Genomic DNA, 288,358 nt, shown 5'->3' on the forward strand with positions numbered 1-288,358 from the left:
AAATTATATCACTTGAATATATCTCTAGAATCCAATGGCTAAAAATCCATAAGCTTATATTGGCTTAAATTTTCATGCTGGTTGTCATCTGACCATATTCTACTCCTTTATAATTTTAAATGTTTTCCTTTACTAACATTAGAAAGTATTGACAAGATTAACATTGAGGTAGTTTTTTGGTGGACCCAAATCCATAGGATTGAGAGAGACCTGGAAGACAGATTACCTCTTTTTTTTTTTTAATTGAAATAATGTTGACAACACTAACGGCATCTGTTTCTTTATGATACTGGGAAAAAAAAAAAAAAAAAGTTGTTTAAAGTCTTGTTGTCTGTTGTCAGGGTGTAAGTATGAGTTTTCAAAAAGGCTTTTCCTAAAAAGAGTTGATAAGTTCTGAGCTTTTATTACCTAAGAAGCTCATGTGTACAATTAAAGCAACAACTCTAGGATCTAGACCACAATCCTAAAACAAAAAGAGGAGAAATAGATACTTAAGGTGAAAATTCAGATTTTATACCAATGTCAGTCAAGACCTAGAAGTTAAGGCTGAAAATACTTTTTTTTTTTTTTTTCATAATTCTAAACCAATGAATTTAGGAAAACAACTGTTATTCCAGAATTTCCAAAAGTATTTTGAAAGTATAATAATCATACCTTTCTGCACAGTATATAGAATGCTGGGCCTGGAAGCAGAAAGTTAGACCTTCTGACTTCAAAAATGGTCCAGACCCATATTAAAAATCACAAACTCAAACAAAATTATTGAAAGAAATGAAGCAAGAGTTAAGAGTAAAAAAAAAAAAAAAAAAAAAAAAAAAAAAAAAAAAAAAAAAAGAAGGCACTTTATACACAAACTCTCCCAGAAAATGGATTGTGGAGAAATTTCAGAATCAAATGGCTACCTGAGTTATGACAAAAACAATAGCCAAGACATCGCATTTCAAGAAACCTTAAAAGAATGCCCAGCTCTCTTACAGTCAGAGGATAGAGTGGAAATAAATCTATTTGTTAGTTCCTAAAAGAAACATCAAAATAAAAAGCCCCAGAAACATCATAACCAAATTCTACAGAAGAGGAGCAGCTAAGGAAAGGGATTATTTTTTCACATAACTAGAGGACACAAGTCCTCAAAGAAGGAATATACTCATTCATCTGAACTGGTCAAAGGAAGAACAGTTGATTACAGAAAAAGATTCCACTCAACAGTGAATTAGGAGGGGAAAGAAAGGAGAAGGGAGAATAAGAGGCATGATGGATGAAAAGAATTAGTTCTAAGCAAAACAAATTCCAAAAACACACAAAAATATTTTTATCCACATTTTTGAAGTGGCAAAAAAATGTGACTCTGAAGAGATGGCCATAAATTGCCAACTAAGATTCCAAACAATTAAGGAAATAATGAGATTTTTAAGGTGAAAACTTAGAATATAGAAAACATCGGGATATGACCAATATGCAAATTTGTTTTGAGTAATTATACAGATGCTTATTAGGTTTTGTTTTTCTCGTGTTCTTAAAAGGGAAGAGCTGAGAGAAAAGGCAGAATGTGGTTAATTAAAACATCAAAAAAATACACACACGTATTTACATATATATATATACACACATACACATACATACATACACATTAATACACACTCATCAAAATGAAACATTAGAACTACAATCAACATAACTAACCACAATTTCTGAAGACTCTTGATGAAATGTCATCTACTTCCTCATAAAAAGATGGGTTCAGAGAACAGATTGAAACATTTCTTGCTAGATATGGAAAAATAGAAATTTTCTTTAACTTGACCATACACACTTGTAAACAAGGATTTTTTTCTTGCTTACTCAAGGGCAACAGAAGAGGTGGAGGAAGAAAAATAGGTCTTTAACCTTTGAAACTCAAATTTAATTTAAAAAAAATAAAAAATTAGACACCATTCAACTACTAATGTAACATAAGATTTTAAATTCATTAGTGATACTATTCCTATCCATTTTCCTTTATTTCTCCCTCTTTTTAACCAACTCCTGCCCCTATCATATAACTTGTTTATGATTTTTAAAAGGCAATTTTTCCCTTTAAGTTGAAACTAGTCAAATTTGTAGGAACATGAAACAAGAAACTAAAAAGGAAATTATAGCTACAAGATTTCTTAAAAGCCTATTGTTTACTTCTGATCTTCCCAGAGATATAACTGAGGCTAGAATTGTTATTCAGTTTAATTTTTGCCATATTTATAAGCCACCTGCTTCTTAAGTGTCAGATCTTGGGCCAAGCTACAATGTGTTCTAGGTTAGATTTAGGATGTCAACACCATGAAACTGATTTTTAGTACTGTATGTAGGGAGAAAATTCCCAAGATATTTTGGTACAACACTGCCCAGTACTTTATTATGCAGCTGCCCCAAAATACAAAAAGGGTTCTTAACCTTATCTCTGCCCTCACAAAAATTAAGAGTTTTCTCTTTACTGTTCTTCTAAAGATTACCACCTTGAGCTATAATTTGTCTTTCACATTTGCCTGCCTAGAGTCCATAATCTAAATTTTCACACCTGTAAAATGAAGAAATTGAACTAGATGGATTTCTGAGGTTGCTTTGAGTTCCAAATATGTTCTTATTTAATGCGGAATGTTGGAGGGGATGTGGGAAAACTAGGACACTGATACAGTGTTGGTGGAATTGTGAAGTGATCCAACCATTCTGAAGAGCATTTTGGAACTATGCTCAAAAAGTTATCAAACTTTGCACACCCTTTGATCCAGCAGTGTTGCTACTGGGTTTGTATCCCAAAGAGATTTTAAAGAAGGGAAAAGGACCTGTATGTACAAGAATGTTTGTGGCTGCCCTCTTTGTAGTGGCAAGAAATTGGAAAATGAGTGATGTCCATCAATTGGAGAATGGCTGAATAAATTGTGGTATATGAATATTATGGAATATTATTCTATATATAGCTAATTGTACGCTATTTCAAAGTCTGATTCTTTTTGTACAGCAAAATAACTGTTTTGGACATGTATACATATATTGTATTTAACTTAATATGTTAACATATTTAACATGTATTGGTCTACCTGCCATCTGGGGGAAGGAGGAGAAAAAATGGAACAAAAGGTTTTGCAATTGTCAATGCTGAAAAATTACCCATGCATATATGTTAGAATTCTTACAAGGTACTTAGGCACTGAGTTCATACCTTTAAAGTTCAAACCTTTAAAAGTGTTTACACCTTTTAAAGGAGTTTGCTCTTTGGTCCTTTAAGGAGCTCCCACAAGCCCAGAGAATACCCACAAGCCCATTCTCTGGGAGGATATAAGGAGCCAGGATTCAGTGGGGACAGAGTCTGGATCAAGTCAAGGAGAGGACTTCCTGGGAGAACTTCAGGAAAGCTTTAGGAGATTTAGAATGCAAGTCCAGGAGATTCACAAGTCTAAAGGAAAACCCTGCTCATGGACTTCTGGGAGATTCACAACTAGGATTGACTTCTGGGAAACCCACAATCCCACACCCTTGGAGGTGGAGTCTGATTCCCACACTCTAGGTGATTCCTAGTCAAGAGTCATTTGAGATTCTACCACGATGCAGGCTGGAGACACTTGGACAAAAGCTCTAAGGAACCAAAAAGAAAGGAAGGCCTCCAGAAAGCTAGCCGAGCCCCAAGTGAAGGAGAGAAGAATTGAAGGAGAAAATAAAGGATCTGGAGATAAGATTTGGAAAGAGACAGTAAAGGACTTTAACTCCTGGCTGCATTCTGGGATTATTGAACTGGAACTAAAGCCAAGGCTGCCTTCAGAAGCTCCCAAAGAAAACTCCTTCCAGAGAAGGATTACAATCTAGAGAAAAGAACATCACACATATATCTTTTAAATAAGAAGCTATTTAAAAAAAAACAAAAACAAAAACAAAAAAACTAACACATTTAAAAAAGGAAAAAGAAATTGCCATGTACATATCAGAACAGATGACAAGATTCAGATGCTTTTAAAACCTGATTTGTTATCCTAGTCTAGTCACAAAAAAGGTCTTGCATAGTTCCAAGGGCAGGTAATATGTCTAGAGCCTCGCTGCACTCCATCAGCTTCTTCACATCACAGCCAATGGGGGGGGGGGGGGGGGGGAGGACTTTTTCAAAGATGTTTGTTATGAGGGGAATCTTGTTCTCTTTTGTATAAGAGACATAACTGGAAAATTATAAACCCAATAAATGAGTCCTTTGTGTTTTAGATTATCCAGCTCTTCCTCTATTTCCCCAAATTCTATTTGACAACTCATCCCACAGGCAGCTGCAGAAGGCAGAATTTTCCAAATTCTATTATTTACATGTTCATATTGTAAAGTTACTCCATGGATTAAATAATACATAATTTCAATGAACTAGGTTGTTTCTAAACAAGCATAATATTTAAAAATCCAGAAAAAAATTTTGAAATTTGAAAATTTTCTTAATTCCAAATATTAAAAAATTGGTAGTGGCTAAATTTCAAAATTTATGTCACAATATTTTTGGTAATCTTATAATTACTGGCAAAATCTTATGTCAAAACAGCATTGAAGCAAAGCTTATAAAGTTTTGAGGGGGACACTACAAAAATACATACATATATGGGGAGGGGAGTGCTGAGGGAGGCTGGTTTCAGTATAGACAAGCCAGCCATTAGCTTAATCTTTTTTTTATTTTCTCTTTAACAACAGTTACACCTTTTTTTAACATATTGAAAGAATTTCTACACTTTATTATTCTGGAGTAGGAGAAGTGGTTTCCCAAAATCTTTGAAATATTTTCAAATGATGCTAGAATAACTAAAGAATTTGATTTTGGTAAGCAGCAGCCTATAGACATTTAAAAATATTCTTCATGGGTAATATTCATAATGAAGAAAATGAAAGTCCTTTCAAGTAACCTCTATTCAGAAGTCCTCCTGCTACTACTGCTGCAAATATCAGCATTATTGTAAGGAGCTGCTAAATCAAAGAAATCAAACACAGGGATCAAACTCTCAATGGCATCATTTGTAGAAGAGCTGACATCTAAAAATACGGGAAGAAACTGATCAAGTTCTTGTAAGAGCAACATATTTTTTTGTAGAATCAAAGTGACAGTTAACTAAAAATTCAGATTGGCAGGAAGCTTTTGAATTTCCAAGTACATCACAAAACTTACCCAGATATCAATAAAGTAAAAATTAAGTGAAGCACTGTTTTAATATCAGCTTCACAACCAAAAGGGAAAAGCATCCATCTTTTAAAAAGTTAAGATACTTTTTACCTAAAACACAAACCCTAAAATGGGAGAACAGTCAAATGTCAAACTGCTGAATATTTTCACTTTAATAACTTGTATAATAAGTGGTTTTTACTTGTTTTACAGTTAAAATAACAAAAGCATCATGAAAAAATCATAATGGGTATCATTCCTCAAAATGCATCCCAAATCTTAAAATTAAGTCTAATAATATATTGTTGGACAATTTCCAAAGAATTTTAAAATGCACAAAAGGTAGAGGGGGCATGATGTTATAATGAAGTGAAAAGACTACAAAGAATGAAATAGAAAGTATCAGGGGGAAAAATGTGATAAAATTCAACATGGAAGAATGGCAATATTTCTTATATTACTGAAATTCAAAATAGCTCTGCAGGAAATAGAAACAGCTGGTAACCTTAAAAATGGACACAGCAATTCAGTACATAAATTAACAAGGGAAAGATTTTTTTCCCCCCAGTCTGGCAAAGTCCATAAAGATAATAAAAAAGAAATATCAGAAACAGGAGAAACTTAAATATAACGTGTAGAAAATGACACAGATAAGACAAAATCCCATATTGCAACAACTATTTGATTTATTTGAGCTGTTTTTCCTCTTCTTTTTTCATTGCTTTATCCCTTTTTCTGTAAATTACTGCTTTCCATATTCACTTGACAATGTAGAGAACTTATACCTCAAAAACATAACAATTTTCCCTTTTTCAGTGCAGTGTATTTTATTCTATTATTAAGCTTTTCACCTGATAATAACTTGTCCATGGGAGAATCTAGATTTCCTAAAGTTTAGCTTCTATAACACAAAATTTAATAAAAAAAAGTTAGAATCATTACAAGTAAATTAACTTTAAAATATAATATGGCAAATATAATTTTATGAACAGTTGTATATGATACATTTAGACCTGTAAAAGTCAAACACATATAATATATTACATTTATGTTTTCTCCCTCACATTTCCATTTTTGGGTACAATATGTCAACTTTCTTTTGTATTCATCTTTAAGTTTCAAAAAAAAGTAAAATATTGGACCAACTTATACTGAAAATTAGGAATGCTACAGCAAACTGCATTTTTGTTACTTAGATATATGTATAATATCTATTGTATATTACATGGAATTCAGTAAGAGAAGGTATAAGGTTGAAAGTAACTACCAGGATTATAAGCAATATTGTGGTATGCAGGTGAATTTTATTTTTAAAATGTTAAATTGTGTGCACGGAAACATTTAACCTTGATTTATTTTCTATGTAAATTCGAAAAAAGGGATAAAAAACCAGATACTACTTGGGTACTAAGAAACATGCTTAAAAAAAAAAAAAAAGGAGGAGTCATTTAATCAGATCCTTTAGAGCTTGAAGTCCACTCGATCCAATTCATTCTCTCCCTCTATCATCTTAAAAGTAAGGACACAGAAATACAAAGGGGTTAAGGAACATTTCCAAGCAGACAGAGAGCCAGGATCCAAACTCAGGTCTTCAAAGTGCTTTTCTGACTATAACATGTTCAGAAAATTTTTGTGAGATAGCTTCTTTTGAAAGTTTGTGTTCAAAAAGCATGCAACCTTTGAGTTGATTTCATCAAGTCTATTTATTAATGCATTTCAAGTTTCAAAAAATCTTACATATCTTTGCACAATACTTTATTTTTTTTTTTTTTTGCAACGTTTTAGTAAAAATTTCCAAAGTGAACAAAAAAGATACTGTATAAAACACAGCGGACATTAAACTGACAGTAGTATTAGATCTCACTTGTCTTGATCTTTTTGTTTTACCACATCTTGATTTGCAATGGAGAGAGTTCAGTGCACATATCTCTTTTCAGAAAACATTTAACTTAGACTCAAAATAAAATAGGGCAGTGTGTATTCTGCCAAAACCCTACCACAGGATAACATTACAAGCAAAAAATTTACATGATCCAAAGTCTACCACACTCAAGAAGTTACTAAGAACTCTTGCAAAATAAAAGTCACCATTTTAGAAATGCAAACCCACTTCCAACCTTTGCACAGTCTGAAAACAAATGTATTTAAATGATTTAAAAGCAATTACGTATATTTCTACCTATTGTTTAGAATTATTTATAATCTGGGGTTTCATGTACAAAATTTGTCTCTAAATCATGTACAAAAAGCTGTATTTTGAAAAAAGTCACCACATACTGTACAAGTTTACAAGGAAGAGATCCCATTATTTTCTCTAGCATTTTTGGCCTTGCTGGCTTGCGTCACATTATGAGAATGATTGTGTAAACCTTATACTCTTAAAAAGAAAAGAAAAGAAAAAGGAATACCCAAATACAGAAGTCTTTTCAACCTTCAAAAAAATTTTCCTTCAAAGTGAAGCCAGGAAAATGATAGCCATTTACATCTGATTAGTTTGATGTAGTTGGAAAACAGAAGCAATAAATATGTCACAAGCTTAAAACGTTTTTTAATGCCCCCTTCCATTTCCTGCATAGCAGTAAGCCTGTTAATACATTAAATGCTTTTGCTTTCTTTCCTTAAATTCCAATTATTTACAGCTGCTTAAAAACTAAATTTGTAATGGGACATTGTGCTGTTTCAACTTCACTGCTGTTTAAAGATTTTTTTAAATGTCAGTAGGCCTATCAGTTGATCAAATAATTGTTTTTAGTGGTTATTCATTATCAGTTACAATATGATGAAAAGTGTCCATTTTTGATAAATTAAAAAATAAGCATAACCTTTTCTTTTCCAACAACAAAAGTTTTAGAACAAAAAGTTTTAGAAATCAAAATCAAAACAAAACCACAAAATATCATTTGTTAATTATATATATATATATATATATATATATATATATATATATATATATATATATATATATATATATATATATGTGAGAAAGTAAAAATAAGTAGGCTGCAAACAAAAATCCAACAGGCATAATTTCCAAGAAAGCATGAATAAAATTTCAACTAACTTTAAAAGGCTGAACTGAATAGTTACATGAAGTTTAAAATAAAAAGAAATCAGACTCTTATATAAAAAAGCCAATTTGAAGCAGTATGCTGCATATGCCCAGTTTACATAACACTTCTGTCAACTGTCTCCCTAGAGAGTATTCAGCTGTGTGCTATGTTTTAGCAGCTGTTTGAAAAGATAAAATGATTAGTGGAACCAACTCTTATCATTAAGGGGAAAAACAACAACAACAACAACAAAAAACTGATTCTCATTTCAAAACTGCTGTGTAAAAGCATTATAGAATCCTGGACCATTATACACCACCATCCTCTGTTATCCTGAGTATGTCAATTAAAACAGTAATTGTTTTCATTAATAGCGGAAAAGTTTTATAATACAAAGAAACATCCATATTGCAATTTTTGTTTACAATTGCACAGAGAAGTACAGTGTACGTAAGAAATACATGTCTGCATATAACAAGGTATGTACATTGGCAAGTGATGTCTCCAATGTTGAGGTGGTCTAGCCTCCTAGCCTTAATTGGCAGTTGAAAAATAGATATATATTTCAATTTGTGAATAAAAGTTTTAATAGAGCCATGTTTGCCTGCAAGTGAAGAAAACGCAGCAACGAAGAAAAGGGAACAAGGGGCGCGCAATCATATTCTAAGACTTTGTGCCATTAGATTAAAAATATCTGTCTGTAAGAAAAACATGTTACTTCCTTTTTTTTTTTTTTTTTTTTTTTTTTTTTTAAATTGGAACATTCAGCCATTAAAATTTAAACAACTCCACCTGGGCTGAGGACATAATATCTTGCCTTTTTTCTTCTACTCTTATGCTGAGAGTTTAGTCTGGGGACAATGACTTAATAGGTTTTTCTTTGGAGTGAAGTTTTCCCATTGTAGGCACTAGGAAGAACCAAGGCAAAAGCTGCAGTTAACGTCTCATGTGTCCCATTTGATAACTTTCTCGGGGTCTCTGACGCTGTGGTGGCTGAACTGCTTGGGGAGGTCTCCTCCTCTTTAAAGTGCCTGAGTTATTAAATAAAAGCAAATTAAGCCATGATTTAAAACAAACAAACAAACAACAACAACAAAAACACATTATCCTCAATATACAATTCAAATAAGATAACTTCAGAACACATGTAAAATTTTGTAAAAAGTGTAAGACTTAAGTATAAGTATAAAAACTTAAAAAAATAAACTATAAAACTTAAGATCCTTACATTCTAGTTACAATTCACTAAAAGGATCATAGTTGATTTATTTAAATCATCACTTTATTTGGTAAGGGCATTGTATTGATACGGTTTAATAAGATCTCTAAGGGTATAAAAGTTGACATAGTTCAAACAGAAGAAAGCTGTGTGAATCTGACAAAAATAATAAAAACATGAACATTTAAATCAAAGTATTTTTATAAATCAACAAGTGAATAGTCAACACAGCAAAGGCATCTTAAAATAGTTTGTCACTGCTGTTATAAGACAGTATTCTTAAAATAAATATTCACCAAACCATATATTCAATAGTCCCCATTTCCAATGGCAAAGTATCTATTTAAAATTATTTCTTGTGGCAGTTTTCTCACTCAAGGTAACTTCTTATTAAACAGAGATTTGTGTTACTGTTTGATTACAGGAAGAACTATAACACACACACACACACACACACTCTCTCTCTCTCTCTCTCTCTCTCTCTCTCTCTCTCTCTCTCTCTCTCTCTCTCTCTCTCTCTCTCTCCTTTAAAAAGGGAACAAAAATTTATTTTGCTCATATTGTCTTACCTGGAAGTGGTTTAGGAGGAGGCAACTTTGGATTACTGCTTGGAGTATGAACACTGCATATCTTAATAAACCCAGCCATTAACATGATCAAGGCAATTCCCATAAGCAACACTGCCCACCAGTAAGCCTAAAAATAATAGAAATATTTATTTTCTTTAATAAGTTTACAAAATATTTAATTATATTAGAAGTTTAAGCAAGTTTGCCATAGAGGAAACCTATTCTAAATATCATACTTCCAAACTTGTAACATTTAGTATAAAGCTAACAATTCTAAAATCTTTATTTCTAAAGTAATGCAATACTCTTCACATATTCATAAATGGGTTATTTAACAAATTCATCTTCCTAGAACTCAAGCTGAGAATCAATTAAAAAAAAATCTTATAAGTACTCAAGATTAAGTATCTAGAATATACATACTAAGTTGCATATATTTTAAACATACAATTCAGGAAATAGGGTGACTTAGCAAAAACAAAACAAAACAACACAAAAAACCAAACACTGGTTTAAAATCTTGGCTGTCAATAATTAGCTGTAGAATCTTGGAAGGTCACTAATTTGACTTCTATGAGCCTAATTCCTCATCTGTAAAATGAAGGTAAAATCTACACTATCAATACCTCACTGGGTTTTTGTGAAGCACAAATAAAATAATATACTGCATATAGAATTTAATACAGTATAAAATATTGCATAAATGTCAACTATGATGAGGCCTAGAATAATGAATGCAAAACTGGGTAGCCCTGTTTTTAAAAGGTCATGGGCTTCACAGCATTTAAGTACTTAAAGGAATTTTAAAAAGCACCTAATCTAATCCAATATCATTCTAAAGAGAAGGAAACTGATACTCAAGAGATTAATTATAAATTAGAAAATTAGCATATTAGGAGAGTAGAAGAAAAAGACTACAGCAGAGAGTCATACTAAAAGAAAAAGAACAGACTACAGGGGAAAAATGCTTTTTTTAAAAATGGGCATAACTCAAAAAGCTTATCAATATATTGCCATTTAATGTACAATCAATAGATTCCCAAACCTCAAGAAATCCTAAAAACAACCACATTACAACATAATGATGTCATATTCAGAATGAAGACCCTGAATCCTTAAGATTCTCTTTTAAAAGGTAGTGTGAGAATGAAAAGAGAATTTATTAGACTAGAAGTAGAAATACTAGGTTCTACTCCCAGCTATTACAGTTAATGTGTAATCTTAGTCAAATCCCTTCATCTTACAGAATTTTAAAACTCATTCCTGTTGTTTGTCCTTTATTCTTCAAGATGATAATCCGGAAGTGAAGTCACATCTTGCAAGTGAACTAGATTTAAATCAGGCTGTTGAAAACCACCAGACTCACTCTCTCCTCTTGAGCCATCTGAGTCCAGTGGCAAAATATAGAACAGGACAACTGATCTCCCGGATGTATTGGCAGATCTTGGCTTTTTTAAGTTAAGATCTTTCCCAGGTCTCAGTCTCACTGAGGCTATGCCCAATCAGTGATTAAGTATAGATAAAGAAACATTTGAAAGCATAGTTGTAAATGTATATTTTCTTAAAATGTTAAGCATCCACCTAAAAATCATCAATAAGCATTATTTGTACTTGGAATAACCTACAAGTCTTCTTAGTAAGATCAAGAGTGAAAGAATGTCCACTGTCACCAACATTATTTAATATTACTTTAGAAATGCTAACAATAGCAATAAAAGGATAAAAAGGTAGTTGAAGGAATTAGAATTCTCAATGAAGTAATAAAACTATCACTTTTTGCAAACAGTATGATGGATATACTTGGAAAATCCTAAAGATCCAACTAAATAGTAGAAACAATTAATAATCTGAGCAAAGTAGCAAGGAAGAAATTAATACACTTTGTAAGTTGCCAGCATTTCTATAAATCACCAACAAAACTCTGCAAGAAGAAACAGTAAGAGATACCTCATTTAAAATAATTGTAGACAATATAAAATACTTGGGAATATACTTGTCAAAACAAACTCAGGAACTACATGAACTTAATTATATTATTTTATGCAAATAAAGTCAAATTTAAATAATTGGAGAAGACATATTTGTTGTTCATGGATGGAGAGGGTTTATATCATAAAAATGACAATCCTACTTTTATTTATTCAATGCCTTCTCAAATAACTACAAAATTATTTTACTAAAAAAGAAAGACTAAAACAAAATTCAGTTTAAAAAAAAAGGGCAAGAATTTCAAAAAGAACTAATGAAAAAATGTAAAGGAGGGAGGTCTAGCAGTACCACATCTTATGGATAGGAAAACAAATTTATGAATGGTCACAAAATACAGAGCACAGTGGAGAATAAAATGGATTTGATTACATTAAATTAAAAACATTTTGTGCAAATAAAGCCGATGTAGGCAAGATTAGAAGGAAAAGAGAAAACCGGGAAAGAATTTTATACACAATTTCCCAGATAAAGATCTCATTTCTCAAATATATAAAGAACTTTGTCAAATCTATAAAAATGAGTCATTCCCCAAATGATAAATGGTCAAAGCATATGCATATGTAGTTTTCAGGAGAAGTAATCAAAACTATACAAAGTCACATGAAAAAAATTACTCTAAATTACTGATAAAAGAAATGCATATTAAAACAACTCTGGGGTACCATCTAATATTAGATTAACCAAAACATTAGGAGGAAAATGACAGGTTGGAAGGAAAATGGAAAAATTGGCACATTAATACACTCTTTGGTGGAATCATAAACTGATTTAATCATTTTAGAGAGCAATACAGAATTCTATCCAAAGAGTTATAAAAAATGTAAACACAGTGACCCAGTAATACCAACATTAGATCTGTTTCCCCAGAAAATTATAGAGAATAAGGAAAAGACCCTATATGTTCTAAAATATTTATAACAGCTCTCTTCTTGGTTGCAAAGAACTAGAAAAAGAGGGGATGGTCCTAGATTGGGGAATAGTTAAACAAGTTGTAGTGTATAGATGAAATACTACTACTATGCTAAAAAGAAATGAGCTGCACAGAAAAACAATTTTTAATATTCATTAATTTTTACATGTTTGTCAGAGGTTGTTGTTTCTCCTTCATTCTTAAAGAGCTCCATGACAATCAGGGAGGTAATGCATTGACATGCAAATGAATTAGATTTAAGTGAGTGAGGACTGAGCAAGGTCACTGGCCTCACTTTCCCCTCTAGGACCACCTGGATCCAGTGGCCACATAGAGATGAAGAAAACTGGAGATGGCCTAACTACATTAATTCATTCTCTGGAGATGGATAGCATTCACATCTTAAGTCTTTGAAAATTATTTTTAATCATTATATTGCTGAGAGTTATGAAGTCATTCAAAGTTGATCATAATACCAATATGCTTTTACATTATACAATGTTGTCCTGATTCTGCGAATTTCATTTTGCATCAGTGCATTGTAGTCTTTCCAGGTTTATCTGAAAACAGCCTGCTTTTATCATTTCTCGTAGAATAATAATAATATTCCATCACACTCACATACTACAACTTGTTCAGACATTTCCCAATTGACTGATATTCCCTCAAATTCCAATTGTTTGCTATCACAAAAAAAGTTGCTATCAATGTTTGTTCATACACAGATTCCTGTTCCTTTTTGAAAATCTCTCTGGGTTACATACCTAGTATTAGTATTAACTGGTCAAAGGGTCTATACAATTTTAGAGCCTTTGGGCATAATTCCAAATTGCTTCTTAAACTTTACATCACTGCTCCATGTGGATCTGTGTAACTGAAAGTGGGGGACAGGGAGGAGGAGTAATCACAAAATTATGATTTACCAGTAATCTATTTTGTAAATCTATATACCTGAGGTAGAATAAAATTTCTTGAGCAAAAAGGAATCACAAGTAGAAAGTTTTAAGAACCCTGCTCTACAGAATTCTCAATCAGTATATTCACCATTCTTAACCTATCCTTTATCACACTAAATGGACATTGCCATTGCCTCAGTCAAACTGAAAACCTGTATGAGACCTAAGCTTAAAAAGGCTAAGGTCTCCCATTGCATCAGGGCTATCTTCAGTTCTCTCAATCTATATTTTGCCACTGGATCCAAATAGTACTGGAAGAGAAAATGAGGCAGGTTGACCTTGCAGACCCCTCCCTTATTTAAATCCAACTCACATGCATGTCATGGAATCACTTCCCTGATGATGACAAAAAACAAAAATCTCTGTGCATAGAGCTGTGGATTCAAATGAATTAATCAATTGGGCAACACAGATCTTTCTACATAATATATCATACCTTTACCTCTGAGTATTCTGCCTAAATGAATGTTAAAAAATAAAAAACATTCTGGCTCTCACCAATTAGTCAACAATAGGTCCCAGAGCAAGCAATTCCCACCTGGATTATTCTTTTGGGCCCAGGTTTAATTCAGAGTAAATGTAAATAGCAACTGTTTTCTGTTTGGGGCAGAAGCCCTAATGGGAACCTCCTGGGCTGGATTTGGAGGGAAGAAGGAATAGGGGAGGGGAGGAATTGGTAAAAGAGGTTATTCTTTACCTCAATTCTTACTTAACCTTAATCACTGAATTGGCTTTGCTTCACTGAAAGAGACCTATTAATGACCTTTACTTAAAAAGGTCAAGGCCTCCTACTACAATCTATAGTTTGCCACTGGACTCAGATGGCACCGGAGAAGAAAGTGAGATGGGTGACTTTGTAGGAACCACCCTCACTTAAATCCAATTCTCTTGTCTGTTATGGCATCTGCTTCTTGATAGCATGATCCCCATTGAGAACAAAGACCAAACAACAACTGTGCCCAGCATACTGTCTGGAACGTAGTAGACACTTGATAAATAGTTAATTAATAATTACTATTCCCATTATAATGGAGAAATTGACATCCTAAGAATTTATTTGTCCAAGGAAATTAATATCAAATGAAAGAGCATGCTAAATTTTATACAAACCATTACTTCTGAACATAGTTTAAGGTTAAAAAAAAATTGTTAAAAGAATATTTTGTTTATTCTTCATGTTTCAACAGCATTAATAATATATTATAAACTACAGGAAATTAGTGAAATTAATGACAAAGAAATTCTATTCCAGAATCCAAATAAAAAATTGCCTTTCCCTCCCCCATACACATATAACACAATGTCATCCATGAATTCTCTATCTAAAGAAATATCATGTGTACTAAATTTTGGGTATGCCCTCTCCACCCCACCCCACCCCACCCCACCCCACCCCCAGAACTGATACATTCAAATTCAAGTTCCCTTCAAAGTATATCATTGTTGTTGTTAGAGTAGTTGTTCAGTCATGTCCTACTCCTTGTGACCCCATTTAAAATTTTCTTGGCAAAAACACTTGAGTGGTTTGTCATTTCCTTCTTTCCCTCATTTTTAGATGTGAAAACTAAGGCGAATAAAGCTAAGTGACTTGCAAAGAATCACACTGCTAATAATTATATGAGGTTACATTTGAACTCAAAAAAATTAATCTTCCTGATTCCAGGTCCAACACTCTATCCATTATACCACACTGTAAGAGCAAACAATTTTTTCCAGAGATTATGCCCTTGTTATTATTATTATCTTTTTGTAATCATCTTCAAAGCCTGAGATGCTTTAACACTGAAAATCTTTGTCTTTGGAGAAAGTATTTGATTTTTCTAACTACCTAAAAGTCACTTGAACCCTGGGTAGGTGAATAAGATAAAAATAGCTATTTAAGGGAGAAAGAAAAAAAAAAAATGTATGATAAGAGATTAGTTAAGACTGATTTTGTACATGTGGTTTATAACCCAGATATAAAAACAATTGCAGAAGTGCTCTCAGAAGTGTTTTCAACAATGGCAACACATTCACTCAACAAGCATTTATTAAGCACTTCCATATGCTTTATAAGTTAATTGTATGGAACAATTTGGAGGAAATAACACTCATTTGAATAGCAAAGAGTGTGTGTGTATGTGCACGCACGCATATAAATTTTAGTAATCTTGTTTTTGGGGAATTTTATTATTTTATAATCAAAACTTGCATAAAATACATAGATCAATCAGTTTTCAAGGTCTTCTCTAATAGTATATCAAAGAAATGTTTCACTCAATATTTTTATTAATAACTAAGTTGAGAGTAGATTTCGACAAATTTTCAGGTAACAAAGGTAGTAGGAATAATGAAAAAAATTAGATGTCAGAATCAATATTCAAAATTATCTTTATAGATTGAAAAACTGAAATCAAGATGGAAGTTGACATGAAGAAATGAAAAATCATGTATATATACTAAAACAAGTATGCACATACCCATCACTATTTATGAGGGTAAAAAGAAAAAAATCAAAAACACCTAGGCTTTTATTTCTAATCAAAATTTAAAGTTTTTTTGTTCTTTTTTGCTAAGGCAGTTGGGATTAAGCAACTTGCCTAGAGTCAAACAGTTAGAAAGTGTTAAGTGTCTGAGACCAGATTTGAACTCAGGTCCTCCTGAATTCAGGGCTGATGCTCTATATTGTACCACCTGGCTGCCCCAACATTTAAAGTTTTAAAATAAATCTAATTTTCACCATAAAAAGCATCCAACAAACAAAAAAGCACTGATGTTTCACACTAATAAAATCTATATTAGCAGCATCCAAAATTCAAAAGACAAACAAAATTTATATAGCACTTTGAGAAATGTAAGGTACTTTATGTGTCTTCAGCCTTGAGAACAAGAGGGAACAAAGGTGAAGAGAGAAAGGAACTGAATAAAGCAAACCACATTCAACATATATGAGGATAAATCAAACAAATTTATCACTAGCAGATTCTCTTCCATTCTTCCATTAATATTTTAATGACTTTTAAGTCCATTTTCAGCAACCATTTAAATGGGTCAAACATAGTAGCATTGGTGCATATTACACTGACTATCCTGTGGATAAAAAAGAGATTTCATGGGTTGAATAAGAATAGTTGGATGGATTTAGCAGCAGGTTAAACTTGTTGGCCCTAAAAAACAATTAATAAATTAATATCAGCTAGCAGGGTCACTTTATTATTATTATTATTGCAGCTTTTTATTTACAAAACATATGCATGGGTAATTTTTCAACACTGAACCTTGCAAAAATCTTCTGTTCCAACTTTTCCCTTCCTTCCCCCCACCCTCTCCCCCTAGATGGCAGATAGTCCAATACATGTTAAATATGTTAAAGTATATGTTAAATACAATATATGTATACATATTTGTGCAGTTATCTTGCTAACAGGATCATCTTTAATGCCACAAGGATATTCTTCTCAACATTTTTATCAATAACTAAGTTGAAGGTATAGCTTGTCAAATTTTTGGCGATACAAAGTTATCAGGAATGATTAAAATGTCAGATGTCCAAAACAACATTTAAAATTATTTCCACATATTGGAATAATAGCCAAATTAAAGGTGATATGATTAACTCTATAAGCTTAATGTCTTGTTCACAATAACTCATTTGCAAAATATATGACTATTAAGATTATGTCAGAAGTTCAAATTGAATCAACATTTTTGGTATGATCAATAATACAACAATCTTATGAAAGGAGAAGTAAAGTATCCAGTATTCAAAAGATGATAAATGAAATTTGCAAAGTATGACCCTTCCACAATATCAAAAGGTCTCTCATTGAAATGGAACTCATATTTGAAAAGGGATATTGACAAATTAAAATTAAGTTCAGAAAACGGTCAGAGGGACTATAAGAAGGTCTAAAACATATGAAAAAGGAATAGTTAAAAAAAAAAAAAAAGGAATACTTTGCCTAGAGAGAAGACTCTCAAGCAGACTTAGAACTATTTGAATGACCGAAAGGGAAGCAAGCTTATTCTTTGTAAATCTAGAGAAAATAAGGGAAGCAAGCTTATTCTTTGTAAATCTAGAGAAAATTTAAAACTTAGAGATGAAAGCAACAGAACGGAAATGATCTTTTTCAAACTTTGCTCTGGACCCCAAAATTTCCAAATTCCTTAAAGAGCCCCTCTCCCCACAAAAATACAAAGAGGTGTAGTGTTCTGGTTGATTTTCTGGCAGTCTCTGGACCATCTTCATTTCCGCAGAGTAATCACTACGAGAATAACCAGGTGTTAAAAGTCCAAATTATTATCTCCTTCACAGTCTAGTTTCCTTGCCTGGGGTCCAGGCTAGCTTTCTTGGGGTCCTCTGGAATGTGTCTTGGTTTCAGGGTGACCACCACCAGTCTCTATCTTGAAGTCTGTACCACTCCGAGAGCTTGTGCTCCAACCTCCAGCCCTCTGTCTTCTCTAAGTCTGTCTATAAGCCCCCTGAGTCTGACCATGGCCCTTCTGAGTCTGTCTGTGGCTCAGACCGGACCTTGGTCTCAGTGGAGACCTGCCACCATGGTGGTATGAGATGGAATGAATGATCTGGCTGAGTTTGTCCCAGCTTATATGTTGTATTTTAATTACGTCATCATAGGTATCAATCTTGTAGAACTACATTAAGTATTAAGTACATGTACATGAACTAGAGAGCTATTAATCACCGTGCTAAACTAGATAACCATTGTCTTATCGATTCTACTGAGTTAGGACCTTAGAAAGAATTTTTGTTTCAAGTACAAAGAAGAAATAAGAAGTACACTCCAATGACTACCTTTCTAGAGAACCATGTGCACTACTCTGTACAATTTTCTCTCTCTCTCTCTCTCTCTCTCTCACACACACACACACACACACACACACACACCCCTTCAAGATTCTTTTAACTGTTTTTTTTCTATCTTTTGAAGGGTGAAATTATCATTAAAACGAAGTAAAAAGTAATTAGTTGTTCTTTTCTGCAGGAGCTCCAAAAGACAGCTAGATAAGTTTCCATATTACTTTTATTTGCCTCTATGCCAGGCTCTCACACATCTAATAACCCTTTCTCTACAGATGATCATTAGAGAGGTCTCCTATGATGAATACATTGATAAAATCTACTAAGAAAGTCAACTCAGAAGAAATTAAAAACTTAAGAATGAAATTCTGATGTCACAAAGGCAATTTCCACAAGAAAAGAAAGGGAGAAATGATTTTAAAAACTGACCAATGAGTGTACAATGAACAGACACAGACCAACTTTTAAAACACAAAAGATGGAAAGGCAGGTAAAAAAAAGTAAATATAAGAGTGTACAACTAAGACAAAGAGTTTATATGTTAATGCTGCAAATGATCTATGGTTGCAAAGTGAAGAACAATAAGAGGCATTTATTTTGTTGCTATTTAGAAATAGAAGTAAGTAGAAAGCTCAAAGTAGGTATGGGAATCACTTATTATGACAGATGGGAGAATGATCACAGGTGCTCAAGTCTTATTTTGCTTGTTTTCTTTGCTGAAGAAAATGAGTAAGGACCAAAAAAAAATATCAACAAGGAACCAAAAAACCAATTTAAGATGGGGGGTGGGGGAAGTGGGAACAGGATGGTAGTTCAAGATAGCTAATTGGCTTTGATAAAGTTCAAGTAATCATAAACAGATGAAATATAGCCAAAAGTATTAAAATAACTTATAGAAATAAATACTAAACCAGAACTAATCAGCTATGAAAAACTATGGAGAAAACAAGCAGTATCTCTTAACTGACAGAGGGCAATTCTTGTTATAGTTTTAAAAAGTTTAATGAAGTCTATAAAATATAGGCCAGTGAGCTTAATTCCTTTCAAATTCCTTTCAATTTTGTAATTCCTTTCAAAATTGTAAAATGTATTATTAAAATAAGTTAGTAAACATTGAGAAAAGGAAAAATGGTCATATCACAAAGAGTCAGTATGACTTTATTCAAAATATTCCATGAAAAACTAACCTCATTTTCTTTTTAAACCAAGCTACTAGATCTGAAAAGTCACAAGAATACTGTAGACAGTTTGTTCAGACTTTAGCAAAACATTCTTTCATACTTTATTTATGGATAAGATGAAGAAATGTTTGCTAAATAATAGTGTTGAGGATTACTAGCTGAATTACTAGGTTAAAAAAAAAAGACACAGAAATTCAGTTAGTTTAGCTTCAACATTAAAGAAAATAATAAAATGTTCAAAGAAAAAAAAACTTACAATTATGATTAATTATTCTTTTTCCCCCCTGAGGCTAGGGTTAAGTGACTTGCCCAGGGTCACACAGCTAGGAAGTGTTAAGTGTCTGAGAGCAGATTTGAACTCAGGTACTCCTGAATTCAGAGCTGGTACTCTATCCACTTCACCACCTCGCTGCCCCATGATTAATTATTCTTGAATAAAGGAAGGGAAATACAGGAAGGAATGGAGAAAGGAATGGAAGCAATGCTGATGAAACAATTTTAAATTCCAAAGAGATAATTTGACAGACAAGTGTTAGTAAGTACTACAATGCTAATTTTAATATATATATATATTTTAAAATCATAATTAATTAATTCATGGTATAATAAAAAATCCCATTTTTCTGTTCATTGCATATGGAGATGTTCAATCTGTATCTATCAAGTTCACAATAATGAAAATTTTAAAGAAATGATAGATATACAAAAAGTCAACTTAAGAGCGAAATATAAATTTACATCAGAAAATTGTTTATAGTGAAACCAATATTAAGAATCAAAACGTTATTTCCTCATAAAAATAGTTATCAACTGCAAAAAATTAAGATCATGATTCCATTATAAGGTATTCCATATTGTAAGGTACACTTAAAATTATCAAAGTTTATTGTAATTGTTTTATAAAAACCCTCAAAGATATACTTACCACAATCCATTCAGCAATGTTTTCATATAGCTCTGGACTAAAAATTGCTTTTTTCAGTCTGGCTAGAGGGCCATCAGCATCTACCAATCTGCACCGCATAAATACATCGCAATAGCCTCTAAAATCATTACAAGGGGATCCAGGTTGCAAAGTGATGGTTCGACCATTAAAGTGTTTATCCCATCGGAGAGACCCTGTACTTGCACAAGATGATGGATCCACTGGGAAAGAGAAAAGATCAAAGACAATCTAAAAATCATATTAATTTTTTAAAATTCAATTCATTTGCAGCATTTTTTGAATGTCTACAAAATGCATTTTTTGGGTACTAATTCAAAACTATATACATTTTATCAATAAAAAGGAACACAAAATGCTAGGGGATCATAAGTGTGAAATGTTTTTGTTCCATTCAGTTTTAATGGAAATACAAATATGTGCATATGAACAAATAAGTAAAAAAATAAGTATTTGATGAGCAGGAGCTATCGATTTAAAAGATTCATGAAAATGACTAAAAATAATGACATTTAAAAAACAAAAGACATGATTTTAAAATATTTTAGAGATCCTATCATTATAGCACAGTTAATTTTGTTAAAATGGATTAATTTTCAAACTATACATTTTCTCCAGTAAAATACTAACAAAGTTCATCAAGTTGCAATTTAGAGGATGATTATAATAAATTGCAAATAAATTATAATAAATTGCAAAATGAAAGTCTTACTTTTATTCATGCAGCAAACATGGCATAATTCTTTATCATCCTTGCCATCAGAACTAGCACATGTGCATTCCTCCAAGCCATGTTTTTCACAGATAGATCCAGCACATTGCTATTGTAGAGAAAAATGAAAAAAATGTTCTTAGGGTCTGCATTTACTGCTAATAATGAAATAAAAAGTTACAGCAATACAATTATTATGAAAAAAGAGGAAGTAAAATTTTTTTGTTTCAAAAAAGAAGTCTTTTACAAAGCACACTACAAATAAAGGCTAGGTCTGAGTCAAAGAGATACTTTTGGAAAGGATAAGAACCACATTAAAAGCAGAGTTAAGAGACCAATTTAAAAATAATATGAACACAGAAATGGGAAAACTGTATACAGGCATTACAATGGGAAATTTTTAGTGTTTCAGCAAAAAGAAATAAAGAAAAAGTTAATTTTATAAACTGTACTTCAAAATATTTATTAATGCAGATATTCATCCACTCACTGATGCAGCTTATAATTCTTCCATGCTTTAACTGATAATTAATGAGTTGCTATGGCCAAAAATATTTATCACTGAGCCAACTTTCTAGCAATAAGCCTCCATATCAAGCAATGCTTAAGTGACGGGAAGCTTTCAAGTCAAATCTATGGTTTAGCTTTTCCATTGAAGTAATCTAAGACCTGAAAGAATGTATGTACTATGTACAAAACTTTTAGAAATTTAAGATCTCTAAAAGCAATCAAACACAAAAACATAATGTTTATTAAATTCAAGAACACAAAATAGTAGAAGGAATTCCTATTTAAATTTTTTTAAAAATTACTGACAAAACTAGAAAGCAATTTGGGAAAAATTAGACCAGTATCTTAAATTGTGTATCATAATCAATCCAAAAGCATTTATATGGTGCTTATTATGTGCCAGGCACTATACTAGGCACTGGGGAAACATGTAGCTAGTCAAAAACTATTTATCAAGTGCCAACTGTATACTAGGTACTAGGGAAGCAAAAAGAGGCAAAAAACAAGGTCTTACTACCCTCAAGGAGCTCACAAACTAATGATGGAGGCAACAAGCAAATACATACAAACAAGCTGTAATCAGGATGGAGAGGAAATAATTAAGAGAAGAAAGAACAAAGAGGGAAATACAAAGAATGAAACAATCATTACTCTCAAAAAGCTTACATTGGGTAAGACTGTGTGTGTGTGTGTGTGTGTGTGTGTGTGTGTGTGTGTGTGTGTGTGTGTGTGTGTGTGTGTGTGTAAATAAATAAATACACACACATACACACACACACACACACAAATGCACATAAATACATAGTAGTTAAATACAAGGTACTTTGGGAGGAAGGCACCAACAGTTTAGGAGGTAGGAGAGAGTAGGATCAGGACATGATTCATGTAAAAGTGATTCCTGAGCTTTTGCCTTGGGGGAAAAAAAAAGGATTCTTACTATAAAATAGATATGAGGAAGCAGCACATTCCTGGCATGGCAAATAACCAGTGCAAAGGTGGATGGAGACAAGAGATGAAATATTGTATGTGAGGAGCCAAGAAAAATACAAATTTGGACACTGGTCAAATAGTAACAATTGTAAAAGCTTAAATTATGATTAGGGTAAAGTAGTAGTACAATATAGAAATAGGGGGAGGGGACCAAGGCGAAATTCATGTAGTATATATAGAATTGAGGAAAGACCAAATTTGATTGTATTGTAAAGAAGAAATAATATCCAATGAGTCCAGAAATAGTTTTGGGGCAAGTTATAAAGAGCTTCAAAAGCTATTCTTTCTGATGAGCCATGTACTCTAAATAGAAAAGGCCACATGACAAATAATGAAACAGAAATTATATTAAATTTTTTAAAAATTAAAATTAAAAAATATATTAAAATAAAATTCTTCTTTCAGGAAGAAATTTAACATGACTTCATCAAACATCTAAGACACAAAGTATCTAAGATATGTATTATACACACATAAATCTACATTAATATAATATTGATATATGGAATTGACCAAAAAAAAATTCTCCAATAGCTAAATGGTCAAAAAATATTACCAATTTCATTAGAAAACAACCATGCATAAAAACAGTGTGAATCATATCCAAAATACTAAAAGTGTTAATCACAAGATATAGTGCTTAAGTATTGCTATTATCATTAATTTATTAATTCAAAAAAGGAAAATGTAAATTAAAACAACTCTAAAGCAAACTGCCAGAGATGATAAAAAGATGGAAATAATCGATGTTGAAAGGAGTGTAGGAAGACAGGTATACTCCTAAAATGTTAGTGAAGCTATGAACTGATCCAGACATTTTAGCAAACAATTTAGAATTATGGAAACAATCACTACTCATTCCTTTTGATGCATCAGTTCTATCTTGAGCTAAACTCCAAAGTCAAAAATAGAAAGGCCACATACATAACATAATATTCTTCATAGTATTTTTTATGGGTACCAAAGAACTGGAAAGTGAAATAGTCGAACAAATTGTTAAATACAAAAGGAATTTTACTGCATTATGACAAATGGTGAAAAATAAATTCAAGAAAACATAGAAGGAGGAATGAAATAAGCAGAACAGAGCACAATATTCACAATGACCACACTAAAGAAAAGAATAAAGAAAGCCAGGTGAATTCTTCATTTTAAAGATCTTGATCCAGTGAACAGACAATGAAACAGACACTTTCCTATACTCAGATAAAGTGAGTGAATATGGATTTAGAAAACTGTATGTAGTAGCTATGTTTCTTAATTGTTTAAATTGTTCAGAAAATTAATCTTACACACAAAAACTGAAAGTTTGCCAGAAAAGCACTAAGAGATAATGTAGAAGCATGTTCAGCAGTTGTAGTATATGATTATGAAGGAATATTATTGTGCTATAAGAAAAGACAAGGGAAAACTTGAGAAGACTTTTGCAGAACTGATGCAAAGTAAAGTGAGCAGAACCAGAACAACAAGATACACAGTAATAGCATTACTATGATGCTAATCAACTATAGAAGACTTTTTGATTTTCTAATCAATTAAATAATCTAAGTTCCAAAGGATTCATGATAAAAGATGCTATCTCCAAAGAGAGAATTGACAGACTCCAAGTATAGACTGTTTATTTCCCTCTTTTTGGCAACATGATTAGTGCAGAAATATGTTTTGCATAGTTTCACAAATATAACTGATATAATAATGCTTGACTTTTCACAAGTTGAGGAAGGCCTACAGGGTAAAGAATTCAGAACTCAAAATTATCCCCTTTAACTTGGGAAACGTGTCAAATGGGAGATATTATAGATATGTAAAGACTAAAAAACACCTACTTCTCAAAGTAAAATTTGAGATATCTAACTCAAATTATATGAATCAGGGACAGCTAGGTGGCGCAGTGGATAGAGCACCAGCCCTGAATTCAGGAGGACCCGAGTTCAAATTTGATCTCAGACCCTCAACACTTCCTAGCTGTGTGACCCTGGGTAAGTCACTTAACCCCAGCCTCAAAATTATATGAATCAAATGTAAAACTTACCCCATTGATGCAAACTTGTGTATGTCTATTACAATCGGTGAAATTTGGTTTAGGGTCAGATGCTGGGCAAAGAGCTTTAATACCATTACATATGCCTTCTTTTGCACAATCAGAATCATCTCGACACTTCTCAGACTTTGACTTGAAATTACACTGTGCAGTACAACAAGGACCTTGACTTGGGCTGGGAAAACATGTTTTTAAATAATGAAAAATATAATCCATTTCGTTACCTATTGTCTACTTCAAGTAATTAGTGAGTTAATAGAAGGAAGAGGAAAGAATACTATATTTAGAGACATAAGAAGATATAAATTCTGTTTTTTCTATTACTTAATACATATCTGAACTAATGTAAGGCACTTGACTTATGTGGGCCTTAGTTTTCTTATCTATAAATTAAAATGACTATGCCAGATAGATAATCTCTGAAATCCTCTTCAGTTCTCATTATGATCACATTTAAATATACAATAAATACACATTTTAAAAAGTATCAAAATCCTACATATACAAACAAAACCAGTGTATTGCCAATAACTTATTATTGAAGTAATTTGGTTAATGGACTAATTTACATGGTTTAAATATAGAAAAAGATGCACACAGAAGTAAGCATAGATGTCTATCACTTAAAGAAAAACAAGACTCTTTAGGGAGAAAAGAGAAACTATCTAGGGATAATGAATCCAATCAACTGCCTTTCCCATACAAATCTACAAAATCTATCCCACCAATATGAGTAAAATTATTCTTTGCCATTCCCTATATAAGAAATGGAAATAACAAATTTAAGATTAAATTGACCAATTTTAGTTTTAAATTACTATTATAATTAGCTTCATATAAACATATATTTAAGTATGTAACTACAATCTGGAGTATACCTGCATTGTTTCCCTGGTTTTAATTTGCATTTTTTTTCCTCTGGTTGGTTTGCATCATAGCAGCACTCATCTTTACATTGATCACTATAACCACAATCACACTGTTCTCCTTGTTCTACCATTCCGTTGCCACAAATAGGTTGGCCAGATTCTGAGAAAAAGAAATAACTTTCATTAAGAATAACGACCACCACCAAAAAAAAGTCCACATTTGTTTTATTTAAAATTGAAAAAGTAAGGAATTTTAAAGAGGAAATTAAAAAAAAAAAAAAAAAAAAAAAAAAACCACGATAAGCAACAGAAACGTAGAAGACTGAACTAGTAGTTTAAGAAACTGGATTTGTATTCTAGTTCTATTACTAATTAGCCATATAACCTTGAGCAATCTCTCTAGATCCTATTAGTTTCCTAATTTCTAAAATGATATTAATTCTCTACGAAGAACTAGTTCTAGTTCTCTCCAGTTTATATATGCCTCTGCTAAAAAAAATCACTTTGACTGTAAACATAAAATTATATTCACAGAATCTTTAAAACAGTTCTAAATTTTGTCAGCTGTCACTGAGCAGAACAGTCTTAACCAGAACATACTTTTTCCAGTTTTCTTAGAAGCTCAAGATTCAAATATTACAAAACAAAGTCTATTTCTAAGTGATTCTGTTATTGTTCAGTCTTGTCCAACTCTTCGAAATTCCATGGACTTCATTCTCCAGGATGTGTTTCTTATCTATATCAACAACTATACTCTTTGTATTTACTGGTGATGTTAAGATCTTTCTTGGACAATTCTTCTATGTATTTTTTGCTACCTTTTCTTAATTTCAAGTCTCTACCATTTTAGTCTTTTATCATTCCCATTTTGTAGGAAAGGTTCTGATGAGGTCCTGAGCAGCTAGATAAGATTTTAAAGCCTGAAGCATGATAGGATTATAATATTCCAGACAGGCAATGAAAAGCTGATAACAGGATCTCAGATCTTTGTTCTTAAGTAGGCCTGAAGTACAAGTGAACTTTGATTCAAGTTCCACTCCTTCTGAAGGTCAGGAGAAACCTCACCTTTACTATATACAACCAGAAAACCAAATTATGATGTCACCCCATTTCTCCACACCCTTATATTTCCACAATAAAAGATCTGTTCACACAGTAGATCCTAGCTAAACTTCTCTATGAATTTAACCCCAGCTAAACTCTTAGCATCTTTCTCCACAACAGCTATCACCTTTTAGGACCCTAAACTTCTTTCAGGATTAGCCCCATAATCATCCACCAGCCACACTTTAATGGCATCTTCCTTTTGGCTAATAATGAGTTCCACCTGGGAACTTAATCTTGTTAGTTGCTAAAACTCCTTTCCTCACTAAAACCCTTACAGATTTAGCCTGCTTTTAGCAGAGTAATAAAATTTCTGCTCTGTGATTTAAAGAATATTTAAGCCTATAAATTCTTCTGTGATAACCCAGGACACCAGCCTGTAACCCCAATGTACTTTTTGGGTACCACCCATATTTCAACATTGGTAATTAAATTTCATTGTTTTGGTGCGTTAGTATAGTAAGAATCAGACTGTCCTCCATACCTCAATGTTTGGTGGACTTTTATAGAGGACCTCAACAGTTCCCCTAATAGCTCTAACTTCCTTGGAGAGATCTCTTATCTTTCCATTGTTTTCCTCTTTTTTTATGTTGCTCATTTAAGACGATATTCTTATTTCTTCTTTCTATTTTCTGGCATTCTGCATTCAGTAGAGCCTATCTTTCCCTATCTCCTTTCCTTTTCAGGAATAGTTTTGGCTTAATTTTATGACTGCATGACAGCTACTTTGGGATGTGCTGAATTGTAGAATAAGCTGCAGGCTCTGCTGTTATGAAAAGACTTTCCAGCTCAGTCCTAGATGGCTTGGCCTTACTCACTATACTTTTAACCTCTTGCTCTGGATACAATAATCAAAAGTTCTGAAAAGGCAGTATCTGTGGACATCATTAAGTATCCCTTCATAATTTTTGTGACTCCCAGATCAATACTCCTTTCTCTGATTGCTACTTCCTATATATATGTTGTTTCTTCCTACTATCATGTAGACTCCTTGAAAGCAGGATCAAATTCCTCATAGAATTTATATTTTATTCCTAGGCAACTAAGATGATGCATGCTACAATAGATATAGCTATGGCTTTGGAAACAGGAAAACCTGAGTTCAAGTCCCGGACCTAACATATACTAGCTATGTACCCTTGGATCAGTGACTTTCTAAGTGCTTTAGACCAGGTGTCCAACATGTGTGCTTATGCCAAAAGCAGCCTACAACATAAGCAAGTACAGCACCAAACACATTAAAATGAAATTGGGAAATATTTATCAAAACAGATAAAAGTACAATACACTAGAGATAATATTAACTTTAATGTTACAATGATTTAAGAGAAATAAGGTCATTAAATGCATCAATACTATAGTTCCTCACACCAATGAAATATGAAGTTGAAAACCACCACCATCCTTTTACCGAAAAATGGCATATACTTACCGACAAAACAGTTATTTCTCTTTTTTTCAAGAACTTGGCTTATGTTTCGAATACTACAGAGTGAAAATTTATTGTTGTTAAGCTTGTCCCCAGATGTAGCTCTTGCATACATGATATAATTGCCATTTTCTTTCTGTCCTAAATTCTTAGATTCTCCTGGAGTACATTCTGTTCCAGAATCATGCTATAAAATAAGACATCTATGTTACAGAAATGAAGGAGTTAAAAAAGTTAAATATATATTTTTTCCTAATCAGTTGATTTTTTCACTGGAATAAACAATGAAACTGCTTACTTTAGGAGTTTAAGATATAGAAAAGATAACATTTTTTTCTACAATGGTTTGAATAGGAAAATGAAAAAGGGAAGAAGAAAAATGGGGGAAGGGGATGGCAAAAGGCAAGGGGAAAGAAAATAAGCAAGAGAAAAAGGAAAGGGGAAGGAGGGAGGGAAGCAAATTTTCTCAAGTTCTTTAAATTAAGTTAACATTCAATAACTATTCTCCCTTCTCATTGCAAAACTCTTGAAACAAAATAACCCAATGAGCCAATGTTCACATATTTTTATCTTTCAAGAATCTACTTACAAACAGAAGCAACAAAAATTACAGAGGCCACAACAATGCCACAGAAAAAATAAGTCTAGCCATTGGCCAGATCTGAGGGATGGAAATTTTCCTATATCTGACTGATGATAAAAAATAATTAAAGGTCTTTTTTTCCAACTTTAGAATTCAATATTTTTACAACTGACAAATTTGAAAGTAATTCAAGGAGTACCATTTGGGAATTTATTTTACTAAACAAAAAACAAGTATGTCTTTAAAATTCATTCTTTAAATGACAATATAAGATACATAATGCTTACTGATTTGTTCTTATGAAAGGTAGCATGACATAGGATATAATGAAAGTCTTGGAGCCAAGAAGACCTGGATTCAAATGCTGCCTCTGAAACTTAATAGCTGTGGGACCAGAAGCAATTTACCTAATCTGAGGATCAATGTTCTCATCTGTAAAATAGGGATTATAAATGCCTGTAATAACGACATGTCAGAGTTTTTATGAGGACTTAATGAGACAATGATACTAAATACTTTGCCACCCTTTAAAAATCCAGATGTCAGTAAATGGCATTTTGACAATTGTAAAAATCTATAAATTTGATATAGCTTATGAAAAAATTCCAGAAATATATTCTTATATCTACTGTTTTTGAATGTCACACTGCAGTAACTCATATTGGCCTTGCAGTATATTACCCTTCCCATTTCCTTCAATTTTTTTCTGATTAACTATGGTCTAGTCATGACTCCCCTGATTTCACTCTTTGGGCTTGATAATTCCCCATTTATAAAATAAAGGAATTGGACCAGATGAAGATCTATCTATCTGTAAATTTTCATTTCCATATTACACCCTTTAACATCCTGTCAATTTGTACAAATTTATTTTTTTAAAGAATATATCATCACATTGCTAGCATGAAGTTTAATAACAGGCCATGTAAATTCTAAAAGGAAAAAAAAACTGATAAGGCAGTACTCACAGGAGAACCAAAATTGTGTCCAACTTCATGAGCAAAAGTAATGTGAGAGACTTTTGGTGGCACATGAGAACCATAGTTCTGGACAGTGATGATGCCAGTATTTAAGGATTTCTTTTTACCATCTGAATACAGCTTACTTTTTTCACATATTCCTCCAGAGCTTCCTAATGATGAAGAAAAAGTAATTAAGATTAGTATCTTTGCCCTACTCCAAAGAAGTCACTGTAAAAAAATTACATTAAATTGCACCCACTGGTTCCTTAATGTGTCAAGTGACCCTTTTCTTTTTGTCAGGTATAGTAAATTTCTTCTGATGTTAAGTTTTAGTTTAATTTTAAAAACTTCTAAGATTAAGTGCATATAAAGAAATTGTTTTAAGAGCAATCAGCTTGCTCGAATATCAATTTTTATTTTTATTAGAATACACAATATATTGTATATTCTGCTACAGAACTGCTATATTTCTTCAAATCTCTATTCCCTTTCTTGGTTTCATTTTTGTCTTTTTTTCCTCTCCTCTCCTTTTAATTCTACTGTTGAATTGTTCACATTTATTCAAAGCTATGATTTATATGCTCCTTTTTATGTTTATGGTTTTGTAAAGGCAAATTTACAGCTTGAATTCAATAAAAACTAAAAAGGCATGAGCAGATTGAGAAAGTCAGTAAGAATAGTAACAGAATACATAATTTGTTGCCCTTGAATGAAATGTCATGTCACTAACCTGATTTTTCTTGCAAATTTTCTATAGAAAATTTAACTACACATAAAAATTAGAATACATATTATAATCATATTTCATAAAGATACACTATCAAGTTTATTTAAATAAACTGTCGACAAAGGCATTATAATATACTGACACTTAAGAAACCAAAATTTAAAAAAAATTTTAAATCAAACAAAGGTTAAGAAACTGAATGATCAATCAAGTCCACCCATATTTATAAAAGAACACTTTGTATATTACACATTCTAAAAATCCTTTCCTTTTTAAAAAACTTACTATAGTATTTAAAATACACTAAATCCATATGAATGCTTGAAAAGTATTTGTATATAGTTTCTAAAGAAATGTATTAAGTTCCATCTTTTAAAATGCCTAACTGATCCATTGGAAATAATATTCTACATGCACTAACAAACCATGACTTCATGGTGCCATTAAAAAAAAATTCTTATTTTCTAAGAAACCTGACAAGTCTTTGATAGAACTATAAAAAGATATTACAATATAAAACTTTCTTCTACTTCCATAAACTATGTACAAAGAAACATTTGTGAAATAAGATTTTTTAAATGCTTGAATAGATCTACCAGACAAAGTGGTCACTTGCTTTCAAGAAATAAAACTAAATGTATAAACTGAAGACATGTAGGTTTCCATCCTCTCACAATTCTAGCAACAGTAGCTCAAGTACTGGAGTTTATGTTTATGTTTCACAAATAGGGGTATTATATAAGGTTACCAGGCCAAACCAATCATACACATCTCTTCAAAATATTTATGAGCAAAAATAACTCGGAAAGCTTATTTAGTATTCTTTTCCAGATTATTTTTTCCACAGCAGGACCATAATAGTAATATTGGAACTTATAAAAGGTATATTCGTATTGACATAATACTTTAAGTTAAAATGTTAAGTGCTTTAAGCAAATAATAAATGAATAAATATCCTGCCTGAGTGAAGATTTGTCAAATGCAAAATGGTCCGATGCAGAACTGTCAAAACTTGAATTAAGCATAGAAGACTCCAAACTGCAAATATTTTCAGTTAAAGACAAAATAGTAAATATATGGCTGTCAAAAACAAACAAACAAAAAAAGGCATGTTCCATTGAGGTTTTAAATGTATACTTTTTCTACTTATTTAAAAGTATTTTTTCTAATTTCAGGCAAGGAAATAATTAAGTTTTGAGAATATTATTCTGAAATAAAGAATTTATGACAACTATACTATTTAACTTTTTTATCATAATGTCAGTTTTAATTACTACTACATAAATAAAAATTTATCATGTCCTTCAAAAACAGTTCTTTATTCAAAAAAAAGTGCAAAAATTCTATAAATTGTTAAACAAAACCAATTTTAGTAACCAATTACTATTCATTTTAATTTACTATATAAAAGTACAAATATCATTTATACATAAATATGATATCCAGATGAATCTAATAATAAATATTCATAACTCAAGTTCAATAATTATTTATTGTATAAAATTAAGATTTCATCATCATATTTAAATATCAAACTATGGAATATATATGGGAAAAAGGTCTATCTAATGCTAATTCATTTGTTAGACATCTACTATATGCCATTTATTATAGCTTCAAAGCATACTCTGTTTATTTAATGCAAATACACATAGGAACATTGGTATTCATAGGTATATTACTCCAAAATTTGTAATAAATGAAACCAGAATTCAAAATAGAAAAGGTGAGTTTAGGAGGTTAAATTATGTATTTCTTTGAGTTTTAATATTTCACTATATCTTTTCCATAACACCAAATGAAAATTCAAAGTAGGAAATAATTTACACATATTGGGATTTTAAAAATATATCTATAAAACTGCTACTTATCTAAGAATATAGTATATGGCTGTTTCCTAGATCAATTCTGTTGTTTTAACAAAGAAATGTAAACAATGTTAAAAAGTTAAAACTAGTAGAGTAGTTAGGATCAGGCTAGTTTCACAGAACCATAAACTTCATGATTATAAATTATGAACTTCTTATCAAATTCATTTTCCCAAATCAGATAGAAATTGAAATGAATTAAGCAAATTTGTTTAATTGATTAAATGATAAATTAACTTAATTAAATTCTATTTTCAAGTCATGTTTAATAAGTATCCACTACATAGAGTGCTAGGCATTTGCCAAAAAAAAAAAAAAAAAAAAGGGGGGGGGGAGTGGGGATAAGCTCAACGAGCTTATAATCTAAAAAAATTTAATAACAGTTACATGCAATGAGGGAAAAGGAAAAACCTAGAAAAATGCTCTTTAAGAAAATCTGAAGAGATGGAGCATGGGAAGATTGTTGGTATGAGGCAAAGATAGAAGTGGTCAGGAAATACTCCATAAAAGTGTCACTTATTAATAATTTTAACAGAGAAGGATGAGGAAGCTGCATTTCAGGCAGGAATGAATGCCTTTCTTAACATACAGAGATAAACAGTGCAGGCTATGATTGTGGAATAATTAACAGTGTTCTGTTATGGTTGGAACAGAGAGTACAAGAATGCTAGTAGTATGAATTCAATCTATTAAAGATTTTAGGTCAGATAATGGAAAGCAAGAGAATGGGTATGAGAACTTTATAGAAAAGGCATTTTAACAGGAAAGTGGGATGGTTGATTATTATGCATATGTTAGGTGTTCAGTAAATGCTTGTTGAGTAAGACTAATTGGAATAGTCCTTTATGGGGGAAAATACACAGAATTCAAAGAACACCAGTTAAATTTATAGTACTACCTAAGATCAGAAATAAGTTGTCCATCAAATGTCCACCATAAAACTATTTCTTTTTGCATTAATATGGCAAGAAAGGGGTTACATATATATTAGCAAGAAAGTAAACTGAAGTGGTGTTGTTCAATTCTGTCCAATTCTTCACAATTCCATGGGCAACAGAACACCAGGCCTTTCTATACTCCACATTCTCTCAAGCTAATGTTCCTTGCTTCCATGTTACTCTGTATCCATCTCATCCCCTACCATCCTCTTTTCCTTTTGCCTCAATCTTTCCCTATATCAGGGTCTTTTCCAAAGAGTCCTATCTTCTTATGTAGCCAAAGTATTGAAGCCTCAGCTTCAGTATCTGACCTGCCAATGATTACTCTAAATTTAACTTCTTTTAGAACTGAGTGATTTGATCTCCTTGCTGTTCAGAGGATTCTCAAAAATCTTCTATACCACAGGCTGAGTTATTTTTGCTTATAAATATTTTTCTTACAGTCCAATTCCCATGAGTGGACATTGCTACTGAAATAACTATAGTTCTGACTATACACATCTTTGTCAGCAAGGTGATGTTTCTGCTTTTTAGTATGCAGTCCATACTTTTCTTTCAAGGAGCATGCATTTTTTCTTTTAATTTCATGGCTTCAGTCACCATCTGCACTTCTTTAAGCCCAAGAATATAAAATATGACTATGCTTCTATTTCTCCTATCTCTATTTGACAGAAAATGGTGAAAGCACATAGCAAGATGTTAGTGTTTTTGCTATTAAACTTGAGGCCAGCTTTTACACTTTTGTTCTTTCTTAGTACTTGCTCATTTTTTGCCATCAGAATGGTATCTGCATATCTGAGGCTGTTGAATTTCTCCTAGCAGCCTAAATTCCAGCTTTCTATCTTGGACATTATTGCAACATTGCATCCATCCTATTAAACATTCACATAATATATACTCAGCATATAAACAACACCAATCAATTATTCCATGTTTGGTTCTAACTGCTGCTTTTTGACCCACTCACAGGTTCCTAAAAAGACAAGTAAAATGATCTGCTACTCCCATTTGTTTGAGAATTTGCACATTTTCTTGTAATCCCTACTGTCAAAAGCTTTAGAGCAGTCAACAAAGTAGAAATAGATGTTTTTCTAGAACTCCTTTGCATTCTGCATAATACAGTGAATGTTGGCAATTTCGTCTCTGGTTCCTGCCTCATCAAAAACAAGTCTGTTCTTCTGGTCATTCTCTGTTATGGGCCAGATTTCTGAATTTGAAACAAAGGATTCTTACAAGGTACTAAGTCAGTGGAATTGATAGAGACAATAGTTTTAGCATGGTTCAGTGTGATTGATTTAATTCTACAAGGAGATGTTATGGGCCAGAACTTGAAACAAGGTATAAGTGGATTTGAGGAGACAATAGTTAAATCTAGTTTAGCATCGGTTTTATCTTACAACAAATAATGAATTCCTAGTGATTGGTTTGTACTCAGTGTACAGCATACAAGAAGAAGCTCTCAGGGCCAAAAAGCCTCTCTGAGGCTGAGACAAGATTCATTCCATCTTCCATCTTTGTGGTGGCTGGAGGCTAAAACACAAACCTTTGGATTCAAGAGATCTTCAGAGAGATTCAGAGGGCAGAGAAGGAGGCAGCAGCTCAAGCCCATGGAACCAAGGAGAGAATTAGGCCTCAAAGAAAGCTAACTGGGCCCCAGGAAAGGAGACAAGACCTTGAAGGAGACAATAAAGGATTTGGACTTTAACCCTGGTTACTCATGTGGTGATTCCTGAACTGAAACGAAAGTGGCTCCCAGAGACCCCAAGAAAACTTCAACAGAGAACATTACAATTCTCAGTTTACATGTTGCTGTTCTAGCTTATGGAATTTTAAACAAAATTTTGCTGGCATGTGAAATGAATACAATTGTTTGCTGAATTAAACATTCTCTGGCATTAACCTTTCTTTAGAACTAGGACATAAACCGATTTTTTCAACAGAGTCATCTTTTAGTAGATTTTAGATAGCTCAGCTGGAATTCTGTCACCTCCACATATCTTACTGTTAGCAATGCTTCCCCCTAAGGCCTTTATACTAAAGTTCATTCTCCAGGATGTCTACTTCTAGATCAGTAACCATACCACTGTGGTTACAGGTGATATTAAGCTCTTTCTCATACGGTTCTTCCATATATTCTTGCCACCTCTTCTTATGAAATGTTCTCCTGATATTTCTAATTTTCTTGCAGACATCTCATCTTACCTATTTCATTGTTTTCTTTTATCTCTCTGCATTGCTCTTTTATGAAAATTATGTTTCCTTGTATTATTGTGATACTGAACAATTTGCCTTATAGTCAAACAGATATCATTCTGTCATTTTTGACACTATACCTAGTACTCCTTTACTCACCCTTTCTAAGTTGGAAAGTGTTACTAGAATCTCAGAAACAGAAAACCTGATAACCAAAGAAATCACCCATTAAGATGTGACAGGGTCTCTAGAAAATTGTATAGCTATTTATTCACACATATTTCTGAGTTGTTCATTATATGCAAAGCATTATGCCAAGTGCTAAGAGTTTAAAAGTTCAGATAAACAATGGCCATAGCCTTGTTACAACACAGATAAAAAACTTGAGTTAATTTAAGAGATTTAAAATATCCTCTTAAGGTTAAATGGCAGAATGCTCTTGCCCTTGCCCGACTTATAACTCAAATCTTGTCTAGTTTCAGAATTTCAATTCTTAACTTTCAGTTTCAAATTTCAGCTTTCATTGTCTTCTCAGATTCCTCAATATATTTCTAATGACCTTGACTAGATTTATTTTGCCAAACTAAGAGGAATTACAGTACACAATAAAGAAGGATCCTTCCTATCCAATATCAGCACCATAGCTAGCTTCTTCAACTTCAGCAAAAATACTGCTAGGTGTATATATATATATATATATATATATATATATATATATATATATATATATATATATATATATATATATATATATATATATTCCACTTCCAATACTTTTTATGATAGCAATGAGCAGTTTCAAAGAAAGCTGGGAAGACCTGTATGAAGTTACACAGAGAACAAATGCTTATTAACTAGTAAGGTGTGTGTGTGTGTTGGGGGAGGAGGGGAAGAAAAAAAGAATGGTTTAGACATTCATAGAGAGCATCAGACTAAAACTATTAAATTCTTTTCTAGTTCCAGGTTTCTGTGTTTCTCAAGGAAATATTAAATCATTTAAATAATAAGTAAATGAACAAATTTTGTGTGTGTATGTGTGTATATATACTAAATGCCTACTGTGTGTCAAGCACTGAATTACAAAAGTGAGATATCCCTCAAAGAGCCATATTTTATTTGACAGGGTGAAGGTGGGCAGAGGCGAAAAACACTATGTTCTTCACAAATAAGATCTATTCAAAATAAATATTGTGTAATTTCGGAACATGGGGATGGCATGGAAACTGCCACCAAGAAAAATCAGGAAATGTTTTCCTAAGTAAATGGGAAGAAACACACCTAAACATCTATATTTTAGAAATGATTCTGAAACAAAAAAATTTATTACATAACCTTGCACATTTAACTTAATGTTTAAGAATACTGCCTAATGAATAATCCACATTATTCAAATTCAATTTTAAAAATCAAAACATAGACAATTAAGATACCTGAAGGTGCTCCAACCCAAGCCAGACCCAAAACACCATCATCAAAATCTCGATCTGTGAAGACATAGGCCAAACAATAGTCATCGTGATTCTGCTCTGAGTTCAATTCCAGGAACTTCTCCACACCAATATTAGGAAAGCGGAAAGGATTTGTTGAGTCTTTCTCATCAGCAGTTGTGTTTATCTAAATACAAAAATAATGTAAATAAAGAATAAAACTTAAGTCATATTAAGTTTCTTAACTGACTTTAGTGTAGTACAGTAGAGAAACATCAATGGACCTAAGTCAAAGTAGCATGGTTTCACCCATGTAACTTACTATCTGTGTGACTCTGGGCAAATTATTCATCTCTCTGAGACAATTTCCTTACCAGTAAAATGAAAGGGTTCGAATAGATGGTCACTAAGGATTCCTCTAGGTCTAAATCCACAATTCTATGACCTCTCCACTAACATCAAACCCTGATGCTTCATGGTGACATAGAAGTAACTCAAATTTTTAAAGGCTTCTACTTGCCAAAGCTAGAAGGGTCTTAAATCCAAGGCTGGCCTAGCTAATTATGAAGAAGGATATAATCAAAATACAGATCTGTCATATTTTTTTAAAGTTATAGAAACCCATAAAAATATACTTAGTGAAACACCAGTATCAAATTCAGGAATAAAGGCTATTCTACTAAACCAGAAAATAGGTATTCTTTTGAGCTGGATGCCAACTTAGAAAATCGCACTGTTTTATAATTTTTCTCAAATATTTCCCAATTACATTTTAAACTGGCTCCTGCTACACAGGAGAGTACTATGGACTACATACAGCCCACAAACCATGTGTTGATAACACATTTTTTTTTTTAAATTATAGCTTTTCATTTACAACATAAATGCATAGGTAATTTTACTGCATTGACAATTGCCAAGCCTTTTGTTCTAATTTTTCTCCTCCTTCCCCTCACTCCCCTCCCCCAGATGACAGGTTGACCAATACATGTTACATATGTTAAATGATAAAACATTTTCAATAAAGTACTCTTGATATTAGTGGTAGAATAACCATACTACTGAACTTTAGCATCTTTTGAAACTAAGTTAAGACCCTGTCATTGGTTTTATTCAACAAGCATGCAGAATCAGTTTTAAAATGCTTATCTAATTTGACCATGCAAGAGTTCCTTGCCTTCAAAAAGAGCTGGAAGGTCTTGTTTATAGAAATTCTGGCTTTTGTTTCAGCAATCCATATCCTCCACCTAAATCAAAATCTGGATAAACTTATTGACTAATAAAAATTAGACTCCTATTTGTTCATTATAAGAATTTTATTCATTTGAAAAATTAGTTCTCAATTTTCAGTGCTTACATAACCACCCAAACATTTCTGAATGCTAACAAAATTCACTTTCCTGAATCCTTGAGAAGTCTTAAATTCTTCTTGTAATTTGACTCCATTGCTACTCCTAACAAAGAATATATTCTCAGGGTATGACTATATGGCCAGAATCTTTCTAAATTCAACAAGCTTCTGACTTGTGAGCTATATTTTTCCTTCCCTGGAAGGAAAAAGTTTCTTCTGGTTCCTATATTCCACCATGTCTTGAACTAGTCTCTAACTCTTACCATATTTAGGATTCTAATTTCATTGTTATGTGAAATGCAAAGCTAATTTTGATTCTCTAAGCTAGTTGTCTACTAACTCATGGAATACTTAAAACTATACTAACTTTTCAATTTTAGAGCTGCATAATAAGATAGGCAAAACTATATATAATAGCAAAAGGGTTGCCAGAAAAGCTAGTGTCAGTGCAGGCAAGTGGCCTGCAAGGCTCTGTATTCAGGAGCAGCAAAAGTTTTTGCTTTTAGTTTAGAGAATTTTAGACTATGTTTTAGTTTCATAGGCTGGTCAAAAATCCACAATAAAGCCTTTGCAAGCTATTTAGAAGTTGGAATACAATATTCCAAAAGGCAAAAGATAAGGATAAGATAAAAGATAAAAGTTGTAAGTGACCAAAAGTCAATAGAAAGACTCATTGATGGTAGGTATAAATAGTGTAAACTATATTACCAAAGACAACTTTCACTAAAAGATAAAATACATTATTCATGATAAATAAAATTGGAAAAGAAAGCTGGCTGGCCAATAGATAATATGCTTCAAAATTTTATCTTAATATCCACAAAATACTAAAACTGGAAAAAGATCTCCAATGTTAAATTAGATTCTTTACAAAAAAAAAAAAAAAAAAAAAGAGAGAGAGTATGTTATGAAATGGCACAGATAAAGTGTGATTTGCAGACATGTAGACAATGTCCTCACAGCTGAGAACTCAAATTCTTTCAGGTATCACAATCATATAATCTGCCTAAATCTGCCCTTAAATCAAAAGTCATGAAAAACTAGGCTACTTTAAGGACTATTCTGAGGTAATATTTGATAAAGGGAAGGATTAACTTGTTGACAATTTGTATCAATGTATGTATAAAAGCCTCAGAGATTTTTAAAATGCTATCTATAAGATTATTACCTTCACTCTTCACATTCATTCACTCAATTGGTCAATCAATAAACATGTATTAAATTCTAATGAGTAGAAGTACACTAATTGCTAACATTATGGAGTTTATAGTCAGGTGGGCTCTGCTCTGCTCATTTAATTCACCTCTCTAGCAATTTGATATTCCCTAAATCAGAAAACCCAACACAACTGTTTTGACTTAATTTGTACTACAGCAAGAGCTCTGTATGCTTCAGAATTATTTTTTTTTGGGGGGGAGGCTGGGGTTAAGTGACTTGCCCAGGGTCACACAGCTAGGAAGTGTTAAGTGTCTGAGATCACATTTGAACTCGGGTCTTCCTGAATTCAAGGCTGGTGCTCTATCCACTGTGCCACCTAGCTGCCCCAGAATTATTCTTTATATGTTAAAATATGATTTGCTATAGTCATACACACTCAGGTACATATAATGGGATTATTAACTATAGCTAAAAGCCATTGTACAACCTGAATTCTTGCATACTTCTTTACAATGTTAGCTCACAACTCCATTTACAAAAATCAGTTTTTATCTTTGCTTTGGATACCTGTCCCAGAATGCAGAGTACTTTTTAACACTGGTTTAATTAATTTAATACTGATTACATTTTTTAAGAAAAAAACTGTCTCCATGACAAAGAAAATGTTTCATAGCAGTGACAAAGCAATAAAACCACAAAAAAAGAAGGGAAAAAAAAAAGGAAAAGGAAAGGGAAAGGGGAAAGGGGAAAGGGGAAAGGGGAAGGGGGAAAGGGGAAAGGGGAAAGAAGGAACCCCACCTGTTCAAAACATACTTTTCTGATTTATTTTCAAGGACATTTTCAATTTAAACCAGATTTCACTAAGTATTATATGGACAGCCCTATTTTTAGATTCTTGTCATTTCACTATTCTTAATAAATATGTATAATTCATTTGACACTGTCACAGGGTCCATTTGGTATTGGATATCCAAACCAAAAAAATATCAAACATGTGATGGGGGGGCAGGAATCGTTCCCCTTTAGGTTATCTGCTGACTCTCTGCTGTTAACTTCCTCGGGGTTGGATACCCCCTCTTTCTCTGTGTAGAAGGAATCTATGGTTTTTTTGGGCTTCTTGCTCATACTTAAAAAATCTTTTGGGGTCTGTCCCTGGGGTAGGAAATTATTTATTTATTTCTTTACCAGCTCCCAGACAGGATGGATGCAGCGGCCCCTGCGCCTGAGCTAAGAGAGAGCTCTGGGAAAGAGTTCCCCACCCCCTCCCTGGAAGTGTCTCGGAGGTGACCAGCACGGCTGTGCCCCGAGGGCGCTGTGTTTTAGCGCTTCCCTGAGGTTGAGACTGAACAGCAAAGGCGACTCAAAGCCTAGCCTGTGCCTCCCGGTGGGGCGTGGATGTCTGCAGCAGGTGATGTGAAAAGCCCCTGCGCTCAAACTGGGAAGTGTCTGCCAGAAACCACAGTCCCTGGTTCAAAGGTTCCGCTTCTCTGGGACTTCAGTTTTACCGCCTCCAGCCAGCCGAGCCAGGCACTATGAGTTACCGCCCCGCCCACTCTTCAATCTCTTAACTACCCCAGGTAAAAGCCTGGATTGCCTATGTTGCCCACACCCCCCCCCCTTGCCGAGATCTGCTGAGTCATCCACAGGATCCGGGAAGATCCAATCTAGTTTTAAATTTTAAAGTGGCTTGATTTCTCTTCTGAACTGCTGTTTTATAAGCAGAGAAGAGCTAACAGCCTGTGCCAGATTCTTTTATCTCAGTGGCTTCTCTGATCCTAGAGCCCTCCCCAGAGCGACCTGCACAGTGTGCCACTACCCCACCGTCTGTGCTGGCCTCTCTTCCTCCTCCCCTGGGAGCTGACCTTTCCTGCTGAAACTCCAGATTCTCTTCAGCTGGTAAGTCGTGCTTCCAGTCCTTGTGGATTCTATCAGTCCAGCGCTATTTCTGAGGCTGATTATATCTAGTTGGTTGTGAGGGAAGAAAGGAGCTTACACAGTGGCGTGTATCTTCTCCGCCATCTTGGCTCCCCCCCAAATATCAAACATGTATAGCCAGAACAAAATCAATCATAATTCCTATTTTTGAAATAGAAGAGCCAGGAACATATTACATATGAAAGTGGAGGGAATTTTTATTATTTTATAGTCCAAGAAATAGGAAAGTATTATTTTATTCAAGAGATTGATCATGGAAAAGGTATGAAACTTTTCATATACTTTTAATTTTTTTTTTTTTACTATTTTAATACTGTTTTTATACTTTTAAAAAAATTTTAATACTATTTTATTTTAATTTCAATACTATTTTAATTTTTCATACTATTTTTTACTATTTTAATTTTATTTTAATACTATTAGTGTACTCAATATTTAAACCAGAGCTTTATAATCTTTTGTGTGTCATAGATATCTTTGTTAATCTGATGAATATTTTAAATGCATAAAGCAAAATACAATTATATTCAAATACAACTATAAAAATAGTTTTAAAAATAAGTTCAGGAACTGCAAGTTAAATTTCTCCAACTTAAAAAACCTGGGGGTTCCTTTCTGAAACAAATATCCCATCATATAATTTGTCTAGTTCATAAATTCAGGTTTTTTTTTTTTTTTTAAGTTAGAACTATTCTTAATATTTCATCTTTTTAATCAAAATATCAAACTACCCTGGCTCAATCTGTCTAGTAACTAGTTACATTGGTAATCATTACATATTAAAATATGGTTACTCTAATACTGGCAGTAAACAACATAAACTGTAGCAAAAATCAAGAGAAAAAGATTGAAAGAGCAAAGTATCAAGGAAAATCACGTAGGGATAATTAAAATGATTTGGACTTTTTTTTAGCTGGTGTTTTATCTTGAAAGTAGTGTCAATGATTTTCTTAATCCATGGTGCAAACTATATTTCTACAAGATTTCAGATTCAATTCCAATCAATAAACACATTACAGATCTATGACAGAAAGCAGACTAAAGGATTGTCATAGGTATTAGGAGTCAGATGACACTAAATCTGTGATTTAACAATATAAGAAATTTCAAATGAAGATGTACAACAAAGCAAATCTTTCCTTTCTCTACAACTTCTATTCTTAAAATTGAGGTGTCTTAAGGCATTGAGAGATTAAATGATTTATCAAGAGCTACAGAATAACTATTTGTCAAGACATAAAACTTGAACCTAGATCTCTCTGACTCAGAGGCAAGTTCCCTTAATTTACTAATACAACTAGGATTTGAACCTGTATGTTCTGACTCCAAACCTAGGGTTCTTTATAATATTGTATGAAAAATAAGACCCCCCCCCCAAAAAAACCCACAAATTGTATAGATATGTATGCATATATTGGATTTAACATATATTTCTACTTTGTTTAACATATATTAGACTCCCCCTCTGGGGGAGGGGAGGGAAAAATTGGAACACAAGATTTTACAAAGGCTAACGTTGAAGAATTGTCCATGCATATGTTTTGAAAAAAAAGTTTTAATTAAAAAAAAAAAAAAATCGCACTATTTTCTCAAAACCATATAGTCTTTGCTTGCTAGTAAGTCACCTTATACTGGCTCTTTAAAAGCCATATCTTATCTGACAAAAGAAAAATCAGTTTCCTATTGACTCATAAACTGCTCCATCCAAAAACATAGGAAAAGTAAAAAGAAATAAAAATAAAAAAATTAATGACTCCATTCCCAACCTCATTTTTCCAAAATAAAAAGAGGTCAATAAGTTTTGCAAAATTCCTTACCCTTATTCGTTTCACCATGAAACTGATGTTACGGATTCCAGAGAAATCTGTTGATTGGTAAATTGTATCAATAGCTTTCACATGACTGGATATCTGGGAATAGAAATGCAGCAGATTTCAGCTATTAAAAAAGGAAGACTGTTAAAAAAAAAATAAAGGCAAAGAGAGGCAACATGCCCTGACCAAGGTCATCCAGCTAGTTTGTGCCCAGCCCAAGAACTAAATATCTCTTAATTTCTGAGGTTGTAGCTAATAAACCATGCTGCCATGCTACGCCAGTCCTAACTACCATGGAAGGCAAGGAATGTCATAGAGGAGGCTAGATAATCATTTGATGAGAATGTGGTAAATAAGTTTAACTGTTGCAAATTAGGCACTACAAAGAGGAGGAAACTAAAAGAACCTTTAAAACTTAAGGCCTTTGGGATAAGCATAAATAAAAAACAGCTAAGAAAAACGACAATTTGGAATAGAAACCTATTTGTTAAATTGCAGAAAGATGCAATACTTTCTGGTAGCAAAAAATAAAAAATAAAAAAATTAACATAAAACAACTGCTTACCAATTGAAAAATGGCTAGAAAAACTATGCCATCACATGAAATATAATACGGTAAAGAAATAACAACATGAGAAATTTATAAGAAGATGTATATGAATATATACAGAATGAAATGCAAAGAACCAAATACACACACACACACACACACACACACACACACACACACACACACACACACACACAATATGTCAACAATGAAAAAATGAGATCTCTAAAAGGAAAGAACCTGAAAAAATAACTCTTATCCCAGAGAAAGAAATAATGAACTATATTTTCTATATAAAAATGAAGTAGAAAATTATTAGGGCAAAATGTCAAATATAGTGTCTGCTGGAGTTACTATACTCTATTTTTGCTTTTATTCTCTTGTTATAAGCAAAAGCATATAATCTGGAAGGGATAGGGTGAATCTTTTTCTAGACATGACTTTGATAAAGACAAAAGTCATCAAAACAAAATATATTTTAAAAAAATTCTTAGTGAAGAAGATAGTGGAAGATTATAGTTACTATTACCTGATAAAACAGAAAAGAGTAAAGAGAAAAAAAACTTTAACATATAAAGTTTGGTAAGAGTTCCAATTCAGTGGGCTCATCCTTACATTACTTAAGGATAAAGTTATTAGGACAACAAATAGAAGAAAAATGGAAAAAATTTGTTAAAATTTTTATAACAAAGTTTGACAGTGAAGACATCAAATTTGGAATCTAACCTCAAACTTTTTCATGTGTCATATGAAGAAGTAGAAAGGGTACTACAAAGACTAGAAGAGTATATACACTAGAAAATACAAAATCTATGCCAAATATTACAATTATGAGGATATTTAAAGAATCAGTTTGCAAGGTATCTGGAAAAGGAAAAGATACCAACTTTGCAGACATATCAAGAATCTAATCATTACTGATAAAAGACAATAAAGGAAATATCAGTAACTTTTCACCTGCATATCTAATTCCTCATGAGTATAAAATATTTTTCTGAGAATAACCTATACAACTTTATTAATAACTTTTTTCTTGAAGGTATAAGAAAGGAAAAGGCAGAATTTTTAAATGATGTTCTAAATCAAATAGTATCTTTATAATCATATGACTGACAAAAAATACAAGATCCCACTGTACTTGTGCTTAGTTGCCCATTTTAAAAAAATATGATTCATCAGAGTAAAAAAGTTATATTCCAAGAAGGTGTCTTCCATGTATATTTTAAAACTCTACAATAATCTCAAAGATAATCAAATAATTGCACACATATAACCTGTATCAAATTACTTACCATCTCAGAGACTGGGGAAAGGAAGAAGAAAAAAAATTTGGAAGTAAAATTTTTAAAATAATTGAACATTAAAAATTGCCTTTACATGTAATTAGGGGAAAAAATAAAGCATCATATTTTTAAAAACCACAAATAGTCAATACAATTTTGTCTGATCCTTGAGTTATAACCAACGGAGGCAAATAATATTTGTGTTCAAAATTATCTTCCAATGACATGTAAGATATTTAGCTCAGATCCAAAATAAAGAGGGCTTCCCTATAAATTGTTTTTTTTCTTTTAGATAACTCTATTTGCAGATGATATACTGATTGCATCAAATCAGGAACAGTTCAGAACTTGATATCTAACATCACATAGAATTAGGCTTAACTATTCACAAAAAAAAAGTACGTACATGAAGAATGCCTCTTATTCAAACTATGATACGCAATTAGACAAACAGCTGGGGAGGGGAAGGCCCCATGCATACAATGCAACACTGTGGAAAAATAAAAAACCATTCCCAAAATCAATACTTTTAACAATTGCAAGCTTCTCTGACACAAAGGTTTATTTTGTTAACATTAATAAGTCTTTATACCACAGTGTCTGAAAAATTAAATGTAAAGAAAAATGGAAAGTCCCATGGTAGATGTGAATAAGTCATACCATATTGTCAGAAGTGCTTAAAAATGATGTAATAAAAGAGGAAATCTAGACATAACTAAAGAAAAAGATAACAAATGAATTATATGTGTTCTATCATATCCAACAAATGTAAAGAGGTCCCTAGCAAGTTTAATGAATTCCTTTAATTAAGAAAGAATATGGACAAGACTTGGCATGAAAATACTTGAATGAACTGAACTATTGAACGAAATAGGTGAATTGCAGATACGATTCATTATTTCTTACTTTCTCAATAATACTATGCATCTCTTAACATGGCCTATGATTATATTAACATTTGACTATCACATTAATTTAAACAACTGACTCGTATTTAGCATATAAATAAATATAAATACAATAAAAATTTAGATTTCACATGCGTTGTAGATATAATATGCCTCCCTATCTAGTAAACCTGAAGTTAATTTTTAAACCAAGTGTATAACTTTACATTTACTTCTACCTTGCTACATTGAGCTCACTGTTCTAACCTATTAAGATTTTGCTTTAACTTTGATTCAATTACAAAATTTTAACTTCCAGCTTCAGGTCCAATCCAAATTTGGTAAATGTGTACAACTTTAGTCTTAATCCAAAGCACTAAAATAAACACAAAGGTACACAAAGCCATGCTAAGATCTCTCATACAATACATTAGAAAACACCTTCTAATGGCATTAAAACATGATGATGTTTTTTGGAGTTTCATCAGTCAACTGTTTTCAAATCTATCTAACACAATCAGCTAACCAACATCATAGGTATAGCAAAAAAGATGATAAAAAAAGATTTTCTGAATTTTGAGTATGTTGTGTCTATCACAATTTCTCCTGATCAAACTATCTGGTAATTCTGTTTACATAGGAAATGAAACTAATTTGGAGCAATAAGATTTTGGTGATGTCATCTTAAGATTTTAATGATCACAATCACATTTCTAGCTCTTCAAAAGTTGTTCCTTTAATAATACCCTTATGTCATGATTCAAAAATAAATCATTTTATTAAGTGTCTATTTTGTGCCAAGTACTGTGCTAAGATTAAAAAAAGGAGGAAAAAAGCTCCTGCTGTCAAGAGACTCAGAGTCTAATGGGAGAGAAAACATGTACATAGTTATGTATAAACAAGATATAAACAGAATTAAATGGGAATGGTCTCAACAATGTCATAACATTAATAATAACTATGAAAGGCTTCTTGTAGCAGGTAGAGCTCTAGCTAAGATTTGAAGGAGCCACAAGATGAAGATGAGGACAAACAGCATTCCAGGCATAGGAGACTACCAAAGAATATGCCTAGAATGAAAAATGAAGTGCCTTATTTAAGGAAGGACAAGAAGACTGGTGTCACTGGATAGTATCTGACAAGTAGTACTAAAATACAAAAATATTTTTTCATGAAAAATGAGCTCTAGATATTATTAAAACACTGAATATCCAAATAGCCCTCAAATGCCAGAAATCTTGAGAATGGATGCTACCCTGGAAATAGACTGTCTTATTTCAAAAACATATTAAAAAACACACAAATATACTTCAATTTTTAAAAAACCACATTAGCATGTATATAAAATTTGAAAACTCATATGACTCAGTGTCATTCTTATAATAAATACCTGAGCAATCACAGCTTCCCGTGTTCCATAGTGTTTAAAGAATAGATGATCTGTCTGAATATAAAGCTGACAAGTATTTTTTTCAGCTGAAGCAGCACGCTTTTTCCTTAGCAGCTCTGGACCACTTGTAACATGTTCTTCTAGAGGTTTCTATATGACAGAAGAGTTGTCTTTGATAAATGTTATGTTATACTATTTCATCTTAATCTAGATGTTTAAAACAAAGCAGGAAACAACCAGAAGCAATTTAAATCAACATCGCAGTGTTCCATAAACTACAAATTAACTGGGTGATAACCTCTATCTGAACATTATTTTGGGGAAAACTACACAGCAATCCAGGAAAAATTAGTTTTAGATCAATATTGACATATATAATTCAATACGACAAACATTTATTAAGCACCTCTTATATGCTAGGCATTGTGTTAAGTACTAGGGATAAAAAGATTATGACAGAAACAAATCAGTATCTTTCACATCAATATTGAGCTGGTGAATTTTTAACCAAATAAAGGAATAGAGGCATTCATAAAATATGAAAGGATTGATGTTTATAAATTGAAAAGCATTTGCACAATTAAAATTAGTGTAATTAGAATAAGAAAAGCAACTTATAGGGAGGAATCTTTCTATCATATTTCTCAGAGCAGTATGATAAAGATATAGGCAATTCAAAATATAGTAGACCAAAAAGCTATTTCTCAGGAAAAAAAAGTGGTTAGACAACAAACATCTATAAAATCCACTTTGCGCCAGGTACAAAGGCATTAGGCATTAGAGATACAAATACAAAGAATGAAACAATGCCTAGTTACAAAATGTTCATATTCTTAAGATAGAAAATAAACTTTAGGAATATACAAAACAAACTTAAAGGACATAAGTAAAAAGTAATTTAAATTTAAGATACTTTAGGAAAGAGGATACTGAGGTGAAATCAGCAAAAAAAAAAAAGTTGCTTATATTATATCTTAAAAAAAAAAGGAATCGGAGTTAGAAATAAACAAGGAATGTATTGTAAGAAAGGAAAAAAATGAGTGCAAAAACACTAGGTAAGGGAAAGAAGAACTGTATATGAAGAGGAGGAAGGCTTGATTTCGTTAGAGGACAATGTAGGGGAAAATAGTAACAATCATGAGAAAGAGGAAAGAAAAATGTACTAAGTATCTACTATATAATAGGCACTTGCTAAGAAGCTTATTAATATTATGTCATTTGATCCCCACAATTCTGGTAGATGCTATTAAAGATGCTATTATGTTTCCTACTTTAAAGATGAGGAAACTAAGACAGACAAAGATTAAATGACTTCCCAAGATCACAAAGTTGCTAGTGATTAAAGCTATATTTTAAGTCAGGTCTTCCTGATTCCAAGTCAAGCATTGTCCACTGCCCTTCGAGCTGCCTCTAAAACTATGCCATGCTATCTCTCTTAAGTTCTCAAAGCACTTTAGTGTCACCTAGTTTATGGTACTTTATATCTTCTGTGGAACTAATGATCCAAGCACTATTATTAAAATATCTATATCCTTTGTGACCCAGAAACCCTATTGCTAAAACCCCTTCCTGACCAATGTTTTTTTTAAGAGTGTCAACTATACCAAAATAGTTCTAGCAGTAATTTTTATAAGAATAGCAGTAATTTTTATAAGAACAAATAACTGGAGGAGGAGAAATGCATATCCACTGACTGCAGTTGTGGTATATAAATGCAATGGATTATAACTATGCTCTAAGAATTAGTGAATAAAGGAAGGAAAATTTTATATAGACTGGTTGATACAAAGTGAAAAATAATGGGTTAAGTCACATCAAGTCAAAAGCATTTATTTAAGTAACTTCTGTGTGCCAGGCACTGAGTTAAATAGTGGGGATACCCAAAAAAAAAAAAAAAAAAGAGGGGGGAAGGGCCAAAAATGGTCCTGCTCAAGGAGTTCACAGTGCTAGGGGAATTAGGAAAAACTATGTAGAATAGTGGATAGAGTGCTGGACCTAAGATAAAGAAGACCCAAGTTCAAAAACTTTTTCAGAGTGCCCTTAGTTAAATCTATTACTTGACTTCTTGTAGCGTGCTGTTGTCTCCAGAAGCTGCTGGATCTCTCTCTGGGAAGAGATCTGCTGTGTCTTCTACTCAAATCTCTCCGACAGATTCTTCTTCCTGTAACGAACCGTTGTCTCCAGGCAGTTGCTGTTAACTCTTGTCCAAAGAAGTGACTTCCCTTCCTGCAGAGAGCCCCGTCAGGCCTGATGCAATTCAGAGTCTTCTCCTCTTCCTGGATTGCTGTCCTCTTTATCCTCCCAGAGAATGGGCGTGGGATAATGCAAGGGCTTCTGGGAAGAACCACTTCAGCCAATGGGCTTGCTCCTTCTACCAAGTCAACCTGAGTTCTCACCTTGTAACTATCCAGACAACCTCAGTTCTCACTTAGTAATCCTAACATCTCCCCCTTTCTTTTGATTTAGAACATAGGACAGTCATGACCTTGAAACATAAATCCATCAATATGGGAAGTATTACAGATAATTACATAAATTACATAAGCACATAGTAACATAGTAACATAACACATGCTAGAAGTATATAACATAATCATAATCAAATAATCATAAATTGAAAATTTATAAATGTCCATAAGTCCATTGTCCATTAGTCTCATCTTGTGTGAGGAAGTCCAATGATTCCTGCTGATTTTAAAGTTCTTTAACAGTCTTTTTATTATCCATGCTCTTTCGGTGTAAGATGTTTCTTAGATCTTCTCCTTTATTTTGAGGTCTTTCTCTTTTTCTGTCTCTCTCTGGTGGACAAGGCGAATATGACTCGTTGGCACCCATCTGATTCCTTCTCCTGCTGAAGAAATACAAGCAAACCCTCTCCCCCAGGCAGTTAACCTATCTGGTCCCTTCCATTCACCACTTTCTGGATCTCTCCACATCACCTGGCGATTATCTAAGGACAGTGGAGATGCTCTCACTGGACACTGCCCTTCTGGTGGGTTATAAAACCTGTCTGCTGGAGCCAGTGCATCTTTGTCAAAAATTAGAAAATTAATGGTATAGAGAACTAAATTTAGAAGTTCCCTAGGGCTACCTGTGGCTCCCCCTTTCTTTTGTTTTTGGAGGAGTGTCTTAATATCTCTGTTTCTTCTCTCTACTATTGCCTGCCCTTGAGGATTAAAGGGTATGCCCGTGGTATGTAAAATCTTATACTGTGCACAAAAGTGTGTAAAATGTTTGGACGTATATGCAGGTCCATTGTCTGTTTTTATTGCTTGTGGCACACCCATAATTGCAAAAGCTTGTATAAGGAATTCAGTGACCACTCGGGCTGTCTCTTTTGCTGCTGGCATTGCAAATGTGAATCCTGAAAAGGTGTCTACCACGACATGAATAAAAGATAGACGACCAAAAGATTTATAATGGGTCACATCCATTTGCCAGATTTCATTGGGTCTCAAACCACGAGGATTCTTCCCTGGAGGGAGTGAGGGAGCATGGAAAGGAAGACAAGCTGTACAGCTTTTTACTATGCTCCTAGCTTCCTCTCTCGTGATTCCAAATTGTAAACGTAAAGCTCGAGCAGCCTGATGATATTTAGAATGAGATTCTTGCGCTTCCTGAAATAAAAGACTACTGGCTAACATGGTTAGAAGGCTATCTGCCATTGAATTTCCATCAAAAATAGGACCTGGGAGTCCACTATGTGAGTGGACATGCAAGATATAAATCTTGCCTGGATGTTTTCTCACTTGCTCTTGAAGTTCCTTAAAGAGCTGATAAATATTGGAGGCTGCAAATTTTATTTGGGCTGTGGCAATTCTTTGTACTACACCTACTGAATAGGCTGAATCAGTAATTATATTTACGTCTCCTGGGTAATAAGTGAGAGCTAGCATGATAGCAAATAATTCATTCTGTTGAGTGGATTGAAAAGGAGTCCTGATTACTCTCTTTATGGTTAAATCATGAGAGTATATGGCACAAATATTTTCTTTGGAGGCATCTGTAAAGATTGTTGGTCCTTTAAGAGGAACCTTAGAAACCTTTTCTTCAAAAATCCATCGCCAATTATGTAGTAGCCGGGTAATCTTTAATGGAGATCCATGTGCAAAATTTGGAGCGGTGGCCAATAAAATTTGCCATTCTGGGATGTTCTCACAGCATACATTAATCTGTGCGTTAGTATAGAATGTGTATATTTTTTCAGGACTTATCCCAGATAATTGTGTTACTCTCTTAATAGCCTTTAATAAAATCCTAGCCACAAGCACTGGGTAAGGTGTAAGGCTTTGTTCTGGTTGTGCTGGGAGGTTCACCCACTCAATCACTCTGTCTCCTTGATGAAGGACTGTTGTGGGTGCCTCTTTTGTAGCAAAAACTGATATTTCCAAGGGTTTTTGAGTGACTCTTTCAACCACATTGGATAAAGCCAGTTCAACTTCTCTCAAAGCCTTTTGTGCTTCTTTTGTAAGCTGGCGTGGTGAATTTAAAGCACTGTCTCCCCTTAAAATATCATATAGTGGTTGCAATTGACAGGTAGTCAAGCCTAGCACGGGACGCATCCATTGGATATCTCCTATCAATTTCTGGAAGTCATTTAAGGTGTTTAGCTTCTCTGTTCTTAAGGAGAGTTTTTGTACTGTAAGCACCTTAGGATATACTTCATATCCTAAATATTGAAAAGGAGCATGTCTTTGAATTTTTTCTGTAGCTATATGCAGTTTGTAGTACTTTAATGTTTCCATGGTCCTTTGTAGACATGCCTCTAACATTTGTTCCTCAGGTGCACATCCCAAAATATCATCCATATAATGTAACAATATTACTTTTGGAAAGGCTTTTCTTACTGGAGCAAGAGCAGCTGCAACATACATTTGGCACATAGTAGGGCTGTTTTTCATTCCCTGTGGCAAAACTGTCCATTCATATCTTTTATAAGGCTCAGCCAAATTAACACTAGGCACTGAAAAAGCAAATCTTTTCATATCCTCCTTATCTAGAGGAATAGAATAGAAACAATCCTTAATGTCTATAACCCATAGAGGCCATTCTCTTGGCAACTGAGTAGGAGATGGAAGTCCAGGCTGAAGAGTTCCCATAGTTTCCATCTGTTCATTTACTCTTCTTAGATCAGTTATCATCCTCCATTTTCCAGATTTCTTTTTCACCACAAATACTGGGGAATTCCAAGGACTTAGAGAAGGCCGCAAGTGTCCTTGGTCAAGTTGTTCTTGCACTATGTCTAATAAGGCCTGAATTTTATCACTTCTTAAGGGCCACTGTTCTACCCACACTGGTGAATCAGTCTTCCACTGAATAGGAACTGGTGAAAGTGCAGGTAGGCCTTCAACAGCAGCCCTGCCTAAAAAGCCGAAGTGCTTATTTGTAATCCTATCTGCTGTAAAATGTCTCTTCCCCACAGATTGATGGGGATTTTTTCAACCACAAAAGGAGTAAAAGCTCCTGTTTCTCCTTCAAATACCCATCTCAAAGGCCTAGCACTAACTTCTGCTGCTATTGATCCTCCCACCCCAGACATATAGGTGTCTGCTTTAATCTTTGGCCAGTGACCGGGCCAATTGGCACCTCTAATAACTGTACGATCTGCCCCCGTGTCTACCAATCCTTCAAATGGTATTCCGTTTATATAAATAGTAAGCATAGGTCGGTCAGCTGTCACAGCTGCTGTCCAATATATTCCTGGATTTTGTTCATTGGAGTCAAAATCTAGGCGACTATCACTAGGTTGCTTATTAGGGGTCCGTAACAATAAGCCTGATGCTACTACTTCTCCTGGTTGATAAATCACACGTTGTCTGCCTGTGTTAGTGACTGGGATATTAGATACACGTTCTCCAGTCTCCCACATCAGTGTATGGATGGACACTGTTTTGTAGGCACTCTCAGAAGGTGAAATGGTCAAGCCTACTGTGCCTGGAGGCAAAGGATCCATAGGCTCAACAGGAACAGATTTCACTTCTCCAGGGAGTATCTCGGTAGTCTCTACTGCACACAACTCTATTTTTCCTAATTTCAATCCCTTTCTTCCATCTGATTGCCTTTTGGCTGATTGATCGTGTCTTAATATTCTCTGGATGTAACCTCGGCTGCCATCATGCCCCACTTGGGGGGCTGAAGTTGGGCCCCACCTGTCATTTCCCTGTGTCAATCTACATTCGGAGGCCCAGTGGAGGCCCTTGTGACATTTTGGACATGGAGTTTTAGGTCTTCTCTCACCCTGTCTTCTCACTGTATCTCCATATCTACACTGAGCTCTTAGATGCCCAATTTTTCCACATTGAAAACATTGCCGAGTTTCTCTAGAAGGCCCTTGCCATGAGGGACCCTGTCTTTCCACATTCATCATTGTCCGGGTGTAAAAAGCATTTGTTCCCACTGTAGCACAGCGTCTTATGATCTCCTCTAAAGGAGCATCTTTGTCTAATCCCCATATAATTCTTTTGCAAATCTCATTGGCATTTTCCTTAGCCAGATGTCTGGTCATTATTTCTGTAGCTGAATTTTCTCCAATAGTTCTTTTAACAGCAGTTTGCAAACGTCCCACAAAATCTGCAAAAGGTTCATTGGGACCTTGCTGTATTTTAGTGAAAGCCTCTCCACGATCTTTCTGTCCAGGAAGGACACCCCAAGCTTTTATTGCAGCCTTAGCAATTTGTTCATATATTGTCATGGTATAATTAATCTGTTCCGAATTCTCTCCATACTGACCTTCACCAGCTAAGTGCTCAAAAGTGAATTGTGTGTTAACTCCTATTTCCAAATTGCATCTGACTTGAATTTTACATAATTCATGAAATTCCGCAAGCCATAATAAATTTTCTCCAGGCTCCAGACATGTCCTTGCTATGGATTTCCAATCATTCGGGGTTAGGACTTCATAAGACAAACCATCTAGTAACATTTTGACATAAGCTGATGTAGCCCCATAAAGGGTACAACCTTTTTTCAAATCCTTAATTGTATTCAAATCTAAAGGTGCATATCTTCTTTTTTTACCTACAGAGTCAGTATTTTCAATCACAGGATATGCATGTATAAAATCACTTATATCCTGTCCTTCTCTCTTAGCTTTAACCAATGCTTTTTCTAATCTTGTCATAGGCTTAGGCTTCTTCACAGGCAATTCTGTTTGTGTTTCTGCCTCTTCCCCTCTTTCTTCCTCCATCTCTGAAGGTGGGGTTGATGTGGGCCTGTCAATAATCTGTTCTCTAGGCAGGGTTGAAGCTTCTTCAAGAGAATCATACCATAATTCCTCATTTAAATCCTCTTGCTCTAGGGAAAGATCTTGATCTTTCCTTTTTTCCTCACACTTCCTCCTCTGTTCATTTTTAGAACTTTTCCTTCTCCTACAACTTGCTTGATAGTTTAAGGCTAATTGAACTATGTTGTAGATATAAAATACTTCTGCAGAAATTGAACGAGGCCCATTTTTTGCTTGAAATTCTTTCATTTCATATCCCACTAGCTTCCATTTATCTACATCTATCTTTTCTTCCTCTAAGAACCAAGGAGATGTGCGTCTTAATGCAGCCAAGAGTTTAGCAATCTGTACCCAGGTTACAAGTAAACTCTGCTCCTCAATTATGTTGATTATACTCTCTATAGTACCACTCCTGAATGGGGGTGGAGCTGAGGTTTCTTCTGGGGCTGGGGATGAGTCGGCTGAGGTCCAGGGATTGAATATAGCTAACATCTGCCCCATTTCAGCTATAAGAGATTCCTGGTTTAGCCCTTAACAAGTTAAGTTCCTTATTTATCTATTAGCACGCTCACTTAATCTTTAACAAAGTTTCCTCGTTACTCACGGTTCTGGGTCAGAGAGACTGAGATCTAGATCGGAAGCTTTTCCACTGGAATCAGGACCGTGTCTGTCCCTGTTTGGGCGCCAAAATGCGAAGGTCTGGTCTAGCTCCTCTTGTCAGGATAAGCAAAAGTCCTTGCCCCACGTGTGGACGCCAATTGTAGCGTGCTGTTGTCTCCAGAAGCTGCTGGATCTCTCTCTGGGAAGAGATCTGCTGTGTCTTCTACTCAAATCTCTCCGACAGATTCTTCTTCCTGTAACGAACCGTTGTCTCCAGGCAGTTGCTGTTAACTCTTGTCCAAAGAAGTGACTTCCCTTCCTGCAGAGAGCCCCGTCAGGCCTGATGCAATTCAGAGTCTTCTCCTCTTCCTGGATTGCTGTCCTCTTTATCCTCCCAGAGAATGGGCGTGGGATAATGCAAGGGCTTCTGGGAAGAACCACTTCAGCCAATGGGCTTGCTCCTTCTACCAAGTCAACCTGAGTTCTCACCTTGTAACTATCCAGACAACCTCAGTTCTCACTTAGTAATCCTAACAACTTCTGAACAAGTAATTTGACTTCAACCTTGGTTTCCTCCTTTATCTGTAACAGAAAGAGGTTAGATTCTAAGGTCCTTTCCAGCTCTAAATTTATGATTCTATGAATTATTCAGAACAAAAAAATTTAAAACTGCAATGAATTGGAATATTAAATTTGGTCCAAAAAGTGAGATAAAAGAAGACAATCCCAAGTCCGGCAATACTAAGGTAGACGACTATGGGTATGAATGATTTTCTTTGTTGTTGTGTTTATTTTTACAACCATCACCACTACTACCACCACCACCACCACTTCCCCACACCCACACACCATCTACTTTTTTATCCCTAGGAACAGATGTCTTGAGAGGGGAAGCAAAAAGGGTTTACTTTGGAAATAGGAAGGGAGGCAAAAACCAAAGTTGTTATCAGCATGCATGTGTTTATGTATGTAAGTATATGTGGGAATTCTCATAAAAGGAAATACAGTTCTTAAAATTTTAGTTATGTATGTCAAAAATTTTCATCTTCATTTTTGTTAAACTCAAACTGTTACCAAAAAACATTAAAATAAAATAAAACAGAACCTCAATACATATCTATATAGACTCACAAACTCCCACATTAGCCATGTCTAAAGACACAGGTCTCTTTCTGCAGTTTAAGTTTAATACCATATTCCTTTTTTTTTTTTTTTATTTTATTAATTTAATAATTATACCTTGTATTCATTTTTCCAGATTTTCCCCTCCCTCCCTCTACTCCCTCCCCTAAATGACAGGCAATCTCATATATTTTACATGTGTTACAGTATAACCTTGATATAATATATGTGTGTAAATCCAATTTTCTTGTTGCACGTTAAGTATTGGATTCTGAAGGTATAAGTAACCTGGGTAGATAGACAGTAGTGCTAATATTTTACATTCAATTCTTAGTGTTCTTTCTCTGGGTGTAGTTGTTTCTGTCTATCATTGATCAGCTGGAAGTGAGTTGGATCTTCTTTATGTTAAAGATATCCACTTCCATCAGAATACATACATCCTCATACAGTTAATACCATATTCCAGGAGATGAGTATGGCATACTTTACCTTCAGTATTAAGGCTTGTGGTTCATCACAGCATCAACCAATTCTAAAATCCTGAAAAGTTACCTTTTTTTTCCCTAAAGGTATAAATTGTTCCTTTCATTTCACTCATGTTATTCTGCATCAGTTCACAAAGGTCTTCCCAGTTTCCTCCTCCTTTCTATAGCACATTAATAATCCATTACACTACAATGCCACAATTTGTTTTGCCTTTTTCCAAATAGGAAGGGACCTACTTTACATTCCAATTACTTCTGAAAGAACTGCTATAAACATTTTTATACATAAAGATCCTTTTCTTATATCTTTGATTTCTTTGGAATAGACGCCTAGGAGTAGTATAGCTTCTCTAAAGAGTCTGCCAAGTTTAGTAAGTAGGGAACAATTCCATATTGGTTTCCAGAATGGATAGAACAATTCACAGCTCCAAAAACAGTGTAGTAGAGTACCTATTTTCCCATAGCCCCTCCAACATACTGTCACAGTTCTCTCTTAAAAATCTGTACTACTAACTGGTATGAGGTAAAACGTCATTACTTTAATTTGGATTTCTCTAAACATTAGTGATTTAGAAAATTTCTGTGTAATTGTTGATATAATTTCTTCCTTTTGAAAACTGCATTCATATCCCTTTTGCCATTTATCAGTTGAAGAATGACTTCCAGTCACATAAATTTGAAACATTTCTTTATATCTTGGAACTAAGATTTTTAAAAGAAAAATTTGTTGCAAAGATTTTTTTTTCCTTAGTAACCTGTTTCTCTTCCATTTTTAACTATATGAGTTTTATGTAAAACTTGTTAATTGTATAAAAATAAAAACTGTCCATTTTAGCTTATTTTCCTATTACTTCTTTAGTCATGAAGTCTTTCCTTATCTATAGATATGGATATAGAGATAGATATTATTCCCTTCTCATCTAACATGTTTATATGATTTCTTCTAAACTATGAATCTCTTTGGAGTTTATTTTGGTATATGAAATGAGATGTATATTTAAATCTAATTTCTTCCAGACTATTGTCCAGTTCTCCTAGCAATGTTGTTCAAATACTTAGTCCTTACTCCAGAAGTTAAGGTACTTGGGTCAAATATTATGCTTATATATTTGTTTCTGGATGTTCTTATACCATTGATCAACATCTCTCTTTTTTTAAACCAATATTAAACTATTTTAATGCCTGATCTTTCATGGTACAGTCTGAAATCTACTACTGATAGACCTTTCCTTCCAACTTTTTTCCATAATTATTCTTTGAGAATTTTGGCCTTTTTATTATACCATATGAATAAAATATTTTTTGAACTTTGATTGGGACAGAAATATACATTTTTCAAAGTATTTATTCTATTTTATTTATCTAGAACAATATTTCAGTGACAAATACAAGACAAACTGAATTCAAAAATTCAAAGCAATTATTTAGAATGGAATGTGAATTCACTTTATATGTAATCAAAATGTTAAAAGTTCACAAGTCTAATTGTTGAGAGACTAACAAATGAACATGTAGAAAAAACAGAATTCAAAGCTAATATTTACAGCACATTTTAAATCTTAAAATTATATATGAATGTTAACTAATATTAATAATACTGCATCTAACAACACATCAACGTATCTATATAATAAATGAAATTTACTAATGAAAATGTGTTCCATCAAATAAAATTCAATTTTAATCCAACCCTGACCAATAAGGGTCAACATTATGCATACAATTCCAAATATGACAACTTTGCTAATATAAGTGAAGTATTTTTAATGTGGCATTCCACTGGCAAAAATTTTCGGCAAGAAAGAGATTATAAAAGGCAAGAAAGAGTCTGGGGGGAGAAGAGGAGTTGTCAACTCTACCGCATGTTACATATAATTTAAAACAGTGATTCAGTTCCTGCTGGAAATGTTAGTCCTTCATGTATCCCTTTTTGCAATCATTTGCAAACAAAATAAAAGTGAAGAGTCAAAAAGTATCCATCAGTCTTTGTATTAAAGTTTATAAAATATTATTTCAGAAACATTTGGATTGTCTCAATTCATAATAATAGAGAGAGTTCACTTTTTCACCCATATTCTTTCATCCATTAAAAGCTGATTCCCACCTCAAAGGATGAGACTCAATGGGAAAGCAATAAACTACCAATAAGGAATTCATGAATCAAAGATCCAATATATGAAGTAAGCATAGTTTTTTTTTTTTTTTTAGATTTTATAGATATGGATTTATATGGGTGTTTTTAGATATATGCAGATGCTTTAAAAGCCTTGCTGTCATGATAAGGTTCTGTAGTTATGAGGTCTCTTCACAGATATCAAAAGTACAACATTATTACCATGTGGATAAAGGTACTTTAACCTCAACATTAAAATGATGTTCCTCCTTAAAAAGTTGGGAATCACTGCATAAAGGCATCATATTTCAAGCAGCTGTTTTTTTGTTTTGTTTTGTTTTTGAAAAGAAGAAATAAATAAGAATTTCTTCTGCTTTCTGAAGGAACTATGATCCACTGAGATAATACTTTTTGCATTCAAGAAAAATATTTTAAACTGAATAGTGTTTCAAATTAAAATTAAGAATATTAGTAATTTAAATAAATATCATCTGAATGAGACAATAATGTCTCAGAAAGTAGCTAATTCTAATCAATAAACTCTCTAATACAATATATAACAAATAGTTTTATAAAAGTTGGCAAGGAAATGAAGTTTTCCAGCACAAAAATTCCTCGAGGTGAACAGATACAGAAAAGAGTTCATAATTGTGTCCCATGTCTATAGGCTACATCAAATTTGAACATAAAAAAAGAAGAGGCAGTCTTATTTCTGGATTACATTTTCATTTTGTTATTGCTAAACTTACAAATCTGATGCCTGTGAAGTAGTAACAAAGGTTAAAAAATGTGATAATACAAAAAGGCTAATAAGGAAAATATTTAACATAGAAACACATTTTATGTAATGGAAAGATAACTGGACTTGAAATCCTGGGTTTTTAAACCTAACTCTGTCACTTATTATTCATGTGATCTTGGAAATTTCATATTTTACTTCTCTAGTCTTCAGAAGACAAAATGATAAAATGAAATTATAATCCCGGACCTTACTATCTCATACAATTGTTATACACAAAGAACTTGATAAACTCTATAAATGTGCTCATGCAATAATTTTAGCAGCATACAAGTCTTTGAGAAAATAAAGAACATTCAATTTCAAAATGCAGAAAAAATACACTTACATATTTCTACTTCTATAATAAGGTCCAATAGTGAACTTCATACCTGTGTGCTTTCCTCTACACCAGTCATCTGGTACTTCCTCATTCTTTCGAATACTGAATGATCTGCACAGCCTCCTTGTGGGCCATACTTATGGGGATATTCTAAAATGTAGGGAAAAAAAAAAGTCACTATAGTATATGATGGGCCTTGGTATTTACAAATAATGAAATTGAGATAAATTAGCATACTAAAAAATAAATTTTAGATAATGTCTGCTATATAATTTGAAGATGACTTTAGAATTCTAAGTTGTCATTTTAGCTTGTCCTGCATTTATTATTATTTCTGATGAACAGATATAGACATACTTCATTTTATTGAGCTTTACAGATACTGCTTTAAAAAAAAAAAAAGAAAGAAAAGGAAAATGAAGGTTTGCAGAAGCTCTGAATCAAACAAGTCTACTGGCACCATTCTGTCAACAGCATATACTTTACATCCTATCTCTGTAATATTTAGGTAGTTCTTGGAGTATTTCAAATTTTTCCATTATTATTTTATCTGTTACAGTGATCTGTGATGCTACTATTCTTGTTGGGGCACTATGAACTGTGACTGTATAAGATGGCAAACTTGATAAATGTTGTGTTCTTTCTCTTTCTACTCTGTAGGCCCTGAAATACAAAAATATTTATATAGGGCCAATTAATAACTCTACAATGATCTCTAAGCATTCAAGTGAAAGAATCAACACAGCAAACTTTATTGCTTTCTTAATTTAAAAAATTGTTACAGTCACCTCAATTTTCCCCCTGAGGCATTTGGGGTTAAGTGATTTGCCCAGGGTCACACAGCTAGGAAGTGTTAAGTGCCTGAAGGCTCAGGTTATGGTTAATTTTAAATTAGCAACAAACTATTTTTAATTAAAGTACATACATTTTTTAGACATACTATTGTTATACACTTAATAAGTCATAGCACATTGTAAAAAAAAAAAAAAATATATATATATATATGTACTAGGAAACAAAAAAATCCACATAATTTACTTTATTGCAATATTCAATTTATTGGGGAGGTCTAGAACCAAACCCACACTATCTCCGAAGTCTACCAATATTATGGGGTAGAATTTTAAATTAATTCCAAATGACCACATTTGCAAATTTCAATATATAGAATGATTAACACAACTTTCTAAAATTTACTCAATTTGAATATATATCTATAATAATTTTTTATTTGTCATAATAAAATTTAAGAAAAATGAATGAAATAAATTGAGGAAAAGGAATGCAATACTAAACTTATATAACGTCTGTATAATTATTGAATTTCATTTGTTTTTTATTAATTAATTACTTTTACAAAAATTTTATGCATAGGTAATTTTTCAGCATTGACAATTGCAAAACCTTTTGTTTCAACTTTTCCCCTCCTTCTCCCCACCCCTTTCCCCAGATGGCAGGTTGACCAATACATGTTAAATATGTTAAAGAATAAGTTAAATACAATATATGTATACATGTCCAAATAGTTATTTTGCTGTACAAAAGGAATCAGACTTTGAAATAGTATACAATTAGCCTGTGAAGGAAATAAAAAATGTAGGCATACAAAAATATAGGGATTGGGAATTCTATGTAGTGGTTCATAGTCATCTCCCAGAGTTTTTTCGATGGGTGTAGCTAGTTCAGTTCATTACTGCTCTATTGGACCTGATTTGGTTCATCTCATTGTTGGAGAGGGCCTCGTCCATCAGAACTGATCATATAGTATTGTTGTTGAAGTATATAATGATCTCCTGGTCCTGATCATTTCACTCAGCATCAGTTCATGTAAGTCTCTCCAGCCTTTCTGAAATCATCCCGTTGGTCATGAAATAATATTTCTTATCCCCAATTTCCCTTGCCTTTTCTCCTTCACCACAACTTTATAAAGCCTTCAATAAAGAGCAAAGCAGTCAATAATACAAAAACTTAATTATGCCACTTTTTGCATATATTCACTGAAAGCTCTTACCACAATTTTTTGTGGACTAGTTACTCATTTCCTCCCCACCCCCCATTTCTCCACTCAAACTGACAATTTTCTTTACTTAAAATGAAAAAAATGCCTGCCCTATCCATTTCACAATCATAAAAGCCAATGTATGCAAAGACCATATAAAACATTTATTTAAATTTATGTTTTCATTTAGTTCAAGCAGCTAACTGCTAACCCCATATGAAAACTATATATATATATATATATATATATATATATATATATATATATATATATATATATATATATATATATATATATATATATTTTTTTTAAACAGGTGACTTTAACCATATGAAAAATCCTTAAAATCAGACTGGCAAAATTTTTTTTAAAAGGAAGATGACAACGTTGGAAGAAAATGGGAATAGTGATACACTACTGGTAGACCTGAGAATTCATCCAAGCATTCTGGAAAGCAATTTGAAACCAGTTCCAAGAAGTTATTTAATTGTATATAACTCTTGACCCAGCAACAACTAGTCCCTTTGCCCCAGGAGAGCAAATATAATGGAAAGGATGTAATTCATATAAAAATATTTATAACAGATCTTTTTGTGGGAGCAAAGAACTAGAAACCTTCAAAGATATCAAATGTAATAATACTATCATGCTATAAAAAATTAAGACAGTTTCAGAGAAATGTAGTAAGACTGGTATAGACTGACATAGAATGAACAAAAACTAAAAGAACAATAATAATGGTTAACACTATAAGAGAAAATAATTCTGAAAGACATGAGAAGTATGATCAACGCAAGTATTGATCATGACTTCCAGAGGACTAATAAATGCTACCCATCTTCCGAGATACAAATTTTTTGATATGGCCAATATGGGGATGTGTTTTGTTTGACTATACTTGTTACAAGGATTTTGTAAATAAAATATAACAAAAACATTTTATTTTTTATAATTCTGGAATGAAAGGGAGAAGAGAAATGCAATATAGAACTTATATACATTAGCAGAAAGAATAAAATTGGGGAAGAGGGGAGGAAAAGTTTGATAATTAAAGAAAATAAAATTTAATTAATAAAAGTCGATTTACATAAACTTTCTTAGAAAGTTATCTCCTGGAGCAATTTGGAACTATGCCCAACGAGCTAACAAACTGCATACTCTTTGATCCAGCAGTATTTCTACTGAGCCTGTATTCCAAAGACATAATAAAAAAGGCAAAAGGACCCACATGTGCAAAAAAATCTCTGTAGCTGCTGTTTTTGTAGTGGCAAAGAACTAGAAACCGAGTGGATGCCCATCAGTTGAAAAACGGCTGAATGATGGTAACCTCATCAAGGCAAGTCCTGTTTCCATTACAGCACATGATCTTATTAAAGACAAAACAGATTAGAAAAGTAAAGCCAAGATGGCAAAGAAGCAGAAATCAGTATGGCAAACTCCCTTTGCAAAGCTCCAAACAGATATTTAAAATGCAACAAATTCAATTCTAATGGAGAAAACTAAGAAAAAAGTCATAAGTTTTCCAGCTCAGGTACACATAATCAAACAGAAAAATAAGTTTATAGACAGGGGTCTGATCAGGAGCTCCAAATACAGAATACTAGCATAACAAAGGATGTACACCAGGTCAAGAAGAGGTCCCGAACTCATACTAAGGGATCCCAAAACATACAGCATGGAGCAAGTGCTAACTGGCAACTTTATTATCCACTATCCAGGCCCATATTATAGATCCAGGGCACACTAGAGAAACCTGTGGGGAAAATGAGAAAGAGAAACAACTATCAAGCAAATATCATGGACTGTGGACCTGTGGAAGAAAAACAAATCCAGAAACAAAGTGGCTCAGATCCCAGAAGCAGAACAAAGTTCTCAGGTTCTAATCTAATATGAAACCTGCAGAGAACCAAACAAGCAGGAATCTCAGACAAAATGGGAAACTACAGCTTTGTCACTCAGATTCCCAAGTGACTGATAGTGGTTAAGGTCCAGCAATATTCTACTACTGTGAATAAGTCAATACCAAATTCAAGAAATTACAGAGCTCAAACCAGGAGGGTGTCAACAGATCTTGCCCTACATCAAACCACTTTGGAGGCAACGATTTCATTTGAGCTGACCCGATATCCTATAAAAACAAAAATACTCCATATTCTCAAGAAAGCATTAACACAATATGCTTAGAACTTCTCTATAGATGTGCTCAGGGTCCAGCCCTAAACCTAAAGTCAAGTCAGACATCAGGGAGTAGAATGGAAAAATGAGGGGTGAATGGGGTAGGAAGTGTAACTACATCATAAAAAGCTAGTATGGTGACCTAAGAGAAGAAAATAAGGCAAAAATATCTATAAGCAAAACTTAAAGAAAAATACAACATGGATATAAGTTCAATTAAATTCCTAGAAGAGATGATGCAAAAATTAATAAAATTTTTGAAATGCTTTTGTCAATGAAATGAAAACACTAAACGATAAAACTGAAAAGAAAAAAAATGAGAACTAAAGAAGAACTGGATAAGAAATTAATAGTTTGGAACAAGAGGTTCCTTGCCCAAAGTAAATTCCTGAAAAATGAAACAAACCAAATAAGAGTCAATGATTTCACAAAACAATAAGTAATTTCTTTTTAAAAGTCAAAAGACTAAGGGAAAAGAAAGGAAACCAAAGGTATCATCAAATGTATCTCAAATCTAAAACTGACCTCTAAAATACACTACAATCAATATGAGAGCCAAGATATATTAAAAGAAAACCAACTAGATCTCTTAGAATCAGAAAGTAGAAATAGAAAGATTTCACTACTTATCACATTAAAAAAAAAAAAAAGAAAAGAAAAGAAAAAACTCAAAATGAAAACTAGGAATACTACAGCCAAAAATCTAAAAATTTTTACAACAAAGAAAAAATATTATCAACAGCTATAAAGATAGGATTCAAGCACTAAGAAGTAACATGCAGAATTACATAAATTTTGCAACCAATACCATAAACAGGTAGAGAGCTTAAAATAAGATGACCAGAAAGCAAGGATAATGGGCTTACAGTCAAAAATAGCTTACTAAGCAAAACTGAATAATACAATGTTACAAGGGGAAATATAGAACTTTAGTGAAATAGACTTCCAAGCATCTGATGAAAACATAAAAGCTATGAGAAACTCTGCAGTTCAAACAGAAGAGTGACAAAAACAATAATAAAGTAAATGTAAATAAAAATCAGGTGGGAAGACGATGATACCTATGTCCCCAATGAAGTCTATCATCATCAGAGGTCACAAAGCTAGTCTAAGTAGACAAAGTCTATGAATGGTTCTGTTATATCATAATGACCTTAAAAAGAAAACTATAAAGTGATTGCGGAAAAATACACTCATGCGTAAAAGAAGATTAGAGAAAACTATCTCACACAATCATGTTACATAAATACATATCTATACAATAAAGAGAAGCAACTGTAGTTGGAGAAGTTAAATAGTTGACATTTGAACTTCATTCTCATCTGAACTGGCCAAAGGAGAGAAAAATACACACAAAGGTGAATACAAAAATATATTTCACTCAACAGGGAAATATAAAGAAAAAGGAGAAGAAAGAAAAGGGAATTAGTGAGAGGGCAAACTAAGAGAGGGAGAGTTGCAATACAGACTCTAAGGATGTTCAAAAACCATATGAAGATCACTGTGAGGTGGCCAAGAAGAAAATATGAAGGAAATGCACATTAATTAAACCCTAAGGATTCACCTTGTAGAAAATTGGCAAAGATGAAGCTCTTAACCTAAAACCAATGTTGGAAGGAACCATATTAGGGAAACCATAATGGGGGAAAAATCATAATGTCTAAATTTATGAGGTTCCCTTTTCCGTTTAAAATCTTAATCAGATCAGCAATACTTCAGGCAAACATATTCTTTTTGGCCTTCATTATGTGCATTCTATCTCTGGGCAGGGCCCATCATTTCTATATATTCAACAATTTACAAGGAAAGCCAAATTCTGTTATCTAATACCATCTAATAACCAAATATTCATTAAATGTATCCTTTCTCTTCTTAAATATGTAACTGATTGACAAAAATCATTTGTCTTCGTAAATTTCTTAGTTTCTATTTTTATAATCTGACCTTTTGTTGGGATATATTATCCAATGTTCTTTTCTGTCAGATTAGCACCAATCTAGTCAGTGATCTCTCTCAGCTCAAGGTCATTTTAACAACCTCACAAGTCTAAATGACTCTGCCTCTGAAATTATCCACCTCTAGTCTAATTTTAGAAAAAGACACTGATAAACTATAAACCAGAAAAACAATCTGAACAATGTAAAGGGCCTTAAGTTCTAGTCATATGAAGATCAGCTGAAAGAAGAAGCCATAGTTAATCAACAAAACTATAAGCAGGCGTTTATTAAGAACTTATTACATGTCAGGCCTTACAAATAAAAAAAAATGAAGCAACCTCTGACCTACAGGAAAACAAAAAGGATAAAATAATTTACAAGGAAGCAACAACTAGGACTATCAGAAAAGGCCTCATGTAGGTAAGTAGTGCTCAATCAAGCACAAAAATTTTAGACAAAAAATTTTTTTAGCTATGTAGTGAAACAAAAAGCTGACATTCAAAAGTGTTTTGGAATATAGCAAATCTTTTAACTAAAAATAGGAGCTTGTGGGATTATGCAAACACCCACATTCAACATTTTACATGCCTTTAAGCACAAAGACTATTATGATTTTCAACATATTTTTTTACAAGTGGTTTTTCCAATTGGTTCATACCAAATCCATAGAAATCAATCTTTTTGTAAAATAATTACCTGTAAAGCTTATTGGCAAGGGACAATTATTTAATGGAAAACCAACCCGTTCTTTAGATTTTTCAGAAAGCAAAGTTGTCTGAAATTATCTCTGATTTATCTTATACATTTTTTCTTTGTACATAGTTGTTTGAACATTGCCTTCCCCATTAGATTATGGGCTGGGATTATTTTTGTTTTTCTTCCTATCCCCAGTGCTCAGCACAGTGCCTGTTATTTGGTAGGTATTTAATAAAAGTTTGCTGATTTTACTCATGAGTTTTAAATAACAAATTCATAGGCAAATTTCACGGGCTAGTAACAAGTTTTAGTTTACAATACTACAGCATAAGCAACTAATAGGCTTTATTATTCAAAACACATTATTTTAAAATTTCACTATATTTATGAGAAGACAAATTCAGGTCCTTCTAACTCCAGGGCCAGTGCTCTACCCACTGCAACATCCAACTGCCCTAAGAGAACAGAATCAGAAAAGCAACTATTATATCTAAAGGGAAAAAAATTATAGCATTTTCAACTATTTGTACAACTCCATTTGTATTATATTTAATCCTACACGATCAGTGTAAGCAATTAATATGAATCTTGCATTTATGAATCTTACATCCTTTTAATACAAAAACATGAAATTAAACAGTAGTAACCAATATCAAATTTATGTTTAACTAGGAATAAAAAGAAAAACTAACTGCTATTTGAATGATTTTGCTTTCCCTCAAAAAGCAAAATTACAATGTACGTTGTCACTATCTTCTGGTATTTAAAATCTACCTTTAATAACCTGAAGGAAAAAAAGCTTATCTAACTTAAAACTAAACATGTTTTTGATTCTTTATCTCCAACAACTTTATTTGCTTTTTGCAACATTTGATGGTCCTATAAATGTTATTGGATGAAAAGAGAGAACAGCAGTTAACCTGCCTCACTTTCACTTAATGTTTTCCACAATACCATTAGAGTAAGATTACACTAACAGAACTCAAGGACCAAAAACACTAGTCTGGGCCTCCAACAACAACAACAAAAAAAAAAAAACAACCCAACAATTTAGTATTCCTCTATGTCTTCACATAGTACTGTGGAAATTGCAATTCCAGACACCTAAAGTTACACCTAAAGTTTAACTAGGCAGTAACAAAAAAAGTCATCCTAACAGGCAGCAGTCCTAGTGCAGCAAAGCTCTAACTATTCAGTGTTGGAACAAAAAATCCACTATCAAAAGATATGTAAAATTGGAAACTACTGGTACTGGGAAGATGAACAAGTAACATCATACAGCACTGCCAATATTATCTTAGAAACATATGGAATTCCTCTATTTCATTGAATGACCATCTTCTTCCATGGAAAAAGATGTTTAACTTAACTGGATAGTTTATTCTTGGTTGCAATCCTTGATCTTTTGCCTTTCGGAATATCAGGTTCCAGGCCCTTCGATCTTTTAATGTGGAGGCAGCCAGATTTTGAGTGACCCTTATTGTGGCACCTTGGTATTTAAATTGTTTTTTTCTAGCTGCTTGCAAGATTTTCTCCTTTGTGTGGTAATTCTGCAGCTTAGCCACAATATTTCGTGGTGTTCTTTTTTTAGGGTCTATTTCAGAAGGAGTTCGATGAATTCTTTCGACGTCTATTTTCCCTTCTGTTTCTATTATGTCTGGACAATTCTCTTTGATGATTTCCTGTAAGATAGAATCTAGGCTCTTTTTTTGGTCATAGTTTTCGGGAAGTCCAATGATCTGCAGATTACCTTTCCTAGATCTATTTTCCAGGTCTATAGATTTTCCCAGTAAGTATTTGACGTTATTCTCCAGCTTTTCATTTTTTTTTGTTTTGTTTGACTGATTCTTGGGTTCTCAATGAATCATTCATTTCTATTTGTTCCATCCTGAATTTTAAGGAGTTATTTTCTTCATTCACAGTTTTTAATTCTTTTTGTATATGCCCAATTTCGTTTTTTAAATGAATTATTTTGCTCTATTGATTTTTTTTCTATTTCCCTAATTTTTTTTAGAGAATTATTTTCTTTTTCCAATTCAGAAATCCTACTTTCTTGAGATTTTTTTATCTTTTCCAATTCAGAAATCCTACTTTCCTATGATTTTTTAACCTTTTCTAATTCACAAATTTTGTTTCCCTGAATCTCCTGTGAATTCTTTATTTTTTCCAACTCCAATTTCATAGCTTCTCTTTCCTTTCCCCATTTTTCTCCAAACTCTCTTAATTTTTTAATAGTCTCTTCTAGGAGAGAGTTATGTGATGGGAGGCAGGAATCGTTCCCCTTTAGGCTGTTATCTGCTGACTCTCTGCTGTTAACTTCCTCGGGGTTGGATACCCGCTCTTTCTCTGTGTAGAAGGAATCAATGGTTCTTTTTTACTTTTTACTCATATTTAAAAAATCTGGGGTAGGAAATTATTTATTTATTTCTTTACCAGCTTCCTCCCAGACCAGATGGATGCAGCGGCTCATGCACCTGAGCTAAGAGAGAGCTCTGGGAGAGAGTTCCCCACCCCCTCCCTGGAAGTGCCTCGGAGGTGATTAGCAGGGCTGTGCTTTGAGGGTGCTGTGTGCCCTGGCGACTTCCCTGAGGTTTAAGACCGAACAGTAAAGGCGACACAAAGCCCAGCCTATGCTTCCCGTGGGGCGTGGATGTCAGCAGCGGACATGAAAAGCCCCTGCGCTCAAACTGGAAGTGTCTGCCCTGAAACCGGGGTCCTTTTGGGACTTCTGCAGCTGAGTTCCACAGCCTCCAGCCAAGCAAGGCACTGTGTGTTGCCTTGGGCCGTGTCCCAAAGCGGGAGCTTTTCACTCTCTTAACTACCCCCAGGTGAAAGCTCTGACAGCCTAAGTCAGCCACACCCACAGTGCTGAGATCTGTTGAGTCATTTCCAGATTGGGGTGGTTCTAGTATCTGACTTTATATTTTAAAGTGACTTTGATTTCTCTTCCGAACTGCTGTTTTATAAGCAGAGAAGAGCTAACAGCCTGTGCCAGATTCTTCTATCTCAGTGGCTTCTCTGATCCTAGAGCCCTCCCCAGCTCGATCGGTGCAGTGTGCTACCACCCAACTGTCTGTGCTGGCCTCTTTTTTTTTCCTCCCCTGGGAACCGACCTTTTCTGTTGAAACTCCAGTTTCTCTTCAGCTTCCAGTTTTTGTGGTTTCTATCAGTCCAGCGCTATTTTTGAGGCTGATTTAACTAATTGGTAATGAGGGAAGGAGGGAGCTCACAAAATAGCATGTATCTTCTCCGCCATCTTGGCTCCGCCCCCCCGCACCGCCAATATTAGGGTAGTCAATCCTGTCTCCCAGCATGGAAGCTCTCAGAAATGCCAGAATCCAGTCAGAGAACTGAGGAATAGTGGAAACAGAACAGGACAATACAGGAATGGGATAGTGGATAGAATGGGAAGATGGGGGTTGCAGTACTGCACTAGGTTTGAGGAATAGACTCCAACTGGGGTCAGTCCTGACCACTCAAAAAAGTCACGTGAGACAGAGACTTGGGCCGGCTAACCAAAAATTGCTCAACATAGGAGGAAGTTGATATACTTTAAGATTTAGTCCCAAATAAAATCAGAAAACAAAGTCATCAAGTCAATAAGGGAAAATCCAGGGGGAGAAAAATTGAAATTACTAAAGAAGAAAACTCAAAAGCCTTGAACATAAGCAGACAAATCAACAGGAAAAACAATTTACAAAAGCAAATACAGCTTCCAAATCTAGCAAATTAATTTAGGCATTTATGAATAAATATTGCAAAACAAAGGAAAATAATTCAAAACTTAGAAAGAGAAGATCCTGTGAACTATGAGAACATGGAACCATAATACATTGTTCCTGAGTGGTTCAAAAAAGAAATTAAAATTGTGAAGGTATTTATAGCCTACCCAATGAAAACAAAAGAAAAAAAATTGTAGAGCAAAATAGAAAAAGTGGAATCTGCAATGATAAATCTCACCAAAGAAATGAAAAAGAGATCAATAGATTGGGAATGTAAATATACATAAAAAGGACAATCCAGAAGAATAAAAAGAAAAGGCAATTAACATTAAGAGAAAATATGTTCTCTATGCAAGCAAAATATACCAATCTTAAAAATGAATAGATGGAGTGAGATCTCTAAAAGACCATTGTGAAACTTGAGTAAAGCTTCATCTACTCCTACTGGAGTAGGCCTGAAGGTAATCCTTGGGCATTGACCCAAGGACATGCCCATTTCCCCTTCCTGCTATTCTTGTATGACATCATTTTCTTCCTATCGCAATCAAATATGTACAGTTACATACTTATTGGCCAAAGTTCAATTTCCTGGGTAGTTCCCGCATATGGCATGTAAGACCCTCAGCCAATGAGGATGAGAGTCAGTGGTGGGAGAGTATTTGCTTTAAAAGCTAAACTGCTAATATATCTCCAGAAGTGCCTCCTCCTTTCCACAGCCTGTTCAACTGGAGGAATGACCGCTTCTCTTTGTCTTTCTCCTAGAGATATTTCCAGCTTTTTTTTATTATATGGTGGTCACTCACCTTTCTGAGCCACAGAAAAACAAGATGTGCAAAAACAACCTAAAGATCACAAGTCTCCCAGAAGGATTAAAAAAAAGGGAGAAAAAAAACAGAATAATGAAGGATGTAATATACAAGAACTTCCCAGTATGATCATAGAAATTGAAATATAAACTAAAAGAATTCACAGATCACCATCAAAAAATAACAATAACAATAATAATAATAATAATTTGCCAAGGCTACAAACTCCAGGACAATTAGTAGTTAAAGGTAATAATTCAATTCAGAAACACCAAATTTTGCAAGCAATCTGAGCTTAACAATACAGAAATTAGGATGGTTAACAATAAAACTGAAACATTTTTAGGAAGAAAGCCAGAACTGAAGAGATTATTTCCTTCTCAAAACTCCCCAAATCACAGAATACAAAAAAATGAATAAATGTGGCAGCCAATTACAGCAACAAGAAAGGAATCAAACCAGAGAATTCCAATAAGAAATTTCTTTCCAAAAAGAACATCAGAAGACAGAAGTGAAGGTAAAGTCTTGCTAAGGTAATGGTGAAAAGCCAACCCTCAGGCATTATATACATTATGATAATTCAGCCTACAGGTCAAACAATGCTTTTTGACAGGGGTTTTGTTTTTTGCCTTGTTTTTTCTAGGATTATATTACAACACAGGGAATTATATGAAAAGAAGAGGAAAGTAGGAAGGTATAGAGAAGGTATGATATGCTGGGGTCAAATCCAGAGCAAGCAACAATAAGCTGACCCTTATGGATTTAGGAAGAGAAGAGACTATAGTGAAGAAGGTAAGTGAAAAGGACAACTAAAAAAGAAAAGAAAGGAAGGAAGCCTGGCTATGGTAATGGGAGGAAAGTTACACTGATGAGTGGTAACCTGAGAGAGACTCTGGTAGTACTGGGTGTGACCTTTGTGATATGGTGCTTGTAACACATTCTATTTAGGAGAGAGAAGAAATGAAACTTCTCAGAGCAACTGGCAACAGGAGGAGTGGGAGAGAATGATCCTAAGGAGGAGATTTATGAGGTAAATAAGGGGAAAAAAAGATATGAGCATGAAGATGATGGCCACATACTATCTAAGAAATATAATGAAAAAAATTTGAGACAGAAAACAGAGATAGACAATATTGTTGATTTATCTCTTATATTTTCCAGTACAGAAAATTAGCAAGAACTATGCATAAATGAGAATAAATTAGAATCCAGAGGTTGGTGGTAGAAGTAATGGAAACCTATGTGACTCTCAGATAAGATTAAGGGAATTGATTCCTTTTGTCTTAAGTGATGGTCCTTTAGATCTGTAAAAGTTAAAATAAAGATTGCACACTTTTTTTCAGTAACCAGAAGGTGGAAACAAAATAGATGCCCATAGCCTGGGGGATGACTCAACAAGCTGTGGCACATGAATAAAACAATCCGCAAACATGCTGCAAGAAACAGTAATCATGGCAAATACAGAGAAATATGGAACCACATACATAGGACATGTGCCAAGAAAACAATATTACAAAATTACTATAATGCAATTGGAAAGAAAATCACAAAATAATCATTTTAATGATTATTAAGAAATTACAAAAAATAAGTTTTACCCCAAAGACAAGACATTCCCTCCCACATTTTTGCATAGGTGATAGTTCTAGGGGTAAAAAACATTGCATATGTTAGATTTTGTGAATATATTTATTGGCTTTTCTAAATTTTTTTTTCTAAGTGGTTAAAGGCTATGAACAGGCTTAGTTAGGAGGAAAGAAATAGAATCTAGACATTTTTTAAAATTCCAAATTATGGATAATTAGAGAAATACAAATAAAAGCAATTCTGAAGTTCCAACCAAATCCCAAAATAATAAATGTCAGAGCAGCTTCAGGGAAATGGTACATTAATGGAATGCTGCCAGAACTGGAATTAGTACAGCTTCCTATAAAACAGTTTATTAACTATACATATCCATAAACCAACAATACTAGATCTATATCTCAAAAAGGGCAAAGAAAAAGGAAAAAGTCCTGTATATATAAAGTATTAATGAAAACTCTTTTCATGGTAGCATAAAAACAAGAAAAAAAAATCACAAACTATATTTCCCATCAATAAGAGAATTTTAAGTGACTGAAATGTTATTTCAGTATGAGAAATGATAAAAAGGGATAATCTCAGAGAAACTTTGGAAAACTTGTAGTATGAACTGTTGAAGCAAAAATGAACAGAAGAGGAAAACAATTTATATTAAAAAGAACATAGTTAAAAAGGAAGAACTTTGAAACACTTATTAGGGGAAGTTTACTTTGGGGCTTTTTTTCCCACATAGGTAAAAACAAAGAAAACAATGCTTGTTGATTTGAAAATGAAATTTTAATTTTATTATCAATTTTTTAAATCTTATAGACTGGTTCTTTGGAAGGATGAAGGAGAAGAAAATAAGGAGAAATTAGGGCAATATAAAAATGAAAGTTTTTTTTTTTAAGTTAAAAAAATAATACAAGACCCTCTGCTGTAGGGAGAAGAATTAGGTTGCTTCTAAATTTTCATCAGCACAGAAATATTTTCATAGAACGGATAGTTGGTTATCAATGATCACTAAGTTCCATGGAACAGTTTGGGAACTGTTGAAAAGAAAGTATAATGACCCAATAAAGTTAAAGCTAAAATGGACTTAATTAAAAGAGGTAAAAAAGAAAATTACATTATATTAAAAGACAACATAGACAATGAAGTAATATCAATACTAAACCTCTATATGCCAAATGCTACACAGCATTCAAAATTTTAAAAGAAAAGCTAAATTAATTCCAAATGTTAAAAGACAACAAAACTATAATAGTGCATGACTATAACCTCCCCCTCTCTCAAAATTAGATTAATCCAACAAAACAAAAACAAAGAAGTCAAAGATGTGTATAAAATCTTAGATGAGCTAGAAATGACAGGTGTATCTGGAGAGATCTGAATGGAAATACAAAGGAATATACCTTTTCTTAAGAGTACATAGTATCTTTACAAAAAACTGATCATATATTAAAGCATGAAAACTATATAATTAAATGCAGAAAGACAGAAATATTAAACATATCCTTTTCAGATCATAATGCAATAAAAATTATATTTAATAAGGACCAAGGAAACACAGATTAAAAACTTAATTCAAGACTAATCAATTTTATAGAATGATTAGGTTAAAGAACAAGTCATAGAAACAAGAAATGCTTTTATTAAAAAGAATGATGAGATAATATACCAAAATCAATGGGATGAAGCAAAAATTGTAATCTGGTGAAAACATCTATCTCTAAATGCTTATAATAATAAAACGTAATAAAACGAAAGAAGAACGGATCAATAAACTAGGTATGCAATTTTAAAAACTAGCAAGAGAACAAAGTAAAAATCCCCAATTAAATACCAAATTGGAAATCTTAAAAACTAAAGGTGAGATTAACAAAAATAAATATTACAAAACTAGAGAATCAGTAAAACTAAGATTTTGATTATAATGATTTAGTTTTCTTTATCAAAATGAAAAGGATGAATATACCACTAATGAAGGTGAAATAAAAGTGATTTAAAAAGTTATTTTTAAAGGAGTTATTTTGGCAATTATATACAAATAAACTTATAATAAACATTTAAGTAAATTAGAAAAATACTTATAAAAATATAAACTACTTAGATTAAGAGAAGGGCAAACAGTCTATTTTTTTAAAAAAAACTGTCTTAGGAAAAAGAAATTGAACAGGTCATAAATGAGCTTCCAAAGAAAACCAAATCAGAACCAGTTGAATTTTCAAGTGAATTTTACCAAACAATTAAAAATCAACTGTTGTGCTACTCAGAGCCACCTGACAGTGGTTGCTAGAGATCCAACCCAGACCTGCAGAATGGATCTTCTCATGTGAAAGGATGACACAAGGAGACTGAGAGGCAGTTGCTGTTTTCTGACATCTCTGACTGAGAGACTGTTGTGTTGTCTGACCTGTCTCCTCTTCCCTCTGCCTCCAATTTATCTCATTCCCAGTTCACAACACCTGTGTCAACAAAGGCTGCCTGCAATTCCTTCACATGCTATGAACCACAGCTGTAGGGGCTCTCAGAGAATAGACCTCCGCCTTAACAATCAACTATTTCCAATAATAAAGTATTTGGAATAATTAGCAAAGAAGGAATCTTACTAAACTCCTTTTATGTTACAAAAGGGTACTGATATCTAAAGGAAAAACAAAAAGTATAGCCCATTTTCACTAATAAATAAATAAATAAAATGATAACTAGGAAACTACAACAGTATATCACAAAGATTATACATTGTGACCAAGTAGGAGTTATACCAAGAATATAAGATCGTTGTGGGAAAACCATTAACATAATTAATTACATCAATAACAAAAGTAATAAAAATCATATAATTATTATCAATAGATTCAGAAAATTCTTCTGATCAAATACAACACTCATTCCTATTAAAAACACTTGAAAACAGAAATATAAATGGATTCTTCCATAAAGTGATAGGAAGCATCTACCTAAAATTATCAATGAAAACGATCTGTTATGGGAATAATCTAGGTGCTTTCCTAATAAGATCAAGAGTGAAAAAAGAATGTCCATTAATGTAAATATTCAATATTATATTAGAAATGCTTGTAATAGCAATAAGAGAAGAAAAAGAAGTAGACAGACTAGATTGTGAAATAATAAAATTAGCCCTTTTTGCAAACAAATGATGATATACTTGAAAAACCCTAAAGACTCAGTGTGAAGAAAAAAAAAGCTAGTAGAAACAATATGGTTAGCAAAACAACAGGATACAAAATAAGCCCACATAAATCATCAGCATTTCTATATATTACCAGCAAAATCCCATTTAAATTAACTTTTAGACAGCATAAAATACCTGGGAGTATACCTGCCAAGACAAATCCAGGAACTCCATGAATGTGATTATAAAACCTTTTTAATACAAATAAATCATATTTAAATAATTGGAGAAAAAATAATTCGGCATGGAGAAGCAGAGCCAATATAACAAAAATAATAATCCTACCTTAAAATAATTTTACTCAATGCCATCCTGATTAAATTACAAAAAACTATTTTATTGAATTAGGAAAAAATGTTAAAATTCACTTGGAAGAATAAAAGATTAAGAATACCAAAGGAATTAATAGGGGAAAAAAACCCATAAAAAGAGATCTAAGAATACCAGATTTTTAAACTGTATTACAAGGCAATAATTAAAATTAAATGGTACTGGCTAAAAAAAACAGAAAGGAAGATTAGTAGAACAAAGACATACAATATATTATAGCAAATGATCATAGAAATGTGTGTTTGACAAATGTAAAGGTGTAAGCTTTGACGTAAGAACCCATTATTTGGTTTAAAAAAAAAGAAAAGAAAAATTATTGGGGCAATTGGAAAGTAGCCTGGAAAAAACTAGATATGAACCAATATCTTATACCATTTACCAAAATAAAGTCAAACATATATTCATGACCTAGACATATCAAGGGAGAGATCATAAGTAAATTAGAAGAACATGGAATACTAACTTACAGACTTATAGGTAGAAGAAATATTTATAAATAAACAAGAGATAGAGGGCATTATGAGAAGTAAAACAATTTGGATTACATTAAATTAAAAAGATTTTGTATAAATAAAACATGTAGGCAATATTAAAAGGAAAGCAGAAAGAAGAGGATTTTATAGACCGTTTCTCGGATAAAAGTCTCATATCAAACAAGAGAACTTTGTCAAATCTATAAGAATATGGGTCATTCCCCAACTGATAAATGATCAAAGGATATGAACAGGAAGTTTTTTTTCTTTTTTTTTTAATAAAGAAATCAAAGGTAGAAATAGTCCAAAAAAAACCAAAAAACAAACAAATAAAAAAAACCCAGTCAATCATTATTGATTAGAGATAAGTACATTAAAACAACTGAGAAGCCATTTCACAATATCCAACTGGTTATAATGATAGAAGGGAGAAATGACAAAAGTTGGAGGGGTTGTGAAAAAGTTGAGACTAATAAACTGTTGGTGGAACTGTGAATACATCCAATCATTTTGGAGAGCAATCTGGAATTATGCTCAAAGAGTTATAAAACTGTATATACCCTCTGATCCAATACCTACATTAGGTCTGTTTCACAAAATAATCAGGGGAAAAAGAAAAGAACCTATATGTTCTACAATATTTATAAGCAGTTCTCTTTGTGGTAGCAAAGAACTAGAAATGGATGGGATGCTCATTAACTGAAAAAAATCACTAAACAAGTTGTAATATATAACTGTGATAGAATACTACTGTACCATAAGAAATGATAAGCAAGTTGATATAGAAAAACATGGAAAGACTCGCAAGGAAATAAAGAGTGAAATGAGAAGAACAAGACAATGATGGATAATTACAGCAATATAGTTCAAAAAAATAACTGTGAACGACTAAGCTGTCCTCAGAATTATAAATATCCAAATCAACTACAAAGAAACTATGAAGGAAGATGCTGTACAACTCCAGAGAAAAAAACTTATGATAAAAACAAAAATTTTACACAACCACATACAGACACACACACATCCCCAACTCATATATACAATATATGAAAAAGCAGAATAGTAGTCTTCTCTAATGTGAAATGGGGACTCATTAAGACAGCTCAGAACTTAAAACATAACAAAAAAAATTTTTTTAATTTCTTAAAAGTATAATGACATATCCTTCCCCATATTAAGTAGGAAAAAAATCATGTTAAACAAATTAGTAGTTAATTCCATGGGAACCTACATGACTGGACAATTAGCAAAACCATGTCACAATAGAATCTAATTAAAATATACAAATATAATGTTATTCTAAATAGCATTGTTAGTGAAAACATTACACAAAATGAACTTAATTCACTACTCAACTGTGCTAAATAATAGCAAATAATAAAGAGCAGTACTCCCAGGAAATTTACTATTTTAAACTCAAAGATGGTTTTAAAACTCCTGTCTTTTCTTAACTTGGAAGCAGAAAATTCAGGATTAGGGGCCTTTTACAAATTTAAATGTTCCCCAAAATGTAAAACATGCTACAAGTATTAAGTACACAATGAAAAACGGTTTGTAACAAATTCATAGAATGTTGATCATTTGAATTTTATATTTAATGATTTATCAAATTCTTATCAAGGTTAAGATTTTGAAAACCTGACATTTAAAAAAACATTTCCAAAATAATCCAACACATTTGTATTTGCCTCAAAGTTTGTCAATGATATAAAATTTCTTCAATAAGAAAAACTGTTCATAACAAATTTCTAATATATACTTTCAAATTCACAGGAGAGTTCATTTTTGCTGGCTACTATATTCACTGTAAAAAGAGACAATGATATTTTCCCTCTAAAATACGGACAATGTAATTCTTTACAAAAAAAGCTTTTGTGTAATTAATGAATAAGACCTCATTGAGATGCTAAATCATTCCATGCCTTGTAGTTTCCCTGAAATGGCTAAACAGCATATTCTTTCATAAAGAATGGCTCATGGGTGTAGAAACATTCAGCCTATTTAAAACAAGGATTGGTCTCATAGGCACTCCCTTTCTTATACTTCCCCATTCCACCAAACTTCCTAGTTTTTTTTATGTTTTACTCTATTATCAGAAGAGAATCTATAAATAATAAATATGGCATCAGATACTAATGCAAAAGACATAGTTAATTCTAGCATCTAGTGCAATGAAGGAGAAACATTACAAACACTCAACCAGATCAAGACTGAAGTTCTGCTACCCAAAACACTATAGCTAAGTGGAAGAATAAAGGTCCCTCAATAGGTTTCCACTTTCCTTAGTTGGCTTGTGAATTCATTAGAAGACAGCTAGCCTGTTAGGAACTTTAAAAAGAAAGGCACTATGTTCATTTTGGAAGTTAATTATTTTACTATTATCTTATTTTATTCTCATCATGACTATGAGAAATATACTATTATTAGCCCCATTTTACAATGGAGGAAGATAAGCGTGTAAGAGATATGAAGCATCTGAAGAACTTCAACTCCTGTTTTATTAATTTCAAATCCATTGTTCTTTTATGCCAAGATGCTTCTCATTAACTAGAAATCTAATTAGACACAATATATCTTAAATATTAGTTTGTGTAAGACACAGTACAATAATGCAAATTAAAATGTTTCATAAATATATAGGAGACAGATATACTTTGTTGAGTTGAAATCCACCACACCAGCATTTGGTACTATCACTTTAATTCAGCAAATTTGGGGGTGACCATTTCTCAGTTTATCTCTTTTCAACGGCTTCTAAGATCAGGATTTAGTATTTGTGTGAAAAATGAGAAATGCTAAAGGGAAAATAAATACACTAATACATTGATAATAAAGTGTAAGATCTATATCCAAAGAAATCAATGAAAGGACTCAGATACAAAAATATTTACATTATCTCTTTTTGTGATAGTAAAAAAAATTGGAAACTATAAGAGATACTGACCCAACTGGGGAATAGCTAAACAAGTTATGATATAAGAATGCAATGGAATACTTTTGTGCTATTCAAAAAATATTTAAGGAGATTTCAGAAAAATCTAGAAAGGCGAACAGTAAGCAAATCCAAACAAATTATACAGTAATATTAATATTGTAGTGAGATCAACTGTGAAAGAATTAATAACTAATCAATACAATAATTTACCACTATTCCAAAGACCTCAGGTTAAACAATGCCATTGACCTCATAGAGAATTGATGGACTCAAGAGTTCACATTAAAGGGTTTTTTCCCCCCACTTTCTTACTTTACTTTTCTGGAGCACAACTGATATATTTTGCATGACTATATATATATATATATATATATATATATATATATATATATATATATATATATATATATATATATATTCATGAACATAGTATTTCTTGCCTTTTCAATGGCTAGGTAAAGTGTAAGGGGAAAATAAGAAATGTAGAACCAAAAATAAAACTAAAATTTTAAAAATCAACTGCATTTCTATATAATAACAAAATGCAAAAATTAATAATAGAAAAAAAATTCCATTTCAAAAAACTACAAAGTGCATAAAATCTCAGAAGATGAATCCATCAAAACATATAAAAGACATACAGAATCATTGCAAAGTGCTCCATAAAGAAATAGAGAAATTGAATAGCTAGTGGAATACTTTAATATTCATGGCTATGTCATGACATGATTTTTTAAATGACAGTGTCACCAAAGATCATTTGTTTTTAAAGCTATTTTGTTCATTTTAATTATGTTTGATTCTTTGTGAGCTCATTTGGTGTATTCATGGTAAAGATACTACTGGAATGGTTTGTCATTTTCTTCTCCAGCATATTTTACAAAGATATGAACTGAGGCAAAAAGAATTAAATGACTTGCCCAGAGTTACACAGACATGAATTTTTCTGATTTTAGGCCCAGCAGACAATCCACTGCACAACCTAACTATCCTATTTAATTCAATAGCAATCACATTATCAAGGGGATTCAATCCATACCTTAGTTCACTATGTCATTTCCTACTTATTCAACTCCAAGGACTTTCAAAACGTCTAAACATTTCAAAAAGCTATACCTTTACTTCAAGATTAACAAAATAAAAATTTTTTCAGAAAGCAGTCAATAGGGTCACTGGCATTCTAACAGCTCAAAAAGTAAAGATCAGAGACACCCTCTCCCATCCAAAAAAAATTTCCCTCCTTAACCAAAGAAAAATATACAAATGTGAAAAATTGAAAATATTGTGAAAAACTACTGCAAAAATATCCAAACTTGAAAAAGAGAGAAAACTTTGAATATGAAGTATCTACAAATTCTAGGCATATTAAGAGGTTAGACAGGGACAGGAACACAAAAGAAGGGAAAAAAACCCCCCACCACCGAACCAAAATACAAATAACACTACTTATTTTATAAGAGATCTTTTATGGGTGACCTTTACCTTTAAATCTTCAGCAAGCCCATTATTGGTAATCATATATTACAGAATAGAGTTGATAACCATTTGACTAAAATATAAAATTGTAATTCCTCAAATTACATAATTCTTTTAAGATTAACTGGCATTAAAGTAAAAAAATTTCTTTACTCCATCATGCTTTAAATATTTCCTATAAAGTTCATGACAAAATATCTCTGCATATTGTTTATATCTATCTGCACGTGTAGAGTAAGAAGTTGTCATTGTGAACACTGTCAAAGCTAATAAGCTATGACCTTTCTCAAGGCTATTTTTCCTTCGATCCCACTTTTCTACCGAAACCATCGTATTCACTATTTTAAAAATAGAAAAAGTACTCCAAACCCAATAACAATAGCATATGGAACCCTAGATAGAAAACACAAGGATAGAAGAAAATACGCACAATCTGAGCCCAATCTATCTTCTGACCTCATAGGGCAATCCTCTATTTTACAATCCAATCAAACTCATCTTTCTCTGTACCAAAGTACATCTTCTCAAGTCAAAATTCTCTTTTTTCTTGGCAGTCCTTCATGCCTAAAATGTTCATCTTCATCTCTGGCCTCAGAGAATCTCTCTCTTTCAAGAAGTTACTCAAACACCATTTTCTGCACAAAGCTTTCCTAATTCTTCAACTATTAGAACCCTCCACCTTCCATCCCTAACTATCTTACACTTATTTTCTATATGTTTTCTCCACTATTACAATAAAAATTTGTTGAGAGTTGATTTCATTCAATGTATTTGCACCCAAAGTAACTAGCAAAAGTATCTGGCACATAAAAGGTATGTAATAAATGCTTGGTGGTTGACTGGGGAAGGAGATTGAGGGGTTAGGGGTGAGGGAGAGTGAAAGGTAAAGCAAATGGGATAGTATTTATCTAGTCTATAAAAAAGAAAACGGGGGTAATTAAATGGTGCAGTAGATAGAGCACCAGCCCTGAAGTCAGGGGGATCTGAGTTCAAATCTGGCTCAGAAACTTAACATTTTCTAGCTGTGTGACCCTGGGCAAGTCACTTAACCCCAACTGCCTCAGCAAAGATATAATAAATAATAAAAAGAAAAAAGAAAATAAAAAACAGCTTTATTTTTTACAGGGGAAAAAAAGGAAATTACTAATGTATCAAATAATTGAAAATTATGTGATATTTGAATGTATTTCTATGTAATAAGAAATATATAGAAAATTCCAAGAAAACACACCTTTTAGCACAGTGCCTAGCAAATACTAGTGTTTAATAAATGTTTATTGATTTCACTGACTGATTGGAAATTAAGTTATGCCAAAGAAATAATTAGTATACACTGATGATTATGCTTTAAAAATCCAAAATCATAAAAAATATAAACAAAAGATTTCAAAGAGATTGGAAGGGGATAAAGAAGTTTAACAGGCTATTGGGATTATATCCCAAAGAAATACTAAAGAGTGGAAAGGGACCTGTATGTGCCAAAATGTTTGTGGCAGCTCTTTTTGTTGTAGCTAGAAACTGGAAGTTGAATGGATGTCCATCAATTGGAGAATGGTTGGGTAAATTGTGGTATATGAAGGTTATGGAATATTATTGCTCTGTAAGAAATGACCAGCAGGAGGAATACAGAAAGGCTTGGAGAGACTTAAATCAACTGTTGCTGAGTGAAATGAGCAGAACCAGAAGATCACTATACACTTCAACACCAATACTGTATGAGGATGTATTCTGATGGAAGTGGAAATCTTCAACATAAAGAAGATCCAACTCACTTCCAGTTGATCAATGATGGACAGAAATAACTGTACCCAGAGAAGGAACACTGGGAAGTGAATGTAAATTGTTAGCACTACTGTCTATCTACCCAGGTTACTTATACCTTCGGAAGCTAATAATTAATGTGCAACAAGAAAATGGTATTTACACACATATATTGTATCTAGGTTATATTGTAACACATGTAAGATGTATGGGATTACCTGTCATCGGGGGGAGGGAGTGGAGGGAGGGAGGGGATAATTTGGAAAAATGAATAAAAAATTTTTAAAAATTTTAAAAAAATTAAAAAAAAAAAACCCACACATTTTCATGAAAATAACTACTAAATCAATGTAAACTTGTAAAACCTAATCATCAATTACAAAATTTTTTAGTTCAAAGAGAATTCTTATACCCAAATTAGCAAAACATATGTGGCAGATACTTACATAAAAATCTCATTATACAGAATTTGTACTCATAATGGTATTCATTAATTATAAAATAACTATGTTACTTTAATTAACAAATAGCATTAGAAAAGGATCCAAAGCTATGGCCCAATTTTTTGCATTCTGGAGAACTTTTTCCTTTTAAGATTAGTGGATAGTATGAAAGTACTTACTGATATCATCTTCATGATAAATGACAGAGTGAAATGGCAGAGTTCGATCCTTAATATATCTCTCTGCTGGTTCAACATAAAATGTGCCACCACGTGTCTGGATGAATCCTTCAAATCTTCCATCAATAACTGACCCATGACTCAGGGTTCCTTCTTCACCTATTAAAGAAAAACCGTATTATACTATTATCACATAAAAATAATCTTACCTTTAAAAATTCCCTCTTAAACTTAAAATAAAAACAAATCATCAGAGCATAATATTTAGTATATTAACTGACTATACATATTGTAAAACAAAAGTTATGATATATATCATAACATATTTAATAATTTTAAAGAACTATAATTTCACCAATTTGGAAATTCCTTCCAATTATTCAGATTGTAATCCTTCTAACCAGAACCTTGTTCAATTCTTATCCATAAATCCTCCATAAAAAATTTATCATTGTTATGGAGGCCTTGTACTTATTCTTCCAATAGTTCAGGTATATCAATGTACTGTTCAATTTGACCATTTCTTGCCTTCTATTTTCATTCATGCACCAAGGCTTTATGCCAAAAGGAATTCTTAAATATTAGGATTAAAGATGTACCAAATTAAGATAAAAACTTTAGAATCTGTAAATGACATTTTAGAAAGAATATTATTCTATTGTACAAAAGAAGATAATTTAGTTCCATCAACATTCACTATCTATAATATGGAAAATATGAAAGTTCTTTATTAACATGGTAAGTTTTAGAAAAACTATATGAAAAATGTTTTTCTCTTTTAATTTCTAAACTTACCTTTAAATTTTTCTGATCAAAAACGTTTTTACACACATTATCTATTTTTAACCTCACAGTAGAAGAGGCCTCAGGATATGAACATACAATTCTCAGACAAAGAAATTGAAACTATTTCTAGCCATATGAAAAGATGTTCCAAGTCATTACTAATCAGAGAAATGCAAATTAAGACAACTCTGAGATACCACTACATACCTGTCAAATTGGCTAGAATGACAGGGAAAGATACTGCAGAATGTTGGAGGGGGTGTGGAAAAACAGGTACACTGATACATTATTGGTGGAATTGTGAATTCACCCAGGCATTCTGGAGAATGATTTGGAACTGTGCTCAAAAAGTTATCAAACTGTGCATACCCTTTAATCCAACAGTGTTACTACCAGGTTTATATCCCAAAGAGATATTAAAGAAGGGAAAGGGACCTGTATGTGCAAGAATGTTTATGGCAGCCCTCTTTGTAGTGGCCTGAAACTGGAAACTAAGTGGATGCCCATCAATTGTATATGAATGTTATGTAATATTATTGTTCTGTAAAAAATGACCAACAGGATGATTTCAGAAAAGCCTGGAGAGACTTATATGAACTGATGCTGAGTGAAATAAGCAGGATGAGAAAATCATTATACACTTCAACAACAATACTTTATGATGATCAATTCTAATGGACGTGGCCCTCTTCAACAATGAGATGAACCAAATTAGTTCCAATAGAGCAGTAATGAACTGAACCAGCTACACCCAGCGAAAGAACTCTGGGAGATACAAAGAATTCCCAATCCCTCTATTTTTGTCCACCTGCATTTTTTATTTCCTTCACAGATAATTGTACACTATTTCAAAGCCTGATTCTTTTTGTACAGTAAAATAACTGTTTGGACATGTATACATATATTGCATTTAACTTATACTTTAACATATTTAACATGTATTGATCAACCTGCTATCGGGGGGAAAGGGTGGGCAGAAAAGTTGACGGGAAGGAGGGGAAAAGTTGGAACAAAAGCTTTTGCAATTATCAATGCTGAAAAATTACTCATGCATATATCTTGTAAATAAAAAGCTATAATATTAAAAAAAAAACAAAAACAAAAACCCCACAATAGAGGAGGCCTGGAAAGTAAGTGATATTATTAACTCCATTCTACAGATGAGCTAAAATTTAAGAAAGGCAGAATTCATATCCAAGTATTCCTAAAGCCAAATCCAACATTCTATTCCTATCCACTGAGTAATGCACTTTCTACAAAGCCTTCCACAATGTCTACAAACCAATACTACCAAGTGGACCCTGAACATATGAAAAAAAGGATAAAAACTGAAAGGAAAACTCATTACCATTTTTCACAACACATTTTCATCTTCAAGTTTCAATTATAATTTCTAATTCCTAAGAACCACCCACATTGTGTTATATAAAGTTTTCTCTCTAGATGAGATTTTTAGAGGAAAATAATATTAGACTATTAGCAAACCAACTTAAAAGAGTAAAGATAACATTGTACCTACATACAACATGTGACTGAAAAGACTAATTTGAACTTGAAAAGCTCTATCACAACTGAGCACAGATAATTCAAACCAACCTAGAACTTTATTCATATGAACCTAATTTAAAAGAAATCATAATTTAGATGATCCAATAAATAATAAAATAAAATGAAAAGGAAAAAATAGGTTATTTATGATTCTAGGTTCAGGGTGCAATTAAAATAACAAAATTAGCATATCCTACATCTGTACAAATTATCAATCCATTCAGTATCATTCTTTATTTTCTGTAAATTTTCCATAAAAAACCCATGATAGACGTCTTTTAAGTTCTTTTTTTTAAATCCCTTTGTAATTCTCTCCCTTTGTATTTCCTCTCTTCTTTTCCTTGAGAAGCTAAGCAATGTGATATAGATTACACATTTGAAATTTTTTTATGCTTCTCATAAGTCTTTTATTTTAAAATCAAATTTTCTCCTCAGCTTTGGTCTTTTCATCAAAAATGCTTGAAAGTTCTCTATTTCACTAAGTATCTATTTTTTCCCTTGAACTATTATACTCGATTTTGAGGAGTGGATTATTTTTGGTCATAAACCTAGGTCTACTGACTTCTGGTTTATCATATTCTAAGCTCTCTTCTTTTTTGATGTGGTAGCACAATCCTGATTATAACTGCATAATATCTGAATAATGTATTCTTGTCTGCTTGAACTTCTTTGACCTGAAAGCTCTGGAATTTGGCTATGATATTCTTGGGAGTTTTCATTTCACTTTTATTTTTACCACCATAAACCATTGGATTCTTTCAATTTCTATTTTATTCTCTGATTCTAAAATATCTAGGCAGTTTTCCTTGATATATGTTGAAACATGATGTGTAGGTTCTTTGATCATGTTTCAAACAATTAACTAATTCTTTATCTTCACCTAGTATAGTTGTTTTTCCAATGATATATCTCACATTTTCTTCTATTTTTTTTCTTTTCATTTTATTTTATTATTTCTTGGATCATATAAACTATGGCTTCTTTTAAATTAGGTTCATATGAATAAGGTTCTAGGTTCTTAAGTATTATCTGTGCTGGATCTGTGATAGAGCCTTTCAAGTTCATACTGGTCTGATCAGTCACACATTTCACCTAGGTACAATGTACTATCATTTTGGTCTTCTAAGATAAAACAACCACCATTGTTTTTAGGCGTCTCATGATGTAATTAATTTCCACTTTCCTGATTTTTAAAGAATTATTTTCTTTTTCTTTTTTTTTTAATTAATTGTATAATTTTTTGACAGTACATATGCATGGGTAACTTTTTAAAACATTAACCCTTGCACTCACTTCTGTTTCGAATTTTCCCCTCCTTCCCTCCACCCCCTCCCCTAGATGGCAGGCATTCCCATACATATTAAATATGTTATAGTATATCCTGGATACAATATATGTGTGCAGAACCGAATTTTTTTTGATGCACAGGAAGAATAGGATTCAAAAGGTAAAAATAACCTGGGAAGAAAAACAAAAATGCAAACAGTTTACACTCATTTCCCAGTGTTCCTTCTCTGGGTGTAGCTGATTCTGTCCATCATTGATCAATTGGATCTGAATTAGATCTTTTCTTTATTGAAGATATCCACTTCCATCAGAATTACATCCTCATAAAGTATAGTTGTTGAAGTGTGTAATGAGTTCCTGGTTCTGCTCATTTCACTCAGCATCAGTTCATCTAAGTCTCTCCAAGCCTCTCTATTCATCCTGCTGGTCATAAGAATTATTTTCTTTAGAAAGTTAAAACAATTAGATAAACAAGTCAGGGGCTTGAGGGGGTGGGGATGGGTTGTTTTTTTGGGGGGGTTGCCAGGCAATTGGGATTAAGTGACTTGCCCTGGGTCACACAGCCTGGTAAGTGTTAAGTATCTGAGGCCATATTTGAACTCAGGTCCTCCTAATTTCAAGGCTGATGCAATATTCAATGTACCATCCAGCTGCCTCTTTTGATTGCTGGTATATCTGATCCCAAGACCTGTGGTCTTTTTATAATGGCTGCTGCTTAATCCTGTACAATTCTAATTGTAGATCCAGCAATTTTGAATTGTTTTCTTCTTATTTCTTGAAAAATTTTCTCTTTGATCTGAAGGTTTCAAAATTTGACAATGATATTCCTATGTGTTTTTTACAAAGAATCTCTTTGAGGTAGTGATTGATTGATTTTTATTTTTCTATTTTTATTTTCCCCTTACATTCTTATCACTCCAGGACAATTTTCTTAGATTATTTCTTGCATTACTGTGTCAAGGTTTTTTTTTGGTCACAGCTTTCAGGTAGTTCAATTATTCTTATGTTTTCTCTTCTTGATCTGTTCTCCAGATCTATTGTTTTTCTTATGTTTCATATTCTGTTCTAATTTTTCATTCTTTATAATGTTTTGTTTCTTGGTCTTTTTGCTACATAGGCTTCCCCATGACTAATTTTAATTTTCAAAGAGTTATTTTCATCTTTAAGACTCTATATCTCCTTTTCTAGTAAACTTTTTTCTCATAATCCTCTTGTATTTCTTGGATGGTTTACGAAAGTTTTTAATCAGAGAAACTTGTAAATACTTTTTGATTATGATTACTGTATAGTTCCCTCCATTCTACTTCACCTTCCACTCTCAATTATTCTACTCTCTCTCTCCTTTCACCCTGCCCAACTCAAAAGTGTTTTGCTTCTGTAGCAATTCTGAGGTACCACCCCATCCCTCTCAAATTGGCTAATAACAAAGAAAAGAAAAATGACAAATGTTGGAGGAGACATAGGACAATTGGGACACCAATATGCTATTTGTGCCTCTTTACCAAGCAATTGGCTCTTCTTCATGAATTTCTTGCATCACTGTAATTTATTTTCCCAATTTTTCCTCTATATCTCTTATTTGATTTTTAAAATCCTTTTTTGAGTTATTGCAGGGGTGGGGGTAAGAAGACCTGAGAACATTTCACATTTTTCTTTGAAGCTTTGGATATAACAGTTTTAACTTTACAAAATGTTTGCTTATTTTTCTAGACTATTTCTTGACTTTTAACTCTATGCTAAAATGGGCTCTGCTTCTGGAACTATCTCTGTTTAAAAACTTTCCAAGTTTCAGGGCTTTTTGTAGAGTTGTTTTCAGAGCTAATTCTGGGGCCCTGTTAAGTTTTCACTTCTTCTAAGGTGGTACGATTTTAAAGACAGGTAGATTTACTCCTGGCTTGTATTCAATGGTCTATAAGCAGCCACAAAGTATTCTTTTCTGCTCTGGAATTGTGACCAAAGTTCTGGCTCCTCTACAGCTCCCAACTCTGTTGTTTTTGCTCTTCTTCACCCTAGGAATATAACACAAGACTGCAACCTGGATCCCAATATGGACAATGCAATCGAGTGCTGCCACCCCACCCCCATGCCAGCAAAGGGACTGCTCCTTACTGCCTATGAGATGAATAATCTGGAAGTCATCGCTGCTGCAAACTGTTTCATTTGCTCTAAGATCTACTACTGGTGCTAGTTAAGATTGCACTGAATTATACTGCACTTTCACCCCAATACAACAGATCATTTCTTGCTGAACTTCTAAGTTATCTTGGGCTAGAAAACCGTTTCACCTAGTCTTTTTGTATGCTCTATCTAACACTCTAGAATTTGTCAGGGCACTTAAAGTTGTTTGGAAAGAAATTTAGAAAAGCTCAGATTAATCCCTGCCTTTTCTCCACCATCTTGACTCTGCCCCCAAACTGAGGTTAATTGTCTTTCCATAATTTTCTTTTCCTCATTTTCATTTCTTTGCACTTTTTCTCTATCATTCTTATTTGATTTTGAAAATCTTTTTTTTTTTTTTAAGCTCTTCCAGGCATTCTTGTTGGGTTTGTGTTCAATTCAATGTTTTTCCCCTTTGAGGCTTTGTTTGTAGTTCTTTTGACATCACTATTTTTACAATTTGTTTCTTGTTCCCTGTCACCATCACAGCTTTTTTAAGGCCATACTGTTTGTTGTTGTTTGTTCAATTGTTCAGCCTATTTCTTGGCTTTGAACTTTATGTAAAAGTTGGACTATATTCCTGGTGTGGGGGTTATCTGTCCTAAGCATTACATTTTTTTCTCACTGCTGTTTTCAGAATTAGTTCTAGGAATCTAGGAGTTTTGGGGTGCTTCTAATGTGATGTACAGAAAGGCATAGTCATGGCTCTTCTGGTCTGCAATCTGGTCCTTACCCACAAAAGATTCCTAATGTCTCAGGACTGCCATCCTTACTGCTTCTCGGGGTCAATGCTCCTTTGGAACTGTAAGTGATCACTGTTCCACAGGGAACCTGTTCCTTCTTGACCAAAAATGTTCCTCTCTGCCTTTGAACTGAGACCCAAAAGTGGTATTAGCAATGGATTAGCCAAACAGCTTCTGGCCCAGCATCCAGAGCAGATAGAGGGTCCCCTATAATTTCTTTCTTGCTGGCTGTGAGAGTACCTTACCATCTTCTCGACTGAAAACTCCCAAAGTTGCTGCTGTTCCTGTCCCTACTGCCTGATCCCATCACTGATACTGCAATCATGTGGGCTCTAAGCCAGCCTCTATCCATGTCCCTGAATCACAAATCTCTCCTTCCAACCTTCTAATTTGTCATAGGATAAAAAAAGTTTCACCCTGATATTTTGTTAGCTCTTACTCCAGAATTCAATATTTTAAAGTTATTTAAAGGGGGAATGTTTGAGTGCTTTTTCTATATTATTATCTTCCTCTCATTCTTATAAGGTCTAAGGAGATATATCAAAGTAGAACTAAGACTATCAATTTGCTCTTCATCACAGAGCATATCTATCTTTATTTCCAGATATATGTTTCACTTATAGGAAGTATATGAATTTTAGTGATGTCTGAGTCCGCCAATAATGTGTTAGCTAATGTCACCCCCATTTGAATAATAAAACTTCTAATTCCTCAAACTACTTATTTCTCAAAACCTATGTCCTCCAAACCCCTTAATCTTACCATGAACCTAAAATGTCTCACTTTCATGATCAAGAACTCTGAAAGGCCTTTATGTGATCATAACCTCTTATTCAATTTTTCCTCAATAGCTTGTTTTTCTCCTAAATTTCTTCGTTCTCATTATGACTTCCAATCTTGTATTCTTGCTATACTACATATCTTCTTTCCAAACTTGACAAGATCTTTAAATTAACCAGTTCAACTCTGTGCTCAAAGCTCTTATTTCAGGCTATTATACATGTCTCAGCAAATATTAAAGATAAATTTTTACTCACACCTCTATCTCCTCCCAACTAAATGACATGCTACTGAATTTGGAGGTCAAAAAACCATCTAATCTCAAGCATATTTTCCCTGTAACAAGGCAATATTTTTTATTTCTACCTGGTTCTGTCTCCTACTCCCCAAAGTATTCCAAATCTTTTCTCTCCCTCAAATTTCCCACATCTTTCTATCCTCTGCTTCAATTTAACTAAGACTTTCACCATATCTCTCTAATAAAGGAGGCATTTTCTCTAAACTCCTTTTTCTTCTCATCTCATCTCAAATATTCCTTCTCAAAAGATTAAAACAAGGTATCTTTTTCCCATCCCTTCTTGGTATATCCTTAGATGCTATTCTTCTATACTGCTTCAGCCAAATAGTCCCAATAACATCTTCTTTCTCTTATCTATCATTTCTATTATTGATTCCTTCCCTGTTAACCTACAAACTCATACATATCTCAATTCTTAAAAACTCTCATTAGAATGTGTTATAGCTTTAAACTATTACTTTAAATCTCTTCTTATTTCTTAAATGTCTTTCTTCTCTCATTTTTCTAAAACCTCTGAAAACTAGTATCTGACCATCATTATATGAAACTTCTTTCCAAAGTTAACAATGATTTCTCAAATATGAAATCTTTCTTAAAATATCATCTTTCTTGGCCTGTGATACCAGGTATTGCTGACTACTATCTTCTCACTGCTATTCCCTCTGGGTTTTTTAAGACACTTTCATTGGTATCTTCTCCTGATTATTCTCAATTTCCACTGCTCTATCATGGATTGTCTTCTCTTTTTCTCTTTATAGTTTCTCATTTAGTGACCTTATCAAACAAGGGTTTATAATAATATCTCAACTCAGATGATTTCTCCAATCTTTATAATCAGCCAGAATGGTTCCTTACTACTCAAAGATAAAATGTAAGCTCCATTGTTTGGCTTTTCAAATCTTTCAGACTGTTCCTAAACTATCTTTCTAACCTTATTACACATTACTAAGCAAAATTTCTGTCTTGCTATTTTCACTATGCAACACTTTTCTCTCCCATTTTTGATAGACTATCCTCTATGCCTACAAAGTATTTATTGAAGTACTACCTTCTACATAATCTTATCCTTCTGCCACTCCATCCAGCTGTCAGTACCTTTCCTCTCAAAATGAATTTATGTATCTGTTCTATATACATCTATAAATGTTGTGTTGACTCTCTCGTTAGAATACAAACTGTTAAAGGGAAAGGGATATTTTTCTTTTCTCCTTTCTCCAACACCTAGTGGGTTCTTAACAAACGTTTATTATATGACTGACCAATGTTACAAGTATAAAACTTCTCAGTCAATTCTTGTATAGGAATCTAAAAACTATATCAATATCTCCCTCAGACCTCTTTTTCTGCCACAACTTTTGGTCTTAACCTATTTCTGGATTTCTAACAGTGTTATAAATAAGAACTCCAGATAAGGGGGATATTACTGAATCTTTCTAAAAAGATTTAATTGCCAATTTTTGCCTTTAAAATTTAATGGCATGATAAAAGAAAATTCATACGTTTTCTAGCCTTCTATTACAAATCATCCAAAAATAAAAAATTCGGAACTGAAATAAACTTTACAATCAAATTGGAACATTAGAACAGGAACTTATACTCTACAGTTTAAAAAGGCAATGTTCAAGACAACAGCATTCACATAAAATTCACTTTTGCAGAAACATTTTTGTCCTTCTAAATGAAGTTTTTAAAATAATTTACTCATTTACCTGATTTGATTTGTTTATTGTTTTTTTTTTTTTATTTTGCAGGGGGTGGGGAGAAGGGAAGGGAGGAGAGTATGTTGAACTTACCATAAATGTGTCCAGTGTAAATGTGAGAGGTATCATAATCAAGTATTTGATCTGACATTACTACTTTAAAGTCATCAGTGAAAAGGGATGTATCTCTCTTCATTCGTAAGTTGAAATGTCTGCAAAGTGAGGGAAGAAAATTGAATTTAAGAAGATTCCAATTTCAAACAATTTTTAAAACTAGCAAAGTATGAACTGAGAGTTATAGAAATCTACTCAAGTCTCTGAACAAGCTATTCTTTATGCAAAAATAAAATTATAAAATATAGAGACAAAATTTTATATGCTATACTTAGCATTTGAATAAAGGAACTTTCTGAATTACATACCTCAATTATAACTGTGCATACACATACACATAAGTAAACCTTGCTTCCCAAATTCATCCCAACACTATATTAGACCAAGCCAAATGACCAAATTTCTCAACCTCACCAATTCTTTTCTTCCCCTTAATGTGTCAGGCAATATGTCATATCCTGCACTCTCTTTCATTATTTACAGCTAAGTAGTCTAAAATTTAAACATGTATCTTCTTTAAACCTGTCTTTCTCATTCTGTGTATGTCAAAAGGATAGGTAGACAAAACAAACTATTTACAACCGTGTGAAAGAAGGCTTCAAATCTCTAATAGGAAGAGAAATTTGATTCAAAACAACCCTGAGATTTCATCTTATACTGAAGTATATTAACAAATGTGACCAAAAAAGTGGAAAGAGTAAATGTCAGGAATTGTGGGAAGACAGACAAACTAATGCATTGCTGGTAGATGTGTGAAATGACACAATTCCAGAAAGTCATTTAAAATTAAAATGAAGCACCTATAATGTACTTTTTGACCAGAGAGTTCACTATTAATATACCCAACAAGTAACTGACCAAAAAAAAAAAAAAATTAAGGCCTACAACTACAGTATTTTATAGCAACAGCAGCAGCATTTTGTTAGCTTAGATCTTGAAACAAAGCAAATACTTATCAATTTAAGAATGAAACATGTACTCACATGATTAGAGAACAAACTGTGGTACACAAATAAAGGACCTATTACTGTGTTGTTTAAAAAAAAATATGAAGAATGAAGAGAAGTATAGCATGAACTGATTATAGTCAAACAAACATACGCAGGAGCTATAACCATGGGAAATGGAAAGTACAACCACCATAATAGGGAGAAAAGTCAATAGATATGGAAAATCATACATAATTCAATTTATTTTAAATATATGATCAGTTCTGCTGAAATTTCTTCTTTTCTTCCTTGTGACACTAAACTTATTTCTTAAAAAAAATTTTGACCTTTGCTCTATATTAGTTTGTTCTATCAGTGAGCCAAATAAGAACTTTAACCCTGGTTGCTAATGATATACTTTATGGGACAAAATGAAAGTCATAAGTTTAAAGTCAAATTAAATCTAATGAACCATCTAATGATCAAAACAACCTGGAGAAAAAATTTCATTTTTAACAAGTACTTCTTTATATGCCAGAAACTAGATTAGGTACTAGGGCTACAAAAGCAGAACTACTATAGCAGTGGTCCTCAAACTTTTTAAATAGGGGGCCAGTTCACTGTCCCTCATACTGTTGGAGGGCCGGACACTGTCTCCAGTGCCGGAAGTATGTGTTGCTAAAGCAAGTTTAGGTCGAACTTCACTTCCGGTCTGATTTTGCCTTAACCTGGTGGGCTGCATAAATGTCTTCAGCAGGGTGCATCTGGCCCGAGAGCCGTAGTTTGAGGACCCCTGTACTATAGTCTTTGTCCCCAATTGACATTTTAAACTCAGCCCAGCCCAGCTCAGTTCAGGTATAAACAAAATAAGTATTTTAGAATTTTTTTAGATAAGACATAGGATTTCCTTGGTATAGGGAATCTTTCTACTAGTACATATAAGAATTTGTTCAATTACTAAAGGTCTTAGAGAACTGCCATGGGACACTGAAAGGTTAAATAACTTGCCAAGGATCACCATTTCCCCATTTGTGTCACAGATGCGACTTGAACCCAATTCTTCTCTAATTCTTAGCCAGATCTCTATCGACCACATTATGGCATAGTTCACAAAACATAGACAGGATTAATTTAGAGAAGGAAAGCAGTTGCAGAAAATGAGTTGAGCTTTGATGGAAATTTAAGGATTTTAAGGGAGGATTCTAGACATAAAGAAGTGTACCTCCCTAATTTATTTGCAAAGGTGAGTGGAGAATACTATACACACTGTCAAACATGATTAGTATTTTGATTTGCTAAATTACTTCCCTTTTTTTCTGTATTCTTTCTTTAAAAGAATGGAAGAAAAAAACATTTATTAATTACTTAATATGTGCCAGTGCTTTACAAATATTATTTCATTTAATCTTTAAAGCAACCCTAAAAGCAGGCCTGGTGTTGTTATCTTTATTTTACAATTGAGGCAGAAGCTAAATGATCTGCCCAGCGTCATAAAAACCTAAGGCAGGATATGAACTCAAGATTTTTCAGATACCATGCACCAGTGCTTTACCACTGACGCATCTAGCTGGCTCTTACCAGGATGGTTCTCAGAGTAGGGGAAGAAAAAGAACAAATGAAGACAACATAAAACTTAAGGATGACCAAAAAAAAAAGTCAACAAAAAGAAACTAAAATTGTTTTAAATTGCTTAAGTCTTTAGTAAAAGATAAAAATAAGCTTCAAAATTACCTTTAAAAGACATAGATACCTGTTACCAACAAAGTCCAGCAACAAGAGATACAAAGAGAAAATTCAGTTAAAATAACTGTTGATAATATAAAATATCTGGGAGTCTACCTGCCAAGGCAAAGTCAGGAACTATATGAACACAAAATACTTCCTACAAAAATAAAGTCAGTTCTAAAGAATTGGGAAAATATCAAGTGCTCTTGAATAGGCCAAAGGAATATAATAAAAATGACAATACTACCTAAATTAATCTACTTATTAAAGTGCTATACCAATCAAATCCCCAAGAAATTATTTTACAGAGCTAGAAAAAATAATAACAAAGTTCACCTGGAAGAACAAAAAGGTCAAGAATTTCAAGGGAATTAATGGAAAAAATGCAAATGAAGGTGGCCTAGCTGTGCCAGACCTAAAACTATATTATAAAACAGTGTTCATCAAAATCATTTGGTACTTACTGCTAAGAAACAGAATAGTCGATTACTGGAATTCATTAGGTTCACAGTATAAAATAATCAATAACCATAGTAATCTAATGTTTGACAAACCCAAAGACCCCAGCTTTTGGGATAAGAACTAACTATTTGACAAAGACTGCTGGAAAAATTGGAAACCAGTATGGCAGAAACTAGGTATAGATTAACACCTAACACCATACCAAGATAAGGTCAAAATGGGTTCATGATCTAGATGTAAAGAAAGATATTACAGGAGCAGTTAGTTGGTGCAGTAAATAAGAGCACCAACCCTGAAGTCAGGAGGACCTGAGTTCAAATCTAGCCTCAAACACTTAACATTTTCTAGCTGTGTGACCCTGAGCAAGTTACTTATAACCCCCACTACGAAAGAAAGGAAAAAAGAGAAAAAAAGAATGATTTTATAAACAAATTAAGAAAAACACAACTAGTTAGTTCCTCCTAGTTAGTTCCTCCTAGTTCCACAACTAATTAGTTCCTCCTAGACTTTCTTAATCCTATACCTATACAGGTACAGACAGTACCAGGTACTCAGAGAAAGGAACTTATGATCAGTGCTTGGCAGTCACCATTCATCTTCCTTAACAGAGTCCACAACTATACTAAAACTGGAAAGAGGAACTTGGCCTCCAACTACCCTTTCTCCAGCAGCCAGAATGAGGACTTAGGCTCTGATCAATCTCTTTGTGCCAGAAAGAGAAAGCTAGCTTTTTAAAAGGGTAATCCTATCAGTAATTTTATATCATATTCTAAATTATCTGCTACTAAAAGATAAAGTCTTTTCAACCTATCTATTCACTAAATCTATAGAAATACTTAAGAGACTATGTTAGTTTGGCTAGCTATGGTGTTAGAGCTAGCTCTTCCTAAAGGAGAGGGTATAATTCTATAAACAAACTTAAAATAATGCCAAAAAATGGGCAGTTGGTAGCACAGTGAATGGAGTGGTATGCTTGGAGTCAGAAGACACATCTTTCTAAGTTAAAATCTAGCTTCAGACCCTTACTAGCTATGGGACATAGCTATGGGCAAGTCACTTAACCCTGTTTGCCTCAGTTTCCTCATCTGTAAAATGAGCTGGAGCAGGAAATGGCAAACCATTCCAGTATCTTTACTAAGAAATCCCAAATGGTCAAACACAACTGAAACAACTGAACATGCTTTATGTATTTGCTTGTAAATATATAAATAAGAACTAATGAAATTTCCTCTACATTTTTAACATAAAAACCTATAATTTTGTTCTAAGGGGAAAAAAACTATCATTTAGTCTAAATCTAACTATGTGTTGCTAAGGTATATTGAATGTCAGAAGGGACGTGATCATAAGAAATTTTAAAATTATCTAATTCATGCTCTAATTTTATAGTTAGAAAAAAATGAAATACAGAAAGGCCTGAAGCTAAGTACATGGGGCAGTTAAATACTGTTGAAGCAATTTAATATTTAAATGGCTCATAATCTATCCACACTATCTTCAATATTACTTTCTACCTCCCTTTAAAATGAACACTCTTACCCAAGCACACTGTTTTCCTCACCATTCTTCAAATATGCTTTTTTTGTCCATCTGACTATAAAGCCTATAATCATGTCATGCTTCCTTAACCTTCTTCTACAAGAGTTATACATATTAAATATTCCTTTCTTACCTAAAATTCTTATTTATAAATAGGAGCTTACAAAGTATCTTTTCATAGACTTGATAATGCAGTTCCATTATTATGTTATAATGCCCATCTTCTTAATTACAATGTAAGTTCTTTGAAGGATTAAGATTATGTCTTAAACTTTTGGACAAACTTTAGGTAAGTACACTTATGGGATACTCTTGTGTGGGAACAGATCACAACCTAGGAATTAGAAGAGTTAAGAACTAGAGAGTGATTTCTCAGGCAACAAAAGTTAAGTGACTTGTTCACTGTCACATACTACTAAATATTTAAAGGACAGAATTTGTACCCAACTATTTCTGACTTCAAGTTCAAGGCTCTTACCATTATATTATGCTGCCTCTACAATGATCCATTTAATATTGAGTAAATATTTGCTGAGTAAGTGAACCAACAAAATAACAACAAGGATATTCAATCAATAATAGCTAATTAACTTTTTTTTGTTATGCCAAATATTACAAGTAGCATGACAGGCTGAAATGAAAATTAGAAAGCTAAGGGGAAAAGATATGAACTCAAATTTTAGTTTATGAAAAATTTCACAATGCAAAATGACAAAACTTAATACTAAATTCTATTGTAAATGTTAATCTGACAGATGTAATGATGATTAGGAAAAATAGCCAGAGTTTAGCAGCAAAACAGGTACTAGTAAGATAATTATTAACATATAAAATCATACATCTAAGTTTATTAAATCTTTACAAATCATAGAGCTCATTTTTTTCTGTTATCTAATACTTATATTTAACATATCATGGACCGATTTTGCATTTACAATTTTAAGGATATGATTTTTAAAGGATCATAAATCTATCATTAAAAGAGATCTCAGTGATCAGATTGTACAAACACTTTATTTTACAGATGAAGTAAATGTGGAAGCATTCTTTTAAAACTGGTATACCTGGGCAATAGGGCATGGTGAAGAAGTCAAAGAAATCCAAAATTAGTGAAACCAATTAGGAAATGAGGAAATGTCTCTCCTGTCTCCCCTCTTTAAATGGACACTGGGGAGTGTGTCCAATTCCATTTTCCAATCAGAGGGGCAGAGGATATCAATGAGGTTTGATACCAAGGCATATTAGATCTTGCAAAATGATAAGATTTCCCAAAGACAAGTTTATTGGAAGCATGTGTAAATAAGCCAAAGAAGTCCAAAATGAGTGCAGCCTGTTCTGGAACTAAAGTGTCAGGAGTAGTTTCCTTTTCATGTCTGCCTCTTCTGCTGTCCATCCTGTCCTGTCTGGGTCGCTAGTGGTGCCCTTCCACATATCTGCAACTTTTTCCTCTCAAGTTTTGGTTGGGTCCAGACATAGCTGGTGATTTCAGTTTCAGTGGGCCTTCTCTCACTTTTCTGTCCTCACCCCAGCAATGGTCTCTTTCTATTCTTTCTCCCTCCCTTCTTTACAATCAGGCAAATCTTCATTATGTAAAAAAATGGTTTACAAAGAAATATTCAAAATTATTTAAAGTCAGAAATGTCTGCATTTAAAAATGCTTCTCTCTCTACCTTAAACAATAGGGTCAGGGTTAAGAAGAATGATGAACAATTTAAAACAAATAAAACTATGCTATAAATCCCTTACTACCACATACTATATAGGTTAAATTCAACAAAAGTTTTTCTAGGGGAAAAAAAAGTTTCAGGAAAAATGTCAATAGAAAGGTAAATTGAAAGACAAAAGAATGATTCTAGGCAAAATGTAAAATAATGAGGTAGGCATGGTCTCCCTTTGTGCCCCAGCTCTTTATCATTAACTGCTTATAAAATTGAACTGTATCTTAAATGAAATCTAGTTTTTCCCAATTAATGTTTTTTCCTGATCCCCACTAAAAAAGACACCAATCATTCAATTTACCCAATTAGTACAATGAAGTATAAAAGTTGGGAAATTCCATCCCAATATAATCACTTTTTCAGCATCTCAATTTCTTCCTTTTCTTTAGCACATACTACAAGTTTTCCCAATTGCTTTTTAACAGCTTCAGTCTACTAACCTCCAAGGACAGTGTCCCACATTCCTCAAGAACTTTTTTTTATTAATACATCTCTCCATTTCCATCCAATGGCATCATAATAAGTGATTTCACCAATCATGTTTATGCCAATACCCAGGGTTTCATACTTCTTTGAAGAACTCCTCAACTTTGACCTCTATCTCAATTCTACTTCATCAGCAATCCAGAATGAATCAAACAAACCCAAATCTTTCAACCCTAAAGCATGTGTGCCAAGCGTCCTATCCTATGGAAAAGGTTTCTTGAATTCTTCAAATAGTACTTGAAAAAAATTAGCCTTAAGAGAATTAGAAGCTCCAAGAGGCAAAGGAGAATAGAGAAAACATTTCAGGTCTGAGGAACAACCTTTGAAAAGGTAAAATGACAAGAGATAAACTATCATGCATGAAGAATAGCAAATGGACCAGTCTGACTAGAATAAAGAGTATCTGATCAGTCAGAGAGCTGGTTCAGGAGTGCCACTACTGGGTTTGTAATCCAAAGAGATCATAGAAAAGGGCCACATGTGCAAAAATCTTTGTGGCAGTCCTTTTTATGGTGGCAAGGAACTAGAAACTAAACAGATGCCCAGCAGTTGGGGAATAACTGAATGAATAAGTTAAGGCATATGAATGTAATGAAATATTATTATTCTATAAGAAATGATCAGCAGATTGATTTCAGAAAGGTTGGAAAGGCTTATATGAATTTATCTAAGTGAAGTGAATAGAGCCAAAAGAACACTGTACACAGCAACAACACAATTATGTGATGATCAACTGTGATAGATCAGGCTGTTTTCAACAGTAAGTATCATCTGCATCCAGACAAAGGACTATGGAGACTAAATGTGGATCACAACATAGTATTTTCACCTTTTATTATTGTTGTTTGCTTGCTTGCTTATTTTCTCAGCCCTCCCCCCACCTTTGATCTGTTTTTTCTTGTACAGCATGTTAAATGTGGAACGTGTTTAAAAAAACTGCCCGTTTAACCTACATTGGATTATTTGCTGTCTAGGGGAAAGAGGTGGGGAGAAGGGAAGAAGAAAAATTTGAAACACAAGGTTTTGCAAGGGTAAATGTTTAAAACTAATTTTGCATGAGTATTCAGTAAGCAAATAAGCAAGATTATATGATGATCAACTATGACACTTACTCTTCTCAGTAGTACAGAAATCCAAGACAATTCCAACAGACTTGGAAAATGCCATCTACATCCAGAAAAAGAACTACAGAGAATGAATGTGTATCAATGCACACCATTTTCACCTCTTTTGATGTTGTTTATTTTTATTTTATCTTGCAATTTTTCCTTTTTTTCTGATTTTTCTTCACAACATAACTGACATGGAAAATATTTTTAAATAATTTAACATGTATTACTACATTAGATTGCTCGCTAATCCTGGGGAGAAGAGCGAGGGGGAAAAAATTTTCAAACTGAAAATCTTTCAAAAATGAATGTTGAAAATTATCTTTACATGTAATTAGAAAAATAAAATAGTACTGAAATTTAAAAAAGGTAGGAAAGGAGGGAAGAAGGAAAGGGAGAAGGGGGAAGGGAAAAGGGGGAAGGGAAAGAAGAAGGAAAGGAGGAAGGAAGGGAAGGAAGGAGAAAAGGGGTAAGGGGGAAGGGAAAGAAGAAGGAAAGGAGGAAGGAAGGAAAGGAAGGAAAGGAAGGAGAAAAGGGGTATAGGGAAGTAAAAGAAAAAGGAGGGTGGGAAGGAGGAAAGGGAAGGAAGGAAGGAAGAAAACCTGGAGGCTAATTTAAATGCCAGGAGTTTATATTTTAATCTTAGAGGCGATCATTATACAATGGATCTTCTTGAGTAGGGGTGTAACAGACCCACATTTTGGAAGTATAAATAAATTCTCAAATTACTGTTTCCTATTTCAAAGTCTTGTTTTCCAATAAAACACTCCCTTGGAGACAAGATTATAAGAAAATAGAATCCCCTAATGAATATTGATGCTAAAATCTTAAATAAAATATTAGCAAAAAGACTACAGAAAATCATCCCCAGGATAATACATTATGACCAAGTGGGATTTATACCAGGAATGCAGGGATGGTTCAATATTAGGAAAAATATTAGCATAATAGACTATATCAATAACCAAATTAAAAAAAACCCTATGATCATCTCAATAGATGCAGAAAAAGCATTTGATAAAATCCAACTTCCATTCTTACTAAAAACACTTGAAAGTATAAGAATAAATGGACTATTCCTTAAAATAATAAGGAGCATACATTTAAAACTGTCAGTAAACATCATATGTAATGGCAATAAACTGGAACCTTTCCCAGTAAGATCAGGAGTGAAACAAGGTTGCCCACTATCACCATTACTATTCAATATTGTGCTAGAAACGCTAGCCTCGGCAGTAAGAGCCGAGAAAGAGATTCAAGGAATTAGAGTAGGTAATGAAGAAATCAAACTATCACTCTTTGCAGATGACATGATAGTATACTTAGAGAACCCCAAAGACTCTGCTAAAAAACTATTAGAGATAATTCTTTAGCAAAGGTGCAGGATACAAAATAAATCCACATAAATCCTCAGCATTTTTATACATTACCAACACAATCCAACAGCAAGAGATACAACAAGAAATTCCATTCAAAATAACTGTAGATAGTATAAAATATTTGGGAATATATCTACCAAAGGAAAGTCAGGAATTATATGAGCAAAATTATGAAATACTTGCCACAAAAATAAAGTCAGATTTAAATAATTGGAAAGACATTGAGTGCTCTTGGATAGGCCAAGCGAATATAATCAAGATGACAATACTCCCTAAACTAATCTATTTATTTAGTGCTATACCAATCAGACTCCCAAGAAACTATTTTAATGACTTAGAAAAAATAACAACAAAATTCATATGGAAGAACAAAAGTTGAGAATTTCAAGGGAAGTAATGAAAAAAAAAATTAAATGAAGGTTGTCTAGCTGTATCTGATTTAGAACTATATTATAAAGCAGCAGTCACCAAAACCATCTGGTATTGGCTAAGAAATAGACTAGTTGATCAGTGAATAGGTTAGGTTCACAGGGCAAGATAGTGAATAAAAATAGTAATCTAGTGTTTGACAAACCCAAAGATCCCAACTTCTGAATAAGAATTCATTATTTGACAAAAACTGCTGGGAAAATTGGAAATTAGTATGGCAGAAACTAGGCATGGACCCACATTTAACACCACATACTAAGATAAGATCAAAATGGGTCCAAGATTAGGCATAAAGAACGAGATCATAAATAAATTAGAGGAACATAGGATAGTTTACTTCTCAGACTTGTGGAGAAGGAAGGAATTTGTGTCCAAAGGAGAACTAGAGATCACTATTGATCACAAAATAGAAAATTTTGATTACATCAAATTAAAAAGCTTTTGCACAAACAAAACTAATACAAACAAGATTAGAAGGGAAGTAACAAATTGGGAAAACATTTTTACAAAGGCCTCATCTCCAAAACATATAGAGAACTGACTTTAATTTATAAGAAATCAAGCCATTCTCCAATTGATAAATGGTCAAAGGATATGAACAGACAATTTTCAGATGATGAAATTAAAACTATTTCCACTCATATGAAAGAGTGTTCCAAATCACTATTGATCAGAGACATGCAAATTAAGACAACTCTGAGATACCACTACACATCTGTCAGATTGGCTACTACACCTCTCACTGGAAAACCAAGCTGTATATTCCTCAATCTCCATTCAAGAAGGAGAAGGCAGTAGAGTACTCATTTCCCATCCAGCTGCATTTACTATGATCTTGATTTCTCACAGTGTCTTTGCACACTAGTATCTTGCCCACCTCATCCCTCTCCCACTTTTCTGCTTTCCTTTTTTTGGTATTGGCTTCCTATACAATTGTAATTGTTAGTATTTCCCCAGTTGATTAGCATAGGGCCTCGTACATAGTAGGAACTTAATAAATGTTTACTGACTATCAACAATAATAACTTTTGCCTTTACCACCTTCCCCATTTATGTTCTCAATTCCAATTCCACCCACATCTTCCTCCAGGAAGATTCCTCATCATTTATGCCCTCTTTTTTTTTTTTTTTTTTTTTTTTTTTTAATCTTCTCCCTCTCTGTTGACTGGCTCTCCTTTGCTATTACCATGCTTGAGTCTCCATAACCTAATTTTTGAAAAAAATTTTCCTATCATATTACTGTACTCATATCCTTCACTATCAACCTCTATAAACCTTCTTGAAAAGTCTTCATTTCACATCTTCATTTTCTAACCAGACATTCACTTTAAAACTCATTCTACTAAAACTACACTAGGCAAAGGATGATAAACAGTAGACAAATTCATTGGCTTTTTTCATTCATCTTTAAACTTTCAACTATAATCAACACTTCATCACGCATAAATTCTGGAGACTTGCATTTATACTAGTCTAATTCTACTCTTCTCTCCCTCTCTCTCACTAGCTGTTCTTCCTTCCATATCCTAGAAGTTGACGTTTCACCACTCAGGATTCTGTGGTTAATCCTATTCATTTCTAAAGGTTTTTCCTAAGATAATTTCATCCAACATCATGCCTTCCGTTATACCCTTTATACAAATGAATTTCAAATCTTTCTCTAGTCCTTCTTTCATGAGTCTTAAAACATTTTATTCAACTTATTGATTTTCTAGATAAGGAAACTGAGACTAAGAGAAATAATTTGCTCATAAATTACATAGAAATTAATTAGCAAAAAAGATACGTCTCTGCCCTTAATTCATTAGCTTTCCAAAGTGTCTATTTCTTAGTATGACAGGAAACCTTTCTCATGATTACTCCAACCTATTCTATCAGTTTTTATGTCTGACCATCCTCCTTTAAATATTTTGTACTTACTGTTTCAAATCCAATTCTTTTTGTACAGAAAAATAACTGTTTGGACATGTATACATATATTGTATTTAACTTATACTTTAACATATTTAACATGTATTTTGGTCAACTTGCCTTCTGGGGGAAGAGATGGGGGAAGGACAGGAAAAGCTGAAACAAAAGGTTTTGCAATTGTCAATGCTGGAAAATTACCTATGCATAAAATTTTTGTAAAAATTAATTTAATTAATTTTAAAATAAAATTTAAAAAAAAAGAAAGAAAAAAATTGGAACACAAGGTTTTGCAAGGGTGAATGTTGAAACTTACCCATGCATATATTTTGAAAATAAAAGGCTTTAATTTAAAAAATAAATACCTTGTACTTATTCCTTATTATATCAGATTCAAACTTCTAAATTTTAACCTGCCTTCATAATCTAGATTCATTCGAAATCTCCACATAGTTCTCACTACCTTCAAATATAAATCATCTTATCTACTGAAGCAGATCTTGATATTCCTAATATTTCCAAAGATGTTATTATTAATCTCTCTTTGCTTTTTGTTTATTCTATTTCCATTTCTTAAATTTTCCTCACCCCTCATTTATCAGTAAGCATAAATCCTAGCTTACTTAACAATACTTGCCTCAATAATTTCTTCAGTATTCAAATTTCTTATATCCTTTTTGTAGAATTTTCTAATTAATTCCTTCCTCAGAGGTCTTTTGTGGGAGCACCCAGTAGCTCACTAATTACTGTTTTCATAATACTAGTCTTGTTATTGCAGCTCAACATTGCCTTCAGGGCAGGGATTGCACAGGATATCCTACACTTAAGAATGAGTCATATTCCAAAAGTTCAATTGAAAGTGAATTGTTTAGAATTCAAAACACATTTTCTCATAGAAAAATTGTTATGAATAGTGTTTTGCTACCCAGTTTAGGTCACAAAAGACTAATTAATACAAAATATAGCTCAAGTATAAAACAGGAAATTGAGTATCTGGTAACAACCATGCCAACTTATGATATTTTTTACTAAGCACATAAAACACACAGATATGCACAAACAGAAATGGGAACTGAAGGTTGACTGTACCTACATTCTGCTTAATTATCTAGTGTCAGGATTGATATTAAATGTTAAAAGATTCAGTCTCATAAGATTCCAGTCCAGTCCAGTCCAGACTATGAAGTTCAGGCAAGTATCTCAACCTTCAATATCTGCTCTTCTCCCAATAGGAGAGGGAAAAGAGAGTTTCCATGAATTCTGTGCTCAGTCATAGCATCACAGGATCTCAAGCTGAAAAGGATTTTATAGATTATCAAATGCAACCCTTTATTTAAAAGATAAGAAAATAGTTGGGCTCATAGGAATTAAATGACATGCCCAAGGTCATATAGAGGGCAACAACCATATTTAATCTATATCAGATTGCTTATTGTTGTGGCAATGGGGAAGGTAAAGGAGGGAGGAAAAAAAATTGGAACACAAAATCTTGAAAAAATGAATGTTGTAAACTATTTTTTACATGTATTTGGAAAAATTAAATACTACTGAGAAAAAGTAATTAAAAAAAAAATCTTGTCTGCTCATACAACTCAAAACACCACTTGCTAGATGAAGTGCTTTGCTGATGTCTCCAGTTACCAGTTTTCTCCTACCCAAATGCCATTTATTTATCTGCATTTTTTTTCTATTTATTTGGAATAAAATTTTAATGTACTTGTTTCCCCATTAGAATATCTGTTCCTTAAGAATAGGGATTATTTAATTCATTATGTTTATATTCCCATGAGCTATACCTAGTACTCTTTAGAAAAAATACATACTTGTGATCAAAAAAGAAAATATGAACAGAATATACACATGGAAACTGAGGCTGAATATATGAAAGAGTCAAAGAAAAAAACAATAGAATATATTAAAGTAAATATCAACTGGATGGGACGAGTGCCATACCGCTTTCCCAAATTAACTAATCAGAGACATCTCCAAGTACAAAGGGAAAACATTTATTTAATCAGAGACCCAAACACATCTGGGAGCTATCCCAACTGCCATATGCTCCTGAACCTAATCAGCCAGAAATAGAACAGCCAATTAAATAGAAAAAGGCCCAAGCCTTTTCATTGGATAGACTAAAAGGCATAATTATCTTTGACCAATGGTTACCAATATTGTCTGCTTCCTATGAGTCAAGTCACTTTCACTAACTTCCAGCATCCCAGGATGGGAATGGGGATCATGTGACTTCCTGAAACCCAAGGCTCAAATGGTTATAGGGATCATGTGACTTAGACCTAGTCTCATAAACTTGAGAAAACTTCATCCAATCAATTCCATTCACAACTATGAAACAACATGCCTCTATCCTGATTATATGGATATTCATCTCTCAAGACACATGCAAAATTTAAACACAAATAAAGGAAAACAAAATGAAGCATTCAATGTTAGTAGCTGTGTTATGTCAATACAATAAATACATTACCTAAACTGATCTAAAGATTTTATGAAAACTGTTAAGAGATTACAAAAACTGTAGAAAGCAACTAAAAAATTCATTTTGGGGGCAGCTAAGTGGCACAGTGGATAGAGCACCAGCCCTGAAATCAGGAGGACTTGAGTTCAAATTTGACCTCACACTTAATAGTTCCTAGTTGCATGACCCTGGGCAAGTCACTTAACCCCAACTGCCTCAAAAAAAATTTTTGAATGAATTTGACATGAATAAAGACATCTACAGTCTCAAGGTAAATAAAAGAGCAAAGACGTTTTAATAACAACTAGTATTTATATAGCTCTTTAAGTTGTGCCAAGTGTTACATTTATTATCTTATTTAATCCTCAATAACTTTGGAAGATAAATGCTATTTATTTCAAAGATAAGGAAAGTGAAACAAATAGGGCAAGCCCAAACTAGATTTTGACACAGGTTTTCCTGATTCCAGGTCCAGCACTTTATCCCTTGCAACACCTAGCTACCTCCCCCTAATTTCCTGGGAGGATGCATAACTAGATCTCAAATTACCATGTAAAGCAATAATCATAAAAATTATATGGTTTCTATATCCACTCACATGAAAGAGTGTTCCAAATCACTACTGATCAGAGAAATGCAAATTAAGACCACTCTGAGATACCACTACACACCTGTCAGATTGGCTAAGATGACAGGAACAAATAATGACAAATGTTGGAGGGGATGTGGGGAAATTGGGACACTAATACATTGCTGGTGGAGTTGTGAAAGAATCCAGCCATTCTGGAGAGCAATCTGGAATTATGCCCAAAAAGTTATCAAACTGTGCATACCCTTTGACCCAGCAGCGCTACTACTGGGATTATATCCCAAAGAAATACTAAAGAGTGGAAAGGGACCTGTATGTGCCAAAATGTTTGTGGCAGCTCTTTTTGTTGTGGCTAGAAACTGGAAGATGAATGGATGTCCATCAGTTGGAGAATGGTTGGGTAAATTGTGGTATATGAAGGTTATGGAATATTATTGCTCGGTAAGAAATGACCAGCAGGAGGAATATAGAGAGGCCTGGAGAGACTTAAATCAACTGATGCTGAGTGAAATGAGCAGAACCAGAAGATCACTGTACACTTCAACAACAATACTGTATGAGGATGTATTCTGATGGAAGTGGAAATCTTCAACATAAAGAAGATCCAACTCACTTCCAGTTGATCAATGATGGACAGAGGTAGCTACACCCAGAGAAGAAACACTGGGAGGGGAATGAAAATTGTTAGCACTAATATCTGTCTGCCCAGGTTGCATATACCTTCGGATTCTAATGTTTATTGTGCAACAAGAAAATGATATTCGCACACATGTATTGTACCTAGACTATATTGTAACACATGTAAAATGTATGGTATTGCCTGTCGTCGGGGGGAGGGAATAGAGGGAGGGGGGGTAATTTGGAAAAATGAATACAAGGGATAATATTATAAAAAAAAAAATATATATATATATATATATAATAAAAAAAAAAAAGATAAAAAAAAATTATATGGTTTCACTTTTAAAATAGTTAAGTAGATCAGAAAATAGACATAGCCTCATTTAAAAAAAAAAAGAACCCAAACTACTTGAGACAGACTAAGAAGGAATGGGCTAAGAGAAAGTTAATTTTACAATTTACAAGGAAAGTTTTAAAGTAGCAGAAATTAGGTTTAGACTAGTACTGAACACAATATATGAAAACTTCAAATGGATATAGAAACTAGATTTTAAAAGATCACATAAGTAAATTAGGAGAACAAAAAGAAGTGATACATATTTCAGTTAGGTTATGATTCTTTTCCATGAATGATTGACGTAAAAGCAAAAAATAAAAATTAAATTAAATTTAAAAAATTTTAAAGAGAAAAAAAAAACTCCACATATAACAAAATATTGGTAGTATAAATTTATGTGGCAGTAAAGAAAATGTAAACAAAAAAGATATCCAACAAATTGAAAAATGAATGTATCTCGTGCATGCACACGCGCGCGCGCGCACACACACACACACACACACACACAAATTTCTAAATATAATGAAAGCTACTGTATCATTAAAGAAAACTAGAAGGAATTCCGAAAAACTTGGAACCGATTAAAGTAGAAATGCCTTTAAAGAAAACAATACTAAATAAATCAGAAATCAAAATTCTATGACAAATATAAATTTGAAAGGACTGTCTTTGAAGAAATATATTTCCCTATTCTAAATAAAGAAATATTGGACCACTGATGCAGAATGCTGTCAGTGAATCAATATATCTGTTGACTTTATCTAACTATGTTCCTTTGTTGCAAAAGAGGGTTCTTTGTAGGATAGGAAGAGGATAGAAATTGAACAGTGATATAAAAAAATATAAATCAATAAAATATTTTTTAAAAACAGAAATGCAGAATGGTCAACTTAGATCTTTAAAATAAAGAAAAAGGACTACACAAAGAATGTGGGACACAGAGAGTAACAAAAATATTTTCAAAATGGGGATGAAATCATAGAGATAAGTTTTTTAATGAAGACTAATTCAAAAGTGATACACAAAACAGATGATAAAGACAAGACTAAAGGCAAAGAACTCAAGATGCTATTGCAATAACTCAATCTTATGGTAATAGAGTCTGATTCCTAGAGGTAATCTAATTAATAGAATGAACATTTCACAGACAAGATTTTGCAAACAACCAACTTGAGGGAAGAAAGAAAATGAGAAGAATTCAAAAATCACTCCAAAATTTTATCCTGAAGTGACTGCAAGAATAATGGCCAAATTAAATCTCATAAAATTCTGACTTTAAAGTAGTTAAAGTAGTCAGAAAAATAATGCAGCAGATAGTACTAAAGTTCCTCATCTATTTAAAACAAAAAACAAAAAAACCTCAAGTTCCTGATCTGTAAAAGAAATTGAATAACTTGCCAATGATACATATTACTAATAGGGTCAGAAATGGCACTAAAAGTGATATCTTTAGTTCTTGCTTTCGTGGTATTTTATTTAAGTATCAATTCCATGAATATATAAATATAAGGCATATATAGATAATTAAATATATACCTACACATATAAACACAGCTATAAAAAGATATTTTAAATTACTTAAAGGAAGAATATGCTGTAAATTTAGGTGAAGTGAAAACAAAAAAATATCAATACAAACTTAAATTTTTTTTAAAAATCACTCACCTTCCATGTGCATGAAAATCCAGGCGTAAAAACTGGTCTTCATGTGAGATTGCTCTTTTGGCACGCTGGTGTTTTTGGTGTAAAGAATCCACATCATAAGACAATCCTTCATAATGTCTAATGTGTTTATTTAATGGATTTCCATATTGACCTGCAGAAAGAAAAAGAAAATTGATCAAATACTTGTGCATTTATAAAAACTCTCCAGTACTTCACTCTTCATTTTCATATTATACACACATATATATATTATAAAAAGGGTAAAAAAGAGCAAGAAATCAGTCTGGACAATATAAGAATTCTTGGTGCCACTTCTGACCCTACTAGTAATGTATCTTTGGCAAGTATTCAATTTCTTTTGCAGATCAGGAACTTCAGGTTTTTGTTGTTGTTGTTTAATAGATGAGGAACTTTAGCACCATCTGCATTATATTTCTGACTACCTTAAAGTCAGAATTTTATGAGATTTAATTTGTCCATTATTCCTGCAATCATTTCAGGATAAAGGAATATTAGAATTGGAGCAAAAGACATGAAGCTACTGGTATCACAACAGTGTTTAAGGACATTATGATAAAGAACACCCTCTCACATTCTCTAATGTTCTTTCATGTTCTCTCCATTTCCCTATATGCATCCGTGTGTGTATATAAATAATCCCAATTGTTACTGTGGAAATGCCCAGTAGATGATTGTACAAACAAGCTTGGAAACATCCATTATCCATTATTATATTACCCCATCTATATAAAGCGGAAATTGGACTAAATAATATCCATGGTTTCTTCCATCACTAAAATTCTATAAAAAATCTTTATTCATCTCAGGGTGGGAAAAAAAAATTAAAAAAAAAAAAAAAAGGAAAGCATATAGCAGCTTCTTTTGTGAACTATTCAACATGTCCCCCCTTTAAAAAGGCATCAGGGTGCTAAAAGATAATTCAGAAAATCTCTTGTGATTGATTAGGAGAGCACCAAAAAAAGTATCTATACAATTTAACAAGATATTGTAGAATAAATAGTTGAGAGTAATGCTCTGAAGAAAGAGACCAATTTATAAATAATCAAAGTATTAGAGCTTGAAATTTTCTGAAATCCAAATCAATGCTTTCATTTTACTGAAAAGTAAACTGAACCCTAAAGAGATATCACACAAATAGTAGCAGTCAAGACTCTTGACTTCCATGACAATATTCTTTTTATTATACCTGAATATTTCTCTAAAGCATGTTTTTAAAAATGGTGAAATTGTATTTAAATTGTTTAACAACATACAGTTTTCACTTTAAAATGTTACATGTTTCCTCATAAGATCATATCTACTATAATGTACCCTGCTATATAATATCAGAATTAAATTTCAACAACTAAAAAAAAAAATTCCATAATTAGATTAAAGGCAAAGAGAAATATATTTTTCAACAGTCTCCAGTTCCCACAAACAGAAGCAATTTAAGTTCAAAAAAGGAAAAAAGTAACAATTCCTTCAAAAAAGCATTCCATTCCATTCTATTCTATTCGGGGGGAGGAGGGGAAAAGGTGGGAATGTTTTTGTTTTAAAGAATTTTTCCTACTATACTCTCCCTTCAATTTGCTATGTGAGACAAAAAGATTTTAATTCCCCCAAGAAATATTGTTCGCAAGTAAATAAAACTTTCCAATAGCTTATACCATGTTAACCCTATCTTATTCCATATTATTCTAAGTTGCAAAGTACCAATATACTGAATTTCCATTTGGGGGATAAAAATTTTCAATTTGAAAACGCTACAGTTTATAACTCTACTTTTTAGGATTCTCACTGTTATTTCAGCATCTATGAAGTTTGAATAGAATTCATAACTTTTGAAGTTAACTCTACACATTCTTAAAAGCAGTATTTCAATAAAGAAGATAAGCACTTATTCATTTATTTCCTCTCCAAAATGTGTGTGCACATGCATGTGTATTTCCAAACAATTCTAAGATACTTCAATATATAGGGATAATGACAAAGACTGGCAGAAGTAAAATAAACCTATGATTTCAACAGAGCAGGGATGCTTTTGGTGAGAAATTTCCTCTACCAAGGCAGGCACGCACTTTGTTTGGAATTTCTATTTTATTCTATTTTCTATTCAAATCTTCTATTTTCTATTCTTCCAAGTTGCCTAGAACAGTGTAAGTTTAAGGAACATGCCCAGATCACATAACTATTTATGTCTGAAACTTGAACTATCTTCCTGGCTCAAGAATCCAGCTCAGCTCTCTGGTCATTTACTTCTCCATATGTATTCTCTCTCTCACTTTCAATATACAGTTAACCTAAATAGGAAAATTAAAAAGAAAAGGTATTGTTTTAAATCTGCAAATTATTTAGGAACAAAAAGCATTTTTTTCAAACGCCTCAGTCCCAGATTACAGGTGTTAAGACAAACTTCCCTCTTTCTTGGTAGCTCAAAGATTGCAAGTGCAAAATTGAATCTGCCAAACATAGTCATAGAGCAGGACAGTTTCAATTTCTGTTAACTATTTTTCTTTATTATAAGGCCAATCTAATACATATTGAACAATTTCACTGTATAACCAATATTCGATTGCTTGTTTTCTCAGTGTGAGAAAAATGTTGGGAGGGAGAGAATATGGAACTCAAAATTTAAAAAGAAAAGGATGTAAAAATATCAAATGGGGAGAAGAAGATCAATATAATTATTTTGCTTGCCTATATTTCTCTGTTTCAAAAGAAGAGGTAGAAGGTGGCCCACAGGAAGAAATTATGACCAAGAAAAAAGCATCAATGAAACAATAATAAATATACAGAAATCAGTAGAAGTTTAAGAAAGGGATGCAAACAAGCAGGTTAGTTTTGGAACTAATGCTATGCTTAATATATAGTTTTTAAAAGTTATTCAAAAGGATTCATGGTTCAATACACAATCCTCATTTTACTTATCCTTTGTATATGGAAATATCTTCATCTTGATTGTTTATCAAGTTTTGTATTTTTTTTTATAAGAAGAAAGGAGGGAGGGAGGAAAGAAAGGAGTGAGGAAAAGAAAAAAGGAGGGGAGTGAAGAATAGAAAGTGAAAGAACTGTAGGCTTAAATCAAGAGAAATCTGGGAATTACAACTGGTTCTGACACTTGCTAAATTGAGTATGCACATACCCTTTGACCCAGCAGCGCTACTACTGGGCTTATATCCCAAAGAAATACTAAAGAGCGGAAAGAGACATATATGTGCCAAAATGTTTGTGGCAGCTCTTTTTGTTGTAGCTAGAAACTGGAAGATGAATGGATGTCCATCAGTTGGAGAATGGTTGGGTAAATTATGGTATATGAAGGTTATGGAATATTATTGCTCTGTAAGAAATGACCAGCAGGAGGAATACAGAGAGGCCTGGAGAGACTTAAATCAATTGATGCTGAGTGAAATGAGCAGAACCAGAAGATCACTATACACTTCAACAACAATACTGTATGAGGATGTATTCTGATGGAAGTGGAAATCTTCAACATAAAGAAAAGCCAACTCACTTCCAGTTGATCAATGATGGACAGAGGTAGCTACACCCAGAGAAGAAACACTGGCAAGTGAATGTAAATTGTTAGCACTAATATCTGTCTGCCCAGGTTGCATGTACCTTCGGAATCTAATGTTTATTGTGCAACAAGAAAATGATATTCACACACATATATTGTATCTAGACTATATTGTAACACATGTAAAATGTATGGGATTGCCTGTCATCGGGGGGAGGGAATAGAAGGAGGGGGGGATAATTTGGAAAAATGAATACAAGGGATAATATTATTATATATATATATATATATATATATAATAAAAAATTATTAATCTAAAAAATAAATAAATAAATAAAAAATAAAGTTGCAATCTCCTTGCCAAAAAAAAAAAAAAATAAAAAATTGAGTATGCACAAGCAAAGTCACTTAACCCACCCTTCTTCCCCTAGCTAAAGTACCAACCCAACATATAGCTGCTTTATTCAGATCCACTATTAAATCACAAGAGTGTAAGAATTCTATTTAACTAAAAGAAATTAATAAACTGACAAGGAAAAGATAAAAGGACAAAAGACTGAAATGGATAGGAAAGGAGGAGGCATTAAGAGACAAGGGGAGAGGAAGGGAAAAGGAGGTGGAAAAATATCTCTAACACAAATAAGGCAAGCAAAAATGAATTTATACAAGGAGAGGATGGGGTAAGGCAAAGAATGATGATACTAAAAGGTCATATAATACGGAAAGAGCATTAGTCAGAAACAAAACAGACTCAAAGCAGTTGGGAGAAAAAAAACAGAATGATAAGCACAAGAGAATGAAGAGAACTGCACAGTAAAGATGATAGAATGGATTAGAACTCAGAATCCAACAATGTTTTTTAAAAGAAACAATACTTGAAATAGAATATGCAAAAATGAAATGATCTAATGGCTGGCTGTTCTGAAAGACTAATAATAAAAAATGCTATTCATACCCACAGAAAGAACTGATTGTATCTCTGCTTTTAAGCCACTTTTTTTTTTTTACTATATTTTTCTTGAAGGTTATTTGGGGGGACCAAAAGGAAAAGCCATAATTTTAGGGTTTTTTTTAATAACTTGACTTTTATGAAATTGTTTTGCATAATGTCATGTACTTTCTTAATGGGGGGGGAGAAAGGAAGAGAATCTAGAACTCAAAAGTTTTAAAAACAAGTGTAAAAATTGTTTTACTTGTAATTGGGGGAAATAAAAATATTAAAAATTAAAGAAGGAAAGGCAAAGAGTTAAAATAAAAGGCTGAAGTAGAGTCTGTTATGCTTCCACTAATAAAAAAGGAAGAGATAGAAATCATGACCTTGGATAAAGACTTAATTGAGATATTCAATGAAACTATCATTTTCTTGAAAAGTACCTATTATTATACAAAGGTGACATGTAATTAATTATATGTAAATTATATATTATAGACCATGAATATCAACATTAAACATATGTACCAAATGACATAGCATCAAAAGTCTTAAAAGCAAAGTTAAATAAGTTACAAGAAGAAATAACATTGGGGGAGGGGAAGGGAGGAGGGAGAGAAGGGGAAAAATAAGGGAGGGAAATGAGGGGAAAGAGAAGGGGGCAACTAAGTGACACAGTGGATAGAGCACCAGTTCTGAAGTTAGAAAGACCTGAGTTCAAATTTTACTTCAGATACTTAACACTTCCTAGCTGTGTTACCCTGGGCAAGTCACTTAACCGAAGTACTTTAGCCAAAAAAAAAAAAAAAAAAAAAAAAAGATAAGGAAGAAGAAGAAGAAATAATAAGACAACAAAACTATGTTAGGATGTGAATCTACTCCTTTCAAACCTAGATAATTCAAACCAAAAAATAAGCAAGAGAAGTCAAGGAAGTAAATATAAATTTTTTTAAGACTTGGTATGCTAGATCATTGGAGAATACTGAATGGAAATGGAAAGGAATATATTCACTATTCATATATACATGACACCTTCCCCCCAAAAAAAAACAACTGTTTACTTATTAAATCAAAGCTTTTAAAACTTTTTTCACTCATATCACCTTTTTGCTCAAGAAATTTTTATGTGATCCTGATTACATAGGTATATAAAATGGGCATACAAATCAAATATCTACTGATAATCAAAATTTCACAACCTTCATATTCAATTACAAAACCCCATATGGAGTCATGAACCACATTTTAAGAATTGGGTATTAGGGAAAAGAAAAAATAAAACGCCCTAACAAATGAAGAGAAGTAAAACACTAAAGTACATCTTTACATTACAAAATAAAAGATACATACAACAAAGACACTGAAAAAATTCTAAATAATACAACAAATGATAGAAACAGAACAAAATTTCCATTAAGAACCATATAACAATAGCACAACATATCAAAATTTAGGGATACAGCTATAGCAGTCAATAAGGAGAAATTTTACAACTCTAAACTCATCAATAAAGAAAAAACAAATCAACAAATTGGGCATGCAACTTAAAAAACAACAACAAAACTAAAAAGCCAACATTAAAATAAAAACCACTATTAAAATAGAAATCCTGAAAAACCAGAACATTAACAAAATTGAAAAAAAAATTGATAAATAAGTAAATAAGTCATTAACTAATTTGATTAAGAAAAAGAAAATCAAATTACCATTATCAAAAATGGAAAAAGTGAATCAAGAACCAATGAAAAGAAAATTGTTGGGCGTAACTGCACATAATTATATTTCATTGAAACTGACAATCTAAATTAAATGGATGAATATAAATTACTTAAAATAACAGAACAGGAAATAAAAGACTTAAATAATCCTATCATAGAAAAAGAAATTAAACAAACCATATTTTTATGATTTCCCTTTAAAAAAAAAAAAAACTCCTAATATTATTGTTCTGTAAGAAATGACCAACAGGATCATTTCAGAAAGGCTTGGAGAGACTTACATGATCTGGTGCTGAGTGAAATGAGCAGGAACAGGAGATCGTTGTATACTTCAACAATACTATATGATAATCAATTCTAATGGGCATGGCCAAGATCAACAATGAGATGAGCCAAATCAGTTCCAACTGAGCAGTAATGAACTGAATCAGCTACACCCAGCAAAAGAACTCTGGGAGATGACTATGAACCCCTAAATGGAATTCCCAGTCCCTCTGTTTTTGTCCACCTGCATTTTTGATTTCCTTCACAGGCTAATTGTACACTATTTCAAAGTCTGATTCTTTTTGTACAGCAAAACAACTGTTTGGACGTGTATACATATATTGTATTTAATTTATACTTTAACATATTTAACATGTATTGGTTAACCTGCCATCTGGGGGGCGGGAGGGGGGTGTGGAAGGAGGGGAAAAATTAGGACAAAAGATTTGGCAATTGTCAATGTTGTAAAATTACCCATGCATATATCTAGTAAATAAAAACTATTAAATTAAAAAAAAAAACTCCTAGAGCAAATTAATATACAAGTGAATTCTAACAAACATTTAAATTATTCTAATATTCCATAAACTGTCTGAAAAATAGAAGAATGGATAATACAAATTTTCTTTTGTAACACATATAAAAAGCTTTAGTTAAAAAAAAATATATTTTCATAGTGCACAGATAATTTTTCAACATTAACCCTTTCAAAACCTAGTGTTCCAATTTCCCCTATTTTTTTTCATTAATTACCTTGAAATTCTTGACCTTTTGTCCTTCCAGACGAACTATTGTTATTATTTTTTCTACAGCTATAAAATAATTTCTTGTGAGTTTTATTGATATGGCAGTAAATAAGTAGATTAATTTAGGTAATATTGTCATTTTTATTATATTTGCTCAACCTACCCATTAGCACTTGTTATTTTTCCAACTGATTAGATCTGACTTTATTTGTGTGGAAAGTATTTTGTAGTTGTGTTCATATAGTTCCTGACTTTGCCTTAACATAAAATATTTGGGAGTCTTATCTGTCATCAATAGTTATTTTAAATGGAATTTCTCTTGCTCCTGAACTTTGTTGGCAATATTTTAAAAATGGTGATGATTTATGTGGATTTATTTTGCATCCTGCCACTCTGCTAAAGTTGTGAATTGTTTCTAGTAATTTTTAGTTGATTTTCTTGGATTCTCTAAGTATACATACCATCATACCATCTGCAAAGAGTGGTAATTTGGTTTCTTCTATCTACTCTAATTCCTTTAATCTCCTTTTCCTCTCATTTTCAAAGGTATCCTTTCTAATGCAATATTGAATAATAATGGTGAAAGTTGGCAACCTTATTTCACCCCTGACCTTATTGAGAATAGTTCTAGTTTGTCCCCATTACATATGATGCTTGCTGATGGTTTTTAAATAGATGTTACTGATTATTTTAAGGAAAACCCCAATTATTCCAATACTGTCTAGCATTTTTAATAGGGATAATGAATTTTATCAAATGCTTTTTCTCCATATATTGAGATAATCATATGGTTTTTGTCAGTTTGGTTATCGTAATGTTCAGGCTAGCTTTCTGGAGGTCTTCCGAATGGGTCTTGGTCTCAGCAGGATAGTCGCCACAAGGATGGACAAGAATAGTCTAAAGTCTTTATTGTCTCCTTCACAGTCTGTGTCTGTCATAGTCTGACCCAGTCATCTCCAGCAGTCTGACAGTCTGCCAGTTTCAACCAGTCTTAGTCTAAGTCTGACTTTGTCCCCAGTTTCTCAGCCCTTAAATACCCTATTACAATTACATCATTGCATTATACTATGTATGTGTGAACTAGAGAACCATCAGCTCATCAATTCCACTGAATTAACACCTTGTTTCAAGTATATTTCTCCAGAGTTCTGCCCTTTACAGATTATCGATATAAATCAATTATACTAATAGTTTTCCTAATATTGAACCAGTCTTGCATTACTGGTATAAATCCTACTTAGTTGTGGTGTATCATCCTGGGGATGACTTCCTGTCATCTCTTTGCTAATATTTTAAGGTTTTTGCATCAATATTCATTAGTGAAATTGGTCTATAATTTTCTTTCTCCATTTTCATTCTATCTGGTTTAGGTATCAGCACTATATATATAAAAAGAATTTGGTAGGAGTCCTTCTTTCCCTATTTTTTTCAAATACTTTACATAGTATTGGAGTTAATTTTTCTTTAAATGTTTGGCAGTATTCACATGTAAATCTATCTAGCCCTGAAGATTTTTTCTTAGAAAGTTGATTATTAGCTTGTTCTATTTCTCTTTCTAAAATGGAAGCATTTAAATAATTTATTTCTTCTTCTGTTAATCTGGGCAATATACATTTTTGTAGGTATTACTGTATTTCACTTAGATTATCAAATTTATTGACATAAAGTTGGACAAAATTACTCCTAATTATTGCTCTAATTTCCTCCTTATTAGTGAAAAGGTCTCCCTTTTTATTTTTGAGACTAACAATTTTATTTTCTTCTTTCCTTTTTTAATCAAATTAACTAAAGGATTATGTTTTGTTGGTTTTTTCATAAAACCAACTCATTTATTAGTTCAATAGTTTTCTTACTCTCAATTGTATTAATCTCCCCTTTTATTTTCAGAATTTCAAATATGTTATTTAATTGGGGTTTTTAATTTGTTCTTTTTCTAGCTTTTTTAGTAAGCCCAATTTACTGATCTTCTCTTTCTCTATTTTATGCAAGCATCTAGAGATATATAATTTCCCCTTAATAGCTGCTTTGATTGCATTCCACAAATTTCAGTATATTGTCTCATTACTGTCCTTCTCTTGAATGAAATTATCATGTCTATGATTTGTTGTTTCATTATTAATTCTTTATGATTAGATTATTTAGATTCCAACTAATTTGGGGTCTAATTTCCCCTGGCCTTTTACTGCATGTGATTTTTATTGCATCATGATCTGAAAAAAATGCATTTACTGTTTTTTCCTTTCTGCATTTTATCTTGAGGTTTTTATGCCCTAATACATGGTCAATTTTTGTAAAGGTTTCATAAACCACCACAAAAAAAAAGTAAACTCTTTTCTGTCTCCATTCAATTTTCTCTAACTTTTCTAACACTGTTTACCTTCTTAATTTCTTTCTTATTTTTGGTTTAAGTTATCTAGTTCTGAGAGAGCAAGGTTGAGACCTCCCACTAGAATAATTTTGCTGTCTATTTCTTCTTGCAGCTCTCCTAACTTTCTCCTCTAGGAATCTGGATGCTATACCACTTGGTGCATATATGTTTTGTATTGATATTGCTTCAGTATCTATGGTACGCTTTAGCAAGCTATAGTTTCCTTCCCTATCTTTTTAAATTAGAGCTCTTTTTGCTTTTGCTTGATCTGAGATAGAATGGCTACCCTTGCTTTTTTTTTTTTTTACTTCAGATGAAGCATAATAGATTCTGCTCCAGCCTTTTACCTTTACTCTGTATGTATCTTTCTGCTTTGAATGTATTTCTTGTAAACAACATATTGTAAGATTTTGGCTTTTAAGCTAGTCTGCTATCCCGCTTCCATTTTATGGGAGAGTTCATCCCATTCACATTCACAGTTAAAATGACTAAATATTTCTCCTGCCATCTTATTTACTTCAAATTTCCCTGATTTTACCTCCATCTTCCTCTTTTTCCGGTACAATCCCCTTTCCAACTCTGGTTTCTTTTTCATATTAACATGGTAAAATCAAATTATATCTGCACTCTCTAAGCATATCCAAAATAGAGCTATAATTTCTCTAGAGTTCTTTCCTTTTTACCTTTTAATGTTTCTCTTGAGTTCTGTATTTAGACATCAAATTTTTGTTCAACTCTGGTCTTTTCATCAGAAATAAATGAAAATCACCAGTATCACTCACTGAATGTTCATCTTCTTTCTTGAAAGGTAATGCTCAATTTAGCTGGAGAGATGATTTTTTGGTTGCAATCCAAGTTCCTTTGCCTTTCAGAATATCAGATTACACTCCCTTCTATCCTTTAAGGTCCTGGGTAATCCTGATTGTGGCTCCTTGATATATGAACTGTTTCTTTCTGGCAATATTTTTTTTCCTTGACCCAATAATTCTGAAATTTAGCTATAGTATTCCTTGGAATTTTCTTTTTGGGGGTCTCTTTCAGGAAGTGATCCACGAATTCTTTCAATGGTTATTTTACCTTCTGGTTCTACATTAGGGCAGTTTTCCTTAATGATTTCCTGAAAGATAATGCCTCGGCTCTTTTTTTCATCATGGTTTTTAGTAATCCTTAGATTGTCTCTCCTAGATCTATTTTCCAAGTCAACTGTTTTTCCAATGAGGTATTTTACATTTGCTTCTATTTTTTCTTTCTTTTTTTGGCTTTATTTGACCAATTCTTGTTGTCTCATTGAGTCATTCATTTTCATTTGTTCATTTGTTTCATTTGTTCAGTAAGATGTCTTGTCCTTTTAGGATAGTGGTGGCAAATAAGTTGAGTTCAGACCTGTCTCAGGAATTTCTTGTCTGTGTGACTTTATAGGTTGTTTTATCTGTTTATCTTACTTCCTTAATATATAATGGAATCATAATAATAGTATCTAACTGTCAGGTAGTATCACATGATTGTAAAGTATTTGGCATAGTGTCTGGAACATGGAAAACACAGAAATGTTAATAAGTATAAATATTCTATAGTGATTTTGTATGCAATTAATATAGAACGCCAGAAATGAGTGATCTTTCTATGTAAGTTGAAGTGCATTCAACAGAATAAATGTCACCTGATTGACAATTTTGTTTAATATTTAAATGCATGTTATCATGTCTCATTGTATTTATAAAATTTCTCATGCTGTGTATTGGAAATACTTGATATACTGGACATTCTCTTTTAAGCCAGATATTGTTACATCATAAATTGAATTATAAAAAGAATGTGACAAATGTTTGAAAACTATTAAATATTTAATGGGGCATATTTTGTGTTTAAATAGATAGTAATAATAATATAATAGTTTACACATATAGTGAACTGTCATGTATTGAAGTTACTTCTGTTTCTTTTAACAATTTCATAATTCTCATAGAAGGCAAAATAATACTGGATGAAGCTCAGTCCTTTAAACAAACTTGTAATTTCCCCATATTGGCTAGAGGACATCTTAATTCCTTCAACTTCAGTACTTCAGAAGTTTACAACCCATAGTTAAATTACCCAGCCCAGCTGAAATAAGAGCCTCATGGATAATTTGAAGAAGCCTTTGTTACTATTATTAAAGTTTTGCTATTTCTTATTTGGTGTCCTACCTACTGAGATTCTTGGATCTGATTTGTTTTGCAGTGCCTTGCTAATAAATTGATATGCTTGAATTTAATTGTCAGTTCTTCGGCTTCATTTTAGACAATTCCAGGTATCATTTGATCTTTGTGATATATTACTGTATTTTTCTTGCTATTCTTTTACTCAAATTTTTGCATCAATATTCATTAGAAAAACTAGCCCTCAGTTTTTGTTTTGATTCTTCCTAGTTTAATTATTAAACTTCTATTTGTGAGGCCCCCTGCTTTGAGGTTGATGGCTTCAACTGCTTTTTGACCTTGTCCCCTCACTCAGGGAGACATACCTTTCCTGGTATGCTGGGATATAGATGGTAGCTCTAATCCTAACTGAAGATCTTGAATATGAATTTAATTTCTCATAATGACATATACAGTGCAGATAGGAGGGGTGGAGCCAAGATGGTGGAAAGTAGACATGTATCCATCTGAGCTTCTCCAAGCTTTCTTCAAATCAGCAGAGTAAGCCTTTGAATTGGTTTTGGAATGACAGAACCCACAAATATTTGGAGTATGACAAATTTTCAGATAAAGATCCTGTGGAAGAACTTCATAAAAGGTCTGTTGAAATCGGGCAGAGCGAGAGGCTGCCCAGCTCAGACCTCAGCACAGGGAACCCAGGGCAAGAATCTGGGCGGGTAGCCAGGATATTGTGGCTTCTGGGCACTGGGAAATCTGCTGTGAGGCTCTTTGACTACTCTGTCCTGTTTACAAGCCAGTGGTTCAGACATATGCTGTAAGATACCCAAAGCAAATTGTGAGCCCCTGAACCTAGAATGTGGGGTGTGGCCATGCCTACTTAGAACCAGAAGACAGTCAAATACCAGGACAAACTAAAACCAGCTGTTACTCTTTTGCCTTAAGAGCAGACTGCAATACTTTACAAAAAAAAAAAAAAAAAAAGAGCCAGAAAGCAAAAAGAACTGACTATAGACAGCTTTTATAGAGAGAGATAAGAACAGACCTCAAACACTGGGATTCCTAAAGGGTAATAAGCTCCAGATGAAACCCCAGAGGGTGATATGAGTTGGTCCTCATTTTATAAAGCTCTCTTGAAAGAATTCAAAAAGGAACTTAAAAGAGAGAAGAAAAATGGGGGAGAGGGGGGAATGAGATCTGCAAGAAGGTATAAAAAAGGGAAAACAAATTATCTGAAGAAAACTGCTTTAAAAATAGATATGATAAAATGGGGAAAGCATGTAATTCCTTACAAAATAGATATGAAAAAAGAAACCAATTCATTGAAAAACAGAGTTTGTGAAAGGGAAAAAAAATTTCAATGAACAAAACTGAGACAGGTCTGAACTCAACTTATTTGCTACAACTATCCTAAAAGGACAAGACATCTCACTGTAAATGAGAAGACACATTTCAGTTTCAGGACTAAATTTCAATCAAATCAAATCTATTTCCTTTTACTTCAAATTATACAGCTAAGCTGCTTCGAGTTTTTCTGACCAAAGATTTAAAGTGACAGTTTTACATTTTTGTCCCATTTTAAACATGAATGTAACTTCCCCATAGAAGGAATAAAATATACCCTTCTAATAGTGCTTCAAAAAATTTTCCTTAAATAATTTAACACTATAATTCCGTCTCTATCATATCATAAGGAATCATAAGGAATCATTAGGAATCTTATCTTTCTTATCTAAATGAGAACAAAGCCCTCTGTCAAATCTCTCTAAAATAACCTTTACATTCAAATTCTCTATTTACACTATCAAGCAAACAAAAAAATTCCTGAAATTCGGTCTTGTTTTTTTTCATATTCTGCTTTTAGAAACTTGCTTAATTTCCCAAAAATATCCCAGAATATCTACAGAATTAATTTTCACTCGACTGAACTGTTACATTGTTTCTAGTTCTCTAAATCATTAAGTTCTGTTATACAGGTCACCCAAAACATTTTTTTCAGATCAGATCTTACTTATTTTTAAGTTGTTCCCTAATTAAAAACTTTTTTCTTGATCAGTTTCAATTAACTTTCACATACCTCAAAGTTCACTAAAATATTTTACCATTTATAAAAATATTCAAACCACAATTTGGAAATTCACAATAAAGAAATTAAATGTGTCACACACAAATTTAGTCTCTAATTAGCTTACAATAACAAATTTCTACAGACTGGGTACAAAGATTCCCTTCGTCTTATCTACATCTCTCATCTGCCCTTCTAGCTTGGTTAGATGAGGGAGGAGAGAGTGTGAGGGAGAGGAGAAGAAAGGAAAAGGAGGGAAGATGAGGGAGGAAACAGACAGACACATTTTCCTTTCCATTGAAAGTTCCTCAGAAAAATTCATTCTTTTTCCTTTGCCTGGTGAGGCCATAGCAGGAATTTAAGAGCATTTACAAAAATATAGACCAGATCAAGACAATATACACAGATGGACTTCCTAGAAGTTTTTCCTTATCTCTCAGCAAAAAAAAAAAAAAATCAGCATGCAGAACCGCAATGCAAAAATCCTTCCATTTGACAAATAGGAATGAGTCTTTGAGAAGCAGAGGGCACAAACCTTGTAGACAAACCATACCAACAAAACCAAGTTCATATGGTAAGGGGCATGGTTATTTAGTGGACAATTTCAATTTTTCTAATATACCATAATTAAAAGTGCTGAATTTAGGTCAGAATAATTTATCAGATGAATCCCTTGTAGTTTTAGCCCAAAACTGACACAATTTAATAGTTCTCTTTTTTGTCAATCTGGATTGAGCTAAGAACTTGCACTAGTCCCAAAATATGAGAAAAAGTTTTCCAGAAGGGTTTCCCTTAAATATGCTACTACCAGATCCCATAATTCCTTTAAAGGAATCCTGCAGGTGCTTCCTTACCAGTGTAGGAGGTCATTCCCTTCTCTACTAAACGCAGGTATTTACCTTGGCTTGAAAGAATTTGAGATTCAGTTCCATTTGATCAATGACAGGAACAGCTACACCCAGAGAAGGAACACTGGGAATTGAGTGTAAACTGTTTGCACTATTGTCTTTCTACCAAGGTTACTTTTACCTTCAGAATCCAATTCTTAGCGTGCAACAAGAAATTTGGTTTACACACATATATTGTATCTAGGATATACTGTAACACATTTAACATGTATGGGATTGCCTGTAATCTAGGGGAAAATTTGGAAAAGAAGTAAATACAAGGGATAATAAAAAAAAAATCACCCATGCATATGTATTGTCAAAAAAAAATTATAATTATAAAATTAATTTTAAAAAAAGTAAAAGCTGAAAAAAAAGAATAAATTTAAAACCCCCAATTACATAACCAAAAAAAAAAAAAAAAATCAGGAGAAATTAAAACTGAAAAAAAACTATTAAACTAATGCATAAAATTAAGAATTGGTTTTACACACACACCCACACACACATACACACAAATACCTTCCGTTAATTTGAAGTAAAGAAAAAAATCAAATTACCAGTATCAAAAATGGAAATAGTGAATTTGCCACTAATTAAGAAGAAATTAAAGTAATATTTAGAAGCTATTTTGCCTAACTGTATGCCAATAAATCTTAAAATCTAATTGAAATGGGGACAACTAGGTGGCAGGGTGGATAGAACACCAGCCCTTAAGTCAGAAGGACCTGAGTTCAAATCTGATATCATCCACTTAACCCCAATTGTCTCAGCCCACCCCCAAAAAAATCTAGTTGAAATGGATGAATATTTACACAAATATAAATTGCCATTATTAACAGAAGACAAAGTACTTTAAATATCCTCATTTCAGGGGGTCAGCTAGGTAGCACAGGGGATGAATCAGCCCTGAAGCCAGGAAGATGTGAGTTCAAATTTGACCTCAGACATTTAATATTTCCTAGCTGTGTGACCCTGGACAAGTCACTTAACCCCAAATTGCCTTGGGGGGGGGGGAAATCCCCATTTGAGAAAAAGATATTGAACAAGTCATCAATGAACTCACTAAGAATTTACAAGTGAATCCTAACAAAGAACAATTAATTGCAATACTATATATACTATTTGGAAAAACAAAGAAAAGTTCTGCCAAATTTCTCATATGATACAAATATGGTGATGGTATCTAAACCAGGAAGGATCAAAACAAAGAAATAGACCAATTTTCCTAATGAATACTGATATAAAAAAATTTAAGTAAAATATTAGCAAAAAGATTGCAGCAATTAATCACCAGAATACTACACTATGAGCAAGTGGAATTTATAGCAGGAATATCAGGAAAACTATCAATATAATTAACCATATCAATAACAAAACTAACAGAAATTACGTGATTATCTCAACAGATGCAGAAAAGGCTTTTTGACAAAATATAGCACCCATTTCTATTAAAAACAACAGAGAACATCAGAATAAAAGGAGTTTACCTTAAAATTAGAACACTACCTCTCTAAAACTATCAGCAAGTATCATATATATTTGGGATAAGCTAGAAAGCATTGTTAATAAGACATGGGGTGATACAAGGATGCCCATTATTACCACTATTGTTCAATATTGTACTACAACTGTTAGCCAAAGAAATTGAAAGAATTAGACAAGGCAAAGAGGAGACAGCTATCACTCTTTGTAGATGATATGGTGGTATAACCAGAAGCCTAGAGAATCAATTTTAAAAACTACTTTAAACAATTAAAAACTTTAGCAAAGCTGCAGGGTTATAAAACAAACCCACATAAACCACTGGCACTTCTAAATACATTACCAACAAATTCCAGCAGCAAAGGACAGAAAGAGAAATTCCACTAAAGATAATTGTAGGCCATATAAAATACATATTTGGGAGTCTCCCCATCAAGAGAGACCCAGGAACTATATGAATACAATTTACAAAACACTTTTCACACAAATAAAATCATATCTCAATAACTAGAAAAAATATCAACTGCTCAAAGTAAGGCCAAACTAATAAAATAAAAATGATGATTCTATCTAAAGTAATCAAATTATTCGATGCCATACCAATCAAATTGGCAAAAAATTATTTTATAGAGCTAGGGAAAAAAAAAATTCATCTAGAAGAACAAAGGTCAAGAATATCAAGGAATGGCAAAAAAAAAAAAAAAAGAAAAAAGAAAAGAAAAAGAAAAAGAAAAAAAGGAAAACCTGCAGAGATCTATGGTAGCATATCTGGCCCAGACCTAAAACTGTATTATAAAGCAGCAGTCATTCAAAACCATTTGGTACTGTGTGGGGTACTGAGACCCTAACTCAAAATACTACTCGGAGATCTCTCAAAGTGAAAGTTGAATGGTTTTATTAGAATCTCATGAGAAGCAGGAAGTCCTTACCTCTGGGAAGTCCAGAAAGAGAGAGCTTACAATTAAATAAACAAGCACTACCCAAACCCTCCCAAAAATTCCTTATGCAAAGCTTTTAATCTTAGATTGGTTATTTTCCCCTTATATGGAGGATGGGGTGATAATAAGCAGACTAGAGATGAGGTAACTGTTAGCACTACTGTCTTTCTACCCAGGTTACTTATGCCTTCAGAATCCAATTCTTAACGTGCAACAAGAAAATTGGATTTACACACATATATTGTGTCTAGGTTATACTGTAACATATGTAATATGTATGGGATTGCCTGTCATCTAGGAGAGGGAGTAGAGGGAGGGAGGGGTAAATTTGGAAAAATGAATACAAGGGATAATGTTATTTTTAAAAATTACTCATGCATATATACTGTCAAAAAAAATTACAATTATAAAATTAATTTTAAAAAAAGAAAAATTGGAAAAAGGAAAGGGAAACTTGGCAAGAGAGTCTGGAGAAGTCATTCCACGCATTTAAAGACAGAGTGGATAAAGAAATCAAATCATTGAGAAATAAAATTAGTGAATTGGAAAAGATAAACAATTCCAAGGAAAACAGGATTAGTGAGTTGGAAAAAAAAAATAACTCTCTAAAAAATAAAATTGATAAAATGGAAAAATATTCCATATAAGAAAAAAACTCACTCAAAAACTCAGACAATTATAAAAAGATATGAAAAAAGTGAGTGAAGAAAATACATCATTGAAAACCAGAATTGAACAAGTAGAATTGAATGACTCAAGGAGAAACCAAGAAGCAGTCAAGCAACACCAGAAAAAACGAAACAATGGAAAAGAATGACAAGTACCTTATTGGGAAGACAACAGATCTGGAAAATAGATCCAGGAGAAACAATTTGAAAATAATTGGAGTCCCTGAAAAATATGAGGGAAAAAAAGAGCATGGACACCATATTCCAGGAAATTATCAAAGAGAACTTGCCCAGACATTTTAGAAACAGAGGGTAAAATAGACATTGGAAAAATTAATCAATCACCTACTAAAAGGGACCCTAAAATCAAAACGCCAAGAATTATAGTGGCCAAGTTCAAGAACTATCAGACAAAGGAAAAAATTTTGCAAGCTGCTAGAAAAAATTAATTCAGATATGGAGGAGCCACAATAAGGATAACCCAGGATCTAGCAGCGTACACATTAAAGGAGCAAAGGGACCTGGAATATGATATTCCGAAAGGCTAAGGAACATGGTATGCAAACAAGAATAATTTACCCAGCAAAAATGAGCATCTTTTTCCAGCAAAGAAGATGGACATTTAACGAAATAAATGAATCCCATCTATTCTTAATGAAAAAAGCGGATCTACACAAAAAGTTTGATCTCCAAATACAGAAGTCAAGAGATTTCTAAAAAGGTAAAATTTTGAGAACTATATTTCTGACATAAAGATATGTAAACAGGGGCAGCTAGGTGAGCAGTGAATAGAGCACCAGCCCTGAATTGAGGAGGACCTGAGTTCAAATCTGGTCTCAGACACTTAACACTGCCTAGCTGTGTGACCCTGGGCAAGTCACTTAACCCCAGCCACAACAAAAAAAAAAAAGAAAACAAAAAAAAAAAAAAAAAAAAAAAGGGAAAAAAAAAAATAAAGATATGTAAAGAACACATGTATAATTTCTCCTAGAAACTAGAGGTGGAAAGGAAATTATATCATAAAAAAGGGTCAAGTGATGGTACTATATCTCATGAAGAGGCAAAGGTAACCTGTTATATCTGAGAGAAAGAAAGGAGGGGGATGACCATAGTGTGTATCCATAGACATATTTGATTTATAGTGAAACTCCTTCCACTTCACTGAAAAGTGGGAGGAGGGGGCAGCTAGGTGGCGCAGTGGATAGAGCACCAGCCTTGAATTCAGGAGGACCCGAGTTCAAATCTAGTCTCAGACACTTTACACTTCCTAGCTCTGTGACTCTGGGCAAGTCACTTAAACCCCAGCCTCAAAAAAAAAAAAAAAAAAAAAAAAGAAAGAAAGAAAAGAAAAGTGGGAGGGAAAAAGTGAAAAGGGAAGGAGTAAGCTAAGGGGAAGGGAACATGGAAATTGTGAGGAAACGGGGTAAAATAGGGGGAGGAACTTTAAGGTGGGGGAGGATAACTAAAAAGGGAGGGCTGTGAAAAGCAAGTGGTGCTCACTAGTTTAATATTGGGGAGGGTTGGGTAAGGGGGAAGGAAAGGAGAAAAGCATAAGTAGGGATTAACAGGATGGCAAGCAATATAGTCATTTTAACTACAAATGTAAATGAGGTAAACTTCCCCATAAAGAGGAAGCAGTTAGCACTCTGGATTAAAAGCCAGAATCCTACAATACGTTGTTTACAGGAAACACACCTGAAATAGGGTGATATATACAGAATAAAGGTAAAAGGTTGGAACAGAATCCACTATTCTTCAGGTGAAGCCAAAAAAGCAGGGGTAGCCATCCTCATCTCAGATCAAGCAAAAGCAAAAATTGATCTAATTAAAAGAGATAAGGAAGGGCATTATATCTTGCTAAAGGGTAGTGTAAATAATGAAGCAGTATCAATATTAAACATATATGCATCAAGTGGTGCAGCATCTAAATTCTTAAAAGAGAAATTAAGAGAGCTGCAAGAAGAAATAGACAGCAAAACTATAATAATGGGAGATCTCAACCTTGCACTCTCAGAATTAGATAAATCAAACCACAAAATAAATAAGAAAGAAGTCAAAGAGGTAAACAGAATACTAGAAAAGTTTGATATGATAGATCTTTGAAGAAAGCTAAATAGAGGCAGAAAGGAGTACACTTTCTTCTCAGCAGTTCATGGAATCTATACAAAAATTGATCATATACTAGGACATAAAAACCTCAAAATCAAATGCAGTAAGGCAGAAATAGTAAATGCATCCTTTTCAGATCACAATGCAATGAAAATTACATTAAATAAAAAGCCAGGGGAAAATAGACCAAAAAATAATTGGAAACTAAATAATCTCATAATAAAGAATGATTGGGTAAAACAGCAAATCATAGACATAATTAATAACTTCACCCTAGAAAATGACAATAATGAGACATCATACCAAAATGTATGGGATACAGCCAAAGCAGTAATAAGGGGAAATTTTATATCTCTAGAAGCTTACTTACATAAAATAGAGAAACAGAAGGTCAATGAATTGGGCTTACAACTAAAAATGCTAGAAAAGGAAGAAATTTTGAAAACCCAGACAAACACGAAACTTGAAATTCTAAAAATAAAAGGAGAGATTAATAAAATTGAAAGTAAAAAAACTATTGAATTAATTAATAAAACTAAGAGTTGGTTCTATGAAAATACCAACAAAATAGACAAATCCTTAGTAAATCTGATTAAAAAAAGGAAAGACGAAAAGCAAATTGTTAGCCTTAAAAATGAAAAGGGAGAACTTGCCACTGATGAAGAGGAAATTAGAACAAAAATTAAGAGTTACTTTGCCCAACTTTATGCCAATAAATTCGATAACTTAAATGAAATGGAAGAATAACTTCAAAAATATAGCTTGCCCAGATTATCAGAGGAAGAAGTAAATAGTCTAAATAGTCCCATTTCAGAAAAAGAAATAGAACAAGCTATTAACCAACTCCCTAAGAAAAAATCCCCAGGACCAGATGGATTTACATGTGAATTCTACCAAACATTTAAAGAACAATTAACTCCAATGCTATATAAACTATTTGAAAAAATAGGGATTGAAGGAGTCCTATCAAATTTCTTTTATGACACAGAAATGGTATTGATACCTAAACCAGGTAGGTTGAAAATAGAGAAAGAAAATTACAGACCAATCTTCCTAATGAATATTGATGCTAAAATCTTAAATAAAATATTAGCAAAAAGACTACAGAAAATCATCCCCAGGATAATACACTATGACCAAGTGGGATTTATACCAGGAATGCAAGGATGGTTCAATATTAGGAAAAATATTAGCATAATAGACTATATCAATAACCAAATTAACAAAAACCCCATGATCATCTCAATATATGCAGGAAAAGCATTTGATAAAATCCAACATCCATTCCTATTAAAAACACTTGAGAGTATAGGAATAAATGGACTATTCCTTAAAATAATCAGGATCATATATTTAAAACCATCAGTAAACATCATACGTAATGGCAACAAACTAGAACCTTTTCCAATAAGATGAGGAGTGAAACAAGGTAGCTCACTATCACCATTACTATTCAATATTGTACTAGAAACGCTACCCTCTACAATAAGAGTAGTGAAAGAGATTAAAGGAATTAAGAGTAGGTAATGAGGAAACCAAACTATCACTCTTTGCAGATGACATGATGGTATATTTAGAGAACCCCAAAGATTCTGCTATAAAGCTATCAGAAATAATTCATAACTTTAACAAAGTTGCAGAATACAAAATAAATCCACATAAATCCTCAGCATTTTTATACATTACCTACAAAATCCAACAGCAAGAGATACAAAGGGAAATTCCATTCAAAATAACTGTAGATAGTATAAAATATTTGGGAATTTATCTACCAAAGGAAAGTCAGGAATTATGTGAGCAAAATTACAAAACACTTGCCACAAAAATAAAGTCAGATTTAAATAATTGGAAATATAATTAAGATGACAATACTCCCTAAACTAATCTATTTATTTAGTGCTATGCCAATCAGATTCCCAAGAAACTATTTTAATGACCTAGAAAAAATAACAACAAAATTCATATGGAAGAACAAAAGGTCGAGAATTTCAAGGGAAGTAATGAAAAAAAAAAAAAAAATCAAATGAAGATGGTCTAGCTGTACCTGACCTAGAACTATATTATAAAGCAGCAGTCACCAAAACCATTTGGTATTGGCTAAGAAATAGACTAGTTGAATAAGTTAGATTCACAGGGCAAGACAGTGAATAAAAATAGCAATCTAGTGTTTGACAAACCCAAAGATCCCAACTTTTGGGATAAGAATTCATTATTTGACAAAAACTGCTGGGAAAACTGGAAATTAGTATGGCAGAAACTAGGCACGGACCCACACAACACCACATACTAAGATAAGATGAAAATGGGTCCATGATTTAGGCGTAAAGAACGAGATCATAAACAAATTAGAGGAACATAAGATAGTTTACCTCTCTGACTTGTGGAGGAGGAAGGAATTTGTGACCAAAAGAGAACTAGAGATCATTATTGATCACAAAATAGAAAATTTTGATTACATCAAATTAAAAAGCTTTTGTACAAACAAAACTAATGCAAACAAGATTAGAAGGGAACTAACAAATTGGGAAAACATTTTTACAATTAAAGGTTCTCATAAAGGCCTCATCTCCAAAATATACAGAGAATTGACTCCAATTTATTAGAAATCAAGTCATTATCCAATTGATAGTCAAAGGATATGAACAGACAATTTTCAGATGATGAAAGTGAAACTATTTCCACACATATGAGTGTTCCAAATCACTATTGATCAGAGAATTGCAAATTAAGACAACTCTGAGATACCACTACACACCTGTCAGATTGGCTAAGATGACAGGAACAAATAATGATGAATGTTGGAGGGGATGTGGGAAAACTGGGACACTGATGCATTGTTGGTGGAGTTGTGAAAGAATCCAACCATTCTGGAGAGCAATCTGGAATTATGCCCAAAAAGTTATCAAACTGTCCATACTCTTTGATCCAGCAGTGCTACTACTGGTATTATATACCAAGGAAATATTAAAGATGGGAAAGGGACCTGTATGTGTCAAAATGTTTGTGGCAGCCCTTTTTGTAGTGGCTAGAAACTGGAAAATGAATGGATGCCCATCAATTGGAGAATGGTTGGGTAAATAATGAAATATGAATGTTATGGAATATTATTATTCCGTAAGAAATGACCAGCAGGATGAATACAGAGAAGCTTGGAGAGACTTACATGAACCGATGCTGAGTGAAATGAACAGAACTAGGAGATAATTATGCACTTCAACAACAATACTGTATGAGGAAGGATTCTGATGGAAGTGGGTATCTTCAATATAAAGAAGATCTAATCCAGTTCCAACTGATCAATGATGGACAGAATCAGCTACAGCCAGAGAAGGAACACTGGGAAATGAGTGTAAACTGTTAGCATTTTTTGTTTTTCTCCCCAGGTTATTTTTACCTTCCTAATCCAATTCTTCCTTTGCAACAACAACACAGTTCTGTACATGTATATTGTATCTAGGATATACTACAACATATTTCATATGTATGGGAATGCCTGCCATCTAGGGGAGGGAGTAGAAGGAAGGAGGAGAAAATTCGGAACAGAAGGGAGTACAAGGGATAATGTTGTAAACAATTACCTATGTATATGTACTGTCAAAAAATGTTATAATTATAAAATTAATAAAAAAAAATTTTTTTAAATGATTCACAGCTGTGGAGGCTTTAGGAGAACCAATCACTCCCTTAATGGTACAGTCCCCTTTAACCCTTTACAGGCTTTCTGGGTTTTACACTTAGGCATGATCCTCAACAATTATGTGATAAAAACTGGTGAGGGACTGGCATGGCAAATAATTCCAATAGACTTAAGATGGAAAGAGCCATGTGTAACCAGAAAGAGGACTATGGGTACTGAATGTTGATCACAACATGGTATTTTCACCTTTTTTGTTGAAATTTTTGTTTTTCTTTTTCATTTTTTCTCTACTTTTAAATGATCTGATTTTTCTTTTGCAACATGATAAATGTGGAATTATGTTTAGAAGAATTGTACATGTTTAACTTATATTGGATTACTTGCTTTCTAGGGGAAGGATGAGATAGAGGAGGGAAAAAAATTTGTAACAAAGTTTTGCAATGTATTTTGAAAAATTAAAAGCTATTATTTTTTTTAAAATAGTATGGTAGAAAAACTACACATAGACCACCATCTCACATCTTATTCCAAAATAATGTCAAAATGGGTTCATTATTCAGATGAAAAAGATGAGACTATACCAAATTAGGAAAGCAAGGAACAATTTACCTACTTTTGGAGAAGGGAAGAATTGATAACTAAATAAGAAAAAGGGAGTCAGCTAGTTGGTATAGTGGATAGAGCATCAACCCTGAAGTCAGGAGGACCTGAGTTCAAATCTAGCCTAAGACACTTAACACTTCCTGGCTGTGTGACCCTGGGCAACTCACTTAACCCCAATTGCCTCAGCAATGAATGAATGAATGCATGAACAAAATAGAGAGAGAGAGAGATAAATACATAAATAAGAAAAAGAAGACATTATAAAATGCAAAATGGATAATTTTGATTACATTAAATTGAAAAGGGTTTGCACAAACAAAACCAATGCAGATAAGATTAAAAAGGAAAAAGAAAGCTGGGAAGCAATTGTTTATAAGACACAGCAAATGTGTCTTACAAAGACCTCATTTCTAAAATAACATAGAGAACTCGGGCAAATTTATAAGAAAACAAGTCATTCACCAAGTGATAAATGGTCAAAGGATATGAACAGACTGGTGAAATTGTGAAGTAATCCAAACCATTCTCAGAGGAATCTGGAACTATGCCAAAAGGCTATAAAACTGTGCATGTTCTTTGACCCATCAGTGCCATTACTGGGTTTGTATACCAAGGAAATCATAAAGGAAGAAAAAGGACCTGCATGTGAACTGGATAACAAAGAACTGGATGCCCATCAATTGGGAAATGGCTGAACAAGTTGTGGTATATTAGTATTATTATTGTTCTGTAAAAAAGTTTTATTTTAAAAGAGCTTGGAAAGAGCTACGCAAACTGATGCTGAGAGAAACAAGCAGAACCAAGAATGCATTGTACACAATAGCAAGAATGTGTGATAATCAACTATTAAGTTTTTTTCTCAGTGATTCAGTGATCCAAAGCAACTCCAATAGATTTTTGACAGAAAATGCCATCTTCATCCAGAAAAAAAACTAGAGAGAATGAATTAAATCAACACATATTATGTTTACTTCTTTTTTTGTTTTTCTTATCTCTCTCATGATTTTTCTTTTTGCTCTGATTTTTCTCTCCCAAAATGATTCATAAAACAATGTGTATCTAAAGGCACTTATAATGCACTCTAACTTAAAAAAACAAAACAAAAAAAAGGATATTAACAATTTTTAGATGAAGAAAAATCATCTAGTAATATGAAAAAATTCTCTACAAGATGATTTTAGAAAAGCCTGTAAAGATTTACATAAACTGATGCTGAGTAAATTTAGCAGAACTAGGATAATATTGTACACAAAACAAGATTATTATGTAATGATCAACTGTGATGGACTTGGCTTTTCTCTGCTATGCATTGATTCAAGACTATTCTAAATGAAGTGATCTGTGAAAGCCATCTCACAAGATGGAGACAGTGTTCTAAAGATTGAGTAAAGGTCAGCTGTAGGCCGCAGGGCCAGGTTTCTTTCTCCAGAGATGTGGTTTACAAAGAGTGGGACCATATAGCCCTTTTCTTTGTGAGACTAAGTTGGGGCCACCCTGGCACTGAAACTCCCCTATAAGGTAATTTAGTAATCCTAAAGATGTGGTTGGGTGAGATAGAAGTTTTTCCTTATAATGACTCAGAATGTGAGGTCATTTGTTCTGGCTAATCAGTGCAAAGATCCAGCCTATAGGAGTGTTATCCTAGGCCCCTATATAATTCCTGTTTGTTGATTGTATTCCAGCCTCTCCTTGTCTGACTGCTTGTTGGGGAAATGCCCTTTTTTGAGAGATCATAAAATTTCTTTCTGCATTTACCTTGAGAAATCTCCTTGGTTTATTTGAGCTGGTGGTCTTGTCCCACAGAATTCCAATTAAGACTTGGGATAGAAAATGCCATCATCCAGAGAGAGAACTATGGAAATTAAATGTGAATTTTCACCTTTTTTTTTTCTTTCTAGTGGTTTTTTTCTCTTTTATCTGATTTTTCTTACATGATATGAAAATGGTTAAAAGGATTGAACATATTTAACGTATATCAGACTGCTTCCTGCCTTGGGGAGGAAAAAGAGATTTCAGGTCTCTGCAGGCATTGGGAGCAGGATTCTGTTGCTTTGCTCATACTCAGTTGCAGTCCTGGGTGGCAATCCCAGGAGAGCACTAGCATACCAGAGCATTTGACCACAATGAAGTGTGAACTCTCCTCATAGCTCCAGAATAGTAAAGAGTGCTTGTGGTTGCTCATAAACCAGAATACAGGCCAGGAGAGTAAAACACACCTTTCTTTAGATCATATCACCTTGAAAGAGCTGAAAATTTACCAGTTCTTAGAAGTATCTCTGAAAACAACTGTATAAAACCCCTAAAGCTTCAAACAATCTCCTCTCTACCCTGTAAGCAGAACCCCAGGCTTCAGCAAAAAGTCAAGAAACATCCTGGAAAAATAAGCAAAATAAGAGAAAAAACTTTGACCATAGGAAATTATTTTGGTAACAAAAAAGATCAAAACACTCAGAAGAAGACAGCAAAATAATAATTCCTACATCCAAAAAATCTCATAGAAAAACATGAATTGGTCCCAAGTCATAGAAAAGCTCCAAAAGAATCTTTTAAAAAAAAAAAAATCTGTTGAGCGAAGAAAAATTGGAAAGAGAAATAAGTGATGAAAGAAAATCATGGGAAAAAGAGAAAACAGGTTGGCAAAGAAGGCACAAAAAAATTTGAAGAAAATAAGATTTTATTATTGTATACCTCAACAACAATACTATATGATGATCAATTCTGATGGATGTGGTCATTTTCAACAATGAGATGAATCAAATCAGTTCCAATAGAGCAGTAATGAACTGAACCAGCTACACCCAGCAAAAGAACTCTAGGAGATGACTATGAATTCCCAATCCCTCTAACTTTGTCCACCTGCATTTTGGATTTCCTTCATAGGCTAATTGTACGCTATTTCAAAGTGCGATTCTTTTTGTACAGCAAAACAACCGTTTGGACATGTATACATAAATTGTATCTAATTTATACTTTAACATATTTAACATGTATTGGTCAACCTGCCACCTGGGGGGGAGGGGGAAAATTAGAACAAAAGGTTTGGCAATTGTCAATGTTGTAAAATTCCCATGCATATATCTGGAAAATAAAAATTATTATTTAAAAAAAAAAAAGAAAAGAAAAGAAGATCTTAAAAAACAGAATAGGCCAAATAGTAAAAGAGATACAAAAAAATCCATTAAGAAAAAGGATGACTTGAAAAGCAGAATTGGTCATATAGAAACGTAGGTACAAAATCTCACTTAATGAGGTCAAGAAATAATTTTTAAAAATCAAAAGAATGAAAAATTGAAGACAATATGAAAAATCACACTGGAAAACCTAACCTGGAAAATAGATTCAGGAGAGATCATTTTAAAACTATTGGAACTACCTGAAAATCATTATCAAAAAAAGTGCCTAAAGAGAATTTTTTAAGAAATTATCAAAGGAAAACAACCCTGATGTTCTAGGACAAAGTACAAATTGAAATAATCCATCACTAACTGCCTGAAAAACTCCAAGGATTATTGCCAAATTCCAGGGTTCCCAAGTTAAAAATATTGCAAACAGCCAAAAAAAAAAAAAATCAAGTATACTGAAGGCAGTCAATATAATTTAAGATGTAGCAGCTTGTACATTAAAGGACTGGAGAGCTTGTAATATGATATTCTGAAAGACAGAGGCTAACAACCAAGAATCACTTTTACCCAACAAAACTGAACATAATCTGGGGTGGTAGGGAGAGAGGAACTGGATATTCAATGAAACAAAATGTTAAACATTCCCTGATAAAGAATGTGTCCAGAGCCAAATAGAAAATCTGATTTCCAACTTATAAGAAGCATGAAAAAGTAAGCAGGAAAAGGAAATCATAAGGAGTTAAAAAAAAGTTAAACTGTTTACATTCCTAATTGGAAAAATACTAGTAACTTATAAGAACTTCCTCATTATTAAGACACAGGTATGAGTTGAATATAATGGGATGGAATTAAAAAAAAAAATGAAGTGGTAAGAAAGAACATACTGAAGAAAGGGAAAGGTAGAATAGGGTCAGTTATAAAAGAGGCAAAAAAGGGGGGAAATGGAGGAAGTGGCAGGGAATGCTTGAACCTTACTCTCAATGGAATTGGCTCCAAGAAGGAAGAACATAGATGTTCAATTACAGATGAAAATCTTTTTTTACAGGAAAGTAGAAAGGAAAGGGAAGGGAGGAGGGGAGAGGAGTACTGATAGAAGGGTGAACTGAAAGAATTGATAGAAACAAAACAATATTTTTTGCTTTTTGTTGAGGCAATTGGGATTAAATGACTTGCCCTGGGTTACACAGCTAGGAAGTATTAAGTGTCTGAGGTCCCATTTGAACTCAGGCCCTCCTGACTTCAGGACCAGTGCTCTATCCACTGCACCACCTAGCTGCCCTGAAACAAAACATTTTTGGCGACACTGAGTAAAAGCAGAGAAAACAGAATAAGCAGGGTAGAAGGTGATACAATTAGCAACAGCTGTGAAAAAGTTTTTAAAGCAAGTTTCTCTGATAAATGACTCATTTCTCAAAATTGTCCCCCAATTAATAAATGAACAAAAGATTAAATTATAGTTTTCAGATGAAGTAATCAAAGCTATCTATAATTATCAAAAAAAATTCTAAATCACTACTGATTGGAAAAATGCAAATTAAAAAATTCTGAGATACTACCTTACATCTATTAGATTGGTTATTGGGACAGAAAAAAGAAAATGACAAATATTAGGGATGTGGGAAAATTGAAACATTGTTGGTGGAACTAATTCAACTATTCTGTCAAGCAATTTTAGTACTACATCCAAAGGGTTATAAAACCATCCATACTGTTTAGCTCAGCAATACTACCACTAGATTCATATCCCAAAAGAGATTTTATAAAAAGAAAAAAGAAATGAAAAGAAAACTGAACTGTATGTACAAAAATACTTATAGCAATTCTTTTATGGTAGCAAAGAATTGGAAGGTGAGGAGATGCCCATTAATTAGAGAATGGCTGAACAAGGCACCAGAAGTCATGAAGAGACAATTTTAGAGAATCCTGAATAGTATAAATTGATTTAAAGGCAAATGAACAATTTTTACAAAGGACCACAAAACTGTAATTAAAAACAACTAATAAAGGCTTTAAAACAATGACCACTAACCAATCATGTCTCCAGAGGACCAATGATGAAGCATTACTCCAACCATCTGACAGAGTTCATGACTGGAAGATGCAGAGATGTATTTTTTAACATGGACCCTGTATAGATTAATTTAACTTGACTACTTTGTTACAAAATAAAAGGATTAAAAGAGAATGGCATAAAGACAATACTGAGGCTTCTTCCCACCAAAAAGAGGGCTACTGAAACATTTCTAAGATGCACAGAAGATACAAAGAAGAAAATGCAAAAAAGAAGCACATAGGACAGCTTTGTAAGTAATATGGAGAATTAAATGCTTTTTTCCCCCTAAAGCAAACAGTGTGACATGAGGATTCTGTTTTATAATATTAAGTTCTGCTTTGTATGGGAAAATGTAAATTTTTGGTATTTCAAGTTCAGAATAAAAATATTTTAAAATTTTAAAAAAATGTGTTGATAATAGAAAATGACAGAATAATAAGCATTTATTTCATTATCTATCAGATGTCATTTTGCTAAGCAACAGGGATACCAAAATTTGCAAAAAATAATTTCTCCTTTAAAGGAGTTCACAATCTAAAAGGTGGAGAATTTCAAGGGAATTAATGAAAAAAAAGTCAGATGAAGGTGGTCTAGTTATACCTGATCTAAAATTTTGGTATTGGCTAAGAAATAGACTGATCAATCAGTGGAACAGATTAGGTACAAAGGACAAAAAAAGGTACAACTACAGCAATCTAGTGTTTGATAAATCCAAAGATACCAACATTAGGGATAAAAATGCATTATTTGAAAAAAAACTGTTGGGAAACTGGAAATTAGTATGCCAGAAATTAGATATGGACCCACACTTAAAACCATATACCAAGATAAGATCAAAATGGGTCCAAGATTTAGGCATAAAGAATGAGATCATAAATAGATTAGAGGAACAGAGGATAGTCTACCTCTCAGACCTGTGGAGGAAGAAGGAATTTATGACTAGAGAAGAATTAGAGATCATTATTGATCACAAAATAGAAAATTTTGATTACATCAAACTAAAAAGTTTCTGTACAAACAATACTAAAACAAACAAGATTAGAAGGGAAGTAACAAATTGGGAAAATATTTTTATAGTTAAAGGTTCTGATAAAGGCCTCATCTCCAAAATATACAGAAAATTGACCTTAATTTATAAGAAATCAAGCCATTCTCCAATTGATAAATGGTCAAAGGATATGAACAATTTTCAGATGATGAAATTGAAACTATATCCACTCATATGAAAGAGGGTTCCAAATCACTACTGATCAGAGAAATGCAAATTAAGGCAACTCTGAGATATCACTACACACCTGTCACATTGGCTAAAATGACAGGAACAAATAATGATGAATGTTGGAGGGGATGTGGAAAAACTGGGATACTAATACATTGTTGGTGAAGTTGTGAAAGAATAGGGCCATTTTGGAGAGCAATCTGGAACTATGCCCAAAAAGTTATCAAACTGTCCATACCCTTTGATCCAGCAGTGCTACTACTGGGCTTATATCCCAAAGAAATACTAAAGAGGGGAAAGGGACCTGTGTGTGCCAAAATGTTTGTAGCAGCTCTTTTCATAGTGGCTAGAAACTGGAAAATGAATGGATGCCCATCAATTGGAGAATGGTTGGGTAAATTATGGTATATGAAGGCTATGGAATATTATGGAAATGACCAGCAGGATGAATTCAGAAAGGCTTGGAGAGACTTGCATGAACTGATGCTGAGTGAAATGAACAGAACCAGAAGATCGCTGTACACTTCAATGTTGTATGAAGATGTATTCTGATGGAAGTGGATATCTTCAACATAAAGAAGATCCAACTCACTTCCAGCTGATCAATGATGGACAGAAACAACTACACCCAGAGAAGGAACACTGGGAATTGAATGTAAAATATTAGCACTACTGTCTATCTACCCAGGTTACTTATATCTTCGGAATCCAATATTTAACGTGCAAGAAAACTGGATTTACACACATGTATTATATCTAGGTTATACTGTTAACACATGTAAAATGTATGAGATTGCCTGTCATCTAGGGGAGGGAGTAGAAGGAGGGAGGGGAAAATCTGGAAAAATGAATTCAAGGGATAATGTTATAAAAAAATTACTCATGCATATATACTGTCCCAAAAAATGTATAAATGTTGGAGAGTCTGAATATAAAGAGTAAAGAGTAGAAAATAAAAGCTAGGTTGTCAGTCTGGGTGACTAAAGAAACGGAAGCACACATTCCTCTACGAAACTAGGAAGAGAGAAAAGGGGAGGATTTGGAGGAAAAGATAGAGTTCAGTTTGTGACATTTTGATTTAAGATATTTAAAGGACTTCCAGTTCCAGATAAGCTGAGACATTTATTTTATAAAGATGCAAGATTGGAGATCAGGAAAAAGGTTAGGGTTGGATAAATAGATCTGATTATCTATATAGAGATAATAAGTGGATGAAAAGTAAATCCAGAGGCCTTCAAGAAATCACCAAAGTACAAAAAAAGGGAAGAGAGCCAGGATACAGAAATGATAAATTAAATATACCATTAATAGTTTTACCCAGAAAAATGTCCAAGAATATAGTTTGTAGCTTCACCATTATCCATTTTCCAACCCCAAAAATTTCTAACCATTTCTTGATAAAAGGAGTTACTTTTAATTTTTCAAAATTGTGTAATTCCTACAAGAGAGAAGTATTGTATGGAGAATTATCAGCATTTCAGCTAAATAGGATGGCAATTACCTTTCTCTCCTTTCCAGGAGCCATCGAGAAAAAAGACACAGTAGCAATAATACACTTATTGCAAGATGCCAATAATACATTGGTTGCTCCCAGACTTAGTTATGATCAATGGAGTTTAAGTCAAAAGACAAAACAGGGGTTCTCAAATGAAGGCCCACAGGCCACATGTGCCCCTGGGTTATGGCAAATGGGCTAAGGGGCGGAGACAAAGTGTAAGGTTTGTTTTACCTATGGTCCAGCCCTCCAACAGTCTGAGGGTGAACTGGTCCCCTATTTAAAAAGTTTGAGCACCACTGGACAAGAACATGAATCCTAGCTCTCCTCTTTATACTTTTATGATATTAGGCAAGTCATCTAAATTTTCTGGACCTCAGTTTATGAGAAGATTGGTTCAGATAAATTCTAAGATCCCTTTTCCACACTCAAATACTATGCATGAATCTACAACTTCATTCCATTATAATGGGAAATATATATATATATATATATATAATTGTTATTTTTCTTTCTTTAAAAAAAAGACTACTAAATGGCCCTTATATTTTTTTTAAATTAAATCAGTAGCACAACAGTAAAAGGAAAAAAAAATGCTTTAGAAGACATAAAAACATCTAGAGAGGCTATTTTAACTGTATTTAGAACATTATAACCCCTATTTTTCCCCACACTTCAAACATCAACTATACTGCCTATTTACAATAGTTATTTTTACATCTGATAGGCTAAGATAAGAACCTCACATACAAATATCATTTACAAAATTACACATCATGGGGGCAACTAGGTGGCGCAGTGGATAGAGCACCAGCCTTGAATTCAGGAGGTCCCGAGTTCAAATTTGATCTCAGATACTTAACACTTCCTAGCTGTGTGATCCTGGGCAAGTCACTTAACCCCAGCCTCAGGGGAAAAAAATAGGAAAAAAAAAATTACACATCTTTTAAGAGCTAGAAAATAATCAGAAGGCACTTGATAGAGAAAAACAGAAGCAAAAAATAAGTTCACAGTTGAAATGATTGAGTTTAGAAGGAAATATATACAAGTACCAAATTAGATAATTTAACTGAACATTCTTTGGCAAAATGACCCCAGAATCTTTAGTTATATAATTAAGAGGAATATATAAAGATTCTAGGGTTTTTTGCCAAAGGATGTTCATTTAAATTATAAAACAAACATTTATTATATCTGATAACTAACTCTCGGTGAAGAAACTCTACCAACCATTGCTGATCAGCACCTTCTCTTCATCTTAAGGTCTTAAAAGAGTTGCCTAGCTGTTACCAACAAAGTCTAACAGCAAGAGATTAAAAAAAACTCACTGACAAAAATTTCTAGGAAAATTGGAAAATATTATGGTAGAAACTAAGCACTGACCGACATCTAACACTTAGATCAAGATAAAGTCTAAAAGAGTTCATGATTTAAACATGAAGGTGATGATATAAGCAAATTAGTAGAGCAAAAGATAGTCTATCTGTCAGATCTGCAGAGCAGGAAGGGAATTTATGGTCAAAGAATTAGACAACATTTTGAAATGCAAAATGGGTAATTTTGATTACATTAAAAAGTTTCTGCATAAACAATACCAATGCAGCCAAGATTCGAAGAGAAGCAAAAAGGTGGGAAATAATTTTTATAGCCAGTGTTTCTGATAAAAGCCGCATTTCTAAAATATACAGAGAATGGGGGGGAAGAGGGGAGGCAGCTAGGTGACACAGTGAATAGAGCACCGGCCCTGAAGTCAGGAGGACCTGAATTCAAGTCTGACCTCAGACACTTAACATTTCCTAGCTGTGTGACCCTAGGCAAGTCATTTAACCCCAAGTGCCTCAGCAAAAAATAAAATAATTCCAATTGATTAATGTTGGACAGAACCAGCTACATCCAGAAAAGGAACACTGGGAAATGAATGTAAACTGTTATTTTTACCTTCTGAATCCAATTCTTCCTGTGCAACAAAAAATTCGGTTCTACACACATATATTGTATCTAGAATATACTGTAATATATTTAACATATATAAGACTGCTTGCCATCTGGGGGAGGGGGTTGGGGGAGGAATAATGTTGTAAAAAATTACCCATGCATATGTACTGTCAAAAAAATGTTATAATTATAAAATAAAATTAAAATTAAAAAAAAATAAATAAAATACAATAAAATAAAATATACAGAGAACTGACTCAAATTTATAAAAATACAAACTATTTCTCAAATTGACAAATAGTTAAAGGATATGAATAGAATTTACAGAGGAAGAAATTGAAGCCTAGTCCCTACTATTAGAGATAAGACTTGAACCTCCATTTTGCTAAGGACAGCTCTCTATCCATTATACCATGCTATCCCTTTCAAAGGTAGAGATAGTTTGCAATAAGTAAACACTCTTCACAACTGAGTTTGATAACCAGGTTGTCTCAGTCAACTATGGAAAAAAAGTCAGAAGTTTATCTTCTCTTAAATTCCCCTGACAAATTGAATTGTGTGAAAAGTTAGTCTTAAAGAACAGAACTTGCTTAAGAACAAAAGCTGCTGCAAAACCTACAGAACAAAAATTAAATACAAAGCAATCTTTTGAATAAGTATCAAAGCAAAACAAAGAGCTGAGTTTCTAATCACAAAGACAACTTTTAAACACTGATTTTGTATATGAAATCAGCAGAGAAAAGCATCCCCCTATCATTAACCCCAGTATTAAAAACATTAGATGCTTCAAAAATCTACGCAAATTAAAAAGATTCTTTCAAAAAAAATTCTTTCAAATTAACATTTCAAATATGAGTGACTTCATTATCAAAATATTAACATTAAATGTTCTGAGTATCACTAATATTCCAACTTACTAGTTGGAATTTAGAATTATTATGATAAATTAATATTTCCAAAATATAGGCTTAACTATGTAATTCTCTAACTCAAAAATCTTTAATGATTTCTTATTCTCTAAGATGAAAAACAAACTCTTCAACCTAGCATTTAAGGCCCTCTTAAACTGTCTTCATACTAACTTTCCATACTATTCTTTTTTATGCATTCTATGCTCTAACCAAATTGGCCTAATAACTAGCCTCTCATTTCTGCTATCTACCTCTTCCAAAGTATGCCCTTCCTCTTTCTTGCATCACAGAATCTCTAACTTCCTCCCTAGTCTTCAAGATCCCTAATGCTCTCCTAGTTTTATTTTGTTATGTGTATCTTATCTATGTATATGCCACAGGAACCCAGGACGTATTCTCCACTAGAGCAGAATCTGTTTTGTGTTTTGCATTTGTATCTAATAAATAAGCCCTTAATAAAATGTTGAACTACCATAAGGATGCTATAAATCACAAAAATGTCTATTTATAAAATGGTTACATACAGAATTCCCAAGATTCCTCTTGAATATATTGATAGTCAAAATAAGTCCAAGTAACTTTTTATGTACCAAAGAAAAACAAAAGACTAAGTGAAAGATGTTACAGGGAATTCCTGCAAATTTAAGTGTGTTTAGCCAAAGGAATCCTATAGAATCTGTTAGTCTCAGGCCAGCCACAAAGACTTGAGAAAGCTTGTGATAACTTATTATAAGCTTGTCTCAGTTTCTATCTCCCAAAGTACTCCAGGGCCTAGGGGTGGTAGCAGAAGAATTGCTAATTATTACAGTGGAATAAACCTACACATAAATTAAAGATAACCCCTGGTTTTCAAAAACTATGGTAAAAAAAAAAAAAAAAAAAAAAAATTCTGGCAGGTCTAACTAAATTAGAATAAACTCCATGCCTGTGGTAGTGAGAGGAAGAAACAATACCCAATTGACTACTGGATAGTAAATCTGTCTCATACTCCAAATTCCCCTCCTTCACAAGAACTAATAATTAAAGTATAAAGCTTATCACAGAAAATAAAAGGGATAATTTTTATTACATAAAATAGAAAAAATTTTGTACAAACAAAATCAATGCAGTGAGAACTAGAAGAAAAACAATTGAGGATTCTTTATAACAGATTTCTGAAATAAATGTTCAAGAAATCAAGAGAACTGATAAAAATATAAAAACAAGTGGCATTTCCCAAAAAATAAGTGGTCAAAAGGATGGAACACTCACTTCAAATGAAGAAAATGCAAGCTATCAACAATCATATTTTAAAATACTAGCAATCACAATGAAAATTAAAATAACTCCTATCTCACACCCATGAAATTGGGAAAGATGACCAAAAAAATAAAATTATTATTATTTGAGGAACTATGCATAGGATAAGCACACCAAGCAGTGTAGGTGGGGCTATGAATTGGTATGATAAGCAATTTGAAAACTTATTCAAATACTAATTACACTGTCATATACCTTCTGACACAATGTTGGTCATATGCTTCAAAGAAGTCAAAGACAAACAGAAAGAATTCAAGCATGAAAATATTTATGGCAGCACTTGTAGCAAAAAAAAAAAAAAAAAAAAAAAAAAAAAAAAAACACAAAATGAGAGGCCATATATTTGAGAATGGCTAAACAAAATTCGATGCAATGAAAGCAATGAGATTTTAGTACTCTAAGAAATGAGAGATTCAGAGAAAACTGGTAGTATTTATACCACTTGCAGCATAAAGTGAGCAGAGGAAGCACCAACCTGGCCCAGTGACTCAGTTGATTCAGGAAACCTAAAATCAAATGAAGACTCAAACACATACTAAATCTAATCCCTTAAATAAGGAAATGGCAGACCCCTCTAGTATCTTTGCCAAGAAAACCCATGGACACTATTGGTGCACTATGGTCTATCAGATACAACTGAACAAAATTTAAAAAGCCATGTATATACATATACATATACATATATATATATATATATATACACACATATATATATAAAAGCACAGTAAAGAAACTATGAAAGACATTTCAGTATACTGATCAATTCAGATATATATATAAGCACAGTAAAGAAACTATGAAAGACATTTCAGTATACTGATCAATTCAGATATATATATAAGCACAGTAAAGAAACTATGAAAGACATTTCAGTATACTGATCAATTCAGTTATCAACAAGAACTTTCTAAGATTAGTGAGGTGCAGTCTCGATTCTTGGCAGAATGGTGAAGTGAAGATGCAAAATGACACATAGTTTCAGTGATAGTGTGTCAATTTGTTCTGTTCTACTCTATTTGCTTTGTAAACTATATTTGTTAGAAGAAAGGAGAATGAATTGGCAAGCAGTGGTATAGATACAAGAAGAGTACCAATGGAACATTTTAAAATACCCAAAAGAAAATATATAAGTTCAGAAGGGGAAACATAGGAAATAAATCATGTTAATTTGACACATACTTTAAAAAACGTGTTTTTCATATACCATCTTTTTCGTCTTTGTGTATAAAAATATTCACATCTGTTGATACTTAAAATCCATAATTTTTAAAGAATCCAAATTTTACAACACCTTTTAAAAAGCCTTATCACTACTTCTCAATGCTCAAAAACTATCCTAATTTTTAGAAGATAAAAGATCTTGAATGTCGAAGTCATTTTTAAAAGTCCTCTACATGTAGGATTCTCTTCCTCCTCTTCCCTAACATATTAGAAAACTTTGGCTCAGGGATTAAAGTGGAGATCCCCCGAAGTCTCACAACCAGGAAGTGTCCAATTTACTTGTTAATAAGTCTGCTCATTCCAAGTGAAGCACTTTTCCCATATTATTTTAAAATTCTGAATTCTTAAAAAATGTATTTTAAAATAATGTGTTATAAACGTTATAAAAGATTACACACTTTTAGACCTTTATTAGCTACAATAAGAAACTGGAAAAAATGTCAGTACTCAATAATAGTATTTACTTAGCATTTCAACTTTTCGACTATTATCCAAACTGATACCATAACAACCCTGGGAAGTAAGTTATCTCCATATTATACTTGAGGAAACTAAGCCAGAGGACAGTCATTTGAAAGAAGAGGTCAAATTTTTATTCAGGTATTCCTGACTCCAGGCTGTTATCACCTAAAAAGTATCATTTCTAAAAGTATACACCTAAAACGTTTAATTCTAAAATCTTAATTCTAAAAGTATAATTATCCAAGAACTATTAAATTAAAGCCAATTTTAAAATGAAAAGTACCAATATTACTGATTTGGAAAAAAAGTGAAACCAAAGAGTAAATAAAACACACCTTAATTAACAGAGAAAGAAAGAATAAATGAGGTTAGGAAGGCTAATGATAATTCTTTAAAATTGGGTTTTGCTTCTGATGATCATGATTTAACTGCCCTTCTTTTATTCAACATCAAGCTCCCAAGTTCTCATACAAGGTATTTAATTTTTAATGGAATTTTTGTTATATAATATACATAGTAATAACTTCTCAGGAGCTTCAGTCTCCAACATGTTGAATTAAATAATTTCTACAACTGTCCCAAAAATACAAATTGTGAGAATGAAAACACGTGGCTTGCCTAGATTCAAAGCAGAATTGCAATTTGAGATCTAGAAAAGACCTTACAAGCATCGTTATTTCATGAAATACTTTAAATACTAGTAACAAGTTAAATTTCATAACATCAGGCAGTTCTTACACTCAATTTTTTTAATCTGAAAGTCATAATTTTCCCTAAAGTCCTAATTCTGAATATGAAGGCACAGGATTTAAAAATTCTAGCCTCTAAAAATACCTTCCCAATTCAGTCTAAAAAAGATCCTTTCGATTCTTGGATACAGCATTTAACCACTGTTATTTATGTAGTTAAATTTCAGGCAACGTACCACATAATTTCTTTTATCACTGTACACTTTATTAAAACAAAACATTTATGAAAAAATTTCCCAAGAATCTAATATTTGTAAACACACTTTGCAAAAGACTTAAGGGGAGAGGAGGAAAAGCTGCCCAAAGAGTCCTGTACACACAAACACCAAGACTGACAAAATCAATTCCATTCCCATCTAAACAACCATAACTTAGTATCCCTAAAAATACCTCTCTAGTTTTTTTTGGGGGGGAAGAATAATCAATAATTTCTTTGACCAATTATCAACAACGGTAATATGGCTCATATTCCTACTCCACCCGAAGAATTTTAGGAAATTGCTGTCCACAACTCACAAGTAGAAAAGTTACTCAAGTCGTGTCACCTAGAGGCCCTCTTTCTAGGAATAAGCCAGAATTTTGGTCCAGGGAATCTGAGAAACCCCATACACAAAACCTCAACTTCACAAACTCCTCTCCAACTAAACCCCTACCCCTCTGGCAGAGAAGCTGACCAAATAACAACAGACAAGATTTCTAACTCGCAGCGTGTGTACGAGTTTAATCAACACTGCTCTATTTGAAGAGGTCAAGATAGTTCACCTCCACTAAAGCAAGACACCATCCCGGACCCCGAGGCTACTCAATGCCCAAAAAAAAACAAAAAAAAAAAAACAAAAAAAAAAAAAGCGGGGGGGGGGGGGAAGGATGGCAATTGGCTACTTTACTCTTAAGTGCGGCCTCCTGACACAATGAGGTGGGTCTGGACCTGGGCGCCAAGACCACAACAATACGGGAGGCCAAGCAAACAGCTGAACTTCCCACCAGTCTCCGCGGCCCGTGGCCGCCGGCGGGGCGGACTTCAAAAACCGCCAGCCAGAAACATCACCCACAGCTTCAAGATTGGGGAAGAGGATAAAGAGTGAAACAAGAGAGAAGCAGGGCGAGAGTGAGGTGGGGGTAGCGCTCCCGGACCTCTCAGGAGGGGGGCTCTCGAGGGTTTCCCTCTCCCGGGTCTCCCTTCCAGGCGAGGCAGAAAGGCAAAGACAAGTGCCGCCCCCACCACCCGTCAGCCCCCTCACTTCCCTGAAGGGATCCCGATCTGTACCGGCTCAACGCCCCACCTCCACTCCGACACACCCGAGAGAGAGCCGAGGTGGGGGGGACCGCTTCCTCTTCTACGGGCACTCGGCGCCCGCGCTCCCCTCGCCGCCTCGGCCGCAGGAGGCGGGGAGGACGGAGGGGGCCGCGCCGGCCCGCCCCGGACGGGAGGGAGCCCGCGGGCTCCGGGCGCGAGGGACAATGGGGAGGGGGAGGGCAGTGCGCAGAAAGAGCGCCGCCGGAGCCCCCGGCCCGTGGGCCCGGAAACCCCCGGCGCCGCCGTGCCTCACCTCCGAGCCCCGCTGCCCAGGAGAGAAGGAGAATTAACACTCTCAGCAACACCATCTTCCGCTGCCGCTCCGGTCGATGCCGCCGCTAGCCCAGGCCCCGCCGCCGCCTCCTCACGGGTTAACAACAGCACATTGATCCAGAGGGAGAAACTGAAGGGGCTTGGTCCGGAGCCTCCGCGGGAACCCGGGACCCTCCCCCGGCCGCTAGAGCCGCCAAGCACCTCCTTCTTGCTCTACTTCAGCGGCCGGCTGCGCTCCCAGCACCTCCAAAACAGGGTCCTCCCTCCCCCCACTTCCTTGTTTCCTTCCTTCTCCGTTTTCCTTCCCTCCCTCCCTTTTTCCCTCCTCTGCTTCCCTCCTCTGCCCCCTCCCCCCCCGAGCCCTCGACCTCCGCCTCCTTCCTCACCACGTGACGCGCGGGCGTCCAACGGGCACCACGGGGCCGCACCCGTCCATCCCTCCCTCCCCTCCCTCCGCTGCCCCGCGTGACGCGCGCTCCTTCTTTGACTACACGGACCACCGCGGCGGTTTCCTATTCCCCAACCCAGAACCGGGTTCTCACATCGCTGACGTCGCCCCTCCCATAGAGAGGCGGAGTCTCGGGTGGTCCCTCCTCCGACCCTCCTGAGTAGTGGCTCCGGAGCGGCGCACGCTGCGAAAGAGTGCCCTCCTCCGCCTTAAAGCCACAGAGACCTGATTTTATTTTTAAACAAATGTGGTTAAAATGGGACAGTACTGAAAGTAGTTAGAACCGCTTCCCACTTCCCGACTCTAATGTAGACGTACTTTTTTGTTGCTTAGATTTTATTGATATATTATGATCCATATATTTATTTCTCACTACTTCCCAGAGGGATATCCTTATAATAAAGAATAGGAAAAGTTCTGCAAAACTAAGCAACATATTAAAAAAAAAAAAAAAATCTAACTTTATATGCACACCTATGGTTCTGCAAAGGAGGGACTAATACTTTCTCATATATGTTTTTTGGGGCCAAGTTTGTTGTTTGTGATTTCATATCATTCAGTTTTCCATTTTTTGGTGATTGCTGTATTTCCTACTTACACCGGGGTAGTCATTATGTATATTATTTTCCTGTACCTGCTTACTTCACTTTTCATCCATTTTAATATATATTTTTTCATGCTTTTCTGCAGTCATCTGTGGTTTCCCACAGAACAGTAATACCTGATTACATTCCTGTTGTAATAATAATATAGTGCCTGCAAAGCCTTAACAAATATTGTCTCATCCTCTCCACAAGCATAAGACTTAAGTTCTATTATTATCCTCATTTTACAGATGAAGAAACCAGGTAAGCAAGAAATAAGATTCGTACTTCTCACTACTGTTGTCTGAGGCAAGGTTTAAATTCCTGCTTTCCTCACTCCCAAGTCCAGGACTCTACCGACTACGCCACCTAGCTGCCCGTTATTTATCACGACTTTAGCCATCTCCCAGTAGCTGGACACCTAACTTTGTTTCCAATTCTTTGCTACCACAAAAAGTGCTGCTGTAAATATTTTGGTATATGTTGAGCCCTTATTTTTGTTAGTGCCTTTCTGGAACTAGATTCCTAGCAGCTTATTACTTGGGCAAAGTTACTTAGCCACTTTGTTTGCATGAATCCAAATTGCTTTCTATAATGGTAGTACCAATTGTTACAGTAGCAAGCCTGTCTTTCCTGACCCTGTTTAGTGCAGTCCGGACCATTCTCAGCTTTTGAAAGCTTTGCCAATTTACTGATTGTTAGGGGAAACCTAAAGGTTATTTCAACATCTTTAATATGACAATATTTTAAAGACTGTTCATATCCTTTGACATCTTTATTGAGATATGACTTTTGACTTTACATATTCGTTAGTCTGTATAGCTCAAATATTAAAGCGTTATCAGACATTTTAATACAAACATCTTTTCCCAATCAATGGTTCCCTTATCCTAGATGCAATAATAGTTTGTACAAAAATGTTTTTAATTTCACACAATCAAAATTATCTATTTGTCTTTTGAAATTGTCTCTATCCCTTATTTGGTTAAAAATTCATTCCTTATATCTGTGAAAGGCATATGGTTTTCTCTAATTTTTAATGGCATAATCTTTAATATTCAGGTCACATACCATTTTTAATTTATTACAGAATATGGAATAAGATTTTGTTCTAACTCAAACTGTTTTTCAGTTTGCACAGCACTTCTTATCAAATAGGAAGTTCTCCCCGAAGTAATTGGTGTTTTATGGCTTATCAAATACTGCTATTGAGGTCCGTTATTTCTGATTATTTCTTATTTAGTTTGTTCTACTCATCTACTTTTTTATTTTTAAACATTGCAACTTGGTTCCACTGATTTTGCTTCATGCAGTTTGAAGGTCCATCCCCTTTCATTCTTATATTTTATTCATTATTTTCTTTGATATTCTAAATTATTTGTTCTTCCTAATGAATCATGCTATTATTTTTTTCTAGCTCTGTAAAGTATCTCTTCAGTAATTTTATTGGAATAGTATTGAAATAAAAATTTTGGCACCAGTATTGTACTGTTAAATAACTTGAATGGTCACAACCAACACAAAAACAGTCTTCCCTGCTATAAAATTCAGAATAAACTGCAAGTCAGACATATGCATAAAGTTCATCCAAAAGAACTACCTCAGTTGGAAGCCGGAAGACACACAAAGTCTTAAGTTTTTTTGTTCCACAAAAGAAACAAGGGCAATGAAAATAAGTTTACATCCCAGTTTAGGTCCTTCAGGATGTTCAACCTAAAAGGTCTATTTTTTGCATTAGTCTCTCATGTTCTATGCATAAGTTGCAACCCGAAAAAAGGAATTCCCTTACTTCTCCCTTCATTCCTCAAAATTCTGAAACTCAATGCACTTTTTAGATGGTCTTTCAATAGAAAATTATATAACCTAAAATATTGTATAACCTAGAACTTCTTTCTTATACCTGTATTAATGAATCATTCTTCTGTTTTGCCTGAAGGAGTTGAATTTAAGGAAGGAAAGTATTATTATTACACTATTTACTAATAGTAAAATGCCATTCTTAAAATTCATTTAACCATAACATGTAAAAAGTTTAAAATATATTTTTAATTGAATAAAATCTAATTGAAGTCATTAAAAGTAATCCAAATTTTCTGGCCAGGGAAATCATTTGTGATTTATCGAAGAATCTGAAACTAGTTGAATTTTTCTAATCAAATGTGGACATTACCATCATTTTAAGACTAAGCTGTCAGGAATAAGACATAAGTAGCAACATAGGATGAACATGTTTTACTATGGGAAAAGTATCCAACCCTTAAAGTACAGCTTCTCTTAGTATTTTATATGGGAATTATACTATTGGCAGGTTACCAATTTTATACTGTTCTCTCAAGTCATTTTTATCTATCAGATAGTATTTTTTTAACTGTATTTTGTAACATAAACATGTTTCTACTACCAGTCATGATTGCTTAGGAAAGTAAAAAACTCCCTCTGAACACTGTGTACTCATGTTCTTCAATTATAAAGTGGTTGCTTGAGATGACCTTCAAGGCCTCCTATCATTCCCTGTTCTATTCTATTCTGTCTAAATCAGAGATTCTTAACCTAGGAAATTAGTGAATAACTTAAAGTAGTATCCACTAACTTTGATGGGATAAAAATTACATTGATATTTTCATTAACATCTAATTGAAATTTAGGTTTTCCTTGTAAAAAAAATTTTTTAATTATTCTCAGAGTTCATAGACTTCATTAGATAATCAAAGAAAGGCCTCTGTGACATTAAAAAAACAAAAGTTAAAAAATTCCTGGTTTAGATTATTAACAAGGGCAAGGATTTTATATATATATATATATGTATGTATATATGTATGTATGTATGTATGTATTTTTTTCCCCACAGCTTCCATACAATGATGCCTTTTAATATTTCCATCAATTAGTGATCTTAATGGCTTAACTATTCCTTAAGTGGTTACAACCCAAATCTGTCAATCAACAAGTATTCATTACTATCAGTTGGAGTCGGGAAGAGTTCAAATCTGGCCTCACACACACGAACTAGCTGTGTGACCCTGGGCAAATCACTTAACCCTATTTGCCTCAGTTTCCTCATCTGTAAAATAAATTGGAGTCCCAAAGAGTCAGATATGACTGAAACAACTGAACAATAAAAATGAAGAGAAAGTATCTGGACCACAATGATTTTAAAATGCAATTATAGGAGTCATTTACTAGATAAAATTTATCAATATCTTTTTTCAGATTAAGGGATATGTTATCTCATTGAAGAAGACTAAACAATGATACTGAATAAAACAATCCTTATTAAGAACTTACATTCTAAAGAGAAAGACAAGGAAGACTCATAAAAATGTATACAAAATAAATGTAAAAAGTATACACAAAGTATAAATGCAAAGTAGTTAATTACAAAATAAAAGATAAGAGATAGATGGTGCTATCATTTGAGAAGAATCAGGAAAGGTCTCAGCAAGAAAATAGAGAATGAATTGTACTTTAAAGGAAAAGTAGAACATTGTGGTGGAGATGAACTGGGAGTGTATTCCAAGCATAAGGGACTACAATTGCATAGGTCCAAAGATGGAAAAACACTTTGGCAGATTTGTAAAATGTGAGAGGGGCAAATCACTTTCAGTAAGTCTGGGGAAAAAGGGCTGGAGACTGATTGTAAAGGTTTTTAAAAGTTAAGCCAAAGGATTTATATTTTATCCTTGAAATAGAGAATTATAGGACTTGATTGAGTAGGGGAATGATGTGGTCAGATGTTCACTTAAAGAAAATCACTTTGTCAGCAATATAAAGAATAAAGGGAAGTCTTGAGATGGGACAGGAGGCCATAGCAATAATCTAGATGAGAGGCAATGAGGAAGACCTGAACAAAGCTAATAGCTGTAAGTAGAGGAAAAAATTGCAAAAGATATTATGAAGGTAGAAATGGCATCTTGGCAACTCACTGGATCTGTATGATATAGCTAATGGCAATGCAGAGAGTTGTGAGAATCCTGTTCAGTGCAGGTCCAATGTGAAAGCATTGGGACGAATCCAAAATATTAAACTGGCAAAAGGAGGTTTATTGGCATTAAGAAGTCAGCTTTTGCTAGGAGACTGACTTCTTCAGTGGCGAGGTCCTGACAGACAGATAAAGGTCCTAGCAGAGAGAGAAAGAGGGGTTAACGCTGAGAAGAGAATGGCTTCACAGTGGTCAGCCGTCCTGGCAGGCAGTTATGCCAAAGAGAGGTCCCTGGCATGGTATGATTCCTGCTTTTAGGCCTCTGCAAAGAAATGAGCCCCAAAATTGCCCTTTAACTAGGAAATCTGAGACTGAAGATTCAATTGAATGAAATTCCTTAAATGTCATTGCCCTCAGATCTAGATTTCCAATTGAATAAGACCACTTAAATTCAAGCTAAGTAGAAGTGGTCCTGGACTAATTTTCAGCTCAATAGAGGGTGTAGTTGCTCAATAGAAATATCAGTTCCAGATCTCCAGCTAAATGAGACCACTTAAGTTTGAGGACTTAAGTAGGGACTGGTCCTGGTCCAATCTTAATGAAACCACTTAACTATCCCAAGGGTGGCTCCCCATCAGGAGAGTTTCAGGGCTTCAAAAGTCAATGACAGTTTCAGGGTTTCCCCATCATGGAGGGTGAAGAAGATTAAGAAGTTGAGAATAACTCCAAGGTTACAAACCTAAGAGAATAGAAAAATGATTGTGCCTTTGACAGAAATAGGAAAATTTGGAAGAGAGGTAGATTTTTTTTTTTTTCCTGAGGCTGGGGTTAAGTGACTTGCCCAGGGCCACACAGCTAGGAAGTGTTAAGTGTCTGAGACTAGATTTGAACTCAGGTCTCCTGAATTCAAGGCTGGTGCTCTATCCATTGGGCCACCTAGCTGCCCCTGAGAGGTAGAAGATTATCCATACCTTCCCATAAATTCTCTTCAAATGATTTACCCAATGTACTGAAGAACTTCTTTTAAATTTCCCTAGGTACCAGTTCAGCATTCCAGTTGTTCTGTTTCCTTTATTTTACCCCAGCGCCTTTCTTCAAATAATAAATTATTATGGTATCTTTTATATCAGTTCTTGTAAAAAGAAAAGAAAGAAAAAAAAAACAATCAGAGTATCATAAATTTGAATCTGTGAAGGACCTTAGCAATCATCTAATATAACTCTCTTATTTTTTGGATGAAGGAGGCTCAGGATGGTAAAGTGATATGCCTAAGATCAGAGATAGCAATATGCTAAAGCCTATGTATAGCCACCAAAGAGCTCTCCATTGCCAAACTTCAAGTTACCTGCCAGTTTTGATTCTTTAGAGATCATGGTGTTCACATATAATCAGGAAAGTATTAGTGTTTTGTCTTTTTTTAAGTATGTGTGTGTAAAATCATTTTGGAGGAAATATAATAATGTGTTTCCCACCCAGAAACCACTATTACCAGTCACTCCAAATTCCCAGACCCTCAGATAAATATCTGGCCACTGTCTAGTACAGTGCTTCTTACCAATCTTACTTCAATCAGAGGTCTTCAGAAATCTCTGGCCACCATTTCATCAAGAGGTGGTTATACGTTCTGCAGAGAACCAGAGGACAGCCACCTGTAAGCTTAAGATCTTTTATTCCATATATCCAGCTACTCTGGAGAGCAATTTGGAACTATGCTTAAAAAGTTATCAAACTGTGCATACCCTTTGACCCAGCAGTGTTACTACTGGGCCCATATCCCAAAGAGATCTTAAAGAAGGGAAAGGGACCTGTATGTGCAAGAATGTTTGTGGCAGCCTTCTTTGTAGTGGCCAGAAACTGGAAACTTAGTGGATGCTCATTAATTGGAGAATGGCTGAATAAATTATGGTATATGAATATTATGGAATATTATTGTTCTGTAAGAAATGACCAACAGGATGATTCAGAAAGGCCTAGAGAGACTTACATGAACTGATGCTGAGTGAAATGAGCATTATATACTTCAACAAGAATACTATATGATGATCAATTCTGATGGACGTGGCCCTCTTCAACAATGAAATGAACCAAATCAGTTCCAATAGAGCAGTAATGAACTGAACCAGTTATGCCCAGCGAAAGAACTCTGGGAGATGATTATGAACCACTACATAGAATTCCTAATACCCCTATTTTTGTCCCCCTGCATTTTTGATTTCTTTCACAGGCTAATTGTACACTATTTCAAAGTCTAATTCTTTTTGTACAGCAAAATTACTGTTTGGACATGTATACATATATTTAATTTATACTTTAACATTTAACATGTATTGGTGAACCTGCCATCTGGGGGATGGGGTAGGGGAAGGAGGGGAAAAATTGGAGCAAAAGGTTTGGCAATTGTCAATGATGTAAATTTACCCATGCATATATCTGGGAAATAAAAACTATAACTAAACAAATAAAAATAAAATTTTTTAAAAGATCTTTTATTCCACCTGATCTTATAGATTGCAAAAGATGTAAGGATAGAGGAACCCTCAGGTGTTGGGAATGGAGGGAAAAATCTAAATGTCAGTGGAGTGAACTATTAAAGAATTTGAGGACAAACTGCTTCAGCTTTACATCCTGAGCTAGAATTCATAACCTGAAGGCACTTTTAGAAACCAAGATCAAAACATCAGATTTGGGAATCTTAGGGTGGAAATGATAGTGAAAACCAAAGTGGGGAGGTGGGGGAAGAGGAGATTCTCAGAATTAAAGGCAGAGAAGGTAAAGAACTGAATCTTATATATTCAATATACTATATGCAAGGTACTGAAGATACAAAAAAGAAATGAAAGAAACTCCAACCCTCAGTTTACATTTTTACCAGCCCGTTGGTTTGGAACAAGGTAAAATGGTAATAGTGTTTGCAAAAGAAGTAGTAAAGGATTGATTGCTGTTATCTTTCCTTCTTTATCCAAGACTTGCAAGTGAACTGATTTAAATGAGGCTATGCTGTGCAAAATCATCAGCCTCACTTTCTCCCCTGGAGGTGTCCAAAGGCAAATTTTAGTTCAGGACCACTAAAGATGGTCCCAAGATAGTACAATGTTATAGAAGTCAAAGGAAAGGAGATATTCACATAAAATTGTCAAGTACCACAAAGAGTTTGGTCAAAAAAAAAGGAGAAAAAAAACATTTTAGGTAAAACAAAGTTATTGTAATTTTGAGAGATCATAAATTCTTTGAGAATTGAGATTATAAAAATCTTTATTACTTTCATTCCCTCTCTTCTCTGTTTTTGGAAATTCCAGTCATTATTCAGGCCCCTTTCAAACCTCCACTTTCCTAATCCAGCAGTGATGCCAAACAAGGCAGAGGTGGCAAGTACTAAAACTTAGCCTTTGATGGGTTTATATTGTGGTGTGAGGAAGCCAGTGATTCAGGTTGTTAAATTTTCAGTGTGAGCATTTACACCTCAAAATCTTGCTACAAATCAGAGTTTAATTTATTGCTTTGTGGATTGGCTAGATTTAAGAAAGCAATGTAGAAAGATTAAATTTAATTAGGTTAAATTTAAAGTGTTCAAGTGTTCTGGAGATGTTGATGTTTAACATTTACCAGTCTCTATTTCACTTGCTTTGGATTTTAGTTATGTTTTTATTATTATATACTAAATTTTAAGTACACTGAAGAAAACTACATCTCATACCTCTCTTAATACCTCACAAGGTGGTGTTTCCTGTTACATAGTAATTGACATTCTCTGAAGCTTTTAGTAGAGCTCTTCTTTGAACATGGATTATGTTTTCCTGGAAAGTTAGTTAGTTGCAAAGTGAAATTCTGGATGACTTCTAAGGCCCTACATAATTCTACTTCTATGATACTATGATACAAGACCCATTTTGATCATTTATTACCATTATTAGATAAGAAATATATTTCTCCAGAGAAAAAAAAATAGACCTGCTATAATAAACTCGCATAAGAATGCAACAAGGTTATAAAATGAACTTTAAATAATATGGATAATTTCATTATGGAAAAATAAATAAATCAGAAAATAATGAAATTGAAATATCAGTTTATTTCTGTGCAAAATGGGGAATTGAAATCCTAGCGGTTTCACCATTTTTCAATCTTCTCTGATTCACACTAACTTAAAAATTTTTATTTTTGCACAATAATTTTCCTTGTATTTCTCTTACTTACATTTTGGACTGAAAAAAAAAAAAGCTCTACTCAAATAAAGATTGGTTTCTTGTTTTTCTTATTAGTAGTATTTTTTTCAAATACATGTAAAAATAGTTTTCAACATTCATTTTTGTAAGATTTTGTGTTCTAGATTTTTCTCCCTCCCTTCTTTACCATCCCCAATAGCAATTCAGCAAGCAATCTGATTAGGCTAAATATTTGCACTCTAAAGATTGGTTTTTCATAGCATACTGAAAAACAACAAAATCAAAAGTATGTATTTTTATATGTAAATAGTATATCAAATTTCATAAAAATCCATTAAAATTATATTAAATGCCTAACTAAATATTCTTATTGGTTTTCAATTGTAAGGGTGCTTATACTAGGTGACAAATCTAATGAAATAGTTTGATGTCTTTTATTAGTGTATCAAATTTTTTCAAAATGGTTTAATTCCAGAAATTTTTGAAAGGAAATGTTAAATGCCAAGCTAAAATAAACCTCACTTTTTCAGCTAGATTACTAGGGTATGGCATTATGAAATCTTTATCCAGTTCATTGTGTCCAGATTTTCCTTCTCTTTCTCTATGACTCTTAATGCTGTAGAATTCAGTAAAATGTAAGCCCTTTGGGGGAAGACATTTTATTTTATTTTCTTCTTTGCTTCCCCAACACCTTGTATATTCTAGGCTTATAAATACATTCTAATTATTATTTTAGCAATAATAACTGCTAGCATTTATCTAGTGCTTTGAGGATTGAAATATGTTTTATATACATTATCAGAGACATATTTACTGCTGTTTTAAAAAAATAGAAAAATACTAGTTTGGATTCTTTTGCTTTTTAAAGTAAATATTTGAAAAATAAAGTAACTGAGCATTTGAATGTATGAGACATGAAAACAATCTTTAAAAAATATTAATAGCTATGGTGTGCTTTCTTTTGGAAAGGGTCTCTTACAGTGTGTATTAAGATTATCTTAAACTGTTCTGTACAAACAATACTAATGCAAACAAGATTAGAAGGGAAGTAACAAATTGGGAAAATATTTTTACAGTTAAAGGTTCTGATAAAGGTCTCATTTCCAAAATATAGAGATAATTGATCCTAATTTATAAGAAATCAAACCATTCTCCAATTGATAAATGGTCAAAGGATATGAACAGACAATTCTCAGATGATAAAATTGAAATTATATCCACTCATATGAAAGAGTGTTCCAAATCACTACTGATCAGAGAAATGCAAATTAAGACAACTCTGAGATATCACTACACACCTGTCAGATTGGCTAAGATGACAGGAACAAATAATGATGAATGTTGGAGGGGATGTGGGAAAACTGGGACACTAATACATTGTTGGTGGAGTTGTGAAAGAAGCCAACCATTCTGGAGAGCAATTTGGATCTATGCCCAAAAAGTTATCAAACTGTGCATACCCTTTGATCCAGCATTGCTGCTATTGGGCTTATATCCCAAAGAAATACTGAGGAGGGGAAAGGGACCTGTATGTGCTAAAATGTTTGTGGCAGCTCTTTTTGTAGTGGCTAGAAACTGGAAGATGAATGGATGTCCATCAATTAGGGAATGGTTGGGTAAATTATGGTATATGAAGGTTATGGAATATTATTGCTCTGTAAGAAATGACCAGCAGGAGGAATACAGAGAGGCTTGGAGAGACTTACACCAACTGATGCTGAGTGAAATGAATAGAACCAGAAGATCGCTGTACACTTCAATGTTGTATGAAGATGTATTCTGATGGAAGTGGATATCTTCAACATAAAGAAGATCCAACTCACTTCCAGTTGATCAATGATGGACAGAAACAACTACACCCAGAGAAGGAACACTGGGAAGTGAATGTAAATTGTTAGCACTACTGTCTGTCTACCCAGGTTACTTACACCTTCGGAATCTAATACTTAATGTGCAACAAGAAAATGGTATTTACACACATATATTGTATCTGGTTATATTGTAACACATGTAAAATGTATGGGATTGCCTGTCATCAAGGGGAGGGAGTGGAAGGAGGGGGGGGATAATTTGGAAAAATGAATACAAGGGATAATGTTATTAAAAAAATTACTCATGCATATATACTGTCAAAAAATTATAAATAAAATTTTAAAAATTATTAGGAACACTGGAAAATGGTGTACCAGAAACTAGGCATAAGTCAAGATCTCACACCTATACCAAGATAAGGTGAAAATGAGCACATGATTTAGACTTAAAGAGTTATACTATAAGTAAATTATGAGAGCAAGGGATAATTTACCTGTCACATCTGTGAAGAAGAAAGGAATTTATGACCAAAAAAGAACATTGTTTCAACTGGTCACTAAGCTGCTGGAAAAATTTGTAAACAATTTTCCTCACATACAATCTCTATCTGGATGAGTGTTATTATTTGCATAATTTTCTTTGCATGTTCTTCTCCCTAAACTTTGATGAATAAAATCTTATAAAATTTTTAAAAAATTATCTTAAACTGTGCACATATTTTTTTGTTTGTTTTTGGTATACATATATGCATTTTTAAAAAATATTTCTATGAGTCATGTTGTGAAGAGAAAAATCAGAACAAAAGGAAAAAACTAGGAGAAAGAAAAAAAAGAAAACAGGAGAAAAAGAAAAGGGAAACTATCCTTACATCACAATTCAGTTTCCATAGTTCTCTTTCTGGATACAGATGCCATTTTTTCATCCAAAGTTTATTGGAATTGCCTTGGATCACTGAATTGCTAAGAAAAGCTAATTCTATTATAGTCTGTCATCACCACATATTTATTGCATAAATGTTAACAGATCATGAATAATATTCAAAAACATAGACGTAAAGTGCTTTAAAATTCATCCATCAGTTCTTCAAAGCCCATGGGGTCTGTGCAAGGATTATCCCTATTTTATTAATTTTGAAGTTAACAGGCAAAGTCGGGAATCGAAACCCTCCCGATTCAAATCCAGCAATCTGTCTGTTATGGTATATTTTTCTTTCAAGGAGTAATATTGAAGTATGTCTTAAATTTATTCTCTCATTATAGATTATATGGTGAAAAGGAAGGGAATAAGCTTTTATATAGCGCCTACTACTGTTGGGTATTATGCTAAGCACTTTACAATTATTCGATAATTCATCTTTCCAGGTAATTGCTATTATTATGCTCATTTTATAGTTTATGAAACATCTCAAAAACATAGATCAAATAAAATCATTCAAGGTCACAGAGCTAGTAAGCATACTTATTTTATATAGTACTTTCTTCACAACATTCCTGTGGGGTAGACAATGTAAATATTACCCCATTTTATAAATTTTGAAATTAAAGATGAAGGTCTGGATTGAAACCGAAGTCTCTTGATTCTAAGGCTCCCCAATCAAGAAGAGTGGACAGGTGGGAGATCAGATTACATAGAACTTTGAAAAGCAAAACATTTTTTATTTAACCATGAAAGCAATAAAATATAGTAGGAATCACTGGAGTTTGTTGAATAAAGATCAATTTGACAGATGAAAGGATTGACTGGAGGGGAGACGCTTAAGGCAGGGCAAAATCGCAAAACAAACAAACAAAACAAAAAGAAAAACCCCAAGCCTCACATTTTGCTTTAAGGGAAGAAAAGCTTCTTTACAGCCTTTTAAACGCGGAGAGGTAAGAAAAAAAAAAAACGAAAACGTGGAGAGCTGCAAAATAGCTGGGTTCTAAGTGTTGACATTATTAAGGAGAGAAAATAGTGGGAAAATGCACCTAGCAAGTCGCTGACAAATACTTTACTGCCGAGCAGACTTTATTTTTTATTTTTTTTTAAGTTTCAGAAAGAAGTAATTAATGGGCAGAGAGCCCGGAAAATCCACAATTCCGGCTACTTTCTCAGCACAAATTGGATAGAAAGACCCTGGAACCCTGCGCGGACATCAGGGAGAAAAAGGTTTCGTTTTTGTTTTGCTGTTTTCCCCTGGCAAGTTCATGAACTTTCTGGCTTTAAATGAGTGGCCAAATCTGATGATAAGAAGCAATCTCCTCCTTGCAGACGAAGTGGCAAAGTACCAATTAGCCAAACCGCAATGACCAGAGGAATTACGGAGAACGCTTTTCTGTTGGGGGTCTGGAGGAATTCTAGGATAACTGCAGCTCCCGAGACCCGGACGCTCCCCCGAAGGGGTCATTTCTGCAGTGGGTCAGCACTAAACGCAAGGCTCCCCCACGTGTCAAAAAGGGAGAGAACCAGAGATCCGGGCGAGTTGGGCTTTGGATCTCCCTCACCAAGTCTCTTCCACAGCACCAGTGGATTGAGCAGCCTACAAGGGGCGCCATTTAAGCTCTTTTCTCCGCCTCTAGAATCTCCTCTTTGCCAGCTTGCACCGCCAGAACGTCGGCTCAATTCAAATGCTGGCTCTTCGGCCCGGAACAATTACCTCGCCCTCCCCACGGCTTTAATAAAGAAAAGAACCCGGGTGGGGGTGGGGACGGGGCGGAGAGAGGAGAGCAGTGACTACTCTGCGCAAGCCCGGCAGTCCTCAGGTTCAACTTCCTGCACGAGCAGCTATTTTCCTAGTCCAGCTGTGGCTGGACTCCCCACGACGACGCTAACTCCCAGGAGCGGACGGGCGCGCCCACGGCCCGCCCCCTCCGCTCTCAGTGAAGGGTGGAGTGGTACTTGCCAAACTCCTTCGGAAGGGACGCGGGGGCGCGCCCGTAAGAACTCAGGGCGGCGCCTCCTTTACTCCTCTCTTCTCACCCTTTTTGAACCCGCCCCCTATCCTGCTGCCCTATCACCGGGCGCGCTGCCACGAAAAGGCGCGCCCGGAACCAGCCGGCACGCGGGCTGAACGGGACTGGCAGGGAGGGGACCGAGGCATCCCTTCTGCTCCTCGCGCGCGCGCGCTCCCGTTCTGCACCCCCGTGACGTCCCGCGCCTAAGCGCTGTAGCTGTCTCTGCCGCTGTCATGGCGTCTACGCCTCTCTCTGAAGAGAAGCGGCCAAGATCTAGATAGAGTCGGGGGCTGGCGGCTCGGCATGGAGAACAGCCCCGAGAGCCGGCAGCCGCTAGGACACGGGGCGGAGGCGGTCGCAGCGCCGGCAGTAGGGACGGTTTTTCTCGAGGGAGGGGCAGATGAAAACAAGCTCCGCGCCGAGCACAATCCCGAAGTGGAGCCGTCTGCAGAGCCGAACAGCGCCCGCGAAGGGCAGGGGGCGGCGGCCAGCCTCGGGAGCCGCCCGCAAGCGCCTTCTCTCGGGGGCACCGCTCCGGACGCCGTGCCCGGCGGCTCCCAAACTGGCTCCGAGCAGAAGCACAAGCGAGAGAGCTCCGCGGCCTCGGAGGCGGCTCCGAGAGGGCAGCACAAGGTGACCGCTGCCTTGGAGAAAGTCGAGGCCGGAGGAGGAGCGGCTCCCGCGGGGACTTGTCCGCCGGCAGCGGGAGATGCCGGCGGCGGCCTGAGCAGCAGCAGCAGTCCCAGCACCAGCAGCAGCAGTCCCAGCAGCAGCAGCGTCCCGAGCCCTCCCGGGGAATCTCCGAGTCTGGATTCCCTGGAGTCGTTCTCTAATCTACATTCTTGTCCCAGCAGCTCGGAATTCTGCAGCGAGGACGGGCCCGAGCCTAAGGGCCCGGAGGAGGAGGAGAGCGCGTCCGGCGGAGCTGCCCCTCTCTGCAGAGAAGAGGGAGAGGCCGCTCAGGTGCTAGCGGCCTCCAAGGAGCGCTTCCCGGGACAGTCAGTCTATCACATCAAGTGGATCCAGTGGAAGGGAGAGAATACGCCCATTATCACCCAGAATGAAAACGGACCCTGCCCCTTGCTGGCCATCCTCAATGTATTGTTCCTGGCGTGGAAGGTACATCCAGCAGCCTTTCTATTCCCGGCAGTTTTTAGGGAAGGAAAGGTGGGGAGGAAGAAAGGAACCCCAGGGTCAGCAGATATCTTCCTTCTTTTCCTAGTCACTTTTTCCCTTTATCCTATTACATAAAATTCACACGGGGACACTTCTGTTGAAGGAATATTCTCAGATGAATATCAAGAATGTTGTTCCCCCGGCGCTTCCTCTTGTAATATTTTCATATTAGTTCAGATTTTTAAAATTTGTTTTTGTACAGCTGTTATCTAGTAGCTAAAGCATCGGAAACTTTAACCAACACTCCCTGCAAAAAAAAAAAAAAAGTAAAAAACTTCCTCTTCCTACTCCATGGCCATTTATTAACTATATCTATATATTTATATATCTATACATATCTATATATACATATATACACATTTAAGTGTACTATATTGCATTGAGAAAAATAAGCTATAGGTACCACTATCAATCTTTGATGTTGTTTTAGACCAAGTTCATTCCCTATTTTTAAATCTCTGGTCAATTATAGATCATTGAATATGAGATAGAGAAGACCCTCACACATTTTTCCATTTAAGGAAAAGTACTGATTTTGAACACAAGAGTACCATAGTTTCTTTCATTTCTCTTTGCAAAGCCTTCATTCTCGTTGCTTTTTACTTGCCTCATTTCTTGCCCAATTGACTTTATTGTTTTATTGATTCTGTCATTTTACTGTTTACTATATATAGAGAGAGCCACATATCCTACAGTGTATTGCTGTTTATACTGTACACTACATATTATAATTAGCAGCAGGATATTCCTATGCCAAAGGGCTTAAATAGTAATATCAAAGACCAAAAAACAAAATCTGAAAAGGGGAGAGAGGAATATTAAGATATGGGAAGAGACCACAATACAAATGCTCTTAATTTCTTCAAGAGAGAAACAGTTTAACTAGATCATGTTAATGTAGCATATATTATATTTACAATGCATTAAAAACCTCATGAGGGACAATTAGGGTGAAGATCAGATAAAAATCAAAACTATTTAATGGTTACTTCTTTAGGAATGATACAGTAAAAGTAGAAAACAGTGCCTGCCCTTGATGAACTTATTGTCTATTTGAACACACAAAGCTCATTTTATTAGAAACAGTTGGAGAAAACAGGACAGGTCATAATTCTAAATTCTTTAGTACAGACTACAAATGCCACATGAATTTCTAGATTTGAAAGATCTTTGTAGATTAGATTAGAACAGTGAGAGTTTGGTAGAATAGTTGGATTTGCCTTGTGTCCTGAATGGAGATGGAGAGAATAGCATTAATAACAGTTTAAAAGCCAAAATGAACTCAGAGGTATGGGACTATTTTGGGGGGGGAGGGAGGAGGGTGGAATTGGGAGAGTCAGTATCAGTTTTAGAGTTCATATTTGTGAATACTAAAAGGTTGAAGGAGTAACATAGGTACAATTAATGGAGACCTTAGCAAAACTGACAGGTTTAGTTAAGCATTTTAAATTAAGTGTCTCCACTCTTTCTTTGAGGAGTTAGTTTTTGTAAGAGAAAACTCATTGTATATTCTAGAGAGGATGAAATCTGGAAACTTTTAGAAATACTAATCCCATGATCCTGCACAAATTGAATTGGAGGATGCAAAGTTAGGAAGCAGACCAAGTCAATTAGGAGAAAACCTTTACGATATTCCAAGAATCAGAGAATGTTATCTTAGTTCAACTAATGTTTATTGAGCTCTCACTATGTTCAAGACTCTTAGGGGAAAAATGAACAAGGAACTTATGTTATACTGGGGGACATAATATAATAGAAAAATAAATAAATAGGAAGTAATTTCAAGAGGTCCATGGTGCTAATAAATGGCTTATGGGGGGGTTTCAGAAAAAAGCCTTTATGTAAGAGATGTCCTTTGAGCTATACTTTTTATAGGAAGCTAGGGATTTTATGAGAAAAGTGAGAAGACTGATTGGGGGTAAAGTGAGAGAATCAGTAGAGAGGGTGATGGAACACAAAATATTTTCTTCAAGAATTTCAAAGGCTGTTACATAGAAGGAAGAGGAGAGAATACATTTCAGAAATAAAAAAAAAACACTAGCCAAGAAATGGAAGGTAATTTATAGCAAAGAGTTAGTAGGCAATTGTGACTGGAGCAGAGATCATGTTAATGAAATAAGACTGGAAATTGTTCATGCCAGTCAGATTGTGAAGAACTTTAATTTTGCCAAACAGATGATTTTATCATATAGGCATATGTATTTTATCATACAAGCAATAAGAGACGCTTGTAAAATTTTAAGTGTTTTTATTGATGCCTTTTCCCCCATACACATTCCTCTACCTTTCTCAGAAAGGTATCCTATATAACAAATACTATTGTTTAGAAGAAAAAATAGGAAGAGGAAAAAAATCAATATAACTGATCAAAAAAATTTGAAAATATGTGCATCTCTCACTTCTAGCAATGTTTATTCTTTGTAATTTTGCAACAATCATTTTTAAGGTAATTCTTTACATATACATTGTTTTAGTTACTGTGTATATTGTTCCTTGGCTCTGCTTACTTCACTCTTTCCATGCTGTATTTATCACATTCATCAGAGCATAGTAATATTCCATTCATTCATGTACCACAATTCATTTAGCGATTCACCAATTGAGGGGATCTACTTTATTTCTAATTCATCTCTGTCTCATAAAGTTCTGCTATAAATATTTTGTTTTATATGAGAACTTTGTTCTTAATGACCTCCTTGGGGTACAAGCTCTAAGTCTGAGGGTACAGAAATTTTAGTTATTTTACTTGCAGAATTCCAAATGATTTTACTTTCCAGAATGATTATATGGTACTTATCTACCAACTGTGCATTAATATGCCTATTTCACCACAGTCCCTTTCAGCATTGATTATTAGTATGTTTGTAATCTTTGCTAATTTACTACGTGTGAGATAAAATCTCCTGATTGCTGTTATTTGAATTATTTCTTCTTATTGTTGATTCTTTAATATGGTTATTAATAGTTTATAATTCTTTTGAGAACTTTCTTTGACCACCTGTTGCAACTACTACCACCATCTCCAAAGTTGATCAGATGAGGAAGATTTCTCTTCCTGAGTTTATATAAAGCCCTAGACACACCTAGCTGTGTGGCTCTGGGCAAATCACTTGACCTATTTGCCTCAATTTCCTTATCTGAAAATGAGCTGGAGAAGGAAATGGCAAACCAGTCCAGTATCTTTTCCAAGAAAACCCTAAAAAGAGTCATGAAGAGTTTCATGCCACTGAAAAAAAGACAACAAATTAGAGAAATTTAATACAATTGTTTTCCACATGTTTTCCATTTTCTCCGTTTCCACTCTTATTCTAGGTGTAATACTTTTGTTTGTGCAAAAGCTTTTCAATTCCATGTAATCAAAGGTAATTTATTTTCTGTAATAGCCTCCATTCCTTATGAGGTCAAGAATACAAATGCCCAAAGCTGCAAAAGATATAATCTGCTGTTCTTTTTTTAAAATATGATCTTTAATATTCAAGCCATTTATCCATTTAGACTGTATCATGGAATATAGAATGAGATATTGGAATAAACTTTAAATTCCAGTATTCTTACAAGTTTTTTTTTTTTTTTTTAAATCCAAGAGGGAGTTCTTTCCTAAGTAATTTATGTTTTCTACTTTTATTGAACCCCAAGTTAATTGAATTGAATTCTGTTGTTTCTGATTCTTTAGTCTGTTCAATTGAGCTATTTCTCTACTATCAAATCATTTTGATAACTATTTATTCTGTTTGCGGTCTCTAACTATATTCTTGCTTTATTTCTACCTCATTTCGTCATTTCCTTTGATAGTCTAGATCTTTTATTCATCCAAATGAATTTTTACTATACTATCAAGTATCACTTTGATAACTTGATTGGTATAGAATTAGAGTACAAATTAACTTGACAGTATTGCCATTTTTATTATATTGGCGCACAGCCCATACCAGCACTAAATATTCCTCCACCTATTAAAGTTTTTTTCTTTAAGAAGTATTTCATAATTGAATCTGTACAAGTATTTTGTGTGCTTTGGTATATTGATCCCTAGATATTTTATAGATTTATTTTATACATTTTGTAGTTATTCCTTTCAGTCATTACCTTCTGACTTTTATTATTATTATTATTATTTTAATGGCCTGCAACTTAGCAGAAATTGTCAGTGTATTTACTAATTCCCTAGGATTTTTTTAATAAATAAACCATATAAGCATGTAGGTATAGATTTATCTCCGTTTTACCTATCTTTATAACTTTCTTTCTGTGGTCTTTTTTATTTATTTGTTTATTTATTTTCTGGGGTAGTTGGGGTTAAGTGATTTACCCAGGGTGACAGCTAGGATTTGTTAAGTGTCTGAGTTCAGATTTGAACTCAGGTCCTCCTGACTTCAGAGCTTGTGTCTGTGGTCTTATTGCTAGCATTTCACAGTTGCATAAAATAAAAGTGACCAGAATGGGCATCCTTGATTTATTGGAAATTGTGGAAGATTTTTCAGTAGGAGAGTGACATGGTCATATTTGTCTTAGGAATATCAGTTTGGCAGCAGTTTGAAGAATGGGTCCAGTCAGGAAAGAGACAAGACCAGAGACCAATTAGGAAGCTATTTTAAGAATCCAGGTGAGAAGTATAAAGGGCCTAAATTAGCACAGTCTGTGGTTTATGCTAGGATGGTGACTTGAACAAAAAACTAGGGACGAGCAGTGTGTGATATATGTGTCTATAACCCCTGCTACCAAAGTTGTTGTTTTTCATGCTTTGTTCTTTAGAGGACATCATGAGAATGATGTCTTAATTTGCTCATGAATGGATTTAAGTGAGACAGAACTGCAAAAAGTCATCAGCCTCCCTCTGTCCTCCAGACTCCTTGAAGCTAGTGGATCACTTGAGTTGAGGAGTTCTGAGTCCCAGTAGGACTTGTCCACATTAAGTCAGATAACACTATTGTGTAATGACCTCCAGAGTGGGAAGGGTGATTCCCAGTGCACTTGGCCCTCCCCAATGAAAATCAGGTTTTAAATAGAGTAGATCAAATCTTCAATGCTGTTGAGCAATGTGATTCAGCAGGTGAGTGGAAGCCTGGGCAAGATAGGGAGCCCCAGTTTCATAAGAAAAGAAGGTCCTAATCTGGGATACATTTCAACAAATAAAACTTAGTGGGTAGGTAGGGAAGATAAAGGAAAAATAATACTTTGTCTTCAGGACTTTGAAACTTAGAAATCAGTATTGTAGTGACAAGATTAATAGCAGAAGAGGTTTGAATTTTTTTTTTAATCTTTTTTACTTTGTACCTCTTTTTGTAGGAAAGGGAGTAGAAAGTATTTTGAAATGAAGATAATATAAAAACAAGTGAAATGAATTAAATTTAATTTTTTTAAAGCAATGGAGAAGTTGGAAAGGAGGGGCCAGTTTATGGGAGGGAAAATGAATTCCATTTTTGGCATGTTAAATTTTAAAGAGACTAGAGATTTTTTTTTGACATCTAAATGTAGACTTGTAGGTGAATCTGCTTTGGGGTCATCAGGATAGAAGTGATAACAAATCATTGGAGTTGCTGACCACTATCCATATAAACATTTATCAGATATTTCTTCTGCCCAAGTTACTTTTAGGTATTCGATTATAATACAGTGTAAAACTGAATTTGTTCTCAAGGAGTTAAAAATTCCAATGTCATCAGTCTCAATCAAGAGGTATTTGTAATCAAAATAGCTTCATTTTATACAACATTTTAAATTTTGTGAAGCATTTACACACATTATCTGTTTTGATCCTAACAATAACTTGTGAGGTTGGTGTTATTATCCCCATTTTACTGATGAAAAAACTGAAATTTAAGTTATGATTTGTCCAGAGTTATATTCCTTAGAAGTAGCTGCTTCAGGACTTCCTTCAAGTAGGTCTTAATGATTCCCAAATCTTGAAATTTATCTATTCTTCTCTGTTGCTTCTTGATGATTAATGCTATTTGAATTCAGAAGAGTAGCAAAAGATTAACATGTTGATACAATTGGGAAAAACCTCGTAGAGGTAGTAAGTCTGAGCTAGGTCTTGAAAGAAAAGTCACATTTTAAAAAGAAGAAAAGACGTTCTAGGTATGGGGGAATGTGATTTGCAAAGCCTTGGGGGTGGGAATGAGCCTGGCATCTTTTAGGGAACATCTAGTAGAAGAAGGTACAGCATAGGTTTTCATTGTAGAGTAGTAGAAGGTAAAGATAAAAAGAGAATTTGAGTTAGAATTTTGAGACAGTTGAAAGGTAGAAGAGTTGAGGCTTCAAGCAATCACTAATGAAAAATCATCATAAATTTATAATGTAATGGGCAGTCAGTCAGATAAAAGAAGTATTTTCTTCTGAAATACCTCTTTGCACCAGAACATATGGTAGATTAAAGGAAAAGAAAGTACAGTTAAGGGACACCTGCATTGTAGCATTAAAAAATACTAGATTTGGAGTAAGAGGAGCTAAACTTGAATTTTAGCTCTGTCACTTAATATCTGTATATGACTTTGGGAATTTAGAATATTTGTGTATATATGTATCATTGCTTTAAAAATTAATAAATTCATTGCATAATATTAAGATTGACAAATAAGATAATTTCAGCAAATATTTCTTGTGTTCTTGCTATGTGCAAAGCACTGCTCAAAAAAGATGTATAAAATGAATTTTTTAAAAAGTTCTATTCTATAGTCTAATGTGGAAAATAAAATGCACACATAACCTTAATGTAAAATTAACATTATAGTAAGATTGCTAGAGAATGAAGAAAAAGGAGGTCACTTCCTGCTGGAGGAATTGGAAAAGCTTCATGAAAAAGAGAGCATTTGAGCTGGGTCCTGGACAATGAGTAGAAAGGAGAAAATGTATTCCAGACATAGGGAGTAGTATGAATAAAGGCACAGAAGTAAGAAAAATCAAAGATTTTCTAAGAAATGACTACTAAGCGAAGTTTGAGGCATAAAATATTTGCAGAGTAGTGTGAACACAGTATTGGGAAAAAAAAAAGCAAATGGTTACAAATTATAGAGGACCTGCATGCTAAAATAACAAGTTCAAGTTTTATTCAATAGATGATAAGGAATCATTGAAAGATCTGGAGGTGTGCTTTACGAATGTTGGGTAGTGATGTATAGTGGGGGGGACTGTAATCTCTATGAGAGTTGGGATTATTTAATATTTCTGTCTTTGTACTCTCATTACTTGACACAGTGGCTGGTATATAAGAAGCACCTTAAGAGGCTGAATTTCTGATATTGCTAGTAGGAATAGTGGTAAGGAAGCACATAGAAGAGACTTTGTGGGAATAGAATTAACCAGAGTTCATGACTGTATGGTAGGGACAAAGGAGGAAAAATTAACAATAACCCTGAAGTTTTTGAGCTAAGATGATTGAGAATAATTGCCCCACTAATCAAAATAATTAACTGTCAGTTTTCTAGAAGAGCAGTTCTTAGAACAAATAAAGAGTAAGACATGTTGGTTTGAAGTGCTAGTAAGATATTTAAGTGACAATATCCAGTAAGCATTTGGAAATTCAAGCTCAGAAAAGAGTATTCATTTGAGATGAAGATGTAAAAATTATATTGACCATGGGAGTAATAGACATGACCACAGGAAACAGTATAGACAAAGAAGACTGAAGCAGAGAGTTGGTAAATGTTTACATGTAGAGTAGAAAATGGAGATGGAACCAGAGAAAGCAACAGAGAAGATTTAAAAAAAAAAATGGAAATACTACAACCTAATAAATGACAAGACTACATTGGTTATACAAGTATATAGCATAAAACAAATCCTCACAAAGAGCTTATATTATTTTTTATTAGCATATGATTTTAAAAAGAAAAGGTAATATAACCTATATGAATACTAATAATTTATAAAGTAATCATAATAATAATATTAATGTGATGGTTTCATTTGTATTTTGCTACAATTTCCCCTCCCCAAAAAAGTGTCCTTAAAGACATTGCTGTTTATAATTTTTTTTTGTTTAGTAATCCATTTTATGGTTCTTAAGAAAGAAATCTAGTCCATAAAAACATTTCCTGTCCTTTGCAAAAAGCTTATATTTGCATTGTGAATTTAGTATTTACATGTAGTAAGAATCTCATTTAATAGAACATAGTATACTCTCTCAGAAACAGTTCAAAGAATCAAAATTACTTAAAATTTTAGTAAGTGTTATGGTAATTTTGATAGACAATGTGTTTGCCTTGGAAGAACTAGTAATTGAAAATAAAGAAATCAAATTCAAGAAGTACTTGTTTAACAATAATCATAATATATTAATTATAAGTAATTCATAAAAATATAATTTTAAAAGTATCTTAGGCCTCCGTAGATGATATTTAATTGACCTATTTCAAATAACTGTACATTTTGGAAGTAATGAACAATTTTCATTTCTTTTAAAATATAATAGGTTTTATTGACCAAAATTTATATTCCTTTGGATAGAGCACTTTCAGGTTAGGATATAATGCCCTATGTGAATTGAGGAAAGGGAAGGAAAAAAAGAGAAGGAAAGGAGGAGAGAAGAAAAAGGAAAGAACCATTATAGATGATGAACCAGCAAAGGAGATTGAAAAGAATTAGGTTAAGAGATGAATAAAGGGTGTCTTGAGATCCCTGCTAGGAAAGAGTATTCGAAGAAGTTAATTAATATTAATTATTAATTTTATTTTTATTAATTATTAATATTATTAAGTTAATTAATAACTTGCAGGAGATAGTTGAAAAGGACTTAGGCTGAGAAAAGACCATCGGATTTGGTAATTTAGAGATCATTGATAACTTTTGAAAGAGCAATTTCAAATGAGTGGTAAGGTAAGAAGCCATTTTATAAATTACAAAGTATTGTAGAGAGAGTACAAGGTTAGAAAGTATAGGCAATGAATATAGTCAGTTTTTTCATGGCATTTGACTGAGAACTATAATAGAAATGGGGATGGTAGTAGATAAAAGGAGAGGAAAAGCATGGCTGAGTGCCATTAAGAGAGATCAAGTAATCTAAAGACTAAAAGTATATGATTGGAAGTGTCAATTGAAGTCATAACATAACCACACATGGGTGATCTTTAAGAAGTCACTTTTATTTAGCTGTGAATATATTGTATCCTTCAGGAGAATGTAATATCTTTGTCAATAGGGACTGTCTCATTTCTGTCTTTTTATTTCCAAATCTAGCTCAGGTATCTGGAATCACAAATTGATAATGATGAAAGAGATAGCATGGTTTGATTAAATTCACATTTTGGAACTACCCTCTTCCTATGTCATCTCTCTGATTGGATGTCTCTTCCCAGAATCTCCATTTAAGGAGGATGACTAGGACTACTATGTCTTATTCCTCTTGGCTGCATCCTGGCTTTTTCTACCCTCTGCCTTCCCCCTTTTCAATTTTTATATGTTATCTTTCCTGGAGGGTAGGGACTTTCTGCTTGTATTTGTATTCTAAGCACTCAGCCCCTATCAATAAATTGATGCTTTTCATTGACTGAGCTCTAAAAAGGGGGATTACTTGCTTTCTTTCCTATCTCATTAAGTTCTCAATCTTAACTAATTTCTTTAGTCAACCAAAACTACTTTGTCCAGAGTTACCAGTATCCCTCTTATCTGCCAAAATCTGATGACTTTTCCTCAGTTCTCATCCTTCTTAACCACTTTGTAACATTTGACACTGTTGGCCATTCTCTTCTTTCTAGGTTCTTATGACAGTGCTCTCTTGGTTTTCTTATTCGTCCACAACTGTTCTTTGTCATATTTCTTTGCTAGATTACCAGCCTGACTGGACCTTCTTTTCTTTTATTCTCTTCACAAAAGTCTTAGTGACCTCATTAGCTTCTAAGCATTTAATCATCATCTTAATACAGATGACTCATAGATCTATTCATATATACATACACACATTCTCTCTCTTTCTCTCTCTCACTCTCTTTCTCTCTCTCTCTCTCTCTCCCTTCCTCCCTCCCTCCCTCCATATTATATATATGTAGATAGTGCTCTGGTTTCTTTCCTGAGGTCCAGTTCTATTATTACATTATTATTTCTAGGATTAAATTCATATTTCTCATATAGTATTTAAAATTATTCACAATTTATCTCCAACCTGCCTTTCCAGAATTATCATGCATTATTTTCTTTCCTTTGCTGTTCCTTATAAAAAAAAGCATTCCATCTCTGGTCTGTGTGACTTTGTGCAGACTGATTCCCAGGAATGTACCTCCAACTCACTGCCAACTCTTTGAATCCCTGGTTTGCTTCCAAGGCTCAGTGATTATACATTGCATTACAATCCTCAGTTGCTAAAGTCTGTCTCCTCAACTGAAATTACCTTGTATTTAAAGTATAAATATTTTGCAAATAACACAAATCCAAAAGTATTTCCTTGATAGTATAGTTTGTTAGCCTTGAAGGAAAATAACTGTTTCATTTTTGTCTAGCACCTAGTAAATACAATGTAGAAGAAGTAAAGATTAGTAGGTACTCATTAAATACCACATGATTGGTCCAAGCAGTTATTTGATTCTGTCCGGTGTCCTGTGAAATATCTTTTGGATTTCTTTCCTCATAGTCCCACTACTACCAACCACTATCATCCAAGAGTAAGTGTAAAAATAAAAATAAAAAAACAAATTTTAACTGTCTTTGATAGTTTTTCCCACAAAATTTAGCAAAATCTAACACATTCTTTGATCTCTTATTTTTTTATTCCTAAGTTTATAAAAGTTAATGGTTGACAACCATTTATTTAGTACTTAATATAGCCAGACATTGTGATAAGCCAGGGTTTACAAGTATGAACAAAAAGAAAAACATTTCCTGCTCTTTGCAAAAAGCTTATATTTGCTTTGTGAATTTAGTATTTAGATGTAATAAAATCTCATTTAATAGAACATAGTATACTCTCCCAGAAACAGTATAGAATAAAATAGAATCAAAAATATTTAAAATTTTAGTAAGTTTTATGGTAATTTTGATAGACAATGTACTTAACTTGGAAGGACTATTAATTGAAAATACTTAAATCAAATTCAAGAAGTACTTGTTTAACAATAATTAGAATATATTAATCATAAGTAATTAATAAAAATATAATTTTAAAAGTATCTTAGGTCCCCATAGATGATATTTAATTGACCTATTTCAAATAAGTACCTTTTGGAAGTAATAAACAATTTTCATTTCTTTTAAAATATAATCCTGTGATTTAAAATTTTCATTTTTTTAGGTGGCATGTCTTCCAAAATCTGGCTCCATTCTACTTTTCAGTTATTTTCCTTCATTAATGTTGTGCTTCCAACAAATTGGTCTAAACATGTATTTCTTTTTGCATGTTTTTGATTATAATATTCCTTCTACTTTGAATTTTTCCTATAATGTATACTGTCTGTCATATGTCTTTTCAAAAGATTCTGTTAGCTTGCAGTTTTGGCAGTCCTGTTTTTCCAAAATCCACCAATATTCTTTTATTACTTTTAATTATTTTTGCCAGTTTGGTGGATGTGAGGTGGTACTAAGGAATTGTTTTAATTATTCTCTTTGATTATTAATGAAATTGGATTTTTGCCTTTAAAAAACATTATGAACTTAAACATAAATATTTTAGTATCCAAAGAACAGAGAGAAAAAAGATTTTATAGAAAACCGAATCTCTAGGTAAAATAAGTATTTTTAAAAGTTATTACAAGGATAGGAAATTAAATTTGACCTGAAAATTTGACATGATAGTACTAACATTGTTTTTGTTCTTCCTCTGAACTTTCTTTTGCTCTTCATATATATATATATAAAATGTTTCTTGGGGGTTTTTCTTATAGTTTGCAATACTATCTTGTTTCTTTGCCTCATTGATCCTTAGTAGTCCTTGAGAACTATCAAGGTATCTGAGAGGTCGAAACTATTTTCATAATAGTACTAAGATGTTATATGACTTAAAAAAAAATTGGTCCCTATATCTAAGTCTTTATACTTCTCAAATGGATATGTTATATACATTTGTCTTTTGCAGTATATGCTTGAAATTTCAAAGAAACTTAATATTAAGGACATCTGTGAACATGAAATATGGCATAAGTAGATTAGTCAACATCTATGTAGACATACAAGGAATATTTTGTAGGAAAATAATAATGTAAAAAAAGTTCAACAACCAGCTTAACAAAATTTTTACTGTAAGATATCAAACCTAATCTTCATAAGAGGAAGAAATGAGTGACATGATAATCATATATTTAAGTCCCTTAAGTTAATCATTAGAACACTATTTTTAAATAAGAAACTTTTTTAAATTGCCAGATCAATTTCATATAATCTAATTTAGTAATAATTTATCAAATGGTTAATATGTTCAATGGACCTATGGATATCTCACACCAAAGGGTATATGCAATTTAATGCTTTATAGCATAGTTTCTAATTGCTTTTTCAGAGTAGCTAATCTGGTTCACAATTCCCATCAAAACTATGCTAATATATCTCTTTTCCAAAAGTCCTTTTTTTTCCTTTTTTTATTATTTATTTATCTACCCATTTATTTATTTATTTATTTATTTATTTATTGTCAGCTTTGCCAGTCTGATGGGGGTGAATTAAAATCTCAGAGTTTTAATTTGCATTTCTCCAAGTAAGTATTTTTTCCCTTGGCTGTTGGTGGCTTGGATTTCTTCCTTTGAAAAGAACTTATTCATATCACTTTACCATTTATCAGTTATGTCATGACTCTTATTTTATAAAATTGGATAAGTTTTTTGTATCAGATTTTCATCAGACAAACTTATAGCAAAGGTTTCCCCTTCTTTATTTATTAAGAAAAATGTATTTCTCTATCCAGTTGTGTGTTTGTGTGTCACACAGAAGTGGCACCCATTCCTCCTTATCTACTTCATTTTTATTTATTTTACTTGAAGCCTCAATTATATGAGATAAAATTTCCCAGTTTCCCTTTATGCTCACCATTTTCCACTTTAAAACAAGGTTTTTTTTAAATTAAAGCTTTTTATTTTCAAAACATGTGCATAGATAATTTTCAACATTCACTATTGCAAAACCTTATGTTCTAACCTTTAAAACAAGTTTTTAATATCAGTTAAAATTTGTTGGTTTTCTGAAATCATTTCTTAAATCATTTCTTATACCATCATATTATTCTGTCACATTTTTAAATGTTTTAATATTTTATTTTCCCCAGTTATATGTAAAACAGGGTTTTTTTTGCATTTTTTAAAAACATTTTTGAGTTCTAGATCCTCCCCTTTCCTCTCCACTTCCTCTCTCCACTTTGAGAAGGCCCATGTGAAGTAATGCAAAGTGTTGCTATAAAAGCCATGTTGCAAAAGGAAGCATAGCCCTCCTTTCCCCCAACCCTCCCCCCAAAAAAATCCTTGAACAAAAAAAAAAGTATGCTTTAGTTTGTATTTAGACACTGTATACAGTTTTATTCTGTAAATAGTATTTTTCATCATAAGTCCTTTGAAGTAGTCTTGGATCATTGTATTGCTGAGAATAAGAAAGTCATTCACAGTTGATCATCCCACAAGTTTGCTATTACTATATATATATAGTATATTTCACTTTGCTTGAGCTCATGGAAGACTTCCCAGGTTTTTCTCATAGCATCTTGCTCATTATTTCTTCTTCTTCATCTTTTTTTTTTTTAATTAAAGCTTTTTATTTTCAAAACATATGCAAGGATAATTTTTCAACATTGAACCTTGCAAAACCTTACCCCCACTCTCTTCCCTAGATGACAGATAATCCTATATATGTTACACGTGTTAAATATGTATTAAACCCAATATATGTATAAATATTTATACAATTATCTTGCTGCACAAAAAAAATCAGATCAAAAAGAAAAAAAAAATGAGAAGGAAAATAAGATGCAAGCAAACAACAATAAAAACAGAGAAAGCTAAGTTCCCATAGTCCTCTCTCTGAATGTAGATGGCTCTCTTCATCACAAGATCATTGGAACTGGCCTCAATCATCTCATTGTTGAAAAGAGTCATATCCGTCAGAATTGATCATTGTATAATCTTGTTGTTGCCATATAGAATGATCTCCTGGTTCTGCTCATTTCACTTAGCAGCAATTCATCTAAGTCTCTCCAGGCCTCTCTGAAATGACCTGCTGGTCATTTCTTATAGAACAATAATATTTCATAAGTTTCATGCTTTTACTGCGTCCTATATTTGAAAATCAGATTTTCTTTTCAGCTCTGATATCTTCATCATGAATTTTTGAAAATCCTCAATTTCATTGAGTGTCCACCCTGAAGGATTATACTGTTTTGTTGGGTAGGTGATTCTGGATTGTAATCCTAGCTCCATTGCTCTCTGAAATATCATATTTTAAGCTCTCCAGTCCTTAAATATAGAAGCTACTAAATCCTGAAAAAATGATGTTTCAAGAAACCAATAATTGTTAAATTATCTCTCCTAGATCAGTTTTCTAGGCCATTTTTTTTGCAGTGAGATATTTCACATATTTTATTTCTTCATTCTTCTGATTTTGTTTTATTGTACCTTGATTTCTCATGGTCATTAGCTTCCATTTGATCATTTCTAATTTTTAAGGAATTATTTTCCTCAGTAAGCTTTTGTACCTCCTTTCCCATTTGGCCAATTTTGCTTCTTAAGGCTTTCTTTTCCTCATTAGCTTTTTGTATTTCCTTTTGCTTCACTCTCATTTCTCTTCCAAACTTTTCCTCTGTCTCTCTTACTTAATTTTCAGAACCAATTTGGGAAGTCTTCCATGGCCTGAAAACAATTTTTATTTTTCCTAGAGGCTTTATAGTAGAAGCTTTGAATTTGTTATTATCTGATATTTTGATCTTCCTTGTCACCTTAATAGCTTTCTATGGTCAGAATCTTTTTCTATTGTTTGCTCATTTTCCCAGCATATTATGTGCCTTTTAACTCTTTATTAAAATAAGGGCTGTTTCCAGGAGGTTACAATGTCCCAGGTTTCAGGGATTTTGTGCAACTGTTATCAAAGATCCTTCTAGAGATCTGTATGGTGAATCCTCATTGCTACCCAAATCTGAGAATGGGCAAAGCAACAGAATATTGCCTCCCTGCCAGCAAAGAGACCCTTGCAATCTCCCTTTGAGCAGTTGTTCCTACCTGTATGCTAAGATCTTCAGAAGCCACTGCTGACACCTTTGCTGAGATTGCTATTGCTCCCACAAGCACTATTGATTCAGTGGCTCCCAGAGCCCAATCTTGGGCTAGGACTCCCCTCATACTGGAATATGTTAAACCTTTCCTGCTTTTGGCCACTGTGGGCTGAGAAGTCTGGAGATTGCTGTCACTGCTTCCAATTTAGAGGCCTCATGGGTTCCTAGTTTCCTGGGACCCCAAGCTATGCTGGCATGATCTGTGCTGTGATTGAGCTCTAGACCCACCCCAATGCAACAGACCTTTCCAAGCAGCCTTTGGTTGGAAAATTGTTCCATTCTGTCTTTTTGTGGGTTCAAAAATACTCTAAAATTTATTTAGAACCATTGTTTAAAGGCATTTGGAGGGTTTAGGGGAGAACTTGGGTGAGTCCATGCTTGATTTACTGCCATCTTGGCTCTATCTTTTCAGTCACATTTCTTTTCTTTTCTTTTTTTGCCCTCAAGGAATTTGCAATTTAATAGCACAATTCACAACTTAGAATTTTGCTACAGAAACTTTCCCCAGCTTCCCTGCCTAATCTTTTTTCCCCCAAATTTATTTTAAGAAACAGAATAAGAAAAATGAAAAACAGAAAAGGAATACAAAACAAAATTAAACAAAAGAGAACCTTGTCAAGTGCCCAACAAAACATCAGGGAAGATTCAAAAAATATATAACAACAAATACCAGTTCAATAAAGTGTGTGTGTGTGTGTGTGTGTGTGTGTATAATATATATATATATATATCTTATTAGAAGAAATTATATTCACAAGTGTCCATTTTTTCTTTACTTCCTTGTAAATTGTTCTTTTGTTCTCTGCTGCACACAATGCAAGTTTTTTACTTTATTTTTCCCCCCTTTCATCACCCCTACCACTCCCAAACAGGCTATATTTTAAAAATAATATATTTATATATACATATGTAAATGTATACATACACATACATACTCCTGTTGGGGGCGGTAGCCCCTTGATATTCCTTGTTTGATCTCCAACTTCCTTTGGGACTTGGACCTTTGCTACAAGATCTGGTCAAACTAGTTTGGGCTATCTGAGCTGGCTGGGGTTTTACAGCCCCCATTCTAATTTGTTCAGATAGACCAAATGCCAGCAGGAAATTCCTTTTTGGGAAGAGACTTCTGTCTCTCCCCTAAAGATAACTAGGGAATCCTTATCTTATTTACAACACTCTCCTGGAACCTCCTGACATCACTTCCTCTGAATGATTGTGCTCTTGTATAAAACAGAGTCCTCAAAAATCTATTCTTTGCAAAATTGCCCTTGTACCTTGCAGCCATTTTACCCACTGGCTTTCCGGTGTTTCCATTCTAATCAATAAAGACTATGTTTCCATACAGCATTAAGTAGCAAATTCATTTACTGCCGACCCTGCCCTTGGTTACTTTGGAGAAGGAAGGAGAGAGAGAAAAGGAACTGACCCATCTCAGTTTAGAACCTCAGTTTATTCCTCATCACTCCCACATATAGACACACAGTCATCTTTCCTATCTCTGCTGACCCTTTGCTTTAATTCTGCTCCTCACTTGCTTTGTTATTACTTAACCTTCCCCCATTCATGGATCCTTCCTTTGTCTTCTTCCCTCACTCTTTGCTTCCCTGTCCACCTATCCCTTCCCCATTATTTCTTTATAGATTTTGGAGGATACTATACTCTTCATATGTAGTGTTACCTATTTAACCCATTCCCAGTGTGAGTGGGTTTTAAAACTGAGCCTTCCTCCTCCCTAAAATTCCTCTATTCTTTCTCTGTACTTCATTTATATGTCATAATTACTATTTTAACCTTAACTCTGCCCCTATCTTTCTTTTGAGCTATCATATTGTTGATGTCAATCTTAAACATGGTATAAATATCCTATGTAAAAAAAAAAAAAAAAAAAAGCAATGTTGAGTTATTTGAAATTGGCTGTTATATGCTAAATTTTCTATTAAGTTCAAGTTTGGTTGATAGAAAGTCCTGAAAATCTGCCGGTTCATTGAATGTCCATTTTTTCTTATTCAATAATATAGATAATTTTGTTGGATATGATATTTTTGGCCACAGGCGTTAGATATGATTGCAGGGCCTGTGGTCTTTTATTGTGGTTGATTAGTCCTGAACAATTGTAATTGTAGCTTCAGTATATTTGATGTTTTTTTCCTTGCAAAATGTTCTCTTCAATCTCCAGGTTTTGAAATTTGGCAATAATGTTCCTATGTGTTTTCTACAAAAGATCTTATTAAGTAGGCAATTCATAGATTTTTTTTTCTGTTTCTACTTTCCTCTCATGTCTTATCACTCCAGGACAATTTTCTTGGATTATTTCTTTCATTTTTGTGTCAAGGTCCTTTTTTTGGTCACAACTTTCATGTAGTCCACTTATTCTTATATTTTTTAGATCTGTTCTCCAAATCTGTCATTTTTCTTATATTTCACATTCTGTCCTACTTTTTTCATTCTTTATAATATTTTGTTGTTTCTTGGTCTCTCATAGCTTCACTGGCTTCCTCTTGCTCAATTCTAATTTTCAAAGAATTATTTTCATCTTTGAGATTCTGTATCTCTTTTTCTAGTTGGTTAACTTTTTTTTTTTTTAATAATCTTATTTTTCTTGGATTTTAAGTTTTTCCTCAATGCTTCTCTTTTGATTTTTAAATTATTTTTTGAGTTCTTCTATAAATTCTCTCTAGCCAAGGAGCCATTTCATGTTACTCTTTGGGGTATAAGCTTTTTTTTAACTTTAGTGTCCTCTTCTGAAGATGAACCTCGATCTTCCATAGTATGTTTCTATTATGGGGTTTGTGTGGTACGGAAATGGTGAGGGGTCACCATTTAATAAAAAAAAGCTGGAGAGAGCTCTAGAGAAAAGCAAAGCTTATTTTACATTCTCATGAGAAGGGCGTCCCACTCCTTGAGCAGACAATGGAAGAGAGGAAGCACCTCCTGTGGGCGGGACAGCACCTTTAATCCCTAATGCAAAACACCCCCTCCCACCACTGACCCTCATCCTCATTGGCCGAGAGCCTTACATTCTAAACACAAGGTCTACCCATGAAATTGAACTTGACCAATGACCAATAAGTACATAGTTGCCCATATTTGGCTGAAATAGGGAGGAGATATCATGAGAGGGGACCGCAATTATGCCCTTGACTCCATGTTCAGAGTCCTTCAGGCCTACTCAAACACTTAAGTAGATGAAGCCTTACTCGATTTTCACTACTGTCTTGAAAGGTCTCACCTCATCTCATTCAGTTCTTTACTGTTTTTTTTGTTTTGTTTTGTTTTAAATAAGAGGTTTTAGTGTTAGTACCTTTAATCCTAGGGTGGGAAGGATGGTGCCTTTAGCTTCTTTTCAGCTCTCCCTTCTGATCTGGAACCTCAAATCAAGGGCTCCACCCTCCAGCAAGTGCCCACCAACAATCCCCTACTCCTTCCCCCATTCTTCTTGCCCAGGGCCCCTCCTGCATCACAGCTGGGCCTGGCATTCCTAATCAGCCAATGTTCCCTCAGTTTTCTTAAACTCGGACCTGGATTTCACAGTCGGGAAGGTGAAAGTCTGAGTGGTTCCTGCCCAGGCTTCAGCCACAGCTAGTTAGCCCCAAGGCTTCTCACTTGATGTTTTTATTGAACTAGCACAGAGATGTTTATACTTTACACTGGTTAATCCTGTCCTGGGGCCTTCTTAGGATTTTCTCCAGTCTTCCAGGCTCAGATTGTTTCTAGAGGACCCCTGTTCTGTCCCAAGTCTTATTAATTTTTCTGGAGTCTATGTTTAACCTGAGACACATATGTGTTTTATTTATGAGAATAATCAGGAAAGCTTGAAATTTACTAACCTACTCTGCCATCTTCCCAAAATCCTCTTCTTCAATCACATTTCTACATTATAAGTTATTCATCCATTTTTCTTTGGGGGAGGGGGGTCATTCCTTTATTTTCAAATAAATGTTTTTATACATCATTATTTAGCATTTGTTGTGCTTAAGACAAATCTTTTTTTTTTCTCTTATTCCCTTTCTTTTTTGATACTCTGATGAATGAAATGTATTTTTCTATCCAACTTTATGTTATTTTTCCATTTTGATTAGGTTAGATGAGAATATACTTCTGAAACCTACTTGAATACTGATAAGATAATTTTCCCCATTTTTCTTCTTCTTCAGTATATTCTCTTCTTCCCTGCTCTTTCTGTCTTTTAAAAATCTTATTTGTTTTTAGCATTCATTTAAACAAATTTTTTTGAATTCCAGATTTTCTCCCTCTTTCCAGTTCTTTCCCTACTCATTGAGAATGCAAGCAATATATTATCAATTTATATTTTTCATTTTTAAAAGTTCATTTTATGGGGTTGAATTTTTTTTTTGGGGGGGTGTTTTTACTCTGTTATTTGCTCTTCAGAGTTTCTATTCAGCTCTTGACTTTTCACCAGAAATTCTTGAAAGGCCTCTTTTTCACTGAGATTATTTTTTTCTTACTGTATTATTCTTAGTTGTAATGTCATATTTTTTCCTTCTGAAATATTGTATTCCTTTTTTTTATTAAAGCTTTTTATTTTCAAAACATATGCATGGATAATTTTTCAACATTGACCCTTACATAGCCTTGTGTTCCAAATTTTCCCCTCCTTCCCCCATCCCCTTCCCTAAATGGCAAGCAATCCAATATATGTAAACATATTTATACAATTATTTTGCTGCACAAGAAAAATCAGATCAAAAAGGAAACAAAAGTTTAAGAAAACAAAATGCAAGTGAAGAACAACAAAAAGAGTGAGAAAGTTATGCTGTGATCCACACTCAGTTCCCACAGTCCTCTCTCTGGATGTAAACAGCTCTCTTCATCACAAGATCATTGAAATTGGCCTCAATCATCTCTGAAATATTGTATTCCAAGCTCATTTATGAAACAGTTTTTTATGTAAAAAAATTTTTTCCCCAGTTTATTGCATTGATTTTGTTTGTACAAAAATTATGTTATGTATCCAGCCGTTCTGGAGAGCGATTTGGAACTATGCTCAAAAAGTTATCAAACTGTGCATACCTTTTGATCCAGCAAGTGTTCCTACTGGGCTTATAGCCCAAAGAGATCTTAAAGAAGAGAAAGGGACCCACGTGTGCAAAAATGTTTGTGGCAGCCCTCAAGGAACTGGAAACTGAGTGGATGCCTCTCAATTGAAGAAGGGCTGGATAAATTATGGTATGTGAATGTTTTGGAATATTATTGTTCTGTAAGAAATGACCAACAGGATGATTTCAGAAAGGCCTGGAAAGATATGAACTGATGTTGAGTGAAATGAGCAAGACCAGGAGATCATTATATACTTCAACAACAGTACTATATGATGATCAATTCTGATGGATGTGGCCATTTTCAACAATGAGATGAAACAAATCAGTTCCAATAGAACAGTAATGAATTGAACCAGCTACCCCCAGTGAAAGAACTCTGGGAGATGACTATGAACCACTACATAGTTCCACAAACATAATTCCCAATCCCTCTATTTTTGTCCGCCTGCATTTTTTGCTTTCCTTCACAGGTTAATTTTACACTTGTATTTCAAAGTCCAATTCTTGTGCAGCAAAATAACTGTATGGACATGTATACATATATTGTATTTAACATATACTTTAATATATTTAACAAGTATTGATCTATCTGCCATCTGGGGGAGGAGGGTGGGGGGAAAGGAGAAGAAAAATTGGAACAAAAGGTTTTGCAACTGTCAATGCTGAAAAATTACCCATGCATATATTTTGTAAATAAAAAGCTATAATAAAAAAAAATATGTTGTGTGATCCATCCTCAGTTCCCACAGTCCTCTCTGTGGGTGTAGATGGGTCTCTCCATCACAGATCTATTGGAACTAGTCTGAATCATCTCATTATTGAGAAGTGCAATGTCCATCAGAATTGATCATCAAATAATCTTTTTTTTTTTTTTTTTTTTTTTTTTTATTTTATTCATTTTTCCAAATTATCCTCCCTCCCTTCACTCCCTCCCCCTGATGGCAGGTAATCCCATACATTTTACATGTGTTACAATATAACCTAGATACAATATATGTGTGTAAATACCATTTTCTTGTTGCACATTAATTATTAGCTTCCAAAGGTATAAGTAACCTGGGTAAATAGACAGTAGTGCTAACAATTTACATTCGCTTCCCAGTGTTCCTTCTCTGGGTATGGTTATTTCTGTCCATCATTGATCAACTGGAAGTGAGTTGGATCTTCTTTATGTTGAAGATTTCCACTTCCATCAGAATACATCCTCATACAGTATTGTTGTTGAAGTGTATAGTGATTTTCTGGTTCTGCTCATTTCACTCAGCAACAGTTGATTTAAGACTCTCCAAACCTCTCTGTATTCCTCCTGCTGGTCATTTCTTACAGAGCAATAATATTCCATAACCTTCATATATCATTACCCAACCATTCTCCAATTGATGGACATCCATTCAACTTCCAGTTTCTAGCTACAACAAAAAGAGCTGCCACAAACATTTTGGCACATACAGGTCCCTTTCCACTCTTTAGTATTTCTTTGGGATATAATCCCAATAACAGCAATGCTGGGTCAAAGGGTATGCACAGTTTGATAACTTTTTGGGCATAGTTCCAAATTGCTCTCCAGAATGGCTGGATTCTTTCACAACTCCACCAACAATGTATCAGTGTCCCAGTTTTCCCACATCCCCTCCAATATTCATCATTATTTGTTCCTGTCATCTTAGCCAATCTGACAGGTGTGTAGTGGTATCTCAGAGTTGTCTTAATTTGCATTTCTCTGATCAGTAGTGATTTGGAACACTCTTTCATAATAGTTTCAATTTCATCATCTGAGAATTGTCTGTTCATATCCCTTGACCATTTATCAATTGGAGAATGGTTTGGTTTCCTATAAATCAGGGTCAGTTCTCTATATATTTTGGAAATGAGACCTTTGTCAGAACCTTTCCTTTTAAAAATATTTTCCCAATTTGTTACTTCCCTTCTAATCTTGTTTGCATTAGTATTGTTTGTACAGAAACTTTTTAGTTTGATGTAATCAAAATCTTCTATTTTGTGATCAATAATGATCTCTAATTCTCCTCTGGTCATAAATTCCTTCCTCCTCCACAGGTCTGATAAGTAGACTATTCTCTGTTCCTCTAATCTATTTAGATCATCAAATAATCTTGCTGTTGCCATGTACTGTGATCTCCTGGTTCTGCTCATTTCACTTAGCATCAATTCATGTAAATCTCTCCAGGCCTCTCTGAAATCAACCTCCTAATCATTTTTCTTAGAACAATAATATTCCATTACATTCATGTACCATAACTTATTCAGCCATTCTCCAATTGATGAGCAGCCACTCAGTTTCCAGTTTCTTGCCACTACAAAAAGGGCTGCCACAAACATTTTGGCACATACAGGTCCCTTTCCTTCCTTTGAGAGCTTTTTGGGATATAAGCCCAGTAGAAACACTACTGAATCAAAGGGTATGCAGAGTTTGATAGCCCTTTGGGCATAGTTCCAAATTGCTCTCCAGAATGGTTAGATCAGTTCACAACTGTTATAGGCTAGAACTCTGAACTTGAAACAAAGGATTCTTACAAGGTACTGTAGTCAGTGGAATTGATAGAGACAATAGTTATCTAATTTAGCATGTTCAATATGATTGATTTAATCGTACAAGGAGATGTATTGGGCCAGAACTTGAAATAAGGTACTAAGTGGAATTGAGGAGACAATGGTTAAATCTAATTTAGCATTGATTTAATCCTACAACAAATAATGATTTCCTAGTGATATAAAGATTGGTTTGTTCTCAGTGTGTAGCATATAAGCTATAAGCCTCAGCCAGGGAGATTTCAGAGATTCAGTGACAAGAGGACTGAAGGCTGGAGCGTAGATCTTTGGATTAAGAGAGATTAAGAGGGCAGAGAAGGAGGCACGGAACCAAGGAGAAAGATAGGCCTCAAAGAAAGCTAACTGGGTCCTAGGAAAGAAGACAAGACTTTGAAGGAGACAATGAAGGATTTGGACTTTAGCACCTGGCTGTACTCTTGTGGTGATTACTGAACTAAAACAAAGGCTGCTCCCAGAGTCTCCAAGGAAACCGAAACAGAGAACATTACATTTTACAGAGACCATTACATTTTGGCACCAGAACATGGAATCAAGAACCTTCATCTGTGACCCAGAAATTAGGGTGAGTACAAAATAGACAAGGAAACTTTGTTAAGGGCTAAAGTAATATTTTAGCTAAAATGGGACAGATGTTTAGAAAATAGCCTTCTTTTCCTCTTCAAGAAAAATGTGTCGAAAGCTTCGTTAGACTAATAAAAAAAAAATCAAGGTTTAATTGTAACTTGGCAGCAGATCATTGAACTTTAGAAACATTACAGTACACATCTCCTTGGTTCTCTATGGAAAATGAATTGGATCTAGAGGAGTGGAAATTAGTAGGAGAAGCAACTATGTGAATACTACAATGATTATGGCCCTGACTCAATTTCCAAAGAAACACTTTATACATATAATTTAATATAACTGGCTTGAGGAAATTATGTAAGTTATAGAATAAGGACAAAGAAAAAAGAGCAGGAGAGGGAGGATCCAGATAAACTAGGTGAAAAGGATGAAGAATTAGGCAAGAATGGGAGTTAAGTACAATTTTGAGTATGGTACTTCATAGCAGGAGCATTGCCCATCCCCTGACCTACCTCCCTCAATTAACCCTTCACGGGTGGAGGGAGAAGGAGGAGGGGGAGAGGCAGTAACACAATCAGCATCACCTATGAAGCAGCTTATGACAAAATTACGAAAGGCACTGGTTATGGCAAAAAAAAAAAAGGACAGGATATATCTGATTTAATAAATGCATACCCTATGATTGAAGAGCTTGACTCTTCAAGTCCGCAAAGGAGATGATACACTCCTTTTGATCTGGAGAAAATTAAGGATTTGAAAATGGGTTTCACTCTTTATAGGCTTACATCATCTTATGTTAAGATATACCTAGAGAATTTGACTTAGGAAATTTTAACCCTTAGTGATTGGAAATCCATAGCAAGGACATGTTTATTACCCGAACAAAACTTGTGGCTTTCAGAGTATCATGAATTATGTAGGATTCAAGCCCAAAGCAATAAATAAATTTGAGTTAATACTCCAATCACCTTTGACCAACTGGCAGGTGAAGATCAGTAGGTAGACAACTCAGCACAACTAATTACCCCATAGTAGCGTATGAGCAAATTGCTACTGCTGCAATAAAAGCTTGGGGCCCCCTCCTAGGAAAAGACAGAGGAGAAGCCTTCATAAAAATAAAGCAAGGTCCCAATGGACCTTTTGCTGATTTTGTGGGACATTTCCAAACAGCTGTCACAAGAACTATTGGAGAAAATGCAGCTACAAGAATTATGATCAGACAACTGGCTAAGGAAAATGTTAATGAGGTTAATGAGAAGAATTATATGGGGACTATACAAAGATGCTGCTTTAGAGGAAATCATAAGATGCTGTGCCTCAGTGGGCACAAGTGCTTATTATACCCAGACTATGATGAACATGTGAAGACAGAGTCTCTATTGGCAAGGGACTTCTAAAGAAACTCGTCGATGCTTTCAAGGTGGAAAAATTGGACATCTGAAAGCTCAATGTAGGTACAGAGATAGAATGAGAAGACAAGCTGAGAGAAGACCTAAAACCCTATGTCCAAAATACAACCAAGGTTTCCACTGGGCCTCAGAATGTAGATTGATGCAGAAAAAATGAGAGGCAAGGCCCAGCTTCAGGGCCGCAGGTGGGACATGATGGTAGCTGAGGTTACACCCAGAGCATCTTTAGAAATTCAATATTAAGACATGAACAATCAGCCAAAAAGCAGTCAGATGGGAGAAAGGGATTACAATTGGGGAGAATACAGGCTTTTTAACCCAACAGGGTACTGTCTAGAGCGAGCAGCTCCAATGTAATTGTCAGGTGATGAGGAGAAATCTAGAAAGTGATAAATAGAAGGTTTCAGATAGGTTAACTGCTTGGGAGAAAGGGTTTGCTTGTATTTCTACAGATGGAGAAGGAATCAGATGGGTGCCAACAAGCTGTTTTCGCCTTATCCATGGGAGAGACAGAAAACAGTAAAAAAACCTTGAAACAAAGGAGAAGACCTAAGAACGAAATCTGCAGGAATCATTGGATTCCCTAACACAAGTTGAGACTATTGCAGGACTTCAAAACTTGCAGGAATCATTGGATTCCTAACACATGAAGTAATGGACAATAGATTCCTTTTGGACTATTTCTAGGACTTATGGACATGTATGATTCCTCATGTTGATTCATGTTATTTGTTACATCACTACTGGCCTGTATTATATTGCTATGTGCTTATGTAATTTATGTAATTATGTGTAATACCTCCCATACTGATGGATTTATGTATACCTGTTTTAAAAATGAGACCCTTCAGAAACCTGCTAATCTGATTTGATTTCCCATTTACTTTGGTGTTTTCAACTCCCTTCCTGAGACGTCAGGGAGGGCGTGATCACCTCCTTTTATGGTGTTTTCACCCCTTTTTTGAGGAATCAGGGAAGGCATGATCACCTCCTTTTTTTTTAATTTTATAATTATAAAAATTTTTTGACAGTATATATGCATGAGTAATTTTTTTTTTTTACAACATTATCCCTTGTAATCATTTTTCCAAATTATCTACTCCCTCCCCTAGATGCAGGCAATCCCATACATTTTACATGTGTTACAGTATAACCTAAATACAATATATGTGTGTAAATCCAATTTTCTTGTTGCACGTTAAGTATTAGATTCTGAACGTATAAGTAACCTGGGTAGACAGACAGTAGTGCTAATAATTTACATTCACTTCCCAGTGTTCCTTCTCTGGGTGTAGTTGTTTCTGTCCATCATTGATCAACTGGAAGTGAGTTGGATCTTCTTTATGTTGAAGATATCTACTTCCATCAGAATACATCTTCATACAGCATTGAAGTGTACAGCGATCTTTTGGTTCTATTCATTTCACTCAGCATCAGTTGATGTAAGTCTTTACAAACCTCTCTGTATTCATCCTGCTGGTCATTTCTTACAGAACAATAATATTCCATAGCCTTCATATACCATAATTTACCCAACCATTCTCCAATTGATGGACATCCATTCATCTTCCAGTTTCTAGCCACTACAAAAAGAGCTGCCACAAACATTTTGGCACATACAGGTCCCTTTCCCCTCTTTAGTATTTCTTTGGGATATAAGCCCAATAGCAGCAATGCTGGATCAAAGGGTATGCACAGTTTGATAACTTTTTGGGCATAGTTCCAAATTGCTCTGCAGAATGGCCCGATTCTTTCACAACTCCACCAACAATGTATTAGATGATCACCTCCTTTTTGAGGGTTCTCACCTCCTTGAGAAGTCAGGGAGAACATGACGCCCTATGTTCTAAAAAACAAAAGAAAGCAGGAGATGTTATGAGCCAGAACTCCGAATTTAAAACAAAGGATTCTTACACACAACTCCACCAACAATGTATTAGTGTCTCAGTTTTATGAAACACTTTAAAACACCTTTTTTAAACTCTTGTTTCATCTCTTCCAGTAATTCTAGTTGAATTCATATTCTAGTTATGTTTTTCTTTGAGCCTTTTTGCCATCAATTTATGGAACCATCCTCTTCTTGTGAGTTTATGTCTTGAGTGTCACCTAATAGCTTTTTACCAGGGGATTTTTTGTTTATTTGTTTGCTCATTTTTCCAACATATTTTCTGATTTTGGACTTGATATTAGAGGGAATATCTGGCTGACCTGTTGTACTGTTCTTTTTATATTTACATATATACAAATAGTTTTTTATTTTTCAAAATACATGCAAGGATAGTTTTCAACATTTACCCTTGAAAAACTTTGTATTCCATATTTTTCTTCTTCCCTTCCCACTTCCCCTCTCTCCTAGTCTTGTTGCACTAAGTATTGAGTACAACTTAGACTGAATACCTGCAGGCTTTCGGTGTTCCTAGAGTGATCTGATCTAATGTAAAGTCCGAATTTTGTTCTCCTGGTCTCAGCTCTGCTAGTTCCCGGCCTGGGTTTGGATTTAAACAAGACATCTATGAACTTATTCCTGGTTGAAAGTTCCAGTAGACTGCTACTAGATCTGGTCACTTTCAGCCACATGAAAAGTTTTGCTAGTTCAGAGGGACAAAACTGCAGGTTTTAATTTGGTCTTGGATTCCTGCTGTAGTTATTCTACTTCAGGCTTCAGACTAGTTTGAAAGTTGGCTGAGATCCCAGTATGCTTTTGGAGTCAGCCATGCAGCTACTGCTGACTTCTGAATTTACTCCTTGTTTGGTTCACTGCCTAGAACCTGTAACTACTCCTCACTCTGCAACATCTTTCATAGATTTACTTCTGCTCCTTGGTCTGACCTGGATCTATGAAAATAAATTGGGTAGTAAACAACAGCACTACTAGTTTACAGGTATTTCTGCACCTGCTCAGATTTAGGCCTTACTTTGCTGAATTTGGGACCTTTTTTTCCCTATAAATAATGTTACCCTGGCATTTGCACTTTTTGTTAAATCATTCTTGGAAAGAGTTCATCTCTAGTATACACAGATCTTTATCTCTCCTTCTTCAGACTGGGGCTAGAAAGAAGACTCATTGTGATCTTTTTTTTTTTTTTTTTTTTTTTTTGGATTTCTTATTCATAAATGAGTTTGATAGATTTTCTCTAAGTCTCTACAGGGTTAGCTATACATCTTCCTACTATTCTATCATCTTGGGTTCACTGTAGGCTGTTCAAAACAACCAGATGAATGATGTTTTAGAAAATACAACATCTCTGAATGGTTGGATGGTGGTTAACTCTGAAGAGCTCTAGAGGAGCTCTTGTGAGAAGATTTTGATTAAATTAATGTTGAATTCAATCTCCCTGGGGGGGGAAATTTTATTTATTTATTTTTTGCTAGAAAAAAGTGATATTTTATTGAATTTTTTTAAACATCACTAATTTTGCCTCACAAAGAATCACTGTTTTCTTTTTTTAATAAGTAGAGAAATACATAGTAATTATAACCGAAAAAAATTTATAGCAAGTTTTTCTGATAAATATAAAGAGAATTGAGTCAAATTTATAGAAACCAAGAGCCATTTTTCATTTAATAAATGTTCAAGTTTTTGGATGAAGTAATCAGAGCTATCTATAATCATATGAAAAAATGCTCTATATCACTGTGGATCAAGAAAATAAAGATTAGTACATCTCTGAGGTGCCATCCCACACCTAACAGATTGACTGCTATGAGGGAAGAGGATGGGGATGTGGGAAAATTGAGACAGTATACTGTTGGTGGAGTTATGAATTAACTGATTCAGCCATTCTGGAGAGCAGTTTGGAACTATGCCCAAAGAGTTATAAAACTATGCATATATTTTGACTCAGCAATATTACTACTAGATCTATAAACCAAAGAGATGATAAACAAAAAGGAAAAGGACCTAGATATACATAAATCTTTATAGCAGCTTTTTTAGTGATAGCAAAAAATTGGAAGTTAAGAAAATGTTCATGAATTGAGGAAGGCAAAACAAATTATGGGGTATATTGATTTTTTTTTTCTTAATTCTTGTAGTTTTTTTTTTACTTTTTGATCTGATTTTTCTTACACATGATAAATAAGGAAATATGTTTAAAAGAATTGCATATATTTAGCCTATATCAAATTACCTCTTGGGGAAGTAAGAAAGGGAGGGAGAAAAATTTGTTACACAAAATTTTACAAAATTGAATATTGAAAATTATCTGTACGTGTATTTGGAAAAGTAAAATACTATTTAAAATTTTAAAAAATGGAGAGCAGGATGCTCTCAGAAAAACATGGAAAAACTTACAAGAACTTATACAAAGTGAAATGAGCAGAACCAGAACATTATACACAGTAACAACAACATTGCATGATGAAAAACTGAATGACAGCAATTTTCACTAATCTGTGATAGTTTGGAATATCTTATGATGAAAAAATGCTATCTCCAGACCAATCTGAATTCAGATTGAAACATATTTTTTTAAACTTTATTTTTACTATTACTTTTAATCTGTATTTTTTTTTCACTACATTGACTAATATAGAAGTATGTTTTGCTTAACTGCACATGATAATCTATATCAAATTGCTTGTCTTTTCAATGAGTGGAGGAGGAAGAGAATTTTGAATTCAGAACTTTCAAAATCAAATATGAAATTTTTTTTACTTGGAATTGGGAGAAATATTTTTTAAATTTATATTTTTTTAAATGAAAAAAGCACCAAATCACAAATGGCCGAAAAATATGAAGGAACTCACAATTTGCCCAGTCTGCAAAGCCTGATCAAAGACATTTTTGATGCAAGAAGAGACCTTTCTTCTCTGTCAGTGTTGTTATTCAACAGAATGGGTTCCCTTGTCAAAATTAAAACTTATTGGCTTAAAAATATATCTGCAAATTATGCATGAGACCAGTGCCAGTGCCAGAAGATGAGTTAGTACTTAAAGGATATAATAGAGAATTTGAATTGAAAATCAATTGTTCTGGTCCAATAGTTTATCAAAGAAATTGAAAAAAATTTGGCTGGAACCTCTATCTAAGAAAGTAACATTGCAATGAATTGCAAGTTCAATGAATTAACTAAAAGTAATTCAACATTCAATAATCATTTAATAAGCACCTATTGTGTGCCAACCACTGTGCTAAACTCGGCAGATAGTCAAGAGACAACCTGCTCCTGGAGGTAGTAGGAAGCTATTGGAGTTATTGAGAGACTGGGGGTATTTGTGACAGATCTGTATTTTAGGAAAATCACTTAAGTGGCTTAATGAAGAATATTCTGAATAGCAGACCCACCAATAGACTATTATAGTAATTAAGATGTGAGATGATAAGACCTGCACTAGAGTGTTAAGTGTCCAGAAGAGGGCATATTTGAGAGATGTTGTAAAGATGGAGTTGCTAGGCCTTGGCAGCTGTGAGCTATGAGAAGAGGGGGAAATTGGGGTGGGCGGGAGGTCAGAGATAGTGAGGAAACTAGGCTGACATTTGGATTGTGATCTTAAAGGACTGAAAGGATGGTGTTGCCCTTTGCAGGAGTAGAGATGATAGGCATTGCAGAGGATTTAGGGGGAAAGATCATAAGTTCAGTTTTGGATGGAGTGCATTAAGATGTCTTTTAGAAATCCTGTTTGAAATGTCTGAAAAGCAATTGAAGAGGTGAGATTAGAGATCATCAGAGACTGGGGCAGGAAAAGTGATTTGAGAATCATCAGTGTAATGGTGGTAATTAAATCCATGGGGTGTTAGTGAGATCACCAAGTAAAATAATAAAAAGGGGGAAAAGAAGAAGAGCTAGGACAGAACCCCAAGGGATAGCTGTTAGAAAATATGATCTGGAATAGTATCCAAAGAAGGAATGATTAGATAAGTGTTAGGATTACTAAGTGAGAACTGAGGTTTTCTGGACAGTTACAAGGTGAGAACTCAGGTTGACTTGATAGAGGGGGCAAGCTCATTGGCTGGGGTGGTTCTTCCCAGAAGCCCTTGCATTATCCCACGCCCATTCTCTGGGAGGATAAAAAGAGACAGCAATGGGCGCAGAGAGCAGATTGGCCTGGAGAAGGATAAGAGCTGGAGGAGATTCAGAGCCAGGATTCAAGAAGGAAGACTCTGAATTGCATCAGGCTTGACGGGGCTCTCTGCAGGAAGGGAAGTCACTTCTAAGGACAAGAGTTAACAGCAACTGCCTGGAGACAACGGTTCACTACAGGAAGAAGAATCTGTCTTAAAGATTTGAGTAGACACAGCAGATCTCTTCCCAGAGAGCGATCCGGCAGCTTCTGGAGACAACAGCACGCTACATTTGGCGTCCACACGTGGGGCAAGGACTTTTGCTTATCCTGACAAGAGGAGCTAGACCAGACCTTCGCAATTTGGCGCCCGAACAGGGACAGACACAGTCCTGATTCCAGTGGAAAAGCTTCCAATCTAGATCTCAGTCTCTCTGACCCAGAACCGTGAGTAACAAGGAAACTTTGTTAAAGATTAAGTGAGCGTGCTAATAGATAAATAAGGAACTTAACTTGTTAAGGGCTAAACCAGGAATCTCTTATAGCTGAAATGGGGCAGATGTTAGCTATATTCAATCCCTGGACCTCAGCCGACTCAACCTCAGCCCCAGACGCAACCTCAGCTCCATTCAGGAGTGGTACTATAGAGAGTATAATCAACATAATTGAGGAGCAGAGTTTACTTGTAACCTGGGTACAGATTGCTAAACTCTTGGCTGCATTAAGACGCACATCCCCTTGGTTCTTAGAGGAAGAAAAGATAGATGTAGATAAATGGAAGCTAGTGGGATATGAAATGAAAGAATTTCAAGCAAAAAATGGGCCTCGTTCAATTTCTGCAGAAGTATTTTATATCTACAACATAGTTCAATTAGCCTTAAACTATCAAGCAAGTTGTAGGAGAAGGAAAAGTTCTAAAAATGAACAGAGGAGGAAGTGTGAGGAAAAAAGGAAAGATCAAGATCTTTCCCTAGAGCAAGAGGATTTAAATGAGGAATTATGGTATGATTCTCTTGAAGAAGCTTCAACCCTGCCTAAAGAACAGATTATTGACAGGCCCACATCAACCCCACCTTCAGAGATGGAGGAAGAAAGAGGGGAAGAGGCAGAAACACAAACAGAATTGCCTGTGAAGAAGCCTAAGCCTATGACAAGATTAGAAAAAGCATTGGTTAAAGCTAAGAGAGAAGGACAGGATATAAGTGATTTTATACATGCATATCCTGTGATTGAAAATATTGATTCTGTAGGTCATAAAATGAGAAGATATGCACCTTTAGATTTGAATAAAATTAAGGATTTGAAAAAAGGTTGTACCCTTTATGGGACTACATCAGCTTATGTCAAAATGTTACTAGATGGTTTGTCTTATGAAGTCCTAACCCCGAATGATTGGAAATCCATAGCAAGGATATGCCTGGAACCTGGAGAAAATTTATTATGGCTTTCGGAATTTCATGAATTATGTAAAATTCAAGTCAGATGCAATTTGGAAATAGGAGTTAACACACAATTCACTTTTGAGCACTTGGCTGGTGAAGGTCGGTATGGAGAGAATTCGGAACAGATTCATTATACCATGACAATATATGAACAAATTGCCAAGGCTGCAATAAAAGCTTGGGGTGTCCTCCCTGGACAGAAAGATCGTGGAGAGGCTTTCACTAAAATAGAGCAAGGTCCCAATGAACCTTTTGCAGATTTTGTGGGACGTTTGCAAACTGCTGTCAAAAGAACTATTGGAGAAAATGCAGCTACAGAAATAATGACCAGACATCTGGCTAAGGAAAATGCCAATGAGATTTGCAAAAGAATTATATGGGGATTAGACAAAGATGCTCCTTTAGAGGAGATCATAAGACGCTGTGCTACAGTGGGAACAAATGCTTTTTACACCCGGACAATGATGAATGTGGAAAGGCAGGGTCCCTCCTGGCAAGGGACTTCTAGAGAAACTCGGCGATGTTTTCAATGTGGAAAAATTGGACATCTAAGAGCTCAGTGTAGGTATGGAGATACAGTGAGAAGACAGGGTGAAAGAAGACCTAAAACCCCATGTCCAAAATGCAACAGAGGACTCCATTGGGCATCAGAGTGTAGAATAATTCAGGGAAATGGGATGAGGGGCCCAGGTCCAGGGCCCCTGGCAAAAAAGACTTGGGGCATGATGGCAGCTGATGTTACACCCAAAGAACCTTTAGAAGGCCAGGACTCTGATTTAATCAATCAGCAGAGAAGCAATCACATGGCAGAAAGGGATTACCTGATAAGTCAGTCAAAAGGCAATCAGATTGCAAAAATGGATTACACTTGGGGAGAATACAGGCCTTTTAAACCAACAGGGCTGTGCCCAGTGCAAACAACTCCAATGTAATCGCCAGGTGATGTGGAGAGATCCAGAAAGTGGTGAATGGAAGGGACCAGATAGGTTAACTGCCTGGGGGAGAGGGTTTGCTTGTATTTCTTCAGCAGGAGAAGGAATCAGATGGGTGCCAACGAGTCATATTCGCCTTATCCATCAGAGAGAGACAGAAAAAGAGAAAGACCTCAAAATAAAGGAGAAGATCTAAGAAACATCTGACACTGAAAGAGCATGGATAATAAGAAGACTGTTAAAGAACTTTAAAACCAGCAGGAATCATTGGACTTCCTCACACAAGATGAGACTAATGGACAATGGACTTATGGACATTTATAAATTTTCAATTTATGATTATGTTATATACTTCTAGCATGTGTTATGTTACTATGTTACTATGTGCTTATGTAATTTATGTAATTATCTGTAATACTTCCCATATTGATGGATTTATGTTTCAAGGTCATTTATGTAATTATCTGTAATACTTCCCATATTGATGGATTTATGTTTCAAGGTCATGACTGTCCTATGTTCTAAATCAAAAGAAAGGGGGAGATGTTAGGATTACTAAGTGAGAACTGAGGTTTTCTGGACAGTTACAAGGTGAGAACTCAGGTTGACTTGATAGAGGGGGCAAGCTCATTGGCTGGGGTGGTTCTTCCCAGAAGCCCTTGCATTATCCCACGCCCATTCTCTGGGAGGATAAAAAGAGACAGCAATGGGCGCAGAGAGCAGATTGGCCTGGAGAAGGATAAGAGCTGGAGGAGATTCAGAGCCAGGATTCAAGAAGGAAGACTCTGAATTGCATCAGGCTTGACGGGGCTCTCTGCAGGAAGGGAAGTCACTTCTAAGGACAAGAGTTAACAGCAACTGCCTGGAGACAACGGTTCACTACAGGAAGAAGAATCTGTCTTAAAGATTTGAGTAGACACAGCAGATCTCTTCCCAGAGAGCGATCCGGCAGCTTCTAGAGACGACAGCTCGCTACAGATAAGTAGAAGGAATACCAAGAGAGAATGATGTTGATAAAAGAATATCAACAGGGAGTAGTTAGCAGTGTTTATAAAAGCTATAGAGAGCTATAGACAATGAAGATTGAGAAAAGACCATTACATATGACAATTAAGAGCTTAATAACTCTGGAGAGAGCAATTTTAGTGGAATGATAAATCAGAAACCAGATTGTAGATTATAAGAAATTACAGTGAAAATGAGAAGAGAGAAAATAGAGGCACCTATTATAGAAGGCTATTTTTTGAGGAGGTTTGCTACAAAGTTAGGAATGAGGAGAGAAATAGGACAATAATTATTTAGGATGGAATTATTTAGTGAGGATTTTTTTGTTTTTGTTTTGTTTTGTTTTTTTTAGAAAAGGGGAGATGTGGACATGTTTGTTAGCAGTAGGAAATGAGCCAGGAAACAGAAAGAGCCTCAATTCTGATGGATGTGGCTCTTTTCAACAATGAGATGATTCAGATCAGTTCTTATAATTTTGTAATGAAGAGAGCCATCTACATCCAGAGAGGGGACTGTAAGAACTGAGTATGGACTACAACATAGCATTTTCACACTCTGTTTGCTTACATTTTGTTTTGTTTTTCCTTTCTTTATCCGATTTTTCTTGTACAACAAGATAATTGTGTAAATATGTATACATATATTGGATTATCTGCCATCTAGAGGAGGGGGTGGGGGAAAGGGGAAAATTTGGAACACAGGGTTTTGCAAGGATCAATGTTAAAAAATTATCCATGCTTATGTTTTGTAAATAAAAAGCTTTAATAAAAAAAATAAATAAACCTAGTGAACTACATCAAAAAGAAAGAAAGAGAAAGAACCATTTATATTAAATGTGAGAGTAAGTAAGTATGTCAGGATACCATTTGCTGGAGATGGGATGAAATGGAATTAATTGAATTTAGCCTTGGTAAAGAATAAAGCCATTTATATGAAACAAGTAAAGGAGGAGAAAGTGGCAGAAAGCAATTGGCTGATAGGAAATGAGAAATAAGAGAGAAGATGGAATTTGTAAGCAAATAGACTCTTTTTTTTCCCTGTAAAATATGAGGCAAGATTCTCTATTGAGAAAATGAGATGGGAGAGACCCATGAAAGATTTATGTAAGGGTGAAAAGATCTGAAAGAACTGCTTTGGAGAGATGGCTAGTGAATTGATAAAGGAGATACAATAGGATTGTCTAGCAGCAGTGAAGACCTGGTCATGGTTCTATAACAAAATTTTATGTGGAGGCATGAAGATGATAAATGGTGAAAGGCTGAGATTTGTAGGAATTCAAAAGAGGAGGACAATATAGAATTGAAATGCTTCACCAATCAAGATAGGGAGAAGAGTGACTAATGCAAGGGAAATAACCTGGGAGAGAGTTGAAGAGTCGAGAGATTAGAGGAATCAATTTGTATAAAGGAAGGGAAAGGGAGAGGTGAAAAGCCAGTTGATTATGGTTAGATAAACAGATTTTAAAATTCTGGAACATGGAGGTGATACATATGTAAGTGATGACAAGATTTAGAGTATATGGGTGAGGTGGGATGAAGGAGTAACTCTTAGGAGTAGACTGAGGAACTGAATGATGAGGATATTTGAGAGGGAGAGTTGATATGTATGTTGAAGTTCCCTAGTAAGAAGGCAGGAGTTGGGGATACAAAAATAATTGTAAAACAAATATTGAGTTCATTGAAGAAGGAAGGGGAGTAACCTGAGGTTCTGTAGACAACCACTGACAAGATTTTGGTTAGGTGGAAGGAATGAATAGTATGAGCCTCAAAAAAAGAGGTTATTCAGTGAAGGAAGAATGGGGGAAAACTGGAAGTGGCAGTGGGGAGTAAGGAGTATTCCGGTTTCTAGTCCTTGACCAGTGAACTGAGTGAAGGTACAGACAAAATTAGAAAGGGTGGCCAGGCATGCTCTCATCAGGGGAAAACCAGGTTCAGTAAGAGCTAACAGATAGGTGTGGAAAGGAATACATTTTAAGCTGGAAAGTTGTTTCTTACCTATGGAACAGGCATTCCAAAGGGCACAATAAAAGGGCTGGGTGGAGGTAGAATGAAGCTTTCAAGTGAAAGAGTTGAGAGGAATGGGAATGAAAAATCGGGTAGTAAGTTTGAGGGGTATTTGGATGATGATATAAGGGAGTTTAGAGTCACTGAAATGTGAAGGATATAAAGGTATGAAAATGTTAATCAATAAGTGGAAGCTGCCATTTTTTTACCCTCAAAGGATAGATGCAGCAAGATATGAGAGGCCTGAAGTCAAAGGGATAATTACTTTCCTTTGTATCAGAAATTCCCCATGTTTCAATTGGGAGATTGGGCTGGCAACAGGAAGCAAAAGAAGCCTTGTGCTGGTACAGATGGAAGTGGTTGCTTTGGGACAGGTGGAAAATGGCTGGCCTGGCCCCAGCCTTTCCTTAGGGAGTGTCCTGTCCAGAGCAGGAGATAGAAGGCTCAGGGTAAAAGCACACTCATAATGGTTGGGTAAATTATGGTATATGAAGGTTATGGAATATTATTGCTCTGTAAGAAATGACCAGCAGGAGGAATACAGAGAGGCTTGGAGAGACTTAAATCAACTGTTGCTGAGTGAAATGAACAGAACCAGAAGATCGCTGTACACTTCAATGCTGTATGAAGATGTATTCTGATGGAAGTAGATATCTTCAACATAAAGAAGATCCAACTCACTTCCAGTTGATCAATGATGGACAGAAATAACTACACCCAGAGAAGGAACACTGGGAAGTGAATGTAAATTGTTAGCACTACTGTCTATCTACCCAGGTTACTTATACCTTTGGAATCTAATACTTAATGTGCAAAAAGAAAATGGTATTTACACACATATATTGTATCTAGGTTATATTGTAACACATGTAAAATGTATAGGATTGCCTGTCATGGGGGGGGAGTGGAGGGAAGGGGGGGATAATTTGGAAAAATGAATACAAGGGATAATATTATATTAAAAAAATTACTCATGCATATATACTGTGGGAAAAAAAAATTCTAAAAAAAAATAAAAGATCTTCCATAATGTGGGGGGGGGGGGGGGAAGCACACTCATGATTGAGTTCTCCTCACCTAAAGATGGTGGCTACACAGAAGACAGTAAAGGCAGTATCTTTTTGATTTAAGATTTATTTAGCTGTTGAAATATATTTGGTAAGAAAGAATAAAAGAAAGCATAGTGCTTCTCCTCAAGGAACATAAATTATCAAAGCAGAGTTAAAATAAATATAGATAATTCTAAGCTAAACAAAATGTAGCAAATGCAAAAGAGATCCAGACAATTTTATGAGAAATTTGTGGGTAATGAGATCACTTTGAGATGGGGATGGTTATAAAATAAAATAAGGAAAGAGAATCACCAAATAGTTTGGTATCTATTACTGGTTTTATAGGCCTAACAGGCTAGTTGGTAATTATAACTTTGATAATGCTAGTTAGTTATTGATAATGTTAGCTAGTCTGTACCTCAAGGACTGAAAATTTCACAATTCCTATGCCATCTTCTTAGCTAATTGGTTTTATTATAAGAAATGTTGATAAATTTACAAAATTTTGTTAAATGCAAGATATCTAGAGACAGTTATTAAAATATTTGTACCTGAGATTACAATAAAAGATGTAGACATGCCAACTTAAATCCTTAGTTATATTTCAGCAATTAAGATTTATTTTTATGAAATGTTTTTATTTTATTGAAGTAAACCTTTATCTTTCAGGTAAAGCTGCCACCAATGATGGAAATCATAACTGCTGAACAGCTGATGGAATATTTAGGTAAGTGTTGAACAAAATAGATTATTTGTATTTCTTTCAAAGGAAAGCATTTTTTAAAAAATTATCTTGTTATCAGGTTTCTTTGGGGAGGGATACCATAAGAAGTATAAATTTAAATAATGAAATCAAGTTATTTGGTTTAATTTTAAACTACTGTTCTTAGAAATTATTTCCCTACCTTTCTGCCTAAATGTAAGATTATATAGTGGCAAAAAGAACATGTGATATTTTAAAAAATTATATAATGCCTAATATTTCTAAAATAGTACAAATTAAATACTTATCAGTGAAATTGGGATTTATGATATTATTTATAAGTTTTCACATCTTGTCACCAGACTTTTAGTATACAATAAAAAAAAAAAAACCTCTAACATATGGTATTAAAATTTCTCTTCTGGATAATGTACTGGACTTGGAATCCTGTACTGTTTACCACTATAGTACTTTGTGCCTGTGGGCTAATAATTCTACCTCTCTTAGCCTCAATTTCCTAAATTGCAAGTAAAGGGGGAGTATTAAAAAACAGACATTCATTGCATCTGTGATTTTATCTTTGTATCATTCCTGTTGATATACAGTGCAATTTGTCTATGCCTGTCAAACCTGGATGACTTTTGTCCATAATCCTCATTTTAAATTTGTCTCCAAGTGTTGAGACCTTGTATATACTAGAATCAGCCGCAGTCAGGATAAGCAAAAGTCTTTATTCTTGGTCTTTCAGGGTCACCATCAGGGGTTTCAGGGGATTAGATCTAGCAATCTCCACAAGTCCTTCCTCTCTCTCCACCCCCAAGAGAATGAATCAATCTCCTCCTACTACTCCACCCACGGATCTGACTTCCCCTTCTTTGTCCACACCCACTGATCAAGCCCGCACTGAATCTTTGGGGGAGGGTCATCCTTCAAACATGTGGTAATAGAGAATTGTCCAATTGGTAATTAGCCTCACGTACCAGGTTACCTTGCATCTGCTCATTTGTAGCCCTTGACATCCAAGTTTCCTCATCTGTAAAATTAGGGGGTTTGGATGGTTTCTCTTGAAGTTCTGTCTTGCTTTAAAAATTCTGATTCTAGTATAACTATTACTTCTAATGAGATAGAGAAATTTTGTTTTATTAAGAGCACTAGTTACTGTTCCGCAAGGCAAAAAAGTCAAATAAAAACAAGTTAAAAAGCTTTTGGGTTTTTTTGTCTTTAAGGACAAATAAATTGTTCAACAATATGTATTTTAGGTTGACTGGGCACTAGCATAGTAAAAAGAGATTAGAGGACGCAAAGGTTAAGATCCTACCTCCAATACTTAAAATTGATTAGTTGTGTGATCATGGACAAGTCATTTACTCTTTTTTATCACCAGTTTTCCATATATAAAATCAGAATGATACATATATTATTTTTTTAAAAGGTTAATATAAGGATCAATTGAGATAATATGGATTTTGGTTTAAAACACTATAACATGTCAAATTATTTATGAGTTGTTGTATTAGAATTAAATTTTAATTTATATCTGATAATAGTCACATTTCTAGATTAAATAAAGTTATACTCTATATGGAATTTTTTTTAAGACTAGTTAATATTATGCTGGAAACTCATGTCTATGTATTATTTCTCCTCAAATATTTCACTAGATATTTTCTTACTATTTTTGACATTGGTAGGTTCTGTGTTAGTTTTAAATCTCCATGGAGCAAAATAGTCTCAACTTCAAATCTAAATTAAATTATATATAAAGTTGAAGAGACCCATAGGAAGGATTAGAGATTCTTAGATTCTCCTTGTTTCCAAGTTTGTCTCCTGAGAATCTGAATTAAAGAGACTAGGATGTAAAATTTTTACTTCAATTCAGATAACATTTATTGATTGCTTATTACATGCAAGTCAGTCTGGGTGCACAGACAGAAACAATAGTTCCTGTTCTCAAGTAGCTTATATTCTGCTGTAAATAACAGTAATTTCAGGAAAAAAAATTCATAAAGGTGCACAAACAGAACAGTTTTGTGGCTTCTTTGTTCAGTTTAATATATATTTCTTTTAAATGTAATTATACTTAAAGGTTTGTGAATTTCATACATAATCTGCTTAATAATATTTTATTTTATTTTTTAAAATTTATTTTATAATTATGACTTTTTTTTTTGACAGTACATATGCATAGATAATTTTTTTTTTTTTTTTTTACAACATTATCCCTTGTACTCCCTTCTGTTCCGAATTTTTCCCCTCCTTCCCTCCACCCCCTCCCTTAGATAGCAGGCATTCTCATACATATTAAATATCTTATAGTATATCCTAGGTACAATATATATGTGCAGAACCAAATTTTATTGTTGTTGTTGTTGTTGCAAAGGAAGAATTGTATTCGGAAGGTAAAAATAATCTGGGAAGAAAAACAAAAAAAAAAAAACAAAAATGCTCACAGTTCACACTCATTTCCCAGTGTTCATTTTCTGGGTGTAGCTGATTCTGTCCATTATTGATCAATTGGAATTGGATTAGCTCTTCTCTATGTTGAAGATATCCACTTCCATCAGAATACATCCTCATACAGTATCATTGTTGAAATGTATAATGATCTCCTAGTTCTGCTCGTTCCACTCAGCATCAGTTGATGTAAGTCTCTCCAAGCCTCTCTGTATTCCTCCTGTTGGTCATTTCTTACAGAACAATAATATTCCATAGCATTCATATACCATAATTTACCCAACCATTCTCCAATTGATGGACATCCATTCATTTTCCAGTTTCTAGCCACTACAAAAAGAGCTGCCACAAACATTTTGGCACATACAGGTCTCTTTCCCTTCTTTAGTATTTCCTTGGGATATAAGCCCAGTAGTAGGACAGCTGGGCCAAAGGGTATGCACATTTTGATAACTTTTTGGGCATAATTCCAGATTGCTCTCCAGAATGGTTGGATTCTTTCACAACTCCACCAAAAATGCATCAGAGTCCCAGTTTTTCCACATCCCCTCCAACATTCAACAACATTATTGTTCCTGTCATCTTAGCCAATCTGACAGGTGTGTAGTGGTATCTCAGAGTTGTCTTAATTTGCATTTCTCTGATAAACAGTGATTTAGAACACTTTTTCATATGAGTGGAAATAGTTTTAATTTCATCATCTGAAAATTATCTGTTCATATCCTTAATTCATAATATTTTAAAAGAAATTTCAGAAGGGAAGGAGAGAGAGTGCCAACACATTGGGGAAATCTGGAAAGGTGGATAAGGAAAGGACACCTCACTAAGTCTTAAAAGAAACTAGAAATTCTTTTATTTGTGTTTGCTTTTTTAATTGGATTTTTATTTGATTTTTTGTTTGTTTTTGTTTTTACACTGCCCACATTCCTCTTGTGTTCTTTTCCCTCTCCTTTCTCTTATAATACAGTTTTTTTTAAAGAGGAAGAGAAAAAATAAGCAAAACCAATTAATGTGTTAGAAAAAAAAATCTGACATTATTTGTAGAGCTTCATATCTGTAGATATGAAAAGGAATGGGATTGGGTATTAAAAAGAGGTATCTGTTCAGACATCTTCTGTTGGGTGAAGTTTGTTCTTTAAATTTCATGACATTCAGTTTTCATTGTTTTGCGATTTTTGTGATTTTTCTTTCTGTTACATTGCCAGTACATATTTCAGTCTTTCTATGCTTCTCTGTATTCAGCACGTTCATTTTTTTTCCTTTGACAGTAATATTCCATTGTAATCCATAATACTGCAATTTGTTTAACTATTCCTCAATTTATGGACATCTTTGTTTCTACCACAAAAAGTGATATTGTAAATATTTTGATGTATATAAGATCCATTAGTGACCACCTTGGGGTATGCACATATATAACTATCCATAGATTATCTGGATCATATAGTATAGATATTTTTTATTTGTGTAAATAATTTTATTTGCATAAATCCAAATTGGGAAGCTAGGAATTTTTAGAAGTAGAAATTAGATTAGAAAATGTTTCCCAGTAAGATGAGCAAGACTGGGGCAGCTAGGTGGCGCAGTGGATAGAGCACCAGCCCTGAATTCAGGAGGACCCGAGTTCAAATGTGGTCTCAGACACTTAACACTTCCTAGCTGTGTGACCCTGGTCAAGTCACTTAACCCCAGCCTGGGGGGGGGAAGATGAGCAAGACTGTAACAGAGGCACAGAGAGAAGAATTGGCATGTTGTTTTCTGGGAAACTTTGACAGGAATATGGACTGCCTCAAGACAAGTAATTGTGAATTGAGTTTAGAAATTGTGAATTGAGTTGAACCCAGATTGGGGTGGGTTTAAATGCCAGGTTGAGAAGCTTGTATTTTATACTAATAAAAATAGGGAACCACTGATAACATTGAAGGTTTATAGACCTGTGCTTTAAAATTATTTTGGTTATGCCATGTAGAGAATAAGTCATAGAAAAGAAATGTGTTAGTTATAACTATCAGTCAGTAATCAATAAATGCTTATGAAGCCCCCTGCTATGTGTTAGACTCTATGCTAAGTGCTAGGAATACAATTTTTTTTTTAAAATTAGGTAGTCGGTGGCCTTAAGGAGCTTGCAGTGTAGTGGGAGAAGAGTATAGAGGGCTGAAACTCTGAATAGGTGTATTTGAATCAGACAATGAGCACTTAAGGCTAATTACCTATTCCATACGAGACAATAACTTAGAGGGTGGGGTAAGAGAAGCCAGAGTCACTTTGCTGCAGGAGGAGGAGGAGAGAGGCTTTGGACTAGGAGAATCCAGTTTAGATCTTTGGTGAGTTTTGAGGTAGTTTGCCTGCTTCTTTCACCTCTCCCCCTAAAGACCAAAGACTTTTACTTATCCTGACTCTGATCCTGAGGCCTCCAGGGAGCTAGCCTAGACTTAACAGAAGAGAACATGTAAAAGGAAGCTATAAGGGGGGAAACAAAAGAAGGTATCCAGTGTGTGGACATAGTAGAAAGATCCCATAGTAGTCTAACCAAGTGGGAATTTAGGTGAAAAGAGGCCTAACCTAGAAAAGTAGTTGGTAAGTGTGAGAGAAAGAGACTAAATGAAATGTATTGTGTAAGGAAGAGAAGAAATTGAGGGTGACACTCAGGTTGTAAATTTTGGTAATTAGAAAGATGGTTATGCCCTAAAAAAGAAGTTTTAAGGAAAAGCATTTTGTTGATTGACATGTACAGTACATATAGTTAATGTTTGATTATTTACTTACCTTAGGATGGTCAATTAAGTTCTGGGACTCTTTTCTCATATATAAAGTAAGAATATTAAATTAGATAATTTCTGCTGTCATTTCTAGCTCTAAATGCTTTGATCCTCAATGTTTGCTCTCTAAAAACTACTGTATTAGTGAGAAAAAATTGTGGAATTATTTATATAATATCACTTGATGTTTGAATCCTTTGACCCAACAGTATTATTAGGAATATTCTGCAAGGAAGTCAAGAACTGAGGGAAAGAACTCTTGTATGAGAATATTCATAGCAGCACTTTTTGTTGTAGCAAAGACCTAGAAACAAAATAGGAACCTGTTAATTATAGAGTGGATAAGCAAATTGGAGCATAGGAACAGTAGGTAACTTTACCAACCTATAAAAAATGCATATAGCAAATTTAGAGAAATTTGGAAGAACTTATGAACAAATGAAGAATAACACATAATCATTTAATAGAATTGATGATATTTAATCTGGAGAAGAAAAGATTTATAGAAGACCTGGTAGCTTTTAAATATTTAAGAAACTCTCTTGAGATTAAACTTGTTCTACTTGGTATTAGGTGATAGAATTAGTAGAGCTAGAAACAATGGAGAAAATTTTCAGAGAAGCAGTTTTAGGCATGATGTAAATATGGAAATTTCATAAATATAACTTTGTGAAACTGGAATGAGCTGCTTCAGGAATGAGTGAATTCTCCATCACTAGAAATCTTCAAGCAGGTGTTTTGTGAAGAAAATGTAGGGAAAAATTTTTTTTATCAAGTAGTGTTCAAATTAGATGCCCTCCAACCCCCTTCCAACTCTAAGGATCTATAAACATTTAAACCAGAATAGTCATCTTTCATCAAACTAGTTTCCCTTCCAGTCTTTACCATTTCAGGTGATTATATTACTGTTTGATTCCTTTAGACTTGAAATTGTTTTTTTACTTTTCCTTTCACTTTGTTCTTTAGCCCTGGGAATCAAGTCACCATTTATTAAATACTTCATGGTACCAAACACTGTGTTGAGCCTGAAGATACAAAGAAAAAATGAAAATAGAACCTTCTCTTAAGATGCTTAAATTCTTAAAAAGGAGCAGTACATTTCTGATTTTAGTTAATATACAAAATTGATACAAAGTAACCTTGGGGAGGGAAATGGTATAAGCAAGTAGAGGGATCAAGGAATAGTCTCTTGCAAGAGATATTTGAGATGAGTCTTGAAGAAGGGCAGGGATTGGAGGAGTTGGGGTAATGAGAAAAAGGCATGAGGGATACCCAGTGCAAAGATGCCTCTCTAGATAAGAGAAGGAACATTGTGTCTGAGAAACCACAAGTAGACGAAATGGCAGAATGAGAGACAGAGATGGATTGGAGTAAGGAAGAGATTTGGCATAAGGAGATCAATTAGTAGGGAGCAGCTAGGTGGAGCAGTGGATAGAGCACCAGCCTTGAATTCAGGAGGATACGAGTTCAAATCTGGTCTCAGACACTTAACACTTCCTAGCTGTGTGACCCTGGGCAAGTCACTTAACCCCAGCCTCAGGAAAAAAAAAGATCAATTAGTAAGCTAATTGGAATAGTTTATGTGGGAGATCTGAACAAGTATAGTAGGTGTAGTTAGAGAGAAAACATATTAAGAGAGCTTTCAAAGTTAAAATGTCAAGATTTGACAACAGATAGACGATGTAGAATCAGGCAGTTTGTGGTGACATCAAGATTGTAAACCTCAAGGTGACTAGGTTTTTCTCAACTGGGCAGTTACTGACATTATAATTCATCAGACAATCATTTCCAAATTCAGAACTCAAAACAATATTAGTTACAGTCCCAAGAAATTTCATCTCAATAGCAAGTTATATTATATGTGTGTATATATGTGTGTGTGTGTGTATGTATGTATGTATGTATGTATGTATATGTGTATATGAAACAACTTAGAAACCATTCTGCATAACCTATCACATACACCTGCAAGATAATCAAAACTAGTGCATGGATATCAGTTTAAAATTCTGCTCTAGGTACTTCGAAAGCTGTAGATCATATTTCTTATCATATCATTAAAGAAGGATTCCATCATGCCCTTAAATATTAAATAATTTTTCTGAAGACACAGGGAGATCTTGATAGAAAATCATTTTTAGAGAACCTGTAGTTCTAACAAATTTCTTAAAAGTTTCTTGCATTGCTAAGCAGTGGAATCATTGTTACAACATCACAAATGACTTTGCTTTCTCCTTCCCAAGCCAACAGATCATGCAAATAACCTGTATACAGTTTTCAATCCTAAATTTTGAATTAACTGCTAAAAATCCCAATCATAAATCTCCAGAAACCTAAAGGTGAAGAGATTGGAACTCTACACCCAGAACCATGCCTTTTCCAAACCTGGCAAGTTCAGAAAGCAAGGGAATGGACCCTAAAGCAGGGGCTGAAGTCTACTTCCCTATCTGTCCAACCCCACCTTAGAGTCCACTAGTAAGGCAAGGAGAAGCCACAGATAAGAGATCAGTTCAGCTCCATGGTCCCATCTTTTGGGGAGGTAGTGCAGTCTGAAATCCAAGTTATGTCAAACTCTCGAGACATCACCCTCTGCAGAGGAGCAGTCTCACCCTGCCATGCTCCACCAGAAATCCCAGTCATGTCTCTAGGGCCAAATTCTTCCCACAAAATCTACCCATGGGACACTCCATGCATGGCTGGTGTTCTCCCCCCGGGTCAGCCCACCAAGGCACTCCACCATATGGTGTCTTTCCCCTTCCTCTATGCCATGTGATATCTCCTAATTCCACTAGGCTTTCCAATCCCACTTCTCCTTATAGCTAACTCTTTTAGGATGCTAAATCTCTCTCAGGATTTAGCCTGTTTCCTTTTTCCTGGCAAATGGCAAGTTCCACTAAAGAACTTACCCTTTCTTTCCATCCATCATTACATCATTAATTATTGATAACCCTTTTTATGCTCTCCCACTCTATTTCATATTTACCATTCCTAGTATCTATTCTGTCGCTCCATTTTTGGCTCCTAGAACCATGTCTTTTGGTACTAATAAAAACATCCTGTTCAAGTCTGTGCCCTCACTTCTCTGTCTGTCTGCATTTCTCTCTCTCTCCTCTCTCCTTTCTCTCTCTTTCTCCTCTCTCCTCTCCCCTTTCTCTTCTTTTCTCTCTTCTCTCTCTTCTCCTCTCTCCTTTCTTCCCTCCCTCCCTCCCTCCTTCCTTCCTTCCCTCCCTCTCACCTCTCTCTCCCCAACCTATCACAGCAATAATCCTTAATATTAGGTTTCAATATTGTGACAATAACTTCTATTTAATTAGCAATTTCACAGTTTTCATAAGTCATAGCCAAATAAACATAATAAAACCGGTCACAAAAATGGATTGGAATCTCATGTAATTTACAGTTGTTTCTTTAACACACATACAAATTAAAAACAAGTTATTTTAACAATTAATACTTTGTCTTATGACATTCTAACTGGATGTTCCATTCAGACTATCAATTGCTTTTGCAAATCACTCTTTCTTGTCCCTTATTTTTAAAATCATGTTTTGTTTTGTTTTTTAAACTTTAAGTTATGGCTAATTTTTAACTTTAAGTAATGGCTAATTTCTAAATAACTTTGGACCAAATTTCATAAAACTCATACATATATCCAGCAGAACTGACAAAATTTTAAAGCATAGCTCATAATTTTTACAAATTACCCAATATACATTTTAGAAAGGAACATATTTCATCTAATTAGGGAATATAAATATGTGACCTCTTAAGATAGATTACCGGAACTTTGTTTTAATAACCTTTTTTTTTTTTTTAACTTAAAATGAAATCAAATACAGATCTACGTTTTCAGTAGTAATGTTTCAATATTTGCACACAAATTTCTAAGAACTTGTGCTTAAAGTAAACAAATTCACAATTTAGCACATATCAATTAATAGTGATTTTCTCATATAATTGTAATAGTAAGAGATTTGTCATCTAAAATTTACAACTCATCTTGATACCTAAAAGTGGCCTTATGCTCAAAATTCCTGGTGTAAAAGCCAGTCATTGGGGCAGCTAAATGGCACTGTGGATAGAGCATCAGCCCTGAAATTAGGAAGATCTGAGTTCAAATTTGCCCTCAGACATTTAACACTTCCTAGCTATGTGATCCTGAGCAAGTCATTTAACCCCAAATTACCTCAGCCAAAAAAAAAAAAAAAAAAAAAAAAGGCCAGTCATTAGAAATTGTTTCTACTTTAAGAAAGTTGTAGATTAGCAGTAAACTCATTCCTTCATTGGGGCCTATGTAAATTAAACAAGTTATTCTCAGAGGTAACAATCTTACAAGATAGTTTTAAGAAACCTAACAAACTTACAAATCAAGAGAAAATCCAGAAAAAGACTCTCCTTCACTTCCTGTCTGCTTATTTTCTGAATGATATCTGATTACTTTGTTCTCTTTTACCTCCCCCCAATTCAGAGATGCAAACTCTCAGATCTCTAGGCTTTTAAAGTACATATCTGATCCAGATTAGGTTTGGGTTTTTTCCCCCCAGATACAAACTTTTAGTTATAAGCCAAATATCAGTTCAACAATTTTAAAAAGAAACCATTACTTTTTTTTAATAGTTTTTACCAGTCCATACAAATCTTTTTCTCTTTCCTTTGTGAAAAGGTTATGTGCCTGATAGTCAACTGATTTTCTCTTTTTCCCTAAAATTCCCAAACTCTTAAATTTTCTGTTAACAGTCAAAGAGATTAAAATTTACATTCCATTTAGTGGGCTTTGATTAGCACTCCTTTAAAAATGCTTTTTGTATTATATCTCAAATAACAAATTTCATTGAATTGAGTGAGTATATTTTCTCACTCTCCCTCTCTCCTGTCATCCAAGTATCCCTGCTGCAGTGAGGGAAAGGAGGGAGGAAGAAGAAAAAGAAAGAGACTCTCTTTACTCTGTGCACAAATTCCTTCTCCAGGGCAGGGTTTAATTTAGTTGAATTTGCTTCCAAATTAATTTACACACACAAAAAATTATTTATCTCAACAATGGCATTGTATTTGGTCACATCTAAAAACCCATATAAAGTTATCAAATATGAAGCTATTAAATTCAATAAAGAAGCACTTAGCATTTGTTTTATGCTAAGCACTTTTGCAGTCTTTCTTGAAATGATCAATTGCCAAACTCCCCAGTCATTGCTCTCAAAAATTAGCTAACTTTATTTCTGTAGCCCTCCCCTTGGCCAAAACTGGGGTCTACAGGAAAAAGTCAGGCTTTTTTTTTTTTTTCTTCTAAGGTGGGAGTCAAGAATGTTAAGAAATCTTTCCCAGTGTTCTAACTACAGCATAGAGGTTTTTCTTCTTACTGGGTGCATTTTAAATCTTTCCAGGTAACAACATCTAGCTCACAGAACAGAAATGACAGATTAAAAATTACTTGGAAGAGGATTGTCCCTCTCCCACAGAAAACAATAATATCTCATCAAGTGCACCTTCTGGTGCTATTTTAGATTTTTTGCTCTGAAGATATGGTTTAGATTGCTCCTTCTGGGGAGAACAGCTCCACTTTCCTGGCATGTGATCCAGTAACACATGGAGCTAACCTCTCACAGCTCGGATCCCCAAGCCGGGCGTCACCCCCCTCCATCAGTCACCCAGAGTGCCCTTGTTATAGCCATTTATCCTTCTGGCTTATTAGACATCACCCCTTTCCTTGTATCACTTAGATGATCCTAGGGTCCCTTCAGCCTAAGGACAGCCCAAGGACACAGGCAGTACTGTTATCTCTGGATTATGCACACAATTACCTGACTGCTCTCTCACCTTTGAGCTTCTTCTGAGACTTTCCTTCTGCTTTCTATTTTTAATCCAGTGCCTCTGTCTGGGAACATAGTCCACAGGGAAGGAGATTGGGACCCCGACCTCCAGGAAAATTGCAGAAAACTCAACCCAGCATCTTCCTTGTATTAGATCCCCAGCCCTTTCTCTGGGAAGTCACATCCTGGACATGCCCCAATAAACTGTATGGGACGGGTACTAGACCTCCCCTTACACAAAGGGGGTTACTCAAAGGCAGCTCTAGAGACAAAGTATTTATTCGGTTCTTGCAAGGAGAGGTCTGGGCATAGCAACTGGATCAAATCCAGCATGGGGTATGGCATGGCCAAAATAGGGAACAGATTATATGGCAAAAAAAAAAAAAAAGACACAGGCACAATCCTTCCCCCTTCCTGTTGATTTTTAAATTCATTGGATGGACTAAAAAGGAAGTAACCATTGTCTACTTTCTGTGGGTCACATGACTTTCTGAAGCTTAGGCCTAGAGCCTGAGATCTGCTCAAATTTAGGCCTACAGTCTGACCTACTCTATCCCATAACCTTTTTGAGAAATCTGCACCTGATCCCATTCAGTAGAAGTGACCAAAATCATAGATTTCTAGTCTTGAATTCAACAGTAACTACCCTTGACTTTCTTCTTCGAATGCCAGGGTAAAAGAAATAGCCAACTGGATCAGTGCACAGGTGCTCATTCACTTAGTTCCCAGTCAAAGCAGAATAAAAAGTGCTATCTCACATCCAATGTTGAGGTACACTCATTCCTGAGCAATTGCCAAGGTTTCCAGATTCAGGTACATGTCACTACAGTCCCAGTGATATGATCTATATGATGTGGGGTTTGTACCAAATGATGGGAGGCATCAAAAATTGGGCTTTGGTCATGTGAAGAATTCGTTTTGACAAACGATAGATTATTTTTTATTTAGGAGAATAAGTTACAGATGAAATGAAGGGTACAATAGATGCCAGGAATAGTAAATATGAAATAGAGTGGGAGAGCATATGAAAGACAAATTTCTCTGTGGAACTCAATTATCCAGTAGAAAGGGAATCTCCTTGAGGTTGGTACATGTCCTTAATTGGCAGGCTAAATCCTGGAAGGAACTTAGCATCCTGAAAGAGACTTAGCACCCCTAAAAGAGTTAGTTAGAAGGAGAAATGGAGTTGAGATGAAGGTAGAGGAGATATTACTTGGCATGGGGGAGAGGTAAGGAAAAAGACAACAAAGGCAGAATGCTGTGGTGGGCTGACCCAAAGGAAGGCAGCAGCCATATTGGGTCCACAAGTAGGTTTTATCAGGAAAATTTAACCTCTGGGGAATGATTGGGATTTCGACTGAGGGTGGGTCTTGGGAGTTTGACATAACTTGGATTTCAGACTGGATCACCTTCCCAATGGGTGGGACTATGGAACTAAACTGATCTTTATCAGAGCTTGCTTGCTTCATTGATCAATTTTTATTAATTCCTCTGATAACCAAATCTAACAATGAAGACCTCATCACTTAGATTTTGGAATCTTTCACACTGCCATGAGTGGCAGACTGATCCTCAGATGTAAAGGGCTAATAATCTGGTTTATTGTCTCATAGAAGGGAAAGGTGGAACAAAGCATTGAAGTGCTATTGAATATCCAAAAGAGATTGGGGTGGGAAAGAGAGAGGAAAAAAAAAAAAAAAAAAGGAAAATGACCTATATGTACAAAAACTATTCATAGCCACTCTCCTCTCAGGCCAAAAAAATTAGAAATTGAGGGGATGCGATGCCCATTACTTGGGGAATGGCTCAATAAACTAAGGTATGTATATGTGATGGAATATTATTGTTCTCTGGGATATGATGAGCAGGATGTTCTCAGGGAAAAAAAAAAAAATTGAAAGTTCTTCATGAACAAAGTAAAATCTACTGCAGACAATCAATTTTTTCCTGAGGCTGGGGTTAAGTGACTTGCCCAGGGTCACACAGCTAGGAAGTATTAAGTGTCTGAGACCAGATTTGAACTCAGGGCCTCCTGAATTTAAGGCTGGTGCTCTATCCACTGCACCATCTAGCTGCCCCAGTGATTACAGTTTTCACTACATTATACATATCTTTCAGGTTCATTGTCAGGTATGGGCCTGCTAGATGCAGAGGAAGTATGACAGTGATTGTTTATTTCATTGTAGACATATCTTAAAATGGGTATAATCTTTAGTAATGAAGATTGTAATCCAACTATGCTTTTTTTTTTTTTTTTTTTTTTGGTCCTGTGCAACTAATTGGTGCCTTTCCAAAAATCTTTTATAGCCAGCAGAGTAGAAGTCTTTCTTTGGACCTTTTAATATTTCATGAATATCAGTACAATTCTTGAGTTGTACATCTGTTATCCTCATTTAATGGTTACCTATCCTGCTTTCTGGTTTTGTGTGTGTGTGTGTGTGTGTGTGTGTGTGTGTGTGTGTGTGTGTGTGTGTATCCCTTATGTCTTTGATGACACTTGTCATATATGGAGGTAATTTTTGGTGGCTCTAGCCTGTGTCTACCATATGTCTTTCCATTGCCCTTTCAGTCACTTTCAATTTTGATTTTTCTGAGATTGTAGTGAGTTTGATTTAGAGTCATATATAGCCTCATCAAGAAAATATTGCAATTAAAAAGCCATGTTTGTACAGCATGGGACTATACACTTTCCAGAATGTGATGTAATCTTTTTTTCCTATTCTGTTCTGACCCCTGCTTATTTTCTTACCTATTGACTATTAATATAGTTCATCAGTGCATATGTCTTTACAATTCTGTTATTGGAGTAATTAATATAAATAATTTGCTCCAAATTAAACAAAATTAAATATACAACACTTTTAAAATCTTATGCAGAACACAGTGTAACTCTTCTCAAAATCATAATACAAGTAATATTTTGACAACTTGTATCTGACTGAAATAAATTGTTTGTTGTGTTTTATGTTAAATTTATTTAAATGTCATTTTACAATTTTTAAAATAATTGACTTTAAGAACTGTGCTCCCTAAAGCAAAAACTTGAAAACATATGCCTGTTTTAAAGTTTACATTGAATATAATTTTATTGTTTCTTTTTATAGGAGACTACATCCTTGATGCAAAACCAAAAGAAATTTCAGAAATTCAACGTCTAAACTATGAGCAGGTAATAAAAAAGAATATTTATTACAAAAAGGAAATCACTTAACATAGTTTAATATAAATTTAGTATCCCTTGATATATGCAATACTATATTTTTGAAAATTCATAAACTTAATTCAAATGTTACTTTCTCATTCACATTTTTAAAATAGAAAATACTGCTTGACTAAAAAAATTAGGTGTGTGTTTGAGAAGTGTGAATGAATGAATGTGTTCTGCTTCTTCAAGTCCCACTACTTGCTACATGTTGAACATCTAGGACTCTATTTCATACCATTATTATATTAAGGAGGACACAAGGAAACAGATTCTCTTAATGATCTCTTCTTCATAATTGCTACCTGGCTTTGTGTCAAAAATGGGAAAGAGATTAGAACTGTGTGACTTTGGACAAATCACTTTACCTTTGCTGTATTAATTTCCATTTCCATAAAATGGGAACAATAATAATAATGCTTAACCTCATGGAATTGTCAGGATCAAATGAGAAAATTCATTTAGAGCACTTTATAACCAGTATAGTGCTATGTAAATACTACTTATTATTTGAAAAAAAGAAGGAACAAATATAATAAAGAGGGGACAAAGAACAAGTAGAGGAGAAAGTACAAAAGAATAAATTAGAGAGAAATATACATTTAACATTATGAATGTAAATGATATGAACACAACCATGAAATGGAAGAGGATAGCAGAAGTAAATGGAAAGTAGAATCTAACACTAAACTAATTATAAAAATAAATGCACTTGGAACATAAAGGCTTATACAGTTGGAATTAAAAGGATTGGAGGGGAAAAAATAAAACAAAACTATTATCCCTTAATTGAACTTAGAAAAGCAGAAATAGGAATCATCAAATAAAACAGTAAATAACAAATTTGATTAAGTGAGATAAGGAAACTACTTTTTGTTGAAAGACACTATAGACAATGGATAAATTTCAGTACTTAGCTTTTTGCATAAATTGGCATCAAATTTAAATATTTTAATGAAAAACTGTATAACCTATATAGAGAAAAAAAATGGAAAAATTTTAATAGCTTTTCTGTTAGAATCCAAATGGGAATTTAAAAAAAAGTTTGTTATAGATTTTCAAAAATTATTCTTTTGAAATAGAAAGGAATATACATTATTTCTCTACTACACATAGTATCTTTACAGAAATTAGCCATGTACAAGATTAGGAAACTGGTCTTTCAGCCAAATCTGGCCTATCACCTATCTTTTTGTACAGTCTGCAAATGAAAAATTGTTTTTACATTTTTAAATAAAGTGTCATCCCCTGTATCATAGTATAAAACCCTCAAAAACAAATATAGTAAAGAATTAATTAATATTTAATGTATCCTTTTCTTGCCACAGTGCAAAAAAAAATTGTATTCAGTGCAGGGCCATTGAAGAAAGTACTAACCATTGTCTTGAAATTAAATAATTTAATCATGAAAAATTGATGGATCAATAAATAAATTATAAAATGACAGATAATTTCACTAAAGATAATAACAACAAAAAAGGAAGAAAAATGATATGAGAAAAAAAAATATGACAAAATTTTGGGCATGTAGCCAAAGTGGTCTTTATTTCTATCTCTAAACAATTTAATTGGCAATGGAGAAAATGAACAGATGAATGAATTTGGCATTATAGCTTATTTTAAAAATAGAAAATAAATCAGTTTAAAAACCCTGATTAAGTAGAACTGTGAAAATCAAGCAAATGATAAATCAAATTGAAAGCAAAAAGACAATTATATTACTAAAACTGGCAGCTTAAAAAAACAAAATAAATAATTAGATAATTGTCATTTTAAAAGGACAATCAAATTATCAGTATCCAAAAATGAAAAAAGGAGAATTCACAATAAATGAAGAAAATAGCTTTTGACAAGTACAACACTCATTTCTCTTAAAAATACTGAAAAAAACCTAAGGAATGAACTAAACCTTCCTTAGTATGTTAATTAGCATTAAATTATCAAAATCTTCAACATTTCTATGTATTATAAATAAAATGCATTTGGAAGAAATAGAAAATGAAATTCCATTCAAAATAACTATGAAATATTTAAAAATCTGGTAATCAACAAGATAATCAAACTGTTTAAATGCAATTGTAAATCACTCTTTATGGTATTAGGGATAGACCTATCTTGAGAATTGTTAATTACCCATCATTGTAAGCGAAGCCATTATAATAAAAATGACAATGTTAAATAAATTAATATAGCAACACATTAAATTTTTAGTGCCATACTAGTTAAGTTACCAAAGGAAAACTTAATATACCTAGGAAAATTAATAACAGTTCACGGAGCAGTAAAATTAAGATCAACTTCTCAAAGGAAATAATGGAAAAGTGGGAAGGAAGTAACCTAGCAATACCAAATTTTGAACTATATTACAAAGACATAATCATCAAAAATATTTTTTTCTGATGAAAAAACACAGAAGTTACAATGGTACAAATTATGTAGAAAATATACCAAAGTAGTTGAACTAAATAGCCTATTATTTGATAAACTCAAAAACTATCTACTAGGTAAGGACTCATCAGCATTTTAAAATTAGCTGGGAAAACTGTATAAGAAATTAGGTTTGCAGGAGAACGTTGTACAAAGCAACAGCAAGATTATACAATGATCAATTCTGATGGATGTGACTTACACTAGTGAGGTGATTCAGGCCAGCCCCAATGGATTTGTGATGGAGAGAGCCAACTGCGTCCAGAAAGAAAACTATGGAGACTGAGTGCAGATCACAATAGTACTTTCACTTTTTGTTGTTGTTGTTTGCTTGCATTTTGTTTTCTTACACATTTTTTTTCCTTTTTGATCTGATTTTTTTGTGTGTGTGCAGCATGATAATTGTAGAAATATTTATAGAAGAATTGCACATGATTAACTTGTATTACTTGCCATCTAGGGGAAGGGCTGGGGAAAAGGGAGGAAAAAAAATTTAGACAGAAGGTTTTGCAAGGATGAATGGTGGGGCAGTTAGTGGCGCTGCCCTGAAGTCTGGAGGACCTGAGTTCAAATTTGGTCTCAGACACTTAATACTTCCTAGTTGTGTGACCCTGGTCAAGTCACTTCACCCCATTTGCTTCACGAGGAAAAAAAGGATGAAGTGTGAAAATTATTTATGCTTGTGTTTTGACAATAAAAAGCTATAATTTTAAAAAAAGAAAAGAAATTAGGTTTGGACCAACACCTCATATAAGCTCCAAATGGATAGTAGATATAAAAGTTTTTATATTATAAGCAAATTAGAGAAACAAAGAAAAAAGTATCTTGCAAATCTATTTGTACATAGGTAATTTATGATTAATTGAGGAATAACAAGGATCACAAAAAAATAGGAAATTTTTAATTACATAAAGTTGAAAATATTTTTGCACAAATAAACCAATATAAGTAAGATTAGAAGGGAAGTTCTTAATTAGGAAACAAATCTTTGCAACAATTTTTTCTATTGAAGTTCATATTTTCAAGATATATAATGAATTAATTCAGATTTATTAGAATTAAGAATCACTTTGTATTGATAAAGAGTTTGAACAAGTAGCTTTCTTTTTTAAAAAAATTTAATAGTATTTTATTTTTCAAAATACTTGTAAAGATAGTTTTCAACATTCATCATTACAAAATAAGTGAAAATACTGTGCTTTGATCCATTTTCAGTCTCCATAGTTCTCTCTGTAGATGCAGATGGCACTTTCCATCCCAAGTCTATTGGAATTGCCTGAATAAGTAGATTTCTAAGAAAGATATCCAAGCTATCACTAAATATCTGAAAAAAAAATTCTCTAAATCACATAATTAGAAAAATGCAGATTAAAATGACTCAGAAGCAATCTCACATACATATTAACAAAATTGATAAAAAGGGAAAATTAGAGAAACTGTGGGAAAACAGACATTGATACATTATTGATGGAACAAAGAATGGTCCAAAATAGAAAACAATTTGGAATTATAAATTGCGTATATTTTTTGAGCCATTAATACCATTTACTAAACCCATAAGAGAGAAATGAAGTAAAGAAATTAAAGAGGAAATGTCTTACATGTAGAAAAATATTTATGAAATCATTTTATAACTAAAAGAATGTTGTATACAGTAACAAGCAGTATTTTTTACAAATGACTTTGAGCAAGTTAGTTATTTTCTTTATTATAAATGCCCAAGTTAACTATAAAAAGGACATATGAAGAAAGACATTTGCATACAGGAAAGGAACTGATAAGTAGAATGATGTATAGAATATTTTTACACACACACCCCTCCAATTGTGTCTAATGATAGCCATTTTTAGGGCAGAGAGGGTGGAGGGAAAGAAGAAAAAAAAATTTACATGATAGTTTTGTTGTATATTTGAAGTGAACAGTAAGTTGTGCCTTTGCTATGAGATTTGCAATGTCTTGTGCAATCTTTTTAAAAATTTTTTCTTTTATGTTGTGGAAGTGCTTGTCTTATTCCATAAATTAAAAATAAAATAACATTTAAAAATATTTATAGCAGGTTTTTTTGTTGTTATAGCAAAGAACTGGAAAGGGTGTGCCCCTCATTTAGAAAGTATCTGAACAAATTATAGGATATGAATATAATGAAAGGTTATTGTGTTGGAAGAAATGATAAAAGAGCATGTTTTAGAGATTCCTAGGATGCTTTGTATAAACATATGCAACATAACTAGGAGAACAAGATATACTCTAACATTAACACTATAAAAGAGTTTTGAAAGACTTAAAAATTCTGATCAGTGCAGTTATCTACCATAATTCCAGAGGACCAGTGACAAAGAAATCTAGCTATTTCCTAAGAATTGATGGATTAATACACTAGTTACATAAAAAAAGATAAGAATTTTTTTGTATGTAAAACAATCTGTTGTTTGATTAGGCTTATCTGTTTAAAGGGTTTTGCTTTCTTTTTTTTCAGGGTAGGGGAGAAGGAAGAAAAGTTGACATTTGAAAAATGTGAAATTTAAAGACAAAATATTCAAGGATAATTTTGAAGTTGCAAATTTGGATGACCAGAATAATGTTTATATCCTCTATAGAAATAGGTAATTTAAGGGGCAGCTAGTTTGTGTATTAGATAGATAGAGCACTAGCTCTGATGTCAGGAGGACCTGAGTTCAAATGTGATAGATATTTAACACTTCCTGGCTTTGTGACCCTGGGCAGTCACTTAACCCCAATTGCCTCAGGAAAAAAAAAAAAAAAAAGAAGATGAGGAAGAAATAAGCAATTTAGAAGACAATTGAAACTTCCAGGAAGGATAAGTGTGTTTTTCACATATTTAGTTTTAGATTAAACAAACATGTGGGATAGTCAGGTGATGATGTTTATAAGGCAGGTGGCAATATGAAATTAAAGGGGGGGGAGATCTGAGGACTGAATTTGCATACTATCTGCACAGGATGATTGAACACATCAGATCTGGGAAGACTGAAGAGAGATTTATGTAATTCCCTGAAATTTAGAGATTATAGTTTTTTTTTTTTTATTGGGGAAAAGTTCAATGATTCCTAAATTATCTCTCTAGACTTTCTATTTCTTATTTCATCACTTTTGCTTATAAATTTATCAAGCCTTTTTTCAATTGAGCTATCTTTTGATCTCACTTTGTTTGCTTTATTTTTGCTTTTTAATATTCTGGTAAATTGGTTCTTTCATTGAGTCTTTGTTATTATTTTCTTTTCACAAATAACTACCATACTGTTTGAATTTCTTCATAATTGTGCCAAATATTACTCTTTATTTAACTGATGCTAATTCTTCCTTAATTTCTTTAATGGTTTTTATTTTTTAAATCCAGGTTTATATGTTTTTGCTGAGACCAGTTTTGATTTTAATTCATTAAAATTCTTTTTATTTTGTTGTTGTGTTGTATTTTGTTTTTTTTATGTACCTTTAACTCTTAATGTTTGTTCATTGCAGGTAGAGGTCTTTGTTTTGTTTTCTTTTGATTCATTTCTTTTGTTTATTTCTTTTTTAAAAAAAATTTATTTCCTTTCCTTTTCCTTTTCTGAGACCTTATTCTTATTTGAAGTTCTTTGGTTATCCTTCTCCATGTGTTTTGGAGCAGAGCAGAATTTGTTTGTCTTCCTGTGGAGAACTTGGTGAGTCTAAGCTCTCTTATGACTTCACACAATGCTATCTTGCAGGAAACTGATTTTTTTTAGTTATAAAATTTGTTTTTTAAACTGTATAGCCACATTATATTTGAAGTTATATATTCAAGTAAAAATGTGATCCTTAAGCTTCCTGGACTCTTAATATCATCAAATATTAGAGTTGGAAGATACAGGTTATCTGTTCAGTACAACCTATACTTGAGCAAAGATGTCATCTACATCATAGGGGTCAAACATGCAGCTTGTAGCCAAATGCAGCCCATAATATTTCCTAAAACAGCCAAACTAGATTAAAATATAATTAGGAAATATTTAAATAAATAAATAAAAATATAACAAATCAGATATAAATATTTGATTTTCTAAATCAGTATTGCCTATAGGAATCCTTAATTTAGTGATTCCTCCTTCAATTTGTTTGAACACCACTACTATACAATATTCTGATAAATAGTCATAGCCTCTGTTTGAAGACTTCCACTAAAGGGGATCATATTGCCATTCAAACAAATCTAATTGTTGGGATGTTTTATCTACTTAGAATTTAAATCAGCTACTTTGCAGCTTTAACCAGTTTTTCATAACTTCTCTCTCAAAATAAGTATAGCTCTTCTTCAACATGATAGCATCTCCTTCCTTCTCTTCTCCCTCCTCCTTTTTCATCCTCTTCTTTCCTTCCCCCTTCTCCTTTCTTATTTTTCTTGTTTTTTTTCTCTTTTCCCTCCTTCCCTTCTTTCTTTCTTTCTTCCCTTCATTCCTCTGTCTCCCTTCCTTCTTTCCATATCAATAGTCATGCTTCTCTTCCAACTCTGAAAAAAAATAATAAGCAGAAATAAAGAAAAATAAAACTCTAACAACAGATTCCTGCATTGACCATGGCTAAAAATATGTCCAGTTCTGCATATTGTGTCTACCACTTCTCTGTCAGAAGATGAGTAGCATACTTTATCATCAGTTTTCTGGAATTAGTGGTTTATCATTTCATTGAACACAATTTAAAAAAATAATAATAAATTTTTTATTTTCAAAATACATGCAAAGATAGTTTTCAACATCCACCCTTGCAAAACCTTGTATTTCATATTTTTCTCCCTCCCTTCCCCCCACCTCCTCCTCTAGACAGCAAGTAATCTAATATATGTTAAACGTGTGCAATTCTTTTATACATATTTCCACAATTATCATGCTACACAAGAAAAATCAGATCAGGGGCAGCTAGGTGGCGCAGTGGATAGAGCATCAGCCTTGAATTCAGGAGGACCCGAGTTCAAATCTGGTCTCAGACACTTAACACTTCCTAGCTGTGTGACCCTGGGCAAGTCACTTAACCCCAGCCTCAGGAAAAAAAAAAAAAAAAAAAAAAGAAAAATCAGATCAAAGGAAAAAAAATAAGAAACAAAAAGCAAGCAAACAACAACAAAAAAGGTGAAAATACTATGTTGTGATCCACATGCAATTTCCATAGCTCTATTTCTAGATTCAGATGCCTCTCTCCATCACAAGTCTATTGGAATTGTCCTGAATCAATTCATTGTTGAAAAGAGCCATTTCCATCAGACTTGATCATTGCATAATTTTGTCATTGATGTATATAATGTTCTCTTGGTTCTACTCACTACACTTAGTATTAATTGAACATAATTCTTTTTTTTTGTCATTTTTTTTTTATTTTTACAAAAATTTTATGCATAGGTAATTTTCCAGCATTGACAAATTGCAAAACCTTTTGTTTCAACTTTTCCCCTCCCTCCCCCCACCCCTTCTCCCAGATGGCAGGTTGACCAATACATGTTAAATATGTTAAAATATAAGTTAAATACAATATATGTATACATGTCCAAACAGTTATTTTTCTGTACAAAACTAATCGGAGTTTAAAACAGTGTACAATTAGCCTGTGAAGGAAGTCAAAAATGTAGGCAGACAAAAATATAGGGATTGGGAATTCTATGTAGTGGTTCATAGTCAACTCCCAGAGTTCTTTTGCCTGGGTATAGCTGGTTCTGTTCATTATTTCTCTATTGGAACTGATTTGGTTCATCTCATTGTTGGAGAGGGATTCGTCCATCAGAATTGATCATCATATAATATTGTTGTTGAAGTATTAATGATCTCGTGGTCCTGCTCATTTCACTCAGCATCAGTTCATGCAAGTCTCTCCAGGTCTTTCTGAAGTCATCTTGTTGGTCATTTCTTACAGAACAATAACATTCCATAATATTCATATACCATAATTTATTCAGCCATTCTTCAGCTGATGGGCATCCACTCAGTTTCCAGTTTCTGGCTACTACAAAGAAGGCTGCCACAAACATTCTTGCACATACAGGTCCTTTTCCCTTCTTTAAGATCTCTTTGGGTTATAAGCCCAGTAGTAATGCTGCTGGATCAAAGGGTATGTACAGTTTGTTAACTCTTTGAGCACAGTTCCAAATTGCTCTCCAAAATGGCTGGATGTATTACAATTCCACCAACAATGTATCAGTGTCCCAATTTTCCCATATCCCCTCCAACATTCTGCATTATCTTTCCCTGTCATTCTAGCCAATCTGACAGGTGTGTAGTGGTATCTCAGAGTTGTCTTAATCTGCATTTCTTTGATTAATAATGACTTGCAGCAACTTTTCATATGGCTAGAAATAGTAATTAAACATAATTCTTAAGTCTTTCAAAGTTCTTTTTCTTTACAATACTATTGTAAAACTTGTTTTCGTGGTTTTGTTCACTTCATTTGGTCTCAGTTTACTACATGTCTTCCTAGGCTTCTTTGTCAAACAATCCTTTTCATCATTCTTATGGGACAATAATATACTATTATATACTAGAACTTGTTTATTTAAACATTTGTAAATCTTATTCTTTGAAAGCACTTTATCATTTGTAAACTCTCTTAGTTTCTACTTTTTTTTTTTTTTTTTTTTTTTTTGGCTAGGGGAAAAAAAAAACTGTTAAAAACATTCTTTCCTTTTCTTTTTCTTTGATCTCTATGTGAATTAAGCCTAGTAGTAGTATTGCTATACACTATCAAAAGTATGTACAATCTAGTTAACTTTTAGACATACTTCCAAGTTGTTTTCTAGAATATTTGGATCAATTCAAAGTTCCACCAAAGACTGTGTTTATGTGACTGTTTTCACAATATCTTTTTTGATTCTGACTCTTTTGTGTTGTATGCCATCCATTTTGCTTGAGAACATTTGTAAACAGCATAATTAAGGACAGAGCCTTTCAATGCTCCATCTCCCTTCAAGTATATATCAGTCCATTAATATCTACTTTTTGGCACAGTCATGCAACCAATTTTAAATCTCCTTAATCTGTGTTGTCTTCTCTCTCTGTATGTCTTATCTATAAGGATAATATCAGAGATTATGTTAGCAACTTTGCTCAAACTTGGATATAATTAGCATTTCATTAATATAACAACTGAGTAATTATCCAAAAAAAGGAAATTAGGTTTGCATGACATGATTTATTCCTTATAATAAGGCCTTGTTAGCTTACTAAATAGCATTTCCCTTTTTAAATCTTTACAAACATTCTGTAGTTGACAATAAACATGAATATGGCATTTTAATGTTTATAAAATATATTCATTATAATGGAATATTATTGTTCTATAAGAAACAATCAGCAGGATCCTTTCAGAAAGGCTTGGAGAGACACGAACTGATGCTAAGTGAAGTGAGAGAATATTGTACACAGCAACAAAATTATTATATGATGATCAATTTTGATGTACATGACTTTTCAACAGCAAGTTGATTCAGGCTAGTTCCATGGTCTTGTGATGAAGAGAGCCATCTGCACCCAGAGAGAATACTGTGGGGACTACATGTAGCTCACAACATAGTATTTCACTTTTTTGTTGTTGTTTGCTTTTTTCTTTCTCATTATTTTTCCTTTTTGATCTGATTTTTCTTGTGTAGCATGATAAATGTAGTAATATATATAAAAGAATCGCACATGTTTGATATATATTGGGTATCTTGCTGTTTAGGGGAGGAGGCAGGGGGAAGAGAGGGAGAAAATTTGGAACACAAGGTTTTGCAAGGGTTAATGTTGAAAACTATATGCATCAGTGTTGAAAAATAAAAAGCTTTATTAAAAACATGTTCATTTAATATTAAATACATTCTAGAATTTTGCCAGGAATAGAGGTCATTTTTTTTTGGCCTAGAGTTTTCAGTGTCTACTTTTTTTTTTTTTGGAAATTTAGATTATTAACATTTCCCAGTCCTGTAATACCTCACTCATTCTACATGGTCTTTCAAAGATCCCTAAGTTTAAAAAAAAAATTTTGTGGCTTAAAATCAAATCTTCTGGTTTCTATCTCCTTTCATTCTCCCTCCACTAACTACTTTGACACATCATTTTGACAGTGTCATATCCCAGTTACATGGAGATCAGGCATTAAAAAGAAATAACTCCATCATGCAAACACAATTTGGAAAGTTACATTTTGTTATTATTTTAACATTATATATAGTTGTAGACCCTAAAAAGTGTACCAAAGAATGGTCTCTTTGTTAAATTGATAGAAATACAAATTTGTTGAATTCACAATAGCAAATTAGAGCAGCTCTAAGCTGGCAGGTAATATATAAAAGCCAATGTTATAATGTTAATTAACACAAGTTTCTGCCTGTATATTCATCTAAAATGTATTGATACTATTAAAAAGATTCTCAGTAATCATGGAATGAACCCAAGTTGATTGAGGAAAATAGGAATACAGTTTGCAATAATTTGATCAAATTCAGGAAACTAGTACCTCTTGGGATAAAATTACAAAGGTAACAATTGAAAAGTGATTGGCAGCGTATGAGTATAACTCACCCTTTTATTATTCAAGAGAATGAGGAAAAGTACAAATATATATATATTCAGGATGCTTGATGCTTGACATCATATAGCTTATGTATTAGAGAAGGTAAATTAGCTCGGTAACTATAGATAATTAAAAACATTTACCCGTGTACCCTCCAAATATTTCATTTTTATTGAGTTCAATACTAGTTGAATACTACTTTTAGAAGCAGAGTCAGTTGTGTCATATAGTGATTTCAAATTTATTAGCAACATTGTAAATGTGATCAAAATATTAAGAAAACATCGATTAGACCTGTATTTTTTTTTTTTTTGCACTTTTAAAGTGACTTATTTTTTGCTTTTTTTTTCTTTTAAAGCAAGTAGTATATTGACCAATATATATCAATAGGGTTATAACACAAAAATTGAGAAGTACTTTTAGCTATGTCAGTTTCTGGTTAGTCTCTTATTGGAATTTAGTCATCCACATTTATAAGGAGGATTGGCAAATTGGGGAGAAACATGGATAGAATAATATAAATTGGGGGAGTGTGGGAAAAAAATTACATGTCAGCTTTATGGATAGGGAAAGAATTCATAACTAAACAAAAGATAGGAAGGTCCATGGGAGATAAAATGGATAATTTTGTTTACATTAAATTTAAAAGTTTTTGCAAACAAGTAAAAACCATGCAGCAAAAATTTAAAAAAAAAAAAAACTTGAAAGGGGGGAAGATTTTGCCACAAGTTTCTCTGATAAAAGCTCTCATTTCTCAACTATATAAAAAACTGAGCCAGTATAAAAATAAAAACCTTTCCCCAATTGACACTTTGTCAAAGATATGAATGAGCAATTTTAGTAGAAAGGAATGAAAGGTATCAACAGCAGTTATATGGAAAAATATTCTAAATCATTATTATTTAGAGAAATCAAGATAACATCTCACACCCATCAGAATGGCTAATAGGATAGAGAAATAAAATGACAAGTGCTGTAGAAGATTTGGAAAAATAGGTACATTAGTCTACTACTGATGAAGCTGTGAAGTAGTCTAGCATTCTGGAAAATAATTTAGAAGTATGAACAAAGGGCTACAATAAACATGTGTATAATAAGCATTTGACTCAGCAATACCACTTCTAGATCTGTATCTGAAAGGAAAAAGAATTCTTTGTATAAAAACATTTATAGCAGTTCTTTTTGTGGTGGCAAATAATTGGAAACTGAGGAAATTTTCTCATCATTTGGAGAATGGTCAAATCAGTTATGATATATGAAAGTGATGGGATATCTTTGTGCTTTAAGAAAAAATGAAGGGGATGGTTTCAGAAAGATTCTTTTTTTTTTTTTTTTTTTTTTTAAATCACTGGCTCAAAACTCTAAATAAAGGTTTCTTAACTTTTTTCAAGGCAGTAATGTGAAACCTATGGACCCTTTCTCAGCATAATGATTTTTTTACTTACACTCATAATTACAGGAAGTGCTAAATTTCAATTAGAGTTTAGTAAAAATAAAACATATATTTTTTATTTTTTATTCAAGTTCATGGATCCTAAATAAATCTGATTAGTAGACCATAGGTAAGAGTCCTTGCTCTATGTAGAAGTAAAGGAGTTCTATAGAAGGAATTCTTTAAAAACTACTGCCTATAACCTCTCAGGACTAATCTTATGCTTGCAGTGCTTTAGGGGATTCTTTAAAGCTTTAACTGATTAGTGGGATAGAATAGTATTCTGTGTCTCAGACTATATCTGGCATTGTTGTTTCCCTTGTTTATAGGACTCTGTGAAGAGGCCCCAACCCAAAAAACAGAAGCGACTTACTTGGCCAATCAGCCATCTTCCTTTGAAAGCCAAGTGGTATCTGTGTATGAGCACAGGGTAATTCTGAGGCTACTTTTATGGGCTGCAAATCTCATTCCTCATCATGATACTTAGCAACTAGGATACAGACTGGGACTATAAATGCTAAGATCCCTGCTAACTTCCAAGAGCTGGTACACACCCCAGTCTTTGAAGCCTTTCAAACTTTAAATCCTTTCTTTACTTTGGGGCTTTCTAGGAGAAAGAAGAGACTGGAAAAGCAAGATGAGAATGAAAGGCTAAAAAGAGACTTGTCTGCTTAGAGCACTTTTGTTAAGTGCTCTGAGGGTTCACAAAATGCTTTTAATTGCAGAATTTAAAGCACTAAGAGCATGCCCATTTTCTCTCTTCCATCTCAAATGTTTGTTCTTCTGCCTTAGATTCTACCTGGTAACTGCAGGTAAGCAGCAGCTCCATAGTTCAGAACAGCAGATTTTGCTGTTTAGAGCTTGTGTGTACTTCATTGTTTTCTGTCTTCTTACCTTTACTGCAATTCGGGTTAGTCAGTAAAGTATTTTAGTTTGGGATTATTCAGTGTCTGGGAAGACAACTTCAAATTCTTTTCTTTTTCTAATGCAAATGTCAACAAAATAACCATTTCTGTGTCCCAAATTTTATTGATAAGAATTTAAAGATTTTTTAGGATAATCCAATTTTATATACACACACACACACACACACACACACACACACACACACACACACATACACACATATATATAAACTTTTTGAAAGGAGATCTCAGAGCAAAGTATTTGAACATATATTAGAAATGTTGGTTAAGTTGCTTAAATAAGTGCTTAAATTAGCCAAGTATTTAATTTGCAAGTATGCTATATAGATATTTTGAAATAGACAGTCTTAACTTTAAGCAACTGTTAGGCTTTTGGTTTCATGTATTTTTTCTTTTCTTTTCAGAATATGAGTGATGCTATGGCAATTCTGCACAAACTACAGACAGGTCTGGATGTAAATGTGAAATTTACTGGTGTCCGAACATTTGAATATACACCTGAGTGCATTGTGTTTGATCTTCTTGATATTCCATTGTACCATGGATGGTTAGTGGACCCTCAGGTAAGCAGAACAATCTAAAATGCAATCAGAAGTTTGATAATGGCAGAAATCATACCTAGCTAAACAGGATTAGAGAAGTCTACATGGAGGAGTTAGCATCTAATTTGAGCTATAAGGCAAAGAATGGTTTTTTTATCTCGGAGAGATGGTGATAGAGAGGATATGTTTATTCCAAGATGGGTGAGTGTAAGAGCAGTTCATTTTGGTAGTAACATTGAATATATGAGAAGACTTTGAAAGGCAGCTTAATAGACTAGGGATGGGAGGGATGTGGAGCTAGAAGAATTATGCGTGCAATAAATTAACAAATATTTATGGTCAGTTGTGAGGGATATGGTCTCTGATGACCCATTGAAGCTTTAAAATTCTGATTCTCTGAAAAATATATTGGAGGGGGAAAAATCTGATATAGGAATACCAGTTAGGGTACAATTAAAATAGTTCTGGTGAGAGGTGAGGGGTCCTTCAATTTGAGGACTACATTTTAGAGTTTTATGGTACAGTATATAAATGTTGTCAGATTTACCTTGGGTTATATAGGCATTTTTATATAGTCTTTAATACCACCAATACAACATTTTCACATGAGGAAAGGAAAGAAATAGAATTCATGTACTCTGTTATAACTCCTTATGTAACCTAGTGAAAAGAAACCATATTCACTTACGTGTTTTAGACATTATAGTTGGTTTGGAAGCTAAATATGAAATTTGAACTAGTATCTGTGTCAGTTTAGAGACTTGACTGATATAATAAAGTATGTTATAGTTGCCAAATATAGCAAATGACTTCTATGTTATAGTAATTTTGCCATACTGGATTGTTGAATTGTGAAGGCAGAAACATAATTTAGAAATAAGAGTAATATAAAGCTAAATTTAATGTTAAACTTTCATATTTTTCTAGATACCTGGGATATGTTTAAAAGTTTCTGTTAGGCATTTATTAATCAGAATCAATCTATGTTCTCAGCTGATAACTTCAATTCTTCCTTTACTAAGAAATTCTATTTTATTCAGCTTGAATTTTCTCAACCTAAAGTTTTGTTTTTCCAAGAATCAAAGATTCCCTGTTTTCCCCCCTTTTTTTCAAGTGCTTCCTTAATATAGTATTAGCTTGTTATTAATTCAAATATTGAATTTAACTCATTTTCCACAGTTGTCTCCTCTTACCAATATAGTTCATCTCTTTTAGTTTTTAAAAAAATTATCAAGTTTTAAAATTAGGTATTATTAATACTGATATATTAAAATATAACACAAAATTATAAATCTATTAATAAAAATATTATGAATATAGAAAAATAGAAAAAATTGTTAAGCTTATTTTTATATATACCTTGGGAGGCAGCTAGTTGGTATAGTATGTGTATATATATATATATATATATATATATATATATATATATATATATATATATATATATATACACACACACATACATACTATACTGAGGACTTTTGTCCTCAGACACTATATACATACTATACTGAGGACTTTTGTCCTCAGACACTTAACATTTTCTGGCTGTGTGACCCTGGGCAAGTCACATAACCCCAATTGCCTCAGACGAGGCGGGGGAGAAATCTACATTGGTTGTCATTGGGCTATTATAATGATTATTGTGCCATATTATGTTATACACAAAATGCACAACTTCTGAAGTTTTAAATCCTAGCAATTAGAGTAGGCAAAACAAAGCTCACTTAACTATTGCTAATGAGAATTGATGTGAGTGCAACTGTAGTACATATATTATACCAATGAAATCTATAATAATATAGAATCCCATGTTATGTTAACATTTTGATAAACCTTGTTTTTGCAATAATTGTGCCAATATACTTTTCAATAATATTACTTAAATGTATACAGTGCCTGGCCATTTATTTTCAGATGAAAATTTATATTAAAACCAAAAAATCTTTCTAACTTGTACTAATTAATAGGTTAAAACTATTCCACAAATCATTTAGTTATAATAACTACTTATACCAGTAAGCTCAGTTTTGTAAAAATTGACATTGTGAAATCTGAAACCTTTGTGCCAAAACAATGACTTACTTGAGTTGAATAGGATTTGGCAGGAATATTAAGAAGTCTTTTTAATAAGAGATGATAAATGTGAAGATCTTGGTTATTGAATAAAGTTTTTATCTTTCCTCAAAAAAAAAATTTAAAGCTTCTGTATGCTTTGCAGATTTCATTCCTTGCCAGCTTGAAAAATCTACTCCTACCTCGTCATTCTTTTTCTAACATGAAATGCTTCAAAAATCTTCAGTTTCTTCGACTCTTTACTGACTTGATCTTCACATGGCCTCCATCTCAAAAAAAAAAAAAAAATGTTTAATCATCATGTCTCTTTTTTTCCCTGCCTAATTTCTCCAACCAACAATCTCTCTTCTTTAATTTCATTTCCTCACCATACTTTCTTGCTTTAAATCTATCTGCTTCTATTTCCACCATTGTCATTAAAATATAATGGGAAGTAATAGAAACTAGAGAGCATCTAGAACAGAGGTGTGGTGAATGTCCAGACATTGGGCTGTATAAGACCTGTGAAATTATTTGGTCTGAACCTGTCAAGGCAACTGCAAATGCTGATGAGTTGAAAGCTAGATATAACAACCTCCCACTGCTTGAATTTTTAACTTGACAATTTTTAATGGTCCACAAATGATATTGTAAAATCCAAATGGCCCTTGGCAGAAAAAAAGGTTCCTCATTCCTGATCTAGAGGAAGGCATCCAGCATGATGAAGGACTTCAAATCTATGGCATATTAGAATTAGTTAAAAACAAAAAACAAAAAAACTGGAAAGAGTTTTTCTGGAGAAAAGAAGCGAAAAATCATAGTCATCTTCATGTATTTGCTGGGTTGTCACATGGAAAAGGGATTAAAATGATTCTCTGTACCATTTGGTACAGTCTGTTACTTTTTCTCCTAAATATTTTGTCATCTCTAGATTTTCATAACATTGCTTTTGCCTAGGTGCATAACACTGTACCTTTCCACTGATGGTCTGCCATGCCAGGAATGCTCTCCCTCTTCAGCTCTACCTCTGAATATATTTAGGGTCCTTCAAAATTCAGCCTAAATCCTTCCTTCAGCAACAAGTATTTCCTCATCTACATTAATGCCAGCGTTCTCTCTTGCCTACCTAATTTTTTTTTTTTACTGTTTCATTTCTTTTTTGAGGAGGGCAAAGGAGGAGGCAGTCAGGATTAAGTGCTACTTAAGTGCTACTAAATGCTGATGCTAGGTTTGAACTCAGGTCTTCCTGATTCCAGGGCTAATATTCTATCCACTGCACCACCCAGCTGCCCCTCACCACTTATTTTTGTCAGTCTCTTTTTTCTGATCTTCCTTCAAATTATAACTATAACATTTATCATGGATGATGTTCCTCAAGGATCTATCCTGGAATTCCCCTTCTTCCTCTGTACTATCTTTCTCGATGATCCTCAGCTTCCATGAGTTCAATTATCATGTTTATACAGGTAGTTATTAAGTCTGTATATGTAGCCCTAGTCTCTCTTCTCAACTAGATTTCCATATTTTGGACATCTCAAACTAGGTATTCCACATGCATTTCAAATTTAAAATTTTGTAAACAAATCTCATTATCTTTCCCTCCAAATCATCCACTATCAGCAACTTTCCCATTATTGTCTAGAACATCACTATTTTCTTGGTCACTCTTACTCACAACCTCAATGTCATCCTTGACACTTTAATCATATTCATGCCACATATCCAATGTATAGCTACATTTTATTATCTCTATCTTTACATCTTATATCTATATATATCTATATAGATATAGATATAGATATTCTATCATACATTTAGCACCCTCCTACTGGTTCACTTCACTTTTTGCCTGGACTACTATTATTATAGTCTTTGCTTATGTTTCCTGGCCTTTGTTCATCTGTATCTCAGACTCAGTAGGTTCAAAACAACTTATCTTTCTCCCATTTTCTCTACATTCTTTCCATCTTTCTTGTTCTTCCAGTTACCCTGCCTCACAACTTCAATGTCATACTCAAATTCCACACATTCTTTGTCAAGCCTTGTCATTTCTAACTTTATGTTTTTTAATATGTTCCCTTCTCTCTAACCTCAAAACTAATATCTTCTTACAGACACTTATCACCTCTTCCTGGACTATTGCAGTCTCTGCTTTCTATGTTCCATCTTTCACTGAGCTGTCAAAGTCGTTTTCCTAAAGGACAGATTTGACTCCTGCTGTCTCTAGGATCAAATATAAAATACTATGTTTGGCTTTTAAAGTTCATCCTAAATTGACTTTTTCCTACCTTTCTGGGCTTTTTACATCTTACTGTCTGTTCTACATGAACTCATGATATTGTCCTCCTTATTCTTTCTCATACACAAAACTGTCTTTCCACTTTTATCTTTCCACTGGTGGTCTGCCATGCCTGGAATGTTCTCCTTCTTCATCTCTGCCTCTGAATATCTCTGGGGTCCTTCAAAACTCAGCCTAAATCCTCCCTTCTGCAACATTTCCTCATCTACTTTAATGTCAGTGCTTTCCCACTGGATTAACTACAGTTTTATGCATATACTTGTGCATATTTAAAAAGTGTGTGTGTGTGTGTGTGTGTGTGTGTGTGTGTGTGTGTGTTTGTGTGTGATCTTCCCAATTGATGTAAGTTAATTCACTAAAATTCTGTGATTCTCTGAATTCTTATCAATGAAGTCACTAGATCAAAAAGTAACAAGTTTTATCTACTACCAGATACTGTGCTAAATGCTAAGTTTCTATGACTTTTTTTTTTGGTATATATATATATTCATTCAATAGAGAAAACATCAGTTTTTCAGTTATCTGCACTTTCTCTTAGTATTTCTGCCATAGTCAAATGAGTTGTTACATGCCATATAGCCTCCCTTCTAGAAAATAAGGTAAAGGAGCAGAAAGGTTACCTCTCCATTCTAAATATTATCAGCAAGAATGGACTGATAATTAGAAGGGAGGTGGAAAACAGCATCAGAGGAGAATCTGTGTGAAGGCAAAGAAGAAAATTAAGTTGATGGGGTACTGGTAAACCAGATCTGTGTCAGAAGGTTGGAATGTGGATAAATGTGATGTAGAGAAGGAAGATGGATCGATGAATATTTAAAGTTGAATCATAATTTTGAGACTTTTCCTAAAGAGGAGGAAAAGCTTCCTCTAGTAATGATGATATAGATCTGCAGATACTATTAGATGAGAAAAATAATGCTCAGAAAAAGAAATAATTAACTGTGTCTAATGACCACTTCCTGAATCCTTATAACAATAAAAGCATTATTATTTTCCAGAGTGTGTATTAAATACATGATTAAATATTTATAGATATTTCTAAAACCAAAGATTTATAATACTATAATATTTATAAAACGATGTGGTGTGCTTTCTAGAGCCCCCGAATTGAGATGCCAAAATATAGTATGCTTTTTTAGAGCCCCCACTCTGGAGTGCCAAAATATACTGTTTGGACTAACTCCCTGGAGGATGTCAAGACCAGCACAAGTCCTTGGTCTTAATGGAGAAATGATGAAGCAGGAGACCCACGAGGATGTTCAAAGATGGAGTCTGTTTATTTCAAGTTCTTTTAGCCCCTAAATACCTTAGTACGGTTACATTACTATAGCACACTGAGCATGTGCTAACTATAAGCACCTTGCTATGAATATGTAAATTCTTCTTACTGTAAGTATCCCTTGCTTGTAGAACACAGGTGGTCACACTCCCCTTGACTTCTCAGGAAGGATGAGATGCATCAAAGGGAGGTGGGGAGTCAAACCAGACATTGTCAGCAGGTTCCCTCTGATGGTTCTTATACCTCACTGAGAGTTTCCCTATTATCTGTGGCTCTCTACAAAAACAGAAGGGGAATTTGCATGAGCCCAAATTAAATTGCCCGAAGGAATTCAGAAAGCCTTGCTAAAAAAAAGAGAAATCTTATGAAAAAAAAAAATTGAAAATCTTAAACATATGTTATTAAATCTCTGCTCTTGATTAACATCAAGGACTTTTAGACAAGAAAAGCATTTTATTTATTTAATTAATTTTTGGGGTTGGGGTTAAGTGACAGCTAGGATGTATTAAGTATCTAAGGCTGGATTTAAACTCAAGTCTTCCTGATTTTAGGGCTGGTGCTTTATGTACTATACCATTTACGAAAAGCATTTTTGATAAATCAACAGATGTTAGGAAGATAATGTCTTTTTTTTTTTTTTTTAAGATAATGTCTTTTTAGAAACATACATGCATGTGCACATACACACATATTTTTCTTTAAGAAAAATGGTGTCTAAGAACAGGCTTTGGATTTCTGGAGCATAGCATAAAATATAAAAATAACAAGTTCATATATACACATATATGTTTATAAAGAAATAAGAGGGGGAGAGAACAGGATAAAGAGGAGCTATAGAAGAGTATGAGGATAGGATGGGGTGGATAGATTAATGTCAACGGGATAAAAAGGAAAAGTAAAGGTGAGAGGAGAAGCTAGATGGAGTAGTAGATAGAACACTGGGCCTATAAGCAAGAGAAGATAAGATTAGAAGGAATCCTTGAAGGAGAGAAGTAGATTAAATAATACCTAAGCTAGGTATAGGTGGAAGTAAAGCTGAGGAATCAACACAGATAAGAAATAAGAGATATGCATAAATACATAAAGAGATATTTGTTAAATCAATAATAAAATTTATTAGGAAAAAATCAGAAGTAGCAATCATTGATTTCAGACAAAGTTTTTTTTATTTTTATTAATTTTTATAATTATAACATTTTTTTGACAGTACATATGCATAGGTAATTTAAAAAAAAATTTTTTTTTACAACATTATCCCTTGTACTCCGTTCTGTTCCGAATTTTTCCCCTCCTTCCCTCCACCCCCTCCCCTAGATGGCAGGCATTCCCATACATATTAAATATCTTATAATATATCCTAGGTACAATATATATGTGCAGAACCGAATTTTATTGTTGTTGTTGCAAAGGAAGATTGTATTCGGAAGGTAAAAATAATCTGGGAAGAAAAACAAAAAAAATGCTCACAGTTTACACTCATTTCCCAGTGTTCCTTTTTTGAGTGTAGCTGATTCTGTCCATCATTGATCAGTTGGAATCGGATTAGCTCTTCTCTATGTTGAAGATATCAACTTCCATCAGAATACATCCTCATACAGTATCATTGTTGAAGTGTATAATGATCTCCTAGTTCTGCTCGTTTCACTCAGCATCAGTTGATGCAAGTCTCTCCAACCCTCTCTGTATTCCTCCTGCTGTTCATTTCTTACAGAACAATAATATTCTATAACATTCATATACCATAATTTACCCAACCATTCTCCAATTGATGGACATCCATTCATTTTCCAGTTTCTAGCCACTACAAAAAAGGCTGCCACAAACATTTTGGCACATACAGGTCCCTTTCCCTTCTTTAGTATTTCCTTGGGATATAAGCCCAGTAGTGGCACTGCTGGGTCAAAGGGTATGCACATTTTGATAACTTTTTGGGCATAATTCCAGATTGCTCTCCTTTGGATCCTTTTACAACTCCACCAACAATGCATCAGTGTCCCAGTTTTTCCACAGCCCTTCCAACATTCATCGTTATTTGTTCCTGTCATTTTAGCCAATCTGACAGGTGTGTAATGATATCTCAGAGTTGTCTTAATTTGCATTTCTCTGATCAATAGTGATTTCCACTCTTTCATGAGTGGAAATAGTTTTAATTTCATCATCTGAAAATTGTCTGTTCATATCCTTTGACCATTTATCAATTGGAAAATGGCTTGATTTCTTATAAATTAAAGTCAATTCAATGTATATTTTGGAGAAGAGGCCTTTATCAGAACCTTTAACTGTAAAAATGTTTTCCCAATTTGTTACTTCCCTTCTAATCTTGTTTGCATTAGTTTTGTTTGTGCAGAAACTTTTTAATTTGGTGTAATCAAAATTTTCTATTTTATGATCAATAATGGTCTCTAGTTCTCCTTTGGACACAAATTCCTTCCTCCTCCACAAGTCTGAGAGGTAAACTATCCTCTGTTCCTCTAATTTATTTATGATTTCGTTCTTTATGCCTAAATCTTGGACCCATTTTGATCTTATCTTAGTATGTGGTGTTAAATGTGGGTCCATGCCTAGTTTCTGCCATGATCTCAGACAAAGTTAAAACTAAAATAGATATAATCAAAAGAGAAAAACAAGGCAACCATACTATGTATCAGCCATATTAATCATTATTGTTTTAGGCGATTTAAAATAACTAGATAGTGTGAGGTTGTAATATTGTTAGGTGTAGGAGATTGAGTTGATGGATTTAGAAAATCCATTTAGAAAGTCCATTGGACTTATGAATAAAGATGTTATCCACCTTCAGAGAAACGGAGAAACAAGTATAGTATAGCCTTATCCAGATATATATGAATATGTATTTGTAAATGATTGTAGATAGATGTGTATGTATATATGTGTATGTGTGTGAATGATATGTAAATATATCCACATTTAATTGTAGTCTTTTTGAGAGGAGAGAGCGAAAAGGAAAAAAAAAGAATAAAGTAAAAAGTGCACAACAGAACAAAAGAAAATCTACAAGGAAACAAAGAAAAGATGGACAGCTCTGAACACAATGTATAGCATTTATTATGTAGACTTTCTTGAAATGGAAATTTATTATCTTACATTTTGAATCCTCTCCTGTGTATGTGGCAATTTTTTTCTTTCATATTTTTCCTTTTTCTATTCAATAGGGTTAGACTACATAGAGTAACTGCATTCACAGAAGAACACCAGTAGAATCACCCAGAAATTCAAAGGAGATATAAAAATCTGTAAAGAAACAATCAATAAAACCTTTGGCCCCAGATTTCTGTACACAAAAGCACAAAATACAAATAACAAAAACATAAGGTAGAAAAATTATTTTCATTCACATTAGGAAATAAGACAAAACCAAATAAGAAACTGAGATGTTTTGATATTCATTTCACCAACAGGAGATATGGAAAAATAAAAAGTGGATACAAAATATAGTGTTTCATAAAACTTGAGTATAAAATGGTCATATTTAGTGTCTTAGAAATATAAATACAATTCACTTAAGAATCAAAAGTTTTTGCCTTTAACCTCCTTTGCTAATTTAATTTGCCTTTTAAATGAAAAATCAGGATCTATCCAAATAAGCACTTGAATCTAGGTATTCCACACTCTGAAATTGTAAAGGCAGAAATTCATTCTGCCTTTCTTTACAATCTTACTTCTTGATTATAGGATTCTAAAAGAAGTTTGTTCAGAATTTCTCATGAATACACAAAATGATGATTTGGGTAGTTTAAAAATTTCCCATGGGTTTGCCACATTCATTTATTGATAATGTTGCTACAGAATAATTCATTATTCTCGCAGTTGCATGGTCAGCTTTTCCCGATGATGCTTAGGTTTCGTCTTATCTGCAAATTAAACTTTTGAGATTATTTTTTGTGCATAATATTTTCGGTGTTAAATTGCTTAAGAATGTTATTTTTATAGAAATAGAAATAGACATAGCAATATGACCTCTGGATTCAAAATCTTAAAATAGGACCATCTTTCATTTTCTTAATTCTAGTTCTTAATTTTTCAAAGTTCTGTAGGATATGTCTTTTTTCCCCCTTTTTTAAATTGAAGCTTTTTATTTTCAAAACATATGCAAGGATAATTTTTCATTGACCCTTGCAAAATCTTGTGTTCAATTTCCCCTCACCCTCTCCCCTAAATGGCAAGTAATCTAATATATGTTAAACATGGTAAAAATATATGTTAATCCAATATAGGTGTACATATTTGTACAATTATCGTGCTACACAAAAATCAAATCAGAAAGGGAAAAATGAGAAAGAAAATAAAATTCAAGCAAACAACAACAAAAGAAGTGAAAATGCCACACTCAGTTCCCATTGACCTCTCTCTGGGGTGTAGATGGCTCTCTTCATCATAAAATAATTGGAACTGACCTTAATTGCCTCACTGTTGAGAAGAGCCATATCCATCAGAATTGATCATCACATAATCTTGCAGTTGCCATATATAATAAATTTCTGGTTCTGCTCATTTCACTTAGCATCAGTTCATCTAAGTCTCTCCAGGCCTCTTCGAAATCATCCTGCTGATCACTTCTTATAGAACAATATTCCATAACATTCTTATACTATCTTTTAAACAATAATGATGTTCTATCATAATAGCATTTGGAGCTATATGAGATGGTATTTGTGAGGTCATATTTGTATTTTTCTCTGAATAACTTAGAATTTAGAAATACTAGATTACATAGCAAAAGACCGCATTGTATTACTTGAGAAATCAAGTAGAAAAATACAGTCTACTGACTAGCATGCAAGTTAACATTAGTCATAGAAAGTACAAATTGAATAGTTAGTTGTAGGTTCTCAGAGTAATATAAACATTTCTGTTATGTAAGCTTTGTCTCATTGCTAAAATAAAGCAGATTATTTTTCCATTGCGTTTGCCAGAATTCATTAATGATGTGATTAATGGCAATATTCTGCGTGTGTGTGTGTGTGTGTGTGTGTGTGTGTGTGTGTGTGTGTGTGTGTACACATGTATGTGTGAATTACAGCTTAATATTATCAATTCAGGGAGGAAAAAAAAGCCTTACAATCCAAAATTGTCCTTTCTGCTAATTCCTTGTGAATTTGAAGGTTACAGGTACTTTGAAGTTTCTCTTGTCAGTGTTATGAATGGTAAACCAAATTATTTTTAAAATTGGTATTTTTCCACCATTTAAAAAACCCTATCTTTTTTCTATCAAGCAAACTACATTTTTGTAATTGAAAAAAATTTTAAAAAGGAAAAAAAACAAAAAAACCCAGCAAAATAGCCAGCTATAGTCCCTTACTTTTGCAATAATGGAAGGGGGAATTAATGTTATCTTTGCTCCTTCTTCTTTCTCTTTCTTTTCCTCTTCCTTCTTGTCTTTACCCCTTTCCTTCTTTTTTATTCCTCCACTGATGCAGTTTGAGTTAGTCAATATATTGTTTTCCTGATTCTGTATACTTTACTGTCACAGTTTGTGTAAATCTTTTCTGTTATCTTTGCACTAATCATATTTGTTATTTCTCATGGCACAATCACTTTCCATTCCAGTACATATGCCACAGTTTGTAAGGTTATTTCTCAGTTGATATTTACTGCCACAAAAAATGTCAAAAATAATATTTTGATGTATGTGAGGATACTTTTCTATCTTTGACCTCTCTGTAATATTTGCTTAGTATCAAGATCTGTTTTGTCAAAGTATTTGATTCATTCATTTAGAATAATTTCAAATTGTTTTCCAGAATGTTTGAACCAAACCATTGCTCTATTTGCAGTACGTTATTATTCTTGTCCTTCTGCAGTCCTTCCAATATTGATTCTTCTCCATCTTTTATCGTATTGTCAGTTTGATATCCATGAGGTAAAGTCCGATATTAATTTCTATTATGAATGATCTGAAGCAATCTTTCATATGATTATTAATAGCTTGAAGTTCTTTTAAGATCTGTTTGTTTCTTTTGGCCTATTATTCAATGAGGGACTTATCTCAATCAAATGTTTATTAAAGTTATATGATCTGGTGCAACGAATGTTGGGGCTTCTATATACTCTATAAGGCTTTTAGGATTTTGTTCCTTAATCTTAAACCATATTACACCATACACACACACGTGTACTATATACATACATATACACACATATATATATTTACTGTCTTCCCCTGTTGGCAGATTTGCATTGAAATGGCTAAGTATTAATTTATATGTTGACTCCACCTAAAAGAATTTATCAAGGTGTTTGTAGAATTTCTCCATTTTATCTTCTGTAACAGATGATAACATAATAGCCAATTATCTTCAGAGTGGGTTTTTTTTTGTTTATTTTTTACATATCTCTCCTAAGAAAACTTGTTAGCTACCTTTCATCTAGCTATGCCTTCCTTAAATTTTCCTTTATCAAGAGTGTCTGTATTGGTATAATTCATGTCTCTAAAAGCCTGTTGGCTCTAGTTGTTGTCCAAGTATCTTAGAGTCTTTTTTTATGACTTTCTGTTGACTCTTTCTTATACTTTCCTCACTTCTGCTGCTTAAAATCTAATCTGCTTCAAATTTAGTACCTCAGCTGAGCTTTGAAAAGAAACTTAAGAATTAAAGAAGCAGAAGTAAGGAGGGAGATTAACCAAAGCATTCAGGAACAGTTTGCACAGAAGCATATAGAAACAAGATAGAGAATGTCACACTTAGTAGTCTTGTTTGGCTAATCTTTAAAGAATATTAAGTGTCAAATTGAAAATAAAATATTTACTGAGGTTTGATTTGTTGTTGTTGTTTTTTTTTGATTGTTCAAATAGTATTTTTATTCTTTAGTTACATGTCAAGAACATTTTTAGCATTCATATTTATAAGATTTTGAGTTAGATTTTTTTCCCTCTTTTGAAGATGGTAGGCAATTTGATATTTACTCAGTTTTTTAAATTTTTCACTAGAAAAACTAGAGTTAGCCTAAAAATTAATATTATCTTTAGGCAAGCCTTTGCTTGAATATAAATTTTCATTGTTATGGTAAATTAAATAAGAATTAGGTTGAAACATTATGCTAGCCTCTAAATAAAGCTTCTAAAATATTACTTTTTATTTCATTCAATAACACATACATTGTGGGGTTTTTTGGGGTTTTGAAAATCTTGCATAACCTAGACATTCTACATAAATATAAATGAAGAAAACATTTCTAGTGAGTGAGAAAGGAAATGGCAAAAGGTACTTGATGCTGACTTTAGTGTTTTGCTTGTCACCAGTAAATCAATTATTGTTGATACAAAATTAACTTGAGTTTTTATATAGTCTGACAGTATTAGAGAGAATGGCTTTCCCTCTAATCTTTTATAAGATAAGTGAGTTAGTTATTTGTCTTCCAGATTACTGACATTGTGAAAGCAGTTGGTAATTGCAGCTACAACCAATTGGTGGAGAAGATAATTTCCTGTAAGCAGTCAGACAACAGTGAGCTGGTTAGTGAAGGTGGGTGAGTGCTATTACTCTTATTTTTAAAACATAATTTGCCATGCCATCTAGTCTTTTATATTTATTGAATTATTTCAATGAACATTTAATAACAAGACTTCTTATAAATATAGAGATACTTATGAAAATTTAGTAATAAATTTTACTAATTGTTGAGATTTATATAATGCTTTAAAATTTATAGACCACCTTTCTCACATAGCTTTTTGAATAACTAACATTAATATATTCAGGTTCTCTAGAGGTTATTAAAATTGCTTTTTAATTATTTTTTATTTGGGCTGCTTCTATACTTAATAATTGTTGACAGAACATCAGTACAATTTGTATCAATCAATAAGTATTGAGCCATTAGGCCTTAGTCAATTAATATTATTTACATGACTATAAAAAGTATTTTTAAAAAGGCAAGAAGATAGAATATAATATTTTTTCCTATTTAATTATCCTTTTATTTTTAAACCTGCTTTGGTAAAAAAAAATACAATTAAAATTGTATTTGACACACAAGTAATGAAAATGATGAAAAATTATCTTTACAAATTTTACACAGGGTAACAACTTATTGTCATTATATAAACTTAAGTTAAAATTTCCTTCCATTCTAAAGGAGGAGAGTGTTGTGCCACAGTTTCCTTTTATTGTCCTACCTCGGTTTCCTTGAATTGTTCCACTTCAGTCCCCTGGTTGCAAACCCCCTTCCTGATGATTAGGACTGATTTAATAGGGCTGGGAACTCTGACCATTAGCATTCCATAGGCAGATAAGTTACTTAGAGATATTCTTACATATCCAGTCTTTCCGTCTCTAATGACTACCCTTTCACTCCCAATTTATCAGAATTAATGGTCCTACCACCAGCCTGTCAGACGGAATTGATAGTCCCTTACTGGAAATTCCCATGCTTACCAGTGTTTAGATTGCACTGCCACCCCTTGCCTTTGTCTCCCCTGATCTCTGGAGTCATATAAAAATCATTGGAATCTCACATTTGATGCTGAATTCTTTAAGATGCAAGTCCAATCCAGCCCTGGGGGGAGGCTTGCTGCCTCTTCTTCCCAAAGACAAAAAAAAAAGAAAAGAAAAGAAAACAGGATGGTATTAAACAGGCACACAGGAAAAAACCACAATCTCAAGTTATTCAGTAATAATTTCACTATGCATTGTGAAATGAGAAAACTCTACATTATGTACATAATCTTCTGATCTGCCCCCAGAAAATCTCTCCCTCTTAAGAAACTCAAATAAAATATTAAAAACTCTCTAATCTCTATCTTGCCTTCATTTCTCTGGCATTACAAGAGGAAATACAAACTTTTGCAAACTCTTTCTTCATTTCAGATAAGAGGTTTCTCCCCACTTCCTTCCTCAATCTTTATATACTCTTCTTCTTACCCCCATTGTGAGAAATAGTAAGTTCCACTGCCTTCTTCATTCTTTCTACCCTAGTGAATACCTCCTCCTTTTACTGTCCTTTCTTTTTGCTCTCTTGAAGATTAGAATCAAACTTATTTCTTCTTCGCCTCTATCCCTATTTTTATTAGCTTCCTCAATACCTTTTGAAGACATTAAGGTTCTCAAGGGATAATTGTTTCCTAGAATATTAGTGTTAAATTATCAAATAACTACTGCTAATTACTCAAATAACTTTAGTTTTTTAGGTTCCTCTGGATTCTCTTGTTAGTATTTTTAAATTCTTATAGAGCTTTTTAAAAAAATTTTTAGAAATGTTTGAAACGTTCTCTTTTATTAAAAGTCCTTTACACACACACACACACACACACACACACACACACACACACACACACACACACACACAGTATAAATATAATTAGCTTCAAAATTTAAATTATTCTTTGTTATAAATCTGTTATCTGAAGGTGCACTGAAACCAGCTGGAACCAGCTCATAAGAGCTGGTTATTAAATTCTCAGTGGAATCATTTAAATCTCAGAAATTGGCACTTCTGCAAATGACAATTCATTTTATTGCTTTGTTGATTGTTTGAATTAAGAAAGTAATGAAGACTAAACTTAAAAGCTTGATGTGTATTAAAATTTTCCTGGAGAGCTAGTTGTTAAACATTTACCAGCATACTCTTGCCTGTGTCTATTTTCTTTTGGGAACAGTCCTGTTTCCTTGATACTAGAACTATTTCTTTCTAGATGCTTGAAGGACTTTTTCTTTGATATGGGAGCTCTAATTTAGGGGATGACATTTTGGAGACTATTCCCAGAGAGGTGATCATTGAATTCTTTTTACCTTTACATTTTATCTTTACATTCTTTTTATCCGGTTCTAATAGGTCTAAGAGAACAGATTTTGTTTTATAGTTTCTTGAAATCTAGTTTACAGGCTTAAATTATTATTATTATTATTATTATTATTATTATTATTATTATTATTGTTATGTTATTATTTTTTTTTTTTTAGGGAATCCACTGATTAATAAGTTCTCTCTCCTTGACCTGTATTCTGGGTCAGGGGTTGTTTTGATTTTTTTCGAACTTCAGGTGTTATATTTTCGTCTGTTTTTTTGTCTTTTGATAATTGTTCTAATTTTTTTTTTTTTTTTTTGCTATTTCCTGAGATCATTGATCTCTCTTTAGTTTATCATAGTTTTTAGGAGACTCTTTTCTTGGACAAAGGATTCTAGAGCAAAAGACAACATGGAATTGAAATGGCCAACTATTGGATTGAGGAAAGTGAAGTCAGAGCAGAATTAAAGAAAAAAAAATACCAACAAATGGAATGATTAGAAGGATGGATGAGCTGATCTAGGCATAAAGAATGAGATTATAAATAAATTAGAGGAACATAGGATAATTTACCTCTCAGACCTGTGAAAGAGGAATGAATTTATGTCCCAAAGAAGAACTAGAGATCATTATTGATCACAAAGTAGAAAACTTTGATTATATCAAATTGAAAAGTTTTTGTACAAACAAAACTAATGCAGATAAGATTAGAAGGGAAACAATAAACTGGGAAAACATTTTTACAGTCAAAGGTTCCGATAAAGGCCTCATTTCCAAAATATATAGAGAATTGACTCTAATCTATAAGACATCAAGGCAATCTCCAATTGATAAATGGTCAAAGGATATGAACAGAGAATTCTCAGATGAAGAAATTGAACTATTACTAGTTATATGAAAAGATGCTCCAAGTCATTATTAATCAGAGAAATGCAAATTAAGACAACTCTGAGATACCACTACACACCTCTCAGATTGGCTAGAATGACAGGGAAATTTAATGCAAAATGTTGGAGGAAATGTGGGAAAACAGGGACACTGAAACATTGTTGGTGGAATTGTGAATACATCCAGCCATTCTGGAGAGCAATTTGGAACTATGCTCAAAAAGTTATCAAACTGTGCATACCCTTTGACCCAGCAGTGTTATTTGGCTTATATGCCAAAGAGATCTTAAAGAAGGGAAAGGGACCTCTTTGTGGTGGCCAGAAACTGGAAACTAAGTGGATGCCCATCAGTTGGAGAGTGGCTGAATAAATTGTGGTATGTGAATATTATGCAATTTTATTGTTCTGTAAGAAATGACCAGCAGGATGATTTCAGAAAGGCCTGGAGAGACTTACATGAACTGATGCTGAGGGAAATGAGTAGGACCAGGAGATCATTGTATACTTCAACAACAATACTATATGATGATCAATTCTGATGGATGTGGCCATCTTCAACAATGAGATGAACCAAATCAGTTCCAATAGAGCAGTAATGAATTGAACCAGTTATGCCCAGCTAAAGAACTCTGGGAAATGACTATGAACGACTACATAGAATTCCCAATCCCTCTAATTTTGTCCGCCTGCTTTTTGAATTTTCTTCCCAGGCTAATTGTACACTATTTCAAAGTCCAATTCTTTTTGTACAGCAAAACAACTGTTTTGACATGTAGACATATATTGTATTTAATTTATACTTTAACATATTTAACATGTATTGGTCAACCTGCCATCTTGGGGTGGGGAAGGAGGGGAAAAATTAGAACAAAAGGTTTGGCAATTGTCAGTGTTGTAAAATTACCCATGCATATATCTGCTAAATAAAAACTATTAAAATATTAAAAAAAAAAAAAAAAGTATGGATGAGAGTGGAAAAGTGGCTTAAGGGGGATGAAATGTAGGAAGAAGTAGAATAATAAGGAAGTTGTGGTCAGATAAGGAATGTCAGTTTCCAGTTAGGGCAGCAGAACATTTATAATAGGTCTAATGTGATCATCTCTGTATGTGGATAAGGTGGAACAAAAGAATAGGTCACAATAGATCATAGGACTTAAGGAGGTTGAGGAATTGGAAAATTAGGAATTTTGAAGGAGCTTGTGGACTAGGTGGATAAAGCATTGGACCTGAAGTCAAGAAGGCCTGAACTCAAATGTAGCCTCAAACACTCAGTAGCTGTGTGACCCTAGACAAATAATTTAACTTTCATTTGTTTCCATTTCCTCATCCATGAAAATGGGATAATAATATCTACCTTCCAGGGTTGTTGTGAGAATATGAGGTAATTTAAAATGTTAAATGTTTAGCATAGTACCTGGCATGTAATAAGCACTCTATAAATGGTAGTTATCATTATTGTTTATTATAATATCCAAATCCCCTAAGATAACAGTAGGCATTGGAAAAGTGAGGAGAATAATACTATAGATTGATATATGATAAGTACCATTGTTTGGATTGAGTGAGAAATTCTGATTGAGGTTTTTGAGTGAAGAAGATAAAAAGGGGAAGTCTGAAAATAAAAATCTGGAGCAACAAATATTTTGAATTCTCCAAAACCAGTGTGTCAGTTTGTGAAAGATGGATGGTATACTCAGTGTTAGAAAAGAAAACCATCAGAGGGAAGCCAGGTTTCTATGGGAATAAGAGGAGGAGTGGACTGAAGTTTGTGTAACACTTAATAGTAGATGATAGATAAGCTCAAAGGTAAAGAAGTAAACAAGAAAACCCATAGTGGAATAATAGGGGACAATAATAAGAAAGTTTTAAAAACTATAAGGGATATGGGAGAAAGATAATGAGTTGTATTTCAAATATGTTGAATTTAAGATGCTTGTGGAACATACCATTCAAGATGTCCAAAAAGCAGAACTCTAATTCAGGAGCTAGATTGAGACTGAATATATAGATCTGAGAATCATCTGCATAAAAATGTAAATGAACCCATGGAAGCTGATGAGATCACCAAGCAAGTTAGTATAAAATTCCAGAGTTCTTAAAACTTTTTATGGCATTAACTCCTTTTCAGAACGATATTTTGTTTGTTTTAAATTTTTAATTCCTGGTTGAAGGAAATGTGAAATTTCACTTAGAGGTTAGTGTAAATGAAGATAATGCTTCCAACTTCATAGACCCCTAAAAATCTGTCCTTGAAGATCTGTAGATACCTGATATAAAGGGAGGAGGAAAGGGCCCAGGACAGAACCTTTGGAGTTTCCTAGGGTTAGTGGAGATGATTAGGAAGAAGATCCAGTAAAGGAAACTAAAAAGAAACTGCCAAGAACCAAGAAAAAGCAGTCATGAAAATCTGGACAAGAGAGTGTTCAGGAGAACAGGGTGACTGATAGATTTGGCATTCTTCTTCATTTTTGACTCTAAAGGCCTTTCTTTGGAAAGAATAATATTAGTTGAATGGTAACATTAGAAACCAGATTGCTGAGATTTAAGGAGCAAGTGAGAAGAAAGTAACTTGAAACCATCTACTGTAGACAGCATTCCCTAAACAGGAGTTTAGCAGAAACTAGGAGAAATATTGGACAGTAGCTATCAGATAAAGTCAGGGTTCTTTAAAGATGGTGAAAACACTGATGTGTTTGTAAAAAGCAAAGAAGCTAATACTTAGGGAGTGATTGAATATTAGAAAGAGTAGGGATGGTGGAGGCAGTCTGCTGGAAAAAGAGACTAAGAAAATCACAAAACTGTCAATTCCATCCACTATTAATTTAAATTACATAATTTCAACTGAGCTTTCAAAATGGCAAGTCAGTTTTTTTCTATTTTCCTTAGTTTTGCAGAGAAAATAATTGACCTTTAATGGAATAAAGGATTTTATATATATTTTATGTACACATGAATTTATATTTAATTTCTGGATTGTAAATTTTCAATTTCTTTTCATTCTTTCCTACTTAAATTGTGCCATTCCACTCATCCCTTTCTTTGTTTCCTCCACCCTCATTCATTCCCACAATCAGTATACCAGTACTCATACCAGGCCTTGAAGAGGTACAAAACTTTATTGACAACCACCTGTCTTTTCACTTAGGAAAAGAAATTGAGACTGTTTATTTGTTACATGGGATTTATTTTGTATTTGTTTTCAATGTGGGGAAAGGGTGATGTGCAAGGGGGGAGTACTTAATAAGGGGAAAAAATAAAATTTAATTAAAAAAGAAATTAAGAAAAGTACATGCCACTTAACTTCTTTTCCTAATCTACTTCCTTTTTTTGCTCTTTTTATATACTTCTTCCTTTCCCTCAGATATTCAAGAATTTGGCATCCTAAGGACATACCTTTTCCATTCTTCCTGGTATAATGTTACCTACTCATCCCTAGTCACAGATGTGCCATCTGTCCAGTATATGCTCAGTTTGTATCATGTTAAAAAAAACTTTTAGGGGCAACCTCTTTCTTTTCCATATCAGAGTTTCTTAACCTTTTTTGTGTCAAGATGCTCTTTAGTAGTTTAGTGAAGACTATGGATCCCTTTTCAGAATAATGTCTTTAAATGCATAAAAGTCAATACACAGGATTACAAAGGAAACCAATTATATTGAAATACAGATCAAACTGTTTTTTAAAAACATGTTCACAGACCCCAGAAGAATCACTGTTCTATAGCATCTCTTCTCATTATCTTTACTTTTGAAAATTTGCTAGTTGAAATCTTACAAGAGTATTTGCTGCTTTTTAATGGATTTAAAAAAAAAAAAACAAAACCATTTACTGTGACTTATTTCCCAAGAAGACAAGCCTATTCAATGACTAATATGTCCTCCAAGGGATCAGAATAAAAATGGCATGCATTGCAATTATTCTCAAGCCTTTTGCTTGAATTTTCATGCTTCTACTTTACTTAATCAGTTTTGCTGATGATAATCTTTTGGGACATATAAAACATTTTAAAACCTGCAAAAGTGTGTTAAATATCAAAGCCATGGTAAGCTTACTAGTAATTTGTAAAAAGAGATTCTGACTATAGCATCCGTGCCTGTTTTGGATAGTAGTTCATTTCTAGGTTTGAGCAATTTGTACACAGATATGTGTATGTATGTATGTATGTATGTATACATATATATATATATTTTTTTTGAATGGAAATGTGTTTGTAGAGAAGGGAATCCCCACAGCATGAGAAGGCAAAGCTCCCTCCAACATTGTATCTACAGATCAGTCTTAAGAAGAACCATTACTTCATATCCATTCCTGGAATAATGTAAATAAAATAAAAGATAATTATTGATTATTCTTGAGTCTTGAAATTATTCTTCTATCTAATCTTATGCCTTGGTTTCATAGGGTTTGTAGCTGAACAGTTTCTAAATAACACAGCCACTCAACTGACATATCATGGATTATGTGAACTTACGTCAGCAGTTCAGGAAGGAGAACTTTGTGTATTCTTTCGGAACAATCATTTTAGCACCATGACCAAATACAAGGTACGATATAGAAATAGCTTATTTTATTGTGTTTTCCTCAATTAAAATTGCTTGATTTAAAAGATGCCTTATGATACATTTAGCAATTTAGTTATTAGAAGAAATCCCTTAGACATCTTTAACTATGTTGGTAATTCCTAAACACTTCTTTAAGATAATATGGTCAACTAGCTTAAATAGTTATTAAAATAAGTGGGGTTTTTAAAGTCAAATTAAAAATTTTAACATTTAAATGGATTTATCACTTTAATAAGCAATATTTCACCTTTTTCTAAAGAGGTAGGCAACTAAAGAGAGAGCTAATGATGATTGTTTCTATATGAATACTAAAACAGTATTAAGAGAAAGGCAGATGAGTTTTCCATAAACCTCATGGAAATTATAATTAATATCACTTAGAATCATCATTATAGTCTTTACCAAGTTCTGTGGATTCTTCCTTTACAATATCTCTTTGAGATATCTATTCCTTTCTATTGTACCACCATTCTAGTTTGAATGTTTATAATTTAATATCTTGATTATTAAAATATAATCAATCTCCTTACTTTTATTTTGGTTTCTTTCTAATCTGTGCTTTGTAGCACAACTCAATTAACTTAACCAAAATTTTACTTTTACCTTGTGCTTGTTTTTTCCTCCTTTAAAAACCTTTACTAATGCCTACACAATAAAATTCAAATTCCTTGGCCTATCATTGGTGATTCTTAACACTCTGGCTCCAATCAATTTTTATAGTTACATTTCCTATTCTTATCTTGCACAATCTGTTATGTGCAAACTTCTCTACTTTTTATCCAACATCTTGTACTTTTCTATTCTGTACTTTGAACACACTGTTCCCTGCTTCCTAGGCTCATCTCCCTCTCTGGAGTGCCTTTCCCACCTTTTTTTTTTTCTGCTTGTTTAACTCAAGCTCATTTTTCAAAACATGGTTTAAATCCCAACTTCTTTTTGGAGCATTTCCTAACAATCCCAGCTAAAAGTGATTTCTTCCTTCCTGTGAATTCTTTAGGCAGTTGCAATACATCTATTCATTTATCACTTATCATTTATTACATGACAATAATTATCTTAGTAGATGTACTACATACTTTATCTTTCCAAACAGATCATGAATGTCTCAGAAGCAGGGAATCATATAATGCTTTACCTGTGTTATTAAAAATGGATCTTCCCAAATACTATACAAGGTAGATTCTGTTTTCCCCTTTTATAGATTAGGAAACTTAGACTAAGAGGGGCTGTTCAAGGTTCCACAGTTAAGTATCTGAGGCAGGATTTGAACTGAGATCTTCTCCATGTCTTTATCCACTACAGTGTCTAGCTGCCTCTTCAGATATGTATAATATGGTTTAAAGAGCAAGAATGTTATAAAATCCAGAGAAAAGACTGCCTCTCCTTTCAAATTAAATTCATTCAAGTATTCGCATACTGGTGTTAGTGCCTTATACTTTAATTGAAATTTTTGAGTCTAGAGTCTTTCCTACTTTAGCCACTGAAATTAAATTGCCTTAAGTTTGCTTTTTCTACTTTGATTCTTTTTTTCTAGGCTTTTCGTAGACTCTTGACTTGTCCCATAAAACTGATACTGATACTGTGAACCTCTACCTTGTTTTCCTCTTTTCTAATTGTTTGGTCTTCCCCTTTTTTTAGCAGTAATCACCTAGTCTACTGTCTTGAGTTTTTCTTTGATCTATTGAATAGCCTCCTTGTAGATTAGGCTTGCCCCTTCTCCAAAGAAAAGCCTAACCAAGGAATTTTAATATAGAAGCTGAGAACACAGAGCAACATACCAGTATCTAGAATCAGGTGGAGGAGGCAGCTAGGTGGCATAGTAGATAGAGCAGCAGCCCTGAAGTCAGGATGACCTGAATTCAAATTTGGCCTGAGACACTTAACACTTCCTGGTGTGGGATCCTGGCAAATCACTTAACCTTAATTGCCTCAGCAAAAAAAAAAAAAAAAAAAAAAAAAAAAAGAATCAGGTAGAAGGATTGGCTAGGTGAATAGGGCCAGAAGTTGGAGGTAGTATCAGAGAAGGAAACAAGATCAAAATCTGAAATTCACAACAAGGTCCAAGAAAAAAAACGGGTCAGAGGTCCAACAGTTAGGCCAAAAGTTTTGTGCTAAGATGTAGACAAAGAACATGAGTTAGTTTTGTTGTATTTGGAGGCTACACAAATGGATGTGAATTATATCTTCACACAGATGGATTTGAAGCCTAATCATGTACCAGTGAGCTTGATTCTCTCAATTTTCCCAAATCCTTATTAATACCCCATTTTGTATCTGCCTTCATTGGCCTTTTAGGAATCTGTGGAATGATAGGCTTGCTCACATCCCTGTCAGCTATAATGCTTCCTGTGCCTCCCCCACCACTTTCCTGAACCTCCATGGAATCATAGCAGGAGTTGTTAGCCTCCTAATACGAGCATCTTACATTTATCATTATGCTCTAACCTGGAGCACCATGAACCTATCATATTCCACATATATCATGAACCTATTGTATTCCACATATACTACATATTCCCTATATACCATTTGTTTTATAGAAGATACCACAGGGTTGCATACCAGGCCATAAAGTGGAATGAGCTAAATGACTAAAGGTTCTACTTTGTGTGAATTGCTGTGGATTGTGGAAATGTGACATGATTAAGAATGATAAGAGGAAGCAAAGCAAAGATGGCAAAGTAGCAGGAAATAGTGCAATGAGCCCTGCAAAAAAACTTCCTCTAAACAGAAAATGTTCTAGAAAAGAAAATGCACCAGATTGAATCCTGATGGGGAAATCCAAAAAAGGCATGATGAGTGATTTGTCCAGCTTAAACTGGGGTAAGGAGATAGAGAGGTTTCCAAATACAGGAGGCAGATCTTGGCGCGCCTCAGGAGAAGTTGTGCACAAGAACCAGAAGAGATCCCAGACTCAAATTGGCACCCTGCTTGCAAGGTGCAGAAACAACTGCCAGCTGGCAGCTTCACAGCCCACTACCCAGTTCTAGGTCAGAGATCTAGGGCTCTCTAGAAAGGGTATCTGCTTCTTGATGACTGTCATGAAAAAAATGTCTTCTATTGTTATATATGCTTTCTTGAAATGAAAGTTTATTGCTACATACCTTTCTGATGTTCTGCTGGCCCATAACAATATTTTATTTTTCCTTTTTTTCTGTCTTTTTTCCTTATTTTGTATCTAGTTTTAAATATTTTTTAAAAATCTATCCAAGGCTAATGTTAACACATAAACCTGTAAAATCTAAATATCACTCTTGTGATTACTTTTCATGTAGTTTGTCAGTGCTTAACTTAAATTTGTTTTCAATAATTTTTTACTTTTCTAAATAGAAGTAAAGGTAGTTTTCAACATTTATTTTTATCAAACTGTTTTCCAGAATTTTTTCCATCCCTCTCTTACTTCCCCTTTCCCCAAGACAACAATCAATTTGATACAAGTTAAATATGTGCAATTCTTTTAAATATATTTCTATATTTCTCATGTTATGCAAGAAAAAGCAGATGAAAAGGGAAAAAACTAAACCAACCAAAAAAAAATCGTGAAAATACATTCAGTCTCCATGGGTCTCTTTCTGAATGTGAATGGCTCTTTCCATCCCAAATCTAGTGTTATTATCTTGAATCACCACCACCATTGTTGAGAAGAGCTATGTCCATCACAGTTGATAATCACCTAATCTTATTGTTGTTGTGTACAATGTTTTCTTTATTCTACTCACTTCATTTGGCATCAGTACATGTAAGTCTGTCCAGGCATCTCTGAGTAACTTATTCAGCCATTCCCCATTTGATGAGCATCCACTCAGTTTCCAGTTTCTTGCCACTACAAAAAGGGCTGTCACAAACATTTTTGCATATGTGGGGCCCTTTCCCTCTTTTAAGATCTCTTTGGCTTACAGACCCAATAGAAACACTGCTGGAGCAAAGGGTATGTAGTCACTTCATTATAGCTGATTCCTGATCTTTCAATGGGACTGATAAGAGGAATAGGAAAAAAGCTCAAGGAAGGAATTCTTACATAATGTTGAAGATACAGGAGGTTTTCAAAAATACTTGTTTATTCTGCTTTTTTCCCCTTAAAGTTTGTTCTTCTCTAGTGTCCTACTGTATCCATTCATGAAAGTGCTACATAGTTGCAAAAGGGCCAAAATTTGGATTAGCAGAAGGGAAATGAATTATTGAAGTCTATAAACATGTATTATTTACTTGCTTCAGAGCCCTCAATAGTTTGAAGGATATGAAGGTAAAACATATATATAATTGCATCAAGGATTAAGATCCCCTAAGGTTCTAAAGATAGAGAATATAAACCCAGCTCCAGAGAGAGGAAAAGCACAAAGATCAGGGCAAATTCAAGACAAGAAGAAGACGTTACTTTTAATAAATAGTTTGGTTGTAAACTTCAGGTAACATATATGAAATGAGAAAGGTAGGTTGAAGTCAAATTGTGGAGGACTATAATGCTACACTAAGGGATTTCTATTTCTTCTAGAGTCATTAGAAAGGTGTTCAAATTTTTGAACAAAGGCATAATGTGGCCAGATCCGTTCATTAAATTTGTTGCTGTGGCTGGATCAGGAATAGAGAGAAAAGTGCTGGGCTTGTATTTCAGATCTCATAGTTGACACCTTGTAACAGTGAGAAAGAGTCACTTAACTTTTCCTGCATCAGGCAGCCCTCTTAAGATTTATCTGCTAAGCTATGGATAGGTGGGTAGAAGCAGTTGTACTAACATAAAGGATGGCTTGGTTAAAAGAGATGGGAAAAAAGTTAGACCATTATGCTCCAGAGAGCTAAGGAAGACTTAAACTAGAATTATGTTAATGAGTGGAGAGAATTACACTTGAGAGATTTTACACACACACACACACACACACACACACACACACACACACACACACACACACACATATGTGTGTGTGTGTGTATTTAGAACATAATATATAATATTTACTGTTATGCTTCCAAAAATTTTTTTTTCTTTAGATTAAATATCCCTAATATTTTTAAATGATCCTTATATGGTATGATCTTGAGGCCTTTACCCTTCTAGTCATATTTTTTCCTCTGGATGTATAGATTTGAAATATATAAGCTAGAAGAGGTATATGAAGGGAAAGAGAAGAAAGGAGAAGAAAACTAGTGTTTATTAAATACATCCTGTGTGCCAGGCATTGTTAGGTAAAAATAGGGACAAACAAAAGTGAAGTGTTAACTGTTCTCAGAATACTTGCCCTCTTGGATTTATGAGACTTGTAAGGCATTTATTTAGAAATCATAACTGAAGTTGTAGGAATGGTTGAAATCAGCATGGGGACAGAATATGTTGAGAGGAGATAGACGCATCAAGCCTTGGAGAATAACTATATTTAAGGGAATATCAAGGGAAAGGATCATGACAAGAAAGGGTTAAAAAAGTGAGGAGGCCTTCCAAAGGTACTATAATCTGCCTAAAGAATTAAAGAAGGACACAAAGACTCCAGCTTTTGGGATAACAACTCACTATTTGACAAAAACTGCTGGGAAAATTGGAACTTACTATGGCAGAAACTAGGTATTGACCCACACCTAACACTCTATACCAAGATAAGGTCAAAATGGGTTCATGATTTAGACATAGAGAGTGATATTATAAGCAAATTAGAAAAACAAAGAATAGTTTACCTCAGATCTGTGAGAAAGAAGGAATTGGTAGCCAAAGAGGAACTGGAGTACATGATTGAATATAAAATGGATAATTTTGATTATATTAAGTTTAAAATATTTTTGTACAAAGACCATTGCAGACAAGATTAGAAGGGAAGCAATAAACCACCAAAAAAATTTTTTTTTTGCATTCAAGGGTTCTGATAAAGGCCTCATTTCTAAAATATAGAGAATTGGCTCAGATTTTTAAGAATTCAAGCTATTTTCCAATTGACAAATGATCAAAGAATATGAACAAACAATTTTCAGATGAAAGCATTTCTAGTCATATGAAAAGATGTTGTAAATCATTGTTGATCAGAAAAAATGCAAATTTAAACAAGTCTGAGATACCACTATGCACCTCTCAGATTGGCTGAGATGATAGGAAAAGATAATGACACATGTTGGAGGGGATATGAGAAAACTGGGACACTAATGGTGGAATTGTTAACTGATCCAGCCATTCTAGAGAACATTACAGAACTGTGCCTAAAGGGCTGGCAAACTATGCATAATGTTTCTACTGGGTTTGTATCCCAAAGAGATCATAAAGGAGAGAAAGGGATCCACATGTGCAAAAATGTTTATGGTAGCCCTTTTTGTAGTGGCAAGAAACTGGGAACTGAGTGGATGCCCTTCAGTTGGAGAGTGGCTGAATAAGTTATGGTATATGAATGTTATAAAATATTATTGTTCTATAAGAAACTATCAGCAGAATGATTTTAGAGAAGCCTGGAGATATTTACATGAACTGATGCTAAAAACCAGGAGATCATTGTACATGACAACAAGATTATATAGTGATTAATTCTGATGGACGTGGCTCTTTTTAACAATGAGATTGAGGCTAGTTCCAATGGTCTGTGAGGAAGAGAATCATCTGCACCCAGAGAGAGGACTATGGGAACTGAATGGGGATCACAATATAGTATTTTCATTCTTTTTGTTTTAGCTTGCTTACATTTTTTTTCCTTCTCATTTTTTTCTTTTTTAATCTTATTTTACTTGTGTAGCATGATAATTGTGAAATATGTATAGAAGAATTGCACGTGTTTAACATATATTGGATTACTTGTCATCTAGGGAAGGAGATGGGGAAAGGGAAGGAAAAATTTTGAAACAGGATTTTGCAAGTATAAATGTTGAAAATTATTCCATGCATATGTTTTGAAAATAAAAAGCTTTAGTAAAAAATAAATTGAAAAATTTAAAGAGGGAGTATAATTTTATTGGTAACTACCTTAGTTCTTCAGCTTCTCTTATGACAGTTTCTTATGTCTTAACCTGGTATTTTTTACAGCACTTTTCTAATTCATGATGTGATATTTCCCCCAAATGTATATTTGTAATTCATTTGTTTATTGGCTATGTCAGATCAGAGCTTTTATTTCTGTTTTTGCTGAAATGTATTAATTTAAAACTAGAATAGCTAGATTCAGAAGGTTATGCAAACAGATTTTACCAGCATACTGACTAAATGTTATGAAGATAGAAATGATAAATATTTAAAAAAAAATAACTCCAAATACTATGCTAAATAATGTTTTCCAGTTTAACTCTATTCTTTCATTATGTCTTATTAAGGGTCAACTCTATTTGCTGGTAACAGACCAGGGCTTTCTTACTGAAGAAAAAGTTGTTTGGGAAAGTCTGCACAATGTAGATGGTGATGGAAATTTTTGTGACTCGGAATTCCATCTGAGGCCTCCCTCAGATCCAGAAACTGTATATAGAGGGCAACAAGATCAGATTGATCAGGTAAGTTAGCTTTTTTTTTCCCTTTTTAAAAATACCCATTCCACTCAGATATAAGAATGTTTCCAAAGTATTTCTTTTCAGTCAAGATTTAATTTATTAATACAGGACTGAGAAGTTAATTCACTTGTGTTACTGGCTTACTTATCTCTAAATTGTAGAGGGTAAACTTGGTTAGGGGGGGATAAAACATAAAATAGTAGAAATTTATTCCAACATTTCTGCTTAAGCTTCTGAGTATTCAGATGTCAAGTAGAGAAACTTATGGATGAGTTGACTTTATATACCTGAATTTTAAAAGACTATCCAAGTGATGACGCATAATCACCATCCCATCTTCTCCAGTAGATTCTAAATCCTCTATAATCCCTACTGTCAATAATCTTCAATTGCTCTCTGTCTACTAGTGGCTTCTCTACTACAACCTTGTATCCCCCATCCTCAAAAAATTCTCACTTGATCCATGTCTTCCTATTAGTTGCTGTCCTTTAGCTATCCTCTTTTTGTGGGTAATGTCCTTAATAAAACCATCTGTATTAGATACCTCTCTTTCATTTTCTCTTATTCTCTTCTTAACTTTTTGCAGTCTGGCTTCCAATTTTATTCAACTGAAACTTCTCTCTCTAAAGTTACAAAAGACCCCTTGATCCCTTAATTGCCAAATCTAATGGCTTTTGCTCAATCCTTATCCTTCTTGTCTTCTCTCTGGACTTCTTCTTGATCCTCTCTAAGTTTTTGGAACACTGCTGTCTTCTGTTTCTCTTCCTACCTGCCTGACCATTTTTTCTCAGTTTCCTTTGTTAGATTTTTAGATCCAGGTTATGCCAGATCATGTCTCTCAAAACTATATCCTAGGCCCTCTTTTTTTCTCTTTTTATATAATTTCACTTGGTGATCTCATCAGCTTTTGTGGTTTCAGTTATCAACTCAGTGCACATTACTCTAAGATTTACTTGTCTAGCACTAATCTCTTCCCCATCTCCAGTCTTACATCTCCAACTGATTATTAAATATCTCAAACTAGTAGATCTCCTAAACTCAACATGTCTAAAATGAAATTTATCTTTCTCCCACATATCCTTCCCTCTTCCTGACTTTCCTATTTGGAGAATACCATCCAGTTATTTTGAGTACTTCTCAGTCTAGAGAATTCTGTCCCTCATCATCCCACTTACCTAGGCTGTGAGCCTGTTTGTGTCCTCCTCAATTCCTTGCCCTCTCTCATCCCTATATGCAATCAGTGATCAAGTTTTGTCACTTCTACCTTCACAATATTTCTTGTACATCCCAGTTTCTTTCCTCCGAAACCATGCTGGTATGGGCCCTCATCACCTCACAACTGCACTGCTCCGTGCAGTCTTTTCCCTCTCTATTCTCCACTCAACTATCAAATTGATTTTCCTAGAACTCAGATTTGAACATATCACTCCTCCACCAGCTTCCTGTCACTTAATAGAATCAAATGGAAAAAAAAAAAAAACCCTCTGGCTTTTAAAGTCCTTTATAATCTTTCCAGTCTTCTTATACTTTAATCTTGATATACTCTAAGCTCCTTGTTATATCTCCCATTAGACATTTACCTCTGAGCTCTGGACAGCAATTTATTCTTTGTATATCTTGATTATACATAATTATTTACATGCTGTCTCTCCATTCAACTGTGAGATCCTGGAGAACAAGGACTGTTTTTTGCTTTCCATTATGTCCCAGATGCTTAGCATAGTGCCTGGAGCATAGCAGGCCCTCAATAAAAGTGCAATAAATAACTAGTTGGTTTGGGTCCATCTCAATTTTATTCATCATTTTCACAGAGTAGTTCAATAAGAAATGAAAAGCAAAATACAAGTGATTTCATACTCTGAAACCAAAAAATTTTTAGGTCACAACTGATAATTTCTTCTACTTGTTATAAGTGTGTAGCAAAATAAGTGTACACAATTTTTTTTTTTCTTCAGCTGGGAATATAACACTTTTATTTATTTAGGCATAAATTCTTTTTGATTGAGTTTTGATCTATGTTTTGTTTTTGTTCTTTACTTTGAATACCTCTACAAATCTGTAGTAAAAATTATGATTATAAAATCATAAATTTATGCCTCATTTATCTTATTTGAATTAAGAACTCTTCCTAATTAAAATCACTTATATCTGTATTGTAATAAGTTTTGCCTGACTTTTTATATGTGATTAGTAGTGTATCTTTTGCCTTCTCAAAGGATAAAGGAAAGGTTGAAGAAAGTGAGGGAATTCAGAACTGAAAATAAAATTAAAATTACCTTTTTTTTTTTTTTTTTTTTTTTTTGCTGAGGCAATTGGGGTTAAGTGACTTACCCAGGGTTACACAGCTAAGAAGTGTTTAAGTGTCTGAGGCCAAATTTGAACTCAGGTCCTTTTCACTTAAGAGCTGGTACTCTATCCACTACACCACCTAGCTGCCAAAATTAAAATTTTTTAAATAGTTAAAAGAGAAAAAAAAGAAGTCTTCTCTAGTATCTCCTGAAATATAATTTTCTTTTTTACTTTAATAGAGATTTAAGCTCAATCAATATTTCTATATTGATAGTTATAATGCAGGCTTGGGATCTTACCTAACTTTATTAATATTTAATTTTTCATAAGAAGAAGATAGTAAAAGCACTTATATATTCTTGATAAGATTCTGTCATTTGACCTGAATAAATTTCATCTTTTGATACTGCAAGAACTAGAAGATAAGATTGTTAAACTTGCTGTTAATAAATTTTGAGAGATCACAAAGAACATGAAAAGGGCAAATATACCAGTTTTCAAGAACAGAAAGAGAATAGAATCTGCAAACTTTAGTCCAGTAAGCATGATTTTCATTGTTGCCATAGTTCAACTATGTTTTACTTAAAATATGTTTAAAAATGAAACTGAATGCTTTATAATTATAGAAAGGAGTTGAGAAAATATACCTTCTTGCTTCTTTTGCAAAGATGAGGGACTAAGTATGTGACTTTTGTATGTATTTTAAAATTCATTTAATGTTATTTAATTTTTTTGAACTTTTTTTTTCCTTTTTCTTATTCCTTGGGGAAGGTTATATTCAGAAGTTGTGTTGGAAACACAAAAGATATCAACAAAAACGTATCTTTTTAAAAGGAATGATTTGTGAATATTTAGAAAAGAAAATAATCACAGAGAGGCTTTCTGGTTTCATCATGAACAGGTCATGCTAGATTGTATATATATATGGTTTTTGGACATCATCACTAAACTGGTAGGTCAGGACATTTATGTAGATTTTATCAGTGCTTCATACCTTTCTCATATACTCTGGTCCACACCAAAAAATACTTCTAAGTAAAAAGGGTTATGAACTATACCTTATACACAATATTAAATTCTATGCACCATCATCATGCACTCCACCTTTTAGAATATCTTTATTCTTTTAGAATTCAGCTGTGCCATCTCCTAAGGCCTTTCATAACCCCACCATCAGCAGCTACTAATGTCTTTTTCCTACATATCACCTCATATTTATTTGATGTTTACATATTACCTCCCCTGATAGAATGAGGCAAAGACTTTTTCATTTTTGTCTTTATATGCCCAGGACCTGACACAGAAAAGACAGTTAATGTTTACTAATGGATGTTAGCTATGAGATAATTATAATTAGATGTATTCAGAACTTGCATCCTTGCTGCTATTGTTATGTATTTATTTCTTCTACCCTTTTTAGCTAAACTCCTTGAAAAAGCCATTAATAGCAGGTGCCTCCACCTCCCCTCTTCTTAACTAACCCCTTGCAACTGGCTTCCAATCTGATCATATCAGAGAAACTTCGCTTTCAAGTTATTTCTTAATTGCCAGTTTGTTGGCTTTTTCTTACTTCTCATTCTCTTCTGTGACATTATGGATCATTCTTTCTTTTTGATACTTTCTTCTCTATAGATTTTCAGGATCCCACTCTTCCCTGGTTCTCCTTTTACCTATCAGACCACTTATTCTTACTCTGAATCTTTATCCAGATCATACTATATCACAGAACCTCAGAGTTCCCTCTCATTGCATCTAGGACCATCTCCAGTCATCTTGATCTATTTCTTGTCACTAGACCCATATAACTCTGGAGAAGAGAGTGAGGCAAGTGACCTTGCCCAGGCCTCCCTCACTTAAATCTAACTCTCTTGCATGTCATGGCATCCCCTCCCTGATGTCATGGTCCTCTCCAAGAATGAAGGGCAAGAACAATAGCCTGGGTCATCTTTTCTTTTCCCTCTGTATTATTTCAATTAGTGTTCTCATCAGCTCCCATGGATCTAGTAACCATCTCATTGTTGATCATTCTCAAATCTCCCTGTCTTGATCTACTTTCTCTACTGACTTTCCAAGTCTCACATCTCCAAATACCTTTCAGACATCTTGGGTGTTCAGTAGACATTTTACACTTGATTGTCCAAAACTGGGCACATTATTTTTACCCCCAACCCTTCCCCTCTCCTACTTTCCCTATTCTTGTAAAGAGGAGCACTATTCTCTTATTGCCTCAGCCTTCCAACCTATATATCATCCTTAACTCCTCATTGTCCTCTTATCACTCCCTGTTGCCAAGGTCTGTAAGTTTCTCATTTGCAATATCTCTCAAATGTTTTCTTCTCAATCTTTTCTCTTCTGACACTGCCACCTTTTGGTGCAGGGCCCTCGTCATCTCATGGCCGAACCATTGCAATACCCTGTTAGTGAGTCTTTTTGCCTCATGTTTCTCCCTATTCTGGTCCATCCTCCATTCAGCCACCAAAATGATGTTCCTAAAACACAAATCTGATCATGTGACTCCCCCACCTCACTCCATTCCATGAATTTCATTGACTCCCTATGGCTTCCATACAAAATAGAAAATTCTGGGTTTGGCATTCAGTATTTCACCTTTTAAACTAGCACCCTCGCTGCCCCCTGCCTATTTTTTATAATAGCTTTTTATTTTTCCTAATTCATGCAAAGATAATTTTTAACATTCACCTCTCCAAAACACTGTTCCAAATTTTTCTCTCTCCCTCCTCTTGTCCCCCCACTCCTAGACAGGTTCAACAGCCACATATTTTTCAATCCAGAGATACTGGCCTTCATGCTGTTCCTTGAACAAGACACTCCATCTCTCTCTTTTGGTTCTGGTCATTTTATCTGTCTTTTCTCCATGCCTGGAATGTTCTCCCTTCCTCATCTCCAACTATAGCTTTCCCTGGTTTGAAATCCCAACTTAAATCTCATCTTCTACAGAAAATCTTTCCCAGCCTCTAAATCTAGTGTCTTCTGTGTCCTAATTATTTCCTATTTATCCTGTACATAGCTTGTTTGTATACATTCATTTGTTTTCTCTCCAGTCAGATTGTGAGTTTCCTTGATGAATGGGAATGTCTGCCTCTTTTTATATCTTCAACACTGCACATTGCATGGCACATGAGAGTCACTTAGTAAATGTTAATTGACTGAATGATTTGAATGGCCAGAATTAGAGAGTTATAATCAATTGTTTGATGTCAGCTCAAAAGGACATTTCCAGTAGAATATCTCAGCAATCTGTGCCTATTTGCTGTTTATCATTTTTTACTAAAGACTGGAAGTGAAGACAAGTATCTGTTAAACACCTTTTCTGTACCAGACATTGTGCTAATCACTGGAAATGTAAAAAATACCCCCCCCAAAAAAAAGTCTTTGTTCTTTAGGATCTCATGATTCGTTGGGTGAGATGACTTGCAAATAGCTATGTACAAACAAAAAACATGCAGGATAAAGTGTAGATTACTACAGAGAAACAAAGGCAAAAATTTTATGTATAGCAGATTTACAGCTGACATAAAGCTGAGAGAAATAGTTAACACACTGTTGCAAGTTAGGATCAAAATGATTTTGATAGACTAGAACATTGGAACAAATCAAATAAGATAATGTGATTTAAGGAAAAAATGTAAAGTTTTATACTTTTTAAAAAAAATTCAACTTCACAGAGGAGGGGGGAGAATGAGTTGATGGTTTATCTGAATGAAGTCTCAGGATTTTATTGAACTGCAAATTCAATGAAAGTTAGCAGTATAAATGTCATACAAGAAAGCTAATGAAAAAAAAATTTTTTAAGTTTAGCGACATTAGTTTGGTAATTGGCCTTTCAGAGTTAATCTTGAACTTTGAGAAATATATTAACTATATCAAGCTATTTTTTTAAGTCCTATAATAATTCCTTATGTTTTGTTTTGAGTTTTTTAACAAAATCATTTCTCTATTCAATCCTTCCTTGTTAATAAAGAACACATTTATATAAAATCACAAATGACCAAGTTTGGCCTCATATTCAGCATCCTATATTGATAGTACACCTTACCTTCCTGCTTCAGTGAGCAAAGTATATTTTAGCATTTTTTTTTAAACAAATTGAATGTAGTTTAGCTTTTAATCTGAGTCTGGAAATCTCTTACAGCTTATTTCATTTACATTATGCATATGTTATTTTAAATTGCATTGAGAAAGATTATCCTAGAAAACTGAGATTATAGTCCAACTTTAGGCTCTGATCACATCAATCAGTAGTGTTTGTATTTAATTATGAGTACCACAGTTGAGGAAGAAGATTGATAAATAGGAAAGCATTGGGGAGGGGTGGGGGGTGGTACTGATAGTATGGTTAATGGTTCAAGCCAAATGAAAGTTGATTCAAGGAACGTGAGGATCTTTAGCCATTTTGAAAAGAGGAGCTTTAGGGTGAATATAGTGGCTGACTTCAGATATTTGAAGGACTGTTGTGTGGAAACAGGGATTAGATTTATTCTGTTTGGTCTCAAAAGGTAATAAGGGAAAGTTGCAAAAGCACAGTTAGGCTTGATGATTTTGTGATCAACAAACTCTGAAGTGCAGAAGGATCTTGTATTTTCTATATCTTTCTGTAAATTATATCTCTCCAAAGATGTGATCTGTTATAGGGTATAGTTTGCAAAAACTTTTCCTGGATTTAATTTGAAAAATCATTTTGAATAAACAGGCCAGCCTGAATTTTTTGGTAAAAATTCCCACATGTACATTCTCTTATGATGCTACCAAGGAATGTTATAATTTAGTTTCACCCTCCTAAAATTCATAGTCGAAATTTTTGCCAGCTTACCTAGGCTAGATTAGGGCAATATTCTTGATTATATAGCTGTTGTAATTTAAGTATGACGTAACTACAATTTAATTACAGTAGTGGTTGGTGGAAGGACACAGTTCTGATAAACATCCCAGAGAGAAATGTAGAGAATAGGCCATCTTGGTGGCTCAATAGATAGAGCACCAGCCCTGAACTCAGGAAGACCTGAGACTGGAATTCTCTTACAGCTTATTTCATTTATGGTCTGTTAGTAGGATATGATATGTAATACAGTTAACTATAATGCAGTACAGTAAGTTGTAAAGCAAAATAAAGGTAAAACTAAGATAAATTCCTAGCTGTGTGACCCTGGGCAAGTCACTTAACCCCAATTGCCTCAGCAAAAAAAAAATAAAGAGAGAGAGAGAGAGAGAGAATAAAGAAATTATATTTTCTGTCACTTAGGGGAAAGTTGGTACCAACACAGTTTTCATTATGAAGGTGATCAAAACTTTATTTTTGTATTTATTAGTGATAAATAATCTTGTATTAAAGATAAATTTAAATGAGTGACTACTTAGGAGGATAATACCTTTTGAATATACAAAGTCTGGGATGTTGGCTTGAAAAAAAAAAACAGTCTCCTCACTAATACTTATCTTCTATTGAAGTCCCACTTCAGGGCCTCAGTATGGTGTGGCTGTAACAAAGGGTTATCCAGGGTCTCTGGCCAAATTCACACGGCTACAAAGGACATTTCAATGCATCCTCCTTGATTCTCCTAAAGCTTTGGACACTAGTGATCTCCCTTTACTTCCTTGAGTTCAAAGACACCACCTCTCTTCCTCTTCTTCCTTTCTAACCATTCCTTTGTTGTCTTCTTTAATAGTTCTTTACCCTGATGCCTAAAGATAGGTGTTCCCCAAAGTCTGACCCTGACTCTATTTTTTTTTCTCTCCCCTTTTCTTTGACAACTTTATGCAGTCCTGAAACTTCAATTATGATCTTTGTACCGATGACTTCCAGAACTTTATTTTCAGCCTTAATCACTTTCAATGTGCATTAGTTTTATTCATATTACTCTTCTGCTTAAAAACAAAGCAAAACTTTAATGGCTATTCTTTACTGTCTTTATCTCTTTATTTTAACTTATCACAGAGAATATCTGGCCTGTTCTGATCTTTAGCTTGTTTGCCTTTATGCTTTTTTATACTTTATCTATTCCTTGAGACTAGAATGTTCTCCCTCTACTTGTTCACATTGGAATTGCTAATTCCTTAAATCTCAACCCAAATGCCACCTCTTGCATGAAACTTTTCCCACCTACATTTTATCTTAGTTTTACCTTTATTTTGTTTTACAACTTACTGTACTGCATTATAGTTATCTATATTACATATCATATCCTACTAACAGACCATAAACTTAATGAGGTCATAAACTAAATTTATGTAAATTTTGAATGCCTTCTCCAGTGCCTTAGCTCAGTGCTTTGTATTTTAGTTTTTATTTGCAACATATTATTCTGCATTATATCTATCTATGTGTATAACTTATCTGGCTAAAGCAAGTGACAAAGGACAAAAATACTACTACTTATCAAAAGGCTTCCTGTTTGACTGAAAGTGAGCTCCTAGGGGCAGCTAGGTGGCGCAGTGGATAGCGCACCAGCCCTGAATTCAGGAAGGCCGTAGTTCAAATGTGGTCTTAGACACTTAACCCTTACTAGCTGTGTGACCCTGGGCTAGTCACTTAACCCCAGCCTCAGGAAAAAAAAAAGAAAAGAAAGAAAGTGAGCTCCTTGCTAAAGAGGTTGGGAGCTGTTAATAGTTAATAGTTAAGAGGGAAGTACCTGCATCAGTGAAATCACTAATTCTTGGATAATGGAGTTTTTTATTATATATACAACTACATGTATAATTATATGCATCCATACACACACAAATACACATTGAGAATAAAAAGAATGCTAGAATTGGAGTTAGAAATGCTTAGGTTCAAATCTCCTCTCTGACAATTATGAGCTATATGACTGGGGGCAACTGTATGTCTCAGCTTTCCTCATCTGCAAAAAGGGGATAATATCATAGTATTACCCCCACAAAATTGTTATGAGTTAGCAAATGAGATGATGTATTCAAACTTTAAAGTGGTATTTAAATTTAAGCTAGTTTTATATTAATCAAAAAGCATTTGTTAAATACCTAGCATGTCACAGGCACTGTGCTTGGTAATGAGGATACAAGTGCCAAAAAGAAAAGAAACCATCCCTACTCTCAAGGGGTAATATTTAATAGAGGTGATAGTAACATTTATGTTAAATATAAAAAAAGAATAAATACAAAATACCATGTAGTTAAATAATTAAAAGCAGTATGAGAGCACTACTACTTAGGAAAGTCAGGAAAACTACTGTGGAATGTAGTGCTTAAATTATGCATTAAAGGAAGAAGGTGATGTTATGAGGCAGATGCAAGAAGGGAGATTATTTCAGATTGAGGGACAATATAGTACAGAGGCACAGAAATAAGAGTGTTATACCTGAAGAATAGAGCCCAGGTGAAGTAAATCACAGAGTATGAATAATATACAGTGAAGCTAGAAAAGATAAATTAGGGCAGATTATGAAGGTCTTTAAAAGCTAAGAAAAAGTTCACATTTGATCCTAGAGACAATAGGGAGCCAACATAGGTGATTGAATAGGGGAATAATATGGTCAGATCTGCACTTAAGGAAAATTCCTATGGTGGGAGTTTGAAGGAGGGATTGAAATAGAAAGAAATTTGAGGCTGGGAGACCAGTTAAAGGAAGCTATTGTAATTATCTAGGCAAAAGTGCTAGCTGTATGAGTGGAGAAGTCATTGGTCATGAAATGTGTTATGGAAGTAGAAAGTATAGGATTTGCAACTAATTGAGTTTGTGGGATGAGAGAAAGGATTCAAGGATAATATGGACATTATGAATTTAGGAGAGAAGCAAGATTTGAAAAGGGGAAAGGTTGGGGCAGCTAAGTGGCACAGTGGATAGAGCCCCAAACCTGAAGTCAGGAGGACCTGAGTTCAAATGTGACCTCAGACACTTAACACCTTCTAGCTGTTGTGTGATCCTGGGCAAGTCACTTAACCTCAGGGGGGAAAAAAAAAGAAAGAAAGAAAAGGAGAAAGATTTTGAGGAAAAGAATGAATTGTATCTGGGACATATGAAATATATGGTGGCTCTAAGACAACCAGTCTGAAATAAGCCATTGGTGATAGCATATTAAAATTTATGGGACAAACTAGAACTTATTGAGTGGGTTTATGAATCGTGTGTGTGTGTGTGTGTGTGTGTGTGTGTATGTGTGTGTGTGACCCAGTTAATTAAGTTCATTAAAACTGATGGAGTTCCCAAGAAGAGAAAACGCAGGGGGAATAGAGGATCCAGGATAATGTTTGAAATACACAAAATAAAAGGGTGTAGTGCCAATGATGAACCAAGAAAGAGACTGAGAAAAAGTGATGAAATGAAGTTAGAGAATATTCCTTTAAAAACTCAGAAAAGAGAGAGAATTCTAAGAGGAGTAAAATGTAGCATGTAAATTGAGAAAAATACAAACTAAGGAACAATGAAAGGAATTGGCAGTTAACAGATCACTGCTAACTTTGGAAAGAGTCATTTGAATGATAAGGTCAGAGGCTAGATTATTAAGGATTAGGGAGAAAGTGTTGAATGAATATAGCTCAATAGCTTCAGGGATTATACTCTGGTGAAGGTTTTCTAACAGTGGCAGAAACTGGTACATTTGAAGTCGGTAAAGAAGGAATCAATAATTAAAAGAGGTTAAAGATTTGATAGAGAACAGAATGATTGAAGTTGCAATTTGTTGAAGAAATGAGTGGTCTCAAAGGCATATGTAGAAAGCTTTGGCATCTAGCAAAGATAAGGGGAACTTCTTTTTCAGACTGGAGGAAAAAAGTTGGGGATGAGATCAAGGGTGTTTTGAAATTAAGAGAAGGGGAGAAAAGAGAATTGAAGTCAAATTTATATATATATTTCATTGGTCTAAATATATTCTGTAGCATCTCCCCAAATCTAGTTTATGTAAAACTTATTTGTGTTATTTATTCTGGCTTATTTTTGTCCCAAGAAGTCTGATTTTATGGAGACACTCTATTCATAGCCTCATCTATATTTCAACTAATACACAGTCAAATTTTAGCAAGATTTCATAGCTAATTGTGATCATTTTATTTATTAGGACTATCTTATGGCCTTGTCTCTACAACAAGAACAGCAGAGCCAAGAGATTAATTGGGAACAAATCCCAGAAGGAATTAGTGATCTGGAGCTAGCCAAGAAACTCCAAGAAGAAGAAGATAGACGAGCTTCTCAATATTATCAGGAACAAGAGCAGGCGGCGGCGGCAGCAGCAGCAGCTGCGGCAGCTGCTGCAGCAGCTGCAGCTGCTGCTGCACAAGCCCAGGTAAAAAATTAAAGTAGTTAGTTTTCTATAAGTATGATTTTTTTAAAGGGGAAGAAATATGTTGCTTAGAGAATATTAACATCTAATTAAGCATCACAGGTTATTGATCCTATTCTAAGTTCCAAAATCATCCCCAAATTATTTGCTGGATCATATATTCAACATCAGAAATTCCCTATTATGAAGCAATGATGTTAACTGTGTCTTTGAAACCAGTCAATTAATCATACTATAAATCTAAGAGTCCTCTTAATATTCAGTCTGTAAATGTCTATTTCAATGTTCATTTTATAACTCCAGATTTAAATGTTAAAATTTTCTGGATTACATGCTCTCAATTAGCCTTTTCTTTTATATACTTTTACCATAGTTATAGTTGTTTTACTTGCATTTAAAGCTGAGATTTTTAACCTGGGGCTTCTGTATTTGGTTTTTGTTTTATTTTGTTTTTTTTACATTTTGGTAATTGTACTCCGCTGAAATTGGTTTCCTTTATGTGTGTTCTAGAACTATAACTGCATAGCAATCAAATCATAAGAAATCTAGAAATTTTTTTATCTAGAAAGGTAACAGGATGCCTGGGGGGGCAAAAATATCTGAACTTGGAAAGTGTTATAAAGAAAAGTGAGCTACTCCATTTGACACTTATTAGCTTATTAAGATCACTGTATTACCCCTGGATAAGTCACTTAATCCTGATTGTTTAACAAATTTAAGTAAATAAATCTATGGTTTGGCATTTTGTGAAACAAGTTAGTCTAGTGCCTGTTATCAGTTCTTTAATTTGGAATTCTGTCCTGTGTTTATTTGCTTAAAATAAAGTATACTTTCTCTGAGAAGTAATTATGCAACTTTACTAAAACTGTCAGTATCTTATAATTCCTTTAATTTCTTTTAATATTGTGATTATTTTCGAGATGACTGATTAAACATCATTTAAAATAATCAATATATCCTCATATGCTTTATTTTTAATCTTTTTTTTTTTTTTTTTTTTTTTTTTTAAACTAAAGCAGGGCCAACCAGCACAAGTAACTGCCTCTCCAGTAAGTGGAAGACAATCTGGGAGTAATGAACGTAAACGCAAAGAACCTCGAGAAAAAGACAAAGAAAAGGAAAAAGAGAAAAATAGTTGTGTCATTCTGTAACAGGTGTTGGATTCTGTTGGAGCCAAGTACTTGCCCTGAGAAACAAAACCATGGGATAAAAGGAAGAAAACCGTTCCATACCGTCTGTGCCTGATTACCCAATGGATTTTGTTCATGTTTTAAAAGGAAGAAGTTGCTACTTAGTTACAATCAGACTCTCAGAGTTGCGTAGTGCAGTCCTCATGAGCTGGATTTCCTTGTTACAAGTTGGAAGTGTCTGTATCATCGATCATGAAAAATACCGCACTTTGTAGCTGAACATTCAAATCATAGCAAGTTTTGTGTCATAGTGACATTTATTATTTATCAGTTAGTAAGCTATCTCATCTTCTGTTCTAACAATGAAAGGAGAGAATTGGTTTTGTCAGGTTCCTTCCTGAAATCAAAAAGTTAGCATCATAATTTTTAAAATTAATTTCCATCATGCTTTATCTGTGACCAGGCCTTGATGTGAAAGCATTATTGTGTGTAGGAAGCTGGGCCTATCACTTTCTAAGTGCTCAGTGCTTCAAATGTTGAAATTAAAAAAAACAAAACAAAAAACAGTACATGTTCTAATTTTAGTTAGAGTTTCTTTGACTGTTAAAAATGTAGCCTCACATAATGGAAGGAGAGTGGCCAAATTGAAGATCTGTATTGCTTTTTCCCACAATAGACAACTGGGCATAATATTAATACTCTTATTTTGTCAAGATACTCTAGAAATGATTTTGTAGTTCTATGGAAGTTTATTGGGTTTTTTTGGTTTAGTATTTGTTATTATAGGTAAATTGGACCACACAGTTCTTATTTATTGACCATGTGATAAGCAACTAGTGGGAGGAAACTAGAATGTCTAATAATAATAATCTTGTAGAAATGCAAGTGTAGGAATCCAGAATTAACTAATATCTGCCTTTTTTCACAAAAACCTTGAACCTTAACACTAAGATTATTATGTCTACTTGCCCATTTAAGCAAGTAAATTAAATATAAATATTTTTTTAAAATCATGAATAAATAAAAAGCACACTTCAGAATGGAATTTTGAGAGGTCCAGATATTCTTTTAGTCTGATGGAAAGGCACTCATTTGTAATATCACTGTCTTGTCTTATTTTAGTCACCAGATTAGAATTTTGGAACACTTATGTAGAAGCAATCAGATTTTCTAATTTATGGGAACCAAATAAATATGTAATATCTAATCTTTATAGGATTCAGAAAGAAAATATTTGTTGAACTTTATTATGAGGGAATCATAAATTCTCCTGTATTCCCAGATACAATTAAGGAAATAATTATCTTAATAGTCTTTTTGATAAGCTTTCTATGTAGCAGTTTGTTTTAGTCATTTTTGAAAAAATTGTTGCTGCTCCAGAAAGTGTTGTGATTCCCAGTATAAGCCTGGGTAAACACATTTATTTAAGAACAACATAAATTGTTAAAATATCCTTCTGGAAAATAGCTTTTCTGGTTTGGGAAGACGATAGACTGCTTAAAAGTAGTCTAGATTTTTAATGACTCCTTTAGCTACTACCATGATAAAAAACCAAGTGTAATATAATTTCTTAAGGAAATAGTAGAATCTTATTTATGGAAGAAAAAATTCTCTTAGACAAAGTCTAGGGTCAAGCTGAATCATTAGCTTCTTCTGTTGCATATCTGTTGTGCATTACAGAGTTCACTGTACCTTCAACTTTGCTTTACTAACATGAACAGTTGAAGATCCTGTTTTGAATATAAAACTTTGATATGCAAATTTTTTAGAACTCTTAATAATTGTTGATAATTTCTCATACATTGATGACCTGATAAAATATATGACATCATTCACTGTAGAAGCAAAGAGATTAACCTCCATCCCAATGCTGAAGCTGTCAAATTTCTGCTTGATACTAAACTAACAAACACCGTGGCTTATTTTCTTTACCCAAAAGGGATCATAACAGTGTGTCATATTGGAGTGACAAAAAAATTATAAACAAGAAATTCAAGAAAATCCAATCTAATGCAGATTTTGCCACAATTGTGTACTTATATTTATTTATTGCTTTTGAAAAAATAAATGTGTAAAAGTTAATCATTATCTTCTAGTTCTTTCCAAAGAAAATACTGCCATCCTACATTCCCACTGAAAAATTATTCACTTAAACCAGCACTGTTATTTTCAGAGTAATCTCAATGTATAATTAAAAGAAAATAATGAAAATTTTAATGTATTTGTTAATATCACAGTTTTATATGTATAGTATTTACAAGTCTTTCTTACATTCCTGAAATTCAGTTTGATGTATTAGAGATAATAAGGATAAAATGTTCTTTTTGATTATAATAGAAAGTAAAGAGGAGAGGGAGGGAAATGATATCCTGTGCCATTAAGACAAAACAAACAAAAAAAACTTTTCAGATATATTTCCCTTCAGTGAAGAGGTTATCAAGAATTTCAGAGCAACTCTATCTTAATTTTCATATTTTGTATTTTTCTCCACAGATGATTAGTATTCAGACGTTGAGTTGCTGATTTGGGTCTTTGGATTTGATTAGTTGTATGTTGAAGTATTTCCTGGACAGCCTGAATTTGTACTGACTGAAACTCAATACCCTTTGTGGATTACATCTTAAGAAAAGTTAAAAGAATCTAAACACCTTAGTTTTTGACTCATGAATAGTCCATTCTGCATATAAGAAATCTTTATCATCTCTGGCAAAAGAGGTGGGACAGAGAATGGACACAAGCTGGGCTATCTTCTACCTGCAGATTTTCCTGCACTTAGTTCCTCCCACTGTGTAATGCAAGGCAAACAGATAGGTTTCAGAGTTTCATGTGTATGCTGCAAGCAGTTAAATTCACTTTATAGTTTTATCTCTTAAAACACCCTACACCCAGAGAAAACCCAAGTCCAAATTGCAGTAAACATCATGATTCACTGGCTAATATTTATATAGGTTACAATCCTTGCTTGGGAAGTGAGAATTTCCATGATATAGATGAGTATAATTAGAGTGAGGCTTCACTTTACAGCTAGGATTTGGAATGTACTTTGTGTCCTCACCTAATTGTCCTGCATTTGTAACAAAACTCTTCCCTTTTAGTCCCAATCTGCTCAAACTTGTTGATATTAGATTACCTGGCTGATATTAATCATTTTGGACTTAAAAGCCATAACATGATTATGTGGATTGTTTGTTTTGGTTCCAAACATTTTATTTATGAGTCATAAATCAGAGTTCTATTTACCTAAAGATAGAGAGCCTTACTGTGTAGGCAGGCTTAAGAAAATCTGTGCAGAAAATTGAACATTGACTGCGGGGAAGGGGGAGAGTCCAAGTGGATTTCATTAGAGCTGTCATAAAACTGCGAAAAAGATTCATGATTATTTCTAGAGCGATTCTTAAGCAGTCATGACTTTTAGTAAAATACATTTTGTTCTGCCTTTCAAATGCTTGTTTTAATGTTTTCCTGTTTGATGTGCCAGGTGATTCAAAGCCCACAAAAAAAAAAAAGAATTATATGCTTAGAATTCTTTGTTAACCATGCAGTAGTTTAATTGAAAATTTGATGTTAAAACTTTCTAGTATCTGATTTAATTTAATGAGCCACCCAGAGTATCTGTACAGTTTTGTAGTAGAGAAAGAGTAGTTTAGCCTTTAACGGAGCTGAAGATTTAGAATCCTGAAGTGTTTGGGTTCTAAAAAGTAGCCTTCTACCCTTTTTTTGGTCAAATAGATAGACTTCCTGTGCCTCTGTTTTATTCTGTAATTGGAAAAAAATCTTTGTCTTTTGGACCTATGAGTAAATGGCGCAGTATAAGCACAATGTATTATTTATAGTAGTCCACATGTATTGTGTACACTTTTAATTGAAGTGCTTTATGAGAACCATTTTTCTATTCAACCATGTCATTTTGGAGTAAAATTGCTTGCTGAAAGATTTGTTTCCAGGTCAAGTTTTTTGTGTAGTCATATGTGTTGTATTATATTCTCTTGTTAAGATGTGGTATCTCCCTAAAGTATTTTTCAGAATGCTTTTATACTGTGAAAGGTACAGTGAGAGATGGGTCTTGTCAAAACAGGTGCATCTGGTGGAAAACATTTAGCAATCTATTTTTTATTCAAATCTCTTTCATAGATTAAAAAAATTAAATTATGTATACCTGCTGTCAATGGAATAAAGTCATCAAGATTCAAGTATGTGTTTATGAATTTTTCTATAAATAGAAAGACAACCATCTCTCTTCACTTAGAGACCTTAGGGATTTGGCTGCCCCATGTTCTTCAAGTGTTCTCATTCTCATTGTTATTTCTGATGATTGGTGTAAAATGTTATTTAATAAAGTGTGGTTAAATTCTTGGGGTTTTTTAAGTGACTGCAGAGAGAAAAACAACTTAATGGAATCTGATAATTCTTGCTGAATCCTTTAATTGGGTCAATTCATTATTCAGTGATTTTCTAAACTAAAACTTAGTTTTCTTTAGCCCTTATCTAAAGTCATAATTTGATATTCTAATGTGACTCCTAATATTGATGCTAACTTAGTGTTCAGCATTATTTGAAATGCTGGGAAAAAACTTTAACTATAAAAGGAATTAGGCAGTTTATAATGCATATCTATATTTATTAGTCTGCTCTATTCACAGTGAGAGATAACAATAGTAATATTTGTTCAGATAGGAATTAACAGATTATCTTTTCTTTACCAAAGAAATAAGATAATGTTCTGCAAGTACTAATGAAAATATTCTTTATTTTTACTTTTAATTAGAGGTTATCTGATCACAACAGAAAACTTCTGAACATATAGGTGACTGAGTGATCTAGGATAAAAAAAAACAAACACTGGACCAAATTGTTGGACGTTAGAATTTTTAGTTTATATCTGAATACTGAGATTCAAATTAATGCATCATTTAGTTAATGTTGATATTGCCTTTGATAGGAATTTTTCTTTCAATTTCTTATTTCTAAATCATCTGTATCTCTTATCATACATTAGACTCAGAAACAAGGTAAAGAATTATAAGACTGCAGATTTAAAGTCAGGCTCAGATCTCTGTTCTATTATCATGAAAAGTGATCTATGCTTCCTTTCTTTATAATGACCTACAAGGGCTTGGTACACTGCTACTATAGTTAGGAAATTCAGATACCAGTACAGGAGTAAAAAGTTTTGAGTATTTAACTACTCTCTCTGTAACAAAAAGTATAGTGTCATTTTATTCAAATCAGGAGCATAATTAATAGTGAACGTTTCTGTTGGACCTTAAATTAATACAGTTTCTATCACTGTTTTGAAGTTGTTTCCATTCATAACAAACTTTATGTTCATCTTTACTTGAAAAAGGAAAAAAACTTTCGTTTTTTAAGCAGGGATGCTGCCTTCATCTTAAGGGGAGAAATGTAATACATTTTTTTGTATGTTGATGCCTATTTGTTAAATTTGAATGGCTATTTTTTTTTCCTTTTAAGTAAAGGTAAAAGCAGAAAACTTTTTGTTCTATTTTGGTTTCACTTTTTAAAAAGAAACACACATTTTAAGATACAGAATTCAAGGAGGCAATCACTCTTGGGGCACTGTAGTAAGAGTCCTTCCATCTAAGGTTTCTAATTAAAGGAATAGATTTTTGAGATCCATTGTCATTAATGTGTGAAGTATATACTACAATCTAAACCACAGTTTTAACAGATTCATTTTTGTTATAAGTGGCCACTTTGTTATCATTCCAGAGGTGGATGATGTGATTAATGATTCAGCAAGACACTAATAATGACTCATGAGATCAGATTTACTCTCAAAGATCTTTCCCTAAATCTTTGACATTCAACTAAAAGCCAATTTGTTTCAAATTTTTCCTTCTGCAAGACACTTGGAAATTTGCTATGACACACTTTAAGAATTGAAAGATGGGATAGGATAAAGAACTAGTAGGGGTGAAAAGTGAGGGATGGAGTGAAAAAGAAACAGTTGAATTTTTTTTCCTCATCTCTGCTCACTTCATTTAAATCAAGAAACTTCTATGATATACTGAGGAGGAGGATAGGGAGCTTTCTAGTGCATAAGCCACCACACATTTCTCAAAGATGTTAGAATTTACATTGTTTAGATCAAAATAAGCATTAATTGTTCATCATCCAACTCCTCTTAGTTTCTTAAAAACTTTGACCCACACTTCTGAAACTTCTGCTTTGAATATCCTTGAGCTAGTTATAATCTTAAAAACTTAATAAACTATCATCAGTCCTAAAGATGACCCATAGGAAAGTGTTTTCTCTGAATTGTTTCCAGAGTCTCTCAAAGTTGAGCTGAAGTTCTGACAGAATTTTCCTGTTCTAAATATTAATTGTGCTAACATCTACATCAGACTAAACTGAATAATAGTAAATGTCTTTGTTTTGCTTTTTGAAGCATATTCCTTTTTTAAAGCATATTGAACACAGATTGAAATGTATAAAATCATAACTCCTATGACTGCAAGGATCAGTATTGGAACTTACCATGTTTACTGTTGTAACAGAGATAGTCATTGTTAGATAAAATGTTGGATATTTTGTAAATATAACTTAAAATTGTAACCAGTGAATAATATCTTTAGTATTTTTTATTATAGATTATATTTTATTTCAATAAACTTTGATATTCAGACAAAACAGCCTTTGTGCTATATACATAACTTCCTACCAAGTACTTAGTTTTAGATGTTATTGCATTCTGGTTTCTTAGTTGACTGCCATGAGAATTTAATACTCATTATAGTTCTATTTCAGTCATTTGTGAGTAGGCAAGTCAATATATAAGCATAGATGGATCACGAATAAAGGTTGCCTGCTTGTGGACAAGATCATGTGAATCTAGGTAGTTGTTACTTTCCAAAGATTCTGACTTCAGAATATCCTAGCATCACAGACCTAAATCATTTTATCAGTGCCAGCATCTCCAAAAACTATGAAATCCATTCTCTTCTAACTATATTTAAGATGCTCCTTTTTATTCCCAATTTTAAAGTATTTGATTTCAAAGGAAATTATGAGAATTATTTCTGCAGATTCTCCTAAATTCACTGATTCTTTTTTGGATATGTTAAATCAAAAGCCTCTTGCTTCAAGAGTTTTCTATACCAAAAGCAATGAATGAGTTAACACATCAGCAACCAGCAGTTGTAGATTTGTAATAGGACATATATTTTGTGTGAAGAGCAAAGAATCCAAAAGACTGACATTATAAGGAGTTAATAAGGAATTGCTTTTTCATGAGAAGGAATCCCTCCTGAAGTAAATTTTAGTAAAGAAAACAATGTTAAAATCAGCAACCAAAATCATGAATTTCAATTCATATTCAAGAAAGAGATCTGGACTATAGTTGCATAATTGGTTTCATTTTAAAGATGGCTTATTTTGATGAACTGGTTTCAAATTTTCCTCTTGGTATTTAAGTTCTGTAGATAATGAGATATAAAACCATAAGTTAATTATATAAGTTTTTTACTTCACACTAACCTACAGCTAATTTGAGCAAAATATACTATAGGTAATATCTTTCTTTGGTATTTTCTAGGTACTTATTTCATCTCCCAGCCAGCAGGGCTAGATGTCCACCTTCCTCCTGTTTTACCTCAACTCTCACTCTCCTGCCCTCATGAAAATTGCTCTCTAAGGTTTTCTGTGTGGATAAGTCCCACAGGAGGCAGAGGTGGGTTGTTGCTTTATTATAACAAAACATCAGAGGAGGAATATCAATTCAAGTCAACTCCAGGTCCCCACTCCCTCTCAGCAGTTAATGCAGGTTGTTAATGTCACCAAAAATGAAGTTTGTTTATTAAGTTGGAAGACTACTCTGTACTATGAGGACAACCTGGAAACCTAATGGCTTGACTGCACTTTTCTTAAGAGGTACAAATCTTAGTTAAATGAAGTCCACTGGTTGAATTGAATCTAAATGCAGGATTCTAGGTTTCTGACATCATTCAGCACCCTGACCCTTCAACCCTGGTCTAACTTTTTTTTTTTTTTTTATTAATTTAATAGTTTTTATTTACCAAATATATGCATGGGTAATTTTACAACATTGACAATTGCCAAACCTTTTGTTCTAATTTTTCCCTTCCTTCCCCCCCCCAGATGACCAATACATGTTAAATATGTTAAAGTGTAAATTAAATACAATATATGTATACATGTCCAAACAGTTATTTTGCTGTACAAAAAGAATCGGACTTTGAAATAGTGTACAATTAGCCTGTGAAGGAAATAAAAAATACAGGCGGACAAAAATAGAGGGATTGGGAATTCTATATAGTGGTTCATAGTCATCTCCCAGAGTTCTTTCGCTGGGTGTAGCTGATTCAGTTCATTACTGCTCTATTGGAACTGATTTGGTTCATCTCATTGTTGAAGATGGCCACATCCATCAGAATTGATTATCATATAGTATTGTTGAAGTATACAACGATCTCCCAGTCCTGCTCATTTCACTCAGCATCAGTTCATGCAAGTCTCTCCAATGGCCTAACATTTTTTAATGTTTAATTTTGTGTTATTCTGAAATTGAAAAACATCACCAAGCTTGAACTTTGTCAGATTTAGAGAAGGAAAGTAGATTGTCTATGAAACCATAAATCTCATTTACTCACAGCTTTTTTTCCTAGCCTATAATCAATTCATCACATGTTATGTCTCCATTGCTCTCTGAACCTCTTTCTGTCCTCTTGGGTATCTTAAAAACTACTTGGTTTACATGAACTGATGTCAAATGAAGTGAGCAGGACCAAGAGAATATTGTACACAGTAACAACAAGATTCTGTGATGATTAATTGTGGACTTGGCTGTTTTCAACAATGAGGTGATTCAAAGCAATTCCAAGAGACATGACGGAAAGATCCATCCACATCTAGAGAGGACCATGGGGACTGAATGTGGATTACAACATATTTTCACCTTTTTTATTTGTTTGCTTAAGTTTTTTTCCTTTCTAGTGTTTTTTCCCTTTTGATCAAAAAAAATTTTTTTTTTGCTCAGTATGATGAATATAGAAATATCTTTAGCAGAATTGCAAGATTTACCTATTTCAGATTGCTTGCTATCTTGGGGAAGGGGAAAAGGGGAGGAGAAGGAGAAAAATATGGACACAAGGTTTTGGGAAGGTTAATACTGAAAACTATTTTTGCATGTATTTGGGAAAATACCATTAAAATTTTTTAAAAAATAAAACTGCTTCATAGATACTCTTTTCATTTTCTCCACCTTGGCTTTAGCTATCTCTAGCTCTTTTGCCCCCAGTTCTCCACTTCCCACACCACCCCCAAAAGGAAACCCCTCCTTATAACAAATTAGCATAGTCAAGGAAAACAAATTCACACATTGATCATATTTGAAAATGTTTCAATCTGAACCTTAAGTACATTACCTTTGTCAAGAGATGGGAAAAATGCCTCATGATTATGAATGGGACTGATTGGATGAAGTATTTCTCAGTATTGAGTCACATGATCTCTGTTCCCAGAGCTGGGACCCTGAGGGGGGGAGGGGGGCAATCATGATCTCTGGAGGGATGATCTTTGAATTCTGGGATATAGGAAGTTAGTGAAGTTGCAGGAAGTGACCTGTGGGAGGCAGCCAACATTGTTGACCTTGGTCAAGGATGGTTGCATCCTTTTAATCTCTCCAATGAGAAGGCTCAGATCTTTTGCTTTTAAACCCTGGACAAGCTGGAAACTGGCCAGGTTCCAGGAGCACATGGTGGAGTTGGGATGGCTCCCAGGTGTGTCTGGACATCTCTCTGCAGGAATTAAATACTTTCTCTTTGTACCTGATGATGTCTCTGATTAGTTAATTTGGGAAAAGGGGTCTTGTACCCAACCTGTCCCACACAGTTTATGGAGGCTTGGCTTGGCATCTGTGGCTTCCCAGAGAGAGGGCTGGGATCCTGATTCAAAGTAGGCCCCAGGTTGGGTTCTCTGACCAACCTTGAGATCACTCTCAGCCTCCCTCTCTGTGAAGAATGGGCCTAGGCTAGGAGAGACACTCAGATAAAAGTCTTTGAAGACTTTGAAGATAAAGCCTGAGTAAGAGAGAGCCAGGTAACTTATGTATGCTTAATCCATAGAGGCACTATCTGTTAGTGTGCCCTTGAACTATTCTTGTGGGCCCTGGGATCATCAAGCCTTGGATGATCCAGATTAAGGGGTTAGGGCCAGGAAAACCTAGAAAAGAATTTTAATCTGATCTAATAATTTGATAGAGTAATTTCCAAAAGTTTAAATTTTTTTTAAGAGTGAAAAGATTATTAATGTTAAATCTGAAGGGTCCTTTTATGTGGAAATAGGATATTCTGTTAGTTTTAATTGTATTGAGTCATCTTAAAGTTGTACTGATGAGAGTTAGGAAAGGGGGAACCCCTTTTGGTCAGTGCATAGATAGTCCCATGACTGCGCAGTGTCCCCTGTAAATGAATTTACAGGCCCGAAAACCTAGATGGATAAAAAGATTTATTGTAGGGATTTGGAAGTAAAGGTAAAGGTAGAAAGATGCTAGGGCCAGAGGTGGTCACTGGGCGGATAGGAACCTTTACATGGCCAGAAGGATACTATGTTGGGGGGAAAGAGCTCCCGCAAAGAGTTTGGGCCCCAGAGCTCCCTTTTTATAATCTTGAAGGTGGGTGGATCCCAGGCTCCTGGAGGGTTTTTCGTTAAGGAACTGTTTGTGAGGGTTGGGAAAACCTGAGCAGATAGTGGGGGTGGGGAAAACCCAAGCCAGTTCAGATCCAGTGGGGGCTGAGCCCAGATATCATTGAAATTTAAAAGGGTGCTTTTTGACCAGGATTTGTGAGTCAAAGGTCAGCCATGGATCGGGTTTCTTAAAGGGACCTCAACCCCCATCAGTACCATTAAAGGGACTCTGAAAATAATAGTTTTTGCCTTTGTCCCTTTGAAAATCTTTCTGTTATAGGCAATATGCAGTTTTGAATTTTTCTATGTATTGGGCATTTTAAAAGCAAAATGATCTGTGTAATGTTGAACTTAGAACCATCTACTTAGATAAGCTGTGAACTTTCCAGGATGAATCTCTTACTGTGATCCTTAAGAGCTAGATTCATTGGGAGCTTGGATTAATGATAATTGCTGTAGGAGATAAAATCTCTTGGGACTGCAGTTGATATTTTTTTGAAGCTTTAAATTCAGGTATGACTGTTTGGATAAATCATCAAGCCAGTGATCCACCATCTTAAAGGAATATGTCAAGTTTCTCAAAAGAAGTTGTTACAAGTGGAAGTTAGTATCTTAGAATGACAATTTTGGCCTCTGCTGAAAGTAGTATCTTTCTGACTCAATTTTCCAGTGGTATTCTTTTGAATGAGAACCCACCTGAGTCTGGCTTAAGGAATTGTTAAAAATTAGGACAGTTACCTGAATTAAAACTGCTTTAAGGAAATCATGTCCCTGATTTTTTCTCTTACAGCATATATGTATAATCAGAACAAGTGATCAGTGGAAGATATAAAAAACAGTACAAGTATATAGATATTTTAATTTGCAGCCCAGCCCTTTCTAAAACATCTTTCAACTCTTTTGCTTCCTGGGACTAGAGTTTTTGTTTATTGAAAAGAAGCAGACAATCTTATCATGCCCTCATTAGCTGTTGATGGAAGGTGGGGCTAGGTACTTGGGGTCTCTGGAACCCCAATACTAGACCCCTGACTTTTTGAAGATCTATACTCACTTCAAATGTGTTTTTGATATTTTGCATGATCATGGGGTGGGGGGAGCCCTATATGGAAAGAAAAGGAATTTTTGACAGCCAAACAATTCCCCATTAAGTATGCAGAGAAAACAATTACTGCCAGGTTTCTGTTTCTTAAATGAAGGGAAATTCACTCCAGGTGAAGGGAAGCAGGTTTACAGATCAGCTGCTCATGTTGCTAATCGTTTTTGCCCCTGACCATGGCACCTTTAATTCCCAGAGTCCTACATTCCCTCATATAGCTTCCAGGCAAGTAAATTCTGAAAAAGGCCTGCACTGTGTGCCCCTTGCAGGGACTTCAAACTGTTTTGTTTTGTTAACACCTGTACTATTTGGTAAAAACCTTTCCTTATAAAACTCTAGGGTATTTTGCTGGGAGAAATCACACTCACTGAAGGGCACAAGTTGTACCCATTCCACCTACTCCTCGGATTAAACAAAAGCAAGAATTTGGAAAAAAACAAACAAACAAACAAACAAAAAACATTCTTTAGTATCTATCCTAGGAAAGCGGTTTGGATGAGATGCTTTTAAAATAGCCTCACCCCACCCCAACCCTACCCCACCCCCGCCTCTTTCTGGGTGGATTTCCTGGTTACTGTCCCTAGTAACCTCTATATTAATTCTACTTTTGTTTATTCTTTCTCTTTTACTCATATTTAGTGCTGGAATTTTAATCCACTTGTGAGAGTTGCTTCTTCAGGACTTCAACTCATGAGATTCCAACCACTTGGTCAACCTAAAATCACCTGATTCTGACACTCAGCACAGGATGCAGCTGTCACCTCCTACAACTCACTTGTCTTCCCCCTCAGTTCCTAACCCACTGGGCAGGGCCAGCTCCATGCCCCTTGCCAGCCTGAAGCAGCTCCAGAAGATGGTGAGTCTGAATCCAGACTGCTTGAGGTAGGATGATGGGACAATGGCCCTGAGGCCTCGGGTATCCACAGTATTGTGGTTCTATGGCCGCCAGACGCCAATTTGTTCTGTGATGAGGGTTTTCAAAAAAGATGGTGGGAGTTGGTGGAAGCGGAGTCTGATTCCTACTCATTTTGACTTTATTATGATATTTATTACATATTCTTTTGTAGAAGTTATTTGTGTTTGTATGTTTATCTTCTTTACATTCTTCGAGGATGCAGAATTTGTCATAATTTTGTAGGCCCCTGGTAATACTTCACATTCCCAGTATATATTAAGAAAACAATACATATTTGTTGAATGAATGAATGGATATATCATTATATCCTCTTGTAAATTATAATTCATTTTACTTATAACCCATATGCTTTTCTTTTAACTTCCTCAGCTCTTTTTTCTTAATTGAAGCTTTTTATTTTCAAAACATGTGCATGAATAATTTTTCACCATTGGCCCTTGAAAAATCTTGTATTCCAATTTCTCCTCTTTCCTCTCACCCCCTTCTCCTAGATGGCAAGTAATCCAATATATGTTAAACAAGGTAAAAATATATGAAATCTAATATAAGCATATGTATATCATTATCTTGCTGCACTAGAAGAATCAGATCAAAAAGGAAAAAAAAATGAGAATGAAAATAAAATTCAAGCAAACAATAACAAATGAAGGGAAAATGCTATGTGAACCACATTCAGTTCCCACAGTCCTCTCTGTGGATGTAGATGGTTATCATCACCATAATATTATTGGAACTGGCCTGAATCATCTCTGTTGAGAAGAGCCACATCCATCAGAAATGATCATCATATAATCTTGCTGTTGTTGTATACAACGATCTCCTGGTCCTGCTCATTTCACTCAGCATCAGTTCATATAAGTTTCTCCAGGCCTCTCTCAAATCATCCTGTTGGTCATTTCTTATAGAACAATAATATTCCATAATATTCATATACGATAATTTATCCAACCATTCTTCCAACTAATTAAGCCCAAATTATTTATAGTAGCTCTTTGGCAAAGAATTGGAAACTGAGATGCTTATCAACTGGGGAATGACTGAATTTGTGATGAAATACTATTGTGCTATTAAAAAAAAAAATTAGCTAGACATTCAGAAAACCTAGAAACTTAATACGAACTGATATAAAGTTGTTGTGTCCTGCTTTTTAGAGCCCCAAAGTGTGAGCCCCCTTCTGGGGGAGGAATGAGGATGGTGGAAATATGGAGTCCATTTATTCCAAGGTCTTCCCCCTTTATATGCCTATATAATACCCTTATGTAAGCAAAACAACACTGCATGTGCTAAGTATATACTGTACCTGTAGGACCACATAAACAACTTGCTATTGTGTATTGATGTCTTTGTCACCTAGTATCACTCGGCTTCAATCACAACACAAGCTGTCACTGCCTCCTGACTTCTCAGGAAGGCCAAGAGGCCTTAGGGGAGATGGGGAGCCAACCAGATATTGTCAGCAGATTCCCTCTAGGCAGAAGGGTCTTATACCTCACCCAGAGTTCCCCCACTGTCTATGACTCTCTACATAAAATGAAATTACTAGAGCCAGAACATTGTACACAGTAACAGCAACATAGTAAGATCAACTGTGAATGATTTAGTTATTCTCAACAGCACAATAGTCCAAGACAACTTTGAAGTTGTCTTGAAAAATACTATCTGTAATGTTTTCTTCTCTAAATTGTAATGTTCTCTGGGAGCAGGTTTCTTGGGGAGCTTCTGCAGGCAGCCTTAGTTTCAGTTCAGTTCAATCACCCTGAATGCAGCCAAGATTTAAAGTCCAAATCCTTTATTGTCTCCGTCAAAGTCTTGAATCTTTTCCTGGGGCCCCATTAGCTTTCTTAAGAGGCCTATCTCTCTCCTTGGTTCTGAGAATTCTTTCCACTAGTCCTTTGTCTCTTCCAGCTTCAGCCTCTCTTCTTCCCAATGTCTCTATCCAGCACAAAAGTGGAATTTGGAATGAATTTGACTCTGCCTTCAAGAGTAGGCTTCTGACTTGTGAATCTCCAGAAGTCCAAGAGTAGGCTTGTCCTTTAGTGGGCTTGTGAACTCCTCCTTATATATGCTCTCTAAAGGTGTGAATATGTGAACTAATGTGTGAACTCCTTTAAAAGTGTGAACTAAATACATAAGCATTAGCAACTTGTTTCAAGTTCTGGCCCATAACATCTCCCACTTTCTTTTGATTTAGAACAGAAGGTGGTGATGACCTCCCTGACTACTCAAGGAGATGAGGACCTCAAAAAAAGGAGGTGTTCATGCCTTCCCTGACTGCTCAAAAACGAAGTGAAAACACCATAAAAAGGAGGTGGTCACACCCTCCCTGACTTCTCAGGAAGGGAGATGAAAACACCAAAGGAAATGAGAAATCAAATCAGATTAGCAGGTTTCTGAAGGGGCTCACTCTTAAAACAGGCATACATAAATCCATCAATATGGGAGGTATTACACATAATTACATAACTTACATAAGCACATAGCAATATGACACAAGATAGAAGTGATGTAACAAATAACATGAATCAACATGAGAAATTATACATGTCCATAAATCCTAGAAATAATCCAAAAGGAATCCATTGTCCATTAGTTCATGTGCCAGGAATGCAATAATTCCTGCAAGTTTTGAAGTCCTGCAATAGTCTCATCTTTTTGTATTAGGGAATGTAGTGATTCCTGATGGTTTTCAAGTCTTGCAACAGTCTTTATCAACAATTTTTCATCTCAAGGAATCCAATGATTCCTGCTGGTTTTCAAGTCCTGTTGCAGGACAACAGTCTATCTTGTGTTAGGGAGTCCAATGATTCCTGCAGAATCCTGCAGATGTTGTTCTTAGGTCTTCTTTATTTTCAGATTTTTCTTTTTTTCTGTCTCTCTCCAGGTGCTCATTACCACCCTTCTGTTTCCTTCTCTATCTGTAGGAATATAAGCAAACCCTCTCTCCCAGGCAGTTAACCTATTTACCCTTCTATTTACCACTTTTGGGATTTCTCATTACCTGGCAATTATATTG

At 33.9% G+C, this 288,358-nt stretch overlaps 2 protein-coding genes across 4 annotated transcripts; one reads left to right on the top strand and one right to left on the bottom strand.

Moving 5' to 3' along the window:
• Window positions 1-8,912: 8,912 nt before the first annotated feature.
• Window positions 8,913-151,085, bottom strand: ADAM10 (ADAM metallopeptidase domain 10). 2 transcript variants are annotated; one of them, XM_074294631.1, is made up of 16 exons: window positions 150,718-151,085; window positions 110,628-110,778; window positions 93,235-93,353; window positions 83,843-84,001; window positions 60,198-60,298; window positions 47,486-47,635; window positions 43,379-43,471; window positions 37,121-37,304; window positions 29,971-30,134; window positions 28,423-28,606; window positions 25,896-26,046; window positions 25,009-25,192; window positions 21,477-21,585; window positions 20,747-20,967; window positions 9,988-10,114; window positions 8,913-9,230 (listed from the first exon to the last, which is right to left on the bottom strand). In XM_074294631.1, the coding sequence occupies exons 1-16, from the start codon at window positions 150,770-150,772 to the stop codon at window positions 9,136-9,138; spliced, it is 2,247 nt and encodes a 748-aa protein (XP_074150732.1). In that variant the 5' UTR covers window positions 150,773-151,085; the 3' UTR covers window positions 8,913-9,135. The 2 variants fall into 2 exon arrangements, with proteins under 2 accessions (XP_074150732.1, XP_074150733.1); XM_074294632.1 differs by lacking the exon at window positions 150,718-151,085 and adding an exon at window positions 150,435-150,559.
• A 13,353-nt stretch (window positions 151,086-164,438) lies between these two features.
• On the top strand, window positions 164,439-279,319 carry MINDY2 (MINDY lysine 48 deubiquitinase 2). Of its 2 annotated transcripts, none has more exons than XM_074294633.1 (9): window positions 164,439-165,712; window positions 203,643-203,700; window positions 217,801-217,865; window positions 231,596-231,754; window positions 244,745-244,847; window positions 252,395-252,537; window positions 259,828-260,001; window positions 271,320-271,544; window positions 272,558-279,319. In XM_074294633.1, the coding sequence occupies exons 1-9, from the start codon at window positions 164,897-164,899 to the stop codon at window positions 272,690-272,692; spliced, it is 1,878 nt and encodes a 625-aa protein (XP_074150734.1). In that variant the 5' UTR covers window positions 164,439-164,896; the 3' UTR covers window positions 272,693-279,319. The 2 variants fall into 2 exon arrangements, with proteins under 2 accessions (XP_074150734.1, XP_074150735.1); XM_074294634.1 differs by having other exon boundaries at window positions 272,561-279,319.
• The last annotated feature ends 9,039 nt before the right edge of the window (window positions 279,320-288,358 follow it).

Source organism: Sminthopsis crassicaudata, chromosome 2, assembly GCF_048593235.1.
Source record: "Sminthopsis crassicaudata isolate SCR6 chromosome 2, ASM4859323v1, whole genome shotgun sequence".
Lineage (NCBI taxonomy): Eukaryota > Metazoa > Chordata > Mammalia > Dasyuromorphia > Dasyuridae > Sminthopsis > Sminthopsis crassicaudata.

Bases quoted from the DNA above. Each gene is read 5' to 3' on its own strand.
- ADAM10 (XM_074294631.1), bottom strand. From the start codon at position 150,772: ATGGTGTTGCTGAGAGTGTTAATTCTCCTTCTCTCCTGGGCAGCGGGG. The intron at 10,115-20,746 runs GTAAGTATATCT...TATTATTTTTAG, and splicing joins ACATTGCTGAATGGATTGTG to GCTTACTGGTGGGCAGTGTT. The intron at 9,231-9,987 runs GTAAGACAATAT...TTAATAACTCAG, and splicing joins TCCTCCTAAACCACTTCCAG to GCACTTTAAAGAGGAGGAGA.
- MINDY2 (XM_074294633.1), top strand. From the start codon at position 164,897: ATGGAGAACAGCCCCGAGAGCCGGCAGCCGCTAGGACACGGGGCGGAG. The intron at 231,755-244,744 runs GTAAGCAGAACA...TTTGTCTTCCAG, and splicing joins GATGGTTAGTGGACCCTCAG to ATTACTGACATTGTGAAAGC. The intron at 252,538-259,827 runs GTACGATATAGA...TGTCTTATTAAG, and splicing joins GCACCATGACCAAATACAAG to GGTCAACTCTATTTGCTGGT.